Consider the following 288,358-nt stretch of genomic DNA (forward strand, 5'->3'; position numbering starts at 1 on the left):
AGATATAGCAGAGAGAAAGATCATTTAATATCCACTGTGATTAATAGTAGCTTCCTGAATAAGCCAAGATGGCATACACTTCTGCATCAGCAATAGTGGCTGTGGCACACGTGTAGTATCAGCTTCATAAGATTAAAAAAAAGGACAAAAAGTTATAGTGATTATGCCTTAAAGAAAAAAAAAAAAGCATATGGCCATTTTAAAGAATGCCCCTAGGATTTAATATATGTATTTTCACCTTTGGAATGAACTATTAAATTATATGAATTAAATCATTGGAGGAAAAAAGTGCAGTGTATATGTCTCACAGTCAGTTGTTGCAGAACACCATGACTAGCCACTTTTTTACCTGCCTAATTAAATAATAATTTCTGAAATAGACTAGTGAGAGTATTTTGAAAGCATTATGGTCAAATAAATTGATTCAGGAAACACTGGTTCCAACTTCAAACCTTTTTATAACTTATCATGGAGTATCTGGAAAATCAATATTCATCCCTCAGCAAAACAAACAAAGAATAAAACCCCAAAGATGAATTCTGCAAAATAGAAATAGTAATTAACACTTGCTTTCATAAAGCATTTTCAGCTATGCAGATAAAATCACTAATTAGGAACTGTTTTTACCACTTAGCACCACATTTTAAATGAAAAGTAGGGCAAAATTGCATGTGTTATCAATTAAATTCCAATACTAAAAAACCTGCATCATTAATTACCAAATGCAGAAAACATAAATCCTTACACCTTGGAGTTTGTGCCACCAACAGTGTCCTGAGGAGGTGTGTTAAAAAATCTGATTCATATTAATAACTATATTCATTGGAAGTTAGCTAAAGTCTGTCTGCATGCATATAAAACATATGAAAAAGAATCATAAAAAATTTAAATCAATAATACTTTAGTGCCAGACTCCAATTAAATTTCCATTATTAAAGCTGTACTACCATATAACAAAAGATAAAAAATAAAATCAATATTCCACATAAGAAGTTCAAACAGAAAAAGGAAATTTAAATAGAATGAAATGAGCCCAGATTTGTCTCATTAGCATCATGTTCTTGTGGGTGAAAAAAAGAACATGAGTATAAGCAGCAAGCCAAGCGAGGTAATGGTTTAGCACCACTCAGCAGTGGCAAGGATACAGCTGAAATAAGACATCATCCTTGGGCACCCCAGCTCAGAGAACATGGGTACACAGTGGCAAGAGGCCAGGGAAAAGCAGCAGGAGTGGTGTGAGAGATGGCAGAGACTGTGGCTGATGAGGACTGACTGAAAAAAACAACTTGGTTTAGTCCAAAGTGAAGCTGAAGAGCTGCTTTTCTTAGGGGTAGAGAAAGACAGACGTCAGTGTCATAAAATAGGTTGTGGTCATACCTCAGTATTTGGAAAATACTGTCAAAGGTTGAAGGCTAGGAAGGGGGTCAAGGGGTGGCCAAGGGAGACGCTATCAGTGGTCATCTGAGACCTTTCAGATCATGTTGGCTCTGTTACCATTTGTATCACCTGTAACTCAAAGCCAGATGATCTCATCGTGAAGTAAAAAGAGTCCAGAATCAGAAAATTCTGTCTTTCTGTAGCTTCCTGAAAACTTCCCTGTCAAACACAGTGTGGCCCCACACACTTCCAGAACTATTCACACAAGATTTCATTTCCCACTCACTTACTACAGGCTGAGTCCAAGAGGCCCATGACCCTCTAAAAGCACAAGACCCCTTTTTGTGGCCCCTCACATCCCTATTTACTAAGGTTCATTTAGAGTTCTGGCAAAATAAGAGGCAGAAAGGCAGGAGCTTTGGGCTTTGCTGCTGCAGCCATGAGAACATGGGTAACTTACATTCTAGTTCAGAGAAAAGGAAGACCAGGAGGAAAAAGAGAGGGAAAAAAAGAAAGAAAGAAACATGGAGAGAAATATAGCAAGCAATTAAGGGGAAATAAGAAATTCAGAACTTGAGCCTGTCCAGAGCCTGTCTGAACTAGAGCTCCAGAGATGCAAGGTTTGCAGAGAGAAACCATAAGTGTCACATTCCAGTTTGGAACAGCTATTTTCCTTCACAGATACAGAGCTCTGAAATGCCCTGTTGAAAACATGCAGGAAGCAATCCTGGCTTTAAGAGATGGGGTTTTTTTGCGAGCGAGGAGCCGCAGGAGAGGGGACAGGGTAGCAGCCCCACTGGTAAAAGACATAGCAGGACAAGAGACCCTTGGCAAGCTGTGTCAGGGGCAGGGTGCAGGCTTATCCCAGCTTGGGTCTTGAGACTCCAGAACTTTCTCTGCTGCCACACTTAGAGCCTGCGTCCTAGTCCTGGGCTAAGCAGGGGAACATGGTATAACAGAGCAGACACACTGTAGTTTGCATCACCCTGAAGAAATAGCCCAGTATTTGGATACTCAAATGCTGCCTGCTTATGCTAAAAAAAAAAAAAAAAAAAAAAAAAAGAGAGAGAGAGAAGAAAATAAAAGAGGAAAAAAGAGAAGAAAATACATCCTGCATTTATAGTTCAACTGCTATGTAAACATAACCTAGAATCTTCAGGTATCCTACTAGCACACTGACAATCCTGTCTGCCTACACCTATCCATCTGAACTATTTTGTAAGTGCATCCAGAGCTACCATCTGTCTCTCAGGGTACGGCCAGAGCACAAAGTGCTGTGTAGGCTGGTGTAAATTATCTCAGGAAGCAGAGTAACTGCAAAATCAGCATTGCTTGGAAAAAAAAAAAGAGTCAGTCAAGCATGCTCATGATCTTTGTGTATTCATTTCTGTCTTGCCATCCCTGGTGCTGCCTGAGCACCTTAGCTTGATCCCGCCAGTCAGTTTGCAACATTTCAGAGCAGCTTAATTCTATTGCTGCTCTGAGAGTTCTGAATTGGTGTTTTAAGTTGTGGGTTTAAAGACTTCACCCTGTATGTTACTTGATGTGTGCTGCCTTTCAGAGCTCTCAGATTCTTGTGACTCATGTAATATTTTCCAGCTGCTGATTCCAGAGGAAGAGATGTGACCCAACAGCTGATGTTTTATACAATGAAAGAGTATCCTGTTTGCACAGCACTGTTTCAAATTCGTATTGCACGTGTCCAAAGTTAAACCCATTAATCTGTCCAGATAGATAATCGTATTATTGGGAAATTTATTTTGTGTAACTTAGAACAGATCCTGAAGGTTCCAAAAAGTCACAGCACCTGGGACTTCTATTTTCCAGGACATATCCTCAGGATGAAAGTGCTGAGCAGGTTTCTTGTGCATTCTTTTCGTGTATTCTCAGGTAGGTTTTTGCAGTCTCAAGTCTCTCGTTCATCTCAACAGACCCCCATTAACAAATATAAAAGTGCAGAAAGATCTTTGTGGTATAATTTCTCCACTCAACACTGCATCTTCCCCAAAGCTGCTTTTCTTATCTGCACAATTAACTGTGTGTTCCTAATAAAACTCTCTGTACCCATCCACTCAAGACTTACCACAGGCCATCCAGCTTTATGCAACAAAATTACTGGACAGCAAGCCCTAAAGGCTGCTACATTTTCAACTAGGCTGCCACAGGTTCTACAGCTACATCTAGATTTGCTTTCCCACCCGTTATGCAATCAGTCTCCTCGCTGACTCTAGTGGCAGCTGCTGGAGTTAAGTGTGTCAGCAGGCTGCCAGGGCAGCTCTGCTCTGGAGGCTTTGCTCCCCCGTGAGTCATCTTGGCTTGGTCACTTTTTCCCCACTACTGCCGCTCGCTCGGAGGTGAGTTTCTGCCCATGAGTCATCAGCGTGGCTGTAGAGCCTCGTCTGCTGAAGTCCCCTGGGAGGCTCAGGAGCCGTAATGTTTCCGGCACAGACTCCGCTCAGCCGATCAAAACCACCTGTAGCCTCTAATAAATTCTCAGTCCGTTTGCTTTCTGTTCAAGTCCGACAAATTCTCGGTGTTTCCTTGGTAGCCCACCCAAGCTGGCAGCGCTGTTCACAGGAAGGTTGCATGAGGACAGGACTGCATGTGGCAAAAACACCCTTCAAAAAAAAAGGAGGGGGGGGGAGGGTACAAAAAAAGGATGCCTGAACACTGTGTTTGTAAATAAACAGCAGTAAGTTATCAGTAAGTTAACCATAGCAGCAGGAAACATTTCTGTCAGATTCTGGAAAGCCAGCCATGGCAGGAAATTGTTACCTAAAGTGCAAAACTGCTACTATTTAAAAGTGTACTTTGATCAACAAAGGGAGAAAAGATTCATTTCATGCTTTTCACTCTGAAATACATCAATATGAGCAATTTGAGGTAGCTCTTTTCAGTGGGGAACCTCAAGTTAGCAGACTTGCAATTTGCTGTAACTTAAAGCTCACAGCATCGGCAGATCACACATGAGAGCAGAGGAAGACACTGGACATTGTTTCCCAAGTTTCATCTGCTGCTTGTCCTGTTACTGAAGGATCTGAACCTCTGAAGTCAGAAGAGAGAAGCTGGAGATTGGCAAGGGGGTGCACAGCTGGGCACTCCACCTCCCACCTTGCCAGAGCCCCAGTGCTCTCTGGAGCTCTCTGCTCCATTTTTCTTTGCCCAAAGGGTCACAAAGAAGTAAGTTGCAGCTAGAGAAGCCCAAGTGTAGCTGCTGTTAGTCAAGAAACCTATCTACAGCCTCCAGTTGTATTTGATAATCCATGAAAATGCAGTACACATGTCCAGAAGCTGGGGAGAAGCTTGCTGAAGAGAGATGGGAGAAGTGGGATGGATTACCCCTGTCCCTGAAAGCAAGGTGGTCAAAGACCTGGAAGGTAGGGAATGACTCCCTGTGATAGAAAAGAGGTATCTTGATCAAATCCTTTTCTATGGTTAATAGTATCTATCCTAATTTCCAATACGTTCAGTATAGGGAGAATCCAAGAACATTGTGTGCCTAAATTGCATGCCAAACTCAGGGATTTTGAAACAGTAAACCATCCATCTGATCTCACACAGTGGTAAATGCTGAGCTATTCCACTGGAATTGCCAGGCTGAATAAACAAGATCAAAACCAGGTTCATGGGGACGACCCAAAACTTTTGATGCACTTGTAAAGCAGACATTCCAGCCGGGTGAGGGAAACTGCAGAGCTCAGCTCTTGTAGCCCAGACAGTGTCACTGATATTGTCTTACAGACAGGCACAGTTTGAGCAGAAGAGCGTAATTCTGCTTGGGGTAGGCAAATCTCCATCAGGTGAGCTCTGCCCATGCACACCACCCCTGCCCTTCCACCCACCCTGGGATGCCAAAAGGCAAACCTCAGGTTTTCTCTCCTTTCAGGGGTGCTTGGCTGCTACTGCTCAGAAACTGAAGCTCTCCATGCATTTTAAGAAAGTCCACCACTCTAATTGTGGACAGGTTTCCTTTATCAAGGTGATTGTGCTGTGATGTTCCCTCCTGAGGGACTGAACTGCTCTGACATGGAGGGATGACATAAGCCAGAGCTCACCTTCTGCTGGGAAGCTTTGGGACCCATCTAAACAACACTTAATCAGCTATAAGGCATTTTTTTGGATTGTGAATAATTTTGTACTGATTTAGGTATTACAGCCCACAGAAAGGAGTCAGAACACAGGTTCCCTGAAAACTCCAGATGCTCTACTGGGCTTTGCATTGCTCTAATCTGCTTGAAAGGTGAAGACAACCTGGAACTGGCATCAAGAATGGGTCTTGTCCTGCTGGGCCATAAGGAAGCCACAACGTGGACACAACTCTCTTCTCTTGCATTAATTCCTGTGCTGCAAAGCTAATACCCTTTTATTTTACACTCCTACCTATTGTGTTTGTAAACATGAATCTCAGAAATGTGAGCAGCAATTCAAGTTACAGATTATGATGGAAAAACATCTTGTTTGTGGATAGTGCACTAATGTTCTGTTCAGTGGCAGGTAAGGCAAGGTTTGTTCCTGCTTCTGAAAACCATACAACTTTGTGTACGTTTCAGATTGGTACAGGTTGACCCACTTCAGAAAGCTGGGCTTCCTTGCACTTCTTGGAACCACACATGTAGTACTGAACATGTTCCTGCACAGCCCATCAACAAACCATCCCCATAAGCATAAACTCTCTTTTGAGAGGATAGAGTGCTGTTAAGGAAATTGATTTTTGAAGCCTGAGAGGGCAATTACCCATGTCCTTTATTTTTATCCCTTTGGAGAAGAATATAACGTTTTCTGGTTAACCTTAAAGTCTTGAACCCTAGAAAACATTATGTAGTGTGTTATATTAGGGATATCATACAAAACTAAGAGAAATAGTTCTCCAGAGGCTTCTCAGCAATAAAAAGCTATAAGGGGTAGGCAGAGATTATCATTTCAGAGCAGCTAATTTCAATACTGTTTACCTATATAAGAGCTTTCAATAATTTCTGACTCTATAATGAACAAAACTATCTATACTCAGGGTGGTAGGTATATCTGAGAACAAAACAAATATTTAAATTAGATCATATTGCTACATTTTATGTAGATAAATTTTAGCACTGATATTTTTAAAGCAAACTACCAGAAGTAGGCTGGTGAACATCACACTCTCCTGCATTTCAGGAAACCCCCTCTGGAGCAATGGAGACAGCAGGCCAGAGTTTTGCTGCATTATAAATAACCAGCTTTGGCCTGGCTCTCTTGCAGATTATGAAAGTTCAGTGTGGAAGAGGAAAGCGGATTAGGGGCCTCATGTTGCCTATTTCTGAGCCAGGAGGTCGCTTTTACAGTACAGACAGGAGGCAAAGGAGTAGGACATGAACAGCTGCTGTCCCCCTGGGAGTGGGTGGATAAGTGAATGGCACATCTCCCCACTTCCTGCGCAGCACAAAGCTGCTCCTGTACTATAGAACACATCTTTTTGGCTAGTTAGGCATCTTAGAGGGCACAGTCTAGCATGCTGTGCCCTCAGTATGTCAGTATGTCAAAGTAACTCAAGGCCAAAGTAGGTATCTTTTATTTGAGCCTGAGAGAGTGGTGGCTTATGAACTGCCTCTGGGCAGCAATCGATTCTTACCATATTTCAGAGGTGTGTATTCATGGCTAATTTGGACTGTACCACTCACCTTTGATCTGGCAGGTCTCAACTAGTATTTCCCCAAAGTACACCACTTCCATGCCAAGCCTGTGCCACTGACTGATTTTCTGTTTCGTTCATGTTTCCAGAATGATATGTGAGTGCTACTGAAAGGAAAGCAAATAAAAAGGAAGCAGTAGGTGAGGGAAACTACTTTATCCAATGCACTCAGGACTCTCTTATCTTCTACTAGTTGCTAAAAATATTTTTTTCCCTGCTAGGAAACAAAAATACATATATCAATGTCTTGGACCATGGAATTTGCAGGAGTATGCACCTCATGTTGCCAATCTGAACAGTCATGGATGTCCAGTGCTGTGCTATTTTCTTGATTTACTGCTGATTCTCTGGCACTCATAAGAAAAAGTAGAGTGAAAATCTAATGGTGTATGAGCTGTGTGTCCCAGCTTGATACCAACCCACACTGGGCTCTCACAAAACTTATTGCTCTAATAAAAGCAAGCAAGCAGTTGTAAAACCAAAGCTGAAATCCCTGATGGGGAAAGGTTAATGGCACCAGAAAAGCCTGCTCCTCAGGGCCAGCACACCTGTGCTGCTGGGTGCAGAAAAGCCAGGAGGATACATGGAGCTGCAGGAGGTTCCCCTAGGAACAGCTGAAGTCCTTAAAAGAGGTGCTATCTCTAAGTCCTTCTGAGTCACAGCTCCTGATACACCAGCTGCTTTTGAAAAAGTAGCTTTAAATTATCCCTCTCTTCTTTTTACAGGTAAGAGGAAATAATACTGATAATTAGATTTTGTAATGTGAGAGGGTGCAGAAATCCCTGAGATCAAGTTAAAAATGTTCATTACAAACAGCCCAAAGACCAGTGTGTGACACTAAAAAAAATGGGAAACTAGTCATGTTCACTGATTTCTTATGACAACTACTGCAAGTCACTCTGTGCCAGATCTAAAAAAACCCCCCAACCAACTGCAGCAACAATAAAAACAACAACAACAGGAAGAAAAAAAAAATAAACCAACTATGAGTTCCATGTTGGAGTGTACTTTTGGCACTCTTAAGTGTGTAACCTACCCCCTTCCTTGGCCATTTTCAAGACAATTCCTCTATAAAACACTATCTTCTCCCTTCCCAGCAGTGCTGCAGGGACAACCCAGTCACTGTGAAACACTAAATGCATGGTGGTCTGATGTATGGAAGGATGAAAGATGCATGCAGTGGTTGTCATTATTCCTTTCTACACACTGTTGCTACACTGGCTCAAAAGACTGATCGCTGACACTTCAGGACTCTACAAACGTGAAACACCTGCTATAGCTAACAGCCTCAACACACAGGCTTTCCCTCAGTTATGTTCCTGTACTCTAGTGGCAACATTACCTGGCCTCAACAATAGTTGTTGCTTGTCCCTGTGTGTTCAGCCCCGATTTACTTGTGAGGAACATTTATATGTTTGCTGTATCCATTTCGGGTTTTGTTGTTTAGTTGAGTCTACTCTTGATATAAGTCATTGAGTTTAAGTTACTTATGGCTTTCCAAAAATACCGTCATAGGTTTTAGTAATAATAGTGACTATTGGTATTCAAAACTCAAATTACACTGAGTAATGTAACCAAGTTTTTCTAAGCCTTTGTAGTTTGCTGTCGTGGTTTGACATCACACCAAGATATTTGCTTTGATGAGTTGCTTACTAAGGCCATAAGGGTCTTCTCATTGCTGATCATAAGGTATCAGATTTGGCCATTATTTTATCCTGTGTCGAGAAATATATTCCTTTAAATCATTTGGATAGTCTCATCCTCCTCTAGAGTTAGCAATGCCTTGCAACAGAAATTTCCAAATCCTTCTCTACACCATGGGGTGTTGTGCATAGCTCTGTACTTTCATCTGTGCAAGATAAGAGAAGTTGGCCTTAGCCAATTAAATTAATTGATCACAAAGGTTTTAAGACAAAACACCAAAAGTTTGAAAGTTTGAAACAAAACTAATGACATTATACAAACCATTTTTTTAGCAGTCAGCAAGGATTTGATGAGAACAAAATTGCATCCAACCAATTCCGTTTCCTTTATGGGAGGTTTTAATGAGGTTAAAGACTTGTGAATAAACAATACAAACCATAAATCTTGTCTTTCATTATGTTTTTGATATTGGCTGATGTGATCTTGTTATAAATAAACTAGGCAAACCAAGACTGGATGAAATATATTTGCGTGGGAGCAAAACTGGAGAACTGTACCAGAAAAGTGCTCAGCCATTTACTACAAAACACAGTTGTGAATTAAGTCCTTATCTTTGTCCAAATCAATATTTCCAGTAACTAGGATATTGAACTAGGAAGAAACCCAATTGAAATCTAGGTACTGAGGTAAAAGTACAGTCAGTGCCAGTGGTGAAAACCAGGAACACTTGAAATTTTCATTAAAAATTGATATTTTTTCTTTTTAAAGGGAGTGTTGTACAAGAAGAGGGCAATGTCGCCCAGTGCTTAGACAGTCAAATTCTTGGGTAGTACTTCTGTAGAAAACTATCTGGGGTTTATAACGGATCTGAAGCTAGGAAGGGTTAATCTGCTGCTGTTGCCAGAAAAGCTAACACTCTACCAGATTATACAAACTGAGGCATTAACATACAGGGCTCATGCAGAGCTCATTCCACTCCTGTCAGCATTTGCAAAACCTCAGATGAACAGCTGTATCTGGTTTTGGGCAAGGCACTTCCTGCAAGATGGGGAGAAGCTGGAGGGTGTCCAGGAGAGAGCAGTGAGAGTAGCCAGAGATCTAGAAAATGTGCTCAGTGAAGAAAGACTGCATGAAATAGGACTGTGTAATTTAACATGAGGGGAACATAACAAAAAGGCAGCTGCAAAGCAGAAGAGGAAAAATTCTGTTTCCTCATCCATGAGAGTCAGAGCAGGATGCAAAGAGCCTAAATCAGGGTAGGGAGGGTCAGGTTTAATGTTTGAAAGTGGTTTCCGAACAGCTTGGCCTCTGCTGCAGGACATCTTGGAAAAAAAACCTGTAAATTTTCCAAGATGTGAAAAACCTCACAACTATGCAGGTAGTTCATACTGCTGAAGAAGGCTCGAGGTCTTAGAGACCTTTCCAGGCAGGCATGGCCAAGGGGGAGACAGGTAAGGCTGCTCAGAGGGTGGTGGTGGTGGTGTTCCTCTGGACATGGTGGAAATGTCCTGCCCCACAAAAGGGGCTGCCTTCAAGCCCCACTCCCCCTTGCCTCTCACTCTTTGTTGTCTCAAACCAGGTCTTGCTGGCTGGTTGCAATAGCAATCTCCCAATACCAGGAATGCAACACCGTGTTAGTAAACCAAAAGCTTCAGTGCTTTATACTTCCAGTATATTTATCCTTTCATTTATCTTTCTGTACCCTACTTAAAACATTTAATGTATGTTTAAGGGCACTGGTTTCCATGGGTATAAGCAGACCAATACATAAAACTCTGAACTTTGACTGTCTTCTTGTCACACTCTGATGAGGCTGTGCTAAAACTACTGGTTTCATGGCTGCTTGTAATCTAATAAGCAGCAGAAGCAGCAATTGCAGGTTTCAGCCCCTGGCCTAATGACCCTACTCTTTAATTGAATATATGATGCACTTATCACAGGAAATGTGAGGAGGAAGACAAACAGTGAGTGAAACACAAGTCTCACTTCATACAGTTTCTATTATTTCTGCCACCTACAGTATTTATATTGTTCCAAAAATGATTTTAAATTTTCACTATATCTCACTGCCTTAAGGAAACAATTAATTAAAAACAGGGAGATTGGTTTCTTTCAAGACACCTACTCAGATAATAAGCCAGATTTTCCCCTCAAATTATCCATCCCATTGATGTGGTGCCAAGCGGAGAAGGCAGTTCCCCACCTTCACACTTCAGCCAAGACCACCAGATGCTGTTTCCAAGAGAGGTGAGCATGGACCAAACTGCAGCTCACAGTGCTGGTTTGAGTATGACATGGTCACCTGCTCCAGGTACCCACTGGTCCACCCTGCTCAACCACCTTACAGAAATGCCCAGGGAAAGCCAGATTTTAATTTATTTCTAATTATTTCTGCTTCATGAGGTGATTCAGTAGCTTGCAACTGGAACATGGGCATGGGCTGGGTGTTTATGACCTCAGTGGATGGATCACTGGGTAGTTTTCTACTGTGAGGCTGCTGAGGGGTCCCATGGATAACTTAGGTGTCCCCACCAGCTGCCAAAACCCTGTACTAGACCAATTTATAGACACTGTAAATCCAGACACATGCAATTTATGCATAAAAACTATTGCTTCAGTTGAAGCTAGAGGTCTTATCTACTTGATTATTGGAAATAACCTTCACCTTTCTGAAATCTATCAGGTAGCACAGGCTGGACAAAAACTGCTGGACAAGCTGCCCATTGAAGTATTCCCCCTGAGGAAGAGATACAGGAGCAGATTTGTATCTGCAAACCTGCTCCTAACTCACACAGCATGACACTTCACAGGCTAAGGATTGTTTTTCTGGGCTCAGCTGGTAACATCCAAGCTGCCTGAAGCTTTGCCAAGGCACACATAACCACCAGGATAATTATCTGTTAAATGTTAGGTCACCCCTCAGAAGTGTGCCTGTAACACCTGTATTCTACCCATTAACTCTGGCACATCATCTGCTTAACATCATTATCATCAGGAGGATTATAGTACTTAATGTACATTTAAAAGGCAATACTTCATTATGCATTGTACTGAATATGGAAGTGAAAAGCTGTTTCTGGGGCTCACTCTTGCTTAACCATAAAGACTGATACTATAGCAAGTTTATGGGGTCAGTCAGAACCAAACAGTCAATAGATGTGAAACTATACATTCAAATGTACAATTGTACAATGAAATAAAATATATTCTTTATACTAGTAAAGAAATAAAAAGAAGTTCTCTTTTTTGCAAACAACTTCTAAGGAAAATTTGACATGAAGAATTACTTGTGTTTTTTATATTACATGACAGCAATTTATGTCAATTACTTAGCTTTTCCCAGTTTTGTGGATTTTGAAGTGCTTAGATTACTTTGTGCATTTTTCCTCATTTTTGAATGAACACAGCTGTTACCAAATTTCATTAAAGAAAGATTTGCATGCACTCTTTTTCAGAGGTGAAGCCAAGAATTTAGGAAGGCTTACAGTGATGACTTTCATGCAGATAAGAGGACCACCATCAAACACTGTCTCTTTCAATTTTAACTTCATGAGTTCAGTGACTTTTGCTATTGGAGATTAAATGAAAGGCCTAATGTAGCAAAAAAAAAATTTCTTCCTACCAACCTGCTTTTGTACAGCTATCAAATGCTTCTGCATCTGGGCACTCTAAGAGATGGGGAACTCAACTGATTAGGCCTCAGATCTGATTTAGTACCTGCACACTAACATTAAACTAAACTTACTGGCTTCTGCTGCAACGTGAATGAATTGCTTAAAAAAGCAATGTGTAATTATGAAGGGAATTCTCTAAATTCTCATATGGTTCATCTTCATGAATGCTCCAATAGCCTGAAGGTATTTTATCCCAGCAATCTGGAATACAAAATAAGATTATAAGAGAAAGATTCCATCTGGTATTTCCTTTGCAATAGACAGCAGTAACTATATTGGGGTTTAGAACAATTCTTTGAGTTTAATCTGAATTGACAAGATCTGAAAGAATGTCTGACTGGTTTCCTTCACCTGCAGCTTAGATCACTTCATACACTGTTGTAGCCAACAGCTGTTCAGAATATCTCAGCTTCAAGTTTTCCTAGCAATTACACCCAAGTCACAGCAAAGGAAAAAATGAGTATTATTTTTATTTCTGCAGTTAATAGATTATTTGCCTTCCTTTGTTCGATGCCAGTCTGTTGACACTGTGTAAAGATAGAAAGAGTTTGCAAGAGAGAAATTTGAGGGAGAAAGTGAGCAAGGTATGGAGGAAGTAGATCTCTCTTGAATTCCTAACAGGCTTTTCTTTAACTTCAGCCCGCTGCTCATCATAGGAATATAATTAGCCTGGTGTTTAAAGCTATCTCAGTCTAAATGTGCAATTGTTCAGCAAGATGGCAAAGGCAAAGGTCAATTATAACTAGTGTAATTTATTGCAGAATAGGTTCTTGCTCCCTAGTTGCGTTTGTGGGAGTGCTTTTATTCTAAGGCCACTGCCAAATTTGACCCTCTTCTGCAAATCATTTTGAGTCTGCTGAGAACTCATGAAGAAATGGAAGGAGGGAAATTCATGCAGTCCTGCAATGGTCTGTCTCTCAAAACTTGCCTCTGGGGAGCTTCTGAAGCAAGGCCATAACATATGGCATGTGTGACAATTTATCAGATTGTGTCTTTCACAGGGCCTGGCCTGCATACTTCAAAAAGCAATAATTTTCCCAGAGGGTGATTCGCACCAAAGTAATTATTTTTGGTTTTTAACTGAGTGTCTGTGCTGCACATTGCCTTCACATTTATGCTCACTCACATCTCCCCTACATGACTGTTAGCAATGACAATTTTAAGAGGATGGGGGAGGCCACCTCCAGCTGAGAAGCACATATCTGATGATACTATTCCACTAGATTGAAGATACACATTTATAGTCTGCCAGTGACATAACTTGGAGTTAATGTAACAACGTGGGCTTTTGCCCATGAACTTTAGGCAGTTTATCGACTACCTTTCCAGTCTGAGTTCAGAGAAAGGCAAAGGCTGCTTTAAACTTCTACCATAGGTAAACATAAAGTGAAATTATTAGCACAGCCTCAGAACTGCAGCAATGTAATTCTGCTGCACTGTGGTGATGTAGGAGAGCAGTTAGTGTGCAAGCGCAAAGTACCTTTTCCAAGTTGTAAAATGAACCAAAGAGGGTATTTTGGTTTTGTTTTGTTTTGGATTTTTTCCCAGAATACTCAAAAAATCAAGTAGGTACTTTTCTAATTATTATCTCTCTGTTTTCAATCCAAATCTCAGCATCTCTTAAGCTAACATTTCAAATAATTTTGAGACATTTTTGCAAAACATAAGAATACCCCAGTATCCATACACTATTGTGTGAACTGTTTCTCCTCCACCCAGAAATCTAAATCAATGACAAATAAAACCTGAGCATTAGACAAACTCTAACCTTAAAAGAGAAAACACAAAAGAAATACCAATACCTACCCAAAACTTTTGTTCCTTTTTTTGTTCTTTTTCTGTACATCAGGACCATTGCTCTTTGAATCACACACTTCTCTTGCAATTCAATTAATTATAATTAACTGGCTTGTTACTGCGCTCTTCTACACAATGTACAAATGCGTGGGACAGAAATCAGCCAGCAAAGAACAAATCCAATGGTCAGGTAAGGCAAGAATAAAAGTGCAGAGGAAAGGAGAGGTTTGTCTTCCATCCAGCGTGCTAATGGGAGAGTAGGCAGAACGCTGTTCCCTTGGCTTTGCTGGGACTATTCATGTGCATAAATGCATACATGCCTTCATGTTTTGACAGTCTGAGATTTTTAAAAGGAGATCAAAGAAACTGTGGGAGGGAGTGGAGAGGAGGTTTGAAATTCTCATATTCATTCAAGTGTGTTGTTGCCTCTGAGCTTATTCTGGCTCAGTGCTGCAGATCAATCACTTCGTCGTGCGGCAGGTTGGAGTGGGAAACATACACACACATGCACTTGTGTACACACACATGCACACACAGAGCTCTGTAGGGGCCAAATTTGCATTATATAGTGGTATAGTAGAGACACTTCACACAGGCAACATGTGCTGAATAGCAAGACAAAAAAGCAGCCCCTCTTATCTACCCAGGTTGGCAGAACTGGCTGTGACTGAAGAGCAGTGGTGTCCATAGTGGAGGAAGACAAGAGTGGAGCAATTCCTGTCTTTCTTTTTGTTTCCATTCTTTTTCCCTTTCTCTATGTTCCCGTTCTTCTAGGGGTTGTGATAATTCTTGACACCTCCCTGTTTTCTCCTGTGTTTTTACTACATATGGGACTTTTACATCTGGTATACATATTTCCTATTCTTTGTTGTATCTGCTGACCAGTTGTGATTTGTGCTTCCACCCTCAGCCTCCTGTTACTCCCTTGTGCCTATATCTTCACAGTCTCCACCATAATTTTCTGCCACTTTTGAGGACCTCTGAGGTCTCTCAAAAGAAGAGACCTCTTGAGGACCTCTTCTACAGAGTAGGATGATCCCAAAGTTGCGTTATCAGAGACCTCACTTCAAGCCCCAAAATTTGTTCAGTGCATAAGTATTTGGGAGATTTTAAAGACAACTCCAGAGTACCTAATTCCTAAATGTAAATATGGATATGTAGCAAGTACAGGGACATGTAGGTAGTACTGCCTTTCACTGTCTTCGGCAGGGTTTCTATTGTGACCGGAAGCATGCCTCCATCATATCAGTAGTCTTTAGCCAGCTCTCTATGGGAAGCAGGACACAATCTTCTTATGTAATAATAAATACTGTAAAACACAAAAAACCCCTCTGCCTGACCTTCAAACACTTTCCAAGAAATAGTTTAAGCATTTTCCAAATAAGGCAGCAGTTATGTAGGATGTTGTCCAGCTTGGCAAGGATGTGAGAAAGAGATGCCAAAAGCCCAATCTCATTTGCCAGCCTCAAGAGTACAGTGTCTATCTGCAAGTTTCTACTTGGTAAATCAGAGGCAAGTATTAGCTCCTCGTCTACCAGTATCCATTAACATATTCTGAAATGAAAGCTAAGCAAAAGTCAGAGGTTTTGAATAATAGAGTTGGAAGAATTGCTCCAGCCTTTTGTCTCACTTGTAGCATGTTTGCCTAGCCACAGAGATGTTTTGTTCCTAGATTTTTTCAAATATTTTTGAGTTATGATGGGAAAATAAAAGTAGATGGCTGCAAGAATATGTAATTTGAGGAGTAATAACCCTCCTTGCTGTCTTGATGTTCCAAAACAAGTACATATGGCTCGTTTCAAGTTTTATTTGTTTTCAGGTTTTCCTATCTACAAAGTCATGCAATGTGATTTAGAGGTGGCTGCATTCCAAGCACTCTGCTAGTAAAGGACCCCAATACTTCAGGGCGTTCTGGTTGATAGTATTTTTCCAAATCAAAAACACCACAGTTAGTTATGTAAGCATATATATTTAAAAACAGGAGAGCAAGTTTTGCTATCAGAAAGACTTTTTTCCCTACTTCTAAAAGCAAACTAATCATAATACATTTAGGATGACCACAAGTAGTCAAAAGCACACTGAACTTTTTTGTTTAACATCTCATTTGGAAATTAGGCATGCTCCCACATGAAGTTCTCTATCAGTCCTTGAAAAACTCTCTTGAACATATGAGACAGCTATTGGTTGCTCATTATGGAGCAATTTGATTGTACTACGAACCTGCTGCACAACTGACACATTTTCAAATTTCACAAAATATCAAATCAAAGAGAACAGGGGCTGAGTTCTGCAATGCCTCAAGTGTCCTGGTCGCAGTCCCGTGAAGCACTTGCTCGCCTCTTCAATTTAAAGTAACCAGTTCCACTGCAGACTCTTCACTTTCAGAAAGTCAGGTAGTATAGCTCTGCTGCTGTAGTGTTTGCCAGATAAAGGTCTCGTCTATAGAAAAACTGGCTTCAGGTAGCTTTCCCCATAAACAGACCTTAGGTCAAAGAGAAAATAAAAGGGGGAAAAGTAATGTTGCTACCTGAAGCTTTGCTATCTAACTAAATAACTACTAATCCAAAAAAGTGCATCTAGGACCACCACATTTTCAATGTCTTTGCATATGTGATTTTTCATGCTTGGAAGGTACGTCTAGGGGAAATCATGGATTTTGTTCTTCTGGGTGGGAGATCAGACTGTCTGGTTGGAGCACGAGCTACAGATGCCTAGAACACTTGGGCAAACATCTTGCATGCACATTATGCAGCTCCTAGCAGACAAACTGTAACGATGTTGTAAGTGAGGGAAGACACTAAAACTACAAAGTAAACATTTTCGGTGGCTTGTTCACTGCTGCAACTTGTTTTACCTACTTCTTCTCCAACAGCTCAAGGTTAACAAAACCAAACTCCACAAAATTGTATTAAATGCACAGAAAGTTAAAACTATCAGAAATACCATCACTAGAAACAGTCACTGTATTTAATGTGTAGAGGACAGACAATTTAAGGAGCAACATCACACTCTGCCACACAGCCCACACTTGGTGTTGAGGAGGAAGGGCAGAAAATAAAGTTAATGTACAATGAATTTTCCAGTCAGTACAAGCAGCCTAATAAATAACACACAAAATAGGAACAGACTTGAGTCTCACCCATCCTGCTGACTCCACTTTTACTGAATGTTTTACTAGTTCAAAGGGCTGCTGTATAAACTTTTTGTGTTTTGGTTTAAGCCAGACATAAATCAGAAGTGTTAAGCTAGAACAATTATGACACTTACTGGCCATATGTTAACATAATCTGTTACTTAACCTGAAATTTTAACTAGCTGAATAGCATCCTCTACTATTATTAAAATATATTTTATACCACTGCAGAAAGTCAGATGTTTATACACCAATGTAGATGAGAAGGTGGTGAAACTTACGTATCGTGTTAGTCACCCATTCTGTTTTTTAAAGTGTTTATTTAAACAGACAACTTCTGTTGGTATTGTAACAATTGTATGGAGTTTATAAAGTCAAATACACAATATTATGGCGGCAAAAAACTTCTCCAGGTAGACGATTTAAAATGCTTCAGGTTGTTTCCATAGCCGAGGGCCACATTCTTACTTGTGATACACAGTGTGAATAAGGCTGAAAGAACCTCCCTCTTCAGGAAAATAGGGTGTCTGAGAGACACTATTCAAAAATCTCAAAATCTGCCTGAAGTCCTATTTAGGACAAATACTCTGCTGGTGAAAAATACAGAAGATCAACTAAAATAAATAAAGAAAATATTTCAAGGTCAGTTTTGTATCAGTTAAGTTATGCTGAAATAGAATTTATTATCTTTGTTCTTAAGTTTTTGGAAAAAAACAGAATGCAGTATCTGTTCGCAGGTAAACAAAAAAAACGCCTGCTTTTCATGTCAATACAATATTGCAAAATGTTAAGTGTTATCTGAGTAATATCTGGCTTACAATGCACTAGAGGGTGAAGAGAATATTTCTGCTTAACTAACAAGGTAATATTTGAACTGATTATCCAGTAACTACTGCTGATAAACCTGGGCCAAATGTAGGCTGATTTATTTCTTATCCAATACTAGCACTAAGAAGTATCCCCAGTTTTAACCCTGAGGTATCACTTAAGTCGGAGCAACATATTTGCCCTATTTTTGTGTTTTCTATAAATTAATATTTTGCAATCTGATTTTTTTTCTTTTGTATTTGTAGTTACATATATGCTTCTCTCTGATAACAGCGAGGCCTCTAGGTTTTCAGCTTCTGTAAGGCACCTACAAAACAGGCATTGTAAAGCCTTTAACAAACAAGGCAATTTAAGGGGCTGGGGGTCACACTCCCTCCAAGTCAGTGGTGAGATCATGAAGGGCAATCCACAAAGCGAATTTGTCTGGCAGGGACTGATCAAGAGCTGCACAAACAGACATGCTGCAGTGAGTTTAGACTGCCTAAATTGGTAGTGTAAGTGCTTAAGCCTCTGAAAAAACCTGTCACTTCCAAAGGTACCTGAAAATTCATTTGTTTCAGTTCCTTGATAACGAAACCCCTTCTCTTGTACTTTGCTTTGGCATCCTTTAACCTGTAGATACACTTGGAAAACAGTCAGGTGCTGGGTCAATTAAAGGATAAGACATTTCTCCAGATAATCAGATACAACTTGTAGGACCTAAGGTCTCAGTTCCCAGCAAGAATCCTCTCACATCTACACAAAGACCTTCATTCCTTCCCTCCTGTGCCACAAGCTAATACTTCCATAAAAAGAGCAAGTAGAAAGTGAGAGCAGCCTAGTGATAGAAACAATTTAGCAGGGTTGACAAGATTCTGTTTGCACATTTTGTACTGGGCAAGAGCAGCCCAAAGGGCAGCATAGATTGACCTGAGGAAGGTCAAGAAAGCAAGCCAGGTTGGAGAGCAGCACAGTCTCTGCAGCATAGCTACAGCACTGTGGCCCTGACTGGTACTGAGCGCCTTCTTCTGAACAGAACAAAATTATCCCAGATAAACAGCTTTTTTGCAACCAGAGTTAAGTGTTTGTGGCTTCTCTTCTGTAGTGCCACAGTAGAAAGGAGAGGACAGCTTGGGGCCAGGGATGAAAATCTTTGTATTTCAACTTAGCCCCAAAACCAGAAGCTTTGCAATAGGGAGTGTGGAGCTATCAGCTTCTGGCAGCTTTCTCACAGGAGCAGTGGTGGCACCTTCACTGTCCTGTTGCAGTGCCCAACATGTCCAGCCTGTGCTGTGTGAGGACACTCCATGCAGGCAGTGTGGACAGGGCTGGCCCCATTTGCACCTAGCTTCAATATCTTCACTGTGCATTTAGACAGGATGTCCTCCCTTGACTGGCACCCAGCTGTGTGTCACTGTCACTTGCTGAGCCAAGCTACAAATATTAGCTAAGCCAAAACACCAAGCAAAAGAGACAAATGAACTTGAGCAGCAAGGCCTCAGGAGCAGAAGGCAGGGTCCTACACATGGAAGAGTATAAATCTCCTTTGTATACTGGTGAATTTCACTGTAATGGTGGAACTCAAAAGCTTGTTCACCCATGTGAGATGTCCCAGAACTGTAAATAAAATATGAGGTTGGATCTGGAATCCCATGTCAGTAGGCTGCAATACCTAATCTCATTAGCCCTTGGAGCAAGGCTCCTTAGCTCAAGATCAGACCAAGGGTGACAGGGTTATGACCTTTCAGGGACATAATTACCTGGCAGCATCTAATGGCTTTTTGTGATGCCTTCTGCTCTGGCCACCAGACATGTCCTAACTCAAAAATGGCAGAGCAGATAGAAAAACCCTGTAACAGTTGGTATCAGGAGGGCAGCCAAGTGTCACCAATTTAGTTTCCATAAGACAAGAAAAAAGGAGCTTCCACTGAAGATACAGAAGTAAACAATTTAGAATCAGGAGGAGAAATTTAATTACATGCTGAACCAAATAATAAACAGAGTACCTTCTAGCTCATTCTATCAGAAAAACACGGAAAAGAGGTTAGATGGATAAAAGTAATTAAAAAATATCTAATGTTCTTCATAACTGAGATGTTATTTGCTGTTAAATTAACCAGAATTAGAGTTAATACAGAATAGATTTATTGTTCATGTCAGAATTCATGACTGCAAGGGTTGTGCTGGGAACAAATTTTTCCTCTTGGCATAAACTGTATAATTGGATTTGTGACGGTACTACATGTGTTCTTGAAGCTCATAATCTGATCAAAGTTAAAGCCACTGCTTAGCTTTGCAAGGTTTGTGCTTTTCTATACCTATCTATTTTCTACTAATTAGAACATTAAATTTGAGGGTGAAGACAAGGGAGAAATGTTGCAAGGTTGCACAAAGCAAATTTATTGTATAATTTCTGCCTTTATCGTACAAATGGAGAATACATCACATTACAGTACTATGAAGCTAGGGCAGAATATTTGACTTGATAAGATGAAATTATTTTTTCACCATGTGTGAGTGGTTACTAGAATAGCCAATCAACCTCTGCACTAATTCTTTCTGTGATTCAGAAAAGGCACTGGATAATTCTTTTCTGCAGTGAGTAGATTAAAGGGAAGACTAACATGTACACTGTGTGTTCAAGACTTATGATCTGATGACTTTCTGGCTAACATTTGCATTGCTGTTATGAATTGACTTCTTATTTGCCATCTTGACTTCCCTGTTAAATAAATCCTGTCTTAGAATTGCCTTCAGTCAAAAACAAGTCTTTGGAGGGGGCTAAAAGGAAAAATCAAAGTTAAGCTTTGACTCAAGGAAGTATCTCCTAGGTCTGTTATACGTGAGAAACTATTTGAACACATTGCCATCATGCCACCTGCAGACCTGCAGGAGCAGTACAGATGGTTACAGTGTCTTTATGGAGATGGTGTCAACTTACAGTGGTGTGCTCACATGCTTGCTGGCATTGGCAGAAGCATTTTATTATGTACAGTACAGGCATTCCACTGTCTCTACCGAGGGAATGTAAGAAGAAATCTGATGTAGGAACAGCCAAGGAAGAAAGCCAAGTTACAGTGAGACAGCTCAAAGTGTTGCTCACATACAACATGCCAGAAAAGCTCTTTCACTCATCATCTATAGAACAGTCGCATTAAGAAGACCTAGAATGGCAGAGGAGAAAGAGTGTGCCTGTGACTGAAGTTCTCAACTGCTCCAATGCCCTTTCTGATTGTGACTCCTGAGAGTAAAATGTGCAAACAGCTAGTTTTGGTATTTAATATAATGTTTGTATTTTGCTGTGCCTCAAACATTCATCATCAAACATCTGGTTGCAAAAGTGTTGATAGCTCTGAGGCTTGTGGGAAGCCAAGGCCCATTCCAGAAAAAAAAATCCTCCTCTACAAACGACTGAAGGAGCCATGATCTCAGCTACTGTATAGCACACTCTCACCAACAAACTTTCCTCTGGAAGAGCAGTTTCCATTCCTCCTGGGTGGCACAGGCAGAACTGGGCCTACAGACTCAGCTGTGTGCAAAGTGATCACAGGCTCCTTTTGCTTAGCAATAGAGAGCAGTTTTTGGAGCACGGAGAGGAAAAAGAGGTTCCCCCTCTTCTGAACACTCACTGAAATGTCATAATCACAAGGGCAGATTGAATTTTCAGTCAGCTTAATTTTTTTCCTGGCTTTTTCATTTTTTTTTCCAGAGGAACTGAACAGCAGGAAATGCTCTCACTGAAGAATCCCATGGCCTAGAAGTTTATTCAATCTTATGGTGATAGGATGATGTGGTGATGCAGTGTTTTCATATGTTCTTTGTACCCTAATGGTTTGTCCCTACCTTCCCCACTTCTACTCCCAGTTGGCCTGTCCCAGATTCAAGCCGCTCCCCCGGTGCTCCCAAAAATTTTTATCCCCTCCCCTTGTTCTGGCACCTTCCTTATCAATCGCCCAAACCCCTCCCGAAGTTCTGTACTGTTCTGTGCCTATCACCAAAGCCCTCCCTAATTACCCTTATATGGTCCCTGTCAATCCGCCGAGACCCTGCCCTCTCGGATACCTCCACTCTTGGAAATCCCCTGAACCTCGATGCTCCATTGGGGCATGTGAGCCCTCTCCCTCCACCCACCAAGACCATTGGACCAGATGTGAGTCCTTCCTTCCAGCGTCCCTCCCTCCTAATCCACTTACTGGTCCCCCTGTTCAATCCCCCCTGTTCAATCCCCCTGTATAAAGTGCAGCAATCCTGCAACTGCGGCTTGTTTGCCCTGGACTCTCTTCAATAGACTGGGATTGCCTCCCAGTGGCAAGCCTCCCTGCTACTTTTTATCTTTTCCCTTCCTCAAGGGCTGCTGACTGCCACAGTGCCTGGAGCTTTCGCTCCCCTGCGTAGAGCAGAGGCTTCAGAGGAGCAGCTTTTAAGCCCTGTGCCTCTGGCTGCTCCCCACTCCTGCCACACACCGCTGGAGCTAGCCTGGGCAGTGGACATCAGCGGTCACTGCAACAGAATGACGAACCCATTCATGCAGAAAATAGCAAAAGGAGGTGCTATCACCCCACCTCAGTTAGCCTGTGTCCTGAGTAGATGTGGGAAGACTTCTGTCTGCATTTCTGTACCCTCAGTGAAAGAGACACGCTAAAGTGGGTGGCAGTCATTTGGTCTTATAGTTCTAGTCCCCTGAAAAATAAGAAGGAGGGTTCTACATTAGGTGGATCTGACACTCACTGTCACCGTGTTGCAGAGCTCCAGTCCACCTGGCGTTGCTTGTCCACAAGTTCCCCAGGGCACAATTCCCTTGAAGATGAGTGTTCCAGCAGGAGCAACCTTGCTGTCTGCACACCTGCCTTCCTCCCCCAGGGCTCTAGTTCTATTGCTGCAACGGTGGCCTCATTTTCTTCCTATCAGGAATTTTAGTGCCTATCTCCCTACCTCACCTAATCCCTGGCTTTCTTATTCTATTGAATACAGCAAACTTCATCTGTAACCCATGAACAGTTTTAGTCTTTTGATTTTTCCTTTATCCATCAGTTCAGTCCAGAACATTTTGTCTACTTCCAGTATTTTCTCCTTTGCACCAGTTAATAAGTAAACGATCCTTTTAAAATTTATTTTAGATACCCACATAGGAACCTTTAAATTTAGATAAGAGAACCAACACCAGCCTGTATAATGATCTGCAAAAAATTCTGAAAGTAGTAAGAATAGATAAATAAACATTTAAAGACACAGTATAAAAAAACAGGAATCAAAATGACCATAAATTCTGCCAGCATTTTCAGTTCTGCAGTTATCATAACATTACTATTAATGACAGTCAACCTGGCAGTGGGGATTTTGGAAGTGACACTGGGATCATGCATATGTTTGTGTACACAGATGCACTGCATTGAATTTGCCCATGGTCCAAGCAGAAGTGAGAGAACACAGAGACAGAAGTTTTGCCAACTTCAATCTACTTAAAGTCTGTATCACCAGCAGTGTCAGTGCTGAGCGCTTTGGCCTGGGCTGGCTACCCTTGCCCTGTGCAAGCTTAATGCACCCAAATCTGACTGGTAATTCTTATCTCTTCCTGGCATCAACAGACCTGGGCTTCTGCTATTTTGGTAGCGCTCCATATGCTGCAGTCACACCTGACTGGCATGCAGACATTCTGTAGGCACCAAAGAGCTTTTGAACACCAGGCTTGTGTACTGCTGCCACCACACGTGAGCTCCATATGCTGTTTTCCAGTACCTTGTTATACCCTCATGGTCATGGCAAATGAATCCTTCCATTATGGTGAAAAAGCAATGTGTGAAACTAGAAAAACAACCAGATGAAATGTTGGGATGATACTGCTATTTGAAAGCAGGAGTTAATTTGGCTGTTGAAGTATAATAATTTGATAGGTAAAGAGTGTATTAGAAGTATCACATCTTTGCCTTTATCCCAAAAATAGTTAGCAATTAGCAAACTTATTTATGTTTTTCAATGCAGCAAGTTTTTTCTGTTTTTTTGGGGTTTGGTGGGGTTGTTTTGGTTTGTTTTGGTTTGTTTTTGGTTTGTTTTTTTTTTTTTTTGGTTGGTTTTTTTTTTCAGATGAAGAGTAATATATTTCTGGGTTTTGCAACTCTTCTTCGGCATAGCAATGGGAACCCAAGTTCAAACATCTTTACTATGGGCTACAAGACTCACTATGCAAAGTTCACGCCTGTGTATGTTCACATCAAACTGCTTTACAAAGAAATACACACAAACAAAGTCTCATTTATGCTACCTTTAAATGTGAGAATGGGAGTGAAAACTAAGTATTTGGTAAAAAGGCAGCCACATTTGAACTGTATGAAAGAAGTAAAATAGTATCCCGTTCTGAGGATATGAACACACACACAGAGCCCTTACCAAACCTCTACAAAATACCAAAACTTGCTGTTCATCTTACAAAACTGCATGAAAAAAAAAAATAGGATTTTGTGACTTCCTGCCCTTTCTTGGGCAGTGTTTTAATGGTCTGAAAGGCCAACCTTCACTGATAGTACAGAGAAAACAAAATAGTCATATGTTCTTTCCTGTTAAGCCAGTTAGGCATACACAGTATATAAGTGGACTCAAATCACCAACAGTCAAAATCAGAGATGAGAAAATTACTCAGTGAATATTAGTGCTTTTTAAAGCCATTAGGTAGCATCAAGATGAGCCGAGTGTTTTCTAAACTACAATGAGGGCCTCTTCACATTGGAGGAGTTCAACCTAGAAAACAGCAAACACTTAGGCTTGGAAGAAACATTGCAAAGTATATATCAGTGTAATTACTGCTGTTTGTCAGAGTCACAATTAAATATGAAAAAACCCCAACCCTCTCAAAAGAATGGGAACATAAACAAATAAAAGGTAGAGAAAGATGTGTAAGGTTTCTAGTGGTCCTTACCACATTTCAGGCAAAATGCATAAAAGATTTCACTATCTTAGCATGTAATTGAGTAGGCAAGTAAATTGATTATTACCTGGAAAAGGGTCAGGTCAAAAAACAAGTGAATTGGGGAGAAGAAGAGAGAGAACTAGAAAATTGTTTGAAGAGCATGTCTTTAGCATCCCTGAATGATTCAGAATAACCATTTCACATGCTATCTGTTTAATTAACTATCCAGCCTATTAAAGCTATTGCAGCAAATTGGACTCTGTTCTAGTGAAAAATTGCTCTTACCATGAAAATGTTCTTTTTTTCTTTTCAAGTTGAAATCTCTCCTGGTGAAACTTGTACTCATTGTCCCTTGTCTTGTCCTTGTGGAGAGACAAGTTCTGTCCTCTTTGTAGCTAGCCTTTAAATATTGGAAAACCGAGGTGACATGGCCTAAGTCTTCTCTTCTCTAGAGTGAGAAGAGTTGTTCCTCATAGCGCAGGTTCTCTGCCACTTTCAAAATCTGGGAACTTTATGCTGTCATCTGCTGAAAGCTGTTGTTGAATTAACTTGAAGCAAGTACACCTTCAAGATGAGTGAATCTTCAGGACTCACTGAAAACTTAACCAAGACATTTAAATGTTATGCAAATGTCATTGTCTAGCTGTGCTCTGCACTAGTGCAGCCACCTTAGATATTGTGTGCAGTTTGGGGCACCACAGCATAAGAAACATATTAAACTATTAGAGAGTGTCCAAAGGAGAGAAGTGAAAATGGTGAAGGGCCTTGAGGGGAAAGAGGTGAGGAGCAGTTGAGGGCACTTGGTCTGTTCAGCCTAGAGAAGAGGAGACTGAGAGGAGACCTCATTGGGATCTGCAACTTCCTCGTGAGGGGAAGAGAAGGGGAAGACACTGATCTCTTCTCTGTGGTGACCAGTGACAGGACCAGAGGGAACAGCCTGAATTTGTGTCAGAGGAGGTTTAGCTTGGATATCAGGAAAAGGTTCTTCTCCCAGAGGGTGTTTGGGCACTGGAACAGGCTCCCCAGGGCAGCAATCACAGCACCAAGCCTGAAAGAGCTCAACAAGCTTTTGGACAATGCTTTCATGATGTGACTCTTGGGAATAGTGCTGTACAGGGCTGGGAGTTGGACTCAATGATCCTCCTGGGTCCCTTCCAGCTCAGCTTACTCTGTGATTCTGTGATTCTGTAATTTGCATCCACAGTAATAAGAAATTCTTTATTGTATTTACAGTGTATCCATGGATACCCTGTGTATACTGATAAAGTGATTTGTGCAAGTCAACAACTGTTATTTGTAAACTCCAAAGCTGATAAGGTGTTTTGTTTTAATCCCAGCCAGCAACTAATACTGCACAGCTGCTGGCTCACTCCCACCCCCGGTAAGATTGGGAGGAGAATCACAAAAAACACATGGCCTGAGATAAGAACAGATTAATAGCTGAAATAAAGTAAATCAATAGTAATATAATAGTAGTGAGAGGTGAGAAAGAGAACTAAAACCCAAGGGAGACAAGTGATGCACAATAGAGTTGCTCACCACACACTGACTGATGCCCAGGCTGTCCACATGCAGCAATTATTCCCTGCCAGCCAGCTCCCCCTGTTTATATACTGGGCATGACATTCTGTGGTATGGAATAGCCCTTTGGCTACACTGGATTACCTGTCCCAAAGCTCCCTCCCAGCTTCTTGCCACAGCTCCTCATTGGCAGAGCATGAGGCATTGCAAAGTCTTTGATTTAAGATAAGCACTGCTCAGCAACAACCAAAATATCAGTGTGTTATCAGTATTACTCCCACACTGAATCCAAAATATAGCACTAACAGCTGCTGGGAAGAAAATTCACTCTATTCCAGCTGAAACTAGGACAGGAGGCACCCCATACTCCATATAATTTCTATAATGCCAAGTCCCACTTCCCAAAACCCCATCACTTTCCTCTCTTTTGGTACATATACACACACAGTTAATACTCCCTTAAATTATGGACCATCCTACAAAAGCCCATTGAGATCACTGAGTGCATGACCTTGGACTGTTTTTCAGGCAGGAAAGAAGGTGTGTGCTGTTAGGCTGTTCCATGTGGAAACCAGTTCTGAATCCATCACCTCTGTGTTCATGGTTCCATCAAAGTTCATTCTTCATTAATGTGGGATCAAAAGGGAGTCGGGGTCAGAACCCCAAATCCAGCAAGTGAAAGCAAACTGTGACCTGCACTCTTCTTTTGAAAGGATTGACAAAAATGCATCAGTGATACCCACTGTGGTACCACTGGGCTGCCTCTGACTCCAGTTCATGTAGAAGTTCCAGCATGTCCAGTACAGCAGTACTCAGTGATGGTGTGACTTCATTCAGGCAATAGCCTATTGCTAGTCTCCATTCTTCCTCAGCCTTTCTCACGGGCCATATTGGACTGACAAAGGATGAACAGGTCCTGCTGATCACTCCTTGGCTCCCCAGGCAATAAGTCACCGAATGGATGGGTATCAGGGAGTCTTCCACATCAGTGTGGAAGTGATTCGCAGCTATTGCTCTTCAACCTTCAGCAACTCCACAACAGAAGGGTCCTCTGAGAGACCAGCCAAAGTAGAAAGCTGCTTAATTTCCACTGTCTCCAAGGCACAGCTGAAAGCCCACCACCTTTGGGTCTTTGAAATACCTTTTCCACAGGGGTAACTCATTGTCTTCTGACCCTCCACATGAGGTGAAAGGCAGTACAGCAGAGCATGTACACCTCTGATAAAACTGCATTTTTTTGGTAAAAAGTGGGAAGTCTTCTAGAATTAAGCTGGAGGACAGGAATGGATGTCCTGAATAAACAGAAAGAATTGCATTTAAAAACTGCCAAACACTGAATTCCAGACAATCCATTGTGAAGTAATAACACATATTTCAAATGGGGAAAGTGGTCACTGATTAGGGAATAATGTGGTTTTAGAGTGATTCATAAGGAAAATTCATAGGTCAATGATGCAGTGCCAGTGTTAAAATAGAAATACCTAGTAGAAACATTAGTGCATTGGCAAGTTTAAGAATGAAAACCCATACTCTGCTCTAATTTCAGGGAATTAAAATACACTGGGAGAGTTTTTACTCTGAATTGAGCACTCACTTCTTGAAGGTCTCGTGTCATCTTTCCTCTCCAGTTTTTAGCCTTCCACAAGTTTTCCACTGCCTTTTATTATCGTTTCAATTTATAATGATAACTGCAAATCAGTCTCCCCACATCCCCCTTGCAAAGGACTCTTGAGGTATTTCCCCAGAGGTGGTACTGCTGCCTCTTCCACTAAGGTACTGCTGGCTACATTTGTGTGCATGGCCAAGATACCTGGGAGGTCCTTCATCAATGGCAGCAACTCGCCCATCTCTAAACAAGGGCTGACAACATGAAGAAATGTACAGAACTTCATGGCAAGTTTTACACTGTAGGGAGTAAAAGCTCCAAGCTGCACTAGCCCTTAGAAAAGACAAAGTGGAATGCCATAAAGAAGTTGAGAGGATCATTAACATCCTCAGTGAAGAATGCCTAGTCTTGAGTTATGGAGGATGCACTAGTTTAGTATTACGCAGACTGGTGTCAATATTGTCCAAGGTGATGGATTACACAACTCTCAGTGACCACAGCAAGGGCTCCTGTCAAAACAGAATTATTTAATCTTCAGAGTAAAAGCTACATGAATACTCAGGGTTAAACCAGGATGTAATTTTTAACATCAAGCATAATGCTACTGCTGTCATTATCTTGGGCAGGAGGGAAAAAAGGTAGACCAAAAATTGCTGAGGAATTTACTGAAATGGCTGCAGTATGACTGAGCAAGAAGATTTTAATGGAGAGCAGTGAAACCCACCAAGCACCTTTTTCTTTCTGTACTTACTCAAAACCACACAAAATCATTGAGAAGTAATGAAATACCATTTACCCTACACCAGCACAAACAACTCCTCCGTATTGGGCAAAGAAAACACCATCTGTCATCTTTTCTCTTCAAGTTATAAAGAACTGACTAAAACATTTTGGGGCAGAATTTCAAGAGGAACTTTACCATGGTCTATGAGTGACCAATGCCACAGAACAAATACCTCTAGTTCTGGAAAGGGTCTCTGAGCACCTCCTGGCTGAACAGAATTGGTCAATGAGCAAACCCTACTCTCTGTAAATCAGCAGTCAAAGTCTACCAAGATCTAATACTCACAGATGCTGGCCTGGTTTCATCTAATGTACAAATGTTAAGACACCTGAAACACGTGGCAAGATATGTGATCTATTCATCTGGCAGATGTAACCTAAATAATTTTTTTTCCCAAGAGATAGAAGCATTAGTCCATGCAGAAGCACAGCCATATTTTATGTAGGTCTGACTGAGAGGACACAGAACTGCAAAAGGCTAAGAGAAAGGCAAAGAACATGGCCCAAGTGTCTATAATTCCTTCTGCACAACAAATATTTATGTGAAGACTCTTCAGTGAAGATCCCCAAGTGAGGAGTCTTCAGTCTGAAAAAAGAGAGATAACTGAATGAGGTACATAACAGATGTCAATAAAGCCCAAGCAGACAGAGAGATTGAATGGGAATTAACTGTTCACTGTGTTCCAGCACCAGAGCTGGGGAGGGCACCACATAAAAGTAACAGAAGGCAGATAGAAAACAAGCAAAAGGAGGCGGTTTTCCTTGCAGCATATGGTCAATTTTTGGACAGTATTATTTTACATGGGTTTGAAAAGTGAGTAAGCAAATTCGTAAGAGAAAAATACATAACCATTCATTAATTCATGCAAATCCTATAAAAATATCTATCCACAAATAATCAAAAGGTGAGAGAGTGTGAGAAAATTAATTTGTGATTAACTTGTTATATTCTTCTACAGGTAGCTGCCCTAGGCCACTGCAAGAGACATTTGTATGTTCTTTGCAGTGTATTATGAAACTCTGAAAATCATTATGGATGTCTTAAATACTATTATAAATGTTTTACAGAAGTAGAGTATATTGCTTTAGCAATTTAAAGAACATTATGCCATAAATGGCACATTTGCCTTGTGGCATGAGTTACCTATTTCTTTTTCCTTTCTCCTAAAGATAATAGGAATTTAAGCAGGAGGTGAAACAACATTCTATATTTGCAGTTTCCTGTTCTGGTTGCTTAGACTATCTCAAAAAGAATGCAAACATTATTCTTAAACATGTTTCTATACATGTGATTAGATCTAAGGAAAAGATCCATACAGATACTGCATTTTCTTCATGACTTCCAATGTTGAGCTGAAATCAGTCTCTCAAATATTCTGGATCTTGCCCCACCATAACTTCTACTTCCTGAAAAAAGACCCCACTAAAACACAGAAATTGGAAGTATTGTGGGAGATCAGTGAATAAGTAATGGTCATTTTTCTTCCATTAATCAGCACCAGGAAAAAAAAACAACAAACAAAACCATAATCAATCTAAAGCCAAAGAAAAAAACCTCAGCATAAATGGTAGAAATAAAATGAGCATAGAAGAAATAATTGAAGAAGAGAGTTAAGGCAGTATAGAAAAAAAAAAAAGAGAATTAAAAATTCACTTATCAACCCCCTGTTATTTCCTGCTAAAAATGAATGCATAAAATTTCATCTACTGGCCTGTGTGAAGTGTGAATTTCATTATTAAAAGGCTAAATAATGTGGGATAGTGAACTCAATTTGCTGGGTGCCTTTAAATGCTAAGCCCCTTTCCATTTCTCTGTAACTAACTTAAACTGCCATCTGTCATGTTGCCAGACACTTTCTGCAGAAATCAAGAGCTTCAAAATTTCTCTACTTCATCGTGGCTTTTGTCTTTAAACAACACAAAAAAACAATTCAGAGGTGATCAAGAACTCAGACAGATGCATGCAGAGCACAGAAGCGCACGACACGTGCACAGGTGATCACAGGCACACGGGTGGGCACAGGCACCCAGAGCACCTGCACAAACACGGCACAAACACCATCATCCTGCTCCCTCCTCTGGCAGAGCAGGACAGTGAGGATGAGGATCCAGCAGCTGTCCCTGGAGTCCAGCCTCCTCGGATGCTGGCACTGGACGTAGGGGCCCCAAGGTTACAGCCCTACTCCAGCTACTGGTACAGAACCTCTCAGACACAGACAGAGACAACACTGAGCCAACCACTTTGCGGTCCCACACTCACACAGACACAGCACTTGCCTTTGCCCTGGAGACGTCCAGACCCTGCCTTCTCTCCAGCAGCTGGAACTCCCCTGGACCACCAAGAGAGAGCTCCTCCCTTAACCAAGGGAAAAAAAAGAGTTAGAAATTAATATGATAGGAAGATAGGTCAGACTCTGCTAATTGGGCACACTGCAGACAAGTGTAATTATTTAAAAACAACGCCCTTTTCTGTCATATTATCCCTCTGTTTTCCTCTACTTTTTCCTCCCCAAATCATCTAAATCCTTTTCCTTCCTCTTCTTTGGTTTCTTCCCTAAACAGCCCATAAGAAATCCTCTGTAATCCTAAAATGTTCTTCCCCTAAAACATCCTATGTGCCTAGGCAGAAAACCCCTCCGTTCAAAAGGTGCTCCAGCCTTGCCTTTTGATTATAATGGGTGTAACATCTGGGCCACAGGGCAGTGGGTCCACTGGAAGAGTCCTGGGAAGAGCCTGGACAGGGCACAGTTCCCACCTGCCTTTGGGCTCCTGTGCTCCTCTGGCTGTGTTGAGGTGGGCTCTGACAGGCTGCTGGCTCTTGTGGTGGCCTGGGAGCAGCCAGGGCAGGGTGTTCCTGGGCTCTTCCACCTGCCTCTGGATCTCTGTGCTTCACTGTGGCTGTGAGCAAGGGAGCATTTAACATCACAGACATGGCCATGGAATCTACAGGTCCCTTTGAGTCCCTTTGTGTCTGGGACCAGTCCCAGGTTCTCAACATACAACTGAGGTTATGTAACCAAAGCTGTCCTGCATATCTGGAGAAGGTGTCAGCATGAACCTAGCTCAGATCTACTTGCCCTGTTCACCTCCCTGATACACCTGTTTTATTCAGCTGCCAAACAACATAGCTGGAAATAGGGAATGAGAGGCCGGAGAGCAGCACCACGGAGAGGGACCTGGTGGTCCTGGCTGGTGGCAAGTTGGATATGAGTCAGCAGTGCCTGGCAGCCAGGAGGGCCAACCCTGTCCTGGGGGGCATCAGGCACATCATTGCCAGCTGAGTAAGGAGGGGATTGTCCCGCTCTGCTCTGCTCTGCACTGGGGAGGCCTCACCTCGAGTGCTGGGGGCAGTTTGGGGCACTGCAATATAAAAAAAGTATAAAGCTGTCAGAGTGTCCAAAGGAGGCCATGAAGATGGTGAAGGGCCTTCAAGGGGAAGCCGTAGGAGGAGTGGCTGAGGGCAATTGGTCTGTTCAGCCTGGTGAAAAGGAGACTGAGAGGAGACCTCACCGGGGTCTGCAACTTCCTCCTGAGGGTAAAAAGAAGGGCAGGCACTGATGTCTCCTCTGTGGTACCCAGCGGCTCAGAAAAAGGCATCAACAGGACCCAAGAGAATGGCCTGAAGTTGTGTCAGGGTATCAGGAGAAGATTCTTCCCCCACGTGAGGGCCTGATTAATGTTAAAATAAAAATATCTGAAATTGTTTTTGATTTTATTCTGAACTGTTGCTTAAAAATTTGGTTTACTAACGTTAAATTTAAAAGTACTAGGAAAGCCACACATGCCTTGGCGGTGACACGTGCACAGAGAGAGCGAGCACCCGTGGATCGGCAGGGGGAGGAGGCCGGAGAGGTTGTGTCGCTAGGATGACTTCCCCGAGCAACCCCCTCCGAGCCCCCCTCGAGGAGGGGGGGAGGCTCTGTCGCTAGGATGAACTCCTCTAAACGACCCAATGATTCCTCCGGACGATCGGACTGTGGGAGGGGCCACGCTGTATATAAGGAATTATGAACTGCACCACAGCGCCCAGCCCCTAGCCTGGAGCCCTAAGTACTACCTCAGCTCGCTGCTGCCCCGCCGCTGCCCGCCGCTGCCCTGCCGGTGTCCTGCTCGCTGCTGTCCCGCTGCTGCCCGCCCGTCTGCCGCTGCTGCCCGGCCGCTGCCCTGCCGCTGCCCTGCCCCGAGGCGCGATGGTCCTGATGCTGGCCCTCTCCACTCGGCATATGCTGCGATTCTCTGAACAAACACAGATCTTCCACGCAGACAAGCTTTGGGATGAAGGGAAGAGCAGAAGGGGAAAGAGAAGGAACCGGAGGCTGTCCCGATCCAGAAGATGCAGAGAGAAGATGTGTGAAAATCAAAAAAGTAATACAGGACAGTTAAAATGTTATTAATGCTTATTGGTCTTTGTTAAAATAAAGAAAGAAATATGTAAATTCTGTATCCATTATTAAGAGTTTCCAGAATACCAAACCATTTCTAGAAAACAGAATTCAGTCACATTTCAGCACAGGCTTTTGGCATGCTCTTGATTAATGTTAACCTAAATGACAAAAGTTAATATTCTTCAGGTACAGATAACATTGTAAAAGTTTTTTCCAACATTATGTGTCCAGTTATACATTTTAAAAAGTAAAACTTTTGGTGTTGTTTCCTAGGAAAGATGTTTTGTTTGATTGTTTTAGATTGTTACAATTGTCATTGTTTTGCTGCTTTTCACTTGGAATAAACCCACAAGAGTTATTACTATCCTATTTTCTTTGCCATCGCTTCACAGCTGTAGTCATAGAAAATTTAAACCACAGTTACTACCTTAAACTATTAAACACCACTCAAAAACTTTGTCTGCCACTACTGAGTACAAAAAATGTCCAATGTTATCCCAAAAATAAATGACAATAAACAATAAATTTTTCCCAATAAAATAAATGAGTTTATTTTTTAAAAAATAAATACACCTCTGGCTTGTATTTAAGAAAATTGTATAGACAACTTTTAAAATTCTCTGATACATCAAGATGAAGCCACTAAGCTATATGATACTGGGCCACTGGGCAAGATTTATCATGATAAGAAAATATATGTATCCACATCACATTTATGGTATATGCAGAGTCCATGAATCCACCTACTCCCTCCCGCTTTAATGAGAATTAATTGAGAAGCAAACTAATGCTAGTTGCTTCTCCCTAGGCTATCTAGCTGACAATTTTCTGCTACAGAAATACAGCAGAGACATTTTCTATGAAAAACATGCATTAACACACAGTTTATTTTCCCAAACCTCTTATGGAGAGAAGAGGTCACTCTGGCCTTCTAATGCATCTTGAAATTTAAAATACTGTGCTGTGAATAATATTGCTCTCTTGACCCAATTTCAGCCTCTTATTTCCAGAGCACTGCATAAAAGCTTGTGTCAGAGCATCCTTCAAACATATTAAAGCTCCTTGAACTCTGAGTAGAGCTTTATTCAAGTTCCTCCTTGCTGTACACACAGGCAGTTGACGTGACTGCAGCCCCTTAAAAGTTTTACTGTTATTGGAAACCACACAGTCTCTATCTGACCCCTGTCGTGCAGCCTTTGTTACTACCCAACAGAAATACACCCTTTTATCAGCTGAACTACCCTCCCCAAATCATCAGCCTCCTACTTCTACCTGGCTACATCCATGGTTTCCTTGAACTCTAACCATGTTTTGCCTCTACGTAAACCTGTTAATTTGCATACTTTCCTTGTCAATTCTCTGCTATGCCTTAGCAGAGTGCCCTAGCCTTTTTATTTTTTGTTTTGTGGTCACCTTTCAGGATCCCATCCTAGGATAAAGGTGCTCTTCTTCCAGGAAACAAATTCTTTCCTAAAAATGTTCCACTAGTCATCTTTGTCTCATCTAAGGCTGCTTCAAAGAGTCCCTCCTTACTGAAAAAAAATCCCAAAAATAACTGCATGTAATGAGTTTTGAATTTTGTTGTCCACACTGTTATTCTCACACATCAAACCCTGGAGCACATTGTAATGAGAATCATCTGAAAAGACAAAGACATGCCTCCATGGTACAGAGGAAGAACTGTTTTATTTATACCACTAGTTCCCACCAGAGCTAAGAAAACAAGAGGTCATAGGGCTAAAGAGGGATTTTAAGACAGTCAGGCTTCAGTCTTCTGCCACTGTCACATCTGAAAAATAATTAAGGTTTCCTGTCTGTGACTGGAACCCTCAACCAGAACTATGCTGGCCTATGTTAGCCTACTTACCTAATACTCCATTACATTTATATTATACATATATATACATTAAATATTACATTTATAACCAGGATGAAGATATAATCCAAGATATCAAGTTTGTTTTGGACTGGCTAAGAAAACTAAGGCATTTATTATGTCCATATAATTAGATGATTAAGACAGAATGTGTGTTAAAACAATGACACCTTATTCTGTTCATTAGTCCAAAAGGCTTATTTGCAACTGCTAATGCCATTTTCTGTAAGAAAATAGCTCAGATATTCTAGATAAATGTATCTTACTTCACTGAAAAGTTGCCAAGCATATTTTAAGATCTTAAAAGTTCTAAGTTGTTACTCTGGAAGTATTCTATTTGATATGGATGATAATGATGCTACTTTTCTAAGAAAAAATGTCATCTAGGAGGACTGAATTTTGTGTGCCATAATGTTCTGCTGCCACTTGGAAAACATAATGAAAAAAAAAAAGCATCCAGCTGCAAAATAATTTCTGTTAAGTAAATATAGAAGAGTTATTTCAGGGAATACACCGTACAAAAGGCAATTACTGAGCTCAGGCATTTCCATCTAGCCTGGAAATCATAGAGTTCAAAACAGGTCTTTTTTTCTTGACAGTGACCATGACTGGCACAAAATATGTTGGTAATGATGGCAACCCTGCACCTATGTACAGTTAAAATGGTAAAAACGTCAGCAAATTTTGCACATTCAAATTGACTTGCAAAAGAATATAAACAGTGTAGAAGCAAATGTATCAGAAACATGGTTTCCAGATATGCTAATATCAGGACAATACCAAAGCAGTGCAATGTGGCCACAGGGGTTTTCAGCACATATTTATAGGAAAATAGCACAAAAGCCTACAGTGCTGCCAAGGGGCATGGTAAATTAAGTAATTAAAAGAAAAACCCACAGGAAAAGTGGAGCTGGTGTTTACTTATTGCTTCTCTCTCTCCCTCTTTTTTTTTTTTTTCCCCCATGTTTTCCTCAAAACTACAGCAGCTGAAATAGTGAGCAGCTTGAGTGGGCAGAGTGAGACTGGCACAGCTCTGCTACTGGTGTAAGACCACTAGGAGTAAATTCAGCTTCAGCTTCTCTGTTTGTCTGCAGCAACCAGCTCCATTAAACTTGTTGTCTATCTCTGGGTGAAGGGAGAAAAAAGGAAACACGGCAGAACCTAAGATTTTAAAAGTATGGTTGCAGAAATCACAACACACTGTGTTGCTACAACAATCCTGAAGTTGGAAATCAGTGGATAGGTGGCAAAAAGTTTTCAGTGCAGCACATTTCTAAAAACCCATTAAATATTAGCCTTCTAAACAAAGAATGGTAGTTATTTCTGTAAGTTCTCCCAGGCAAAGTGTAATATCATGGCACCTTAAGAGCCCTTGCTTTGGTCCAACATCCACCTTTCAAAGAACAGTAATCGCAACTTTCTATTTTTGTTTTCTCATTGCTGTAATAAAAGGTCCTGTTTCCTAAACTTGAATGTCATTTTCTGTCTGTGACTTGAGCAATATGTCTTTTCAAGGAACTTTTGAAAACTTTACAGATTTTATGATTGACACAAAGAAGTCACTTTTGGTGCTCATTACTTCAAATTGGGAATTCCTCACCATAACTGAGATAATGAGTTAGAGCAGGCATATAACCAAAAGCTACGCCTTGCTGATATTACTCCCTCATAGAACCACAAGCATGGACAATTCACAGAAAAGACAATGAAACGACTGCTTTAAATGAAAACACTGCTTTAGGGTTGCTGCCTGAGTCTCAGAGGGATCAAAATTGCTTTAGGTACAACTATGAATTTATCGTAAATCAACATTTCAATACCAGAAAATGTGGGATCAGTAGTTCTCACAAATATGTGTGTTGTATGTAGAACTGATGTGGTAGTTTTTCAGTTATACTTTTTTCCTTTTATTAGCAAGGCAACTACATATGCACATATGAACTATGACTGTTTAACTACATGGCAAAGCCATGAACTACTCCTCATTTCTTGTGACTGATAAAGCTCTGTACACTGCCTCATGGCCCATAATCCGAGCTTTGGACCCTTGGTGAAGGCACAGCTATTGCACTTGCAGAATGGTGCCCTTCTTGACCAGCTCGACAGAGACCCTCTCTGTCATTGGCACATCCCCACAGCTGCCCGCTGGAGAAGCAAAAGGTGCCCCTGTAAGAAGCAGTAAATGAGGACAGTAGGGATGGAAAGAAGAGGCAATAAATTCCCCAACAGATGAAAATACAGAAAGTCTTTGAGGGTGTCATTGGAGCCCATCCAAAACGAGTTCAACAACTTTTTTGGAGATCAGCAGTACTACTTATAAAGGCATTTTGGTGAACAGCTACCTGGTTCACTATAATGAGATGACTGCAGACAGGCCACAGACAAGTGTATCCACAAATGCAGGTAAGGCAAGAGATTAAAACTTCATCTATTATTGGACATAGGTCTTTTACTACACTCAGCTTGCTACACTCAGGAAAACATTTAAGACCCCCTAAACTATGGTAGACAACATCTTCTATGAGTTGCAATCAGCACCACAGTACAGTTAAGAGTGTTTGCAGGACAAGAATATCCAAAAAACCTGAGAATTGGTAGTAAGACTCCATGTACCCCACTCTTACAGGCACTATTGACATGTACTGCTGCTATGCACTATTGCTACTTACACAGTACTAACAATGCAATTGTAACCACTGCTTTTGAAAAAGGAGCTAAGATGTTTTAAAAGCCAGTCTCTTTAAAATTCCACTGATGGGATACAGAACAGATGGAACAGAATCCAGTCATTTGAAATTCTTTCACGGATAAAGTTATAGTACATTTTTAATATCAGATGGCACAGGCAGATAAAGCACAGAGATTATTGTAAGGCACTACACCTTTTACTCTTCAAATCAAGAAGAATCAACTCATCATTTGAATCTCCTACCTGGCTTTGAAGTCTGCTTTGAGAATAATGTGAAGGTAGTTTTTTTTTGCAAGGGCAGAGTGAGAGGGCATACTATGTAAAATACAGAAACCAAGGATTAATCACCATTCAGGAAAATCATGGTCCTCCTTCCAGACACAAAGAGACTTTATTCTGAATTTAATTTTCTTACACAGCATATTACACTGGGAACCAAAGCTGAAATAAGCAGGGCTAGCTTTTCTACTTCCTGCCTATAGGCAAAAAAATAGACAGTATTTGTCCAGACCCACAAAACAGCAGATAAGAGAAAGATGGTTTAGTGTAAATCACACTTAGATAACATTAATTAAAGGACTATCTAACATATTTTAAAACTTTATAAGGCTTTAGCAACACTTTTGTAAGGAAAATTTGCCCGCTTCTTGATCATATTTGGGTTTTAGATGTAACTTTTGAGTGCAGCTGTTTAATAAAATAATATTTATTTTGTTTTCCTGCCATCTTGTGGCTTAACCGCAAAATGCACTTAGAAAAAGGTACAATTGCTGGTCTGTGAAAAGATTGCTTTTGGAATACTATTTGGCCTAAGCTCTGCTCCAGACCATCACCACCTCTTCCCTAAACAGTATTGCAGCTTGCAACTGCATGGACCTGCAGTCCAATGAATTCCTGCGACAACTTGATCCCATGGAAAGAAATTGTGCCAGCTAGCCCAGGTCTCACCAAAGGGGTGATGGCCCATTCTCTCTTCCAGACACTGTTCCCTTGACCCAGATCTGCCTGAGCCAGTGAATTCTTAGTGCATTCCTGTTTCTTAGTTAAATACATTAGTTTGAATGATTATGTGAGAAGTGAATTCTAGTCTGGCTCACTCACAAGCTGAGACAAACCCTACCAGTGCTACATAAGTGAAACATGCAAGATTATTAGCTATGCTTCTCACCATCTGGAAAGTTGCATTTGGCAGTATGTATGAGTGCTAAGAATTCAGCTGTAGCCTTTTGGGTTTCTTTGGCATTTACAGGGAATGGTCAAGCTAGCTGATTTAATACAGCTCATATTAAGCAAACAAACATGAAATCCTAATGCCATTTCTGTAGTTTTATGTGGGCCAACCATAGAAAATAAATAAAGACTTGCTTTCTATCACATTCTGATTAAAAGGCATCACATTGTACACCTCCCTAATCCAGCCAAAGAAGTTAAATAACTAGTTGAAGATCAAACATGAAAAATATTAGAGGTTTTCTACACAGTTTGGAGGCTTTTTTTGTTTGGTTGGTTTGTTTGGTTTGGTTGTTTTGTTTTTGTTGTGGCTCACTTTTTAACTGCCCAGAAGAAAAACAAGGTTATTTGTTTTTTCATGCCTGTGACATATTTCTATGAAAAAAAAAAGCAAAACCCAAAACATTTTGCCCATGCTGGATTTGAAAGAGCCTCCTACCAAAGATGTATAGTCAGTTAATCACTGTATAGTCTGTACGTATAGTCACTGGCTCATGTGACAGTTTGTAGGTGAACAACACATGTGCATGTTTTTAGCAAAAAATAGCCTCTCAAGATTTCATTGGCTGAACTTTCTAGAAGGTCAGACTTCTCCAGCAGTTGTCCTGCCAGTTGAAATGCTATGCTAGTCTCACTAAATACACCAAGAGTAGTTAAGAGCAAAACACTTTTACTTGTCTATGATTTAGCAAGAAATTTCCTGGGCCATATAATTTCAGATAAGCCAGTAGAAAGTTTCAAAATGAAATTGTTTTAGTTAACTACCAGTCCTCCTGTGCCACTTTTAGAATGCTCTTTCCAGGAAATTCCAAGACTGTGGTTTTCCAGGGCAGGTTTTTCTCCAAGTTCAACTTTCAGCTGTTCTGCTTACACCTGAGTTGCAAACCTGGAAACTTGTATTTTATTTTCTTGACAGAGAACATGAATTGGTTAGTTAGAAAGGTGGGGGGGGGGGGGGGGGGGTGGAATCTTAGAAGTCAGCTGCAGAAGAAAAGTAATTGGAGGATTTCTTACAAGATCCTCATAAAGAAGCTGCTGAAGTACCAGCTGAATGACCAGATAGTATGGGAGGTGGTGGTCAGTGGCACAAAGTCTAATTAGAGCAGTGTGACCCAGGGCTCAATACTGACTGGGTCTGAACCTCTTTCACACCTTCATTAATGCTCTGGATGATGGGGCAGCTGCACCCTCAGCAGATTTGCTGATGGCACCAAACTGTGAGGAGGGACTGATACACCAGAGGGTTGTGGTGCCATCCAGAGGGACACGGACAGGCTGGAGAAAGGGGCTGACAGGAACCTCATCCAGATCAATGACACTGAGATCTCTTCCAGCTTCAACCTTCCAGTCACTGTGTGACTCTATAGGTGGGCACTGAATAGCTTTAAAGGGCTACACAGCCTGCGTGTTTTGTGCAACACAGAAGGCGTGGGTCTAGAAAGTCTGAATTTGACCACAAAACTTGATGCCTGTGCAAAGTCCCCAAACTTGCAGAACTCTGACATACGTGGACGGCTTTCTACCTTTCACAGTTAAATGCAATTTAAGTTCGTACCTGGAATAAACAAAAACTCAACAAAGTTTTGAGCTGTATTCTTAGTCATGAGTACTTTTCACTGCTTGAAATTGCTCAGATCTCCTGCACCAGTGGGCAGATTCAAGCAGATTTGAGTGAAATGTCCTGGTAACAGTAAGCACAATAATCAGCTAAGGAAAATTGAGCAGTCAGAAGAGAGTAATGATAAACACACTGGTCATGATCAAATGAAGCACAGCTCTAGGAACATATCAATTGGTCAATCAACCAAACATATCACTCTCCTACAGAATTACAAATCTGGGGAAAAAAAACCCCAAAAATTCATTAGTGACATGTCAAATAGAACTGTACTACAGAACATGTATTGGCACAGACATTGCAGCTACTTTTCATAAGTTCATAACTGCTGAAAAAGACTCAGGCTCAGAATAAATATGTTGGGCTACTTTGGTAATCACACCCCCACTGACACACTGTAGTCTATTCACCATAAAATAAACAGTTAAGAAATCTAGGAAGAAAATGCTTTTTCCTCAAAAGTGCTAAGCAATACTGATAAACCGTGATAGTTACATTTTCCTTCTTGAAAAGTTGTCTAATGGCTATCGCCAACCCATCAGCCAAAGGGAGGTAGATGCCCAAAGAATAAAGGATGCCAGGTGCCATTATCTCCACCCTTCTGCACTGACTCCACCCATCTGACACCTCTAATTGCACAAGCCTTATTTAATGCCTGTAGAAAGAAGAAAGCTCCTAATGAGGCAGAAAATTAGGAGAAAAATTTGAGCTTTTCAATTTATATGCAGCTATTAATTTGGTAAAAAACAGTGAGAAAACAGGATGCCTGGTAGCATGGATCTTGGATTTGCTTTTTCATTTCCAAGATTCAGATTTGATTCTTGAAGAGTTGTATTAATTTAATTCTAAATGGAGATACTGTATCTCCATATGATCAAGCCAGCTCAACCAGCAAAGAGCAATCTTGGCAGGACAAAATATGGTGGGTTTTTTTAGGGTCCTCTGTGTGTGACACAGGTTCACATTATATTTAAGTTTGAGAGTATCAAATACATTATTATTAAGGGCTGAGCTTTAGAATCATATAATACCAGTTGCAAGGGACATCAAGGACATGTTTTTTATCTGGAAAGGGCACTAAATACATTTAAATTTAAGAGAAATAAATTAGTCAGAATGACTTTAATAAGGTAACTGGGTGCCATTTGCTCTTCTTCCAACAGCTGGAGTTAAGGCTTCATCCAGTTAAATACTTTGGTACTGCTCTGGATTGGAGCCAGCCTGCTGAGTGTCACATAGGAGTGAGCACATTATGTGTTAGTGGTTCTATACCCTTCACTACAAAAGCAGAACTTGGTCCACTGTGTTTGGTAAACTGCAGACATTTTGTTGACAGTAAGACATTAGGGTTAAATGTCTACAGTTCCATATGCTTGAAAACCAGCCGAATTTGTTAAACCTTCTACAGAGGAGCATCTCCAGTGATCTAAGCCATTGCTAGGCATTGGTCATCTAAAATTAAATGCCAGTAGCTAGTCTCACACTCTTCCAAACAACAGGATTTCTAACATGAAATATTAGGCATTCTAAGACAAGCATTCATCTTCATGGAGGTGAATGCAGACATTTTCAGAAAGAAAATTATTCTATCTAGTTGCTTTCCAGTTGGGGAACAGAGGTATTTTGGGCTTTTTGACAGTGTTTGTGGGTGTCACCCATTACGATAATCAAAATTACCCCACGCAAGGTGTTATGTAATAAGAGGAACGCACGAATACTGCATACCTCAGGTGTGACACAGCTCTGGTATAATTTGGGAGTGGTTCAGGAGTTACTGCACAGAGATGGGCTAGAGAGACCAGCAGGAAAGAGCAGCAAAAGCTCAGCTGTGGTATTGTTAGCAACATTTAACATTCACCTCTTCACAGCACTCTTCTCACACAGGCACAAGCTGGTTGCACTGCAGGTATTGCTGCAACTCGTGAGGGAACATAACACAGGAAACATATTCAGCATCACATCAGTTACCTCACCCGCTTCACTGACACTGTGCTCTGCACAGCTGGGAAGCCCAGAAGGTACGGAAATACCTCACTGTCAGCAAGAACCGGTTTATAAGCCCTGAGAGCACTCTGTTGGCTCAAATAATACAATTTATGTTGAATATGAGAATATAGAGTATCTATAATATGCAAGACTACTTTACAGAAAGCTTACAGACCTCCTAAACTTAAGAAACTTCATGTATGAGTTCCCAGAGCAGCTTTAAAAAAACCAAACAACTTCCAGTTAAAATCCACCCAGCCCATGGAAACATGAAACATTTCTACAAATAGTTTTATTAAAAAGTCAGCATTTCCCAATGCAAACTTGTCATTCCCTCCTTCAAGAAAAAAAAAAATCCCTCTTAAAAAATGAATAAACTTACACTGGTGGTTTAAACTAGTCATAGCTCATGGGGAAGGAATGTCATGCTCAAAAGCATGAAAGCACTGGATTTCAAGGAGTGTAACAAGGCAAGGAAGAATGGAGAAAGCAGCCAGTGACTGGTCAAATGTACACCTTTTCACTCAGAGAAATATAATAGACACCAATGTGAAGGAAGATGACTGAAATATGTTCCTATATTGTCACTATGCTTTCAACTCAAACCTTCTCTTTTGATTCTGCATTGTAAAATTTAAAGGATTGCACATAAAATATCTTCATTTTTTGTTTAGTATGTGCCAGCATGACCTTTGCTTAGAGACCCATTTTCAATGGGGAAAGAAGTTGTAAATTGCAAAGGGAACTAGGGACAGTTCAAAAGGTCTGGTGTAGAGCCCTGTAATGAAAACACAACCATGTTCAAAACATTCATTTTGGGAGCCAACATTGGCCAAAACAAACAACATATTACCACACAAAGATCTTTTGTCCTGCCACTCTAATCATCTGCTTTTTAACCCATTTATCTTTCTGCCCTTACAAGAGCTTTCACTTTTTATGTGAACGTTGTCCAATGTGTTTGCTGGACTGAGTTGGATAATGCCCAGTGAACAGTGCAATTCAGCAGGAACCAAGCACTTACACACACTTCCGAAGTTTGCTTCAGCTATGGGCTGACCACAGGAGCTGCCTTTTCCTAGGAAGAATCTGGTTTGCTTGCTACTTTACAGTGCAAAGCGAAACTTCAACACTTCCTCAACATCCTGCTGAGTTGTGTTGCAAGCACTGATGACTGGAAGCAGGAGTGTCTCAGACTTTCTCACCTCAGTGTGTCACTCACCGTGCTCTGCACCACCTTAAGCCCTTTGTGGCTGGAGAAACATGGAGATATTTGATTTACTGACAGACCTGTGCAGCAATGTGGGCTTGGAGGCAAATCCACAAAGCCAGCACCATGAGTACCAGAAGTATTTACTATTTATACATTTTAGCAAAAATAGGAATTAATGTTCATTGGCCACAAGTTGTGTAGTTCTCTTATTAATTAGTAGTCTATCTTCTATAGGTTGAGTCCCTCACTTCTTATGTCAATTATTCTGCATGCTCAGTCTTTCTTTTCTTTTGGGTTGCTGGTTGCATCTCCTGCTGCCGGAATTACTTTTTACCAGTCATAGCTGATTCAGCACAATTGCTGAGTTCCTTTATTAGTCTCTTCTTTTTCTTGGGGATTCTTGCCAGGTGTCCTTGTGGCCTGTAAATTCTGCATTCTTTGTGTCTACCATCAGTGGTACATACTTCTCCCTAAGCCTTGCAAACCTCCCCTATGTCTGAGATCATTGGAGCCTGTCAAGCCCTAAACCTTAATAAGGCAATTCTGCCAAGAAGTAGTTTGTTTTTTAACACCTGGACATCACTTAGGGCTTGTTGGCTGCCTTCTGTTTCAGGGAATAAATCTTCCTTGTTGTTGTTAAAAAGGTAACACATTAAAGACCATCCTTTCTTAAAAATTTTTTACATTTTGCAACAGCCTTCTTCCAGGCTTTGTCAACCTCCCCCTGGGTCTGAGCACTGAATCGCCCCTAAATCCTGACAGTGAAGCACATTGAGCCCTAAACCTTAACAAGGTCATTTTACTGACAAGTAATTGATCTTTGGAACACCTGGATAAACATGTCATGTGATGGGTGAGCAACTCGCTCACAGGTTGGGCACAAAGAGTTACAGTGACTAGGGTGACATCAAAGTGGTGACCTGTCACTAGCAGGGTTCCACAGGGCTCCATCCTCGGCCCTGTGCTCTTCAACATCTTCATAACCAATCTGCATGCAGGACTGGAAGGGACACTGAGAAGTTTGCAGATGATACAAAACTGGGAGGAGCTGTTGACTCCCTCAAAGGCAGGGAGGCCCCGCAGAGAGACCTTGATGAATTAGAGAGCTGGGCAATCACCAGCTATGTGGAGTTCAACAAGGGAAAGTGCTGCACTCTGCACCTGGGATGGGGCAGCCCTGGAGTTACAGACAGACTGGGGCATGAGAGGCTGGAGAGCAGCACCATGGAAAGGGAGCTGGAAGTCCTGGCTGGTGGCAAGTTGGACAGTCAGCAGTGCCTGGCAGCCAGGAGGGCCAAGTGTGTCCTGGGGGGCATCAGGCACAGCATCGCCAGCCGGGAAAGGGAGGGGATTGTCCTGCTCTGCTCTGCACTGGGGAGGCCTCACCTCGAGTGCTGGGGGCAGTTTGGGAGAACACAATATAAAAAACATCTAAAGCTACTTCAGAGTGTCAAAAGAGGGGACACAGAGATGGTGAAGGGCCTTGAGGTGAAGCCATATGAGGAGTGGCTAAGGGCACTTGGGTCTTCTCAGCCTGGAGAAGACTGAGGGAAGACCTCACTGGGGTCTGCAACCTCCGCGTTGGAACGGGAAGAGGGGGGGCAGACACTGATCTCTTCTCTGTGGTGCCCAGTGACAGAACCCAAGAGAATGGCCTGAAGGCGTGTCAGGGGAGGTTTAGTTTGGATACCAGGACAAGGTTCTTCCCCCAGAGGGTGTTTGGGCACTGGAACAGACCCTCCAAGGCAGTAGTCAGAGCATCAGCCTGACAGAGTGCAGGAAGCGTTTGGACAATGCTCTTAGGCCTTCTGTGACTCTTGGGGTGTCCTGTGCAGGGCCGGGAGCTGGGACTCGATGATCCAGATGTGTCCATTTCAATTCAGCTGATTCTGTGACTCTCTGCGATCAGTAAAAAGCGACACTGCCAGGCACATGTGAGCAGAGCAGCCCTGGCGCTGTCCCAGAGAGGCGTTACCACGGTGTCCCCACAGGTACCGGGACCGAGTGCCGTCCCACTCCCCCGACTTTCCCTCACGCCACCCCCACCCCTCCCAATCCCAGGCGCGGCCCCGCCCTTGGCCCATGACGGCGCGGCCGAGACATGTCGCCAGGTCGCGTGACGCGAGGGGGCGGTAAGCTTCCCGCCTCCGCGCCGACGGACGGCGTCGCCATTGGCTGCGCCGGCGGGGCGGCCGCACTCTGATTGGCCGTCCGCATCGCGCGCTGTCGGGCGGGCCGCGGGTGAGCGCGGGGCCGGGCGGCGGCGCGGCAGTGAGGGGAGCGCGCCTGTCCCGCGTTCCCGGGGATCCCGGGACGGGCCTGGCGCTGGGGTGGCGGCTGTTGGCCCTTGGCTTGAGCCCCTGGCAGCCGCTCGCCGCCACCCGGACCCAGCGGGGAGATGTTCGTGTGTGCGCGCAGCGGTGTTTTCTGCATCCTCCATTCGGGTTTGGAAGATCCGCGCTGTTTTTGGTATCCCTGACCCCGTGCCTTGTTTTGCTGTCTGTCTGTGTGATTAGGCATCTTCTCGCAGGAGGGAAGCAAATGGATCCCCTTCCCAATCCTGCGCCCCTGGCCTCGAAGCTGCGGAACACGCTGGTTCGGTACCACAGCATCGGAGACGGCGAGTGGCGGGTGGCGAAGAAAACCGTGAGTGCTCTGGGCGGCTTCCCGGTTCTTGCTCCCCGGGAAGCTGTGGGTCACCTGTGCGGCGGAAAGAGCCCGCTGTGCCGTGTCACACGGCTGAGAAACACTTGGCCGGGCCCTGCAGGACTTTAAACTGACAGGTGCTGTGCAACCATCCCTCTAGGATCTTTAGATGGCAGAATGTGTTTTTCCTGTTCGCAGGCATAGTCTGTTACTCCTTCTACGCATTTTCGGGGAAGTATCTCACAGAATAATCCTACCTATGTTGGATTATAGGCTTGACTTACAGTAAAGTGTGAAGTAGTTAGCACTAATAGTGTTGCAAGAGGCCCAGGTGTACTTTCATGGCCTCCGGAATGTCTTGTCAATAAATAGTTTATCATGCTTCAGTTTACAAGTGTCTTCCTCTTAAGAAATGAGATCATTCTCAAGGCTTCCTCTCATATTGTTTCACTTTTCTGTTCTTTAGAGACCACACATTATCCTAAGTTTCCTTCTATGAAAGAGAATACAATTCCTGCTTTTTGCAAGCAGTTTGCCATCCTTTTCTTTCAAACTGCCTGGCTTCTTTTGAGTCGTGCTTCAACAAGCTAAATAGCCTTTGCTGGTGCATTAGTTCTAGGCTGGGTGAATACTTTTTTAGTGCTGTCCTCCACAGAAGGTAAAAGTGTAGCAATATGGTAGGAGTAGTGTGGTAAATTTTTGTCTTTGTCTTTTTATTACATTGGTTTGAGTGGGGCTTTTATTTTTTCTTCCATCATGAGCAGATATTGATAAGACAGAGGCAAGTGATCCAAAGTGACTTCATTATTTGCAAAATTAACAAATTCGCTGTCTTGAGAGGGACGAGCAGAGCATCCAAGCCTCTCACTCTTGCAGTACACCTATACCACCTCTGCTCTACTAAATGTTGTCTATTCCTGTATTAGTATTCCTGTGTTGTTATATTAAGTACTACTGTATTCCTTTAAAAAGTTACCTGCATCCTAGTGTTTCAAATCACATTACTCTTCAGATTCTACCCATCCCTCCTGCCTTTCCTGCCTCTCTCCTTTCCTTCTTCCCTCCCTTCTTTCCATTTTGGTATTGTGCCATGTAAAAGACATTCAGAGCTTTGCCTACCACAAAGAGATGTGTTGTGCCCCAAAATTATCTTAAATGGTTCTGGATCTGGTACTTAACAGTACTGTTCTTTAGGACATTTGGTCCCTTTTGCTTATATAATCATGATTCCAAATAAAGTGGTGCCATATGGTACTCTCTTCAAAACCAAAAATCTGAGGTTTTGTACAGCGGTTCCGTCCATTTCATAGTTACGTAAAAATCAGAAAATACTGGTTTCTCTATTTTCTCTGTGTAACTTTAGCATAAATAGACTACTGCTTGCAAGACTCTTCTAGTCAGGCATCTGGGAGAGAAGGGTAATTAAACTCTCTTGTCTCCCACTGCACCTCCTGCACATTTCTGTAACTTGTGTTACAGCAGTGCAAGCAGAAGTTGTGTGGTCTTCCTGTCTGAGTAGCATCCAGCTATTGGCTTTCCAGTTGCCTTGCAATTGAAAGCCTTTGCCTACTAATGTTGTTCCATCATTCTGTGTGTTTTCACTGGCTTGGCCTAACAAACCCTACTTCTGCACAGAATTCTAGTGTTTTACTCTGACAAAGGCAATTGTCTGTTTTTTTTTGAAATAATGCAAAACTACAAGTAAAAGGTATCTGAAACATCTGAAGAAAAGTGTACAGTGGTGCCCAGGTGAACCACGGTTAATGATAACGTTGGCTGCTTTTTTTCAAGAAAGTGAATCATTTTCTGGACATCTTATAATTGTATGCAAGTCACAACTAACATTGTGTCATATATTTTCTTTCAGAAAGATGCAACGGTGTGGCGTAAACCATCCGAGGAATTCAGTGGATACCTGTAAGTTTGCCTGCACAAGAGATACATTTTTAGTGTTCCACAGATGTGTTCTGTAGAATTTAGAAATTGAGACTGTGAATTCTGCAGCCCTCAGCTACACAGATCCTCCAGAGGGGAAGCTAAATGGATTACCTATTGTGGCTGTACTATTCCTTTCTAGCTTTTTAGTTTGATACTTTAGCATTGCATGTTGCTTCACAACAGTGAAGTCTGTGGAGCACACCACAGGACTCCTGTTGGCTTAAGTGAGCAACAGCATCTGCCCAGAAGTGACGGCTTGTAAAGCTCAGAATCAAGCCTGGGTTCAGTAGTTCTGAAGGGTCATTGGGTGACAGCTCAGTCAGTCCTTGGACTCTTGCAGTGACTGTGCGACTCCAAAATACCAGGTGTGAGAGAGATGTGTGACACGAAGGCCCTTCCTATGTGCGTTTCTGTCACTGGGTTCTGTTGGTGTCTGTAGGCTTTGGTAGAGAAATAGTTACTAGAAAACAGCACTCAGAAGAAACAAAAAATAATGTGAAAAGGTATTGTTTAAAATGATCTCGAAGACTGATACACCCCATGGAATTTAAGTCCTGTTGAATCTGCAAGAGCTGATGGCCCCAGACACCAAGAGTGCGCTGACTTCGTGCAGTTCCATGGGTCCCCCCGGCACCAACAGGTTGTGTAGTTCAACCACTGCCCGGAGGGCAGTGACTGCTCTGTGAATGTGAAGACCCCAGGGTTGTTTATGCACCTGGAGAACCAAAGGACACTTTGAAGAGCTTTCCAAACACCTACCTGGAAGCCACTGAGATGTTCATGTGGTCCTCCAGTTCCAAGTATACAGCTGGGATGGGCTCCATACAGATGCTTATGTGTGAATATGGATGAACTGCACAAGTGAAGAACTGAATCTGCTGCTTGTGTAGTTATTTGCTATTAATAGGAACATCTTAATATAAAGTAAAATAATAATGATTTTGATGGATTCTTCCCCTTCAGGATCTGGAGGCCCAGTAACTCAAGAAAACAAAATCTCTAGTGTCTACTGAAAGTACCTAATTACAAATGAATGTTCTGTAATGTCATGTACCAGATTATTTTATTTGGTACTCAGATGCCACTAAAGCATTATGTAGTTGCTCCCCTCTGTCTGGTTGTATTGGTGGTGAGGGTTCCCCACCCAAAGCTATGGAATCCCATAGATTAATATACGTTTTTGCAGGTGGGATCACCCAGGTGACTCCCCTTAGGGGGGCAAGTTTGACACTGTCCCTTGCACGACTGTGGATCTGTGGCATCATTTTGCATCACATGCAGCTCTGGTGCAGGGTCTGGGGACCTCTTTGGTGGGGGGGGGGCTTTGATGGGCTGTGGCACCCCCTCTGCTATCCCACATGTGGATGTCCCCTAGATGCAGCCTTACCAAGGTGAAGGAGCCCCACAGCTGAGCTGGTCTGCGCAGCAGAGGATGGGTGTTCACTGCCTCTGACAGCAGATAAGCCTGGGGCTGTGGCCTCCACTCTCAAGGTGCTGGGCTTAATTCAGTGAAAATATTTTTCTCCCCCAGCCCAGACCTGAGTGACTTTTACCTTATCTCCAATCAGCTTGCAGTCCAGGGCCTCAGTCAGGAGGCCCATTAAGGGTGCCTCTGTGCAGCTTTTGTTATACAGTTTTGCTGTAATAGGCAAAAGTCCTTCATAAAAGTGTTAGAGCCATAAATCGTAACATTTCAGTCTCTGACATCCTGCTACTTCTGCTTTATGAAAAATGTTTTTCCCATTATATTCCTGATCTCATTTTTACTTTTACTTTACTTATCTCTGGTGAACTCCCTTGCCAGCCCAGCAATAGGGGTAAAATAGCAAGTTGTTACAGTTGTTAGAGAAATAAACAGGATAATTTTTATCCAAGGAAGGAACTTGCCATTTATAAAATAACTGTATAAAAAAACCCCAAAATTTGACAGAAGAAAGTTTCTTGCAGAGAAGGATAGATGCACCCATAGGTCTTTTCCTGTACTGTTTTTCTGATGCAATTGTCCACTGACCACACTTCCTGGTACCAAGGTGTTAGTGCGAGTGTACTGTTAAAAATTAATGGAATATGAAGACCTTCTTACCAAATGTAAACATGTTTTTCTAGCTACAAAGCTCAAGGAGTGGTGGAAGATGTTACTAACAGAATAGTGGATCATATTCGCCCTGGACCTTACAGGCTAGACTGGGACAGCCTAATGACTTCAATGGACATCATGGAAACATTTGAAGAGGTGAAGACTTGTTTAGATTCTTGAGGGAAATGTGTATTGATGAATAAGTGAATTTAACAGTAGAGCAGAGCAATTCCAGATTGCAGATAGGAACCTTTTTCAGCCTCTTTTTTGCATGCACAAGCAGCATTGTGCATACATGCTGTGTGTGATCACAGATCAGGCTTTCTGGCAGCACAGTCCTGTTCTGAAGCTTGAACTTCCATCTTTCCATCAATGCTCAAAATAAAGGAGTCAGTCACCATTCTCTTGGACCTGGGAGGTCTGGTAGCCTCTGATAAAATTCACATATGGAGGGTTACAGTGTGACACTGTATATGCTGAAGCCATTTCATACAGCTTGCTTGCTTGCATTCCACAACAAACAATAGTAATAGTCCACACATATGGAAGTTGCAACCTCCCCCTCATCCTGAAGGGCTGACTTGTGTGGCATGGCTTTGTGCTGAGACAAAAGAGTTCATACTGAGGGTCAGGACTTAATGAAAGAAAGGTAGGTTTGAAGCTGGTTATGGAACAGTTGGTAGCCTTCCTTTGGTTAATGCAGTCATTCAGTGTGAATTCAAAACCCGCATCTGGACACCTGGCTTGAACATGGATTGTTTTTTGCTCTGGCTCTGAAGAAGATTTATGTGACAAGGTATTTTGTCTGTAAAAAATTTATACAGACTCTATTGTATTATAAGAAAGCCTGTTTTGAATAGTTGTTCACATTCACTTAGTGGATTAAGATTATTTGATAGAGTATCTTAGTACCAAGAGAGTCCTCTTGAAAATTTGTTCACGATCCTTTTAGACTTCCCAAGTAGTCCTTGGCAATATGAGAACCATGTGGCTTTCAGTTCCCATGCATGACAGAGTTCTCTGGCTTTAGATCTTTAAACCTTTATGGTGGCTGATAATCTCTGCTCCCGCAGCTCTCAGTTGTAGACTACAAGTCCTTACAACTTCCAGCTTTTAGGTTGGAAATGGCACAGCCATTGAGACGTCACTGAATGTGCACAGTGTATTTGACAGAGGCTGTGACCTTTGTAAAGAACATTAGCTGCCTGCGAGCATAAGTTTCCCTTTATTTATTATATTAAGATATTTTTGTTTTCTTTCCCTCCTAATTCTGTCACTCAACAAGAACTGCTGTGTGATGCGCTATACAACTGCTGGCCAGCTATGGAACATCATAGCACCAAGGGAGTTTGTTGATTTCTCTTACACCACGAGCTATGAAGATGGGCTCCTAACATGCGGTAAGCCACCACTTGCCTCTGCTTAATTCTTATTTTGCAACAGTTACTTGGCTTAAGATTTGATTCCGATTTAGTAGTAGAAAACATTCAAAAAATGGTGTAGGATGGTCTTCAACAAATAAATTCAAGGTGTTTTAGCAAATTCAAAGGTGTTTTAACATTTTATATGTTTAAAGAAATGTAGAAGTTACTGGTTTACCCATGAACCATTCCGTTGTGTCAGGTTTCACTTATGGCAGCTGCAGGACAGGAGTCTTAGAGAAAAGTTGAGTCCTCCAGCTCAGGTCTTAGAGCAAACTGGGATGAGTAACAACTTGCTTCTAGTAAATGGGAGGAATGTCCTCTTAATATTTGAATTTTTGTTTATCGTGCTCTCCTGTCTGTCGCAGAGTTTGGATGAAGAGCAACTTTCATGCATGAAAATACCCAGAAACTTGTAGTGTGTCTGTCGCTACTACTAAATTCCCCAAGCAGAAGCTTGCATATTTCAAATTTACTGCACCTCAATTTTTTTTTTGTATCTCTCAAATTATTTTCCCTTTTTGTTTGTTTGTTTTATTTTCCTTGATAGGTATAAGCCTGGACTATGGAGAGGTGAGACCGAATTTTGTCCGTGGATTCAATCACCCTTGCGGTTGGTTCTGTGTCCCTCTCAAGGACTCTCCCGGCCACAGTCTTTTGACCGGCTACATCCAGACTGAACTGCGAGGGATGCTACCACAGTCTGCAGTAGACACTGCCATGTCTAGTACTCTGGCCAATTTCTACTCTGACCTCAAAAAGGCACTCAAAACATAGACAAACAGTGACCTAAAAGCCTGTGCATTCCTTGCAATCAGATTATATTGTTTAGCTTAGCATAGGTTACCTACTGAGTTGAGGTGAGTAGTTGTTCCTGAATGACACCCAAACCTTTATGTTGAGGATCCAAATAACTTTATCAAGTGCTTTTTGATGTGATAATTGGCATACATTCCCAGTGCACGGTGTGGTGCAAGATGTTTTTTGCTGCTCAGCACTCTGCAGCTTTGTGAGGAATAGCCTGAGTCTCTAAACCCCCAGCTTCCTTAGTAGAAAGCACAAGATGTGTGTGTGGGCTTGAAAAATGCAGTGTGAGCTCAGCTCTCTCCAGCAGTCTTGGGAGCTGAGTGCTCAGGATTTTGATGGTGCAGTTTGCTGTACAGGTAGCATGTCATTGAAGGTGTAATTTTGGAATATATATATATTTATATTTACTTAAATTTTTTTATTTTTTTAAGTTTGTTCAGCTGCATCTGTAATTTGTTTTTAAAATTTGCTTTGATTTATCATAGGGATATTTTATAGTTGTTAAATGATTCCATTCATGAGAAAGCTATTCGCACTTGAGAGCAAAAATAAGTGTTCGTTATTGGCATTTCTTTGATGTTGTAACTGTAACTTATTTACTGTTGTATATAACAGTGCGTAAAGAAATGCCCTTACAGCTGATCCAAAGCTCAGTTAGGTCTTCAGGTGTCTTTCCATAGGTTTTTATTTTTTGTGGGCTTTTAATAACACAGTTGTCAAAATAGCAAACCTCCAATGGATCTTCAGAGATACCCTGTAGTTCTAAGGAATTTTTTACTTAAATTTGCATGTAATGGTGTGTGGGGGGGGTTGTTCAGTTGGGTTTTTGGGGGTTTTCTTTCTGTGTATGTTTCTTTAACTGAAAATCCTGGAATTACAAAAGCAACAGAAAGAGCCACTCGTGTTCTACAGGGATAGGTGTTGCTGTAGCCACGAGAGCGCAGACTTGCCAGTGTGCTGGTGCTGTGGAGTATTCCGTGGTACTGTCCCTAGACTGATCTGTGCAATAAATTAACATCTTAAAACATGAGCAACTGAAGGCCAAAACTCAAGCTGCAGAGTTGCTCAGATCTGCTGAAGGATACAGGGTCTTTTTTTAAGAGGCAGATTTTAGGGGTATTTGGCAATCTAGTGATTCTGACAGATGCATAACAGGGGCATTTAAAAAATTACTCTTCTTCTGCTAGGAATCTGAATTCTCTCTAAAGTCTGATGTTAAGCCTTTAATGTTGGTATGTGTCATTTACTCAGGTGACCTTGTAGTATCTCCATGCTTTGCCAGTGCTCACAGTGGCAAGTTTAACTGTGTAGAAGTTAGGGAAAGTATCTTGGAGCCCTGATATTGTGGAGCTAGTTGTATACATACAATCAAGGGGCTGGTAATGGACTCTCAGAAAAACAAAAATTCAGATGAAAGTCCCCTACAATACTGTTTTTTTTTGACACTGGCCACTGTAGCTGAACTCTGAATAGTGAGGAGTTTCCTTTCTCATTGCTCAAGCAGAGAGCTAGAAAAAAACGTAATACCAATTATACTGGGGACTTCTTCAACCTGCTTCATGTTTTAAGATATTTAGTACTATTTAAGACTGTTAAAAACAATGCATCAAAGAGCCTTTAGTGTCTTCATGGGCAGAAAATGTTGCTCCTTGTTAGGTTTTCTGTATTCTGCAGTTCCCTTTAAACTCCTCGGTTAGTCTTCCCATTCTTTTTCTACCTTCTCTCGTGTGCACCGAAGTACTGGAAGCTCACAAGGTGGTCTTCTACCACCAAGGACACCAAGGAATTGCTGCCAGAATCCTCTCCTTTCTAGTACTGGTACAGAGGCAATTATGAAATCTCTGGCAGTGCTGCTCTGTGGGATGATGACATGATTGTAGAGGAGCTGTTTGAAGTGTAGCCTATTTATTCCTCCCAGTTACAAAGATTGCATATGCAGTGAATCTGCATATTCATGCCTTCTCTTTTTAGAGCTGCTGGGACTGACTAATGGAGGGGTTGTGATACAGATGTACATAGAGAAAAATATTCCCTCTATATGTAAAAAAGCCCAGTTTAAATCTGCACAGAGGCACTTCGGTGCTGGAGAAATGGGTCAGAAGGAGCACAAGACACTTACTTGTTTGTGCGACACCAGGCACTACAGAAAGAATTGTTCCAAACACCCATTGCAGGCGCTCTGACATATACATAGTATCTGTCCTTACTTAGTATCCAGTGAAATGGCTTTTTCTGCTTTCAGTAAGGACAGGTGAAGCACAGAGCAGCTGAAAGAAGAACTTGAGCTAAAGTAAGAAAATTGTTAGTGTATTTTTGTATATTGATACTTGTAATAAAAACTTCAGCTATAGACGTAATACAGAACTAGAATAAAGATGTCCAATTTCAAATGTATTTGTTTGAACCTGAAATTTATATTATTTTTATATAGCTATAGATGGAGAGGAAAGAGGAACTGTTCTTTAACCAGAGTACATCAGAACCAAGAAAGCCACAATACCAGAGCCTCTTCTCCCACTGTTGCATTCTTCTCTTCCTGAGTTAGTGGACAATCTAGGTGGAGCCAAGAGAGTTAAAACAGGAAGGCAGTTGCAAGGACTAAGTGCAGGAAGCTATGTCTTGCTTATGGAGAAGAAGTAGGAGACAAAGTAAATTGCTTAGTATGGATTTCTGTCACTTAGGAGTGTTTCAGTTTAACTGGAATATAGTTATCCAAAAGTGACTTGTGAACAAATTGCCCAAGAAAGCAGAGATCTGATTTTGCTAGAGAAATAGCGTGTATATAGAGACATCAAAAATATTTTTATATGGCTAATATTTTTAAACAAAACCTTACCTTTTTAGAGGTTTGGGCAATGTGACTCTGACACTTTAACGGGGTGGTCTGTGTGTGTGTGGGAAAGGTGACTGAAGATACGACAATTTTCATGTTTGGGTTCTGTTCCTCATCTAAAACCTGCAGCATTAAACCTTGCCTGTAGATGTGCAGAAGATACAGAGATGGGGTTTAAGTTCAATTTAGGGGCAGTCAAAGTACTCTACCACAGCTTGCTGGGAGGTGGACAAGTACTGCAGAAGGATACTCTCTGCGCAGGCTCTGATCCCAGATTTTATGAATTTATAAATGTGAAACATGACGAACTTAAAAAACACAGAGCATATAATTCCTCCAGTAATCATAAGTAACCAGAACAGTTTTGATGGTGTGACCTGGTGGCTCAACCTAGGAGGTTCACTGCTGTAAAAATAGCCCTAATTCTAGTGAAACCAGTCAAGTTATGCCTGCATACAGAAAGTCAAAATTGTTTTAACAGTCGGTTTAACTTACTGTGTTCAGCATTTAAGTGATTGTATTTGTATTCTGAATGCACCTGCAGAATAAATTAAAACAATGGATTCCAACAGGCTTGTGATGTAGCTTTTTCAGTACTTGTGCAGCCATATATAGCATTTTTGGGGAGTTATGTCTGATGATGTAGTTCATCTTCAGCTGTATGATGATCTCTAGGGATATCAGTTTATTTTCTTAAATTTGAAAGCTATAAAGCCTACGTTTACTTGAAAACTTGATTTAGACTGAGGAAAATGCCCAACTGAAATCTCTTGAAAGCTGTGCAAATAGGATTTTCTCAAGGCTTCAGTTATAAAAATGTATATATAGGGATTTTTTTGTGATGAGCCCGTGGTTGCTGTGGAAGAACTTTATTATTTTGGTTTAGTATTATTTACCTTTTTTCATATTTATGTGACCTATTAACCATAAACATTAAGTTAATCTGAAACACATGAGTACATAGCACCCGGCAGAAGGAATATAAATGTATGTTATGTGTACAGAACAAGCTGCAACATGTATATTGACATGTGTTAGCACCTACAGAAACAAAGAAAATCCCTTTATCTTCTCTAGAACCTTCCCTTGTTTCTCTTACAAAGCTGGCATAAAGGCAGTACATTTCTGTAGCATTTGACTTCAGTGAAAAGAGTTGTAGCCTTCTCTTGCTGAGAAAAGGAACTGTAAGAACCCAGAGTGCCGAGAGTGTTTCTCTGCCTGTTTGGACTGCCACCTCTGAGATACAGCACGCTCTTGTAGGGCATGTATCATGTCACCTTCTGCAAGGTGAGGTAGGGTATAGAGGCTGCTTGGGATCTTTGGCAAATGATTAAGGACATTAATTATTAGAATTATTAAAAGAAAACATTGATGTTCAAACCCATTTCCTGGTGAAAGATACTAGAAGGATGGGAGAAATATTAAACCTATGCTAAATATTAAGTGTTTCCTGGAAAAGAACATATCCTGAAGTCCTAAACCACAATTTAAACCTTGTAACACGTTCTGCCGTTTCCGGTCCTCGCTGGGTTTGTGCTGATGACTCAGTTTGACAGTTCAGATAGGCACTGCTTGTCATGGGTCTAATCTTCCTTGGGATTATGCTACTGGCAGGGAGAAATCAGGCACAGATGGTGACAGCACAGGGCAGGAAGAGACCTGTGCATGTTTCACAGCTGACCCACATGATAAGAAATGCCACATTTGGATTAAGGACCCTCAAATCCCAACTCATTATCCAGAGCTAGGACAACCTAATAGTCCTCAGAAGCTTTTCTTTGCTACAGGTAACCGAAGTGGAACTCTTAGAAGATCAGTTGCTGCCCCAAGTGTAAGCAGAAACTGACCTTGTTTCTGCTGGTCAAGCTGGAGCAGGTTGGCTCTGCCCTGGGATGCACAGGGGTAGAAAGCGCTTCCTGAGCTCTGTACCTGGGCCTTGTTGACCTGCCTGCCAGAACAGACCCATCTCTGAGGCATATAATCCTGGAGAGAAAATTATTATGCCAAGATTGCCTGACTTTCTCAGCGTGTCAGTCTGAGTGCTGCCTGCAGTTTGGGTTCCAGTTGGGGAGCACTGCAGGTGAGGCATGGGTGTTACTAATTCTAGCTCCAAGGTGTGCTGAGGAGGCAGGACAATGCTCAAGGGGGTGCATTTGAGCAGCAGTAAATGTGTTTGTTCAGCTCGTTATTTGGGTGCCATACAACCCCTCCTTGTCTGTATGCCTAACAGGATTTTGAGCTCCTCACAATTTGAAGGAGGAAGGAAAGAAACCACAGCATGCCTGTTCACTGGAGCATAAGCCATGTCTCCAGAAACCGTCTCTTCTGTATACAGGATTAAGGATGTAGCCTGTATGTGCACAGCTATATCTGCAGAATTTCGTGGTCTCCCTGTCTCAATCAGCTAAGTGAAAATACAATTTTGTATATTCTCAACATGGGCAAAACATCTTTCTGCTCTGCTGTGTGCCTCCCAGCCCACACCATAGGATTAGAGCTTCAGCAGAAAGGAAATGGAGGAAATCTGATGCCCACCACAAGTGTCAAAGAAGTAAGGAGGAGGGAAGAGGCTCTTCATGCACTATTTTTTTTAAATGTCAAATGAAAGTATAGAGAATTCACCATGGGTGTAAAAATATTGAATCACTTCCCAAAACCACCTTCATCCTTGGATATTTGAGGCATAAAGTTTCTGGGATATGTATAACATGTCTAAGGAAATAAGTGCTTAAACTGCTGAGAAGGATTCATAGCTACAAAACCCCAGGGCTTTTTAGAGAAGAAGACTGCACCAGGCATTGACAGAAATGCAGAAATTTGGTAATTATGAGGCAGGATCATTATGTTTCACTCCCCGGCTATCCTAACTCATGACAAGTTCCTCTGACTTGTTAGCTCTTTCCTATTTCCTATTTTCTTGTTTGTCTGAAGCTCGCTATAAAACCAGTATAATGTTGTGCTGTATCATGAGCTCCCACTCAGCTGTTTGATGCGCTGTTTCTAAGAGGTCAGCCAAAAGCAAAAAACCCTTGAGCTCCAGGGGGGAGCTCAAAGCCAGCTTGATACTTGCCCTCTTCTCTCCTTTGGTCTTTCCACTGCCCTTTTCCATTCTGTTATGGAGGTGTGGTGAAGATGGTTTCATGAAACTGCAGTAAAAATGTATGCCTTGCACTAGCTTGGGAAAAGATTCAGCAACATCCATGGAAGTACCAAATTAGGCTTTTTGTCTGAAGCATTGTTGCTAAACATCTTGTAGAGTTTATAATAATTTACTCCTTACATTGCTCCAGGATGGAGGGATTTTGTAAAATCATCTCCCACAAAAGGGTATGAAGGCACTTTGCATTCAAGCAGTTTGTAAGATTGAGGAGTTGTAGGTGGCAGGAATAACACGATGCACCAGTACCAGGCAGGAGGGAACACCACTGAGGGTGACAGATACAGGAACAGAGCAGAGAAATAAAAAAGAGAAGATCCTTTCAACCCCTCAGTCTTGCAGTGTTCTCCATTCAGGTACCATGTGCAGCCTTTGGCAACATAGTTCAAGACAAAGAGTAGTCAACTAAAGGCAGAAAATCCATATTCAAGCAAGAAGAAGCATGTAAGACCTCTGGGGTAAAGGTTTGGTTTATGCTGCTGAGAGAAGAGGATGCTGAATGAAGGACCACATTAATAATGTTTGGATTAGGTTGCAGAAAACAAATTATTGTGATAGACAAACTGTTAACTGCATCAAAAAGACTTGTGACTTTGTAAAGTACTTCTCAGGTAAAAGAGTAGCAGAACTAGAGTGCACAAGGAGGTGGCAATTTCTTCATCACTGCAAGTTTTTAACAAAAAGGGAGACAAGCATCTATCTCACATAATCTACCCTGTGGCACAGGGGAAGCCTGGACAGCCCCTAGTTCTGTATTTTACAGATTTAGTTTGTTATTCAGTTGCTAACTTTTGAGGGAAGAGGAGCAGGAGAAATGCTGTGCCAAGCTGGAATTCAATCTAGACTTTGCAATATAAACAGTTAATACCCATGATTACTCACTCCTCTTTATAATGATGACTATTGTTTCTTGCTCTACGTCGAGCATTAGCTGTCAGCAAATAATAGATGTAAGCTTTTCTAGATTTACTAGTTTATTTAGCATCAGATCAGTCACGCAAGCTGCTTATTGAAAATAGACATCCCAGCATCAAAGCATTTTTTCATGGCTTATCAGCATTCCCATGCAAACACACAAGGAGGTACACTGGTCTCACATACAATACATGGAAATAACAAAACAGTAGTTTTTTGTCTGGTTCAAATTTCTCTCTGGTTCACTTGCACAGTATCAGAAAAGTTACTACACAAACAGGCTTAATCAGAAGCAAAAGGGTACAGTTAAACAAGCAGACTATAAACTTCTATTTAGTTGCTTACATCTTTAGTAGTAGAAGAAAACAGTGTTGACAGTACAGGATTTCTTACACATTAAGTAGTAAAATAAAGAGTCAGGAACACAGGACATGGAGCTCATTTGAGAGAGTCTGCTATATATATTTACAACATTCTTCATTGCTATTGGTAACAGTCCAGCCACCACTGCTCTGAGATCAATGAGCTTCTCTAACAGGCTTCTAAAATACTTTGTGTTACTAGTCAAAGGCACCATTTTTCTGTTTGTTTCGGAAACATCAACACATACCCTAACCATCCACCATACACTACTGAATTAACAGAAGCACAAAATTCCCGCCTTATGGTCTGGTCTTCACCCAGCCAGGAGCCTCCAAACAAAGGCCAAGCTAGACACAAGCCCCTAACATACCGCATTTCTTCAGGTTAAAACCAATTTAAGCTGATGAGCTCCTTACTGTGGGTGCAGAGCAGCCAGGCAGCCTCTGCTTGGTACCCCTGGGCTTGCAAGGGTGTGGTGGTAGAACTCCTGGGGAGTAACAGACTTCTTCCCCCAGGCAAAACAGCCTCAATGATTCTTCCCTCCTCCTGCTCCCCGACGAGCTGGATCAGCCACCACGGCTGTTTTGCAAGAACGTCCTATTGGTGGTGGAGGTGGCAGTGCTGGGTTAGCAGTTGGACTGCATGATCTTTCCTAACCAATCTTTTCCAAAGGTCTTTTCCAACCTGAATAGTTCTATGGTTCTATGACTAGGGTTTACCCTCCACCTCTCCATCTTTCCTTGTCCCTGAGCAGCTAACCATTTCAGAGGTAATTTTCTCAGGAGCATAGGCCTCTCAACACCATGTATTCCAAAAAATAAAGCCAAAAAAAAAACCCCAAAAAACAACTGGATCCCAAAACAATGTCCCCTTATGGAACCTTAAGTAAAATTTCTGCTATTTAATCAGAAGCATTAGCATGGTATCTCATGAGGATGTGATGTGAACAAGGAAGGGGTTCTTGTGCTCAAGAGCACAAAGAAATAGTTTGGGCTACCTTTCTGTAGTTAGTAGTTTTAAAAGTCCTTGTTTCTAATTACTTTCAGTAAAAAGTATCTTGGTTTGTAATTATGGTCTCCCTGCAACCAAGATGGTAATGATTTGAGCAGAGTAAACAAGGCACCTATCACGACATCGAGGGCAGTACATTGATGGTGGCACCAGCCTCAGATGCTCTGCAGGGTCCCTGTCATTCCCAAGGAAAATACTTCTCAGGGAGGACACTGCTGCAGCAGGGTTTAGGAGATATTTCAAAGATATTTTTGTCTAAATATACATACAGTGCATTTGCTTCATTTCATGAAATGTTTCTTGACAAACTTCAGTTTTCCTTAGAAAGACTACTTCAGGCCCCCTAGCAAGCTGAAGGAGAAAGGACTGGGGGGACATATTAATAGTACGAACAGTATAACTTTGATGTCTTACAAATGAAAAGTGGAGTCAGTGGTGAGGTTTTCCCATCTGGAAGAGGCTGTCACTGGATAGATTTGTTTGCACTACTTCCATAAACATGGCTATTAGGGATGTCGGGAAAATAACAGAAATCAAGAAACTTGAAACCTCGGACTGCACATTTATAGACACTTTTCACTTTATCCTTTGTTGACACAAAGCTAAAAAGGAGCTCTCTTTGGTGTATTCTCTAGCAGAGTTCTCTGGTGTGTTTGTTGTGGGCACTTCTTGTTCAGTGTTATTTGGGGATTTGTGTAGCTGTGCTCATTCATGCAAATTTCTCATTTGTAAGTAACATCATCATGCTTTGGGATCTGAGGGCTGATAGGGTAATGCAGACCCTTATGCACTGTGGATGTGGATGAATCTGTTCTGTGGATGAATAAATATGACTCAGTGGCTTCTAGAATATATTCTCTCTGGGGTAGATCACATGCCATTTGCAGCTGTAAATCAAACCCAATGGTTTGTCCTCAGCCTTCAAGTGACCTCAGCTTTCAAGCTGCTTCGAATCATTCAACACCATAATTTCAATTAGAAGAGCCACCCCAGATCCACCCAACACAGCGATAAGAATTACGGTCTTTTTTCTTGTTGATGGACTTTCCCTGTGTGTACTTATGCAGATACAGTGATTGGCTCCAGAGTTTGTATTACAAAGCAGATCATTATTTACAGTTCCAGGCAACAAATGTGACCAAGTGTTCCAAACTGACTTTGCAGTTTCTTCTGCCAACACTGTAAATGGCAATGCTGCATAAAATATGATTCTAAGTATATCAACACATAATATGTAAACAATATTAAGAAGGTCCCTGGTCATAGCACACATGGTATTTTTCAGAGTTCATATGCCTGACTTGTCTTTTTTGGATTGACCTAAACAATGTCTTCCACAGAAGGAAGAAGGAGCTATTGACAAAGGAGCTTCCTGGTGCTGAGGAGCAGAACCTGGCATGGTGCTGTTCTTGTGCCTCTTTGCTCTGAACCGCTCATTCTGCGCCTGCAGCAGCCCAGGTGCCTTCATCTTCTGTTAGGAAAATAACCCAAGACACCGAATTCTTTTGTGTGTCTGTCTGGCATTTGTTGCACACCACTGAGCTATTTCTGTCAGCCAGATATAGGCTCTTAAGAAAGGATTCTGAAAGTGCCAGGAAAGAGCATGAGTCTGGGAAATGGAGAGGCAAAGTAGAAACACCTCTCCCTGGGTACTAACTGGCAGTGACAAATCACACGAGGGGTGGCTCACAGAGAAATACATGTCTACTTGACTGATAGAACCCAGACTCTTCTGGGAGCACAAGAGCAGGAGTGAAACCATCTGATGGAGCCAAGGGCAACAGCAGATTTGTCCGGGCAGAAAAGCTGAAACCTGCCAGGTGTCAGATGGCTCTTTACCCACTGACTGGCAGCTGACAGGCCTTCCTGGGTGCCCCTGGGTCAGGAAAAACTAGGTGAAGCACAAAGGGGAAGAATAACTATGAGCCATTTAGCCATGAATGTTAACACTTGTTCTTGAAGCCAGAGTTTCAAATGGAAAAAAATAAAGGATCCCTTTCTTTTAAGCTTTGCTCTTTATGTATCTTCCTATGGGAGGAGCTCCATGCTACTTCGTAGGGGCAAACATGTGCTGTTTAATACACCTTGGCCAATATACACCTTCCTGTTGTACAAATAAACGGCCAGATTGTCAGTTCTCAGTCACACATGCTGTGGATGGAGCATCACTGGGCAGGGCCTCTGTGCAGTTTGGGGCAGCTCGAACTCATAATGAAATTCTGTGCTTGTGATGTCACTCTTCTTCAACCCCTGTACTGAGCACAAGAAAGGACAAGGGCACTGAAGTAACCTTTTTGCAGCTGTGTCTTGGAAGGAGCCAGAGCTGGGCAAAACTCTGTACCACTGTATTTGTTATCTTTCATACTTTGATATGGATTACTGAATTTCATCCAGTGATGATCTATGTATGCCAGACTGTTAATCATTATAGTTTCAGGTCCAGCTGAGTAATGCTGGCAAGGTACAAAACATGGCTTAGAAGGTTGCTGCAACTTTTAATACAGACTTGGCTCTCAGAGATTGTTCAGCAGTCTCTGCTTCTTATTTGATAAATTTATATATCTATCTGTTCATTTACATATTCAGATTTTAATCTATAGTTTTACTGCTAAATTCAGTGGGCCATTTCAACTATTCCATTGTATTCCTGCTTCTGTACTATGCCTAGTCCCACGATATTTGAATGCCTTCCAACAACAACTAAGATCATGACTGCATTCATGTTTTCTTTTCCACTCTGGAGGAGTAGAAGAGGATGTAAGTATTTGCTGAATTTTTAGTTATATGCATGTATATTGTTCTATTCTTATATTAGTTAGAGGATTCACACTTCAAAGGATTGTCTTCACTGACCCTCCAGCAATCTTCACTGAATGACTCTGGCCGGAAGTTTTACCTCCCAGATGTAAAGAATCTCCAGTCTTGCCAGTAAAAGTTTATATATCTTCTGGAACTAATATCATAAAATCACAAAATCACAGAATGGGTAAATCCAGAAGTGACCATCGGTGTGGTCATCTGGTCCCACCTCCCTGCTCAAACCAGGCTTCCTAAAGCACACTGCACAGGATTGTGTCCAGGTTCTGGAATATCTCCAGTGAGGGAGGCTCCACAGCCTCTGTGGGCAATCTGTCCCAGTGTGTGGTCACTGTACAGTAAAGAAGTTCTTCCTCATGTTCAGAGGGAACATCCTGGGCATCAATTTTTGCCCATTGCCTTTTGTCGTATTGCTCAGCACCATGGAGCAGAGCCTGGTCCATCCTCTTGGCACCCTTCTTTCAGGTATTCTGATATATTTATGAGGTCCCCTCTCCATCATCCCTTCTTAAGACTGAACAGGCCAAGCTCCCTCAGCTTTTCCTCATGAAAGAGCTGCTCCTGTCCCCTCATCATCTTTGTAACCCTCTGCAAGCCTCACTTTAGAGCTCTGTGTCTACACTAGGCAAATATTTAACTCCTATTTTTTTTCCCTTTTCTTTCCTTATTTTCTTATTCTGCAATGCAGCTGATTATTTTTGTTTAATGAAATGTGGTATTGTGCTGGCTCTTATCAGGGAATTTTATATAAATTTCTTTATACAAAAGAAGAATGAACTCTCACTATGTTCCAACTCAACTAACTGATAGGGAGGAAAGGACATTCTTTGAGCTATTATTGTTTTATAAAGTACCTTTAAGGATGTTCTGCCTGTCTCTTTGTTACCTTAGTTATCTTCAGGACTTGTGTGTATCCCTGCCTCTGGTCTCTAGGTCTAAATGTGCATCTTTCTTGGTCAGCCTCTGATGATCTTTGTTACATGGATGCCATGCCTCCATAAGCTATGCACTCATAACCTCAGCAGCAAGAAGGCTGGCTCATCCACACAAAACTGAGTTCTTCACCAGAAGAAACAGCCTCTGCATGAGCTTGGGGTCAAGGCACTGTGCTGATGCTTGTGTCTGTCATTCTGTAAGCAGGCGACATGCAGGACTTATTGTGCAAGGATCTGCAGGAGTCCTCCACCCTACACTTTCATATGCTGCTCTTAATACCCCAGAGACGACCCAGCACATGTGCAGGAGCAGAGGGACATTTATCTAGAAACAAGGGTTTATTTTCCATAGTCCTGCTGCATTTGCTGCTTGTCAGATATTGCTGTCCTTCTGTCGAGTAGGACACTAACAACTCCCAGTATCATCTTCCCTTTCCCTGCTGCTGGGCAACAGAAAATATGGTGCTATCTTCACTTCTCCTGTGGCTGCCAGTTGTGTCTCTGTTCCGTTTGCAGTGTGAGTTGGAGGAGCAGGTGATTCATTTGGAAAGTGCAGAGGCTTGACAGCCAGTGAGCCATGGCCTCCTGCAGCCTGGGACTTGCTGCTGGTCTGAGCCACCTCAAAAAACTTTATCGGTTGATGCTTTTATTCTGCTCTGCTACCACACAGCTTTTCAGAGCATTTTGCTTTATTCACCAAGGCAAAGGGACTGCTGGGCAGTTTCTGTCACTCTGTGTGTCCAACAGCCTGCTCATTTCTGGGGACAGAGTCCTTAGCACACTTCTTCTGAAGAACTTGCTGTATCCAAAACTTTTGCCCTGATGTTATTATGCATTCAGAAGTTTGATTACAGTGTGTCTGCCTCTTTACAGCATGTTTGTACACTGTAAAGTACAAACTTCAGCCAACAAATCAGCACCAGGCTCACACAGTATAATCTACTGTGTCATCCACAAAATTGCAAGCAAAAGTGTTTGAAATTACAGGAAATCTATTCTATATTGGAGGGAATCTTTCTAAACCTGGAAAAACCCCTATTGTGGTGCAAAGGCAGGACTTCCTTAGCCATTTAACAGCTATCTGATCATCATCCTAGCTCTCAAATACTGGACTAAAATTGGCTAGAGCTGGAATCTGCTTTTAAAGGAAAAGTTTTGCTAAGTTCAAGTGCTTCAAAAAGATTGAAAGATTCCCCCTTTTGTTCTTGAAGAACTTTGTTAATATGTTAAATATTCTAAAAAATTAAAGCTTAGGATTTCAACGGAAAAGAGCACGAGTAGCTTTCTACCTAGCTTATAACCACAGATTTGGAAACATCTGCTCCATCTCCAGTAGTTTTCAAGTGTGTTCACATTTTTCAGCTGCAGTAAGACACTGATGTTGCACATCCCAGTCTGAGCAGCAGCAGATGCCACCAGGAGGTGATTTTTCAGACAAAGCCAATGCAGGTAACACTCCTGTCTTCCAGTGCATGCATACACCCAGGTGCTGTCATACATCAAATATATCAGCCAGGCACAGTGCTTTACTGAGTACTGGTAGTCACAGACTCAGCACAGACATCCTGATTGCTTAATGTTGAGTATGATAAAAGAAAACAAAGCAAAAACCAACTGAAGCCCCAGAGCCTTTGTACACAAAACTGAGCTGCCTCTGAAGATCATGCTGTCACAAAGAGGTCTCCTGCTGGATGCCATCAGTTCATAGTTATGATATGCTGCGGAGTAACTTAGCAAAAACCACCAATGAGAATCAGCTGGGACCTCTTTTCAGCTCAAGAAACCATGCCTCAGATGAAGAAATTTATGCTCAAGCTCTCACAGATGTGCATATCTCACAGAAGCTCCACTTCTGCAAGTTTGAAGCAATTATCCCAAATGAAGGATGAAGTCTTACAGAAATCCAGCTTCTCCCATCAGACTTCCTGACTGACTGAACTTGGGTGACTTCACCACAGAATAAGGGGGTGGAGTAAAGTGCTGAGAATTGGATTTTTCCTACCTCAAAGGAGATAAGACAGAGAGTAAAAAGTGAGACAGGTGGGTATATCTATAATCTTCTCCAAAGTTATTAATCTTGCTGTACTTGTTTTCAAGGGAAAAATGTGTAAAACTGTCGGATTGGCCTGCACACAGCTGCCAGGCCCCCACCAGCTGTTTCAGCTGACCTCAAAGTGTGTCCCTTGAAAAATGAATGCATGCATGTACTTTAAATTTCAACCCTACTTAGTTAGCAAAACTTTTTGTACAAGTTCAAAGAGTTCTAAGAAATGGATAAAAAATCTCAAGTATAGTAGATTCATTAGCATACATTCTCACCCTGTAAGGACAGGATCTTTAATCCTCCTTTATATATTAATTTAGAGCACATTTTATTTATTAAATCTACCATATGAATAACATTGCATTACCCTTTATTTCATCAAGAAATGCAATTACTGAATGTTTTATTAAAGTCTTGTTTTTTTCAGTAGCTGCTATATTTTTTCAAGGCGAGTTGTGCAAGGCCTAACAACAACATAAAAACAAATAAAGCAAAAGAGGAATGATGACGGTATTAGGATGTTAGGTAACTATCAGTATTAAAAACTTTACAAGCACAAATGACATTTTTGTACATCAGGTTCTTTTTGCCATTTCTGTAATATATTAGTACAATAGTCACATGCTGTCAAATAGATAACAAACAAGTGTAAGTGGTCATACACACTGATGCACATTAGTTTTTCAGTTCCTATCAATCACATTCAACAAAAACATCAAGATAGCTGAAGAGCCTGACCCTACTTTTGCAAGCTGATCGATGCACACAGCTGCTATCTCAAGACACAGGAGCTCTGGGTGGATGCAAGTTCTGTGCTGGTGGATCACTTTACAAGGAGGGGTCCTTTGTTAGGAAAATGTGGACTAATTACAAGTGGAAACTGCTCACTCGTGAGGTTAAACTACCCAGGAACCAACTAGATTATACTACTTGCTCCTGGACCTCGCATAAGAGTGTTTTCCCAAAGCAAAATCAGTAAGCTGTGGAATAGCTTTCTTCAAGCATTTACAACTCATTTAAATGCAGATTATTCCCTTAGGGCCTATAAAATGTCTTCTAGCTGTAGAGTTTAGAATTTTAATGAATAAATATAATGGTATGCCAAAAATCTGCATCTACTCTAATCATTGTTTAGTCTATGGTTTTGTTTTGCTAAGACTTTACTATGGAATGAAATGGCAGCAATCTGAGTAATTTTGGTTGTTATTAAAATATTGTATATAAACAGGAAAAGTCAGAATAAGGCATTCTCAATGCAAGCTTGAACAATGTATGTCTTCATGCCCAGTGGAACTACCATTTCAATTTCTTCCCAGAAGTAGTGGAATGTTGTTTGTTTGGTTTTTTTTTTGCATGTAAATCCCCAAATAATTTTTCAATTTTACAGATAAAAAGCATTATTTCATACATCAGTTTTAAAAGCGTTGGTTTTGTATTTCCTTCCATTTTGTCTGCCAAAGGACTATGAACCTGGAAGGAAACAGTTCAAGAAACTTACAACATAGATAAGACACCTACTTCCATAAAACCAAACGAAATAGCATTTTGTTTCAAATGCCACCTAGGAACACTAGATAGATGAAGTATACACATTATGGTAGGTAGTTAATAATCCCCATGTTTTCACCTGCCGGTATTACTGCAAATTACACTGTTTCCATGACATGCCTAATGGAACAGTTTACTATTTTCATAAGCAGTCACATGCACTGAAGGTAGGATCACCAAGCGGGGCCTGTGGCACCCCGAAGCAGAACCAGAGAGGCCAAGCTTACTAATCTCTCTCGCTGAATGACAAGGTAGCTGGTGTATGAAATGGCACATCTCTGCTGACACGAGTGAGCAACATCGACCTAAGGCATTTCTTCTGGAGCTGCTGCTGCTGCTTCCTGAGTGGGTTTCTCCGCGGGCTGGGCGTCGCGGGCAGGCGCTGGGCTGTGGCCGGGCTTGTGGCCATCGTGGGCGCTGTGGCTGCTGGCGCTGCCAAGGCGCGTGGAGGCCACCACGGCTTTCACTGCGGCCTGGGAGAGAGAGGACCAAGCAAACATTGCTTAGGGGGCACGGCCTGTTGGCACTGCAGCCTCAGCACTGCCCCAGCAGGGAACACAACTGCATTTAGTCTTCCTGGGAATGTCATGTTTGGATACCTGCCTGGGCCTGGGTAGATTTAGAAGGCCACCTGGAATACTGGATTGTGGTTTAAGATGGGCTGCTTTCACAAGGTTACAGGTTGAGTGACATGAACATAACTTTTTTTTCAGGTGTACTGCCTGCATTTTTTTTTTTTTTACTTTTTTAAGAAATTACATCAGGTGTCCTGTGTTGAAGTTGGATGGCAAAAAAGAAAGTCATCATATTCTGTCATAATGATAACAACAGTATTATCACGGATTATTCCCTGAAAATTTCACAAAGGAACACAGTATTTATCACTATTGTGCTGTTGCATATGCCAAGCCCAATATTACAGAGCACATGGGCAACATCTTAAGTATAGACATATAAAAATACACATTGGGGGTAGGCTTTCATATCACATGAAATATCACAAAATGAAGACACACATGAAGACAGTAATGTTAGCCCTTGCCTTGAAAGTTTTATTGCCTGAAAAAAACCAGACATACAGAGGTGAGGAAAAGAAATGCTAATCTCGGGGTGTGACAACTCAAGCTATTTTTGACTTGGCAGCTTTTGCCTAGGCATCAAAGAAGTGGGAAGAGATGAAGAACATAGAAGGTTTTGTGGATCCTTTGGAGAGGTAATCACACACATAAAAAAGAAACAAACAAAAAACTCCCACAAAGAAATAAAAAGGAAAAAAAGATGTCAATGAAAAACAGATAACATAAACATTGACAATAAAAAAGAATCAGCTAAAACAGATTATGAAGAAATACTGTTAAGCATAAACCAAAAGAAGTGGCAAGAATTTTGGAAGTGAGAGACTAGACCTCTTAAAGGAAAAATCACAGACATCCACATTAGTGGTGAGAGGACTTTGGAAAACTGATTACAGACAGAAAAAGACACTCAATGATACTATAATGTCTAAAGATACTTTCAATGTAATTTACTCTCACAAGCCATGTTGGATGTTTATGAAACAAATTCAACATAGCATATGAGAAACCAAATCGTGACTGAGACCTTTAGAGCTATTCTATAAAAATATGTCTTTACATAAAGAAAGCCTGCCGATGGACTTTTATGTTGGGAAAGAGGAGATAATTACACATTATTCTTACCAACAAAGCAACAGCTAACTTGTGTACTCACTACTTGGATGTCTCCTTTGGTTTTATTTTTTTGACCAGGAATCAATCATCTAAAAATGTATTGTTTATTTTATGGATATATTTGTGGAAAACTATTAACTCTACAAGAACTGCTAACTTCAGACAATCCTCTTAATAATTGGAAATTTGGTCATTTCATCTTTAATGGAGAAGCAATGAAGAAATAAACCTATAAAAAGCAATAGTTTGTAATCACAAAAGAATAAATTGATTGACTGTAGGGGTCTAAATAAAATCAGCTTAAAAAAAATATCTCTGGTGTAAAAATATAAAGAAAAACAAAATCAAAACGTCAATGTGAATTTTACGTACAATCTCTGAGAACTTTGTAACTGACAAAACAAATTCCTTTGCCCTGTAGAGATTCTCTGCCACGGTTCTTTACTAAAAAAAAATAACAAAGCCAAAGTTAAGGCTCAGTTTTTTGTGAATTGGTTTTCGTATGGGATTTACTAAAGCTCTCAGCGAAGTTGCTTTCTACCCTTATTCCCCAGGGCTACAAGGGCAACTTCACTGTAGCTGTTGGTAAAAATTTCTGTGCTGAAGAATACCTGGAAGTATTTCCTGAGCAGATGAAATCTTTAAAAACTGAGAAACAGATTAGGGGAGAAGAAAGTTTCCTGATTCTGTATCAGTCAGGTGCCCAGATGCCTGCTGTTTGCCCCTAAAGATGTTTCCCTGCTTCTTCCCTTGGTAGATACGTAGACTGGATGGTAAAGGAGCATCCTGGTGACAGTCTATGGACCTACACAACTGGAATGCTGACTCTGGTTTGTACAGAAGGATGGCTTAAACCCCCTGCTATGCATTGATAGATACAGGTAATTCAGGGGATCATAGGGATCAAAATATGCTTTAATAAACTAATTTTTTCCAGACTTATGGATGCTTATTAAGAAATTATTCAGTATGTTGTTCTTTCTGGTCAGTATTGTAAGGACACACTAGCAGTACAGGGCAGACAGATGGACAGAAACAAGGAAGGAAGAAGGGAAGAAAAGAAGGAAAGTAAGGACTTTGTGAAAGACATGTACATGTTCAGCAGTTCTATGTGTGTAGATAGAGTTTTCAATCAACTTCACCCATTTTTATTTGTTTGGCTTCAGTCATCAACTAAATCAGCTTCAAACTTCAGTCTTCATCAGACATTTTAAATAAAAAGCTTCCATAACACCATGGACTGTTGTCCTCAAAAATGTGCAAAGTTTCTGCAAGGCTACAAATTTAATTGCATGCTTTTGTAGCCAAAACAGAGACTATGAGCAGAGACTTGCCTTAAGTTTACGCCGGGCATTGAATTCTTGAAGTTTCTTTTGTGCGTTGTCCATATGTGCAAAGTTTATTGCCTTCCCTGTGACCCATGGGTGCTGCAATGCCTGTAGAGTGGTGAGGCGTTTCTTGGGGTCTAAAACAATCAACTTTTTAACCTGCATTGCAAGCAAGAAATACAAAAGACTGTCAACCTTATTCTTCATTCAAATTTACCTAGTTTTGCATTTGGGGGCTCTGGTCTTGGTTTGGGGAGCATCTTAGGTGAGACATTCTAAGAAACCAACAAGAATTTTCATTTGTGTCTTTGCAAGTATTTTGCTTCTGGCATGTCTTGATCCTCCATAAATAACATCTGATTAAGACAGCCACTAAGGGGGAAGAGAGAAGAGAAAGAATCAACTGGTTACCAACCAATGCAGATGACCTGTATCTATCATGTCTGAATTGTCACAAAAGCCCTAGGAGATTCTCAAAATCTCTGAGCAGTATCTCTACTTTTGGATTTGGACAAGTTTTAAACTGGATTAGAAGGTTTAAATTATAGTGTATGCAGCTGATGCAGACTTGTACCATACAGTCCCTGTCAGGTACATCACAAAGGAAATGTTTCTTTCAGTCACTGTAAAACCTCATGTACACATGAAAAAAAGCACTGTACAAGTGTTTCTGTCCTAGCCCACTCTGAAACTAATGCCGCTTACACCATTCCTTCTGTCACCAAAGCCAGCAAACCTGCACTTCTACAAACATGATAATAGGAGATTTTTGGGAAAAAGGCACTGCAAGCATACCCCTGGGACTGGAGATGGTCCTGCTGAATACAAAGTGTGTCCAGTCAAGCAACATTCCATGGGTTTTATTGTATCTCTGGACAAGTGGTGTTTTAAAAAAAGAAGAAAGGTGAGAATGGAGTAACAGTACACAGGTGGCACTCTGCACAGCCAAACTTATCCAGCTCTCCTGACTGCAGACCCTCTTGGAGCAGAGTGCAAGTGATGACACAGGGCTCCACGGCTCCTATGTGCCCAAGGGTGAGGGAAAACTTGCTTTAGGGTTCTCTGAAATTTCCCTACAGAGAGCTTTTAAAGAAACTTAGTGCCCTGATGTGGGTGCAGGATAACAGGCATTGTGGTGAATACTGGTTGTGTCTCCAAGGAAGAACTTGAGTTAAGCAAATCACTTCAACTGAACACCCCAGAACCACAGTATGGGTTTGAGAGTCATGTTCGTCATCCTTATCTGCAACTTGCTATACAATGTTCAAACCTGAAACTTCAAGCCTTATTTTACTAAAACAGTATGGAGCAGTTTGGACAAGAGCTTTACCTGCAGACTGCTGTTAATCTAGCAGTAAGTTATATTTTTTTGGCTTCAGAAAAACTTCGTATCTCACAAAGCAACAAAAAAGTACTTTGAACTTCTACAGTCCTTCCATTTGAAATATCCTGAAGTACTTCACTAACACAAATGACGTAGTATTTTGTAGCACAGTTTGTATAAGTAATATGGAACAGAGCACTTGTGTTTTCAGTGCTAATGAAATAACTGAATTATGCAAGTTATTATTGACAGAAGTCAGACTCAAGCATACCTATCTTTGCAGATCAGTGTCTCCTGGATCCAAATTACTTTATCCAGCAATAAAAGAATACAGTGCAGATAGCATGCCAGCCCCTGCATTTTGCTAATGGACCATATTTAAAAGGAAACAGTCTTTTAAATGGACAGAAAAGGTGTGTCAGAAAAAGTAGGGCGATGGGGGGAGTTTCATTCCTTTTTATATTCTTCCCCAAAGTTCAGGCTTGAAAACTGCACAAAAAGAAGGCTTATTTCTATATTCCCCTGAAGGTGTTTGCCCGGAAAAGAGGAACAGTGAAACACTTCAGAGATGGAAGGCAAGGCAGGCATACATGAACATTGTGACAGCTGCCAACAATCTGTGGCTTACTTCAGAGAAGAACCTGAATATCCATGGTTCTGAGTGCTAAATTACAGCACTGGACTAACAGGGGATACTAACAGCACCATATAGCAAAGACAAGAGGAAACAGTTATGAACAATTAATTAACCAATTATTCTGCCCCCAGCCCAAAATGGACTCTTTGTCAGTGGCAGCAATATAAATACTCCAGTCTCATTTTTGCTTTACTTACTAAATCCTTGGCATTCAGAGACACATCATCCCACCAGGGGGACACAAAGTCATATTCACAGTTCAGGATTCTCTTAAACATATACTGATCTCCCCTTTCATCATAAAATGGTTCAAAGCCACAAAGTCTGCAAGGATAAAAAAGAAATTAATTTATTAAAGTTTGAGTAGTCTTGGGTTGTTAGAAACAGTTCATGGGAGTATTTTTCCCCACTTTGTATCCCGTAGATCATTTTGGGAAACTCATGAACTCCTAATTCTACAGAGCAGAGAGGAATGTGGTCATAAGTATTCTTAAGCACTGGGAAAGACTTTTCTAATTGTTACTTTTGTATTTTCACATGTGTTTAATTGGAACTAATAATACAGGATCATAGAACATTTATCAGAATCCCTGTAACTCTTCCCAGAGGAATAGGAATTAGCTGAGGAAACCCATCTTACACATGAAGTTAGAAGTTTTTATATATCCAGTTAGGACTGATTTTTGGTCATGTTCATCCCTGTACATTTTTTCATCCTATCAGAGCCACAGTGTGTAAAAACCTTTGGTAGGTTTTCATGATCAGCACTCATCTTTACTTAGGTAACCTACAGAAACCTAGAAATCTTGCGATCTTGCTAATGATTGCATTTATGAATATATTGAATAATACAGATACCAGCAGAAATCCACACTGCTGGCCCCAGGGAAAGCAGACTCATAGATGTGGTTTCCATTCATATAATGTCCACTTTTATTGCTTCACTGCACTTTAATCATGCCTGCACACATAATCAGATTTTTTAAAGTGAATTTCCTATTCAGCCAGTATGTGATCTGAGCTTAACAGAAAGTCTGTCTGCTGCTCTACCTCCAGAAAATGCAACAAGGAGTAAGATGATGAGAGAAAAACAACAGCAGATCATAAAGATCACGACAGCAACAAATCTAGAAAAACCTTACATTTTAACTTGGTTTTGTATTTTTAAACACAATCAATGTGCTTGAAAAAGTAGGTTGAGGTTCAAGGAAGAAATGTGGGAGTGGTGTATAGCCGTGGGTGGAACAGCTGCATCACATTCCACTGCTGAAGAGGAGAAACACCTCATTGTAAGCACATTCTGGGCACATTATTTTTCCAAGTCTGGCAGAGATATATTAAAACACAAGGGTCCAGCCTCCAAACCTCGTGCTTCATCAGGTGGTGGCCAGCCAAGACCCTCTGCTGCTCCTGTCCTGTTTGCTGCCACTCCCACCACCATTTCTGGGCTTGCAGCAGGTCCCTGCTGTCCCCATGGAACACCCCTGAGCAGGGCCCCTCACTGACTCAGCCCAAACTGCCTTTTGGATCCGGGTAACCCATGACAGTAAGAACCTGCTTAAGCCTTGCTGTGAATGTGTTGGAAGCCTCCTAAGTGAGCTCTCTGTTTCCACTGTAACTCACTACCATCACCTATTGTTTTCTTATTAACAATTTCAATACATATGCCTCTACCTAAAATATATATTTCAGCAGACAGATTTGGGGTTTTTTTGCTACATGCCATAATGGGTGAGTAAATCTAGAGGTGTGATTTCAAATTAGATTAATTAAATCAGTGCAAGACGTAGGGTAACTGGTCTTGATTTCATTTTATTTTGAAATAACATCTTATTATGGTGATTCACTTTAAATCGATTACCTAAAAATAAAGGAAAAGTCAATGCAAACAGCTTAAAAAACAACTAAAAATGACCAGATCGTGTTTTGTGTCCTTTTAAGTAAGTTAGTAAAATAACACCTCTAACTAAATCCATGCAATCTCAACTACAGGCAAAGCCTCTGTATTTGTTGACCACTTTCTGCATCTCAAACATGCAGAAGGATTTCTAAGCTGCTTTGGGAATACAAAAGGACTGCTCCCATTGACTTTTAAAACCACAGATGTGGCTTTCCTAGAATTATGACAGTTCACCAGTAGGTCTTAATATAATTTGCCTCAGGAAAAACTGTTCTGTCAAAATATGTGTCAAAGTTTCTTTTAATCAAATGGTAAGTCCACTTTGATTAATGACAAGATACAGTTTTATGCAGATCCTGTGTAACATGGTTGTTGACTCTTATATCCACTCCATTTTGGGGGGACATACAGAAATGTATTTTTTTTACTCTATGTTAGTGGGTTTCATCTACCGAACTATGAGACTGAGTCATGCAACATTTTCCTCTGGGCTCCAGGATTAATGAATTAGTAATTTTACATGTACCTTTCTGGTCTCAGTTTCTAATCCATCAGACATATTCAGCCACAGAGTTTTACACACAATAGAAGAGTTCTAAATGTAGAATACTGTTAAAGCTAAATGGAAGAGACAGCCAGGTAGATTTTTGGACTGGCTTGTTCCTGTAGATCAAGTTGGACTTTGAGGTGGGAGTGGGACGGGATTAGAAGGAGGAAGAATAGAAGAATATCTATACTGGATGCAGCCACATACAGAGCAGGAACTCACACACTTATGTTTACACACATGCAGAGGTTTAATGTGGCTTGGGAGCATCTCCTGAACATCTGGGAGGTTTTGAGAAGCTGCATATAGAAAATGCCACTCCAGATAGGAATTCAGGTAGGAATTGGTTGGAGTTTGTTTGGAGCTTGCCTACATTTGAAAACAAATTCTGCTCAAGAAAAGCTCTTAGTTTGAAGTACTACAACTTCATTAAGCCTTGAATAACTAGGAAAGGCCATAACTTAATCTAGGTGGCATTGTAAAGGGAAAACAAAAGTCACCTCTCCAGTTTAAGGGACCACTTTGCTGGCAAATTTCATATTTCTCTGTCATGAGTGAAAACCCTAGAAGTGACAAGAAATGAACACCTGGCAGGCAATATCTGAGATGTGATCTTCAACACAAGGTCTGGATCTTAAACCAGACCTTGACACAAAGATACGCATATTTAAAAAGGAGCAGATAACAAAATGACAAGTAGGAATATTGTAGCCTATTATTTACAGGTACCCAAAAGGAGACGTGTGAACTATTAAAGTCTTATGTGCAGAACAAAAGATGTTTCTTGACATTACCATCAGAGTTTTTATATATCCTTACATGGGCTTTTAGTATAAACATTAGAGAATATAATTCTTTCTTTGCAAAAGACGAAAACAAAATAATTGTATTATTGCACACTGTACTTGCTGCACATAGTTAATCCTAGTAGGGGAGGGATAATGGTCCACATGTATTAAATCCTCCATATCTTTAAGGTACCTGTGTAAAATCTCATTTTCTTCCCATAAAAGGCATCCTAGAAGTATTGTATATAGCTACACAAGCTGTCTTAGCATTGTCATTGCCAAGGGTCTAAATTAAGTCTCATAATTACTCTCCTGTAAAGAGGAGAGTCAATACGTCATACGCAATCTTCCCTTCTCAATAGTCTTCCTTAGAAAGATTCAATCAATTCAATAAAGTAATTACAATTCTTACCAATTAAATCATGATGACTAGCCACAATAAGACTTAGACACAATACCTACTTTTAGACACAGCTGTTTGGAACTTTTGGTCTATACTCATTCACATTAATAGCATGATTCTGCACAGATCTTGCTGCTGTTCAGGAAGAAATGTTGTATTTATCAAATATTTGAACTGCTTTGCCATGCTTCTCGAGGATTTGACTTACTTCAGTAAGTTTAGGAATAGAATAATTAAAGTTCAGGATCTTGTCTTTTCCAATGGCACAGCTCACAGTGTCATGGGTGCTAAAAAGTGAACCTCTCTGTAGCACTGTCTGCACTTACAGGATGTAGGTGATAATCCCCAGAGACCACATGTCCACCTCAGGGCCATAGGCACATCCCCGTAGTATCTCTGGCGCTGCAGAGGACAAAACACTTGTCAGAAACATGAAAATTGAGTGAAGAAATAACAGTCACAAAGTCAATTAAAGTCCATGTACAGTTGTATCTTTTATAAAAAGTTAGGACTGCCCCCTTAATCCCTTAATTAGGCAAATGATTCCCTTCACTGAATATAAAACAAGAGAAGTCATGCCCAGGCAGACCCAGAATAAAATGAGAAGTGTACTTTGGCTTCAATTTGTTTTTTATGTTTGCAAAAGGAACCACAGGAAGCTACAGATGCACTGGAGCTACAATGTGACCAAGAAGGTGATGCTTTAACTTCAGTATTTTACTTAGTGTTTTTATAAATACATCAGTGACAAAAATGTGGCCAATGAAAATCTCCACCCTTTATTGGATGCAGAGACAAACACTGGAACCGAGGATGAGGAAGAGGCTGAGGTACTTAATGCCTTCTTTGCCTCAGACCTCAACAGTAAGGCCTGTTATCCTCAGGGAACCAGCCCCTGAGCTGGCAGACGGGGACAGAGAGCAGAACAGACCCTGTGCAATCCAGGAGGAGGGAGGGAGTGACCTGCTGAGCCACTTAGACACTCACAAGTCCATGGGACCAGATGGGATTCATGCAAGGGTGCTGAGAGAGCTGGTGGAGGAGCTTGCCAAGCTGGTCTGCATCATTGATCTTCAGTCCCATCTAACTGGGGAGGTCCCAGATGATTTGGAGGCTGGCTAATGTCATGTCCATCCACAAGAAGGGCTGGAAGATGGATGCAGGGAACTACAGGCCTTTGAGCCCGACCTCAGTGCTAGGGAAGGTCATGGAGAAGACCATGAGTGCAATCACACAGCACATACAGGACAGGAGACCAGGTGCAGCCAGCAGGGGTTCAGCAATGGCAGGTCCTGCCTGAGCAACCTGATCTCCTTTTATGACCAGGTGGTCCACCTGGTGGATGAGGGAAGGGCTGTGGATGTTGTCTATGGGGACTTAAGTAAAGCCTTTAGCACTGTCTCCCACAGCATTCTCCTGGAAAAGCTGGCCACTCATGGTTTGGACAGTGGTGGTGTCACTGGGTAAAAAACTGTCTGGACATCTGGACCCAGGGAGTGGTGGTGAATGGAGTTACATCCAGCTGGTGGCTGGGCACCAGAGGGGTTCCCCAGGGCTCAGTGTTGGGGCCAGTCCTGTTTTACATCTTTATCGTGATCTGGATGACAGGATCGAGGGCACCCACAGTCAGTTTGCAGATGACACCAGGTCAGGCGGGGACTAGGAAAGATGTACAGAGGGATGTGGACAGGCTGGATCCATGAGACAAGGCCAATGCATGAGGTTCAAGAAAATTAAATGCCAATCCTGCCTTGGGCCACAACAACCCCCTGCAGTTCTACAAGCTGGGGGCAGAGTGGCTGGAAAACTGCTCAGCAAGAAAGGACCTGGGTGTGCTGGTTGACAGTGGCTGTACATGAGCCAGCTGTGCCCAGGTGACCAAGAAGGCCAAGAGCACCTGGCCTGTGTCAGCAATAGTGGGGCAGCAGGAGCAGGGCAGTGACCGTCTCCCTGTGCTGGGCACCGGTGAGGTCACACCTCAAGTGCTGCGTCCAGTTTGGGGCCCCTCACAACCTGGAGGCCCTTGAGGGGCTGGAGCATGTCCAGAGAAGGGCAATGAAACTGGTGAAGGTATAGAGAATAAGTCCTAAGAGGAGCAGCTGAGGGAGCTGGGAGTGTATAGGTTGGAGAAAAGGAAGCTCAGGGAGACTTTATCGGTCTCTACAATTCCCTGGATGGAGGTTGTAGTGGGGTGAGGGTTGGCTTCCTCTCCCACGTAACAATGATAGGTCAAGAGAAATGGCTAAAGCTTCACTGGGGGAGGTTCAGGTTGGACATTAGGAAGAATTTTCTCACAGAAGGGGTGGTTAAACATTGGAACAGGCTACCCAGGGAGATGGTGGAGTCATCATCCCTGGAGGTGCTCAAGAAATGCCTGCACATGGCACTTAGTGCCATGGTTTAGTGGCTGGACTTAATGCTCTTGGAGGTCTTTTCCAACCTTCATGATTCTATGATTCTATTCACTTGGCACTTTATTTAGGCTTTATTTTTGATATTCTGCTTTAGTTGGAAGGAAAGACAGACGATTTCACACAGCTGCTTTTGCTGAAGTGAGGAGCAGACAGAAAGGCCAGGCAGTTTTGGGGAACTCGAGCTCTGCAACAGTCAAGAGGAGTCAATGTCTGCCCAAGCAGCTTGACAGGCACAGCTTGAGGACCTTGGTCCCACTGGATCTGTGGTGCACATGGGATGACTGCCACATTTCTGGAGCACAGTGGGCTGGCTGTACTTACATGCATCTATGCAATCTCTTCCCCTTCCCACATTACACTTGCAGAGCTATGAACAGAAGGGCTTTTAATATTTTTTAAGATTTCCAGAAGTTTGCTTTTGGTGAATGGATTTGTCTGACACACTGCTGTTAGTTTAGATGTTGCCTGTAACAGACTGATCATGAATCATTGCTTTGCACTGGCTTAATTTTTGTGCTACTCTCAGAAATCACTTGTTCTTCTTGTTAAGTTCACTGAAGACACAAGATTGCAGCAAACTAAGTTCTCTGTGATCATCTTTGTGCCTTCAGTCCTCTGCATCCATCTGCATATCCCAAGGACTGTAGATTGTCAAGTCTTGATGCCAAAGTATTCAGACTCCAGTATGTGTTTTTGTTGCTCTGTCCTTTCTGGAGAAGCTGCTGATAGATGGGTGGGCAGGATGTGGGAGCTGGCAGCCCAGAACCATCAATTATTCATAGTTTAATTTGGCATTTAAACAGTATTTCTCCTGGGTTTCCTCCAATTCTGGAAAGTAATGCTTGAATAATTTCCGGGCACCAGGAATTCTACATGGTCAGTTAACTTGAGTTGTAAATCAAGGATTGCTATAGGCACATGATTATAGGCACAAAGCTCCTTTCTTCTCTTCTCTGCAGAGATATTCAGCCTCAATCCTTCCCACCAAGTCAACATAACTCTGAGGGCTCTTCTATGGGAATAAGCCTTATCCTGTTTTTATTGTATACAAAGTTGGGCATAAAAAGGGTTAAGCACCAACTATAGATGTGTGTCATTGCCAGTATCACTATCCCAAGAGAAGACAATCAGAATATTAATAGCTAATACGTGAAATACAGTTTTGTGAAATGAACTGGACTGGAATTAGGTGCTGCTCTAAAGCAGATTTGGCACCTGTGTGTGCTTTGCAGGCAATGTCATAGAAGGTAATAGACAATGACAATGTCACCTGAATTGCATTACCAGCTGTTCTACGAGGTAACAGAGTGATCTCATGGTCTTCTCCAGTGTCCTCTTTCCTTTGACTCTGAAGTTATAAAAGCAAAAGTAAGTAACAAAACAACATACCACAGTACCCTGGAGTTCCACAAACTGTCTTCATGGTCACATGATCTTCCACAATCTTGGAAAGTCCAAAGTCAGCTGTTAAGATGGTTTGGGAATATTAATGTTCTTACTCCCTGTAATTATGTGGGTTTTATGTTGTTTATGCAATTAAATAAACATTTATACATTAAATGAATGGTACTGACATTTCCAGAAGTAAGCATTGATTTAAAGAATCTACCCAGTCTGCAATCCAGAAGCAAAATTTGCTGTACAAATGAGTATTCCTGGCTCTTGTTTGACAGAAATGTAGCTTGTATTTTACTCTGAAAACTGCACAAAGCCAGTAGAGTGGGAGGCCTAAAGGCATACAAGCAGAAATCCAGAAATGTATTTTAGGTATATATGCAGTTTCCACTCTGAGTAATCCAATAAAATTATCAGAAAAATTTCAGGTTGCTTTTTTGGACAAGGGTCAGAGTATGTAGTCTCTGCAAGACAAAATCCCAGCAGTGTTTTGATAGAAAGGTGCATAAAGATGGTGCCAGAAGAAGTATTGATCATCCTTTCTGCAATGTTTCCACCCTGAATTACTATTCAGAAAGCAAGGGCTTCATGACAATACACACTGTACTTGCATGACTCCTTTTTAAAGTCATAAAAATGGAAGTGTTCACAACTCTTTTTTTCACCAAGAATAAACTGAGCTTATTCAAATTCCAGTTTAGGTGATGACAATCACCCTTGCCTTAAAAATGTAAAATAAAAGTATTTGATTTTGCTTTGTTAGACCGAACATAAAAGAGAATGTTTTGACTCAAGATCAGGATAAAAATATGTCACCTGTTCCTAAATGATTATCCTTTATGTATTATTATTTATATAATTAAAAATACAGTTTACTTTTATAAACACAGCCACTCATTGTAAACTGGATTTCAATTTAAACAAGGCAATGACCTTACCAGGAAGATGAAGAACTGTGGCATTTAGGAAATGCTTCAAAAGGCCTACACACTGTGGACATCAAACCAAAACCACTGGTGCTGCATTAAATTATCAAGTTTAGAGCTTATTATCAATGATAAGAACTAGGATAAGACATAAATTAAGATACCATCACTCTGAGAGCCAAGACATTCCTAGAAATTTATACTAAATTGCTTGAGGCCAGTTCATGGAAATTTGGCTCCAGAAACCCATGATGAACACCAGCCTGATGAACATGGAAACACTCACTCCTAAGGGAGTGGTGTTTCCAAACTGGTGATATATGGCTCAAAAGAGTTGCACAGACACTCCTTGTTGCTCAAGCGAAAACTAGGCATGTCCAGAACTTTTGGAGGTCGTACCATTTGGAAGTGTCTGCCATCTCCAACAGAACTGGCACAATACATTCCTGATCAGGAGAGCCTTGTCCCTCCTCACCCTCTCTGTGATGCTGACCATGCTTCAGAGAGCTTCCCTGTGCTCTTTGCAAAGATCTCTCTGTGTGCCTCAAATCTGCCTTCAAAACAGAAGTCAGCCTTGCTCAGTTTGCTTTCTACCACTTATCTGTACATTTTTATTTTCACGCCAATATATCTTTCTGCTTAAGGTACTAGTTTAACAGAAAAAAAGGGGTGTAGAAGTGGTGCACAGAACTTTATGCTGTTCTCATGATCCTTCTTGTTCTCAGTGCTTTATTCTCTGCCACGTTTTGCATGATTTTGGCTATAAATTCTCTAAGCAAGCATCTAGTTTTGCATCGGTTTTGAAACTACTATGTACAGCTGTGCTGCTGAAGTAACATGCTGTTCATTAAGCACTGGCTTCAAATAGGGTGATCGTGAGATGCATATACTCCAAACACCAGTTAGCACATATTACTGATGCAAAGGCATCAGGGAAACACACATTTAATGCTGCTCACCAATTTTTAATGGTGCGTCCGGTGCTGGTGTTGCATAGAGTAGATTTTCTGGCTTCAAGTCCCGATGCACAATCCCATTTGCATGCAGGTACTAAAAAAAGAGAAAGACAAAGCATGTAAGTGAGAATGGTCAAGCATGAGTTGACATCTTTCTAATTCTCTATAGTAGCAGATTAACATTTGCTCTGTGTTACACAGAGTTGCTTCACTAATTTTCAGCAGCTCTTTTTTCTGCAAACTTGCTCAGCATAGGATCCTTGGATTCATACTGTAATCTGAATATGAAAATAAAATTTGGGAAGGTGGAGATCATATTCATTTGGGAACAAAAAAAATCTCAGAAAGCATCCTTGAATTTTAAATACAGCAGTAGCTCCTAAGAAGCAATCTAATAAATGTTGAGATGCTGAAGTCCAGCTCAGAGGAAGATAGTTTCTGTACATTATAACATTCTGAGAGATAGAAAAATGGTCACATAACTATTAAACAATTGAATAGACATATATGAGTAGAAAGGATGCAGTAGGTGTCCTGGGTCAGCTACAAAATGCTCGGAGTCCACTGGTGCAGACTTCTTACAAGTTTTAAAACCACTCAATTGCAAAGTCCCAAAAATCCATCTATCTTGCCAAAGCACATGCAGTACATGTGAATTCACTCACTGTTGAATTCCTGCCTTGCACTAATGGAAAGAAAAATTTCTAGAACATGTGGCTGCCACTTACACTGCTATGGACAGAAATATTAAAAAAAATGTAATATACAATATACTGATAGACAAAAAAGGATTCACTAGTGAAATAATTTCTGTATTTCTTGTTGATAAAATGTTCACACTAAGCTCTGAAGTCTTAGAAGAGAAATGCTTAAGGGTAGAATCACATTACCTTACTCAAAAGTCTCATATTCTACGTTTTAGTAGCATCTCTCTCAGCTGTGCTTCCACTACCAAAAAAACCCAGTCTGTGTGCATATTTATGCAGGAAATGACAAATGGTTGAATATTCACCTTGACAACACAGCTATAATGTGCACTTGAGTTAGCATCTGAGGTGAATTCTTGACTGTGTATCTCATTGGAATTTTAGTTTGTATGAATTGGCAGTGATTAAATAACATTAGGGAAGAATAATTGCCCTTGGGCATTGTTTTAGTGACACTGCGCTTTTCACCTGTGTGTTTCTCATAGTGCAATAACTGTTTTTTATTGACTTTCTCTGCAATCCTAAAGTCACAGGATTTGTCATGATGTGGCTTTTGGAGATCAGCCAAAGACTTTCAATTTTCTTCACAGTGAAATATGTGTTTCTTCCAGCTGTTTTCTACTGTGAGGAACGAGACAACTCTTTGTAGAAATTAAAACAATTTATTAAAACAAAAAAAATTGAAAAATTGCAAAAAAAACTAACAAAATATAAAAATTTGGGATCCAGATGGCTCGAGAGATATGCCCCAGGAGCGCAGGGATTCAGGAACTTTAGGCTTAAGACAGCTCTGAACCTCAGGTAGAGAAAAAAAATAAACTTGCAGTTTAGGCTGGTCAAAAAGAAATCTATTTCTAAAAAGCCCCTAGAAAGGGGTAGGCTTCTCCAGCACTGCCTTAGCAAGCTGGAGAGGAAGGGAGAATGAGAATGACCACGTGTCTTTTTCTTCCTTTTATAGCTTTTGCTCCGCCCACAGTCCGCCCACAGTCCACCCCCCTGGTTCAAGGCGGTTGGTGTTTTCCCCTTGACAGACCACCTCTGTCCACCAATGGCTCCTCCTGGTCAGAGGGGTGATATCAGTTGAGATAAGGGTCATGTGCTTATGGGGGGCTGGGCTGTTTGTTGCAACTGGGGTTTTTTTAAAATCTGCCTTGAAACCAAGATACAAGTAAAACATAAAAATACATCCAACACATCTTAAAACACTTGTAAAAGTATACAGTAAACGCAGGAAGACCATAAAAACTTGATTAGTGTACCTGGACTGATGGATTGATTTTAACATTCAATTTAAAAATATTAAGCTCAAATTAATTAAAGCACTTAATATGCAAAGACCAAGCACAAATAGGGATTTCATGTATGACAAGTCCCCCCTTTTTCTCTTATGCTCACATCTTTGGTCTTTGCATTTAAGTGGAGGTGGATAACTCTTCAGGGATAGATTCAAGCTCTTTAAAACTGTCCCACACTTGCTGGGCAATTTTTCTCTCCTTTCTAGTTTTCTTATTGTTACTATTATTGATATGCATAATCTTTTGAGCGAATGGTGGACGCTGCTGTTGTCCTTGAAGATCCTGGATCAGTGGCATGCTTTGGACGACAGTGGTGATTAGACGGATGAAACAAGGGATTAAACAAGGGAGAAAAATAAGTCCTGTAAGGGAAAGTCCAACAATAATTAAAGCTTTCTTCCACCATTGTCCTTGGAAAATATTTTCCCACCATTCAGAAGTGATCAAGGGCTGCCATTTCTGCACTGGAACATGGGCTAGTTTCCTGATGTTTTGGGTAATCTTGGTGATGGCTTCGCCGTGATCATCAATATGGATGCAGCAGTCTGAGGTGTTAAACTTGCCACATACTCCACCTTCTTCAGCTAGTAAATAGTCCAATGCCAGCCTATTTTGGTACACGGCTGCTCGAGTTTGCCCTTGCTGTGTGTTAAGTAGTTCAAGAGCAAGAGAGGTCTCATTAGTGATTACCTCAATTAGTGCTTGCAGTCTGATGATCCGGTTTAGCATGTAGATGGGAGTTCGGTACCCCCAGCTCCCATCCTGTGCCCATGTTGCAGGTCCATAAGTCTCTAGGATCCTCTCAGGTGGCCACTCTTCTTCTCCCCATCTCTGGGTCCCTCCTATTACATGTCTCTTAGTACGGAAAAGTTCATCATAAAGGGAGATTCCAAGGTGGGCTCCAGCGTTTTCAGCAAGTAGGAAGAAGTTTGGTTGAATGGCTCCAAGAGTGCAGCTCCCTTTCCAGCGAGGTGGTAAGTTGGAATAAGCTCGGTTACCACAGATCCAATAAAGGTCTTGTGGTGCTTCCCAGAAGTGGGGTTGTATACTTGCTGCTGTAATCCAGTACTTGGAAATTTGTGGCAGGACAGAATATGGATTTCCTTGATCCCAGCACTGCCAGAGTTTTTTAACAGGATTCAAAATGCAATTTTTGTTTTTAACCTTTTCTGCAGACCAGAATACATCTGGTTCTTGAGGTATCCACCAATGTTTTTGCCCATCAGTTACCAGGTACCTTTTGCATATTGTCTCACCAACTTCTTCTAAAAATTTTCTTCCTTTCCTCCAGATGCATTCTTCTCCAATAACAGTATTGCTTAGCAGCCAGGTTTCATTGTCATGTCTGGTTGTGGGGGAGAGATTACTCAGTCGGAGTAAATCGGGGGGTCCAAGACTGACTCCCCGCCAAGGCCAACTCTCCGATTCTAAAGTTCCTCCGCACACCCAGCAATTTGTTAAATTTAGCTGTTGTCCAATCCTTTCTGCCAGGTCAATAAACAAGTTTTTCCTTGACATCAAAGGATTGTTTTCTTTTTGTTTTTCCTTTTCTTCTATGACCACCTCTTGGATCAGGTCAGTGTCATAGGTCTTTCTTTTTAACAAATCTTCTGTCTTGGTTATGTATCTAAAATTGAAACAGAGCCAATCGTCTTGGGAGGGGCACTCTCCCTTCTGCTTATGTATTTGGGTGCCAATGTTTTTGCCAATCCAGTACTTGTGACCTTTTTCTGAGCAGATACTCAACCTTGTTATGTTGTAACAAGATGGATTAACATAAGTATGTGCTCGGAAAAAGTGTCGAATTTGAAATGAGCCTCCTTCTGCCTGGTACACAGTCTTGTAACATCTGTTACAGCGGCTGTCGGCTGCTTGTGTAAAGGGAGGCCAGAGGACCCAGAGACAGATGACACTCAGTAGCAGGATGTTGCTCACTTTCCCCTTTAGGCATACCCGAGAGGAGCTGTCAGCATTTGGGTTGCCTCTGCTGGTGGGGGTTGTCATCTTTGCTTCTTTCGTCCTTTCTTTAGGCATCTCACCTTCAGATGGTTCTTCAGTGACCTCAGGCTTCTGGAAACTCATGGTTATTTTAGGGTTGGCCTTGTCAAAGATTAGAGTTATCGTGCCCATAATTTTGGAGTCTGATTGGACTGTTATTGGAAGAGAATGCTGGCTTCAAATGGAGCCTTACTATACAGTTGATGTGACAATATGGTTGTGTGAAGGCAGAATCTGTAAAAGGGAATAACAAAGAACAGAATTAACAGCAAAATATTTTCAACTTAGTTTAACAACTTGTAGCTAGCACTTATTACTGAGGTATAACTGGGGAAGAACTGGGAGTACAGGATTTTATTAACTTGGAGTGAGGGATGCTGAGTGGAGCTTTCAAACAGGGTGTTTAGTTTGATGGTTTGTCTGGAGGTTTCTTCTCTTCAATTGGTGGTGCCACCGGACCCTTCACCCTCTTGACATGCGTCCAGCCCTTTTCAAATGTCCGGACAGCTGTTTCAGTGGTTAGCTGGACCTGAAATGGACCTTCCCAGGATGGGGTTAATGACTTTTCTTTCCAGGATTTTATTAACACCCAGTCACCTGGATTGATGTGATGTAGATTAAAATCAAGTGGGGGAGTTTGTGGTAGAAAACCTCTTTCCCTTAGCAACTCTAGATTTTTGGCAATTATCTGTACATATTGTTGTACATTGGTGTTTCCACACTCTTTCACATTCAACTCTTGTGGTGTAGCAAGGTAGGGTAATCCATACAACATCTCATATGGTGAACAACCCAAATCAGATCTTGGCTGTGTCCTAATTCTAAGAAGAGCAAGTGGAAGGCATTTTACCCAGGTCCATTTTGTTTCCAGCATTAATTTTGTGAGGGTGTTCTTGATTGTCTGGTTCATCCGTTCCACTCTCCCAGAGCTCTGTGGATGCCACGGGGTGTGTAATCTCCAATTTGTTCCTAATTGCTGAGCCAATTGTTGTACAATTTGGGAGGTAAAATGAGTACCTCGATCTGAATCTATGCGGTGGACTATCCCATAACGGGGGATAATTTGCTCGAGGATCACCTTACTCACTGTCTGGGCTGTTGCATTGACAGTTGGAATAGCTTCCACCCAGTGGGTAAGGTGATCAACGATTACCAATAGGTATTTCCACCTCTGGACAGGAGGCATTTCTGTAAAGTCAATTTGAATGTTTTGGAAAGGCCTGATTGCTAATTCAATTCCTCCGCCAGTGTTCTTTTTCATTACCTTTTTGTTAACCTTTTGACAGATTACACAGTCCCGGGTTATTTGGTTGGCTATTTCATAAACACCAGTGCATCCAAAGGTTCTGAGATAGTGATCCGCCAGAGCCTTTGAACCCCAATGATTGCTTTGGTGGATATTTTGTAGAATTTCTCGGGTTAAATTTTTGTTTAAAATTTGGCGTTTATCTGGTAAATACCAGCGGCCTTGAGAATCCTCATTGGCACCAATTAAAACTAATTTCTGTTTTTCCTGATCAGTAAAAATGGGCGTGGGTAAAATGTTAGTTTGTGGAATAGTGTCAGATGTGGTGGTGTTAGTTGGAAGTTGGTTTACTTCCATCACTTTTACCTCTTCTTCCACTGCTGCTTCTTTTGCTGCCAAGTCTGCTAGGTTGTTCCCCCGAGCTTCTTTTGTGGTTCCCGATTGATGACCTGGAATATGCACCACTGAGATCACCTGAGGCAGTTGCAGTGCTTTTAGAATTTTTAGGATCAATTCCTTATGTAGGATATCTTTCCCTTTGGTGTTTAGGAACCCCCTTTCGGACCAGATTTTTCCAAAGGTGTGGACTACGCCATAAGCGTATCTGGAGTCAGTGTAAATGGTCCCGATGCTTCCTGCTAGTCGGTGGAGTGCTTTTTCTAGGGCATAGAGCTCACAGACCTGAGCTGACCAGGTTGGTGGCAATCTGCCCTTTTCTAGCACACACATTTGGTGTCCATCGACCACTGAATAGCCAGAGCATCGCTTTCCATCCACCACTCGAGATGACCCGTCAATGAAGAGGATTTCCCCTTCATTGAGGGGACAGTCCACCAGGTCCTCTCTGACTTTTGTTTGGATGTCAATTATCTCAATGCAATTGTGTTCAATTTCTTTTTCTGAAGGGGTCCCATAAAGAAATTGAGCTGGATTTTGGTGTGTACACACAACTAACCTCAGGTGGTCTGAGTGCATGAGAATGGCTTCATATTTGACTATTCTTGGGTCAGTTAACCACTCTGCAGCCCTGTGAGCTAAAATGGTTTTGATTGAGTGTGGTGTATGCACTGTCAAGTCTCCACCAAAAATGAGTTTTTGACTCTCCGAGACCAGAACGGCTGCTGCGGCGATGGACTGGATGCAGACGGGCCATCCTCTGGACACTGGATCTAGTAATTTGGAAAGAAAAGCAACCGGCTTCCTGACTCCTCCCCACTCCTGGGTCAAGACGCCATAGGCAACTCCCTTCTCCACATTAACAAATAGATCGAAGGGTTTTTCTAGTGAAGGAAGGCTTAAAACAGGTGCTTTTGTTAATTTCTCTTTCAGATTTTGTAATTTTTGTGTGTCTGAATTAGTCCAATTAAAAGGTTCTTCTTCTATTAGTTTTTCATATAAAAATTTGGCAGATTGTGAATACTGATCAATCCACAGTCTGCAGTATCCAAATAGGCCTAATAATTGCCGGATTTCTCGTTTTGAAGTTGGAGGTGGTAGATTTAGGATTCCTTCTACTCTTTCAGCACTGAGTTTTTTTGTGCCATGGCCAATTAGATGTCCCAAATACTTCACCTCCTGTAGCACAAATTGTAATTTAGGTTTTGACACCCTCAGCCCGTTCCTCCCTAGAAAATTCAGTAACTGAATTGTAGCAGTTCTTACCGTAGACTCCTGTTCCCCAGAGAGGAGCAGGTCGTCTACGTACTGAGTTACCTGAATCCCTTCGGGTGGAGAAAAGGAACTTAGCAAATCTTCTAGCGCTTGGCCAAAGAGTGTGGGTGACTCGGTGTAACCCTGAGGCAGGCGAGTCCAGCGCAGCTGCTGCTTCCGTCCAGTGTCCGGATCCTCCCAGGTAAATGCAAAGATGTCTCTGCAATGAGAATCTAGAGGACATGACCAGAAAGCATCTTTAAGGTCAATAACAGAGAACCAGGCATGTGCTGGGGGTACCCGACTCAGGAGTGTATAGGGGTCCTGCACCAGTGGGTACCTGGTTTGGACTCTCTTATTGACCTCACGCAGATCTTGTACAAGCCGGAATGACTTATCTGGTTTCTGGACAGCCAAAATTGGAGTGTTGTAACTGGATTTGCAGGTCTCAAGAATTCCATCTTGTAATAAGTCCATGATAACAGGCTTCAGGCCCTTTCTTTTGTCCTTGGAGAGGGGATATTGTGGTACACGTACTGGCTGGCTATTTGGGAGCAACTCAATTGTTAGAGGTGTGATGTCCATTTTTCCCCGGTTGCCAGGTTTGGCCCACACTACCGGGTTAATGTGTTGCTCATCTACTAAAGATAAAACAAACAATTTAGTGGTCATTTTTCCACCCTGCGGTACCACCCCAACCCTCAGAGGTATTTGGAAGTCACGTCCTAAAAGATTGATCCCAGCTTGAGGTAGGTATAGCACATCCCCTGTATGGGTACGTCCTTGTATGGAAAGGATTACATTTTTAATTACAGGAACAGCAAAGCTTTCACCATTAGCACCATATATATCTAATGTATCTTGAGAAATAAAACATCCTGGAGGTGTTTCAGTGACACAGGTTCTTTCAGCACCTGTGTCCACTAAAAACTCCACTTGTTGTCTCTGGGGTCCAGCTTCTAATTTTATCAAGGGCTCTTTAAGATGTTTTTGCCCCAGAGAATAAAGCCCCTGACCCCTTCAGTTGTTCAAAATTTGTCCCTCCATTTGAAGGACTCTTTGATCTCTCTGCTTTTTAAAACAGTACCACTGCCCGTGGCCTGGTTTATTACAGTATGTGCAAATTCACCTCTCAGGTCTTTGAACAATTGAGGTAGATTTTATATTACAAGCACAAACTTGTGGCTGTTGCTGAGAGCAGATTTGGGTTTGCTGTTGTGGGATGCCCCTTTGGGAAGTTCTTTGTGTAGGAGGGTTGTGGATTGGAGCATTAGTACTGTTATTCATTATTCGGCTTTTAGCCTTCATCCTCTCTTCATCCCTCCTAACAAAGACTTTTTGGGCTTCCTCCAGTAATTCATCTAGTTCCCTCTCTGGCCATTTTTCCAATTTTTCTAATTTTTTCCTGATGTCAGGCCAGGAGTGAAGCACAAAATGTACCTTTAGCATAGTTTTGCCTCCCTCACTGTCTAAGTCAATGACAGAATAAAGTTGAATGTTATTCCTTAACCGAGCCATCCAAGCTGTTGGGGACTCATCCTTTTCCTGTTCCCCACAAAATGCTTTTTTCATATTATTAACTCGAGGAACAGCTTCTCTAATCCCTTTTATAATTAAATTTCTGTAGTCCTTCATGTTCCTCCTGCCCTCTTCTGAATTTGGGTTCCATTCAGGGTCTGTCAGTGGTAATTTTTGTTCTCCAATTGGGCCTTGATTAGAATTATTTTCTCTGTCCCAGACTGTCACTCCTGCAGCTCTAATCAATTTTCTTTCCTCAATGGTGAATAAGGAGTGAAGGATGGATTGTATCTCTCCCCAATTATAAATATTAGGGCCGAGGAATTGATCAAATTGGTCAGCTAGACCAATGGGGTCAGCCATCAGGCTTTTCATTTCCTTTTTAAATTCCCGTACCTCAGATGAAGCTAGAGGTACAACTACGTAACCAATTCCTCCTTGTGCATTTCCCATGGGTACCTCCCTAAGAGGTAAAATTTTAGACTCATGGGGAGTGCTAAGGCAGGTGGGACAGTCAGGTGTTTTAAATGATTTCTTTCTAGTGCAAGATGCTGGGCCATCCTGGCTAGAAGAAATCCTTTGTCCGGTTGTCTTTTTGTGAGAGCAGGAAGGAACAGAATTTTCTTTTTCACTTTCATTCTCATTTTCTGAGTCCCTTTCGATTGGGTGGCTTGATGAAGGAAGGACCCTTTCTTGTTCAATTTGGACCCTCCTTTCTGGAGGAGTTACTGGAGGAAGGTAGTCTAGGGGGTCCCACTTTGGTTTATTTAATTTAGGTTTTTGTTTTTCTTTCTGTTTGTGTTCTTCTGCAATGGAAAAAATTTGGTTTGAATTTTTATTAAGTCCAATTGAATTAGATTTAGTTTCCTCTTCCAATTCTAATTTTTTGCTTTGGTCTTCATTTTGTTTTTGCCAATAATTTAACCAAATTTTAGCATAGTCTAATTCATCAGAATGTTTTGGAGCTTTGTAATGTACATAAGAATGCAAAGCCTCACAAAGCCATTTTTCAGAAGACCCATACTTGGGCCATTTGAGACCATCTTTGTTAATTTTATGTTTTGGCCACTTAAAAACACAGTACCTGATCATTTGACACTGGTCTTTTTCTTTAGTTAAAAGATTTTCTTCCCACTTTAGGAGCATTTGTCCTAACGGGCTTTCTGGGAAAATTTTGTATTTCTTCATTAGGTCTTTCTTTTTGCTATTCGCTTGTCCCATTTTGTTACTGGGAAGCAAACAAGTAGCTAGTGCAGAAGAAAAATTTTTTTTTTTTTTTTTTTTTTTTTTTTTTTTTTTTCTAATTAAATAAACCAAAGTATTGTATTATATAAAACATTTAAAATATTGCATAAGGAAATAATGTTACAAAATAACCTAAATTCAATACATTATCACAATAAAAAAATGATAATAAAGTTATAAGCATAAAATACAATACAACTAATGTAGAGAAAAGCAAGCAGGGTTAGTAGATATATAAGGGAATGAATGATGGCGAATCTGTGGGAAAATTAAATATGGTAGGCTGGTGAGAAACAAATATGTTGCAAGAAAATATTAATTTTAATTATAAAAAGAATAATTAGTGAATATTTAAATTGGTTAAAGTATAACTGAAATTTAGATAGTTTTATACATATATACTTAGAATTTAAGAAACAAGAGTTGTCTTTATTAGCAAAGGAGAGATAAATTTAAAATATTTATAATCGAATTAAAGGAAAAAGATTATAATGAATAACACAAACAGTAATTCAAAATATCAAAGTAGTGTCTTATGATTAAAGCAGATAAAGCAAATTACAACTACAATCCAATAACCCAAACACTCCAAACTAACAGGAAGTATAAAGGTGCTAGATAGCACTGACCACAAGAGTGCAGCTAAAACAAGTTCACACATGCACTTAGAACAGCAAAAGGGGTGCAGTTCAAATTAAAAGGACACAAAATGGCGGCCGACCACGCGGCGGCGCGAAATTTCAAAATGGCCGCCGACCACGCGGCGAAAAGAAAAAGAGAGGGGTTTAAAATGAGGTTTCTCCTCAGTTCTAGACCCGAGGAGACTGAGACACTAATAAAAATGAATTTGGGGCTGCGCACACCCCCAAAACGTGGAAACCTCCCCCCAGAAAGGCTGATCACCACACTCGATCTTCCCCTCTGTGTCTCTAAAGGGTGATCCCTCGTGGTGCCCTTAAAAATGAACCCTTTCAAGCACACTCACACACACACTGGGGGCGGCCAACCCCCCCACACACTCTCTCACAAAAGGAATTCCACTCGGAGGTTCCCCAAAAACTAATAGCCCTTAAAAAGGGTAAGTCCCTAACTAAGTTCCCTTTAAGAAGGGTTCAAGCCTTACCACAAGTCTTTCTCCACCGGAGGTGTCCTTTCTCTGCTGCAGTAATCCTTGTGGGAGCCCAGAAAATCCAAGGAGAAAAACCAAAAAAATCGCAAAAATTCAAAAATAGTAAAATTAACCAAAATACCTGGATTTTAGGGCAAAAATAGGATCCCGGACGAGACCCCAAAAGAGTTGTGAGGAACGAGACAACTCTTTGTAGAAATTAAAACAATTTATTAAAACAAAAAAAATTGAAAAATTGCAAAAAAACTAACAAAATATAAAAATTTGGGATCCAGATGGCTCGAGAGATATGCCCCAGGAGCGCAGGGATTCAGGAACTTTAGGCTTAAGACAGCTCTGAACCTCAGGTAGAGAAAAAAAATAAACTTGCAGTTTAGGCTGGTCAAAAAGAAATCTATTTCTAAAAAGCCCCTAGAAAGGGGTAGGCTTCTCCAGCACTGCCTTAGCAAGCTGGAGAGGAAGGGAGAATGAGAATGACCACGTGTCTTTTTCTTCCTTTTATAGCTTTTGCTCCGCCCACAGTCCGCCCACAGTCCACCCCCCTGGTTCAAGGCGGTTGGTGTTTTCCCCTTGACAGACCACCTCTGTCCACCAATGGCTCCTCCTGGTCAGAGGGGTGATATCAGTTGAGATAAGGGTCATGTGCTTATGGGGGGCTGGGCTGTTTGTTGCAACTGGGGTTTTTTTAAAATCTGCCTTGAAACCAAGATACAAGTAAAACATAAAAATACATCCAACACATCTTAAAACACTTGTAAAAGTATACAGTAAACGCAGGAAGACCATAAAAACTTGATTAGTGTACCTGGACTGAAGGATTGATTTTAACATTCAATTTAAAAATATTAAGCTCAAATTAATTAAAGCACTTAATATGCAAAGACCAAGCACAAATAGGGATTTCATGTATGACATCTACAGTGAGATAACTAATCAATTATCCAATGTAAAAACAGCCAACAACATATGGAAACTGATGGATTGTACCCTGCTACATCCTTTAATGCAGCCACATCTGCATGGCTGCAAACAATCATGTCCACCCTGCATAAAAATATATCTTCATCTGCCAGTGAAGGCATATGAAGCAAAGATGCTCCCATGGCATAGCAGGGATGTGTTTGATATGCAGAGGTGATAGTGACACACAGGAAGTGACCAAAAGCCATCAGACTGGGGTGGACAGTAAAAGATGTCTGAACTGATCTGTGTTCATGTGCTGCAAATCAGTTTAGCTGCCTCTGTAGGAGTGAGAAGGATCAGACATTTCACAATCACTCGGTGGAAAACAGACACTTCCAATTCATCTGCACAAAAAATCCTTGATCAAATTTGTGCAGAGAAATGTTCCAGCTAAGTTTGTTGCAGTGTTTTAGCAGGTCCTTTTCAACACATGCCCATAATCTTAAAAACATTTTATGCTGTGAGGCTGAAAACATAGAAATTTTCTTCTCTTTCCAGAAACACATTTTTGTGGAAGGGAATTTTGGGACAAACTTTGGGAGAAGCTGTTCAACTTTTCCTCCCTTTTAAGTCATAAAATGAGACTGGCTTGTGGGGCTCCTTCTCAGACACAGCAAGAACCATAACTGAGAACATCTGCTAACTACGCTTGTGCCTCATGACTGACTGACTTTTTAATCAATTTGTATTGAACTTGGAGTGTGAACTGGTTTTTTTTTGTTATGAATCCACAAAACCCCAAATAGGAAAACTTCCTTCCTCTGTCCAGCCCACCATTTGCATAAAAATCACATGATGGGGGTGCCCAAAAAATGAAAATTGCCTCAATAACTTAACCCATGCCTTCAAAGATTGTCACTGCAATTATCTGAGGTCTCTCATGTGCCCTCATCACAACACCTGCACCTACTCCCTCTTCACCACACCGCCCCTTATCTTCCCAGCATCTAATCCAGAATTCCCCCTCTGACATCTCTCTGCAGCCCACACAGGTCCTGCCATGTCACACCCTAAAATCAGCCCTTGCTCCTCTCCTCATCCATTGTTTCTCCTGCTTGACTTCATATTTGGGCTGGGACAAGACATGCACATAGCTGGGGCTGCCTCATGCTGCCAGGTCCTGGGTTTAACAGACCTACTGTTGGCAGCTTGTATCTTTCATAACACATCAAATTTGTTGAGTTTGGCCAATAGGGTCAATAGTTTTGTTGAGAACTAACAGACAAAAGGGCAACATGGTTAAAAACCCCAAAACCAACCCAACAAAAAAACCCCCAGTGTTTCTATTGATGTGGATACCCTATTCTTCACAGAAGTACCAGCCAGGCTGGTGGATCCCCTGAGGGGATGGCCCTCTGAGGGGATAGACAGCTGGCTGGATTTCTGCAAAAGTTGTCTGCCTCCAAACAGCCTTGTTACTAAAGGTCTCCAGCAGATACAGTGGCCCCCTGTGCTCCAGCCTGAGCTGCCAGTCACTCACTGAGAGAGTTTCCCGCTCCACAACCGTCTTGCAACACTCTGTCCATTTTCAGCACTGCTGCCTTACTTAGTAGATTCCCTGGGACTAACACGTTTGTAAATTTTCATCTGTCCCAATAGCTCTGCTCCTCATGTCGTGTTAGAGCTCCTGCTATTGATAGGACTACTACTTGGTCTTGTATAAATATGAGCAGTATTCTGAGCTAAAATATCTTGGCTGAGAAACAGATTTAGGTAAATCAGCATAATCCACTTCGTATAACACTTATCTCAATTTATATATGCTATGTTTTGATTGCCCTCCCTTTATTTCTCATATACAGATTTTAATAAAAGTTATGTTCCTTTGTAGGCAGAGTCTCTGCAGCATAACTTCAAAGATTTTCCCAGTTTGTAGTAAAGATCTGGGCATTGTGCACTTCCATTATAAGACAGGTATCCTGTGCTCTAATATTTATATGCTATGTCTCTCAATGACCAAGTTACATGATGAAATGACAGGATATGGGCCCAGTTATCATTCCAGAGCCCATGTTATGACCCTAGGCATTGCTGAATTACATCGCTTTCCCCACATAAAATGTATGGATAAGACTTGGAAAATACTTCATTTCTCTGGCTGGATGTGGAGTTTGTAAATGCACAGCACCGCAGAACAGTTTAATATAGCATGCACATTAAAATGTGATCATGATGTGGCACTCTCACTGTAGCTAAAATATCCTGGTTTCACTTTCTTCAGATTTTCAATAGAGAATGCCAGCCAATAAAAGAAAACAAAGATATCCCAGATAATCTGGGACAAAAGTTTTATGACAAAATTTAGTAGCACAGTCTTATTACTCTTTGATAAACCTTAAGGTCAGACTCATCATGACACCAGGTCATGCTGAGTCTGACATACAGGCCCTTCTCTGCAGGACTTGCTTAAAATGAAGGCAGTCTTCATTTTGGCCTTTACTCCTGGGTACACAACAGCAACTCCTGACTGGACAATTTCCGTGACTTTAACTATGACTGCAACAGAAAGACTTTTTGTCTTTTTTTTCCCCTAAGCTTTTTTCTAAAGAACTCTAACTCTGCTGCATGAGTTTCTTTTGTTCTTTATTTTGTTGTTTAATAATTCAGGTACCTATCTAACTTGAAAGATTTTATAACAAATGGACAAATGCAAACTGCTTAAAACTCTAGCCTTATCCCTTAAATTTATTTATGGTACCCAGTACACAGAACTGTAAAAAAGTAGGGCTGTAATGAACCTGAATCATCTATTCTTCTCTATGCTCCTTGGCAGCATCAATTACACCTACATCAGTTTGTTCAATTTTTTCCGGCAGACCTCTGCTACTAGAGACTCTACAATTTCCCCAAGCAATTTATTACAGGGCTGTGCTTTCCTGACTGTTACAAAGTACTTTCCTGCGACTCACCTGGATTTCGACAAGAGCAGATGAAGCCCATTGCTCTGTTTCCTATATGCAGTCGAGGCAGAAAGCAGATTATGTCCTTTTTTTGCAAGAACCTTTTGAATACTTGTTACCATGTACACAATCATTCTTCTCTCTAAGACTGAAGGACTTTTGTTTGCTCAGCCTTTTCTAGACTTGTGGTCATTCTTGTTCTCTCCACCAGGCAAATGTCAACTTGCACCAATGTATTGAAAATGCAAAAATGCATTCCGGTTGTTGTGACATGACAAACTTTATAGAATGTATTAATAAATGTATTTGCCATTTTTTTCCAACATATACCACTCCTGTCTGCCTTTTGATCCAGTGTAACCTTCAAGTCCTTTCTCTTTCTTTCCCATTGTCCTTGAACGTACAAAAAGGACATTGAATTTTAGCAAAGTTATTTTATTCCTGATCCTACCCTGCAACATACCTGAACCTTTCTCCAATTTTATGGTGTACAGAGTTTTTATAAGTGGACCTTCTATTCCATCATATGAGGTTACCAACCAAAACCCTAAAAAAGCAGAGAAGGGAAGGCTTCTCCCAAACCTCCTGTTTTGATCTTCAGACACACTGATAGACATCCTCTCAGTAGAAACAACCAGTCTCTAGACAGCTTAAAATGACATAACCTTGATAGTATTTCCCTAATTTATTGTAAGACTGTCAGATGAGTCAAGTACCAGAAGCTTTACTTATGTCAAGTAGATGCAATATCTTCTGCTTCTCCCCCACTAACAATGTCCCTTACCCTGCTTGAGAAAAAGTCAGCCTGATTTGGCATGGGTTGATCTGAACAAAATCCTGCCTTTCTGATGACCTCCATGCCTTGTTATCCCCCAGGTGCCCCACATTCTGTTCTTCACTATTTACTTCAGATTTTTTGGGGGAGTGAAGTTAATTCATTCCTTCTTGCTCTTGAAGTGAGTACTACATATATCTGCTTCTCTGCCCAGCCTCCATCCTAAGTGAGTGAAGTGAGTGTTACCTATCAAATCTATTTTGGGCTTAAAAAGCTTGTTCTTTAAAGCTTGTACTATGCAGGTCACTGGGTGCAAACAATTTTAAGGGTATCTAAATTATTTGAATACACTCTGAAAATAATTTTCACTTAATCTTTTCCTATTCTAGGCTCATCTTTTACAGCTCAGTCACTGTTATTAAATGTGCTAGGCATGTAGGTATAACTGAACTTTTAATGGAAACTAGAAGAGAAAAAAAAGGCAGAAACAGTGCTCCCTTCTTCCAGACATCTTTCAGTAGGTCTCCTTCACCTGTAGCTCTTCTTATGAGGATGATTAAGTATGCTACCCTTCTTATCTCATGCTAGATGCATTCTCATTTTCTGTCTTGGCCTTCCTGGCTTCAGCCTTTGAATTCCTTGAGTTATTCCAGTGCAGGCATGAAGAGCCTGACCTGTTCTCTGCTTTCCTTTAACTCCTGTTCCTGAGCAGTGACCTTTATTCAAGGACTGATGGTGACTGGTTTCTGTGTGCATTGGTCTAGCAGTGGGGAGAAGCCTGTTGTCTGATGTGGTGGGTGCAGTGGTTTTATCACAGCAATATCTGTCCAGGATGCTGAAAATGTGACAGCCACCGTCATGAATACCAGATTCACTCATATTTTCAAACGGAAAATTTCCACCAGTTTCATTGCTTGATAAAATATATGTAGGACTTGCATGTTGAATTCATTATGAAACCAGGACTGTAGGATTTTGAACCAAACCCAGCGCTGGACATCTTCTGCTATAAATGCAGTCATTACATGCATAAGGAACTGAAAACAGGGAGGTTTTTTGCTCCCTTTTCAGGAATGTCTAGACTTGTAATTAAGCTCTTTCTGTAGCCCTCACAAAAGCTGCACAAAAGAGTGTCATTGCATAATGAAAGCTACTGCACAGTAATTTGGTTTGATTACAGCCATATACTGTTTCAATAAGGCATGGTTAATTGATACAGATTTTGCATCAGTTAAGAGGAAGCTTAAATCGACTTTTAATAAACCAGAAAGATACTGGAAAAAAAAAAATCTGTTTTCTAGTCCTAGGAAGGTGAGTGATTTCACTTTATACAAGTAGAATGGAAAAGCTAGTCTCCACGTAATGATGTCTAAAATCATCATTCAGCACAGATCTTACAGAGTACAGAGAAACATTCAAAATGCATCACTGAAAATGTACCTGGAATCCTACATTCCACATTGGTGTGGAGTTTGGAAAACAAGGCACATGCGGCTTGGGGGAATTGAGAGATATCTAAAATGCTATAGTTGGTGAGCACCTATGTACTGTTACAATCTCATGCGTGTATCAGCCAATTTGCAATTCAGAGGTTCAACAACTGCCAGGAAGTTACAGATTGATAAGAGGATATGGTATGTCACCTGGAGCTACCTAGGCTTATCCTCGGGCAAACCAGGCAGTTCTTCTGCATCTCAGTTTCCACGTTTTCGAAACTGTTGAGGCATGTAAGCTGCACAGATGTCAGAGTGACAAGTGCAAAGGGAAATGGGGACACACATTTGTTTTTGAAACAGTGCTGTCCCCACTGAAATCCATGTAAAATTCCCCTACTTCAACTTTGTCAGACTTTATTTAAAATATGTATAGTAATATAGCTACCATGAGCAGCCTGTTTCTGTGCTTCATTTTTCCCCCAGGCAGAACATAACTTTAAATGCAGAGCAGGACTTGAAATCCTATATGCGTTGGCTTTGGAAATTGGATAGTTTTATTTGTGCTGATTATGGAAAAGTGCGTTTATCTGACTGTTGCCTACATGGTAAAAACATTATTTAGTGTTAAATTTTTTCTGTACAAAATAGAACACAAGAATGGAAATAATTTTGAAAATACAGGGATTGTTTTAAGAGGTCTTGCAGAAGTATATGTTAGAATTCTTACTTAAAGAGCTTCAAAAAAAGACACCAAATAAAAAACATCGTCAATGGTAAGGTCAGAACCCAGCTCCAGAGGCATCAACAAGGTTTCAGTAATAAAAGTGTGAGATCAAGTTACAGTTATATACACATCCTTATCTCCCCTTTGCCACCATTCCTTTCCTGTAGTTATGTTGGTTTTGGGACTGAATGAACAGAGGACCATTTTATCACCACAGAGGACAAAAACAACATCAATTTATTTTCTGGATGTATTTCAGCAAGTTTTGGAATTCAGTGTCTGGATGACAACAAAACAGAGGCTTAGAAAGGCCACAAATAATGAAAAATCCTCCAAACACCTCACAGAAGTCTGATTCTTTGCACTTGTCTTGCTTTTAGTGGTTGCTCTGAGAAATAGGAGTATGCCACTATGTTTGCTACTTGATAAACCAACTTCCAAACATTTTCACAAAATGTCAATTAGCCTACTTAGATACATTTAACTGAACATTGTTTTAGTGGAACAAAGAATACTTGCCTTGGTACCTTGCATAAGTATGCATTAACACAACTAATTTGATTTATAATTTCAGATAATAAATCTGTGTATTATGAAAAAGAATGAAGAAATGCATCAGCATAAATGAATAAATCCAAATCTGGTAATTTTCTCTGCTGATCTACAATATTCAAAGTTATGAGATAGGTCAGAAAGGAGGTTTTAAATTAAGCAATTGGGTTATATAAATTTTCAACTGCATTCCCCACAATTAATTTTATTTTACATTTGGAAGCATTTTTATCTTTTTGAATGTTCCAGCTTCTAGAAGAGTGAAGCAGCCTTAGGGATGACGACACTACACCAGGTGTGGTGACAGCAAATCATGTACAGTAATTTCTGTACAATCTGACATATGTAGGAGACGGTAACGCACACACCTTCCCACACAATTCCCAAACGAGCGGGCTTTGTGCAGAGAGCTAACTGTCTGCAGTGGCATGAAATTCTCCTCTTAAACTGTAAGTAGGCCACAGCAACAGAATAGATAGAAGAGCTTTGATATAGTGGCTTTTTCTTAAATCCATCCAGAACAGCCGCCCACTTGCAGACTATCTGAATTCAGAGAAGAATTAACATACATTTACCATGTTGCTCATACAACCACTCTGCTTAATTTTATTTTTTTCTTTTTTCTTCTTTTTTGTTTGGTTGGTTGGTTGGTTTTGGGGTTTTTCTGGTTTGGTTTTTTTTTTTTTTTTTGGTTCTGCATGTCTGGGGCACAGAAGACAAAGATGATGCATCTTCTCCTGCAATGCAGGGCAATCTTCCCAGTGCAGTCTCCACACAGACTGGGCACCTTCCCAGTGCCTGCCCCCTCTCCCGTTGGATATGGAAAAGGTGAAGGATGTATTTTGTTTTGGGAAAACTCAGTAATTTATGGTGAAATTCAAAAGAACCATTGTAATAGAGGCAGGATAATGCCACAGAATTGCAGTGGGCAGAACTTACTTAACAGGTGTGACTTGATCTGTCAGACCTGCTGAGGTACAGTACACTTCTTTGTGAGGCGCAAAAAAACCAGGAGAGCTAAACTCCTCCAAAACACCCCCTCTCTTAAAGCAAAAGCCAAAACCTAGCAGTGCAGTTCTGCCCTTGGTACGAGCACGCATTTCTTCTACAGTTTTGTTCAACACACAGAACCTCTCTGGTCAATCTCCTTCACTTACCAAAGCTCTCACAACCAACCCTCCACAGTGTGCTGAGGTTTTATGGTTTGTATAGAAGTCAGAAGACAAAAAGCATCACATGCACATTACATTCTACCACTTTGTTATACTCGCTCTCTGTCTTCCGCATTTTTTACTTTCTTGACCACAGTCACATAAACAAGCAAAAAGCCAAACGAATTGCTAATATGCAAGAGTTTTTAATTAACCAAGACATGAAAAATATTTAAATAGCATTAGAGATGGAATTATTTTAAGACGAACCTACAAAAAAGCAACCTCAAAAGCTTCATAAATACACTAATGTGCCTTTGTAAGGTAATGCTACTACAACAAATTTGAAAGGAAGCAGGGAGCAATTTTATAAAATCAGGTTTCTTCCTTTTAGCCATTGGCATAAATATATAGAAAGGCTTTTATCAATCTGCTATCCCTATACAAAATATAAAATTCAGCAAGATCTCTGCAATTCTAGCAAATTTAAAAATTAAGTAGATTCTCTGTTCTGAACAGGTTATTGAAAAGTAAGTACTGTTTTTGCAAGCCAGTAATGTCTTTGGTTTTGCCACTGGGAAATTGAAAAGATACAAATGAATACCAATCTAGAATAGATCTAAATCTGCTCTTAATGATACCTGGTGCTAGCTCAGGTCCCAATGACTTTCATCATCACTTTAGCTAATGGAAAACTATTTCTGGCAGCATTGGGTTTCACTGACCACAGGGTTTCACTACCCACAGCTTGAGGCTACTCGTAACAGGGCCAGAATACAATGCCCTAATTAGCCACAGGCGCACATCTGTTCATTCTGCACCAACATATTGTAGTTTTTTTGCAAGAAATTGATTTTTTGTATTGTAATCAAAGCACTAAATTTCATTTTGATTAATTTACCTCCTTTTATTAAGAGGGATATTTCATAAAGTAATGCAGCCCTTAAATGGGTAAGTTAGTCCTTACTATATGCTCTTGAACAAGCAGACTTTGCTCTGCCTGTCCTGTACACTACTAAATTAAGCCGTGTCAGAAAGTTCTCCTGGGTGCCAATACTCAATTGTCTACACTGTTCAAGTGTTTAGAACAGTCCTGGGTAAATTAGCACTGATCAAAACAACACCCTGTTTCTCAAGCCAAAGGATATTCCCATCAGGCAATTTGGCCTTTTTTTTTTGAAGGCTGGCACAATTTAATGGCATGGATATTGTCTGTAACAAGCCAGCTGGCACTGCTGACAGAAAATTACTGTTTTGGTAGGGTCAGACTTTTAATTGTTTCAGAGGTGATATTTCAGGGTAATAAACCAAGAAGGATGAAATTTCTCTTGTCCATCCAGGAAACTCTCGTTCCAAACGATGCATTTTTTAAAAGTCTATAATTTTAAATACATAATTTAATCTATGGGATACTTATAATCCTGCATTTGAATCCTTCTTTATATGTAAATAACACAAAGATGTTGTCTTGTGTTAATTATACTGCTTTCCTTGAATGGTGAAGTTCGGCCTACATGTAATAGCATCACTTGCTAAGCCTAATATTGACCACATATTTAAGCTGCATCAACCATATTATGTAAAAAAAATAATAATTTTTTTTTTACTTTTGTGACAGACTTTTACAAAATATAGGTTTAAACAGCATAGCACTCAAAGAGTACATGCACAGAAGAGTCTCCACTTATTCATTTGCTAGACATGAGCCCTCAGCCCATGCAATACAAAAGCCAACCTCAGTCTTCCAGGTGCCATTACATTAAACCACAGTGGTGGTGTGGCAAACTTAGACTGATCTCAGCCTCACAGAACTGTGACACACACACTCTCCTATTCTGAAATCAGGAAGCAAAACAAAATATCATTTCTGTCAGCAACATCATACCTCAGGTGTCTCCTTGCTTGAGGTACACCTTGCAGGCTAGACCTGCCAACTCTCCCCAACTTTCATGTTTTTGCAACAGGAAATTTAAATACTTAAATTGAGAAAAGATATCTGTTATGGTCTATCATGGGCACTTGGTGAAAAAAACCCAAACAACTTCACAGACATCTACTTAGGATCCCAAAACAGAAAGAATTTGTAAGACCCATCTCCATTCTAGGTTTCCGAGCCTGAATTTTTCTTCAGGTGATGGCATTAGGAACAGACATTTTTGTTGTACTTTAAAAGGTACCAGCAATATTTGTAAGGAAATCAGGTATTTTAGAAAATCAAAATAATAAAAATTACCTATGCCTGTAAGAACATAACTGGAAGGAGGTATAAAATTCTCATCTGCTAGTAAGTGGAAGAGGTCAGGTAGCCTGAAGATATCTCTGATACCTAGGTGACTGCTTCTATTGAAAAGCTTTCTTAGATTGCACACTACTATAAATATGAGTTTTCTGTAAAGGAACATTACATGGTTTGTGCAGACACTTGAATGTGGAAGAAAATTTTACGTTCTCCTGGGAATCATGACGACTTCATCAAGGCACTCCATGCTCATTGTTTGGACACCTGGAGTTCTGAAATACCACGTGCCACCCCGAGAAATGCCAAATTGTAAACCCCAGATCAAAATGGGATATTTAATTTCGGTCTAACAAAGAAACCTCCCTGTGGTTTTGCTGCTCTAGTCCAGAACTTCAGGCAATGCTGCCAATTTTTAAAATACACCATACAATTGTTGTTTTAATATCTAGAAGGCTACAAGTATTTTCCTTTATGAGATCTGCCAATACTGGAAGACAGATAGTGATTTAATTTAAAATTTTGTCACTGAAGAATCTTGAGAATCATGTTTCCAAATATTTTTTCCTGGTTTCTATGTGAATCTCTCTTAATTCCAAATGTTGCTATTGTAATGGAGATGTCCATAAGAAACTACAAAAATTAAATTTCTGTTTCTTAGTTGGTGTGCCACACTCTTCCCAGCGTTCAGAAAATCCTTGTAAAAATGCGTACGAATATGAACAGAACTGTTGTGCTATGTCACATATACAACAACAGGTTGTCACAACAACATATCCTACAAAGCCACGGAACTTAAAAGAAAGCCTTACTATTTTGGCTTTACTTTGTGGACAGATTGTATTCCCAATGCAAATAAGCCAACCTGTCCCAAACTGCAACGTCCAGAGCTGTTTCTCAAAGAGAGTGACAAACTCATGTAATACAAGTGCTTTCCATGGTGAATAGTGATAAAATATGAACCCGCTGTCACCTCCAGCACCTGCCTCAGGGTCTGTGGTCAGACAGGAGGAGCCTGGGGTGCAAAAGCAGTTCAAGTGTTTGTCTCACAGGCCACTGTAATTTTCAAATAGGACTTAGAGCTAGAAATAGGATCAGCCACACACATGAAAAATGGCAAATAATCCCATTAAATCAGTGAAATGTTTCTGTTATCTTCAAAGAAACCAGGATGTGTGTGCTAGTTTCGTGTTTTGTACTGCACTACCGCCGTAATTCAAACATCCCTGTACCCCTGGTCAGCAAATAGTCACTGACGTGACTCTCAAAGACAGTTGATGTCTTCTGGTTTAAAACTGTGGAATTAAATGTAATGACCATCACTCATCACGTTATCACTGTGCTCTGAAGGATGGAGATAGGGTGACAGTGTATTTTTCTTTTTGTATTTTTATCTAGGTTTATACTTTTTGTATCAAGTACAAGAGACTTGACTAGCATTGAGGTTAACTTTTTTCCTGTACTAAAAGAGCACAACAGGATAATTAATAATCTGGTCCACAGATTTTTGTTGATTAGTTTAGCAATCAGTATGAGATATAAAATGTATTTATGGTTTTAGAGTAACTTCCAAACTGAGGGGATGATAGTATTAAAATTTTGTGTATAGAAATTAATAATATCAGTTAATAAATCTAAAACATGTAATGAGAAACAGGAATGCCAACTGGGATAAAAAAATTTTTGTCTCACATCTCTGAATCTAAAAGTAAATCCATATAAACAGGAAAAAGTTATTTTGGCCTCATTCAAGTAAACAGCTAAATTCCTACTGATCAGAATGAGAAAACAACCTGACTGAAGAACTGTGAAGAGGATGATTGAAAATGATATCCCTTCTTAACACCCTGGCTTTCATCATCTCAAAGTTTATAATACCATCATTTATGATTTTTTTAATCACAGAGGTTTCTGGCTTGCTATGACCTTTCACCATTTGCCATGGTATAAATAAGAAGAACCCGAGTCCCCTCAGCTTCTGCAGGCTATGGCTGAACAATTCCATAAGGCTAAAAAGTGCTAAAAGAAGATAAATGAATGTTAATTTTAACATATTTCAGAACATGGGGTGCCACTCCTACCCCAGATGAACCTCCTCTTATCAAACCACAGCTGGACTAGGCTCAACGGCAAATTGTGAATGTAAACACCAATGCGGAAGGAGACAACAACACCCTGCCTGCAGACATTTTAGAGGGAAAAAATCCTCCTCTTCAGAGGTTTCAATCAGTAAACTTCATGAAACAACCACAGACATGAATGTCTGGATATCAGTAAGGTATCTGACATTACCTCAGGTGTCTTACTAGTCTAGCTGATGGTTGCACTGATGGAAATAGAGATCAGTAGGAGAAATGCAAAGTAGTCAGGAGCACAAAGCAAGGAAAGCACTTGGTGTGGAGAAACCTCTTCCAGAAAACCAGAGATCAATGGAGGAGTGGAGAGGCTGTTGTTTGATGAGACACTGCCAAAATTGCCCTGCTCAGCAATGCAAAGTACAGGTTTGAAGGAGGATTTGACCACCCTCTACCAGTACATAGCAATAAACACCAGGCAGGGTGGAAGGAACAGGCTTAAGCTAAGGGATTCTTGGCACAAAAAAACCAACCAGAAAGTAGCTATGAATATTTTAAGGCGAGAAATGAGAAAAAGGCTCCTCACTGTAAAAGTCACAAGTGTTCAGGGCAACCTTCTAGGGTGAGTGTGTCTGGGTCAAAGGATGAACTTCTTCTAAGGTGATGCTCAGTACAGCTATCAAGAACGCTACATGCTATGGCATTTTTTTTTCTTTCCCTTTTGTACTAAAGGGTGCTGGGTGTGCATGGCAATGTTTTGGTAGCAGGGGGACTATAGGGGTGGCTTCTGCAAGAAGCTGCCAAAAGCTTCCCCCCTGTCCAATGGAGCCAATTCCAGCTGGCTCCAAGATGGACCCAGGGTTGAGAGCATCAGCAACAGTGGCAGCACCTCTGGGGTTAGGTATTTATGAGGGGGAAAAGTTCCCCTCAACACAGCAACAGCAGTTCAAGGAGAGAAGTGAGAATATTTTCTTGTTATCACACTGTGATTTAATTGGTAATAAATTGAACTAATTTCCACAAGTTGAGTCTGTTTTGCCTGTGATGGAAGTTGCTGAGTGATCTCTTCCTGCCCTTGACTCATGAGCTTTTTGTTGGTTTTTTTTCCTCCTCTTCCCAGCTGAGGAAGGGAGGGATAAAGCAGCTTAGGTGGGCATGTGTCATCCAGCCAGGCTCAAACCCCACATACAGCTTTTTGAACTGGTTTTAGTTGCAGTTTTTGGTGGCCTCTGTGTGTTGTGCTAATTAGCAGAAATAGGAATTGATGCATAGGGAATCTGACCCCATGCATCAAATCCTATTTCTTGGGTAAGAGTGAGCTGCAAGCACTTGTGCAGCTGGGCTGGAGGAGGACATAGGCTGAAAGTAGGAAAGCCAAAAGGGAAACAATGAGCCAGGAGTACTTTATGTCACTGATGAACTGGAAATGACAACTTCATCCATAAGTATTGATCTCAGTGCTTGCCAGGGTGAGCATCACACTGAGAGATGATCTCTGCTCACCCAAAGCCCCAGTACACAAAACACTGCAAACAAGTAAGATGAGATGACTTTTCTGCATGCTCAGTGATGCACTGGAAGACGTTCAGATGAGAAATGTCTTCTGTCAGGTAAGAACAACTCAAGCTGCTAACATGTCAAAGGGGAATGATTTAATGGGCTGCTTAGCTCCAGTTCAAGGGGGAGTGTGGTGCAGAGAGAACGTGTAGCTCTGAAATAGTGATGGAAAGGAAAGGTACTGCTGAAAAATACATTTTTCAATCTGTGAGGCTCAAATAAAATTGGCAAAGATATGTTTCACTAAGACTTTTGTCAAACACCAAAGATAGCACTGCAGACTACGAGGCTGAGCTTCTACACAGTCTTGTCTATGATGAGGTCTCCTGTTTATGTGCATTCTTTTGCTTAGGTTTTTAATGTTTACTTATGTTGATTTTTGGATAATTAACATCGTTCAACTTAGCCCACATAATCTTGCCAATTGATTGCCTGTAACCAATCTTTGCTTCTGTTGCTGCTCTTTTTTCTTTTTTAAGCTAGTTTCAAGGTACTTTATATTTCTTCTCTGTCCAGTCCTTCATTCTACAGGGCCAAATAGTCAAACTACTGGTATCTTCTTGCTCATTTGAAGGACTGTCCCTCTATTATCACACGTTTTGTTTTAGCTTTTCCACCTCCTTCTGCTCAGGTCTCTCACACTCCTTGCACTGCTTCTCTTACACAGATACTCCAAGATCTGTCTTAAGCACCACCTTTATGCATCTTCCAGCATCCCAGCAGCACATCCTGTAGTACACACAGCTCTGCTGTTTTCCTCACACAGCAAAGATAGCCAGTTTCATAAGACGACTCTAGAGATGAACCACATTCAGTGTTGGCAGGTCCACAGAAATCTGTAAAATACCAACTTCTCTCAAGGGTAGTAATCCAGGTGCTACTGGATACCTATATAGAGTTGAGTTCACAGATGAGGAGTTATCAGCTGGAAATGCAAGAGGAAGAGAGATACTTATCTATATAAGTATATATCTATACACCACAAGATGTGCTATGAGTACATCCCAGATGCACAGGGTGAACTCTTGGAGTGATGCCATTTTTGCAACAGACAAATGCAGTCCTCAGATGCAGCAGCAGAGATACTTTCATGGAGAGAGGTGTTGCTGCACAAAACTCTGGTTTAGACCAGATGCCAAAACAGGCTGATGATGCTACCATATGATGTAACATTTAACTTATATAGTGGGACTTTTCTGGACTGAAAAACAAGCACGGAATTTTGGAGAACATGAGAATTCTCATTTTGCAAAAGAAGAATACTAAGTGAGATGCAATATTTTACATATATAAGGTGATACATGTAAAGATAAGGTCTATCTGAGTGATCAGGAGATTTTTTTAAATTTTGAATTATTTTACCTTGAGTATGGGTGCCTGAAATATTATATGGGACTGGAGTTTTCCCAGAACAGGTTGCAATCAGGTTCAGACCTCTGAATAAGAAATCTATTAAGCCTGAAGTCCATATTCTTATGAGAAGAGATTAAACACACGGGCTTATTTAGCCTAACAATAGTTGTAGGCTGCAAGAGGAAACAAATGCTGTTTGTCAAGACAAGAATGGACACGATGGAAAGAAAACCCACAGCTGTTACCTAATCACTGAGATCAAAGGAGGTTTCCAACAGGAATGCAGTAGCAAAAAGCTGACTGGTCTCATGATCATGGCTCATCTCTCTGTGAGAAGATATATCTATGATGGCAACACAAAACCTAGAACTTACAGATACAAGAGAAACAAAAGGTTGAATTTCAGATTTGAGCATCCTTCCAAGGATCCAAAAGTGAGCATCCCTGTGAAGTCAGGGATGCTTTTTCCAAACTGTGGAGTCAACAAGACAAAATTTAATGTCTGTGTTTATTCCACTGGCTTCAATGCAGCACTGATGATCACCATGGGTGGGGGATTTAATCACAGTAAAATCTGTACTTTTTTGTAATGCATGCCTGTTTTTCAGTATAGGCATGTATTTTTTTCCCTGCTAAATCAGTGAACAAAACTTTGGGGTCTCAGCTGGTGCAGTCATCATTCAGCTTTTTTGAACTTGAAGAGATGAGAGTAACTGTGTTTAGACAAATATTATTATACAAAGTCACAACAGTTTCATACAAGCCAGTGTTGTTTCCAAACAAGGTAACAGAAACTATCAGGCACACCATCAAACATTTGATTTAGCATGACTAGCTAAAAAATGTTATGAAAACTTATGAAAATGCCAACATTTTCCACCATAATAATTAATTTACTGCACCTGCCTCTCTGACAAACTTAATTATCTTAATTGTCACTGTGCTTAAGCTATCTCATCCCAGATTTTGGACAATTTTATCACAGAATTTTAACAGTATGCCTGTGAATTGTGAGCAAAAGCTGGTATTTTCTACATAAAAAAAATTTCTACAGAGCCTAGTGAGAGCAGGCAACGTTAAGTTACAGACTATCACATTACATGGATGACTGTATGCATATAAATGTACACCAGCACATGGTACAAGAATTGAACTAAACCAGACACATTTTCTTTAGAAGAAAGCAAGTGCATTTAACCTGTTACACTCTGGTGCAAAATTAAGAATGTGCATTTCAGTAACATCACTTCCATGTGGAGCTGTGCATTTGTACCTGGTGCTGCACATCAATCCCTACTAAACTTGAGGGATAATGTCCTTGACCAGGATTTTAAGGCCAGGATTTACTTTTGGTGAGCTGTGACCATCCTGGAAGGAGGCAGCTGGCAGCTGGCTGTCGAACACATGGCTGGGGCAGGCAGAGTTATGAAAGCAAAGGGAAAGGTCATGCAATAACATCTACTGTGGCTGCCAGGAAAGTATTACATTATAGCTGCTTTCTGCTGGAATGCATCTTATAAAAAAAGAGTCTGAAAATGAGATGTAAAATTATTTCAGCTGAGGCTTTATTTGCTTTTATTTTGCTGGTGAAAGGGCATATAGGTTTGTAGTTCCCTATTCAGAGCATCTTCTTTCCCTTTGCCGAGCCTGCATGAAATCAAGAACGATTAAATCTGGAGGTATGATTACTCACTGTGAACTAAATATGCAACGATGAGTTAATAAAATCCCTAGAAAAAGTGTAATATTTTTAGGAAAATACTTCCCAAAACTGAACTATTCTAAAACTCTGGACAAGACCTGCAATCTGTAGTATAAAGGGCCTCAGTCTTTGGGACAGTTGTACCTGCTTCAGCCAAAGCCTAGCAGTGCACAACACCTGAGGCTACACATACCACATCTTAGAGACGGAATACACTTCTCTGTAGTGAACACTTAAATATGTGAATCTGTGACATCTCAGTCCTTTCCTCAAGACAAGCCACTTCTTTTCAAGAGAAATACCAAAAAATCCTGAACTCTAAAAACTAAAAAAAACAAATACTAAAAAGAGGCTTTCATTTTGGCAACCAAGAAAACTGTATTTTTGTAAATGGCTGCAGGCCACTATTTATTTTTTTCCAGCCACAACTGAAGGCACCATTTCCTTTGCTTTAAGAACACTTTCTCCACAAGGCAAATCCTGGATAAAAAACTGCTGTTGCAATGGTGGCTGAAGGCAGAAATACACAGGTTTCTTATCTTCTTTTCCATCAACCAACAAGGCACAACTGAGGTTCCAAGCAACCCTTCCTGCCCCAAGCTATGCAGCATGCATGGCTGCTGCTTCCAGTGCCTGGACCCTCCTTCTGGACAAGCAAACCTACCCCAGACAGACCCAGAAGAGGGCAGTGGCATGCTGCAGAGCATCTGCTTGGTGACACCTCATTTTTGCAACAAGGGTGTGCACACCCTTTTTGTAGAGTGGTGTATTTTCCAGCCTCAGAAAGGGTAACCCAGCATAACCTCAGCCTTTTTTGTCCCGATTTGATGCTGGGTTTATTCCAGTGTGTCCAGGTTACATCTCACAGCACACCCCTTTTCCCTCTAGCTATTTCTCTTTATGCTGAAATCAGGTAAGGAAGCTTAATAAAAGCCAAACAAACAATGTTTTAAATATTTATTTCTAAAATTAGATTTTAGTTGGCTGCATTTATTTTACATGCAGAATGCTTTGGTCTGAGCAGACTTATCTGAAATACAGACAACAGCTATATGGCTAAATCACGTTAAAGAATTTTCCAGGTTAAGTAAAACCTAAGTTCTTTACTTTCAAAGTAAGTGTTGATTTCTCAAGAAACAGAATAAGCCCACTGGTGTTATCAAAAATATGTGTAGATAAGTTCATCTGCCTGTTAAAACTGAACACACTACCTATTAGAATGAACACTCAACTATTGCTTGATAGCAATGTTCCCCTGCTTAGAAATCCCCCCCCAAATTAACACAAAATGCAGAGGAAACCCAACAAAGGCAGATTTATGACAGATCACAGGGATGAATGTCCACACCAAGCTCAAAGTGCCTTTCCAAATAGTTGCGATACAATGACACGTCTGAATGGAAATGCAATGGCACTCAGAAATTCCTTTCTGCCTAAGTGCAATGTCCATCACATTTACTATTTTCTTTAAAGAAACAGACTCTAAAACTTCTGGGGCTTGAACTGGACACTTAAATGATTTTCATTAGTGAGCGTAGGGATTGGAACAAGACAATCTTTAGAGTCTGTTCCTACCTAAGCCATTCTATGAATCTAGAATGGGAAAATCAGACCCTTTTCTTGTGGCTGAAGAATAACCAAGGGTAGGGATAGGAGTTTCAGTGCTTGTAACACTCAAATTCCTGGTGCTTCTCTCCTGTCCCTGCAACAGGGATGGATACCAACTCTCCATTCAAAGCAATTATCACCAGGGCTAGAAGTCAACCAGGGATTGAACCTCCTGAAACTTAATAAACCCCATGCAAATCAGTAAAAAAAGGCACAAATGTCTCACTTTACAAAACATAACCTTCTCCCTAAGTTAGGAAGGATGTACATTATATTTTCCGGGGACAGGTATTAAGAAAAGCACAGAGGATTTCAGAACTATCTCACCACATTCTCTGACATTCTGCACATTGATAAATCATTCTTTAGATGAACCACAGAAGGAAAATCAGCTGCTCATTCTGGTAAGTTCCCATATGTCCATGTCATTACAGAAACAGCAAACCTTTAATCTAATTATCATGAAATGTTGTACATGTAAAATTACCTCCATTGCCAAATATCGCACAAATCTTGCTTGAATATTTCAGTCTTTTGTATTTGAAATAAATCTTACCCATTTAGGTTTGAAATTCAGAGTAAATAAAAATTGTTAGCAGATGAAGAAACTACAGCATGCCAGATGCTACAGCTTATTCTCAAATCTTGTGTGAATAATTGCTGTACAAATCTAAATAACCTTAGGGGCTTATACTTGCATTGGAAGGGAAGGACAACAGGCATAAAGCTACATTCAGTTTTGTTTCAGCAGAAGACTTTGCATCCAGGGAGGGGCTCAGAGCTGGATTCTTGACCTCCCAACACTGTAGACATGTTTCTTTGCAACTCTCTACTGCTATGCTGGATACTGTGAGGAAGGGACTGGACATCTAAGAACTGGAGAGGATTTATGGCCTCCCATCCTTCATTCTTTTGCATTTATTGATCAATCCAAAAGTATGAATGCAGCTGAATTAGTAGGATTACAGGAGGAATGACAGAGAAGGTCTCTGTGGTCTCTGACACCCCTCAAAGAGTAGTGAAGGATTCTATCTCCCTGTCCTGAAAGATAAACCTCCTTCCCCATATGCAATTTAGAGCTCAGAATACTGACAAAATACAAACTACTTTTTCTAATCACAAAAAACTGGGCACTCCCCCTGAGCACTGCAGTAGTAACAAACCAAAATCAGGCTGCAGCAGGAGACTAATTAACAGTCAACAAGGCCAGTGATGAACATGTCTGCAGTCCCTGCAGGAAGGTACACATGGGCTTCTGGGTACCCAGTGCTTTTCATTCAACATTTTTGATGAGTAGGCTCTTGTGCGGTCTTAAGGGTCTCATATTGGAAGGGTTGCCAGGTTTTCTTCATCAATTCTGGCTGCAGATGAGAATTTTGATGGGGGCTGTGTCAGAGATCATTTTAGCTGGTCTTTAGGGAAGGTCTGTGATGCAGGGGTTTGTTCTTGTGGTAACTGGTGGGAGGTCCAGCAGGGATGCCTAATGATCAGCCTTATTTGTCTCGTGTCATTTCTTCTTATATTTCCAAAGCTGCACGAAAGGATTTCAGCCAAAGGCCCTTGCCAAGTGTACAACACATTGGACACAGCTCTGTAACAAAACTCAGCTCTCCAAGGTAGATTGCTAGTGTTTGAAAACAAAAGCCCAGTGACTACCTCTTTTCTTTTGCCTAGCTGTGCCCTACCATATTAAAGAATTTAATTTTCTTTGCCTAGTATTGCGGTGGCTAAGTCCACTTTACACCCCCCAAGTTGCCCTAAAAGTGGTCTCTGCTCGCAACACTGTGCTAGAAACTTCTCCCTCTGTCTAGATCCTGCTGGTCACTAGCCCTCTCTCCCCTCCCATCCCTTTTCCCATTGGCCCCTGTTATGCCATTCAGCCTTGCCTCTGCCCCCTAGCCCTCAGACTATTGGTTTTGGATGCTCTGCCCGCCTTTGGGAGTTTTCAGGATAAAACTGGCGCGGGCTTTTGGTTTTGTGTTCTTCTTGCCTCTGTTCCCTTCGGGTGTGTTGCCATTAAACGCCTCAGAACTGCATGCAGAGAACCCCTCTCACCTCTCTGTCTCCGGTTCGTGCACACACTGTGGGTGTGAGCGGCTGTTCACAACCACCTGCGAAGGTGAGGTCGTGTGCACGTGTAGGTGCCAGGAGAGTGCTGCCTGAGCGGTCCACAAGGGACACAGCAGGGACAAACGCGGCATCGATCCACCGAAGCCCGCACTTCTTTAGCCTAGATCAAAGACATCAGCTTTGTGATTTTAAGCATATCAGTCAAGTTGAAGACTGACAGAAAGCTATGAACTGGTCCATGACTTTTCACTATTTCTGTCTGTATTTCATGCAGAAAGCAAACAATTCTAAGAAATGATAAAGAAACAATAAAGAGAAAAGGTCACCGAAAATAAAGTCCAGGAAGAACAGTAAGTAAAATAGTAATATAGTAAGGGATGAATAATTTACTTTCAAAGAGCCATATGCCCATTCTGTGTAACATCATATTGAGTACATCAAACCTGAAGGGTGACAGCATTTCATGAACCTTTGTTTTTATACATTAGAGGCCTTCTGGGAAAGATAGCATTATCTGAGTTACAGATCTAAATCCAGCCATCACTGGCATTTGTTTTTTTGGGGAAGCTGGCACAGGCTGGAGCATGGGGAGCTGTGCAGCCCAAGGTTATGCCTTGCACATCTATGTGGCGGTGGGAACACAGGAGCAAAGCCACCCTTCCAATGCCAGGCTGCTGCCCATCACCTCCAAAGCCTGAGGTGTGATGTGAGCCACAGAGCACAGGTGCACCACGGAACAGTCCCAATGTGTGATCTGAACTCAGATTACTGGGTTACCTGCAACAGACCTCAAAAAGACCTGCAAAAGAGATACGTTGTGCTGGCTATTTCAATTTCTATTTAGCAACCAGTCCTCTTGCAGAAATGTTAACCCAACTATATCACTCTTCCACTTATCCAATAGTTTGGAAAGCACCCTTATTATGTTATTTAAACATTTCTTCCTTATGACTAAAACAGAACTATTGAAGTCTTTCGTGCATTCCTGAAACATGTCCTTAAGGATCTGCTCAGACAAAACTGCTTCTGTCTGCTTCCTTAGGATTAGCAGAGAAGGGGAAAATGCAGCAAGTCTGGAAAGGAAGCAGGTCTGTACCTGACTAAACAGGGGATCCTTCACAGACCCCTACTTTGTAGTTATGCTTAGGAAAGTGGTCGCTGGAACACCTTCGCTGATAACACTAGTGACAACCCAACACAGGAGCTGTCCTGCAGTCCCACATGGAAACAATTGCAGAAGATATAGGGCTGGAAATGGTTATTGTATATTCAAGTGACATACTGGATCTTATCCTTGCTGCAAATTTCAGTGACCACACAGGTATTTAAAAGCAAAATATATCGGATTTTGTCTTTAAGTTGGTTTCTCTACATGTTACCAGATTTTTCTGCACACTATCTTATTAGAGAATTCAAAGCTTACTAGAAACCGAAGCTTTTAATTTTATTTGTGGCTTTATTAAGTTGTCTTTTGGCTGGTTTGCCCTTCTAGACAACCATACATTCAAAATTACTGTAAGGAGTTATGCTTTCACAGAAAACAAGTTGAATCCTTCAAAACAGTGAGATAATCTCTGATTTGTTAGGAGTATTTTGTCTCAAACTATGCAGTTCCTACAAAAAACCCTGGCTTAGGTTCATCTGTTTGATTTACCAATGGGCATGTGAACAGCAGAACATTTGATTACAAAATAAATATAGCAAATCTGGGTGTAGAGTAAATGGAATTGCTTTGCTGCCCCATTTGGAGAATGGGAGTTGTGGAAAGCACCTGGCATGAAAGGGAACCCTCAGTCCCTGCACAGGAGGCAAAGATGCTGGCAGACCCTGGCCCATGCACATCTGTAACAGCATCTGCACTGGCAGGAGCAGGGCAGGAAGCTCCCTCTGCTCCTGCACATGGTGGTGGAAGCCCTGTAAACCTGAAGAAGAAGCAGCCACTGAGAGGTGGAAGACACACTCTGAGGCGAAGAAGGTGTCTTTGCACCGAGCAACTCTCAGTTCTCACCAGGCATGGAGCTGAGGTATCTGTAGTACCTTGTCTTCCTGCAGCAGTGAACCAGCACTTGCCTGCTTGTTGATCCTCCCTACTCTGGGTTTCCAATGAGAAACAGAATCAGAGGGAGGGTCTCAGAAGCAAAACCTAGGACTGAGATGAAAAAAATACTGATTACACAGATCTCCTCTTGAGGACATCTGCTGCATTATTTTTGTCTTCCACCCTTTCTTTCTTTAGGAAGAAGATGAAAGGAGTCAGTCTTCTCCCTCCAACTAATAATTTTTTATACTATTGAATAACTTCAAATACATTTTACAAGAAACTAACATGGAACCAACCATCTCTCTCACTAGGTGGAACAAATTAGGCAGCCAGCAGAAGAGATCTTTTTAGTCCCATCATCAAGGAAAATGCTACAAGACAAGATACTTGATCCATATATATCTGAATGCTCATGTGGTGCTCAAACTAAAGACACTTTAATGAAGCACCCTCTCAGGACTCAGGAAGAAAGAACTCTTATTTATGAGAGACATGGAGCTGTCAAGTTTCTCTTTTCTGAGTTTGTTCAATTATTCATCCTTCCAGACAGCCAGAAGTGCAAACTTATTCCAGGGTAGTTGTAACTGCACAGAAAACCATGCTGACTTTTTTGTTGGCAACAATGTTCCATACCACATATTATCAAATCTTTATGGAGTTTTAGATTAAATCTTGATTTTTAAACGAAGGACATAATTTTAACAGATTTTATTGCTTGCTTTTCCAAGTTCCTTATAAAAAAAAAATGCATCAATGTGTTACACAGAAAAATATAAGAACCCCAGTGAAGCAGGCACAGTCAGATGCAAGGAAAAGGACCAATTTGCAGCCCTGTAATTTATTATACCTAGCTCTACAGTTGTTAGGTTTTGCTCACTAAAATATAATTCAGAATTGTCATATTTTATTACCATAAAGTGTGATAATAATTACAAAGTATGGTAATATGTTATAGACAGAAAACCACAATGGTAAAATGAAGTAATTTTAAAACACATGAAATAGAAGGTTCATATATTTACTTCCTGACAGACAGCATGCTGAATTTCTGCTATTGGTGCTTATCAGATGGACTCAGCTGAGCAGAGTATTTGGAAAAGCACATTTCAATAATGAAATACACTGTTTGTTTACACTCCAGATGTTGCCTATCCTTACTATTGCACAAGAACTTGTGGCAGAAAATACAACAAAATCCTCCCATCCAGCACTGTTCACCAAACAGTCAAATTTGTCAGTGTCCAGAAACTGAACTACCATTCATGGTGCTTCATTCAGGCACCATCTAACACATCTCTTGAAGAAAGCCCTGATCACCAACTACCTGAACGAAGGAGACACCCTGCTTCTTATAAGTATCAGATCTCATTGTTTCTAGCTAGTAAAATGCACCACCATGCACTCAGATCTAATGAAGTGGTAAGTGTGGGGTGGTGCTGATTCCTGAAAACACTGGCTTCAATATCCATCTCTGCTAGGGTTTGGCTCTTCCAACACAGAAGTCTGTGTAACGTTCAACTGAAAAGAAGGACTGCGTGAAATTTAAAGTCTAGGCACTCCCTGGATTTTTTGATAGAAACAATAAAAGTGAAGGTAAAAGGCTTCAGAAAGCATTCTACACGTGCCAGCAAAACAGTGTGACAACATCATGTAAACCAGTCACTCAGAGACATAAAAATCATCAGGAAAGAGTAAATGAAAAAGGAGAAAACCAGAGTCATTGCAAGTTCCAAACTATCCACAGTTGCTTACATTTCAGAGGATCAGTTAGGAATCTTGAGAGAATAAATGAGGAGTCTTGATTCACTCATGCTATCAGGGCCACAGAAATAGAGCCACTGAACTGAAACAATGACTGATAAATTTTTACATTGCCTGTTTAAGAGGGATCAGTGTCAGTCAATCTTCATTTGTGACAACTCCTTGAGCATGTCCGGAATCTCCCCAAAAGAGGGCAGAAATTCTCTTAGCATTTTTTTCAAATCATAGGCATGAGAGTTCTAATAAGTTTCCCTACAACCTAATGAAAAAAATGCAGTTTGGCGAACAGTTGTCTCACTGAGAGGCTGATATCTTAGTCAGTCTAGTACTATGAAATCTGAGATGCAAAATTGCATAAGGCTATAAGAATACTACTGAGTAATTTTTTGGCAGCTGTCCTTCATTTCACAGGTTCCCTTGTAATTTACTACTGAAATCAATGTCTCTTTATTCCTTACCATCATTTAGGGGATTTAATGTAACATTTAACCAGATGGCTTTCAGTCCTTAGTGAAATACTGTAATATGTGTCCACACCACTATAACTTTATCAAGATTGTACATGAAGGGCAGCAGTCACTGGTGGCACTCCTGCAGTGCCAGTTAACAATTCTCCTCTATCTTTTCATGCACAGCTGGGTGGTTTTCTACTTTGGTATTTTTCTCTAGAGCAATTACTGATACCTCCTCAGTTCTCATCAATTCTTCTTGACTCTTTATGTAGGATCCAGCTGCTAATTTTTACTGTTTCTACACAATATGTGAGGATCTCAGGATGCTTGAGGAGCTTCTCCAGCTCAGAAGCCTTCAGAGCCCTGCCAGGCTCATACAGCAATATGTACTTTTTGGACATTCAGAGTGTACAGTGTATCCCCTAGGTACTTGGATGCCCTATACCTGCATTACAGTTTGCAAAATACATGCAATAAAAATTATTTTAATAAAAGGACTATTAGCAGTGTAAGGTCTGAGATGAATGTTGTCTTCTTCCTTTTCTTGTGCTTATTAATTGCTAACAATGTGCTGGGTAACGTACAGAAGAGCATGTGTGGCTGTCTAAAGACAAGACTCAGATTCTCACAGAGCTTGTTTCCTGTGCTATTCCGCCTCTAAAGGAGACATCCAGGCCATCATCAAACAATGCCTCAAGAATCAGTGAATCAGGCAGATAGACCCAGCCTTTGGACGGGGTCAGCACTCTCTTCACACAATATTTTCAACAATCTGTCTTATAAATGAAGGTGCAGGTAAATCTCCCATCTCCCTGAGATGAATTGGGAAAAGGTCAAATCCTTGAGTCCCCAGTCAGTTCTTAGACAGCAATTTCCCTGCAAATGTCAGTCTCTTGGACTAAGTATCAGCTACTGACTCAAACACAGCTTCATTTGGCATTGTATTTGTGGTGTGCTGAGAGTTAAAACAAGTGCTAATTAGTCACTTTCATTGTTACTTCCAAATACTTTCCAAAATTAATACTGTAGTGACGTGTCTCCAAAACAAGAGAAGGACAGCTTACTAAGATGAAAGCATAATATAAAACAGTAACAATTAGGCAAATATGATCCTGACTTTTTGCTGCACTGGACATTAACTGTAATACAGTAAAGCTGCTCACTCCATTTCCTCTATTAGTGATAATAGCAAATACAATACCCTCATTTCCTCATTGCTGATGGTAGCATTGCTGGGCTCTTTTGACTGTAACTCTTCTTCAGTATGTGCACTGCAAAAGGAACTTTGTACTCAGCTGAAAACAGATCTCAAAAAATGTTTTTGAAAAAATAATTCTGAATCAAGGTACTAATAAATCAAGTTAGTGTGATAATAGGTCCCAGTCTGTTACCCTCCCCACAATTTAAGTACATTGATAACAAGAAAAAAATAGTTTAAAATCTGTTTGCAACAAAAAAGAAAAGAAATCAAATATAAGCTTGCAAAATTATGAACCTACTCATTAAAAATGCCTTCACCCTCTCAGCAGATTAACCTGTGTGTGGAACCATTATTAAACATTGCTTCAGAAACAGCACATTTGAAACAGAAATGCATTTCTCTCCCAAGCAGTGGCAGCACTTCAATAGGTTTCTTACATAACTTGACAGCTTACCTACTTGCTTATTTGTTCTTAAGAGCAGTGTGACAGAACAGTGTCTCAGGGCACTCATGAAGCCCCTGTTAAAATGTTGTCACCAAATGGAAGAAGAGGCCAAGACAATTTCCCAGCTTCCATGGAGTCTTCTCTGTACATGATGTGTTAAACCACCCTTCTCCAAAAGGATTCACCTTCAAGCCTCACAAACAAATCTTGAAGAGAGAAACATTTCATGCCCAGACTAGATCAAACAGAAATTACTTTTTATTTAATAAAAACCCAACAAGAATGCCTTAGGATGGACGGATGTTGTTATTTCTTACTACAAGTCCTTAAGTTGTACGCCATGCCTATGGCAATGCTCCCAGTTCAGGGAAGAATGAATGTAATTGACCTGGAAAGCACATCCTGATATCAGCCCAACCATCAGTCCTTGTCTGCCTTCACTGCAATTATAAGATACAATGCAAGCAAGCAATAGATTCTCCCCTTTTTTCATTCCTCCTCTATGTCTGACACTCTGCCTTGATATACAGGGTTTATTGTGCTTACGAGGCATGTTTTATTATGGAAGTCCTTTTTAGAAATATTGCTAGAACCTCTTTATTCTGCAGTCTAATAGGACCACTATTAAAGTAGTGTTTATGCTATTTCAACAGGCTGTGAGCCTGTAAGTATGTTAGAATGGGAATGGCAAAATTGGACCATACTGTCAGGGAATACAGTACAACATCATAATCCTTAGCAAATTCCTTCTTACGGTATCAAACATTGGTCCTCTTAGTAACAATCACACAGTTAAAGCACACACTGAATCCAGCCTAAACCTGCAAACTTCTGAAATTCCACTTTCAAGCAAACAGAAGAATTTTACATTTCCCCTTCCTTCCCCATCAGAAAAGCAGGGGTTAGACCTGCTTTCTGATCTGTTAGATCAGAACAGCGGCTCTTTCTTAACTTCATCCTTGTGGATAACAACACTTATGCCAGGAACAGACTCAGAAAGCCCCTCTCTACTGCCAGAGGGAGGATGGAAAACACTCAGGACTCATCAGTGAATGGGGGGAAATCTGAAGGTTCAAATGCCTCTTCTACTAAAATGAAAATCCTTTGCAAAATCTTCTGAAGAGATGAAGTGAATAGTTCTTCAATATCTTCGATCAAGCATAGGATTCTTCTTCCTACAAAGAGTATTCCCAAATTTTGCTACTATTTTAGACAAGTCTTTATCCTCTGCTGTAATACCTAGGCAACCCTGCCAGTCTCTTGTGTGAATTTTAACTTCATTTTCTACAGAACTGAGCTCCAGGTTTCTTCCCAATTCTTATCCTTTTTTATGGCGTGCCTTTTTAGCCCTTGCTAAGTATGTATTGATAATGTAACACATTTGCCTTGCTCAGAATTTCAGAAACCTGTGACAATTACACCTCAATTAATTTCACCTTGTACTTGGTGGTTAAAACTAAAATCCGTTCGTTGTCTCTATCTCCAGCAAGAACTAACTCAATGACTGTACAGGAAAAAGGAAAGGAAGGGGAGACAGAGGAGTAGAAACTCCTGCAATTAAAGGAGGCTTTGATTTGCAACCCTGGAAGAGACTAGGTCTGGCTTAATTGACAGAGATTTATAGACTTTAAGCAAAAGGATTACAAACTTGTGTTCCTATCATTATAAGTAAAATTGTACACTGGGTGTTCTGGTGGAGGGTTTTAAATATAATAGTGTGATTTTATATAGTTTAAGTTAAGAATTTAGATGGTATAAGAGAGACATCTGTGTGTACGTGACATGAGAAGTTATTGGTCAAGACAGAGCTGCATTGCAGTGAGAAGTGCCACAGGTGATAGGTCATTAATCTAAAACAAAGTGTCATTTTAAGTATCTATTGGATTAGAAAGTTATAAATTACGATGTAACCCTAAATCTTGTGACTAGTCGCCATTACTCGTTTGTGTTGTAAAAGCTCACGCCTCGACTGATGCGTTTGTTATTTTAAACAATAAATTCGTGTAGTTGCATAGTCCCATCCCTTAAATTTATTTTCCTCCAACACATGAACATGCGGAAATTTGACAGAAACCTCTGCATAATCTTTATCTCTTGTACAGTTTTCTTCGGATGCCAAAACCCCCAAATATCTAAATCAATTTGCTTGAGTCTCATCCTGTCTTTAGATTACCTCATTTGGCCTAAACTCTAATTGTCAGACACACTAATGCCTCAGAGTTTGTAAAATGCACCTGCAAGCTGCATATTCATAGTACCTACATCTTGCCTGCTAACATACAGTTCATTATTGGACAGATCAAAATTCTCTGAAATGAATAGAAACCTTTAATCTAGATTTTCTCTCTCAAACCTGCAAGTTGCTAAAGTGCCCTCGGGCTTTGCCATCATCCTGAGAGTTCAGCATGCTCCCAATGAATTTAAGATGGCAAGGAACTGAACAGAGGTTCAGTTCTATAATGAAGCTTGAAGAGGTTGAAAATTTAAATTAAAAAATAGAAACTGACGGAGTCTCACATATAACTTCAGGAAAATGTTCCTATCTAGACAAGATAATGGGCAGTCTAAGAAAACAAATTACTGTAAAACTTGGTGGGAAATTAATTTAGAGACTTACGGATGAGTTCAAAACTACATAAAGTAGGTATGCTAGTAAATACCCCAAATACAAAAACTAAACTGCTATACAAAATTTCAAATTTAAATATTTTGAAAAGAGTAATTTAACTCCCAAGCAGAAAGTTATCCCTTTGACACTAATGCAGAGTAGGTAAGAAGGAAGAGCATTTATTTTTAGTGATAAATGTAAGACTTTGAAAGTACACATTAAAAAAAAAAAAAACAACAAACAAAAAACCAAACCAGTGTGTACCCGTTTGGCCAAATTTAGAAATACATCCTCTGAGAGAAGGCACAACCACCCCTCCCCCACCAGGTTCGGGAAAATATAAATTTTCCTTGAAGGAAAGTGAAAGAGATAAAAACTATTTATTTAACACACACATGGGAAAAGGGATAATAATGCTAAATGATAAAATCTTTCACTGTGGAGGAAAAACCTGGGAAAGTGTTCTAGTCCTCCCTTTGGTCTCCTCGGAGCTGGGGCTTGGCCCAGGGCCAGGCCCTCTGTGCCCAATGGAAAGTCCTCCTGATGTGCTCTGATGTTGAAGCAGTCCAGCAGAAAAGGGAGACAATCCGAAATTCCAGGGAAGGAAAAAAAAGTTCAACTCTCAGCCTCTCTCTGGAGAAAAAGAAAGTGAACCACCGGCCAGAAGCTGACCGGGAAGCAGCAAGCCGGGTGCTTCCTCGCTCCCCTGCCGCAGCTGGGAAAAAAAAGTCCCCATCTCTGTGTGACCTTGAACAAGCTGCAAACTGCTTTGAAAAAGTTTTGCTCAGCTTTTCCTTCCCCCTCTCAGGCTCAGTTTAGAGGCATAAAAAGGCACAAAAATGAATTTCTGGGCATAGGGCAGCGATATGGGATACACATCATAAGGTCACCCCAAGACACAGCGTAATTTTATGAAGTTTGACCAGCGAAAAAATAGGCATCTCTTAAGAAATGTGCAATATTCTTTTTGTGACCAATCTTTCGAGGTCTGCTTGGATACCAAAACAGCAGTAACTCATTTTGCAAGATACCCAGTGAAGATCTGGGCTCAGGACATCTGCGTGCAGAAATACATTCATTACAAAATAAAAAACCAAAAAAACCAAACTGCTACTAGAATAAGCATACAAGAAGACCACACTGCATGCAACTCATTTTCTGAGAGAAATTACAATGGTATGCCAAGTGCCCTCAGATACCTCCTCTTTAGGAATGAAACTCATTCACATAATCATGAGATTCCATCGCATCTCCCTGTGTTGAGATGTCAGGTAGCAAAAAACCTCCCCACCTGCTCTGAACAGCACAGCAGAAAAGCTAAAAGGATGAACACTGGTTTGACCTAGTTTTGTACAAGCCTTTTATCTTATGAATGGAGCTATCTCCCAGCTTGAAGAACAATGAAAGAATAATGGAAAAGGCAAAAATGTAGAAGAGAGAAAAAAATGTAATTTGCTCCCACTAAGGGCAAATGCAGTCACCGTCTGGGAACACCAGATCAGATGTAAACAGCAGAAAGGAAACTCATGAAAAAAGGCAAAAATAATGTGGAGTACTGCTTTTGTTATTTTCTCTGATCTTGGGATGACAGATGTCTGATATATTTATGATGGTTTGTGACATGAAGATTCAGATTAATTTTCTGTGTGCTACTCTGGTTGCTTGATTAATTCTTGGTAAGCCAGTTAGAGCTGGGCTTACAGGTATTCAGGTATTACAGAAAACAGACAGACCTAGAAGCTTTATGGATTAGTCCATTATTTAGTCCATTTGCTTTAACAACTTCAAAAGGAATTGAACAAAAAATGCTTATGTGCTTTTAAAATTCCATTCTACACTTCTCATTAAATTCTTTAGACGTGTCTCATAAAAACAGTTTCTGTATGAAGACCTAATACTTCCTCATGTTAATGATCCACTGCAAGGACAAATCCATGACTAGAGCAACAGTCCTGAACAGGGGACTTATAAAATGTTTAGTTCAAGGGAGGTCAGAAAAAGGATGGCTGTATGCTGTTTTTTCAAAGAACAATTTATAAAAATCACATAGGTCAAAAAGCCTATGTGTTGTCAGAAGAGTATTCACTGGCATTGCCTATTGTACAAATTGTACAAATATTTGGTTTTAAGAATGATCTATGGACACATATCCTTTTATTTTCAAAAGATTATGCTGTTGCAGCAGCATTTTCCAGTTTCTAACAATAACTCCTCTCCTGCTCACAAACACCATTCTGTCAAGTTCATAGCCCCAATCTATCAGAGTACTTCAGCTGGGCTGCAAGATCCCAAGCTGGTAACTGCTACTTCCACAGCTTTTCCAGCCTTGGCTTAGATATTCAGTGTCAGCTGTAAGAGCAGAAGTCCATACTGTTCATCCTAATTAGGGATCTAGTACAGGGAACCATAAAAATCCTAATTATTGCTTATATAAAAATTAGTTTTTCAGTTTTCATACATCGCTGTTCCATTAATTTCAGCCAAGCTATTACAACTCATAGAAGGTGAAGATTTTTCTCTAGTTTCAGGTTTTAAAATAAAGAGCTTAAACACCTTCTGAAACATGTTTCAGCAAAGTAAATCATCTGTTTTTGTAAAAGACTGTTAAATAACATAGAGCCATCTTAACTGGGACAATTCAATTGCAAGAAAAAGTCATAAAATAATAATCTGAGCCAATTTTAAAAGTTTATGCAAACACATTATGATGTGCTACAAAATACATAATTTAAATTTCTTTGGATGAGATTGACACAGTAGACATCAGATCATTCAGAAAGGACCATGAAGTGAACATGCGTGGTCTTGCAGTATAGTGCAGTTAGTGGAGTAAACACCAGTTCTCACATCTTTTTTTAGGGTGGACAGGTTTACAAATAATACTAAACCATGATTTATAGAGGCTTTTCACACTGAGGTATTTTGTTACCATCCCAGGTATATGCCCAGATCGGTCTTTTCCTTCTGATTAACAGAATTACTGCTGTAACCAGTAATCTCCTCTTCTCTAGGTGCCTTCCACAGATGTCAGTCGTCACCACCAGTCCTTTCCTGAGGACAGCTCCTTTGACACTGAATCTCTCTGGATGGCCTGTACATAACATGCCTCACCACTAACATCTTTCCAATGAGCCCTGCAGGCTGACCTCTCTTTTTTCTTGTCCAACATGTCCTCTCTCTTCTGTGTTGGAAGTGAGCAGTGCCAACACATACACTGGACATTGGACAAATTAATTTCTTTAGTGTTTCCCCAATATCTGATTGCTGGTTTGGAGAACATCTGGTGTGAAATCAGATGGAAGAGTAACAAGTGACTAAGAAGCACAGAAAATGTACAGAAATACTGTATGTAGACACTAGAAGCCTTCCTCAATAATCTGTATACCTTTCTCTAAGTGACAGAATGTGAAATTTTTGTATAAAAAAATTCCAATGTTTGAAAAGCAAAACATATAGAGGAAGAAGTTATATTAGAAACTGCACAACCTACTGGCAGCAATTATTATTCTGCTCTCTCTCAGTAGTACTGTCGTTCTGACTGAAGTGCAATTCTTCAAAGTGCCACTCATTACCTTAAAAAATACCAATATGGAATTAATTGTAGGAGGAAACTTGTGCACATTGCCTCTTTCAAACACAAGTATTTACTGAGCTACCATGGATTAAAGATCAGGTGCTGAACATGAGATACCAGATAATACTCACAGCAACTGCCTCCAGGATTTGTTTGACTGCATCAGCAGCATCTCGTTCACTGTAATATCCCTTTTCCACAATCCTGCAGAAAAAATAAACAATTAAGCATTAAGGTGAATAAACAGTGAAGGTAGATGCTTCTTTTCAAAAATGAGGTAGCAAGAAATCGAATTTAAATATGACAGTGGATTGTTCCCAAGAGACTAGAAAACAACCCTTTTGCAATTTAAGTTACCTTTGATTCCCAGTTAAATGAAAGACAGGAGGTAAAATATCATCTGGATAAGATGCTCATACTATATGTACACATTCAGTTCAAAGTTTTTGGAACTTTCTGACACTCAAGGAATCTGAATTACTGAAAGATAAAACTACTCCATATTTAGGAACTGATTTTTCACTTTTATACTTAACCCCCCCTCCCCAGTTAGTTAGTTAATTGGTTAGTTAGATACTTAGTTATAAAACAAAAGCACTATGCTATGCACACACAGGTCTGAATTATTCAAGAGAAAAGGTTGGCATAAAAATTTACTAGCTTCAAATTATCCCTCGAGTGTGATGGGCTGAACAACTGTCTTTTTTCCCCCATTGTCATGGTGTCCTGCAGTGGTAGGGAGGAGAAGAGAGATCCAGCAGGCAGGCATTGTGCAGCAAGATTGATTTATTAATTATTTTACAACTCTTTTATAGACTTTTTTCTTCATAGTCTAATTGGACAAAGGATCAGCCACCCCTTGGGGTGATTGGCTAAAATCCTAAAACATCCATTGTCAAAATATTTTCCTACTGTACTATAAACAAAGCTCTGCAAGGTCGCAGGTGTTCATAGTTTATAGAACTCTGCTAATATCTTCCGTGAGAGAGAAAAGTCTCTCACGGGACTGGAAAGAAGCAAGAAAAATTCTTGCTCGCAACAATATTTGTATCCATACCCCATCAGTAGAAAACTGGGGATGCTGTATGCAGAGAAATACACTTTTATTACAACTAAAGCCACTTTTTTCTTTCAGAAAAGCTACTTTTTCTTACAGAGTCAGCAGTAAACACAGATTTGCACAATGACATACAAGCAGTTAATAAAAGAAGGATCTATATATTAAGATATCCTAACACTCCATTTAAGACACTCAACAATCTTTTTACTAATGCTTTTAACTGAGCATAGTATTTGTGAGCTACAATAACTCTCCCTCAGAGAGTTACCTGAAAGGTCAGACTTCTGATCTGAAGTCTTGATATTTTATTGTATTAATTCTTCAAAGCCTAAAACAACATAGACAGATGTTGTCTAGAAACAGAACCTGTGGTGCCTATGAGACGTTTTATAAAATTATGTTCTGCAAAGCAGACAAGCCAGTTTTATGAAACAATATCCTAAAATCCTCATGAAGCAGCACAGCAAGGAACCTTTAATGTCTGATGTCACTGAAAAGACCTTCTGCCCCAAGATCCATAAAAAGGCTCTGATGATGGCAGGAAAGCTATCCTTCCTTCTCCCCACCGCTCCTGCTTTGCAGTAACTTTTTATCACTTCCTTTTACTGAAATAACAGATTCCTGTTGAGTTACAATCAGTGCGGCTCCTCACAGCTTCACAAAACTGACAGGAAAGGTGTTGACTGACCTACACAGGAAAAGCATTACTTTATGCTCATTAGAGGATCAAGTTATTAGAGGTAAGAAACAATGCAAGGATAGTACTCCACCATAAACAGAGGCAAGGAGCATGGCACTGTGGAAAGCAGTCTACACAGGGATGTTCCCAATCAGCCACAATTTTCCTTTACACTCAGGTTCACAGAGAACTGAGTCTATTCAAGTGGCATCAGTAACAGCAAATAATCCCTTTCAAGCAGGTCTTCTATTTCACCACGATTTCTTTGCTGCATAATTGCTTGGGATTATTTCTAGAAGCTGGTTTGATTTGGATTCTTTGTTTTTTTTGGCAACCCTTTAGCTGTCATGCTGTATGCACTGCTTAAATACCTTTGCTTTTTTTGTGCCTTCACCCTTCCCCTGTTTTGATCATCTGTTTACACCATTAGGGAGAGCTTTACTAGAACTTATCATCATAAGGGGAAAAGGAAGCAAAGCTCATTGAGAGGTTGTATTAGGCTTTTACCCTGAAGTATAGGAAAGGGGTTACAAAACCCCATAAATTACACAATAAAATGCTACATTATGCTTGAAGGCTAGATTACTCCTTAGACATTTCAGGCTGAATTATCCTCTTTTGTTAGATCACATTTTGAGACCTGAGCCCCAGTGATGCTATTGCTTAGTTTTCATTCCCCTAAATATACTGGCTTTGCTTCCTCCTACTTTTTAATTAAAATGAAATTTTTAGTCTCAGCCAGATGTACCTGTCTGTAGCATCCACCCTGCCCCATGCGCTGAGTCCACAAGGGGCAGGATAACCCTGTGCACCTGACCTCAGAAATGCATGAAGCAGGTTCTAAGGCTTTGAACAGTGTTTAGAATACCCGGATATTCCAAAACATCTCAGACTAAGATCAGAGAAATATGAAGCAATGCAGTTACAATTCAGTTTGCATTTCTCCCTTAATCCAAAAATGATGCCTTTTTATGGTGTGGTAACTCAGTCTTTGTTCTATCTTTTTCAAACACACAGACCAGGGGAATGAAAAAAAAAAATCCCTTAAATGCATTCTGCTTCTTTGTAATTTCCTCCACTCACCAAAAACAAGGAAAAGAGGAGCTTTCTGCAAATGCCCAGCCAATGCAGAAAAACCCCTCTAATTTCGTGACCACTGGAAACAAGGGAAAAATCAGAGATGCTCAAGACTGCCCTCTTGACCTCGAGATGAGTCCACACTAACTTACACAATATATGCTGGTAAGGGTAGCATGCTGCTCTCATTATTTATATTAAACACATAGCAGAAGAAACACACAGACCTTGTAGATGAAGCCTTTTAATTTACACTTTACAATAAATTAATGTAATGAACTGTGGACCCGTATTTCTGGAGAGCAATTAAAAACAACTGTAGAAATATTGTGCAATGCAGTGGACCCATCTGCTAATGCCACATGTGAATAACATGCACTGGCAAGCCAATTACAGCTTATGTCACATGCAGTTAACTTTCCAGTTTTCCAGAAGTCTAGAATTCAGACTTATTGAGAATAGGAAACTTACTCTTAATAATCTAGCAAATAGAAAATGTAATCTTCTGACAGCATTAAATGAAAGAAAAATACATATCCCTTTATAAAGATGTACATTTATTTCTGAGGGTTCTCTGCTTTAGAACTAAAACCTGGCTATTAGGCAGTAGAGAGGAGTGTTGAAAGAGGATTATCCTGTAGTTCAGGTCACGTAGTAATGCTGGGGGATCATTTGCGTATTTATTTTTTGCATCCTCCCTGCGATAGTTTACTTAAGACAAATGGTAGGTGAGCCAGCAACACTCCTACCTGAGACCAATGAGTCTTCTGTAAAAGGATTTCTCAAATTCAGCCTGCAGATTAACAATGACTCATTGCCCTTATTTGCTATAATAGGAAGGAAACCTGCAGAAATATCTTATTTCCCTATTATTGAAGCAAATCCCAACTATTTATACCTAGTTTACAAAATGATCTTTAACAAAACCATGGGTGAAGGAAGATTAAACCTTTGCTGAGAGGACAGAAAGATAGGAGCAGCAGCAATAAGGAACTAATTAAATACTCTCTTTGATGTGCAAATGAAAGAACCAGGTAGGCCAAAAGAGTGCTGGAGAGAAAAACTGTGAGGAAGACACTAGGGAATCCAGATCTGCTTGAAGTCAAACCAGAAAAGAAAGCTTGGAAAAACACTAATTTTGGTTCTGCAAGCATCCAGGAAATTCAAGACACAAATTCAAAATGAAGACATTCTAGACCAAGCAAAAATGCAATGCCGATTTGTGTAGGATCAATTTTTCTTGATCGTGCACACACATTTATTGGAATATGCTGATCCAATTGTTTACACTTGTATATGGCAAGACACACATTTAGCAGAATGTCTACTAGATGGACAGCAAGCCAGAGCTCTTCTAAAGCACCACCCGATTCAATCTTGCCTTTCCAAGAACATGTAATCATGTTTGAGATAAATCTGCCTCTTTCTATATAGAGGAGCTGGGAAATACTTTCCAGAGCCCCTACTCACTGCCCTCTCCCAGCGCCAGCAGAGATGAAGATGCCCTTTGGGAACAGCCCCAGTCCCACAGTGCTGAGACACACCTCTGCCTGCCTGCAGGGCGCAGGTACCCTGCAGAAATCTGTGTTATCATGCTCTCTCAGCTGCTGCTGATGCCCAGAGGTGGAAGAGTCTTGCCAGGTAATGGGGCTATAACAGATTTAGCAGTGAGAAAAACCACCCTTAGCATCACACTGCCCAGCAAGCCTGTGGAAATGGCATAATGTGTTTCTGGGGATGCATGCTCTCCTATAATTGAAATTTTGGCAGTTTCCATCATCAAACACATGTATGTGTTCAAGTGTTTCATAATTTGCAGTAATCCAGATTCCAGCCAGCCTTTCCAGCATTTCTGTTTCTTGTGAGCACTGGAAGTTTTCTCTCAGTATAAATTCCTCAGTTTTGCAGACAGTTTTCAGAGTAGCCTCTCCACCATGGAATTGCAGCTCTTTGTATTTTGTTTGTAATGTTTCCATGATGCACATCTTCATCAGAGTCTACATCTGCAGTTGCATAAATTCTTACCAGCATTCACCAAACCTCCGCAGCCTGCAGTGTAATTTGGGAAGACCATGTAAAAGATTTTACTCCTTTTTGGGCATTCTTCCTGGTATTATGCTTTAATTCACTGTATCTGTGTGAAACCATGGAAAGCAGTGGACTATCCCAGTAAAGGGAGGGATTTTACAATTTTACAGATGACTAGAACATATGTTTCTGGGGATTAACAACAAATACATCAAGCAAGGTAAAACAATCAGTCTTCTACAAGAATAAACAAGTGAACATTTCATCAGAGAAGGAAAGGACTAGGTTTTGGGTTTGGTTTTTCAAACAGTAACAAAACAGGAGGCCAGCTTTTTTTCAAGTCCAGCAAGAGAAACAGAGCTCACACAGCTGCAGTGGTAGAAAAAGGAATCAAAACCATCCAGGAACCTGTTTTGAGCAAGGAGAGGACTCATCCAGTGCCAGAAGATGCTACACTGGGCTAGTCACTTATAACAGACACCTCTTCATGCAAGGCTGGCAGCAACTTAAATTCCAGTCAGCCCTTTCTGCTGTTGTTACAGTGAGAGCTCTCAGCTAAGAGTGAGGAAGGGTGAACATCCTTCCCCACTCCACAGAGCTACTCCAGGCCTCTCACTGCAGCAATGCCTGAAACTTTCAGTGGAGACCACTGATCCTGAGACCAAAGCCTCTTTTACTTTTCATCGGTATCAGAATACAGTACAATGAATATTCCTGCTTTTTAAAACTCCACGTGTACTCACGACTCCTTCTGATCAAGAAAATTTGAAATCTCACCACTTTAACAAACTTACTTTTTACTCCCCCATGCTCTACATGCACTAGTTCTCCTATTCTTAGCTTTTTCTTCTCTGCTTCCCTCCCACGTGGGTCACTCTACCCATCTTCCACTCTTGCCTGAAATGTGAGCAGGTAAAGTCTGTTGCTTTCCTGCCTTAATTCGTATTTGTAATTGCACTTAGTTTTATGCTAATTAATCTAAACAGTTACTCTAAAATTTGAAATATTTAGCAATCGTTTAATGTTGCTGCTATAAATACTATTTCTCCATGATGTTGAGTCAGTAGCATTTGAGTATTAGCTGAATGTAGAAACATATAATATGGCTTGCAAAAGTCCTGCTAAATCAACTTGGCCATCTAAAATTATTACTTTATCAGTTCCCAACATTGTTTTGCTTTCTTTAAGCACTGTCTGTATTTGCTTTGCAGACCATCCTTTATAACTACTGTGACATTAAAAAAAGCCATCACTCTTTTTAGGGTCATTTCATTCTGCCTCTAGCTGGCTTTTACCCAAAGCCCTTGCACCATAACTTAGCTGTGGACTGTTTCATGCTACTTCATGCACAGTCTCAGGTGGGACACTGCCCAAGACACATACAAATCCTGTTCCAATGCAAGTATGTGCTAACAATTTTTAAAATTGTTTGGTTCTATATAATAAAAATTTATCTAAAACACTTTGGTTGTCATGGAGATTTTTTTCTCAGAGTGCTCTCTTAATTCTTATGCAAATTCTTGTATTCAATTAAAATGAAATTAGAAGATTTCTACAAGCTAAAGTGAGATAGAAAACTAGCAGAAAGAGGAAAAGAAAATGACATCGCTCTATTCAATAGCAAAATGGTTTCCACAAGGGACACTTTCTCAATGAATGATTCACAGATCTATTGGTTCATGTCTGTATTGAAGTGATTGCAATTCCTGGTTGCTCTGATGCATTTGTTCAGTTAAAAAAAAGGTTTCCCTCATAAATATGTATGCATTTTCCATACTACAGAACTGACTAATAATAAATATTTTTAAAAGTAGCTCTGATTCAGAATCTCCCTTATTCTACAACCATTCTCATAGTCCAGAGCAGAATAGCTGTTATTGTCTCTAATGACTCAAACTGTCTGTCTGTGATCTGAAAAAAGATAATGGGAAATACTGACCTGGGTTTGCATCTGACTCCCTGTGAAAAAAAGTAGAAGTTTTTCTTCAATACTGTGTTTAGAAATGAAGTTCGGCACTGCAGTCGTTCAGGAAAACTGTTTTCCCTCCATTGTTACTAGGCAAGAGGCACTTTTTGGTAAATGTGGCATGCACGAGAATTTAGAGAAAGATTACATATATCTTATAGCTCATACTAGGGTTTAACTTAACCTCCTTAACTTTCTACTTCCAATTCAGCCTTAGTATAGTACCCACAGAAATAGGCAAGTTCATCTTTCGGGAGCTTGATTTGGGAAGACATTTAAAAAAATAATAGTCCTTGCTTCTAGAGGTTGTGAAGCCAGAGTGTCATGCACTGGCTGCTCAAGCGTCCCTCTCAAAAGTTTCTGTGTGAATGACTGTGTGAGGCAATGCAACACACTGAATTACTGAAGCATGTCACAACTCCAGCCTGCAGAGAGGGGGCAAAGAGAAGAATCAATGAAAGCTTGCAAAAGGCACAGTGGCCTGAGGAGGGGAAAAGAGCAGCACCGAAGGCACCAATGAAGCTGCCCTGCCAACAACTGCTGAGGCTTTAATTGGATTTCTCTGTCTATCTAAGGGCTCCATGACATGGGAAAGATGTGGGAATGTGCAGGAAGTCCAATACACAGTAACTGACACATAGAAAACATAATGGGGGACAAAAGATTGCAGGGGCTGAGAAAATAGAGTCTTCCACAATCCTCCACTGCATGACAGTTTGCTTTAACATTTGCTTTAAAGAATAAAGTAGTCACCTTCTCTCTACCTGCTGGGGACAAGGCAAACAAATACCGGCCAAATTTACAGAAAGAAAGTTTTTCCTAATATTGGCACTGAACCTAATTATCAGTCTGGAGAGTAACTGGAATAATTTGCACATAAGAAGACTACAGAGAAACAAAAGCCAAAACTGTGGATGCCCAAGGATGGTGGAAAGATACTACCTGAGTTCAGGTGACCCACCTGCTCACTCCACCCCCTCCATGCCAAACCAGTGCAGTTCTAGCTGCCATGACATTTTAAACACATTGGCCTGGCGCTCACTCTGGCACACCACCTACTTGCCAGCAAGAGTGAACAACTGACCATCAAATGTTGGAACTGGGCACAGCTTGCATAACTCAGGTTGTCCCTATATTCCTCTATGTCACAATTCCCAGGAGCATTCACATGATCATTATTCAGTTCAGGATTATTTCAGGTTCACCTCTTCCAGACCTTCTTTGGTGGCCTTGGCACCTCTTACAGTGCACAGGTCTGTGATGCATTCCTTACAGCGACTAAAGGTTAACATTGAACTGAGAAATACATTATGTAAAACGTATTTGCTTTTCAGGCTTTCAGCAAAAAATCTCCTTAATTATCAACTAGCAAAAGCATTTCAGTGCTCTGAATATATTAGGGAAACTGCACTTCTTCCTAAAACATTTTTACTTCACTTTACACTCTCGTCATAATGTACATAGCAAAAAAGCAATTAAACTCAAAATGTACAAAGCACGCACATCCTAAGTGACTTTATAATTTCAGGTGTTGAATCAAGGCACAGAAGACACATCATTAGCACTTGGGCCACTCAGGGACTTTCTGCATGTATATATATGTGTAGGGTACAGTCATATACGCTCTAGGTATATATACCTCAACAGCTGTCAAAACCTCTCTGCGTTTCAATAAGATAAGAAGTTAAAATTTGTTAATAATTAAGGAATTCAGCTAAGCCTCAATCAACTTTCTATTTAATTTAACAGGTGTATCTCTCCTAATTTTTCTGGCATTCAGACTATGTACATCTATGTTACAAAATTGAGGCTGTGGTAGAAAACTGAGAATATATCTGTAAGAGGAGCTATAATCACAAGAACCTTCTGTATTAAAAATATCCAGTAAACTAAAGAGCTTCACAGGCATTGATGTGCACAACTTACAAAAGGAATTCCCAGTTTCCAGAGTGATAGAAAATTAGGCACAGACCACCAAAAGAAAAAGTATAAAGGTATTATTACAACTCTGTATGAGAACGAAATAGCAAATTACATTGAAAAGACTACAAATGACCATTAATGCACATCTTTTTTCTGAAATTACTGGGTTTTATCATTACTGAAGATAAATTCAAGTGAAACCAAATGAGCTACTAAGATATCAAGGAGCACTTTTATCAGAGCTTTGTGTCTTTACTTCCAGGCATAGTTGGTGTAGTCAAGTCACCAACCTCTTTTTTTTTTTGCCAGTCCTGAGTGAGGGATCTGTAACATGGTCATATGAAGCAGGGAGTCCAAAGGACTTCTCTGACCCCTGTTCAGAAAACAGACTGCCATGACCATGACAATGAGACCAGAGCACTGACAGAAATAGAGGGTGCTATTCTGACATTAGTTCCTAAAAAAACCCCACTTTAGTGACTGATTAATTCCTTGACTATTTTTGACATCCCTTAGCAATTTTAATTTCCAAAAGCAAAAAAAAAAAAAAAAAAAAAAGGTGTTCCTAAAGTCAGGGAAGGCTTCATTATATTTTGTCCATAAGAGGCAATCCTTCCCACCTCTCTTAAAAAGGCAAGTTCTTTAGAACAATTAACATTTTTGTTAATGTACACTGCATAAAAGAATATGAGCTTGAACCTAGAGTTCAGAGGATATTACATGAAACTTGAAATGGGAGTGACTCGAGAGACTGTCAGTTGTAAGTGCTATTTTTAGACATTGCACTTAACAATAAGATGAAAGAAGAAACAGGAGAGTCTGTGGTCAAGATGCCAAAGTAAAAACAAGAGGAGTGTATGGATTGACATTATTATTTGAAGTGGAAAAAACAAAAACTATTCTTAGCAATCTGCAGGTATTCTGACTAAAATGAAGTCAAAGTAGAGTTGATTGTTTTTTCTGAAATTCATATTTGGAAAAGATATAAGGTGGTGATTCAGCTGAAAGACAATAGATATGAATGAAATCTGAATGCAAAAGACCAGCTTCAACAAAAGCTAGCCACATAAGACAAGATATCAGATTGTGCTGTTGGGCTTACCATTGCTGGAACACTCAGAGCCTTATCAGAAGACAGTCCCTTGGGGCTCTGTCAAAACACTGCCAGTTTAAATGCACTTCAACAATGCCTGTCTGTTTTAAACATACCAGAATGAAAGAGGAGGGCCAAGCAAATATCAGAAGTATGTCCCAGCACTAGGCTGGAGATGCAGCACCCATAAAGAACTTCAATACCAGTTAATTTAGACCTGCTGCATTTTTCTCTCTGTCCTGCTAAATTCCTCCACTGGTCTGCCACTCTTTTTGTCATTTTTTGCCACAAGCTCTTTGTCCCTCCTCACTTACTGGGTTGGCAAAAATCATCATGTACATTAGCAATAAATATTCTAATTTACACAGACTTCTTCAGTTTCAAGTACAGTTATATCTATTGTATTTGGGGTGGTATGTAGATTATGACCTACAATGTGGTTTATGAAGTCTGGGAAACAGTTTTCTTTTTAAAAATACAGCCAAAACCAATCTGATTTGAGCTATATTAACTCAGGTGTCAAACTGATACATTCATTTGAATTTATCTCCTTTCAGGTAACACAATTGAAAAATTGTCATAATGAAAGTTAATTTTAGCAATAACATGGATGATTTGACAGTAATGTTAAATATGGTGAAGGAAGTGAATAATTTCATTACCCAGAACTTTTAGTTAGAGTGGCATGAAACCAGCAGCACATCAACAATGCTAATAAGATTCTAGAAGACTAATTGGATCTTGGGTATTTATAAAATCATCTTCATGATAAGAGGGATGTTTACATGAAAGAATTTACTCATCTGCAGCTCAAATACTATTCAAAAAAAGAATGGACATCTGGGATGGCAGAAAACTAGAGCAATGAAACAGTTGATATAAAAATTAGTGGCATATTACAAGATTTAGCAGTAACAGCAATGAGGATGTTTGCAGCCGGGAGAGCGGGAGTGCTTGTGTAACAGGCCAGTAGCGTCATTTGCTGATAGCTGAATTGAAAGAGGGATAAGAGTAACTCCTTCAGAGTACAAAAGTTGCTTTGCTGTCTGTACATGGGCAATGGTTTACAAATAAGGCGCATAAGGTACTCCAAACCCTGGTGGTGGTTCCAGGCCACACTGGGGTCCTACTTGCCCACACAGGGTCTCTCCTTGAGGACAACAGTGGGGTGGATCTCAAGACCTGGTCACAGCTCTCCCTCCACATCTGACACAACTCCTCTGCCCAGGAAGAGATATTCCAGGGTCATTTTCTTTCTCCTGGGATGGGAATCATACAAGCACAGAAAAAGGAGTGCACTCCTTTCTGTGATCTCTCTGTCAGTCTGGACATTTCCTTCACGCATGATAAAAAGATGTAAGGACTGAAAGGATTAAGCATGAGAGGTGAATGCCCTAAGGCAGAAAGCTAAATTTACCCTCATTAAAACTCCAAGGGCAACCACTGTATAGCGCAATGCAAGTGTTAATCCTTCAGCCCAGCTGAGAAAGGAGAGAGAGCTAATGTTTAACTGGAGTCACTAGTGCACAACATCTCAGTTGCATATTCCTATTTAATTGTTTTTAGTTTAAGGCTGAAGAGTGAAGTAATACAATATTCCTAGCTTAAGACCTGAAAATAATTTTATATGGTTTCTTGCTCCATTGCTTGTTGGGTCTTTTTCCAAATCACAGAGGCCTGAATTGACAAAGTTTCCAGTTCTGTTGTACAAGAAGCAAAGGAGGATGCAAAGTTCAGATCCCCACAGTGTTGGTGCTCGTCTATAGCATCACAAGGGGGCCCCACAATCTACTGAATTACTTTGCTTCTAGTCAAAACACCACACAGCTGGTCTTAGCTGTCCAAACTATTGGATCAAGCATCCAATCTTTTTGAAAAGATCAATCTGACAGCTCAAATCCAGTAGTAACTGCTGAGAATAGACTATAATATGTTTAAATGGTCAGAATATTAAATCCTGGTTTCATCAAATAATGTAATTCCCTGTCCTGGATCCTATGAAGTCTAGTCTCTTCAGTTCTTCTACCACAAAGATGGGTGCTGCTCAGGAACCAACCATTTCACTGCATTATTTGTGTTTTGCCTTTGCAAAATCTTCTCATCAAAGACTCCTGTAGAGTACCCAGCCTTCCTGAAAATGACCTAATCTGAAACCCACCTGGATATATAAAGGCCCACACGAAAGGTAAGGCACTTTGAACAGGCTCCTCTCCAGCTCAAGGCCCTCACTGGTTCTTTAACTTGCAGCATGTCTCTCCTCATTGCTTTGGATGAGTATTGAGAGAGGAATCACCTTTCTTCTGTCAAACTTAGGATGTCACGGTAGTAGATGCTTTTGTTGTTGTTTTTTAGAAATAGTTCTTGTCAAGGTCGAAGGTATGATCACAGTATTAAAAAAAGAAGTATGTTTTTGTTTTTTCAAGTGAAAGATACTTTCAGACTTAACATTTGATGTGTATTTTTGTAATTTTCCTCTATAACACTAAACTTTGATTGCAGAAGTTCTTACGTGAGCGGGAAATCCCTAATGCCAGTAAGTTAATTCATTTACTCAAGCCAGTATAAAATGGTTTTCTTATCACTTCTTGCTCTAAAAAACCCAAATCCCTACCAGTAAAATATCATCCCAACACTATTACAGAATCATCTCACTTTATGCATACGCACCTACTCCAGAAGCACATGCAGCCTCATGAGCAAAACCTTCATAACTCAATAGCTGTCTTGCAGAACCTTTTTAGCAAAACCAGATGTTTCACAAGCACAGCAAATACCAAAGAGAATTTCTTTCTTGTTAGTTTGCTTACGAAATTTTCATTTGACATAACACTGTCCTGCTGGCAGGCTCACTGCTGCCTGACATGTTTTATGATGATTGGTCAATGAGATTTTGCCAGTTTTTCCTTCCTTTTTTCTGCTCTAACACAGTCAATGCTATGTGCCTGCTGAGCACCTTTCTTCAACATTTACTAGCTAATTCCTCTGTTTTCAGCTCATGTATAATTTCCAAAAAGTCTACTGATAATTACATTTCCAAAGGCATTTTTAAGCTGTTTGCTGCAGATATTTATTCATGAGAATAAATCATATGCTGGTGAAATAATTCCAGTAATTACTAACACAGGGATTACACACAGAGAAGAAATTTGAACTCTAACATCCTTGGGGAAGGAAGGTACTGGGAGAGGTGTGTACAGGTAACTTACCTGTCAAATAGTTCTCCACCAGTGACCAGTTCCAGAACAAGACTGATTTCTGTAGGAGTCTCAAATATCTCCTTCAGTTTTATCTGGTAAAAGATAACAGAAAGTATTTCTTTTGCTTATTTGTCTTCTTGCTAAGCACATCTGAAGGTCAACAGTAGAAAATAGACCACAGCTGGGAGAGTTACCTTGTTCTCTCCCACTTTTTTTTGCTAGCTTTTTTTCTTTTTTTGTACTCTTTTGATTATTCTCATACCTTAGTAACCTCTATGAAATACAGGAGTTTAAGAAGCCATCTGCCAACCTCTCAGAGAAACTGAAAAGTAGGTCCTTTCCTACCCTCTCAGGACTGAAAACACCAACTTCTACTTTCATTTGCAGAACTTCTTTCACGTGGTTTCTCACCCGACTGTAAGAACATCAGTATTTTATCTTAAAATGGAAGTATAACTCAACAGATGTTCATAAAAAAGCTGCTAGCATGCCCACAAAGAGAACCCAAAGCTTTAATCCAGGTCTGTACAGGTGAACCACAACAGTCTTCTCTCATAAACAAAAAGTATATTAAAAAACAAGGAAACAAATGTGGAGTGAAGGAACATAGCTAAACTTACAATGTTGGGATGTGAAAGGCGAAGAAGAACTCCAATTTCAGTGCGGACAATTTTCTTGTCTACCTGGTTAAAAGTGGGGAAGGAAAAATGGAAAAAATTATTTCCATGATCACCATAGAAACTTGTAGATGAATCACAGGATGCTATGTATGAATAGCACTTTTAGACCTCCCAGGAGAATAAGTTGATGTGAAAATCACAAGTCAAACATACTGTAAAGAGAATTTTTCCATTAACACAAGACATACTATAACAGAGAAATGTCCGCATCCAGCAAAATGATTACAAATATACATGTAAGTCACATAAGGTTTAGATTACAGGAAAGATACCTGAAAACAGTGGGAAAATTTACTCAAGTTCTGGCCTTGTCTATTTCTACTTACATTTGTTGAGTTTATGCTAGGATAGCTTCCTTTAGACACACTGTCCAGCAGCTGTGCTGGAAAAAGGTTTCTGCATGTAGGATGTGCTCATCAAAGTAGTGTAACATACTGCTTAGAACAAAAAAGTGATGCAAGGGCCAAATACCCCCAGCCACCCTGTAAGGTTTAACCTCAACTGGCTTCAATTATCTCTAACAGTATGATCTATTAATTGAAATTATTGGTTAAACCTCTGAGAAGATTACCCCTCCTCTTTTCAAACTGCAGTCTTTAGCAATTCAGGGACAACTTATGTTCTTGGGGGACATCAGTCATTTCTCACAAGAAATGCAGAGCTAGAGAATATTTAATTCAGGAAAGAAAGCTGCAGGTCTCCTGGAACTAGAACGCTTAAGCAAGCAAGAATGGAAAACGTTTGTAAGCAAATTATGAATGCTTTTAAGTTGCAAAGGCAATTAATACACTTATGAGGAAACTACCTGGTTTGCAAATATTCTCCCAAATCCTAGAGGAGTCCTACACTGATGGCTCAGGGGGTTATGAAATGAATGAGAGTCAGCAAGTCACTGTGTGGTTCAAAATTGATGACATACATGACGTCAAGCAGAACATTTTGAGAGGGACTTGTACTGCTTTTTTTTTAGTGGAGGCTTTTCATCAAAGGCAAGTCTTGATTTTTGTTTTTTGTATCATATGGGAAATGAATGGCAGTCATAATATATAAACCTTTAAAAGGGACATAAAATTACCTTCAAATTCTTAGTGAAGAAGACACATGGGTTTTTTATCACCTGAAAAAAGAGAGCTACTTCTCAGAATTTTTTTTTTTCAGCATCAACAAAATCCAAGTATCCTTTACATCCAGAACTACTGGATAGGCGGAATTTGATTCTCCCCTTGTGTCAGTCAGGGATGATTCCAGCTTAGTAATGCCACAGTGCTCTGACAGTGGTGTAAATGAGTAGAGAACTAGAGCCCTTGGGGCATTCTTAAAACTTATTGACATTCAATCTCTTCTAGTGACTCTGCCAGGAAGCAAAATGAAGCAAGAAAAACCAACTTTGGAAAAAATCAGTGCATGTAAGAAGGAGGAGAAACCAAATATCAAAAAGGAATTAAATATTCCATTACCTGAACATGTAATTGAAGGTGAAGAATACAGCAAGTAACAAAATCTTCATGGATAAACACTTGCTCTGGGTTCAAATCCAGGGCCCTTTAAACTTGTGACCATGGCATGCTTTATAAACTTTATTGCTTTCTACTCCAAATGCGACTAATAAATGCTTTTTCCTGCTACATAAACACTGAGCATCAGGTTTGAAGAATAGACTCCTGTGAACTTTTCCTAAAATGCTGCAGCCTGTGGTCTTGCTCAGTTTTAACATCTCCTTGGCATCATTTTGGGTTACTTTAGTGAGTGCAAACATGCAGCAAAGGCCTGCAAAGGTCACTGTTGGGCAGCAAAGGACTTTTGATGATTCACACAGTAATAGACGTTGTGACTGTTTTCACATGCTTTGCACCTCAGGAAAATTAATGTGCAATTGTGCATGGACAGTGATATCCCCAGGAGAGCAGTTTAGACTGAAAAACTTACCTTATCCAAGAGTACTGCTACAGACTGAACAACACACAGTTTTCTTCCTGAAGTTTTGAAAATGTTTGGGCACCAAGCACACCTGGAAGCAAGCATGGAAAAGGCTGCCCAAAATCCAAAGATGCCCCCTTTTGGCACTGAGTAATTACAAGTGAGAAAATACAGAGGCTTCCTCTCATCTTGCAGGTAGCAACAAACTAAGTGAAAACATGGACTAAGACTCAGTTTCAGGTTCTTGGTTCCACTGACATTTAGTCTGCAACTGTAGGTGAGGTCCTCTGTGATCAAGTTTGTGACCTGACACAAAACAGTAGTCTTTCACACTTCCTCATATGGTGGTATGACGAAAAGCTACCTCAAAATTCAAGATGATGAGATGCAGTGGCAAATATGCTGCAGAGAAACACTTAGGAGTTTTACATATTTATATGTAATGGCTATTGGGACAGATTTTACAACAGAAATGGGCATGTATAGGTGACATGAATCATTCCAGAGTAAAAAAAGGACCACTTTTAGTCATAACATTTTATTACAGACAGCCTATTTTGTCACTTTTATTTTCTTACCCTCTCCTACACTAAGTACAGAAAAAGTTATATCAACACTTACCTTGTTTCAGCTAATTTGAAAAAAAATGTGCCTACTTATGTCAGGGCCAAACCTGGCTTATTTTTAGTTTGGGCAGGAGTATCAGCAATTCAACTACTTATATTGAATTTTTCTATCATCATCCTATCAAATAATTTCCTGACAGAAATTATTTGCTGGGATGAGAGTCAGGCATCTCACTCTAGAGTGTATGTTGCTATAGTAACAATTTTTAAAACTCTGGTAATTTAATCAAAATATGCCATTACCACAAATGTTTGGGCAAATTAAGTATGTTGGGCTGGATCAAACACAGCGGTCTGATTCGTGTGTATGTAATAACTGATCAAAATGAGGTTGCAAAACTCTTTGTTTTGTCTCCTCCTATTTGGATGAAATTTAAATATGCAGTACAATGCTTGAGAAGTATCTGAGCTTTCCTTAAATTAGCATTACTCACAGGAGCATCAGTAAGACCTTTGTGAGTATATTACAGTCAAGAATAGTGGGATCAGCAGAACTGGTCTGTTTGTGAAGTGAAAAAACAATCAAATGTTAACTTTCAGAGGTTTCACACTCCACTAGTTTAGCAATTATCCTTCTATCCTTTTTTCTTTGCTTTTAATCTATGCTAAATGGACTAGAGTATGCTTTTGCTCAAATATTTAATCAGTATAATTTGATTTCTACTTAAATGATTACGTTACTCCGTGTGAAAAACACTGCTTCTGTGCCAGGTCCTGTAAATGCCTGGTTGGATGTTTTTAACACTGGTGCAAATTTACTGAGCTGTATTTTCTGTATTTGCAAACTTTAAATTGCAAGCAATCAAGAGGCATTTGCTGTGATAGGCTGTGATAGCAGAGCAGCAACCTGCTGTGGAACACCCATGTCAATTAGAGAAATCATTTGCCAGGTAATCCCAAAATAGGTATTTATCAGCCCTTTGCTGATGACCCTCGGCTTGAAGATTTCACTGTCATAGGCCAAAAAATCAGTTAGATGGCCTGTGATTAGTAAAACCCACAACACCTACATGTTTCCACAGCTTACCTGTGAAGGCACATGGAATGCTGAAGGCAGCAAATCTGGAAGAACTTCTTGTAGGTGCTACACAGCCACTGTCTTGTGCTGTGGCTTCCCGTGCTCCTCAGTAAACTCTAGCAAGCAAACCAGGAGCTGTGACTGTAGCACAGATAAGCACCTGCATGCTGGCTTTAATCTAACTAGACAAAGTACCTGCAGCAGCAAAGATATAACAGCCTGAACTCAGGAGCGAGAGGCAATCTAAGAGTGCTGCTCCCTTAATTTAGAATAAAGCATTTACATAAAAAGGGTGATCATTCCTGGATTACTCCTAGTATTTTGTCTCTCCATTTATTTTACTTCACTAGAATTAGGTATTTATCTCTTTTATAGATTTGTGTCCGCAATTACTATGCCTTTGAAATTTGATACTGGTCATGCAGGAAAGGAGAGCTAGATTTATAATCAGTGTATTTCTTATTTATAAATTTCACATTATTTTAACAGGGAAAGGACTGAAAAATTAAATGAAAGCTGACATTCTTCATGTTTCCACGCCCCAAGATGGTGAGGTGGAGTACTGCTAAAAACCACTGAGATGTTAAAGTGTTGTTTCTATCTGAACGAAATGAAACAAGATAAAATGAACCACCACTTAACACAGATTAATCCAGCTGCCTCTTTGCAATATGGTACCACCCTGAAAACAGGTGGCCAACAGATGTTCTCTGTACCCTCAAATTTAGTAGAGAGCAAGAGGAAGAGCACATTCCTCATCCTGCAAGTTCAGTCTCTGCTGTTGTCCTTCTCCTGGGCACTGTGGATACAAGGGGCACATTTGCAGGTTGGGTTACAACATTCTGCCCAGGCAATGCATGTGAAGATACCCATGCAAAACATCTCTCAAGGAGCTTCACAACACCACCCACCTCAGGGATTCTGTTCACACCAGCTCTGCACAGCTCCTTAATTAATACCCCACTTTTTGACTCACATGAACACCTCTAATACGAGCAATGAATTCTTTATTGAACCAGCAGGTCAGGCTCTGACTATGTGCCTCTCTGCACTTACAGGGATCACAGTGCAAGTCATTATTAGCTTGACACCACACTATTAAAAGTGCTTCCAAGAAACAAAACTTTATTTGCTCATACAGTAACTGCTCTGAAGCCTAAACCTTTCTGTATTTTATGGCATCAATTGCTAATTAGCATTTATAACTTTGCCATTATTTTTTCTCCTCACAGTTAAGCTGAAATATTAAAATCTGTACAGACATAGGCTACACACAAGCAGAGCTGTCAGTTCCCTGGTGGTTTGAAGGTCTGCTTCCAGCTGTCACAACTGAACACAAGACTGCTGGGTTACCCAGGCTCTCTTGAGAGGTTCAAGAAAAAAAGAAATAGGCTTGAATTGAAAGCCTGAATTTAAATAAATCTTCACAAGAAGAAGATTCAAAGAACATATTTTCTATGCAGTTTAAGGTCTTGCTTTTCAATTTCAGAATGTCCTGAATGACAGGAATTCCAGTTTCTGCCCAGTTCACACAGAGAGTATCTTCTCACAAAGTCTTTCAGTCAAGACTTCAAGGATAAAACACTTTAAAGAAGACTTCTGAATGTGTATTTGTACATCTTTATAAAGATGGATAGTATTGAAATAATCTGATCTTGTCTATGTATCAACACAAGAAACAGATGTCAATCTTCAGCATAAGTTATAAAGAATCATGGAGGGTACAGAAAGTGGTATGAAAGAAAAATCCTAGGACAAATGAAAATAGAGACTTACACGAAACTCAGTCCACTTCTCTAAGTTACTCTGGTGCAATTCTGTAATCAGCATGGCAGTGGATAGTAGGTAAAAGCAGAATTTTAAAAAGCTGATCCCTCTGAATGAAGGGTACATCATTGTTCCAACTAGAATATTTATTTAACAGCTGCTTCAGATGATTTGATTCATTGAATGACCTTTTTTTGAATGAAAATAAGAGTTTCTCAAGTAAAGAATTCCTCCTATGTTTTGGTGGCTGTTCTTGGTGGGACATTGCTTGACCTTCTCAGCATGATCTGCAGCTCTCTCTTTTAAGGGATCAACCTTTGAATTCCTAATGGAGTAATATTATCTTAAAAACAGAACTGTTTGAAACAGTCTTTTTGTATTTTAAGCTGGGCAGACTGTTCTGGCTCTGTCTTCATTCAAGCTTAACATGGGCTCCCTGAAGAGCACAATAAACAGCTCAATAAAGCACAACAGCAACAGCACAACCATGTAGTATCTTCCCTAAACTCAGCCCGGAGTTTTCACTGTGTAGGTGTGCTGGTTTGGCTGGAATTGAGTTTATTTTCTTCACAGTGGCTAGCATAGGGTTGTGCTTGGATTGGTGCTGGAAACGGTGTGGATAATTCAGGAATGTTTTTGTTATTGCTGAGCAGGGCTTGCACTGAGCCAAGGCCTTTTCTGCTTCTCTTCCCAACACACAAGTTAGCAGGATGGGGGTGCACAAGGAACTGGGAGGGGGCAGAGCCAGGGCAGGTGACTCCAGAAGACCAAAGGGATACTCTAGACCATGAGGCATCATGCTCAGGGCATAAAGCTTTGGGAGACGAAGGAAAGGGGGGAGGAAGGGGATAATACAGAGTCTTCCTCAGTAACTGTTCTGTGTGGTGGAGCCTTGTTTTCCTTGGGATGGCTGAAATCCTGTCTGCCCATGGAACACAGTGGATGAACTTCTTACTTTGCTTTGCTTGTTTCCCTACTAAACTGTCTGTATCTCAACCCATGAGTCTTCTGTCTTTTACTCTTCTGATTTTCTCCCCATCCTGCTGGGAATGAGAGAGTGAGCAGCTCTGTGGGGCTTAGTGGGGTTAAACAGCAACAGTGGGCTACTGAGGATTTTTATTTTTACCCTCCATAAGTAATTTTGTATTACTATTGAAAAAAAAATTACTATTAATTACTACAGCAACTATTTTCTGCACAAATGTCCATGCTTCCAATTCACAGCTGTAGTCCTTCAAGTGATGCATAGTCCTCAGACTGAACACACCTGCATGAGAATACTGCCAGTTACATCAATGTGTCTGCATTTGTCCTGTCAGGTGACTAAAAGTCTGGTAGCACACACAGAGCTGTTGCCTGCAAATACCTCGGTTTGTAGAAGCTGAAAGAGACTGATCTATCTGCATGGGATAAGACTGTTAATCTGTTAAGTGTAAATTGTTCCATCAAAGAAGCAGCACTTCTGTTTCTGAAGAAAAGCACAGTACATTTGCAGGCAAACCATCAGATGGATACAGATAATTCCTGTGACTGTATAAACTTCAGCAGAGTAAATCACACTCTGACATATCAGGCCCTGCATATTAAAATAAATGGTTTCCGTAGTAAAGGCGACCAGATGCAGGTAACATTCCCCACAGGCACAAAATCCTCTGTGAGTAGGTTCTGTTACTCACCCACATTAACTTGGTGGCATCACCACAGGTTGAAGGGATGGGTTCAGAGCCACTTACAGCTTGCACAACACTGGTCATTTGCAACAACACATTTTATGTGAGAGTAAAAAACAAGTTATATATTCATTAGAATAGGCGTCATTATAGGCTATGGTCTACTATATGACTAATTTGGTTGTTATTTCTTTCCCTGTCTCATTAATACACAGATTTCTGCAAATATGTTAGATAATTTTTGAGCAGTTTATGCAAACAAATTTAAGCCTATTAGGTATTCATGAATTGCTCACTTCAGCTATTCACTATTTATAGTGTGTTGCTGCCATTGTTACTGTTCCCAAAGCTGGGTGGAGGAGGACACTTTTAAGATGCAAGAACAATATGTAAATCAAAGGTAAGCACTTCTTTTGTTTTTGTCAAAATAGATGCATTTATGGTTCTATTTATAAATTTGTACTTCCCATCTTCTTGTGTATTCTTGCTTTTCACCTATAAAACTACAAATCCCAAAATTTTCTCTCCTCCCAGTGAAAACTTATCAATCCAGCTTCTATCCTGGGTGATATAACTAGTATTAAACATCATGGCTTCACATTCACACCATCCCTCTGAATAAACAAATTGCCACATAACAATTAGAAATTGAGAGCTACTAGAGGATAGGACATTTCCTGTCATGCTGTACAATATTTTATCTTAAAATCACTCAGAATTCTCAGGGGTGATGAGCTGCATGATAAAGATCTGGAATACATTATACCTGCTTATATTAGCCAAGTGCCATGCTTGCTGCAATTTAAGAAATTTCATACGAATAATGAGCTGGTGGACCCATCCTGCTCTCAATTCAACTCGTATTTATAGAACCATATAGAACCACTGTTACCCAAAGAAGGTTTCATGCATCAGGACTACCATTAATATTATAATCTCCATCACAGGTATCAAATAAGTCCATGTGATCAATGAAGCAATTTTGTTTAGGCTAGAGTTAATTTTACTCATACTAACCTGTATGGGGCTGCATGCTCTACCGTTCCATTTGACAAGCAGTTACACAGATGACATGTGGAGAAGGCTTGGTTGTGGCTCTGATGCTCAAATGAGTTTTTTCAAAATATTTCAGGTGGGATAAAAAGCATGACAATGTCAGGGGCAACTTAAGTCATGCAGATTCCCTCTTCTGAACCATCCTGAATCTCTCATCCTACTGCTCAAATGACCCCTGTACTGGGAGACTTGTAATGTCTGGATCCCAGCGAATTCTTCTGGTAGGTCAGCCTCAAATACTGGTAACATGGAGTCCTGAAGCAATTTCTGTGTTGCTTGATGGTATCCAGAACCCATAATTCTACACATGCAGGACTCATACACATTGACCCCAAAACTGCTTCAGATTTACAGGTTATATACTTTATAATCTGAATAACACAAAAAAACCTGTGGGTGCTCAAATGAAAACAGGGAAGGAATCCCTTGAAGAAGACTTTCAGGGACTGAAAGTGAAAAGTATTTTATATAATTGGAAGATGATACAGAGAAGCACGTAGAGATGGTGAGATGGCTAAGAAAGGTAGGCAGATGTGAAAGCAAGGCTTTGTAACTAATTTAGGGAGCTTGCTTCATAGATTAGAAACTGTGAGCTCAGACTTTCTTGTTAGCACTTTGTGTCAACAAATAACACCATAATTTACAGGACTGCTTTTGCTCCTACATCTCTCCAATCCCAGTGGAGGATGTCTCAGCTACATGAATGGGAGCACATGACCTTGCCTCCTCTGCCGGGAACTGTGACTTGTGCTGGGAAAAAAAAGGACATATGACTGAGCAGGCTGAGAGCAGAAGGAATACACAGCAACTTCCCTCCCCAAGAGGTCACCTCAATCCATGAATTCTGTGCACAAAGAACCACAGCGTGCCTTTCATATTTGATCCTGTGTTCCCCAATGGTTCATAAAATTTAGGAGTAGATGGAGGACATGCTGAAAGGGGGCAGTTGTAAGCTATGTGATCCAGAACCAGAACAGGTGAATATTTGAATTTCAGGAAACTTTATGTCTCCCTTTATGGCCAGTGAAATCACATGCAGATTTGGCAAATCACACAATACCTGACCTAAAACCCTTCTCTGGTGCCTCCTGTGTGATTCAGGTGCAATTTTGGTATTTAAAAAAGTAAAAAACCAAAGCCAAAACTATAACCATAACCTCTGAAGACCCCATAGGTGTGGAGATGAGAAGACAGATTTTACCTGTGAAGTAAAGAATGCAGGGGGTAGTTGTTTATGTGCTGTGAACTGTGGTACCAACTGCCTCGATACAAATACTTTACAGCTCTAGCTCCTGTGGTCCTCATCCATAAAACATGGCAATGCTAATGTGAGTTCTCACTGTGGTATTGCAGCTGTAACACAGTAATGGCCCAAAAAGAATAACTGAAATTAGTTATAATGGTGAAATGAATAATTTTCCTGGACTTCTGATTAACAGATTTATGGCTTCTTATTTGTGGGAATTAGGGCTTTCATCTTGAAGAATTACGACTTTTCCCAAAAAATTCTTGAAAGCCATATCATGGAGTTCTTTTGATTTGTGTTTTCTTACATTTTTACATTCAAATCCTCTGTTCTTTTGACTAGGCAGTTTCTTATATTTTTACATTCAAGTCCCTTATCTACTGTGTTTACTACTCAATCCAGAAACCTACAATTTTTATAATGCTATTTCTTCTTGTAGCACTATTCTTTTATCACTTTACAAAGAGATGAAAACTATATGAGTGCTATGTATTTTGCAGACAAAATATAAATTTCTGCAGGTTGATATTTGTGTGAGTGCTGCTTAGAAGCCCTCACAAGTTAGCACTTCGTGTAATGGTTGCAATTCAAACAAAAATTTGAAATCAGAATTGTCTCCAACAAAATGTGAAAGAAAATTACTTGGATACCACAGGACTGAGGTACAATATAAACCATCTTATTTATGCTATTTCTTGTTACTTATGGAAATGCTTCCAGCTCGTTTCAGCTGCATCTGCTGAAAATATGTCCAGGTGGAGTTTGAAACATCTGCTTTTAAATATATGCAAAGTGTAATGGAATAGCTTGTTGGAAACAAAAAGTAGTATTTGAAGACTGCTTAAAATGAAGGGAGAAGAATAACAATGGAAATGGGATTTTTTTATTATTTTTTTTTTATTTTTTTTTTTTTTTTTACTTTCGTATGAAATCAAGTTATTAGTTATTTTTTATTTATTCAGATTTCAGGTTTAGGTGAGGTATTGTTGGTTGGGGGGGGGGATTGGGTCTTTTGGGGTTGTTTTGTTTGGGGCTTTTTCCTTAAGAAAACCCTTCTTTAGTGACTTGATCAGAGAGCAAGTTTGATTTGACAAAAACTGGTCATAAGCCTCACTCACACTCACCGATGCTGCAGCTGTCAACTGTCACAACATTCAACTTAGACATTTGTCTTGAACCTTAATTCTAGTCTTGAGAGATCCTCTGCTAAGGTGATGTATCTCAAGGAAATCATACAGAGGTGCTGTCTTCCTGATTTCTCAAAGAAGCTTTTGTAACAGAGCCCTCAGATTGTGCTGCTTACACAGCTGCTGTGTTAATTTCCACCTTTGCTTTTCCATTCCTCCCTACATGGGGTTGGTCTTTCTCTTAAAAGACAGAAATAAATGAAGACCATCTCAGCCAAAGAGCATATATTTTATCTGGAAATAAGCCAGTTTGTCAAGTAAGACCATGCTGATTACAGAGTCCTTGGTAAAATAAATCCTCCTTTCTACAGACATCAGTTAGATTTGCCTCTCTGAGGGGCTACAGAGAACTCAGCTTCAGAATAATAAGCACAGGATGACACATTTTAAGTCATAAAATGTTTGTGATTTATTCCAACACCTGAACTTCCAGCACTGGAGAAAGCACTGCCATTTCTTATCTTTTGCCCTCTTCATATTTTAGTGCATACAGACAGCTTTCCTTTAATTCATTACTCTATAGCTTAGAATCTCTCTCCGTGCTAAAGAATAGCTGCCACACCTGTGATGATAACATCACACCATTCACACCTGGAAACAAAAATTTTCTAAAATGCAGAGGAGGAACATTTTCAGAGATCCCCAGCACAAGCTTCACAGACTCTCCATTTGTGCAGAAACTCGGCCTCCTCTGCTCTGTCAAGGCACGTCTCCAGATTTCTTTAACAGGCTGTAAATAAAGAAAGGTTTCCAAAGAAGAGGGGTATCATTTCAGGATAGGCTAATATTTACCTCTGCACCACTGTTCAGAAATCCCTTTGTATAGTTGCATCTTGGCTTTAGGTATTAAATACAGCCTCACAGAGGAAGAGGTTCTGGTCCTATTCCCCATCTTGCCCCTCCACATTTATGTGCACCCCAGGCACACAGAGCTCCTCCAGGCTTGCTTCAAGCCATGGAGAAGACAAATTACAGCAAGAGGAAAGGAGCAAAATGTGCATGGATAGGTTGGTGGAAGAATATCTGTGGCTGAGATAATTTCACAAGAGTTCCTGTCAAGCAACTCAAAGCTAAACGTGCATCATTTGTTTGGATTTGGGGGTATTTTACTGAATCTATCACCTAAAGGATTTTATCACTCAGAACTACTTGTTCAAATGTATACAGTAGGCTGAGCTTCCCTGAATGGCGTAACAATGAGTTGAGCTTTATATTTTTCTCTTTTTATTAGGTGATCTTTGTATTTCTGAAAAGTAAGCTGTAAAGACCAGAAATGAGTGTTTCTGAGTACCTATAAATTAGGTAAGGAAGAGGAAATATAATACATACTGCCAAATCTTAAAATCTTAACCAAAGGTCTGACTTACTCAAGAATAACACAGCAATTCAATCTAAATGGTGATGGTTAAAAAAAATTATTCTGTATTAAGTGATTTTTACACAATGCCGGCACCTCACGATATCATACAATACAATTTAAAGCAGATTTTAAATAACTTTAAGTACATAGGGCAGGCTTTTACAATTGTAGAAAGGGATTATTTTTTCTTTCCTAAAAGTTGTCCTGACACAATCAATTATTTTTTTGTTTCTTTGCAAGGACTAAAACAACTAGTAAATTTATTTTTCAGTAAAATTTCCACTTTCACTGATGGGTGTCTGATTTCACAGCTTCTAGAGCAAAAATCTACTGGTAACTTAGTGCAGAAAAAAATGTTTTGGTTCTCTCCTATTTTGTAGAGAATTTATGTAAAATTAACTTCTTTGTTCTTCTTTAGACATTTTGCATTCAATGGACTTGTACTCAAAAGCCATTTCTTTTGGACTGTAGTGAATCAGACAGTGGAAGCCAGACTCCCCTCACATATGAGGGAAAGCTGAAAATAAGCAGAGGAAAACTCGAAGTTTTACTGCCTTATTTCTTTATTCAGAATAATTTTGACTGAACTTTTTTTTTGTCTCTCAGTAAAAACATAACAGTGTGAACTGCATATGTATGAGATGATGATGTGGATGAAGAAAAATGAGAAAGCCAGGAAAAATAATAGGTAGTTCTGCAGGTGGAGTGGTAATTAAGTGCTAGTTAAGAAATTACTCTTTCCCTTTAATTACCAAGCAGTGGCCTGTGTGGTGTGCATATGTGTCTGTGTGTATGTGGATGAATAACTCAATGTGTGAGCTAGTTAACAAAAATAGTCCTTTTTAATGATATACAGCGATGTGAAGTTGACTGTTTTCATGTAGGCTTACGTGTACACAATTCTTTCCCTATTTTGAAAAATTTGAAAAATAAATCAGAACATTACACACTAATACAATGTGGGGGAAAAAAATAACCTTAAATATACATATGAATGTGAATATATTCCACACATTTGTAGTCCAAAGAAAAAGGGATACTGCCTTAGCATGTCATACAAATGTCAAGCTCTTGTTTTTTTTGTGGATCAGGTATGTCTGCTAAACTTTATCACCCACAGATATCTGTCCACTATGAGTACTGACAGTTACTTCACCCAATGCAGTTGGATAGATTAAATATAGATATAGAAACACATAGATATAGACAGATATAGCTGTATAAATATAGGCATATACACATAGATGCGTGTATATATATATATATATATATATATATATATATATACACACACACTCATATCTAAGGTTTATAGAGAAACAGGCATATGGAGGCAGGAGGTACTTAAAATATAAATCACAGGCCACATGGCAATAAATAGAAGGTTTAATTTTACAGCTACAAACATACATAATTTTCTCCTGAAGTCAACAAAGGAACAATTTACTAATTCTGATTATGCCAACTGTGATACAAAAGTCTCCGCCCATTCCTCCCCTACCCCTCCCACCCTGACAGTTTTCTTCCTAATCAGTTGGAAAGGCTCAACCAAAAGCAGTGCTCCTTCAAGAAAAAAGACCAAACATTTGCATGAGCCACTTGATAACCACTTAATACCACCAATTCGCTGCAACAGGAAATGAAAAACCCAAAAAGCCAACTATACTCCCTGTAGAGTTGGGACTATAGAGAATTTTTAAATACATATCATATTAACACATAATCTTCTAGTGTGCGTATATAGGTGTTTGCATATGTTTGTATATAAAACATACATGAGTATATACATCACAGAATCACTTGCATTGAAAAGACCTCCAGGATTATCAAATCCAGTCTTTAACCAATCACCACCTTGTCAAAGAGACAGGAGCAATGAGTGTCACATTATCATTTCTTGAACACACCTCCAGGGATGGTGCTTCTACCACCTCCCTGGGCAGCCCATTCTGATGTCTAATCATCCTTCTGTGAAGAAATTCCTCCTGATGTCCAACTAGAACCTCTCATGCTGTAGTTTGAGGCCATTTATTTTCATCCTGTCCCTTGTTACCTGGGAGAAGAGGCCAACCTTCCTCCCACCACAGCCTTCATTCAGACAGTTTTAGAGATCAATACAGTCGCCTGAGCCTCTTTTCTCCAGGCTAGGTGCACCCAGATTCCTCACTTGCTCCTCAAAGAACTTACTCTTGCTCCCCAGCTCCATTCCCTTCTCTGGCACTTCATGTCTTTCTTGCAGTGAAGGGCCCAGACTGGGCAGAGGATTCAAGTTGTGGCCCCAGCAGTGCCAGCACAGTGGGACGGTCTCTGCCCTGGCCTTGTTGTCACATTATTGCTCATCCCAGCCACGTGCCCTTGGTCTTCTTAGCCACCTGGGCACACCTAGCTCATGTTCAGCTGGTTCATGTTCATGTTGACCAGCAGACCCAGATCCTTTTCCACCAGGCAGCTTTCCAGACACTGCCCCAGGCTGTAGCACTGCAGGGGTTGTTGTGACCCAAGGGCAGTACCCGGCACTTTGTCTTGTTGACCGGTCCTTTGGCCTTGGGCCATGGATCCAAACCATCCAGATCCCTCTGCAGAGATTTCCTGCCCTCTAACAGATCAACACTCTAGTCTAACTTAGTCTTTCATCCACAACCTTATGGAGGATACAATAGATTCCCTCATCCAGAGCATCAATAAAGATGTTAAAGAGAAATGGGCCCAACATTGATCCCAGGGGGACACCACCAGTGACCAGATACCAGCTGGATCCAGCACCATTCGCCATCACTCCCTGGGCCCAGCAATCCAGCCAGTTCTTAACCCAGCCAAGAGTGAACCTGCCCAAGCCACGGGCTGCCAGCTTTTCCAGGAGTTTACTGTGGGGGACAGTGTCAAAGGCCTCGCTGAAGTCCGGGTAGATACATCCACAGCCCTCCCCTCATTCACTAAGCAGGTCACCTGATCATAAAAGGAGATCAGGTTGCTCAGGCAGGACCTGCCATTGCTGAACCCCTGCTGGCTGCACCTGGTCTCCTGTCCTGTATGTGCTGTGTGATTGCACTCATGGTCTTCTCCATGACCTTCCCTAGCACTGAGGTCGGGCTCAAAGGCCTGTAGTTCCCTGCATCCATCTTCCAGCCCTTCTTGTGGATGGACATGACATTAGCCAGCCTCCAAATCATCTGGGACCTCCCCAGTTAGATGGGACTGAAGATCAATGATGCAGACCAGCTTGGCAAGCTCCTCCACCAGCTCTCTCAGCACCCTTGCATGAATCCCATCTGGTCCCATGGACTTGTGAGTGTCTAAGTGGCTCAGCAGGTCACTCCCTCCCTCCTCCTGGATTGCACAGGGTCTGTTCTGCTCTCTGTCCCCATCTGCCAGCTCAGGGGCTGGTTCCCTGAGGATAACAGGCCTTACTGTTGAGGTCTGAGGCAAAGAAGGCATTAAGTACCTCAGCCTCTTCCTCATCCTCGGTTCCAGTGTTTGTCTCTGCATCCAATAAAGGGTGGAGATTTTCACTGGCCGCATTTTTGTTGATGTATTTATAAAAACACTTCTCATTATCTTTCACAGCAGTGGCCAGATTAAGGACTATTTGATCTTTCACCTGTCTAATTTTCTCTCTACATGACCAGTGACATCCTTGTACTCTTCTAGAGTTGCCTATCCTTTCTTCCCAATGTACATATATATGTACATATGTGCATGTGTGTCTATATATACATAGGCAAACATAAATGCAATTGAGACTTTTAAAATATGCCTTATGGACCATTATAATCTCTTTCAGACCCTAACGCTAGATAGCCAAGCCAAACCATCCACAAGGAAAGCCTGTTACCTTTACATTTACTCACTGTCCTTTCTGATCCACAGACATAGACTATTTGTTGTCCTCCAATAGTCTAACTCATTTGTCCAATGAGATTAATCCCAGCCCAACTCTTTCTAGAGTGTGCATTGCTTGAAAGCTGTTGCTCTGTTTCTGATCTGAGAAAAAATTGATGGGCCTGAACGCTTGTCTGATTTTGAATATCAACCAGCCTGCAAGAAAAATGCTGCTTCATAAATAATAATTTTGATAAAAGTGCTGCAGAAGTACTATTTAAGCATCACAAACTGTGTGAGGGAGGATACCCACACATAAAAGAAGAGGAAATCAAAATGAAAATTCTCCAAAACAGTCTCTATACTTGCATGCCTCATTGACTGAGACAGACAGGGTCTAATATTTCATAATACTTAATTGTTCTTAGGCGACAGCACCTATCAATTCGAACCTAGAAATATTAATCAGGCTATCCTTCAAAGCATTGCTGAGAAGCAAATCAAATAAATATTTTCTCACTTTTATGAATGAGAAAGTTGAAACCAAAAGAAATACTGGGAATATGCCAGGACCCAAGTTCCACACAACCCAGTCCAGAATCCAATTCTCCTTTCAGCAGAGCATGTTACTTTATTGCAATGGCAGCTCCTAAATTACTTCAGTTGCAGTAGTTAGCACTTGGTAGACTTATAATGTAGGCAGGCACTTGGTGTCTTAGTTTAGAAACCATGTAACAGAGGCCATCTGTTCTCTTCACTATTTTTAAAGCAACTTGTCCAGACTCAGGTACAAAATTTAAGGCGGAGGTGGATCTAATTTCTTGGAAGGCATTCACCTACCCAGATTCTGAGAAAATCTCCAGGCTGCCTAGCTTCCTCAAAACACACCAAAAAGTGGAAAAGCAGATGAGAGACTTCATATAAAAAATAGCACATATGTGTTTGCTCCCTAAGAGAACTGCATTCTTCCAATATGATCCTCATGCTATATGTTGTTTGCAGCAACAACTGTTCCAGAATGACTGGTTTTAAAAATCACATAATTTTTAAGTCTCACCTTTAGAGCAGTAAGAATAATTTTTGTAAGGTGTATGCTAAAGACACTTCACTTTTCTGTAGCACTGAGTAATCAAGAAGGGTAAAATGTATAGTGAAAAGCAAAACAATCTCATATCTGCAATTGCAAGTGTAAAAGTTCATGACAATACTCTGCTCATTTGATGACTTTTTCTGAAGTTCTGTGTGATCTGCTTTCGCTTCTTGCTTCATGAAATATACTTCCCCAAAACCAAATTACATGATTCATATCTTTAAATTTACTACCTGTGTGGAATTTAAGAGTCCTGCTAAACTTAGAAAAAAATCAAATAATGAGCATGCAATACAATCCTGCATTTCAATTATGCTTAGGAACTAAGCACAAAGGTTGGATGAGGATATCACAGGCAATAATTTTGCATGCTTATTCATCTGACCCATTGACGTTGGGTTTTAAACATTTTTTTGATCGGTCTTAAGAACTGTTAAAAATTTTATTTCTTATGCATTAGTGGAGAGTGTTTCTCTTACTAATTCAAAAATCAATTTTTCTTTGGACCTCTTTAACCCTTCTGGCAGTTGTCTTTTAGCAAGTTTAGAAGTTAAAGTTCTAACGTGCCTCTTAGTTTCCCAACTTTGACACTTCAGGTGTGAGAACAAGAGGTGTTCTTTGAACTAAATTTTATTCACCATAAGTGTAATTAAAGGATTTGAAGATACTACTAAACTTGGACTGAATTTGACAAAACTAAAACCAACAGAAAATGGAAGCATTCTGCTTCAATAATTTTGAAGCAGTAAAAGACCTTTTTTTCTCCTCCTTTTGGAATTGTAGAAAATTTTTATTAATGGTTAAGAATTATTAAACCTGTCAACTGAAATACAATATTACAAACACTTTGTTTTATTTTAGTCACATGGAAAAGTTCATATAAATATGTTTTTTTTCTGTTACTCTTTGATGGTTTAACTAGCAAAAAAAAACCCCCTAAACCACAGACAAAACTCCCCCACCCAGAAACTTGCAAATAATCTAGTGCTGTTTTATTAAGCAAGATAGTAAAAACATATTACTTGCAGAACCTCATAGGATGTCAAATCCCTGTACAATCATGTATTCTCAGAACTGGATGATAGGCCTTGCCCGAAATTTTATTTGTTCTTAAATGGGAATGCATTAATCACGCAAAATGAACAATTACTCTTTCTGTTTAAATGAAAAGAACACTGATAGGTATTTTATGTTTCTTGCAGTCTGTTCCTAGCACACTACTTCAATCCTAAAGGATCATATGTTCTTATCTAAGCCATTCCCATGGGATAAAAGTAATAATTTCTAATGCTTTACTTCAAATTACAACACTTTAGTTATCATCACTCACAAATCTGAAGCTGCCCATCAGCCACCAGCCTCCTAATCACACATCACTTGTTATCACTTCTAGAACAATCTGGACCACCCTATCCCTGTCCCTCACCCTGTTTTTACAGAGAGTCAGTCTTGTTCAGAGCAGCAGACTGTTTCCATTCAGTCAGTTTGAATGGAAAAATCAAGAGTATTTGCTCTTCTGTCATCTGCCTTTGTCTTCTAACTTCATGTGCTCTTCAGAGTTCCCTTATATGCATTTAAGAAAGAAATTGAAGAAATAGACTTTATCAAAAATAATCACAGGCTCTTCTTTTCCTCCTAACCCTTTTCCTCCACTATTGAACTGCCATCCTTTTTTTCTAGTTGTTTTCAAAAAGCCAACAGGAAACTTAAGCCAGTCAACATTTTAGTAGATGACTTGGCCCACATGCGGTTATTTTTATACTGAGTTACTTTGAGCAAAGATCAGCTCTCCTGCTGTAGGAGCACTCTAACACAGATAGTTCTGTCCCTGTGATAATAATTATCTCTCCAAATTGGACAGACACAAGCAGTGGCACTCCTTAAAGCATTGTCTCCCATGTTCTCATTTATACAGAAAAGCTCAGTTGTGTAAGAGGATTACTTGTTTTCATAGCAAAACATCCCAAAGTGCATTAACTACACTGGGAACAACTCAGCTCTGTGAACTGCTTAACCACACTGCTAATATAACCAAGGGTGCATTAAGCCAAGCTATTGCTGATGTGAAAACAACTTACATAACTACAGTCTTCTTTGCCATTTTTCCTACACTTCAACAAAAAAAGGAAAAAATCTGTGTTACAGTAACTCTACCAAGGTCTAAACTGACTAGTTTCAGACACAAATAAATAGATCTAGCATAAATGTGGCAATTGTGAACATGAATTAATTTTCATGAAGGCAAAAAACAAAAAACAGAGAAATATTTTTAAGAAATATAGTTCTTCCTAGTGCATTTCAGGATGAGAATTATAGGACAGTATACTCCTAAAATATTATGTAAATCAATGGCATAATGAACTGATGAAACCTCAAAAATTCTCTGCTCTTCCATTGGAAAGGCAGACCATAAGCTGCAGCAATGCGCACGCTCTGCTTCTTCCAGTGCACAGATGCAAATTCAAAAGCAGCACACACAACTGAATCTTTGTGCCAGTTTAAACCTTGGCTTACGTTCAAAGATGACAAATTAATGCCAACATTTTACTCATGTGAAACCCACTCATTACGTCTTGCACTGAGACCACCAGTGAAGTCACCACTTAGACATGTTTATACCTACCCACCCATCCTTAAGGTTCTACAGTGAACGTTCCTGAACATTATGGAATAATGAATGATCTAACACTGGAGTAAACTGAATCAAAATCATTCATGAATAAATATCATGTCCATGCCTCACAGCTTGCTTGCTTTCTCTCAGACTTCTCTTCCCATCCTAAGAATGTGAGCTGCTCTACCCTGTGTCCCACACTGTCTTTCTGCATGAAGTCTCTCAGTCCATAACTTGCCTTTCCTCTCCTAGTGTCTCTTCTTGTTTTCCACCATCTATTTTTTAGAACACACAAAAATAGCTGTAGTATAAGTGTGACATATATGGAGCTCTAAAAATAAATTACCGTCTCAACTGGTTCTCTAGCAATTTCATAGTGGTAAAAAAACCTCTACAAAATTTTTAATTTTACTTGGGTTTGAATTTGTATTTTAATCAGTTTCTGGAAAAGGATTAATTGTGTCGTGGCATTTTTTGAGCAAAACAACATATTAAAGAAAAAACACTGAACATTTAAATAATTCAAGGTGTCCTTTTTGGCTTTTTTAGTGAAAGAAAAAGACATATATTTTCTAACAGGTTTTTTCCAAATCCAAGTGTATACAGACACCATCAGCTGAAGGTACAAGCCAGATTTGTGGGGATAAGGCATTCCCAGCACAGTACTGTTACCTCTAACAGCTGTTTTAATCATGAGGAGCCAAAACTCACTCATGGAAAATACAAGCTTATCAGGGTCCTAAATCTAGCACATTTTCCCCACATGAATAAACTGCACCAAAAAAAACCAACAAAAAACCAACCCAGAGAAAATCCCAAACATATTCCAAAGCAAAGCAAAGCAAAACAAACCAAAAATGACTTACTGTCTTCTTCAACATTTTGACGGCGTAAGGTTTCTGGGTCCCTTTCTGCCTGCATCTGTAGACAATGGATGTAGCCCCACTAAATTAAAAAAAAAAAAAAAAAAAAAAAAAAAGGAAGAATAGTTGAGTTGTACATACAACTCTTCAAATCTGTCAATAAACAGAGTTTCCTACATTTTCTACTCCTCCCAGTTTGGGCAAAACAACCTCACTTTTCCCCACAGATGCAATAAACCCTCCCCCCCAAAACCCAAGAAGTGTCAAAACTTCTCTGTGTTTAACCAGTGAACTGAGGTTGCAAGAGTTTAACATCCTTCTTGGTCACACCTCTTCTGTCTCATGGCAGTTCCTCGATGTTTCCTTAGATAATCGAGAGAACACATCTTGCCTTTGGTAGGGCAACACATTTGCAACAATTAGTTACATTGTGGGTTTTTTTTCACTAATTGTTGATGGCAGCAATGGTGAGACAGAAGAGATGGTTTTTGCGCTGCTCCTTGCCCAGCGGCCCAAATGGTCAAATTTGGCACCAAATGGAGCAAGCAGCACTTTGCGTTAATTCAGTGGAAACTGGTGGGACTTGTTCACAGCAAAAGTGGACTGGGCTTACATCTTCAGTTTGTCTTTAAGGTGTAGTCACTTGAATGTGTTGTCTGAGTGCTCCTAACGTAAAATTATGGCTCTGCTGGGTGGAAGGCACTTCTCTGAGTGGGAAGTTGGGCCAGATGGTCTCCAGAAGCAGGTTCAATTTGCTGCGCTTTACTTGTTACTGTCACAGAAGGACCCTGTACTCTATGAATTACTTAAACAGAGGTGAAATCTCTGGCAAACTTATACTGGTTACAAACCATTCAGATACTTTTGTATTCTACCACAAAATGGATGCAGTGAAGCACCATCACTGAATTTAAGGCATTTTTGGAAGCTTCCTGCCCTCAGATTTGTCACCTACTCCAAGACTCAGCACTTCCAAGTAGCTGCATATTTTTAAGGTAGAGGGGACTGCAGTTATCATATATGACCTCCTGAACAACCATTGCAGAACTGCATACAGCAATTCTGCAGTGAGCAAATTCCCATACATACCACATTCCATATTGCACTGCAGATCCCTCTGAGACAAGAGAAACCCATCTCAGTAACTACAGGAGACAAGCAGAAGCTGCACAATGACAGGAGCAGCTTTCTTTTAAGTAGTAGAATGGCATATCCATGCTCAACTATAGGATTAAAGCTGTGGTGCAAACTTCATTATTCTGGGTGCTGTACAAAACTGCCAGGGGTGCCCTGCACTTCTCCCTCCTCAGCACAGGCCAGAGACGTGCCAGACCAGGCTCTGAGTAGTCACGTCCTTATTTTCATAAGTACATGAGTGAGCACAAGAACTGGCATTTGATTGAGATTTATTTCAGAAACACCTCTTCATAAGGAAAGGTCACCTGTGGCAAGGGTTATGCAGCTCAGTCATCTGAGGGCTTTTCTTCACCACGTATAAATTAATCTTCACTTCATCTCAAATGCTAAAATGATTAGTCTTTCATAAAAGTATATTGATAAACGTGTGGGAGTACTGAGAGCTTCAGTGACTCCCAAAATCATTACATGAATTTAATTAGATCTCCTCTCCTTGGCTAAGTCTCAAAAGACTCTATTTAGCATGAAGAAAAATATACCACATTAAAAAAACCCTCACATCTTTTACATCCAACAAAAAATGTTAAAAGATGGAATTCTAAGAACCTGATGTGATAAGCTTTATATCTCTAGTATTTCACTACAGGATTGCAATGGAGAAGTCAGTGCACAAACTGCAAATCATTCCTGTACCCTGCTTCACATATGTAGAGTGCAGTATAATTATTAAACTCATTAGTTTACATATGTTCTTACAAAGCAGGCAACAAACCTTCTAGAAATGATTGTATTCAGGTGAGGGCAGAATTAGATAAGCTATCCAGCTGATGATCCAAATAAATGGAAGACCATTCCTGTGCACTCTTTCCTGTGCATTCTCTTGGTGTTTGCTGCTGTGGCAATGGAGCACAGTCTCTGTCTCTCAGCATTTGCTTTACCATTTGCAACCTGGTGCTGCAAAATCTTCCACGTGAATAAGAGCCTAGCCACTAGAACACCCCAGATTATTTAACTGTCTTAGTGATGAGATGGACAGCTACACAAGCAAGGACAGATAGCATCACACCACCTTTAACAGTTCATTTGACTGTGCCCAAAACTGGAAGACAGTCAGCAAAATGCTTGAAAGAGGTGTAAGACAGCCCGGAGAGACTATCCAGTTGAGCAGTTTGACATCAGGCTCATTAGTCAATATTCAAAACACACACAGAGGAGCTACTTTAGAAATTATTCTCTATTGTACAGATTTCTGCATATCCCTGGAGTCCTCATTTGGTGCAAAATTGATGACAAGGTATTGCAAGGTTTGGGAACACTAAGAAAGAGTTTGCTTTTGGTTTATGTGGCTATGCCCAGCTCTGACAGACATTCTCCCACCAGACAGGAGAGAGAACACCTAACATGAGCTGACAACCAACACTGTTTTCCTCTTCCATGCCAGAAACCAGTACAGGAAATTAGGAACAGGATGGCAACCTTCTCACACCACGCCTGGTGCAAAATGTAGCAGAGAGCTATTCCAGTATGGACCCGATTCCTTGTTTCTTTGGTGGTAACAGGATATGTTTGCTTCTCCACAGTTAAAAAAAAAATAAAATAGGGAAGGGGATGCTAGCATGTGAGTGTGCAAACAGAACTGCCTCATGCAAATCAGAGTGGTTTGCTTTGCTTCCTTTTTTGGCTCCCTGCTGGAGCTTTCTGCTGAAGCTTTCTGCTGAATCAGCACATCCAGCTTTCCTGAGACTGTGTGACTTGGAAGGTCACCAACTGGAGCAATTCAAGCTTTCACCACCAAAGAGCAGTGGGAAGATTCAGCTGCAAGACTCTCATGTGAAGCTGAAACACTCAGAGAGCTGCTAATTGTAGCCTCTTGCCCCTACCCTAAGTTTTTTCAACCTCAAACCTTGACTGCCCTCAACCGGCCTCCCAGAACGTCCTCCGGAATCTGCATCAACTGAAAACTTCATTGATACATTTGGTCAGAATACACAAATGAACAGAAACCAAGAAACCTTGTGGCAACATGCCACTCCCCTCAGGCATGGAAATTATGGCCAGACAGGCAGACCACAAGCTTCTCAGTGTCCCACTCCCTGCAGGGGGTGTTTCGCTTTGTCCGAATGATAAATAAATAGTGTTACAGAAAAAGGTCACCTATACTCAATGGTTAAGGCACTTATTTGATAAGCAGCAGACAACAGCTCTAGAGAGTGTTTAATGCTATCCCATTACGAGTTTAAATGGGAGAAACTGAGAGGGCCCTGAGCCCAAGCAGCTGATAATCACTTGCAGAAGTACACTGCAGTGTGGGACAGACAAGTGACCCATTACCAATTCAGGCTAGAAACCAGAAATTATGTCTCCCATATTCCACAAGATTACTCCTTATATTGTGTTTGCCTATTTAAAATGGATTCTGTCAGCTTTTGCCTCTTTGTATTTAGTGAATATATACAAACACAGCTACCTTTGCTTATATATATATACATTTATATGAAATATTTATTATATTTGTATATGTAAGTGTGTATTTATTTACTTCCAACAAAAATGAGGCTTAAAGGAACATCCAGCTGCTGTTTTTTTGCACCTTTGCCTGGAAACAGTCTACCTGGAATCAAAACATAAATTATTTGAAGTTGGCTGTAACAAGAAATAGGGGAGAGAAAAACATAGGCATATTCTTGGAATACAGAGTTGACCAAGCTAGAGAATAGTAATTAGGATTGTTGAAAATATTGTCATTCTCCTTTACTGGCACATGTGTTTCTGTCTGGAAAGCTGCTTAATGATTGTGTTAAAGATTTGCTTTTGAAAGCCCAGGTATAACTGTGAACATGCTAAAGAACAGCAACAACAACAGATCCTTTTACTGTGAACATGCCACATGCTCTACTACAAAAATGTGTTTCCTCATCTACATATATATATATGTATATATGTATCAAACTTAGAAAAAAAATGAAAATAATGTATGCATCTTAACTATTTGGTCATAATGGACAACAAGAACCCTCAATTTTGTGATGCCACCTACAATGAGGATGACAACACATGAGAAAGATCGTGATGTCCTATGCATAAAATGTGTCACAGCTGCAGCACACACAACTCAGTATTAGCACAGAAATAGTTTTCCTGAAGCACAAATACTTCAGTGACATGATAAATTCACTCACCCATTAGTCAAGCATGTATGTAAGTACCACAAAATATATCAGAGTAGACTAAAACTCAATAACTGACCTCTGCATGTGTGTTGTTTTACACACAAACTTGAAAAATGCTTTCAAAATATTTAAAATGTGCAAAACCTTCTGGCGCCTCTGCACCTCCTTCTCAATAGACAATTGTTTAAGCATTCTGGATTATTTTCCTTATTATGATCCACAGGTGTTACCGAGTTCCCAATTATTTCAGAAGGACACTGTTTTAAATGTTAGGCAACAGCACCATAGTGCCCTGCCTGTGCTAAGGACTCCAGACTGCAAAACTGAGAGAAAAAGCATGGCCACACTTCAAATATATGCAGTCAAAAATAGTGGCGTCAGCACAGATGGAAGGAAGGCAGGGATGCCCAGGAGGGGTGTTAAGGAGGTGGAAGTGATCAGGAGAATTTGCACATAAAGGAGAAAATGGAATTTGCAGGATCCTGCAGTGGAGCCTGGCAGAGAGAGAAAAGACATAACAAGAAAAGACAGAATTTGACCCAGTTTGCAAAAAACATTTCTTCCCCAAAATCCACAAAAAGCGTCTGCCTCTGAAACAGGAAAGGCAACCAAAATGAAATGCAGCCATATGTTTACTTGGCTACAGGTAAGTAATAAAAGTAAATTCCTTGAGCTGCAGGTTTTAAAATAAAATAACACTCACTGGCAGTAATTTCACTGTAAGCAGGAAATTTGGTCTTTTCAAAAGTAGGTCAGCATTTCCACACCATGCCCACTCATCCTGGTTTTTATATTGCCTTTTGAATCAACTCATTACAAATACACTGCTCGATGTAATCTCCTGTAAATTTTATTTGGATTAAATTCCTTAAGTTCTGAATTGATTTTTTAAAAAATAAATCCGTTTGTGCTTTGTGCAGTCAAACAATGGCTACACAATCTAATTTGTCCAATAAAAATGGGTGAAAGAATGATCGGTCTCCAGAAAACTGTACCTGGTACAAAGCCATGGAAATCTGTGCCGCCAAAACTGCAGAAAGAGATCAAAGTCCACTACAGGTTGCCACAAAGAATACTGATTTCTTTGTACCATTTACAGAAGTATAAAGTTAAAACACATTAATTTACTCTTAGATATACACTAAAAGGTCAAAAATGGGTTTATAGAAATGAAATTACTATTCCTAGACTTCAAAATTAAACATCCTGTTTGAAGTTAAAAGACTGGACAGAACAACAACAAAAAAGAGAAAATCTATTAACACTAAGAATTAAATTTCGTTTAAAAATGCATATTCCATGGCATTACTAATATTTCCTTCACTTTAGAAAGTACATACATGTAAATTTGGAAATTCTCTCAACTTGGATTTCATGTGGAATTATCAAACAAACTCTTTTTACAGTAGTCTGACAAACAATTCATAAATTACTCTAATCTCAAAGCTTCTTCTAAATATCAACATCTACATATACAGGACTTGCAGGCAATTGCAAGCAACTGCAGCCCTCCCTTTACCCTCATTATTTCATGACTTGTAAACAGAATGGAAAATTTCACAAAACATATATAATTTAGGAGTAGCAAAAAGCCTTGGAATCCCACATTCTATAAGGAATAAAACAAGTCTTTAAAGAAGGCAAGGCTAGTGGAAAAAATGTACACAGTTCTGAAAAGGAAATCTAATTCCACTGCATTCCAGAGTTCTGTCCGGTTTGATTTTGAGAATGAAAACATCCATACTTTGCAGGTTTTGATTTCTTTTTCCTAATTTGTTGTTGTTGTTGTTGTTGTTGTTGTTGTTGTTGTTGTTTTTTTGAGGTTTTTTACTTTTTGACTTTTGGCTGCTGAGTTGATTTTCTAATATATAAGGTGAAAGGACTTTTTAGCAATTGTTCAGGCTGGCCTGCAGAGGCAATGCAATAGTCCAACAAGATATTTTTTATATTCAGCCTTCACTGCATTCAACAGATAAAAGAAGCCTTAGATAAGGACAACAAAACACATACAGTATTTTTAAAAAACTGTAATCAAACTAGTGCTTGCCAATAGTCTTGAACCTGTAACTGCCACAGATAATAATTCATAGAACTGAAATTCTTTTGACATGGGGTAGGTTGGCTGGTGAAACACTAATTATAATGCAGCAGTTCAAGTCACTCCTGCTGTGGTGGCTGAACCAGCAGCTGATAATTCTAACTTGGTTCCAGCAGGGCTCCTCCCTCAAGTGTTGCAGGAAATTTATAGAAAAAGACCTCTATCCCACAAAGAGTCTAAACACATTGTTACATCTGACACTATTGCCTTTTTAAACCACAGGAGTTCAGTTAGAAGTTAAATTATCTGCATTCTTTCATATCCATATTAACATTAGATAATTTCCTCCACCTCAAATGCTACTTCTTAAATTTCAGTTTAGCTGAAAGGTAAATATTGAGGACCAGAAGGAGACCACCAACACTGAGTCTGGCTTCCCTCCTTTCACTGACTGAATCAGCTGACCCCAACTTACTAAAAGAATAAGAATCATTATCTCAGGCATTAATTTGAAAGCACAGCTGCAAAACTCAAACTACACTGAATTCCAGAGGTTACTGCCATACCATGAGTAGATTGTTCCCCTTGGAGTAACCCAACTTCCTGAAAGTTGGTTCCTGAACCAAACTTCAGGTATGATTGCTGAAATGCAGATATGAGGTGAAGATTAGAGCACTTTGTACAGCCCTGTGTAAGAAAAGTGTATAGAAAATACCTTCACCATTTCTTCTTTTTCCTTTAGCCCCTCTAAAATGTTGGGTCAGACTGCACATAGGAATAGCTGTATTTCTAAAACATTCTCAGTAGGAAATTCAATTTCTTTCCTACCAAGTCAGAAAAAGACATGTCACTTAAACTTGGCTGAAACTGGACTTGTAATAATGTGGAGTGACTTTTCAACATGAAGCTCTTGCAGTCCAACAGACCCAGAAAGTGATCTTGAATATTTTATTTGGGAACAACTTTTCCTTGAGACTGCTCTTCTTTTTTCAGGGACTGAAGAGTACTTAGCTACCTGTGTTAAAGCAGTTCAGTGAAATGGGGAGAGCAAAGAAAAGGGGGTGAAGAGTGGACTGAGATAAGCCATTCATGTTTTTGTCCTTGGTACCAAACTTTGGACACAGCAGGACAAATTTTCCAACTCACATGCTTACACTACCTGTGCAAGATGCAGACCCAGATCCTTAGATTGGAAGTCTCAAGAATTTTCTCACAGCCACAGATGCTGTGCACACACTTTCTTCTTTCCATGACATGGCCTGCCTGGCTCCTGCTGAGTCCTACACAAAGCCTGACAACTGAAACTATCCAGTGAACTCACCCCTCCTGGGAATACATATGCCTTATTTAAAGCACCATTTAAACCTCTGTCTCACAAGCAGCACTTTTTTCCCCTCCTCCTCTTGAAAGATACTGATGAAGAAAAAACATGATTTATTTGAACGTAATGAAGAGTGTTATGTGAGGAGAAAAGAGCCCTGAGCAGTAAAAACTTTGTAAAACCTCCTGTGTTGAGAGCCCTTCTTTCCTGGGCCATTGCAGAATTACCTGCCTGGGTTTTTTTCCTGGCGACATATTCCTTCATCAGGAAGTGTTTTAAACAGCCTGCACTTTGAACAGGTGTCAATGTCCTTGATTGCTGCTCTTCATGACAATCTCCAGATGCAGGAGGCAGACTGGCCTTTGCACTAAATGACAACATGTAGCAGCATGAACATCTGTACACTCTGAACCTGGTTCTCCTGGTCAAGGGAAGGGAAGCAGTATGGAGTTACCGACTTTTAACAGCTTGCTCTGTACATAGAAAAGTAACCCTTTGAAATCAGACAGGGAAAAATTCATGTCTGCACATCTAAATCTAGCTTTGAACAAACTTTACAACCTGTGAGTTTAGGCCTAGTCATTTTTGGGGGATTCTGAAAGCTCTTGTGCCCATGTGTATCCTCAACAGCCCTCTTTTTGGTTAGTTACACAGCTTTCTCCTTGGAAGTTTGTGTTGTGCTGAATCATCAATTCCTATGCAGTGTCTTCTCTGAAATAAATTGCTTTTGCCAAGAAATGTATGGTCAGTGCCAGCCCAGGATTCTTTACTACAAAGCAACAAACAAAATTTTAATATATGTCGGATTCAAAAGTTCTTGTGTTTTTTTTTTTTAGCTACTCTGTATATTTTCTTCTTTAAACCTGGTGGGGCAGACATTTCTAATCATATGCTATAAGACTAAAAGCCAGGCAACACAAAAGAGTTTGGAGGAATATATAATATTTTGCCATTACTCCCTAAATTAATATGTGTTATAATGTTTTCTATATTCTGATCATACTTACATATATTCTCAAAATATAAACTGAAATAGCTGATCTTCCATAATAGACAGCACTTTTAGTCTGTCATTTCGTAACAGTAAGAAAACGTAATTTGCCATTATCATAACAATAATCTGCAGACTTAATGCTTGGCTGTAATTTCACTGCATTAACACAGCTAGAGAAGAAAGATGAAGCTGCTGCAGAGAGAGGTTATTACTACTTACAAAACAGAAAAATATTCTTGAGAAAATGGAGATGGCCTTAAGGCATATACTCTGATGCAGGTTTTGTCAGTGGGGCTTATTTACATCAGAGTGACAAGTTTTGCAATCCTGCCAAGCCTGGTGACCAAATGTCAACTTACTGCAAGCGTTGGGGAGGTTTCAAGTCAGGTCCTGTCTTCCAAAACTGTGAAGACCAACTCTTCCAGCTTTAGTTCTGGTGGATGGGAAAGACCTAAGTAGGTCTAGACCTTCCCTAAATGCTGGATTTCTTCTGCATGCACAGAGGAACAAAGCTGCATCAGTCCTCAGCTACCCTGCAGATGTCATGGAGCCCTCCCTACCATTCACCCTCGTCCCAGTGACAAAGTGGGCAGGAAGTTGGGATCACCACACCCTCCTTCTCAGAGACGCAGGCACACCATGCAGGACAGCAGTGAGTTGGTCTTGCCTGTCAGGTGCTCTACAAGTTGCTCCATCACTTCCAGTCCATCAACAAGACTGGGGAGAAGGGGGTGGGAAGTTTAACAGCAAAGGTTGCGGGTTGAGATGAGGACAGAGAGATCCTTTACCAATTACTGTCATGGGCAAGACTGATTTGGTTTGGGGAAATTAAGTTTAATTATTGCCAGTTAACAACCGAGTGGAAACTGGAAAGAAAAATATTACATCAGGACATATTTTAATCATATTATCTTCATGCTTGGATGGGAATGTTGTGCCTTTGTGGGTGTAATTATTTATTTTACAGTGGTGAGTACAGCAGAAATCCAAGAACATCAGTGTTGCACAAAACATTGTGTGACAGGAGAGGTGGTCTCCCTGTCCACTGGACAGGCAGAACCCAAAGGCACATGGATCAAGCAGGCAGCATGGGGCTGGGTTTAGGCCATGAGCTCTGAAGACGGAAAGTCAGATGGGATATCCCAAAAGTGTCTCAGGGAAAGAAAAATACCAACAACAAAGCCACCACCACCACCAAAAAAACCCCAATCAACCAAAGCCTGTCGTAGCCCGTGTATTCAGTTCCAGAAGTTCTGTGTTTCTGCTAGTCAGCAATAGTTTTGCTCCTTTGTTTTCCTGCTGTGTTGCTGCTCTTTCTGGTTTTGGTGCTTTATAACTGGACCACCACAGACCACGGAATTTGAAAATGGAGTGTTTTGTGTTGCTTGTGTGAGATGGAAGGCAACAGGCACAACAAAGGCCGGAGGTAGTAAGGTGGAAGGCACTGGGAGGGATTTTGTGAAGCAGATAAATGTTACAAGACAAGAAGAACAGAATTAACAGAATCAAATGCCTCTCATCATAAAGCTGTGGCCTGTGTGTGTTTTCACTTGCTGGGTTTTGTTTTGCCTTAGTTGTAGCAGTGAGCACCTGACTTGGCTGAGCTCCTCTGGCCTTAGAACTGCTGGGCGAGAAGGTGCAGAAAGGACCAGGGCTGACTCCCAGCTGCTTTTGTCATCTAATGTGGTGTTCCTCTGGCCAGTGACAGTGTTAACCCTCAGTGCACAGGACCTCTGACATGATCTTTAGCAGCTTCAATTCAAAGTTAAAGGAAAGTCTCTTGCAAAGCCTTCTTGCAACTCCGTCTTTAGAAGCATTCATGTCAGCAGGGACTCTCATTTCTGGAGCTATGAAGGATAACAAGTCTGAGCTTACAGTTTGCAGGTTTGACTGACTTCCCCACATTCCCTCCTGAAAAGCATTTGTGTAATTGGGAATTTAGCATGGTCACATCTTCTCCAGATCTTTCTGTAACACCAACATGGAAGTTCTGACTTCCACAGATAAACTAAGCCCTCCAGTCCTTTCTGCATCAAATACAACACCAACTTTCAAACCTGAAGCTCAGTCTTTCCTGCATCAGCTATCATCTGGAGCAATAAACTATATAAAAAAACCTGTCTGTTCTAGGAAAGACTTCCTGTGTCTCAGTCTGGTACTCCACCAAGTCCATACTCACCTGCCCATAGTCACTCTGAAGGATAGCAGGTGAAAACTATGATATTCCTCCCAGAAGTTTCGTTCTTCAGCACTCTGTGATGAACATCACCCAGTCACCACTGACATCAGCAGTCTGATTCAAATATTCTCACACCTGCTGTAATAGGGCCTTTAATATTCTATTAACCTTTTACAAGGACCCCAGCTTTCTCCACACATTTTCGTTGCTAGTACTCCCTATTAACTAGAGAAATTAACTTTTTCTTCTTTTTCCTCTTCCCCCATCATATTTTTAAAAGATGCTCTTTAGTAAATTTAGTCAACCATGCACCTTCAGCTTTCTCCGTTCTTAGAGCTACTGCTGTGTATTCTGCTCTATGTTGCCTTTTCTGCTTTTTCTGAAATTCCAATTTTCACCATTCTATCATGACAGCTCCCAGTGCAGCTAAACCTACAAAAACTTCAACAGGACATTAAGAATGTCACAGAAGCCATTCTCAATAACCATGATCACAGACCATCCTGATAATTAATCACACACATCTACAGGCAAGTGCATGCACACTGAATTGTGTTTTCATGAAAGTTTTACCACTACTCAATGCTTGAAATGAGGGAAGTCTTTTTCTTAGTTATGAAGTTATCATTTCCAAGGAGAAGATTCCAGAACATCTAGTCCATGAACATCTTTTATTTTTTTTTTAAGTTCTCTATACCAGTCACTGATCAAGCCAGTGTTTAATTGGTGATGCTAGAGAAAGGCTGCAGTTTCCATTTTTAAATGACTGACGCTTTCTAGCTTTCAGAGCTGCTCTGTAATCCAGGATAATGAATCTCATCTAATCTGTGTCAGTCTGTACTCCTGTACATAAAGACCTCAGCACAGTGACGTAATAGATGTTTAGAAATAAATTACTTCTTTCATGTTCTCCCCATCATACTGAAATTTCAAGCACAGGGTAGTCCAATGACACACCTGAAGGCTGTCCTTTCCAAACTCCACTGGAATATAAAATAGAATTGCAGTTAGGCAGTATTTGCAGTGTAGCCTATGTAGGATTTACAGATTCACATTTTTTAAACATATTTTTAAAAAGGTTCTGTGGGTACCTTCAGAGAGTGGCTCAAAACAGAACATGCAGTCAATTATGGCCATGTGCCAGTTCATGCTCTTGTAAGCTCTAAGTGGGTGGCAGCCATGCAGCTCAGCTGTCCATGCCAGTGAGTGGCTGGTGTGTGCCCTGCACAGCAGAGATCCCCCACAGGCACGGCTCCAGCGTCCACATCAGCCACAGGCCAGGAAAAGAGCTGTGATGCACCAGCAGTGAGGAAGGTTTGGACATGGATCTCCAAAGATCTTCTGTTGTCAGACAGGCAGGTTCTTCTGTGTCCCTCAAGACCCCTTTGTGTGCCCTCATCTCTGTGTCCCTGAAGACACCTTCGTGTCCCCGCACTCTCCTTTGTGTCCTCGCACATCACTTTGTGTCCCTGCACACTACTCTGTGTCCCTGGAAACCACTCAGTGTCCCTAGAAATCACTCTGGGTCCCTGCACACCCTTCTGTGTCCCTGCACACCCTTTTGTGCCCCGAAGATTGGGTGTCACATTCACATACAGAACATTCTCCTCTGAATAAGAACCAAGCTGTGAAAGGCATCGCGTATTTCTGCCACTCCTTCCCACGATTTCCTTTCTTGATTCTTGGAGAGGAAACAACCTTAATGAGATCTCAAGTAAAGACCAACTCTGCAAACTTATCTTTACAGGTGTCGAAATGCTGCTTCTGGGCTTGAGACTGATTTGGCAAAATATATCCAAAATCAAACAATTCTTTTTTTGAAGATTTAACTGAGGATGCACAGGACTCCTGGTGATCAATACACCTACTGTAGTAGATTGATCTACATCACTGTAGGTGCTTAGTTGTGCTTTAACAATATTTTCTGTCCAAATATTTAGTTAATAATGTTTTTATCTGGCAAAAATACATAGCACGAAGTTTTAGCCTATATCAACTCTATAAAGAATTTTAGTAATGTCAGGCTCTCTAAAGCTTTGGCTCCAAAGAGGGAGGCAAAATACAATATAATTTTAATTATTTGATACATCCTTTAAAATTTTTTTTTGAGGTTCACTATATTGCTGAGTTTATCTGCATTTTCATTCAGAAGAAATGTTTTCCTTATTCCTCCATCTGAACCTTTGAAAATAAATTTCTTTTGCCCCCACTGACTTAATAACAAACTTGTTGGCAATGGCAATTTTTGAATTCTGTTAGGAAAATAATGCTTTTAATGAAACAACACTAATGCTTGTTAAACATTGAATACAGTCACAAACTTGAGAAACTGTTGCAAGGGTCACAGCAATCTGTGTGGGACTATGTCCTGTCTTGACAAAAAACCAAGTGTTTATGGCTGACAAAATATCAATGATTGTGGCCAAACAGTTCTTGCTCTTTAGAGAGAGCTTTTTGTGTTGCATTTTCTATAAATGTTCAAGGATCCAAAAAGTTTGTGCACAATGCAGATTGTAGCCTCAAGGACACTGGAGGCTCTGTCCCACTCTGTCCCTCTCCTCCTACAGCGTTCTGCTTTTTTCATTCACCCACTGGAGCTATCAGCAGTTCTGTAACTTATTACCTGTGATCCATGTTCTTCCCTTAGCACTTCTGCATTTTAAGAAGATTGTGCACTATTTCAGCAACTCTCACAGTCCTGTTTAGTGTCAATTAGTAAATCAGGTAGGCAGAACATAAACTAAAATACCTCGTATTTAAAATATTACAGACTTAGACTGTAAAATATTACAGCCTTAGACAGTCTATGTTTTTCCTGGTTATATAAAAAATGTGGTTCAGACTGATGGAAACTACATTATTTCTACAAACTGATTCAGGCAAAAAAATATTCAGCTGTAAGAAGCCAGAGCAGTGAACACAATCTCAGTAAGATCTGAGGGACTGCACATACAGTCACGTGGCTTGATTTTAATCACAGGACACTGGAACATGCACAACACACAGGTTTTGGTGTTAATGAGGGTTTAAGCCCACTTCCCTCATCTTTCTTCCCCTGCCAAACACATACTGTAAGAAGAAAACTGATTCAAACCTAGTATGTCTAACAGCTTACCACACTGAATGCAGCAACACTGACAAAAACTCTAGTTTTTTGTTTTCCGAGGGAATTATGTTATGCAAATAAAAACAGTAAACAGAACAATCAGAAGGACTACTACGATGTTTTTCTAGTACTTACAGGGAAGTTTTCAATACAAGCACTACTCTTGCAAACCATTTTCCCAGTGAAGGATAAGTTTAGCACCTTTTAGAGTTTGACAGACAGCCTCAAATGCACTCTGCTGCTGCTTGAGAGACTTAGAAACCCTCTGTATCTCCCTTTAAAGACAGAATAAAGTTGAGGAAGGACATAAAGAGTGAAGAGGGGCCTTCAACTATGGATATCTAATCTAGGTCTGAAAAAGAGTTTAGGTCAGAAGTGGGACGTGGTGATGTCATGTAGTTGTATTTGTGGACAGTGACTGTTCAACGTAGAAAATTATGTCAGTTAAAGAACAAAGCACACTCAGAGCAGCTTAAAGAACCAGAGCTGTCATTCCAGGGTATAGAAAAACTGTGTAACACCTGTATAACTGTATCTATTTATTGTTCAGGTATATAAGCAATATATTTACTCCAAAGCAGGTGCTACCAAGATGTTTCCACCTGTTACATATTCTTGTTCTTACATGAAGCTAATTATAGGCCATTGCAAGCCACTTAGAAGCTCCAGGTCATATATTTAAAATTAATTGCTTCATTTCTCCATATTCTTATTTCTGAGGAAGACTCTTCAAAGCCACTAGTCAGTTCCCCTAGGAAAAAACCCGTTACCTGAATAACTCGCTGCTATCATACATTTAGTGCAACATCCCTGGATTTACCCTTACGGCTGCATTTAGCTAATTAGAGCACTTTTTAAGTCCCTTTTCTTTGGTAAGCCTTTCTGTAGCTGCATAAATGCAAAATTTATCTACAGGGCAAATTTGCCAGCAGCGAAGGAGTAGGATTGGGTCCTAATTGCAGGGTGCCAAAGTGTAATGTCTATGAAGGGGAGTAATTAAGAGTCTTAAATTTCTGCCTTCATTGCTCCAAAAGTAAAAAGCAAAATACACCTTCCTTTGGCACCATCAGTCTTCTAATGCAGAACTACTGTGGCCTTGAAAACCATCCCCCCCACCAAAAAAACAAAACAACAATAACCCCCACCCCCAACCAAACAACAGAAAAACAGAAGAGGGAGGTTAAAAAGAAATTAGGTATGTTCTTCAGACACCTCTGTGTTTTTACCAAACCTCAGAAATACCTTCACTAAGACTTAAGTTTACTGTGGGAGCTGTTCTGCAGTGTAGAGCTACAATAGCTGGAAATTAAGTATATTTCCTGAATTATTGTTCCAGGGCAAAAACTCTCCTTCATTTCAAAATAGAGGGTTTGTGCCATTTTGTGTCAGGTATCTTATTACGTGAGAAACTGACTTCCAAATGTGGCATTAGTCTTTCCTTTTTATTCTGTGGGGAATTCAGATTAAGACAGAGTTCTTAAGAAGTGGCATATTGTCCTTCTTGAGAGGTAAACCCTAGATATTTAAACATACATGTGCTGCATCTCCAGGGACAATTCCTAACTTCTGACATAGGCCATCTGCTTATCTTTCAGCAGGGTGGGCCTGGCTACAGGCAGAGAAATCAGAAGATGCTGCTGTTACTGCAGAGATGCTGAGATAGCCTGGCCATATGGTGAGCTCTGGAGAGAGAGAGAGTGGGAAAAAATTCTTTAAAAGGTCACCCTGACTCAAAAGACCCACGTTGCTCTGGTTGATTCATCTCGGTCGTGAAACAGCTCCTAAGTGTGGTCACAGGATAGCTCTCAAGAGGGAGGAGAACAGGGCAAATATTATGAAGTTACACTCAGGAAATACTTCCGTATGTCATGATTCCAAACAGCATTCTTATTATTTACTGCAAATCCTCCCTCTCCTCCCAAAATAAAGGAAGGAAATAGGACAGATGGAGTTAGGATATTTCTAGTGTGTTTATCAGCAGGAAAACTGATGTACATTTACAAATATCCCTCTTGCCAGCCACATAAGGGAAGAAATACTGTATTATTTGCACCAAGTCAGACATTACCCCTTTGCTGAGCTGACACCATATTGTCCCTGCTTGGGAATCTACTGTTGACCCACTGAGCTCCCATCCAGAGGTTCACTGCCCACGAATTCAAATTCAAACTGGTCCCCTCTACTGCAGCATAGTCAAAAGCAGAGAACACAACCATGAGCTCCAAAAACTGCCAGGAGCTGAATCCATTCTTCACTGCAGCGTGGAAGGTAAAACATCTCACCAACACACAAGGACTGAAGGTAGTAATTTAAAATCTAGGTGCATGATTTTTAGCCAGAGATTTTCAATCCTGCATTTAATAAAGATCATTCATGTTGCATTGCCATTATCAGACTACACAGGAACAAAAATGCTATTGTGGGCCACAAGAGGATGAGAGAACTGTGCAACATACCTGGTCAAAGTGCTTTTTTCGCTTATTTCATTTGCACTTTCAAAAATTGAGCTATTCCCCCCAAATGGTAATCTAAAGAAATCCTCCCTTTGCTTTATTTAGTGATAATGTTTTCCATCATCATAGAAATCCACTTGATTTCCCAGACATTGGCATTTACTGCAACCTTCTGTCTACTAGAAAGCATACATGAACTTTTAATGGAGAATGTCTCTTTCCACAAATGGTAGCATCTTGCATTGCAACATTTAATGGATTATTCCTCAACCTCTGTTAATTTTTTTATGCCACTGTATTAAAGTATTTTTTTAAACCCAAAACATATTATGCATAAAAGAATGCTCTGTATTAAGTTTATAATCAGTTGTATTATTTCTCTGGAAGGTAAAACAGAATTATCAGCCACATCACAACACCACCTTTCACTTGTATTTGCCCAGGACTCGAAATTCAAAGGAAGAATAAACTGCCAAACCTAGGCCACCCTCAGGAACAGAGGGCATGGCACAGTGATGCTGAAGTGTCCCCTGATGAACAGAATATTTTTGAGACCTTAGAAAAAAAGAAAATCTATACAGAGGAATTCCCAATCATTCAAATCTCAAGAAAGATATATTTGTTGTACCACCATGAAGATAAATGGTCAGAGTAATCAGTCTTTGATAAAACTGTTAAAGCTATTCAGGACCTTAATGAGGGCCCAGCTTGTACTTAAGGCTCACTATATATATGACATATTTTATACATAAAAGTAGAAGTGATTACAGAAGTTGTCCTGAATTAGTACACCATGGCTTAATAAATGTGTTACTTAAATGTACTCATTTGCTGCAGTCATCCTACAACAATGTAGGCAGAAAAAATAATTCCCAGTTATGAGACTTCTAGGGTCAGTTGTTGATTTCTGTGAAATAGCATAGATTTTGTGAGATATGACCCAGAAGACTTCATCATTCTAATTTTTTCTCCTAATCCATTTCTTAAAGCAAATTGTGCTTGGAAAAGACTCTGATTTCCAGTGTCTCAACAAACGGGCTTAGCTTCTTCCTAAAATTAACAGCTATTGCTAACCTACTGCTCAACATAGTTTTGTAAGTATTTAGAAAACATAAAACCAGCAAACTTCCCATTTAGTATATCACACAATAAAGCACCCTGTTTCCATCTTCATTCCCCTATTCCCCTACCAAAGGGCCTATGAAATTTTGTAAGTGCACCACATTTTGTTCCTAATGGAGGAGCACTGCATTCAACATATTTTCTAGTTATCAGGAAGGTCTAGTGCAAGTACTGTTAACAAAATGAAGAGGTAGCTTGTTTTCTCCCGGTTTGTGCAAATAATCTCCCTGCCTAGAATTTAAAGATGTGAAATTATTTTCCAGAATTTCAAATCTACTCCTATCAACTGCAATGGAAGAAAGTCAGAGCTTCATAGTTTGTCCATCAGAGTGGATGTAATTTGCAAAGAGTCAACAGTAATGGCCTATACAGACAGATTTAAGGGTAATTATTTTGCTGCCTGGTTTATAGCACTGTAGTTTGTTCAATAATAAAAAACACTGACTGTGATAAATGAAAGCCCCTTGCCTCTAGTAAAGTAAAAGAAATGAAGACATTACTAAAAAAAAAGAAGCCTGGCTTTGTAATTTCATTAGTCCCTGATCAGAAAGATGCATCCCATTAGTCTGAGACAGGAGTGCTGCCCTAAGAGGCATCACCTGAAGAGAGGAGAGAGTTCATGTGAGAGCATGGTCTGCTCCCAGTGCAGATGAGAAGAGGGTGGACCATGGCGGGGACCACTCGCAGTCCAGGAAGGCGGAAGGCACAGAACCAGTCTTCCAGCCTGGGACCTTCTTGGTCTTACTGAAAGTTCCCTATTACATGGATCACTTGTAAACAGAACGACTTAAGTTACAGGAGCTGCAGAAAATACAGTTATTTACAAAATGGTTGCCTATAACACGCTCACAATCTTTTGGCATTTTTCTTTTTCTTTTTTTCTCTTCCTGGTTTGGAGTTGCTTTTGAACATTTGTTTTAGAGGTTTGTTGTGGTGGTTTTGTTTTATTTTTTTTTCCAATTTCTCCTCAAAAACTTAATTTTGTAAGGGCTACTAATAATGAACATGCAAGGCTATTTTTGTACTATACAGTACTAGAAATGGGCAGTACTCAGCAGTAACGTGAAATTACTCCCATTTACTCAAACACTGCAGCAGGGCTACACAACACTATAATGAAAATTTCTGCCATGGTTCTATTTTATAAATTTATACATGAGTTAAAAAAAAAGATCTTGTAGTTATTTCAAGTAATTTTCATATAATAAAGTGAACACCATACTCCATGCAGTAATTGTAAGAGATGTAATATTATTTCAGCCATGATACTCTAAAAGGGCAAACTGCATGAAGAGGTAATATGTTATTAAATATACCGATAATGTGGAAAAAGCAGACATCTTTTAGTTCTGTCTTCAGATAGTACATCAGTAGCATGAGCTGATCATATGGTGAAAGTGCCTAAGATTTTCTTGTAAAGACCATTTCACTGAGCACTAGAAAATGTTTAGCAAAAGGCAACACTTTCAGAATTGTCTGTCCTACTGATTTTTAAACCCTCTACCTCTCTAGCATATATTAATCTTACAATGAACCATTTCTTCATCTTATTGTTGAGTTAAAGTGATTGAAGAGGTTACAATTTCAGGAAGAGTTTGGCCAAAGCACATAAAATATCAGCAACCAACACAATGTATTCTGACAGAACAGTTAAAACCTCCACAGGCATCAACAGAATAGCCTCAAACCAAGCTTGGCTCTTTTCAGATAAGTTTTGTTCCTTTGGGCTTTCTCAGGTGTAACCAAGGACTTGTTTCTTTCCAGAGAGGAAAAAAAGTGCAAAAAAATCTCCAATGACAGCTCAACTGAGTTTAGAAAGATGTGGTATTGCAAAGTTAAGACCAGGACCCAAGACATTAAGTATTAAATTCTCTGGCTAATTTTAACTCTGCACAGTATTTACATGAGCTTTTGGTAAAACACAGGACTTTGAGTATTCTTCCTTATTAGCAGACTCATCAGATGTCTCACTGGCACAGCCTTGCTCTACTTTGGCTTTACCTCTCCATTTGTCTTTGTGATGCTATAGGGAGTGCTGAATACTTTTTCTGAACCATCAAATTACTTGCCTGACTCAATACAATTTTTTCTTTCCATCTGTACAGAAACAGTGAGCAAAACTCATCTAATCAAATGTCAGGTGTATGTACCTGATAATTATCTGAATTCCCTTTGCAGATAACAGAGAGGAATTGGCAATTTTGAAACATGGCTCATTCTATCCTAAGGACATTTTGAATAGGTCAGGTACAACATGACCTGAAAGGGTTTTAACTCTGAGCACCAATGAAGCTTTACATAGGTGCCTATAGAAGTAGCTGTCTTTGACAGGGGAAATTGCTCCCACCCTTTCTAAATATAGCAGCCCACAGAGCAATGAGTTTTTGAATGAAGGTCATGGCAACCTCTTCTCAAGACTCTCAAGAGCAGCAAAAATTGTCACCACGATGCCCATCTCTCATGATACAGAGGCCTTCCAAGTCTTGGTCAGTGAACAGCATGTGATACCCTCTTGATGCAGTCAAAACTAAAAACTTCACAGATCTCTCAATCCTCTGCCTCCCCATGTCCCACCCAAACCAGTGCAGACCCACATGTGTGATGAAACCATGCTGAGAAAGCAACCACACTGTGTCACAGCACACCACCACTTAAAGCAAAAGAAGAAAGAACACAGGAAAGAAAAACCTTTGCGAGATGGCATCTTAGAGGAAGAAATGGAGGACATGTCTATCTATATTTATCTAGATATCTGGAGATGAGATAGGCAGAGATGGCGAGACACTGAGGGAGGCTAAGGAGGGACGGATGCTGAAGTGAGAAGACAGGCACACGAAGATAAGGTGGTGAGAGGAGGAGGTGGTGGGAGTGTGCAGAGTGGGTCAGGAGACGCGCCAAGGGAAGAGTTGCATAGTAAGAAAGGAAGTGAGAAAAAGGAATTCAGAATAGAAGCAGCAGCAAACAGAAAATAAGCACATAGGCCCATGGTTTCAGTTTGGGGACACAGAGCATGCAGTGGCAAAAAAAACCACAGCAGAGAACAAGAGCAAGAGAGAAACTGCAAGTTTGTGGAGAACAACTGTATTGCTTTTCGAGCTTCAACAATGAGTAACAGTACACAGAAACATAAAATGGAGTGAAGAATATGTAATAGCTTAGATCTTTATTTTTCCTTTTTTAACACCTTAATCTAATCATGAGCATCTTAGAGAGAATGCAACACTTGCAGAACATAATTAAATGTGATGACAACTTTTTAAGGCTCACTGCAGCATCAAAAGTGGTATGAAAAACAGCTCTGTAGACTTGCTACACATAATGTCATTTCAAATGTTACACATTCAGGAATTGTGGGGAAAAAATCCAAGAAAACCCAGTCGGTTGTGGCAACCTGCATCAAGCTGCAGTATCAAGCCTTGTGCTTGCATGTGAGCATAACTCATGCCTTCACTAAAATACAGTCTAAACAGGCCTACACACCTTGTGTAACCGAGCAGTCTGTGGTCTGATAGATGCTCCTGAGACCAATTTATGGTATTCAAATTTCAACCCTGAAAAATCACCATCCTTAAAGAACTGTCTGTCTGTTCTTCATACAAAATTAAGCTCATTCTGTGAGCCGAAAAAAAACCCCAGATTTTAAAGAAGAATGCATAAAGTAACCATATAAATCCACCTTTAATAGGCTGCCTATGATCTTCCCCCTTCAAGCTCATCTTCTCTTGTAAAAGCACAGAAATTCTCTTGTGCTCCTGCACATAAATGTAAAAAAGAAAAATAAATGCAAAATAAATGCAGAAAAGAAAAAAATAAACCATTTTTGCTTGATTTTTTACTATTATAGTAGATTTAGTAGGCGCATTTTGCCTTCTTGCAGTGTCTTTACCTGCCTACTGCCATTCTATAAATGTGAGGTTATTTAAATCAACCATATCATGTAGTTTTAAGTGTTCTTGCAGCATATAATTTAAATAAGTATGTAACTGCTTCTACTAGTCCTGTTATTGATCAGCTACACTTTTTCTGCCATGGTAATGAAAGAATACATCTTACAGCAGCTATCGATCACTCATGGCATGATGAAAAGACAGAAGGATCTAGTGGCCCTAGGCAAATTCTAGGCGCACACAACAGGGGCTATACAGGCAACAGCTAGAAAAAATCCATGTACTCTTCAAATTTTATTATTTTAAAGAAAAGAAAACAACAAACAATTATTGAACAGTGCTCAGAATGGCTTCTCCAGAGTTCAGTGAGAGGAAAATTACACTGCACCTTCCTCTACTACTAGATTTGAAAAGAACTACCTGTGCCAGTTTGTTTACCCCTTTTACTCTGTGGCTTGTGCAAAATTGTAACCTTCTATTAAATGTACTTTCTTCTTTTAAGGCTGTCATTTCAAGAAGCTCATTATGTAAGGGACACAACAAGAGTGTCTTAGCTTATTTCTAAAAAGCCACCATCTGCACCCTAACACTGACATGAAAAAGTGTACTTTCAAGAAAGGAAGAGAAAAGCACCAGACATTCCAGAAAAGCAATGTGAAAAATACTTATAAAAAAAAAAAAAGGTGCTGTGTAAGTAGAGAATCACAAATAGACAAAACATTAGTGCAGTGTGATGGCAAATATGGTATTCACAGAAAAACGATGTCTATTTGCATTGTTTTACCCTACCCTTGTGTTTCCAAGAACAATACCTTCCTGGGAAAGGGGTATGACCCACCTTTCTTTCTGACAAATAATCTACTTTCCTTTTTTATTTTTACTCTAGTTATCCCACAAGTGTTTCAAGACAAAGCTCCTTCTACTTGAGCAACATACCCTTTTCCCCAAGCTGGACATAGACAAACATACCAGAATTCTTTAAAATGCTTTCAGTTTACACATCATTTCACCAGGTATATATGAATCAACTAATACATGCTACCACTATTATTTGGGGGTTTATACTCTGCTTTTGCCAGCAACTTAATTCTTTTCTGTAGCTGAATTCACAGACTCAAATCAACTCCTCAGTTCTCTCCACATACCACTTGAAGGGAAAAAGCACTGTATTTTTAGCAACCTTCTCTTTTCCAAACCACTTTCTCTTAGGCACAATTATTCTTTTAACAAGTTTTTGTTATTAAATTGATTGTGAGAAAGGCTACAAAAAGGATTTTGGTACAGAGCACAGTTTTGCTTCTTACCAAATTCCTCAAGATAACCAAGGCAATGCATGTTTCTTCCCACTGTAAATCGTCAGGACTGAAGAGCTTAGCTGTCAAACAGAATTACAGCAGCTACCATTTCAGAAAGCTTCTTTTAGCGCCATGCTCTTATATTCGATAGCAGAAGTGAACCAGATCATCAGAAAGCATATTTTAAATTAATGTTGCTCACCACTAATTAGGTGACTGATTAGACTCTGCAACCTTTCATTTGCCATGTTCTAAATTCTGTGCATGTCTCAGGCAGACAGATATGGGGTTTAGGTGAAAATTCCAGCAGGCACATAACTTATGTGTGTTGGCAGAACACCATAAAAATTTGGATGTATGAACTCCCCAACCTCACACCACATTTCTGCTTCAGTCAAGAAATTTCAAAACAATTGGAAAATGTATCTGAAATGGTGAGAAATAAATTAATGAGTTTATGAGATGTGGCATATATTTTCCATTCTTCTCTCTACTGGGCAGACTGAGAGGAAAAAAATGAGAATCCAGCACTTGGCTCTGCATTTCTACATTAAATCCAAGCATATGTTTCTGATCATTTTTCAGTCACAAGGATTCTGAGACTCCAAAATAAATAACTTTATTTTAACATGTTAAGGGAGTAACAAAAATGAACACCCTTCCTATGCAGCATTTGCATTCCAGGACAATACATAATGGTTTTCTTGTTTTTAAAAACATGTCTGAGGTTCTTTCATTTTTCACTGTACTGTATTTAATTTATTATGACAATTTCTTGTTCATGTCATCAAGCAGTCAAGAAAGAAAGGGTGAGTTAATCCTTTAATTCAGTGACTTATATGAAATATTAACTTTGTTTCAAACATCATAAATTTATGAAATAGTAAAATGGATCCTTATTTAGATCGCTTACATTTCTTATGACTGGGACAAGATTCTAACTCTGCAGCAACTCATCAGGTGATGCCCAAGTTCTTCTGTGTTCTCAGGCAAAGGCCAAATACTTCTTTTGTTTGTATATGCTGCAATACTCAAAGCTTTTTCTAGGTCAATAACAAAGAAAATTCAATTTCTTGGCATTGGTAGAAAGCTGTCACTTATTTTCAGGCTCTCTTCCTTTAAATAGTGCTATCTAACAAAGAAGAAATAGACCTCTATTGTTGCCTAAGGTCTGTGCCTTGCAGTAATTTTCATTCACTGGAAATACAGCACACCCTCAATTATGCTAGGCTCAGTCACTTCAGTAACAGCTCTTTTTTGCACCTATATTTTGCAGTATTTTCATAATGATTATTTACTCTCAGCATCTGAAAGTTTGATTCAATTTATTTATGTACGCTTTGTTAATTGCATGTACGTCATCAAAAGGAGCTTATCATCCAATATTTCAAACATAAAGTTTCAAGATTCTTTATTTATATGCTACATAGACCTCACTGTCTATATTTTTGTATTTTGGAAATTCTAAATATTTCTCCAAGAACCTTGTGTTTCTCCAGCAACAAAAGAGAAGCAACTGAGACATGGTCAAGTTCTTGTTTAGTTGCTTTTGTTTTGATTAAAACTTTCTTTATATTTCTTCTTCATTTTGTCTCACAGTAGGAAACACCTGCCCAGAAATCATTTAAACCAGCCTGCTCCTGAAGGACTGCACCCCGTGGAAAGGAACCAATGCTGAAGCAGTTAGTGAAGAACTTCAGTCCAAGGGAATGTTGGAGCATGCTGGGTAGGACAGTCTCCCTTGGGAGGGACCCCATGTCAGAGCAGGGGAAGAGCATCAGGAGGGAGAAGCAGCAGGGACAAAGTGCTATGAGTTGACTGCAATCCGTCAAGTTGAGTCTTGTAAGGTGTGTGCATGTGGGAAAGTGGTTTTAGATTTGTTCTCATTCCTCCCCATCCTAGTCTGATGTTAACTGGCACTAATTAAAATCAATTTCCCTAAGATCAGTTTGTTTTGCCTGTGATGGTAAATGGCAAGTGATCTCCCTATCCCTATCCTGACCCAAACCTTTTCACTATGTTTTAATTAATTGAGTAGGCAGGGTGGTGAAGCACCTTGATGGGTACGTGCCGCTCAGCCAAGCTCATCTCACCCTATCAGGCAGCTTCAACCACCAGAGAAACCAGGTCTTGATGAAGCTTCCAGCAGAAACAAATGTGTGCAATGCTGAACCCATTTTAAAACAAAAAATTACTGATATGAAAAGTCTTACAAAATCAAGACTGTAAACAAAAAGGGTGGAGTTATGAGATACAGGAAGTATATAATGCTGTCAGACAGAACGCTGGACTGAGACAGGATTTGTTCTTTCCTAGAACAATTTTTTTATATATAAAATTTATATCTGTACCAGGTGACAGATGTTGTAGAAAAGACTGAACTTCAGGTTTGAAAGTTGGTGTTGTATTTGATGCAGAAAGGACTGGAGGGCTTAGTTTATCTGTGGAAGTCAGAACTTCCATGTTGGTGTTACAGAAAGATCTGGAGAAGATGTGACCATGCTAAATTCCCAATTACACAAATGCTTTTCAGGAGGGAATGTGGGGAAGTCAGTCAAACCTGCAAACTGTAAGCTCAGACTTGTTATCCTTCATAGCTCCAGAAATGAGAGTCCCTGCTGACATGAATGCTTCTAAAGACGGAGTTGCAAGAAGGCTTTGCAAGAGACTTTCCTTTAACTTTGAATTGAAGCTGCTAAAGATCATGTCAGAGGTCCTGTGCACTGAGGGTTAACACTGTCACTGGCCAGAGGAACACCACATTAGATGACAAAAGCAGCTGGGAGTCAGCCCTGGTCCTTTCTGCACCTTCTCGCCCAGCAGTTCTAAGGCCAGAGGAGCTCAGCCAAGTCAGGTGCTCACTGCTACAACTAAGGCAAAACAAAACCCAGCAAGTGAAAACACACACAGGCCACAGCTTTATGATGAGAGGCATTTGATTCTGTTAATTCTGTTCTTCTTGTCTTGTAACATTTATCTGCTTCACAAAATCCCTCCCAGTGCCTTCCACCTTACTACCTCCGGCCTTTGTTGTGCCTGTTGCCTTCCATCTCACACAAGCAACACAAAACACTCCATTTTCAAATTCCGTGGTCTGTGGTGGTCCAGTTATAAAGCACCAAAACCAGAAAGAGCAGCAACACAGCAGGAAAACAAAGGAGCAAAACTATTGCTGACTAGCAGAAACACAGAACTTCTGGAACTGAATACACGGGCTACGACAGGCTTTGGTTGATTGGGGTTTTTTTGGTGGTGGTGGTGGCTTTGTTGTTGGTATTTTTCTTTCCCTGAGACACTTTTGGGATATCCCATCTGACTTTCCGTCTTCAGAGCTCATGGCCTAAACCCAGCCCCATGCTGCCTGCTTGATCCATGTGCCTTTGGGTTCTGCCTGTCCAGTGGACAGGGAGACCACCTCTCCTGTCACACAATGTTTTGTGCAACACTGATGTTCTTGGATTTCTGCTGTACCCACCACTGTAAAATAAATAATTACACCCACAAAGGCACAACATTCCCATCCAAGCATGAAGCATATTTGTTTAAAACCTTTCTTGGTGTAATAATTTCCATTCTAGTTCAAAGAAGGCTTTCTCCTCTGCTGCATTTCATTCCCATTGCAGAATATTTTATTTCCACCTTTCTAGGAGACACTGCATTGTTCCAGAACATGTTATTGCATTAAACAAACAAAAGCTTTGGTGAAACTGCATGACCTATCCTACATACGTGGTTAGACTTGAATAGTACATTGACACTTTGTTAACCCTGAAACCACAGTGAATCTCTCTTATCATTAAAAGGAATTGCAGCATATATATCTCACACATACCTAAATTCTATATAATGATCCTGGATGCTACTAGAGCTTGCAAACAAAACACAATACAGACATGCTCAGATATAAACTCTTGACTTCATGTTTATGTAAAATATAAATCTGTTCAGATACTGAGTCCCACAAGCACATATCATCATCCAAACTCTCTGGCTACATTTCATATGCAACTCTACAGTTGGAAACCATGAGCACCCAACAAAATTCTGTTCAGTTCCTCCAAAGTGTGTGGAGAAGAGAAAAAATTTGGTTTTGGGGGTGATAAAATGCTATTGACTGAAAACAATATTGAACTGACTGTTAAGAGGCACTATGAAATTGTGGTGGCATGTTACATCCTATTTTGAAAGCAAGAAATATTCAAGACTAGATTAAATGGAGCAAGATTCCTATATTCCCATTAAGAAACCCGAGCAATAAAAGACAAAACCAGCTTCAGTGTCTACTTGTCATTGTTTTGCTAATTTGGTAGGGTTGTTTCTCTGTTCCTCCATGTGGCCATTCATTTCAGATTAAATAATCCAATAGATTTCCTACTTTATTTCCCATGAGTTTTTCAGCATGCAACACATCGTGTGCACCACTAAGGGATAGCTGTGGCTACATGAAGCTTTTGTTTGGGCAAAATATCTCCTTGAGTTTACAAATACATGTGGCACAACCAACTGTAACGAAACAAACATCAACAATCATATTTTCTTGCCATAATCTATCCCTCAAACAAGTCATAATCTTATTCCCTGAATCAGTAACAACTAATGACTAATAATATTTGACCTTCACTGTTCTGCCATAGAGATGTGGACTTTTAAATATGCTAGCTTGTTTTGCCATTTATCATTCAAGCTAAATTTTAAATTTTAAATTTAATTTCCTTAATCTCTTAAAGAGTATATTTCTACAATACCTAATTGCTCAGATGTGACAATCTCTCATCCCTGGACAATTTATCTTGCCCAAGAAAACTACCTGCTATTACACAGGACTAGGCAGAGGCTTCTGATTCAGTCAAGTGTTCAGCACATTAGTTTAACTGCAGTGGAACTGTTTCAAATATGAGTGAGAAATAAATGTCATAAAAACAAAAAACCCCAAACAAATAATAACAATACTTCCAGGGAAGATGCAAAGCCTAAAAAGGCTTTGGAGATAAGGGTTGTTGGAACAAAGGACCAGGCATCTTGGGCTGCATTAGGGAACGACTGCCAGCGAGACAAGAACATGAACAATGTGTGACAGCACATCAGTCACTAATGAGAGTATATGGAAAAAATAGAGTAACTGATTTTTGGGACACTAGATGCTTTTGTGTTCTTTGCACATCAATATTCCACAAGTTCATATCACCCATGTAGTTTTAAAGGTTCAACTCTGAAAATGCACTTTTTTCTGACACCTTCTCATGTGATGACACGCAACAAAGTATAACAGAAAGTTAGTACATATTTTGGCAATCAGACAGATTCAGCTTAGGAATCATGCAAGGCACAGAAAATGTGGTCCTGGTGAGGATTAAAATATTATTAACTCACTCTATATTTAAGTTTACCAACTGTCAATCTACACTGCATCAGATCACATACCCGCAATACAGTGTTTATCAAAAGAAGAGATGCATCCATGCATAAGCTTGATAGTTCTATGCAGCAGAAAACAAGAAAATACAGGGAGCCATGGGGTTAATTATCATATTCTGCAGGTTCAAAAGCTCTAAACAGCAATATTTTGCAAGTATCTAAAGTACCATGAAAAAAATTCAGCAAAAGCCAAAGGTGTGCAAAGCCATCATAGTAAAAATAAAATCTTTAAAAGTAACTTTACTTTTCATAAAATGTGATAAAATGATTTTTTATTAAAATAATGTCATCAGGTAGCCACAGAAATAAGAATGGCAAGGGTATGGCACTTCCCACCACTAGGATGTGGTGTAACTTAACTTTCCCTCAAGACTATTTGATCCAGTGAGAGTGTCTGAAAAGGAAGATAGTTAACACTTGATTGCTTAATTTCTCATTCACTTATTACAGCTGCGAAGACATAGAGATAGTAATAAACAATGTCAACTAAAACCACTGAGGAAATAAACGAATCAGATATACTTTGGTTTTTGACCCAAGCCAGTAACATGCCTTAGATTTACTTTCAGGCTTATGCAAATACAAAAATGCTGGCATCAGAAGTAGTCACATCAACCTCGCAGCTGATAAGTCTCAGAAGAGAGATTACAAGAAAATATATATATCCTAAAATGGAAAGAATGAAAACTGTTTGAATGCATAGATGGGTGTTAAGTGAAAGTGGCACTGCAAGTTGTCAGTGTGAATTAATAAAATAAGCATTATGAGAAGTAGCAAATACAAGATATCTCAAATATGAAGTATACTTGAAAAAGAAAAGGAGTCACCTCAATTTCAGAGTCACGCATTAAGTCCCACAGAGGCATGGCCACATTTTCCCCACAGTATTAATGGAAGAAATGCAAATTATTATGGTAACAATTAAGTTCATTTCTTCTCTTGGAAGCTGCCCCAGCTTGTCAATAAAAGTTGTTGCTCAGTTCTCAATACAGGTATTCAGATCACAAGGCTTCTGCCACATAAATACTGTAAAAAACTGTTTAAGAATGACATAAAAAACTTTGAAGATCAAATTTCTCTGTCAACACTCTATGATTTTTCTCTCTGCATCTTCTGCATATGCAAAAGCAAGAAGCATTTAGTCTTTATTCTATGGGTGCTTGAAGCATTTCACACTTCTAGGATGATTTCCCCATTTCTACTGCTAGGAAAAGGAAAAATGTGAATAGTTCGATGTACAAAACTGTATTTCTGAAAAGAATGCTTTAAATCTGGAAGTGCCCAGTATTTTTGATTTGGAAACAATAATTGACTTTTCTGCTGTCAGATGAAACTGAACATTTGGACATTAGCAAAGTTTGAAATCAGGTAAGGATCACAGAAAGAAAGTAGATTTTATTCCAGTGAGTGCCCTGAAAATGTTAGGTCTGAGTGATAATGAGGAGAGGTAAGGAACTCCAGCGGACAAAGAAGAGCTCCAAAGCCATTCTCACACTGCTACCTTTTGTGGGAGAATGCCCTGTTACAGTTCACTTAGCATTAAGGAGAACATGTGAAAAATTTGTCTCTAGCCTTAAGCCCACTCAGGCTGACCTTGGATTTAAGATGCAAGATGGTATGTGAAGTTAGAAGGAAGAATGGTACCGCTGAGAAACCAGTCTGGAACTCTGCTTCCCAATTGGTGTTTCCCCTTTCAGATTTTTTTGTCTAAACACACTACAAGCTGCAATTTTGAAATGAACTTCAGGGATGGTGGATTCACTCCTCCCTTTGACATCATATTGGAAATTCCTTTTCTGTAATTTCATTTCTGATGGAAAACCACCAGAGCAATTGATTAGATACCAAACAAGACGTCTGGCATTATAAGACAATCAGAAGAAGAAGCTGACAGACTTCCAGCTAAGACTGAGAAACAAAGGTTCTTGAAAGTAAGAACAAGAGAGCAAAAGAAGGCAGAAAAGAAGGGTAAAATGACCACCTGTTTGATCTTCTACTGTAACCACTAAAATAACATTCTGTGAAGAAATAAGAAAGGCAAAACTACATTGTCAAGTTCAAAGAAAAATGCCAAAAGAAGAAAAAATGTGTGACTAGGCAGAAACTCAAACATGAAAAAACAGAAAGAAAAACCCAAAACAAAACTAAGTGCCCCTCCTTCAGACGAGTTTAAAAGCTATGTAGAATACAGACCTGATGTGATCAGGAAAGAAGTAATGGATAAAACCTGGAAAGGTTATTGAATTATTAGTTATGCTTAGCACGCACATAGAGAAGGTCAGAAAAACTGGCATTATTTATACCACAAGCACCTGCAGCTTTTCCAGGTACTTACAATCTCTTTGTCTATTATACATATTATACATAAACAGCAAAACTACTCAATTTGTACATTTGCGTGTTCTGTTACAAGTGAAAATGTTAAATAATTTCTCAAAGAAGAAGTATGTGTTATTTTGGAAATCTTTCCAATACAATATAAACTGAATTTTCATAAAGATAATATCTTGATATAAGCTTACATGTAAAATAGTAAGCTACTTTTTAATTAAGTACTTTCTTATGCTGCTTTTTCATGCCCTGTTCTGCATTTGTTTAATCTCAGCAAGAACTCAAAAACATCACTAAGTGAAAGCCAGGAGGAAAGAATCTGTTCTTATTACCTGTGATTCTGACATTTCAAACACCGGTGAAATCGGTGAACTATTTATACAGTGATGACTGGAACAGGTGACAAGTCAGCATCTGATAGAAATACACATCATCAACTGGATTTTGGGAATACAAGAATTCCCCTGCCACAAAACAAAGTCTGTCTTTAATACAGGACTCAAAATCTGCAGGCCTCCATGACACTTAATCTCAGGGATTTGTCAGGAGGTAACATTAGAGGGCCTAAGGATTGTTTCTGGCTCCAGACTACTAAACGGATCAAAAACTAAACCCCACTACTACAGAAAGGTTAACAAAACAATCAGCTTTCTGCAACTGATTTTCCTTTTGACAGCATCATGAAGATTTTTCTGCTTGCCAAAACTTCAACCAAAGAAAATGAGTAGTTCATTGTGGCTTGTTGAAATAAATTGTGTTCTGACCTCATAAAGGAGATATTTGTTAACAGCTACATTACCAAAATTAAAGTAAGATAAGCGAATGCCTTAATTATGCACATCTTCTATCATAAACAAACAAAGGACCTTGCAGGAGCTTAAAAAGGTAAGGATTCCAACCAAATATGGCTGGCTGCAAAGGTGGCTATAAAAAATTAATGTTGACTACCAACTTATTAATATGTGAGAACTTAGGAGCAGGCTTGGCAAATGCAGCCGGACTGCTAGGGGAGGTTCTTAGAAAATGTTCAAACTTGTCTTTTCCATCCAGCATGTTCAGATGCAACGTGACAGGACTTCTGCAAATGTAGCACACCATATAGAAACTTAAGTTTTAAAATCAGTTTTCTCAGGCTGGAAGGGCGATGATACCAGCAGAAATAAATTCTCTTATGTTGCAGGAAAAAAGGATTGCTTATCATTGGCATAATTGTCACTAATATTGCAAAGGGATAAAGAAAACAGCCTGTGAATTACAAACAGAGCATGTCAGCATATAGTACTTCAAGTGTTTCTAGGCTGAAAGGAGAAAAATGGCCTAGGTACGCCATTTTACTATTTAATTTGAGCAAACTGTAGAAAAATTGTTCTCTCACTTGAAATTAAAAGCAAGAACAAGGCTAGAACAAGGTCAAAATTAAAAACGAGAACACTGTGCTTTCTCCTTTGCTCCTACTTCTTATAGCCTCCAAGTCCAACCAACATCTTCTGCCACAACTAGCCACACAGCTCATAGCTGAAATGATTATAGCAGCAATTCTGCAATAATTCTGATTAAAAGAATGTTTAAATTCAATTAAAGTCATTTATCCAAACGTTTGACAAAGCTTTCACAGTTTCCTGAACTCTTCCACACAGCAGTGCCATTCTTGCAAGGAAAATAAAACATGCTGCAATCCCTATTTTCTCGGTTTCTCTGCTAGAAACACCACTCCCTTTCCTCTCTCTCCTCTAGCAACATCTGTGACTTTTCTTTTGCTCCAGCATAGGGGTTCCACGCCCTCCACCCCCCGCTCCAGACCATCCCGTCCTGGCTCCCAGCATTCAGCACCATGGGCAGCGCCGCGGCTGATTGAGAGAGCGCAGTCACCCCAAGGCGAAAGCTGCCGTCAAACAAAACCACTTATCTCCGCCCTCACTTTTCCTAGGTGGTAGGTCAGACACGCTAGTTATAACATATGGCTACCCTCATGCTGCTTCAAAGCTGCTGTTGTTATTCAATGACACTGCATAATGAAGAAAAACGTTCAGGGTAAATGTTGTTTGCAACAAGGAAATGGTTGTAGTTTTTACAATTTCATTGTAATGGTGGCAAAAGGACAAGGATCGGTAAATGACCTATGTGGCATTGTGATGATGTAATTTTGACTTTGGATGAGGAAGTTTGTGAAGACTGTGATGAATGTAAACTTCGATGACAAGTCTGTTTTTTTCTGGCAAAAATAGTAATTGGTTTACAAAATGATGCTGCAGACAAGCAACTACTGACCCAGATTGTACAGAGCTGTAATTATTCACCATCTCTGTTTCTCCAGTTTATGTTCAAATTTCATTATAGTTCAAACAGTTCCCTTGGGAAAAGCATCTGAGGAGTCCAGAACACATCTGTTTCAGATACGCTACATAAATGTATATACACTGTTACATAAACATACAATACTGTACAAGTAACAGTGACTAATCTCACACTTTGGTTCAAATACAATTTGCTGACATCTCTTTTTATGCAGGGGAGCCTCACTTCTAAAAATGATAAAACTGATTTTGTCTAACTTGAGTTAGGAAAGCCTTATCAACACATCTTACTCACTCTCCTTTTAATATAAGAAACACGTAGGCAAACTCAGCAGTTGAATTCGATTCCATATCCAAATTTGGTGGAACTATAAGGTTTCTGAATGATAGGTATGTAAATGCTGCTGTGTTTCATATCACACATTTTCTGAACCTCTACTGCTACTGTCTTCACCCCTCCTCCATGCAGCTTTCTGCCAGTTACTGACAGAAAACACATCTGCAGATACTCTGACTTTTTAATTTTCCTGCCTATTTAAAGATCTTGCATTTGAGTTCATAAATCATTGAAATTATCTTTCTCCTTAGGAAAAAAAATAATGCATAGAAGCAAACAGTTAAATTTTATGTCAGCAGAATCATAAGTCGTGCTGAAAAGCTCCAGATGACATGTATTTAAAAGATATCCATGCAAAGCTGTTTAGAAATTAAAAATAACTGACTTCTGGAATAAAGTGTGCTCTAGGTTACATGAAAGTACCTTTTTCCACAGCAGAATCCCAGAATCTACAAACTTCCCTGTTTGATCCTATGACCACATTAGCAACTGCTTCAGTTGTACCGTGATGCGCAGGAGTCGTGCACAAGCCACGTGAGCTGCATCTGCCCCCAGTAAAATGCAAATACCTGTACTGCATTTTACTGTTGGAAAAGACAGGCCTAATTCACTTCATTACAGTGACTTACAGATTAAAATTAAGTGCACAGCAGCAGACAGATGTGGCCATGTATCCTGCAAAGCTTCATTTTACTCAGCGCATCCAGGTGCTGATGTTGGAAATTTTGCTTCTTCTATGGACTCAGAGAGAGTGAGGCAGATTTCAACACATCTCCTCTGCAATGCAAGAGTGAACAGAAGGGAGAGTGAGCTCATACTGTTTTATCTGAACATCCTCTGCTGAACTGTTTTATGTGACCGTGACCTATTACAGCTTTTAAACACATGCTTAATTTTAACCATTAGAGTAATACCACTGACTTCAGTTTTCAGGCTCTCTTCAGCCTCCACAAGTTGAGTCCTCAGTTAAGACTGAAGAATCGTTTTTGTTGGTCAAACACTACTAGAAGGAGTAGGAAAAATAAAGTCTCTTTTATAAAATCAGAAGAGATTTAATCCAAGATTTAACAAAATACAAAAAGATCTTTTATCTGTCTATACAATGCTATTCACAGCATTGCTTTTCAGAGCAGAACCACATCTTTTTGTTCTCTTGTCTTGCAAGTTTCTATTTTTATACTGCCCTCCTATCCGCGAAGCCTTTCACTCTTAAAAATCAGCTTTTTTTGTCATTTAAATCCCCCAAATCTCCATAATTTTACAGAATCACAGAATAGTTAAGGTTGGAAGGGACCTCTGGAGATCTTCTTGTCCAACCCTCTACCAAGGTATGGTCACCTGTATCAGGTGACACAGGAATGGGCCCAGGTGGGTGTGGAATGTCTTCAGAGGGGGAGGCTTCACACTCTCCCTGAGCAGCTCTTCCAGTGTTCTGCCACTCTCAATGGAAAGAAGTTCTTCCTCCAGTTGAGATGGAAAGTCTTGTGTTTCTGTTTATGCCATTGCTCCCTGTCCTCTCACCGAGCACCACTGAAGAGAGTCTGGCACCATCCTCTTGACAGGATGATATTTATTTGCATTAATGAGATCCCCTCTCAGTCTTCTCTTCTCCAGACTAACCAGGACCAGCTCCCACCTCTCCCTCTAAGAGAGATGTTCCAATGTCTTAATCACCTTCTTTTGCCCTCTGCTTGACCCACTCCAAGAGCCCCATGTCTGTTGCACTGAGGAGCCCAGAACTGGATATAACACTCCAGATGTGCCTTACTAGGGGCAAGAAGGGGGCAGGATTGATGCCTTAGGTTTTAACTTGCATATTTTTTCAAATCCTGTACTGCCTAGTGTGTAACGCTGAAGTTTCTTGTAGCCTGCTAACTTCTGCTCTCTCATGCTAGGTAGACATAAAAAAGCCTCTCCAGGCCTGCTCTCCAAGGACACTCTGACTGTCCTAGGCCCAAAAAGTATAAACCAAAAGCCTCTAAAGGGGGGGAAAATGTGGGGAAATTACATCATTAACTGAAGCTTTAATTGGAGAATAAACCCTGATAGGCAAATGAACCAAACCTATAAAAGTGTGAAGAACTCGTGACCTGGGGTCCATCCTGGGGTCCATCTTGGCAGTAGCCTCTGGCTCCCCAGGATGTACCTTTGAAGGCCTTTCAAACAAATACCTACCTTTATTCCCTTATTCTTGTCTAGTCTCTGTTTTAGGCGGCCCGTCAAGGCATCAGGATCACCTCCCTGACCTGCTGGCCACACCCTTCCCATTGCATCCCAGGATCCCACTGTCTCTCCTGGCCCCCAGGGCACACACGACTGACTCATGGTCAACTTGTCACCCACCAGCACACCCAGGTCCTTCCCAGCAGAGCTGCTCTCCTGTGGGTCAGCCCCCAGCCTGTGCTGGTACTGGGGGTTATCCCAACCCAGGTGCAGGACCCTACACTTGCCCTTGTTCATGAGGTTTCTCTCTGCCTAACTCTTCAGCTTGTCAAGGTCCTACTGAATGGCAGTACAGCCTTCAGGTATAATTCAAGTGTTACTTCCTCAAGTAAATAGTATTGGTTCACAACAAGCCAGTACTTTTCACAGCTATGGTCAATCTGAAAGATTTTCCTGTTGTTGCAAATTTAGTGCAGATAAGTATACATATATAAACTTCTAATAAATAAAATGGGTTTTAAGAGAAAGCAGAAAAAAAAATCGAAATATAGAAGTATTTTTGAGTCTGCTCCAAAGCTTAATGTAGAAAAAGTTCCATGAGTGCCATATAACTGATCAGAAAAAAGAAAGGGAAGAGATGCACTTTCTACAATGTTTTTTGTTGGTATCACTGTAACATCCAGAGCCTCAAAGAGTCCAGTATCATTGCCGTGATCCATCCTTTTTAAGTACAATATTTCTTTGAAAGTAAATTTGGACAACTTGGGCGGCATGAACATAAATGGCTCTAAACATATTCCTAATTAATCTTTTGCCCTCTGGGGGTTACCCTTCTGCATGCATTTTTAGGACCTCAGCCACCATTTCAGGAATTGTGAAGAAAGAATAAGCTGAGGACCTGCAATCTAACTAAAAATATGTTCAGTGTAACAGGTCAAAGAAAGAAATCTATTCTGAGAACAGACATTTGACTTTCACTACCTCACATATTTGCTGTCTGCACTTTCTCAAGTGTTTCTATTTGTCATTTCCTGTACTTTAATATTAAAGGACTATATGTCTCCTTCTCACAGGTAAAATCAGATCCTCATTGAGTGAGGTGTTGTACTATCAGAGGATTTTGTATCTTCAAATGGCAGATCTATTTCAGACACTGTTCAGTATAAATACTTATGTTTTTAAGAATATGTTGTCCTAATAAATCTGTTAAGGTAATCTTTACTGTGCACTGTCTGCTCTTCTTGTCAGCAGACTGGACAGACACTTGGTGACTACTCTCAAGTTTTATTTATAATCTGAATGAACGAGCTCTTTCACTTCACTATCTATTCTCTTGGAATGTTAAAAATGTGTATCTCATTTTTATGCTATTCTTCTATAAAATTGTATCAAAAGCCTAATCTGTTGTTATAAACATGCCTGGGTGTTTTTCGCTGCACATTACACCTTTCCCTTTACTCCATGCACATGACACCTCCATCACAGTAACGGCCACCACAGAGCAGAGAACAGGGAAGAGAAGAAGGCAACTTCCTCAGCTCATCATGGCCGCCCTTATTTACTTTTTTGTATTCCTAAGTAAGGAAGTTAATTTCTTGAGTAAAAGGACACAAACATATATAGTTTGAGGGAAGTTACCTTGCAAGACACCATACCAGTTTATGCAACTGCAACTGAAAATAAACAGTAAGGTTACTCTGAGGTCATAGTTTAAAAACAGGTTTAGGCAGTGGTTTAGATATACACAATACAACTAAAAATGAAGTTTATACTATGAATCACTCAGTCAGCAGCTATTTCTGAAGATGAAAATTGGTATCATGAAAGGTTCAGCAGTTTTTGTAAAAGAACTAGTTGTGCCTCATACTAAAAGTGTGAACTTGGCTCTTGTAATGAGATCTCTTACAGAGCTGGATTGAGGTACCTACCTAAAAAAGACTCCCAAATCTTGAAACTGACAGATTTTTTAGCTATATAAATGGTAAGTTAATTTTTTTTTTTGAAAGATCAGAAGTACAAACAAAAGCACTGTCCATTTTATAAGAATCAAAAAATGTAGTGCTCAGAAGCATCAGGTAAAATGTAACATTTTAATATAACTAATGCTATAACTCCTCAGACTTTAGAGGTTTTTGGACTTCTTCTGAAGCATTTTGTTGCTATCAGATGCAGATACTAGCACCATTTCTCTCTCGGCTTTTCTTGCCTTCCACAGATGAAATAAGCACAGCTGGTTATATGAATAATTAAGAATTTGTGACATCTCACAGGACCTGGAATTCTTCTCTGTGAAGTGAAAAATACTAAGTCTGTAATACTCAATGAATTATTTTCTTAGCAAGCAAAAAAACATATTACCTCTGTGCATCTCCCCATTCACAGAAGGAATACTGTTGCACCCAGTATCTCATGGAAAAGAAACATAAGGCTGTTAAGATTGAACAAATCTGATAGCATGCTCTATGCAAAAGCTACTGACAATGTGTTTGATTTTCTCACGTTTGAATATAGCTGCTATATAATCTAAGTTTCTTTTTACAGAAACTAGTTCCCTGAATAAATTTGGAAAACTCATATGAATGAATGTAGGTATACAAGATACTTAGAATAATTACTAACAGACTTCTTAGAAATGGGGGAACTCTCCACATTTGTGAATGGTTCATTCTGCCATTTAGAAATAAATACCTCCACAAGGTATCGATTTGTTCTGTCTGAAAAAAACCCACAGTAACTCTTCACTAGACATCCCATGTAACTACTAATGAGCAATCCAATGTAACTGGCAATGACTAAATTAACCTAAATATAATATTTACTCTGTTTGACAGCTGTACTCTTTGGAGGGCCAATTTATAGCAAATCAGCTTTCCAGCTTCAAAGAGAAGGTACTGATTGGCATATCACTAAATAAAAGCTTTTTTCAATGTTACATGGGAGTGGCTTTATTTCTGTTCCTCAGTGTCCCTTGAGAATAATAAATATGAGTGATGTCTCATATAATTCAGTATAAAAACTTTGGCAGCTGTGTATACATGTTATGTGTCCTAAATACTTCTACATGCAGTGTTTCAGAAGTGAATGCTGTGCAAGAGGTTAAGGCTATAGCTTCAGTGAAGAGAAATGCAAATAAATAAAATAAAAAATGAAATAGAAAAGGAAAACAACATAGAAAAACCAGAGCCATTTTTCTATAAACTACATTTGTTCAGTGCTGAATATGAATGATTTTGAAAAATCACAGAAAACAGATACGTAGTCATATGGTATAATAGATAACTAACTGAATATTGGATTTGCTGCTTTGAACTCAAACTCAGAACCAGGAACCTGGATCAGAGACAGGCAAGTTTAAGGCAAGAACATTTAGGAAAGTAGACAGAAAACACAGCAACAAGCAGCAGTGCAAACTAGCCCAGTACAAATCAGGGATGGGTAAGCATAATAACTGACCAACATTGCAAACTGGACTTTCCCACAACCACAATGAGGAAAAAGCAGAAAAAAAAAATCAAAACAACAAAGAAACAGACACCCCACCTCCCCAAAACAAAAGTGGTCATATAGCTAACAACAATTGTAAAAGAAAACAAAGGCTTGCACAGGACATGTCTGAAAAAACAAGGCAAACATTAAGGGTCAAAGACAAGGGAGAGCTACCAGAAAGACCAGAGGTGTTATGGACCAGCTACTTGATCCAGAGGAGAAAAAAAACAGTCATAAAATCTCTGCAAGGCTCAAGTTTAATCCCTGTCTTCCACTAAAGGGTCAGCATTTTTCAGGTGAGCAGAAGAATCGTAACAGCTTTGTTACAGCTTAAGACTGGGGAGAGATAAATTGCATGCTATCGAAATTGCTCGCCTTCATTAGTTTTATCTCAGAATACTAAAAACATGATCTGAAGACATTTCAAAGCCACAAGTGGCTCTTTGTTAACTCAGGGGAAATGAGTGAAAAAATATTAGAAGAAGAGTGAGAAAATTAGGAGAAAGCCAAACTGCCACTGTCTCTAAAAGAAAAAACAACATGAGCACTTGTTAAATACCAGGGGCAAAAATGTAATAGGAAAACTATTTGTCAGAACAAGAGAATGAGGAGATGACTGGCAAGAAAGGTTCATTTTTCAGGAGCAATTAATTATCAAACATATTTTTTTCCTCCACTGTAATAAGCCTCATTCCAACTGGAGGCAGTGGATGCCACACACTTTCACCCCCATGCAGCCTATGACATTGTCTCACACAACCTTCTCAGAAATAATACAGGGAGACAGTCTAGGACAAAACACTATAGGGTCAGTGAAACACTGGGTAAACACATTGAAATAATAGTTATAAATGATCTGATAGTTAAAAGTAGCTGCAATTTGTTCAAATGGACACATGTGTCAACAGTCCTGTGTCTGCTCCTGTGTTTGATGCTGCTTGGTGTTTTCACATATTACCATAACAGGTCATTAACAGACAGGTCATAATTGCTTTAGCAAGTTAAAAATATGTAGGTTTTTTAATACAGATACTCCAAATCTGGGAATGCATGCTTGAGAGCACGCAAGAATTAAAACAAATCTGGACAATCTAAAAAACTGGTCAGGAAGACCCCACCCCCCCACAACCAACTCAAAAGAGACAAATACCTCCCTCAGGGAAAGTGAATCTCCAGATGAAGTTAATTCATATAATAAAGTCTCTCTACAACCCCATACTCTCTTCAACACAGAGGTGAATCTTGGCAAGTCTGGAGACAGCTGGACACATTCTGTGTTATTTCATAAATTTACCTTTGTCTCAAGATTTTCTTGCGAATTACTGCTACACTTGATGCTCTGTGCTAGTATACTTTGAGCTGCTCCTGGCACTCTGGAGTGCCCTCAATTATTTGGCATTCTTTAGAAATTGATTTTTTTATTCTTTCAGGCACAGAGCAATGTGCTTGTGCTGCTTTTCATGCAAGCATTTGGAAAGGGTAGCAAAGAAGGCTGCTGGATATAGTTTAATAATGGTGTCAGAAATTCATTCTGAAAAGGAAATTGAAGATTTCAATATAAAGTAAAAAGAAAGTCTTTACTCCCTTAAGCTGAAGGGCTGGGTTATTTGTGTTTTCAAAGAACAGAGCTTAGCTGTGGTCACACTATAAGCTTTTGTAAAAGAAGACTGGTGAGCCAAGGGAGCCACAGCATAGAAGAATTTAATCCACTAGCAAATATCATGGTCCTCAACTACATGCAAGAAAGCATAGCTTCACACAGCCAGTCATGACTTCCATTTGATGAAATACAAATGCTTCTTCTGCAAAAACCCTGCCTTCACACAGACCTTTGGCTTCTGCTCATAAGTATCTAGAAATAGACATTGGTGACTCCTAGAGAATGACTGCTAAAGAGCTAAGGGACAATGTCATAAAGATCTGAGTACACGCAAACACCACCTTAGAGACAGCAATCACACAAAGCAAGTAACCCACGGAAACATCTGGAAATACTTACAATAACAGAGCACAACTACTATCAAGAAACCCAAATAATAGCATAAAAAGCAGCAGAGAGAAATGGACTACATATTTCAGAACTACACTTAAAGATCTTGCAGGTTTTGCTGTAAAACATACACGAACACTGCCTCACACTGAAATCTACCCTAAGATGGTAGGGTAGCCCACTCTTACGGGCCTGAAGTACTTTGGGAAGGATTACCACAACTAAGTACAACATTAAATAGATCTTTAAGCCATAGGAGCTTAAACAATAGCATCAACAATATAATAAACCACCCCTGATGTATCAGACTTTCGATATTTTATCCCAGAGCATGCCCATATGCATGTTGCAGTTTCCCTCAAAAGGAGTTATTAAAGTTAATGTGATTACAAATTACAATTAATGTATTGCCAAAAAAACCCCAAACCTGTTATCTTTCAGCATAATAGATTTGGCTTCCATCATTCTACCCAAAGCTGCTGTTTTTCTGTCAGTTTAGCTACACTAGGACTTTCACTGTTTTTAAACCCTGATTTACTCAAGGGACTTGAAAAAGTCCCAGCCTTGGCTGTTCAATGTAATTATTTGTTGTGAAAACTAAGTAGATATTACATACATGAGAAGTTGGTGTCTCTTAATGCATGCGTGCATATGAAGCACCCAGGTGTCTTGCAGCCAGGCCCACAGAATGGTGCTGACAGAGGCAATGACGGTATCTCTCTTTGCCAGTCTATGCAAAACATCAGTAGACTACAGAACTCTCCACTGACTAACTCATTAAAAGTCAGCTGGTGAAGCTTATCAAGTAGAGCAGAGGAACCTTTCATCCTCAGCACTACCGAAATTTTGGTTCTGTAACTGCTGCACTCTTGGTGAAAACTAAAATGATTGAAACTCAGAAGCACTTTCTGGAATAATAATTTAAAAGGAAAAAGTGAGTTTGCAAAGGTGCACGTACCACTTCTCATGGTATATGTTCATTTCCAGCCCAATCATTCCCAAGAGGCGAGGCACAGCATCATCCCGTATGAGTTTCCAAGTGGAAGAGACACCAATCACCTCTTCTGGGCTGTGAGTGCAGGCAGCATGAGGGTGCCAGAACTGCTACAAGGACACAGAAAACACACCTGGAAAGGGGCAGAAACACCTTTTACTGGAGCCCCTGATTCCTCAGTCACCCAGGGCTCCTGGGCCCATTGCTGAAGGAAACAGACAGAGGAGCACATCCAAATACCAAGAGCGCCTGAGAAATCTCCAAATATCTTTCAGAACCATCATTATTTGGGCTTCCCAAATAACTCACTTGGTGATGTGTAGCAGAAACAAACACCATTCCCCTACAAGAAATCTGCTAAGCAGAAGGAAGAGAACGAGAGAACCACTCTACAGGAAGAATCATCACCATTCTTGAATCATTCACCATCATTTAAGCCCACAGATGGTACAACAAAGTTCTTACTTGCAGAAGTGGTGAGCACAAAAAATTTACTGTAGAGTAGCAGGCAGATGCAGTCTGTTTTCCAAGTACTCTGACTTCCACTTAAGTATCTGCCTTTAACAAGAACAACTGTGCCTACCCAAGCAATCATTTGAATGAATTGAAGACAGCTCTCAAGCTAACAATCCCTTTCTCACCCTCAGTCAGTGAAGTAAAAAACCCAGGCTGCAGACAGTCTTCAAAGCTGAATTTCATGAAATTTTAGGGAAATTTATGTTACGTGAAAGCATATTTTCCCTTACTTTTGCTGTGTACCAAGATTTGCACATGCTGTTATGGCCAAAATTTCTTAAATATTAACCAAAAAAAGCACTCTACAGTGAAAGACTCCGTTTTGTCAGTTTTTAAGAAATCAGGTTTTATGTTAAATATACTTTAGATGTAAAACAAATCAGCTTTGTTTCATAATGATTGTAATGGCAGTCTAAGCTGAAAAGCATTCTGTATGGGGATGAAAGAACACTGACCCATCTGCAGCTTTTCAGGCTTGAAAGTCAGAAAATACTAGTTTCAGTAGTAGATTCAGCTCATTCAGCCCATGGGAATGGGGAAAGGTGGGGGTGCTGCTGGTGTAAAATCAGTGAACAACCATCCCATTAGTCATCCCAGTCCTGTCAGAGTCTAGTCCTATGAAACCCGGAGGCAAAAGTCTTCATGGCCAACTGAAAATTTTCATACTTCATTTTATCTTTCAAGGTAGTTTAAACTACTTTGGTAGAGAACCTGACACATGAGAATTTCATGAAAGAAAGGTGTGCTTAAAGCATGTATTTTGTATTGGAGTTTGAATGGAAATCATTGCCAGGATGACATACCTGTATCTCAGCACAGCAGGGCAAACTCTCATAGTACTCCCAGTTCAAGGCAGAGCCCTAAATGAAGTCTGACACTCCACCACAAATCAACAGTTTCTGAGTATTATAATGCTCATTTCATTTTCCAGTCTTCTCTTCAATTTTTGAGTGCAGTTTATTTGAGAAGAATAACTCTTCATTTGGAGTCCATGAAAATGTTCATTTCTGAAGGGCTGAAGGATCAGATTAAACTTTGTTACTTCCCAGCACCAGAAAGTTCTAACACAAATCAAGTATGTAGAAAAGGCCAAATCAGGGATAACAGCCTTCTGCATTTTCTTTGAAAAAGCTAAAGGCAAGGAAGAATATTCTCACTTGGCTTTCCTCTTTGCACTACTCACAGAAGCACAGTGTGGCAACTGGGGAAGAAAGGACGATTTTTATCCTGTGTCATGTTATTAGAAGGGTGACCCCAAGAAGATACACAAGAAGAGTTTAGCTGGAGAAAATGAGAAATTGACAAGCAACCTGTAGCTGCAACTAGACATTTGTGAGCAATGTTATCTGTTATCTGCAGCTGTTGACAGAAGTGTGACCATCTCAGAAAAAGAGATGTGGAGTCAGTGTGAAAGAAAGAGCAGATGTAAAGCATCTCTTCTGAGCACCTCTGTGGGAAAGGAGGACACCACCAGCTGGGGTGCTGACTGCCTCAGAAATTTCTGATGCCCAGAGCATCTCAGGTGTGGGGAAGCACAGAAGAGAAAGGCTGCTCTGCACAACTGCTGGAGCTCAACACACTTTCAGACTCCTTCTGATGAGGCACAGAAGAAACCTATGTATCCACTGTGCCCTGGCTAGTGCCAAGAGCACTTGCACCACACCAGATGAGTTACCTTGGGGTACCCAGCCCACTGAGCTTGAAAACAGAGACAAGAGGCAGAACGAAGCCCCCAGAATCCAAGGGGAAATGGTCAGCAACATGCTGTTCCAAAGTCATTGAAAAGTGGTTCTTCATGTCACAGTTTGGCAGTGAAAGCTGCAGCATTAGGTTTATGGTTGGATCATAGAATCTTAAGGTTCTTTTCTATCCTAAATAATTCCTTCATTCTATCCAGGCATTTTATCATCTCTGTTGGGCCTCAAGAACCATTATGACCAACAGCTTCCAACCCTCTTTGGAGACATTTTTTTACCTAAATTTGGAATGTCCATCACTGATAGAAGATGGGACAAACACTTCCAAAGAAAATAAGAGTTACATTAGGCTTCTAAATATCCACCATTGATTTTATCTCCATCAGTGCACCTTCTTTGGTGGTTTCCATTCACCTGACAGCAAAAGGAGTCACAAAAGTCACTACACATTAAAAGCTTGCCACTTACCTTCTCATCCATCCGAGGTGTGCCTGGCTGCACCTACACGTGTGTGTACACATATGAATTCACTGCAGCTAAATGAATTATAGAGCATTCACAAGAGCATCTTATTGCTTCAGGGACAATGATAAGCATGATTAGTTTCAGTCAGTTGTTTTACCTCCTAGCAGTTAAACAAAATGGAGCATTTTCTACAATAAAACTGATGTTGTAGTGTAAGGTCACAGATGAATGAAGAGACAATGGAAGCTGACAGAAAGGACTAACAAGCCAAGGAGCCATCATTCAGATTATTGATTAGTAGATACTGAAAGACCCTTATAGAGCTTTGTCAGGCTAAATGGCAGTAATTTAAGCACAAATTTCACTGTCCGATAAGAACAATATATTTTCCAGTCTATGCCAGCCACATGTACTTCTCTTACAAATTATAAAAAAAAAGTTACATAAATAACTTCCAGAAGCACTGAAAAACAGTAACTTGATGCAAGACTCATCATTCTCATTCACAATTCCCATACCAAAAACTATACCTATAACAGAAAATAAATTTTCTCCATCTGCTTATTAGGCTGGAACTAAATTTCTATCCCTCAACTTCCCAAAATGGTCTGTCCCGTGCACAGTTTATCAAAAAGAAAAGTGAACTGATTAGGCACTGCATGAGGATTCAGAATAATTTAACAATTTTTGCTTATCTTTAGTCATGCACATTTCTCTTTTGCCGGACTTAAAGGAGCTAACACCATGTGGTCAGATGTAAAAAAATAGTAAAAATATGTGAAGACCTTCACCTTACCCAAACTGTGCTAAGGTACAGTAAAAGGAAGGTGTAGGATGAAACCTTGAAAGGATGAACATCAGCTTCTGCAGCTTCACTCTTCCCTCAGATCTACTGTTGGGCATGTGCACCAAATGACTGGAGAGTATTTCACCACCTGGAAAACATTCTGTGTTGAAGATGATCTCTTCATCAAGCACAGAATGGCCATAATACACTGAAAAGTGGCTACACGATCATTATAAAATTTCAATTCTGAAAAGATTTTTTGTCTACTAAATAGACTATGATAAATCTGATGTTGAACAAAGTGAAGGTTTTCCAATGTTAGAATCTTCCTTTACTCAGAAGACAGATGGGAAAAAAAAAGGTCTTCAAACCTCACATAAAAAGAGAGAGTGAAGAGGCAGAAGACATCATGGAAAAAAAAGATAAAATGACCAATAGCACATTATGGGAACTGGATGAGACACAGTTAATTGATTAACCTGAACTCGTGGATGCAATTGCTCAAACTAAAGCAATATCTAAACTCTTGGACAACACTTACTTAGCCTTTTCAGACTAAAACAAAACAAATGTCACAACAATTTTTAAAAATGTTAATCAGAGGGAACTGAAGGACTGTGCTGTTGGTCTGTATTGCTGAAGTCATTTAAAGCTCTAAGAATATGAACTGCGGATATATGGATACACACATTAGCCTGGGGAAGAGTTAATGTGGCTTCTGTAAAGAGAAACTGTGTGTCAAAACCACAGAGCTTCTTTGAAAGATTCAGCAAGCATTTGGATATAAAGTAGGTTTGATTGATTAGTCTACTTGGATTTTCAGAAATTACTTGACAAAGCCCCTCAAAACAGGTGCTTGAAGAAACCACAGAAGGCATTGATGAATTAGTAGCTGATTAAGAGACACAAAACAGGGAAGGAATAAAAGTTTGGTTTTCACAGTGCAGAGAGGTCATCAAAAAGTCTAATTGACCAGAGCTGGTATCTGCTACCCAAGGAGCCAAGATGAAAATGAGGTGAAAATAGCTGGTTGGGATTTTTTTATAATCCAATTTATCCATAAGTTGATGCCCAACTGCAAGAGGAGTCTACTGAGATTCAGTTATGGGGTATTAAATGGCAGAGAAAATTCACTGTAAATAAATATTAAATTATGAATACTGAACACAATCCTAATTTCATGGATTAAACAGAATATTGGCCTATTACCACAAGAAAAGACATCTTGAAATATAGACAAAAATAACACAAATCAAGCCTTTAACTAGAAGGGGAAAAAAACCCCAAAGGCAACCCAAAACCCAACAACTGTTAAGAGGTATTAAGTATTAGGCCATGTATAAATTCATTGGGTGAACATCTCCCCTGGTTTATCTCCATCTATTCAAAAATCTGCTGGGCACACTGCTTGGAAACCTTCTCTAACTAACTTTTTTTATGCAGGGAGTTTGGGCTGGATGATCTGAACAAGTCCCTGCCAACTCTGTCCATTCCATGATTGTGTGTTACATCTCAAGAACTGCATGCAAATTTCCATTACTATTTTGTTACAAGGAACAGAGGTAAAGGTTCAGATTTAGCTTCTGATTTCTGGAGGCTGAGGGACTGCTCTGGGCAAACATCTAAGGATAGATGCACCCCTCTCTAGGCATATGCTTCTCACTACAGATGGGAGACAGGATATTGGCCCAAACAGGCCTTTGATCTGACCCAGCACCACCATTCTTACACTGTAAAAAATCAGATAACTTAGGATGACCAGTTCATTTTGAATTGTATTGCAAGCATATATGTATGCATTAGCCAGTAGACTCTGAAGTGGCTGAAAGTTCTGGAAACAAATACTGCGTGTTTCCAAACAAGATGTGTCCACAAGCAGAATGGAAAAACATCCATGCTATCATTAGAGTCGATTCTTTCTGGAAGGCAAAGTTAAGTTTCCCTTAAACACTAAAACACACATACCCAGTGCACTGCATGCCCATCTCTGAGAGCAACAACTGCAGTTTAGGTACATTTTCCACTAGCCAGGCACTAAGGATGTAGGAGAGTACATCGGCCCCCAAAGACATTTTGATTTCGATTTGAGATAAGAATATGACTAGGAGAATCTGGCTGATCCTTTGGTTGTGTCAACAGATCAATACTGAACTCACTGCTACCAACAAGAGGACACTGAAAATCAATGCAGTTATTCTGAAGATAGCTGAGAAGAACTCTCCTGAGTCATCAAGACAGCTCCTGGTAACATGGGCAACCATGTCATACAGTCTCTTCTGCAAAATTATCACATACCAATTTTAGGCACAATTCTCATCTGTCTTGCCCATATTTAAAAGGCTTACAGATGGTTACAGACTTTCTTCTAAATTATAATTTTTATTGTAATCATGGTCAAGGTAGTTCTCTTCTCCCTTGCATGCACAAGGAGTCCTCAAATATAAGTGAAATATTCTAACTCACAGGTGTGGTCCTCTGTTGGAGGACTACCATAACCAACCACCTGGGAGTAAAAAACCAATTCCTCCACAGTATACTTTCAGATGAAATGCTTACAAGTAAGTTTAAAAGAGATTTTTCATAATACATATGAAGGCAAGTGTTTTACGTCAATGTTGCTGTCACCTTTTACAACTACAACTATTATGCTGGATGGATAAAATAAAAGGACATATCAGGTCCCAGATAATTCACAGACCCACATAATTTTCAAATGCCATATTGAAACTTTTTTTTGTTTGACAGACTTAGTGGAGATGAGTCCTTCCACATGCAGCACTCGATAAATTTATACATATTTAATCCACATTTCAAAAACAGGAGGAGGAATATACCTATCTGCATACTGAAACCTAATCTACTGAAACATCAAGATTTCTGTCAGCTTCCTGACTAGCACACCAATTATATTATTTGGCAGCTGTCACAAAAAGACAGGTGTAGAGTGACCAATTTTGCAGCTTCTGAAGTTGTGTCCATTAAATATGTGGAGATTATTTCTTTCTCTGTGCATACAGATGATTGAGAACGCATTCTAGTGTTTTCTCCTTTTAGAGAAAACACTAGGAGCTGGGAGGAGGGAAGGTGAGAATAGACTCCCCTAGCTAAAGGAGCTAGGAATCACCAAAGGTATATAAAAGAAGAGATTCAGCCTTGTTATGGGCAATTCTGCAAGAATTCTGATTTTTTTCAGTTTCAATTGGAGAATAATGGTATAAAGGGGAAAAATTTTATTAGCCATTTGCTTTTAGGATTTTTTTTCTTAATCTCAAGAAAATTTGCCTATGCATCTAATCTTCATCAAAACTTTCCAGAAAAACACTGCACATTACTTCACTGTTTTTGCTTTTCTCAGGCATGCATGTTTCAGCACTATGCCTTTGGTTGGTTATACATCTTATTTAATATTTGAATTATTGCCTTTGGCATAAACTTTGGAGTATGCTGATTCAGTTTGCTGATGATAAAGGTGCGGAGGCATTGACAGTGCAGCAGAGGGCTATAACACCAAAAAGCAAAAGCCTGTACTTACTACCTGGGGATTAGGATCATGAGAAAAGGGATAAAATTTCTCTGCATTAACTGCACGGTCATGAAGTACAGACAAACAACAAATCTCATCAATTGCAAACAGAGAAGGAAAATGGAGAACAGAGTTTGGGCAACAAAAAACCAGACAGCTATAAGCCACCAAGACAGCAGCTGTAAAAAAGGCAAATGTGACCCCATCCCATTCAATAATGTTTATTGTTCTTATTAGAAAAGTCTGAGAATTTTGTATCTGGAGGCAGTAGACAAACACTGCTTCTGTAACCTCTTTATGTTCCAGTAGGGAAATAAATCATATGAAAGCCGCACCACTTTTGGTGTAGCTTGTAAAACACAGTCCCAGCAAGGACCAAAGAGAGAAGATGAAAAGAGCTAAGAGGGATCTGAATCAGAACTCTCACAAAGCACCATCACACACTATATTAACTTACTTCATACTTAAAATCTTGTTAGAGTGAAGAATGTTTTTAATGAACACAAAATGTAAAAGGGTTTGAAAATTTTAATTCAAAACTGTTGAATAATTCCATGGTGTGAAACTGTCCCTTATCCACAATATGTAAGTACTTTGATTACTCATTCTAACTCAAAATAAAGAGAAATGCCAAAATATTGAAATTTATCATGGGATGAAAATTCCAGAGTCCTCAAATATGACAATTAACTATTGCAAGGATAAGAATATGTGAATAAAACAAGCTTTAGCAGGTAGAACTCTAAAGAATTACATATGGTCTTCTAATGGCCACATGCCCTTGTGGTTGACTAACACATCTTGCTAATCATTATTATTCTATCTCGGCTGTGACTACAGCAAAACACAGTAAAATGCTATTAGTAGGTATTCAGTACAGTTGAGACACATGGTATATATTTATTGTGTTAGTTCACAAATAGCAAACATAACCAGTTCACAGAATAGGGACTGACAAGAGAAAGAAAGAAAGATTTTTAGGGCTATTTATGTGAAGAATAAATTTCACCAGCCCTAATTTAGACAGTCATTTGCAAGGGAAATACATCTAATATGATTTTTCCATCACAAATGACATTTCATCTTTTCTAAAGTCATGCAGGAAAAGAATGTGAAGAGGTTAAAATATTTTGCTTTTTTCTTCTAATATGTGTCACATGAACAATAAAAATAGACTAGTATGGATCAAGCCATCTGAAATCATTGTACAATAACATGAGCTAATGTACTTTAACTAGACAAGCTGAATATTGAAATGGTCAAAACGATGCCATCATACTGAGGAAAAGGTGACCAAGGGTTTCTTTCTCATTTGAAATTAATGATTCTCTGAAAAGAAAAGAATATTCTCTTTATGTTACTGCCAATCAAATCAACTCTGTGAACAACTTTTATAGCAATGAATAAAACTGCCTTTTTCACTCAGTTTTATTCCTGCTCCACCTACTTTTGCATACTTACAATATAAATTATGAATAGAGATGTGATTTGAATTCAAACTCAAAAAATCGTTTACATGCATATTTATTATGAAGGTAATACGGAGATGGAGATGGGTTTCACCCCTACAAGTGTCAGAGAAAACAAAAATGCTAGTGAATTTTAGGATCTCTTTCACTGTGGATTTTCCACTACATATTGACCCCATTTGGAATTGATTACTGATCTTACTTAGAATTCATCAGTTACTAATTTTAACTACTAAACTCTATTCTTGTTTACAGTTAACACATTTCTTGAATTGAAATGCTGTGAAGGGAGAATAAGATAGAATTAATTTACCAGTCTTCCTCCTCCCTGCACCAAACAAAATTATTGCCTTTTCAGTGTCATAAGTGTTGCTCCAATATTACTTTTGGTTCTAGTACGATTTTTTAAGACTAGAATTTTAAGACTAGATTAACTCAAGTTAATCCTCTGCCAATTAGCTAACAGACCAGTGAACAGTGCGCTCCACAAGCATTTGCAGCTTCCAGTGAAAACGTTGCAAAGATCCCCAAAAAAAAAGAAAAAAAAAGGTGAGGGGGAGAAGAAAAAAAACCACACCTTTATTAGGTTTCTTCCTCTGATCACCTGAAGCCTAAAGTCATTAAACAATGTCATTAGTCATTTCCTAGTGGTCATCAGTATCTACACAATAAAGTATTGCTTCCCATTACAAAATCATCTTTCAACTCTTTCCTTTTTAATTTTACTGTGCTAGTCAGAAAATCATGAGGGTTTGAAGAAAATGTAGAGAGAAGGATCACTCGCTGCACCCACAGCATCAGGCAGGGTGGGGGGGGACATTCAACAAAGCAGGAAGATAAAAACGTTAATGTACATGTAATTTCCAGCTCCCTGAGCTTAGATTATGATAATGGTGTCAGGGTTCTCAGCATGTCTTCATTCATTAACAAATCATTCATTAACAAATCATTATTGCACAACATGGGAAGCTGACAAACATACTCTCCATCAGGAAGACAAAAAAGCAAACATCTTGTAAAGCACTATACATCAGATCAGAACTGTGGTTCATTAATCTAGAAAATATGTCAATAGGTTAAAAAAATGCATTCAAAAAAAGCCTGTACTCATCCATGGCAGACGCTCAGGGCCTTATAAGCCTTAGCAAAACATCAGTTTTTTCTGCAAAAGTCTAAAGCTGTGTAATACCACCACATTAAAAAAAAAAAAAAATCAAAGTGTGCCAAAAACATTGAATTTCTTTCTGGTCCAAAGCATGTTCTTAAAATACTCTCATTGATCCACAACATTAGGCTGGTGCTGGACACCTAAAAAGTCAAGAAACAGGAAATACCATCTTGTATTTAGAGAGAATCTAGAAGAGATGCATCCTCAAGTTTGAATAAAATTCAATCAACTAATCACCAAAGAATGTAATAGCTAAAGGTCTTACTATCAAGTGAAAGCTGCACAATGTAGGGCCAGCCTTCCTTATATGGGTACAGAAGTCAAATCCTTTCAACATGGTGTGTTTAATTTTTTTACAGCTAAGTACAAAATAAAATCACATACCACATTCTTTGGCACTGTCAGTGTGACTCTGTTAACAAGGACTATTAAGAGAAAATCAATATGAACATTATTTCAGAAGTACTTGAATACCAGTGGCAGCTGGTCTGATTGACTATCCCTCCCTGCCACCTCAATACAAAAAGATAAAAACAAGACATTTGTTGAACATTCTTATTTGTGTTCAGTTCTGCTTAAGTCTGTGGAGCAAGCAGGGTTGTCATCATTAATAAGATCACACTAAATTGAGTATACTAAGATGCAGTATTTGTACCCAAAGGCAGTGAACCTGGTAGACATGGGTATGCTTTAAAGATCAAACGACTGAAAGTAAGTAAACATATTGGTGTGCTCATAATCATCTCAACTGTGAAGAAAATATGAACATTTGCAAGAAGGAAAAACTATTGCGGGGAAAGGTGTGGAGGGGAACACATACATGGCCCTGTTTTAGAATTGACAGCTATTCATTAAATCCAAGCAAGTTGTTTTTTTTTCTTTTCACAATGCCTGGAGACAGGCCAGAGGAGAGATGTACCACATGTTTCTGATGAGGAGGGTCTGGGGAAAAGGACTATGGAGATGACATCAGTTCTGAGATAAAGTTGGAGTTCTGGCATCTTATCTGTGGCATATGGACGCTCACAGCAAGGTATGCATTGGAACACATCTATATATTTTTTGAAGGCATAAAATTTAGTGTTTTGTTTATAAGGCTGTGAATTATGACTCTTGGACTTGCTTTTACCTCATCCCCCACAAAATGCCATGATATATAGATAGTAAACTGTCTAAGAGCAGAATGTTTTATAATTATTTTTGCTCCTCAAGAGGGCTCCCATTTCCTTCTCTTTTATGTTTTATGGTTCTTTATCTCTAGCACAGATAACCACATAAATGAAAGGAGGCCGATTTATAATCTACAGCACTATGTTGTTCAAGTGATTACTATTACTTGTGTCTGAACTAGCACACAGTTCAAAGCGTGAAATTTGGTGGATCACTCCAAGTAATTTCTCTTTTCTTGTTACCTGAAGATGAAATTCAAAGAGAAAATCTTCAGTTGCTACAGATAGAGTGGTCACTTGCAAAGTCATATTGTTGCAGGGTCTCCTAATTTAGAATTCCTTTACAAGGAGCAAAACAACACCTCATCAATCTGTATCACAGGGCAACAGATGCAAATATTGATGGTCCCCAACTGTCCATGTGTTTTAACAGAGAGTAACCTATGATAGTAATGACATTGATAATGAAAGGCCAAATGAAGGATCATTAACACCAAATGTAAGAGAACTTCCAGTATATCAGTGATTGGTTGTAAAAGGTGTCATTCTTACCATTTTTTTTTAATGGAAGAGGTACAGAAATGATAAATATCTGGAAAGACATTAGACAAACCAAGAGCAAAAACCAGCATCAACATTTGGAAATAAATGGTTACCCTTTCTCAGAATTATCAATGCACTGGAAAAAGAATATTCCTTGTGAAATTATTGATTTTTCAGATAATAAAGGTTTGCTTCTTGTGAACAGAGGAAGTATGGTAAAAATGCCTAAACAAAGAAGAAAAGAGCAAATAAATGTGCAAGTTTCTATGTTTAAATTCTGCTTCATTGCAAAAGCACAAGGAAGTACATGTTCTTTTTTTTTTAATACAATCTGAACTCCTACTAATGGTTCATTCATATTGTATATATATAGATGAAAATAATATTCAAACCTTTGCAAGTTTTTCCACACAACATGCAGTGTCAGAAGATTGCTTTTCCGAAGCCCAGTCAACCTTGTGGATAGCAGAAGACCACAGAAAAATTGCTCAGGTTTACTGCAATAAAGCTGGCTCAATTAAAGGGCTGGGAATGACTGATTTTTAAAATTTCCTTATTGAACTTTTTAAAAAATACTCAGGAAAATAAAACTTCTTTGATCTGAGTGACTGAAGAGGATAGTCAGCCCTTTCTAGCAAGTATTTGAACTTCCATAGATGGGGCAGAGGCTACTGCAAACTGCTGAGTCTTTTTTCACTGACCATCACACATAACTGGTGGTCTCTTAAAGTACGGCTATTTACTGTGTGAGCAAGCATTTAAACACCTCTTACTGGAAGAATTCTACCTATGAAACTGTATGCATTACAGTCCCTTACCCAACAGTGTGCACGCTTGGACACACAAAAAAAGACACAGTGGAATGAACACATAATGTGCTTCTGATACCACAGAACTCAGTAAATTTATCTGCCCAGAATCACGCAGGCTTATTCCACAATCACACACAGGAAAGTGCTTCCAATTGCACTTGAAAATACTTATTTGATTTCAGATGTTCTCTCTTCAGCAAGACTTGGACTTTGATGATCCTGGTAGATCCCTTCCAATTCAAGATATTCTATGATTCTCTCTGTAATATGCTAAAAGAATGACTTTGTTACATCTTACCTCTTGCAGACTAATGCAATGTTTTTGAAGCATGACAATTCTTGTATTAATACAAATTATATGATTATCACTCCTAAAACCAATCTGTGTAAAAAACTTTTTCAGCATTCTTAAGAGTACTTACTTCAAGAGCTATTCATTTTCTGTACTAGAAATATAATTTTTCAAATTAGAAAACACTATCAAAACCAGTGACATAAATGCATAGTGGCTGACAGAAAAAAAATCTTGAAAATCAAGAAATAACTGTTCTCTATCAAAACTTTTCATTATTAATAGCTCTTTTTTTAAGTACGAGAAAGCTTTTAAATTTACACAGAATGATCACCCACTCATTTCAGATATTATTTACAGAATGGTAAATTTTCTTTCACTGCTTTTTCAACACAGCTTTTTATTTCTGAATCAACCAGTTTTTGAACTGAACCAGACAAAACTGGGAAAAAAAATCACTCCCTGCATTCAGTAAAGAAATTTAGTTGTCAAAGCCTGGGCTATTCATGGCAAGTTCTGGTTTCTGGTACCCAAGTGAGAAATTTCATCCTGCCCTCTTTATCTATCTCCTATTTTCCTGCCTTAAAGCAAGGTCCAACCACAACATTCCCAAATGAGGCCTCAGACCCACCTCTTCAATAACCTTCCCTACAGGCAGGGACTGCCCAAGGGAAAATGCTTCCTGCTTGCCTGAAGGTATGAGGGTAAAAAGCAAGTTGCAGTTTGTGGCACAGGCAAATCTACACTGGCAGTTTCTACTCAAAGATAATTCTCATCCTGATTCCTCTAAGGACTCCACGCTCTCACATTCAGACAGCTAGGACCATGTGCTGTCTGTCAGTTGCACGCCTGCATCACTTGGGAAAATCCTCAGGTCCACTACAAAAAAAGTCACAAGCAAGTGAGCAAAAGTGCTATTGAAGGAGGGACAGACCTACTTTATATGCACCCTAAAGCACAATGAGCAAGTGATTTTCAAAATAAACAGGGCAAAGAGGCTGTAAAAACAAATTACTTTTGAGATGAACAGAAAAAGGAACCTTTTTTATTGAAGGGATGGAGGGCAAAATAATTGGCATGCTCTCAAAGCAAAAACTGTTTGAACTTCAAAGCATCAAGTGCAAAACCAATCCACTTCTATAAAATAATGCTTTTATCAGCTTGACAAAGAAGTTTTAGCTTTGTTAGCTTAAGTCAGCTAACAAAGGAGTTAGCTTATTTCATCTACTACTGCCATTACAAAAGTAGATGTTAGGATGACAGCTCTCATAAATAGGATTGACAGAGTAAGGCGTCATTCTGCACTCTGAAATCTTGAGTTCAAACCGTACATTGGATTTAAACTTTCTCTGTGCTAAAAGCTCAAGGACATAAACCACCTATGATTCAGCTCACACTGTCAGTCCAATCTAAGTTGCCAAGTATTGAGAGCCTCTCAGTCTCAGGTTGTCAGCAAGGACCACATAACTGAAAGACTGCCCATGCAGGAAAAGGTAACCTTGGAAGATTTATCATTCTTACAAGAAAAGAAAAGTGCCAGTAACTGCCCTGTTGGGTTTTGGTTCGGTTTTTGTTTGGGGTTTTTTTTAATTATTATTAATTTAACCTTTTAAGTTGAAAGAAAGCCCGGAGGATTTGATTGGAAACATTTTCATCTGCTTTTGACCACTTAATAGATTTGCAGTCTGCCTACAATAGTAACAGTAGACAGTTTCAACTCAGATAGTTATGTAGTTAGTTAGGCAAAAAGGGTGCATGGCAAGTAAAATGCCAACAAAGAAAATTTCCATTTTTTGTAATATTGCTGATTATCAAAAAAATCACTACTGAATTTCTTCTTCACTCAAACACCATATTTAGACCAACCCTGAATTCAGAAGCTCTGTCCAAAAGATACAGCAAGGGTTATATAAGGCTAACAAAAGGTTCTAGTCCTTAAGGAAACACAAGTTTAGAGTATAATATTTTCAACATCTTTTTCCAAGGGAGTGTGGAAAATAATCTTTTAAATTAAATACACTCAGAAGAAACTCTACAACTGATCAACTTTGCAACATGTAAAACAAAGACATTTTTTAAAACAAAACACAAAATTTCATGTTTACAGCATTTTGAGCCCCACTTATACACAAAAACCCTTGTAAAAAATGTACTAAGAGGAAAGTGAACTAATCGGGGCTTCAGTGGAACATAAAAGTAGAATAAAAGAATGAGAATAAAAGCCTGTATAGCCCAGAGTACTAACAGTGGCCAAACACAGATACCTCAAGAAGAATGTAAGAATAGAGCAAACTCCTGTCAACACTGTCAGAGAATACCCTCAAAGCTCTCAAAAACTTACAGTCCAGTAGTTAATATCTTCATGTTTAATCAGTCTTAATGGATTTCCTCCATGTAAACTTGCCTAGTTGCCCATTAATTCCATGTAAGCTTCTAGCATCCATAGTATCCAGTGGCCAGGACTTCCAGCACACCGTGCTAAAGTGGCCTTACCACCTGTCATTCATTTTTGACTGGATACCCCATTTTTTGACAGATAGCCCAAAGAGCCTGCATGAAAGAAATAAAACCAGCCAGCAAGTGCCCTAACAAGATGTTCCATCCATGCCACATGTGCCTCCAGATACCTCTCCTAACCTCACTACAGGTTTTACTAAGGACAGAAGACAACTAAATGGTTTCTTAATGGTTCCTCCTCCACACCCATTTTATTTATCCAAACTGAATTTCGTCTGCCATTTAAATGCCCCAACGGTAGAGTGAGGTCTTTCTGTAATTCTTCATAGGAAACACAATCTTTAAAACCCTTGACAATTACAAAGGCCAGCAAATATCACAGTTCAACCCCTTTATCTATGAGCATGTCGAGGAGCACAGACACCTGAACTGATCCCTGTGGAACTCCACTGTTTAAAAATGACTGTTGACTCCCACCTAAGCTTATAGGCATTTATCATTCTTCCTAGTACGATCTTCTCCCTCTTCTTCCATGACTCCTTAGTTAGTCATGCAAGAATTATGGAGTAAGACATCTTAGGGATCTGTCAGACATAGTTTGCACAAGGGGCACTCCTTCCAAAGCGAAATTCCCATATTTGGCCACAGCTCTCTAAATGCATGTCTTTGGAGTCTGCCAAAGGGCATCTTTCAATCCCTGTACTTGCTAAAGATAATTTAGGACAATGTTTTCCTCTGGTTATTTCAGTATGTTACTTTATTTACTGCATCTGAAGGGATCACATAGCCACATTATTCAGTGTCACCCAACACATTTTCACCACCACTAACCTAACTAAACAATGAATACTTCTTTTTGTAGACATACTCAAAACCATATCCAAAACTAAAAGTTTGGAGACAGAGTTACCAAGAGAAAACAATACACTATTATATTACACTTGAGAACCAAGAAGGATTGTTGGATCTTCCTTATAGATTTGTCAAGATACACCTATCAGAGGGGTTCTGAGACAATCATCAGCACTCTGGTTGTTGGCTCTGAAAATACCTCAAAGGTGGCCTTGGGACCTAAGGACCAAGATCTCATTGCCATACCCATTAGAGAAATTTTCTCACAAAGCATTTACCCCTCCAAGTTCTTCTGTCCCTTCTCTACCTCTTAATCATTGATTAAGATGACTGCTTTCTCCTATATTGTTTTTGCTTCTGTTTTAAGTAAATCTTATTTCCTAGCTCTACCCAGGAGCAGTGCAAACCTAAAGGCTCACATCTCTACACTACTCGGGTGTGGTTATCTTCCATATTCAAACCTTTTGTTAGTGTTTCAGCATTTACTCTCTCACCTTGCAAGGTAGAAAAAATCCATTGCGTCTCATCTTTACTCTAGTACTTTTACAACATTAACTCTTCCTACCAAAATCTGAAGATTTCACATGTTAGAAACCCTTCCTTGTGCAATAAACCCAAGATGTATCACCAATAGAGATTACACTTCAGTAAACCCCACAGTCACTATCACAAATGGTGGGAGGGTTCTAGACAGACCACAGAGTACTCATCCAGGTGACAGAGCTGGTATCAACTGTTGTAATTCACCAGGATTCTGCTTTGTTTCTTTTTTTTTTGTTAACTCTAGACCCAAAACCAACACAGCAACATTTCCTGCTTTACATTTTTATGCTTCTGCACAGGGGTACAGTGAAGTCAAGCATAAATGTGATAAGCATACATAAAACTATACCTATTTAAATCTGGCTAGGAATAGTAGCAACAGTGGGAAAAAAGTAGCAGCAGATGCTTAAGACCCAGGCAGCAAGCCAAGAATTATACTATATTGTATTTCTATCACCTTTCCTGCCCCTATCAGTTATGGTACAGGAAGCACAGGTATGCTTTGTAGCGATAACTTTCATTGCATGCCCTTTCTGAAAAAAGTATTCTACCAAGGCAACCATGTTATTATCTGCAAATTTCCCACATTCATTCAGGAGGTGTAATACTCTATCATTGGCAAAACTAACAATTGCTATTTGCTACCTAGTGACTTACACATTTAAGTCATATACTGTGAACCCTTTAAAAACACCGCAAATTTTCCCTTTTTTGGACACTATTTTCTATCTGCAAATTCAACATGAACTAACAAAGGCATTAGGAGGGCAAAAATTACGCGTTAGATATAGCATTTTAAACCAGACTTCAGTTTTTAAGAACCTGAAGACTTGGGACCCTTAAGTTGCTGGGCAGGAGCTTCACCAGGGCAGTAGTGCAAAATTAATGAATGAAGATGTAGCAGCTCACTCGCCTACACTGCACCTCGATGGGAAGACCCTGCTTGCAGAGGCCTATTCAGGGGCTCCTGTCTCGGGTCGGAGTTTTGTCAGCGCAGGGTGCCGGTAATGGAGAGAGCGGCGGAAGGTCTGGTATGAAGGGATGCTGCGAATGAGGTGGCGTTTCGGTGCTCCCGAAGTGATGCCCACCCTTCAGCCGAGACCGCACGGGGGCTGGTAGCACACAGGTACCATGACTAGAAGCCGCTCGCTCGCTCGTTCGGGCCAGCGTCCGCCGAGCGGACCGATGCCTCCTCCTAAAAATCATTCTCTTCCCCCGGGGATTTCTCGGCTTCGCTCCCGGGGAGCTGTGATTTTTCCTTCGAAATCCTGTCCCTCGTGAAAGCCCGCACGGTCTCCCGCTGCCGCTCACGCACACCAAAGTTTTGCCGCTCTCGCCATAGCGACGCGGGCAGGGACACCCGGCCCCGGCCGCCCCCCGCCCGCCCGGCCCGGCCCGGCGCCGCCTCACCGTCCCAGCTCGGACTCCAGCTCGAAGTAGTGAGCCAGGGTGTCCTTGTTGGAGCCATCGATCCAGTAGTCGGGCGCGGCGGAGCCGGGGCGGCTGGCGGCCGAGGAGCCGGAGGAGGAGGATGAGGAGGACGAGGAGGATGAGGATGAGGAGGGCATGGTGACTTTCAGCATGCCGGGACGCCTGCCGGGGGCTGTCCTCTTCTCCGCGCCGGCTGCAGAATGCAGAGCGGCAAGGCGGCGGCTACACCTCGCCTCCCTCCCTCTTTCTCTCCTTCCTTACTTATTTCCTTCCCTGCCTCGCTCTCCCCTCCCTCTCCCCTCCTCCTCCTCCCCCCCGCGCCGCGCTGGAGCGGCGGTGGCGGGTCCCCAGCCGGGCGGGGCGGCGGGGCGGGGCCAGGGCGGGGCCGCAGGAGCCGCCCCGGGTGGGGAGATGTACCTCCATCGCCCCCCGCCCCGCTCCATCAGCCGAGCCGAGCCGAGCGGCAGCTCCGCGCCTGCAGCGAGAAACCCCGGGGCCGGCCCGGGGCGGAGGGAGCGCTGCGAGTTCACCGGCACCGGGAGCGGGACACGGACCCGCCGGGGGACAACTGCACAGGAGGAGAAATCGCATCCCGATCCGCGGGCTGTGTGCGGCGGGGCCGGGCAGGATGCGCAGCCCGTAGCGAGGTGGGCGCCGGCCCGCCATGCCGCAGCGTTTTGCCAGTTCCCGAGCGGGAGTTCAGGAATTCTGCCGTGAATTTGGCGAGGAGGGTGTGGGGGCTGAGGCTGAACAAGGCAAACAGCAGTGGGAAAGAAAGAGACTGACAAATTCTGGAACATGACTATAAAAATCCCCAAAACACGGCTTCCCTTCCCACCAGAGAACTAAAAGAAGCCATAGAGAAATAAAACTGCTGTGCTGCAATGCCACTCTTTAACAGGTTATGAAATCTGCAGGTTATGAAATGCATGCGAATTATACTAAAGCACGCTATATCCCTGACTGCAAAATCCTTAGCCAGAAACCTCTATAGAAGGGTCGTTTCTATTGGTGTAGTGGCAAAATAAAACAGCAGCAGTTGTGTGTGCCTCGCATGCATAGTGTGCCAGATCAATCCCACTCACATCCTCTCTGTGCTGTTACACCCACTCACATTGCCATGCCAGCACAGGCAGGAGGTAAAATGGACCATGTGTAAACCTGTGCAGCAGAAGGGCCGAAGTATTGTCCTCTAATTTTCAACTGCAGTTCACTGGCCTGTTTTTTAAACATTGTATTTCTTGCTCAAATAAAGCAGAGTATCCTGTTCAGAATTGTATTAATTCAGGCGTATTGATGTTTTCCAAAATGATTTGTTTCCCCTCATAAACAAGTCTGTCTCTTACTGTTCCTTAACTTCCTTATTGTACCCAGATGGGGCAATTAATTTTAATTCTAAACCTCTTAATTTCTCAAAGACCTTAACAAAGAAATGCCTCTCTTTGCATAACCAGATAATAGAAGAAGTATCTCCTAAACCAGTCTTTGCTAGTAGTGGGAAAGGATAAAAGAGATAAATGAGATAGATAAAAGAGAGATAAAACCTTTTTGTCTCAAGATTACTTATTGTCATTATAGAATTAAAATGTAGATCCCAATTGTAATTTGAAATTTTATCATTTTCAAATTCATATTTGAAAGTCAGGAAAAAGTTACCCAAAGTCCTGATTTGAAAACCAAGTTCCATCCAAACCAGTTTGACAGAATCCAAATTTCTTTTGAGACAAACTTCATGCCCAGAGCACCCACAGTTACAGGGCTGAGATCAGCACCAGAACAGCAGGCAGGCAGCCTTTTCACTGTTGCTCATGTCCCCTTTCAATCCCCCAGCTCTCTATGTTTCTGCTGGTGCATGCAGAGCTTTTCTTCATATCTCTTTGGCTGATAGGTGACACTTTTCCACCTTATTTGTTAACAGAATCTCCTGGGAAAAGAAATAGTCACTGATTAAGACAATCACACACACACAATATATCAAATCAGCACACTTAGAAGAAAGTATTTTTCCACATCATATTTTTAGTCAAATATCTAACATATTCTGAAAGCCAAAGGACACATATAATTCTGTTCTGGAAGGTTTTTGTAAAAATTATTTTAGTAGCGTTATATTTATCCAGGTATCTGCAAACAAGGTCACATCTCTGACCATTTAGATATAGTTACCACGGGCCTTCAGCTACTCCTTGCTAAATGACATAGCACCAGTGGATTTTCTTTTTTGATTTTCTTTTTTTAAACTGGGTTATCTATATGAAAGGCATTTTACTTTCCTTGAAACTGTAACTCAAAAGTGAGCTGCATTGCACCGTGCTGGCAACCTTGTGCTTGAAAACTGACTGGACCTTGTTCTTCAGAAGATCCACATCCTTCAAAAATTAAAATCAGGATATCCAAATGTGTCCATGTGGAATTAAAGAAAGTCTTCAGGTTGCAGCAAAAAGACGTGTCTCAGTCTCCAGGTAACCACAGACAGCATTTCAAATGTGCTGTGCTCCACTCAGATCTATGTTAACCATGCGAAGATTCCAACTTTATTGGACATGAAACTAAAATACTAATAAATCTTCATTTATCAATTTGTGACACACTGCATATGAAATTTTATTACAGAGGTACAAAGATCGTAATTTTCCTGCCAAAAACCCCAGGTTAGAAACTCAAAGAAAAAAGGCAGGTCAAGGAGGAAGCAGTTTATATGAACAAAACATACATGCAAGAGAAGGCCAATCTTCTGCCTCCCTCCTGTCACCCATAAACTTAAACCCAAAAGCAGGAATGTAATCTGGTGTCTTGGTGGAGGTGTGGAATCAGTAATCTTTCTGCCCTCCTGGTTGCTGCAGTCCTGTTTTGTGAATGCTGTTGTCCTTTTGTACAGATATCACTGCATCAGGTATAAGCAGAACATATTTTAGAGGGCTAAATTAAAGGTAAGTACAGGAGAAGAACTTTTTAAACTTGACTTCTGAAATTTTCATACAATTCTAGCAGACAGACCTTGTGTAGGAACTCAAGAACAAACAAATTCTGTCCCCAATTTTGAATAAGTAGTTTCCAGTTTGTGGGCATCAGTTGAAAGAGCACCATGTTAGTCCCTTGAAACTTATGCCAGTATTTCTTCCTGGCCAAACTGCAGCAGCTTCCGAGTGAAGGTACAGTGTGTCCACACCTACTGTAATAGAGGCAGTGTTATCTATGAAAAGCAAACTGTCAGACACAATCCCCATTAAGGAATATTTCTCTCAAAATGGCTTTCATGTACTAGAGCTTCCTTCTTTACAAAGATGATTCAGTATAGATTCCAAATTTCCACCTGTGCTGTACCAGATGCTTCTCTGCTATAATTGTAATGCAGATTAAGTGTTCTGAAACAGAAGTTACTCAAAATGTGTCACTTATAAGTCAAAGAAGTTGAGATCAGGACAAATCCCAAAAGCTTTTACTTCCCTTCCCTGTCATTGATTTTCCCTGCTGAATTCAAAGCCTTGCATTTCATTTTATTTTCTGCAACATCTTTCATTTCCCACTCAGCTTCCAGTACCTCTGGATGACTATGTAAGCTTCCATGGATCCCTGTCAGTTGGAAATGCTAAAAACTTCTGCCAATTTCTTTGGGTTTTAATATTGTCGCGGGTTGGGTTTGTAACCGGGCAGAAACACCAATTTAGTGTAGTGGTTTGGTCTAAAATACTCATTACTGTTTATCTTCTGTGAGATAAGAATTAGGAGAAATGCAAAGCAGGCACCAACTTGAATGAATATAAAGAAGTTTATTAACAGACCTAAAAGAAGAAAAGAAAAAAAAAAAATTATACCACCTTTAGAACTCTCCTCCTCCCCCCACCTTCCTCCCTTCTCCCACTGACAATGTAAAGACAACCCTTAAGATGTTCAGTCTGTTTACCACTTCCATAATAACCTGGTTCAGTCCATTTAGAAAGAGAAGTCTCTTTTTGCTCGTGCTATGAAAACAGTATCACACCGAGACAGCCACCCACTTCCAAATATTGTTCAGTCCATTTAGGAAGAGGAGTCTCTCTGCTTGCGATGTGAGTCCCTTCCCCCGACTTGCAGCTTTTCCCGCAACTGCTTTCGAGGGTCCACTCTTGAAAGTTTTCTGGGGTACAATTTTAAGGTTGAGCTGTTCAGAAAAAAAACAGAGGCCCTTCTCCTTCCCTGGGAGCAAAGGGTCATCTTCATCTTTAAGACTATCTCTGGAAGCATCTCTAGGAATTGAGGTTTTTCTCCTTTCCTCTTTGGAGCAAAAGTCCTCATCTGGTTCATCTGGTTCATCTCTCTCTGTCCAAACTTCTCATGAAATTACAGCTGCGTCAGCATCTGCCTATCTCAGCGCAGGTGCTTCTGCTTATGAGTTGAACACTCCACCCCCCATATCTTCATGAAATTACAACAGGATACTCTGATATATCATAGCTTCACAACAGACTTTCAGCTTTAAGCATCTCCTCTCTCTCTTCCCTCAGGTTTTCAGCTCTTCACAGCAATAAAAGGGTTAATCTCACCTCGGCCTTGCAGCTGGAATGTGGCTTATCGCAGTTGGTCCCCTGACCTCTGCCGGACAGAGGTGCCGCTTTGCTGAATCTCGGCCGCAGTGGAGGGGGGGGGGGTTCCGAGCCGCTCCGGCTGCCCACGGCAAGGCAGTGGGGGGGGGTTCCATGGCTGGAACAGGCCCATGGCTCCAGGCTGGCCGTGGCCCGGCCCGGCCTGGCCCAAGCAGGGCCTGGCCGGGCCTGCTGGCCCCCGCACGGGGCCTGCAGCCACCTGTCCCAGCGCCGGAAACGAGAGAGAGCTTGGGGGGGAGTTTGTCTATTCTTAAGCGTGTATCACAGAGGCGGTCACAACTTTAAGTGGCTTAAAGAATTGTCCATATTCAAACTGGCCAGCTGATAGGTTCTATCAGGTCCCAGAGGAAGCTGTAAGCACCCCTTAGCAAGGATATCCCTTCCGGGACTATGCTTGCTAACCTATGACAAATATGTATAGGAAGCATTATTACTTGTATTCAACAAGTTCATCATAGTCTTTTATTATCATCTTTCATGCTGTTTTATGTGTAAATCTAAGTCTACTTAAAGATTTACAGAGCTGCTGGGTAAAGATGGACACTTTCATCAGCTGTGTATGTGAAGAGTTTAAATCAGGTGACGAGGATGAACACAGTGCTGGGAGAGGCTAGCAGAATAGTGATGTTGGGGAAGAAGTGTCTTTATGTAAGAAACAAAGAGGAACAGGGCGACCCTTTGTAGAGTGACAATAGAAGTAAAGGAGAGTAACAATGTGCCCTTTACCGCAAACCCTGCTCACAGGTCAAGACCATTTTTTTTGCCAGAGACTGGGAAAAGCAAACATGTAAATGGGGATAAAAGAAGTGATCTCTTGAAGATAAACTGTTAGAAAACATTGTGATTCATCTATTCCTGAACCACATCATGTGGGCTGCGGGTATCAATAGGGTCATTTTATAGTCATTGCGGGAAGATACACAGAACAGTTATCTTTGCACCATAGTCACTTATCTTTCCTGTCCCTCTTTAAGTGATTCAATAAATCATTTGATTTCTAGAATGTAGGAGGATACTTGAAGCATTCCCTTTCATTTTGCACGATCAAACAGCATTGGTTCACAAAAAAATATAAAGCTGGTCCACAAGTCTATGAGTCATTAAACCCAAATAAACCACCCCCTTGAGGACAAGCTTCACAAACCAGAAGTCACCTGGTAGGACCCACAGAAGTCACACATAACTCTTCCTGAGTTAAGCTAACTTTGCTCTAAGCCCTGCTCAAACAAAATCCAGCTGGAGGTCCTCTGCCATTATTAGTAGCGCAATAAATTTCTCCAGGATATAGTGCTTCCTTGTTTCTAAGGCAGAACATTTCTTCCCCCTCAAATGCTATTATGTAGTTTAAATATGCAGTTTAAACTCCCTCCATCGCAGGGGAAAAGAACACCCTCCTCACACCACCCCCCGTGCCCCCCAAAAAAAGCAACCCATAAAGTGAATTCTAAAATGTACAAGTAAGAGTACAAACTTTATGCCAGGTTTAAGGTGATGCCAGACTTTCAACACTTCCAACAGAAAGTTGAAATAAAATATTAGGAAAACAGACATGAAGAGTCCTAGTCACAGGCAAACACTCTTAAAACAAAAGCTGACAATGTTAATATAGTTTCTTTCAAGAAAGAAAATAATTTCATCTGTGTTTTGGGATTTGGAAAAAGAAATCTGCATACAGGAAATTGTATGAAAACTGTAAGAGGAAGGGAAAGTTAGCATTTTCTGAGAAATGGTCATTTATATGAAGAGACTTCACTTTCCCAGAGTAGGCTGGAGTCCAACCTCATTTCAGTAGTAAACCAGTCATTTCTCAGGAAGGTTAGAGGGAGGTTTAAGCATTCGCATTAGTCTGTGTGGATGGGCAATGAATTGAAGAAATAAAAACCCGCCATACTTAAGGCTTTTTTCTATTTCCTGAATGTATGTTTTTCCTGGCAACAAAGAAAACATTAAGGAATAATCTGAAGGGGAACAGCCGCCACTCACTTCATTTTAAAAGTTACTCAGTGGCTATGCATGTCCTTTTGTGAGTAAACCCAGTTAAAAATTCAGCAGACCTCTCAGTGTTACATTGCCCAGCAGAGAGAAGCAGTCTAAGCTCTTTGCTTGGATTTCCCATATAAATATATGCAGATTCAGCAATGAAAGATTTCTTATACAGATGTAAAGCAAACTCTCCATTACCAGCACCTCAACACCTTATCTAGCAGTAAAGTGAGTTCAGTAGCTAGTCCATTACCAAGAAGTTAATAGCCATGGTTACAATCAAAGAGAATTCAAGGTCTATTCCTACTGCTGTTCCAAAAGGCAGCTAAGTTACTAGCTAGACTGGGTAGTAATTCTTGCCTTTCCAGTTGTCTTATTCTGTGACCTCCCCTTGCCCAAACAAAATAAATAAAACCCTGCTGTGTTGTGAAAATCAATTAAGGCCATCAGTTCTGACTGCTGCAATCCATTATGGAACAGACCTTCTTTGTTTTACTCATTTGCCTCATATTTGAGTGGCTATAAATTAAGAGGGCTGTTAACTGTAGTGCAGTTGTGACTGGGTTTCTTGTGACTTGAGTGCTAGTGACAACAGTGGGAAACACAAACAGTTTGTACCCAGGGCATAGTACAGAAAAGAAAAAAGATATCCTAATTTACTTCAGTGATTTCTGATTGGATTGCTTCCAGTTCTGTAAATTCAGGAAAATTGCAGCTTTTATGAGACAGGAAATGGCTGTAGTTTGTTGATATTGTTTTGTACATCTTTCTGATTAAACATCCAGATATGGTCTTGTTCAATTGCAATCTAATCTGTTTGGGTGCCCTGGCTGATATCGATAGTAACAGTCTTGCTGTGTTAGCTAAAGGGGTTCTAGAAAAGACCTAACTTAGGAAAAAAAAATCCAGATATTACAACAAAATTCAATTCAAAAGTAAAGGTTAACTATTCAGTTATGTGTTTCGGTCCAGTACTAGACTGCACCATTGGTCTTCATGAGTGCTATCATTTCAAGAGACAGGTCTGATGCTTTTGTTGAGGGATCTCAAAATGAGACAGCAGTCATGGGGAAATACTTATGCAGAAATTCCAAAGTAGTGAAAATGTCTGCACTTGAGTATTTCAGGGAATAATTGCTCCATTTACTCCCCTCTAGACTGAACATCTATGTTTTGGGGTTTTTGGTCTTTTACAGAACCCTTACTTCTTTGGATCCATGTGGCCCTACTACCACTAACAATATTTCTCTGACACACATTGACCACAGACACAGCAGAAGGGCATCTGTGCCCCAGGAAGCAATGTTTATAAGCTTATCTGTGCACAAATGTACAAGAGAGGAGAGAGAAAACACAAATTCAATCTCACTTTGTCTCACCTAGATCTGGTGCCTATTTCAGGCCTGCATGAGGTTGCCTCCACTCAGACATAAAGCTCTCACCTAACTGCTCCACTCTCCAACAGTTCTTGTATAAAAGCCCTGGGGCTCCAGGATAAAACTTTCCTCACTTTCTCCATTTATTTTCTGTATTTTTTCCATTTTTGGTTCTTGAAAATTCATTGCAACTAATTTAACTTTCAGGGACAAAGAAGAGTTTACTGTTACGTAAAAGGAGGCCTTTCAGCAGCTCTTCTACTCTCTGATAACCATCCACATAAAGATTTTTACCCTGTATTTATTACAGTTCGAAAGTAATTACTGTAATGGAAGGGTGTACAGAGGGATACCTTACACTAAGCTGCTGATGAAATGCAAAGTCCTACCAATTATTCAGCAACTCAGTATCATTAAACCCTCTGATAGAAGTGCAGGCATATGTACCTATAGCATAGATAATTTCTGCAGTTTTCATAAAAAACTTGCAGACATTGGAAATATCCTAAATTCACTCATGGCTCAAGATCATACAAGATTATACTTTCATACAAAATATGCTACATCTTGTAAAACAAAAAAATCTGAATCCCTCAAAGGCAAAACTGAAGTTAGTATTTCCAAGTCACAGCACTGCAATTTCTTCTCTACATGATATATGTATATATTCATACATGTTACACCAATAAAATTGGGCATTTCCAAGCATAAGATACGAGTTTTATTTGCACTTTAAGAAAATCAGCTGCAGTTCAAGTTGTTTAAATTCTTGCTTAGCTAATTTTTTTAAATCTGTACCATTCATTAATTATAGTGGTGGGAATTAACAATGATGATCCCATTTTTAGACTGAACAAATGTATTATTCTATTACTATACTCATCCCTTCAACTACTGTTTTTCCAATTAAAGTTGAACAAGATTAAATGCAGAAAAGCACCCTGGTAGAATTTCCAGTAAAGTGAGTTGGATACTATGTGTAGAGATGATATTTGAGAGTCTCCACCTGTGTGTTCCATTATGACCCCTGCCAGTGTGGTGTTTTGACCCTGGATGGAATGCCAGGTGCCCACCCAAGCTGCTCTGTCGCCGCCTTCATCAGCTGGGCAGGGGAAAGAAAATACAAGCAAAAGCGCTTGGGACAAGATAAGGGCAGGAAGTGGTCATTCAACAGTTGCCATCAAAGGCAAAACAGATTCCGCTTAGATCACCTTCCCTCCAACTTCTCCCTTCTCAACTTTACCCCCAGTTTTCTCTGTCTCCTCCACACCAGCCCTGAGGAGGATGAGAAGTGGGGGCTGTGGTCAGTTCATGGCATGTCTCTGCCACTCCTTCCTCCTCAGGGGCAGGGCTCCACACACTCTTTCCCTGCTGTCTCAGTTTTGAAAGACAGGTGTCTGCTAAGGAAGGCAGAAGCCTCCCTTGAAGTGGCAGATATAACCCTTTCCCTCTGAGTTATTATAATTTTGAAATCAAGGGCCTTTAGGCAAAGATGTGGGAAATAGGAGTAACAGTTCTTTACTATTATATATATAACCAGTCAAACAAACAGCAATAACTGCGGCAGTAACAGCAGACAGAAGCCTTTCCCCTCGGGTGCAGTTCCGCTCGCAGCCGGCAGGGGCGCTGGCGGCTCCCGGTGAGCGGGGCGGGTGCGATGGTTCCCCCGCGGCTGCAGGGGGCGCTCCGGAGCGAGCTCGGGGAGCACGCGGCAATGGCGCCCTGGGGTCCCGGGAAGGGATGGGACAAAGGCTCCACAAACCCCTGGGCAGCCGATCCCGGTGTCCGGCCGGACCCTTGGGAACAGCAGGCTGGAACGGCAGGCTGGAGCGGCAGGGACAAACACAAATCCCGGGTGGCAGAAGAGATGTATCCAAAAGGGGAACCCCCCGGGGCTCCAGGCAGGCAGGGTGAGCACGGCTACAACGCAGCGAAGGCTCGAAGCAGCAGCGGGGCAGGGCGGCCACAGCCCAGCCTCCAGCAGGGCAGGGAAAGCAGCCCTGGGATCCCGGCGTTGTTTCCAGCAGAAAGAAAGATGGCCGAAAACGGGAACCAGCAGCTCCTTTCTCTGCAGCTTCTCTCTCTGGGTGCTGAGAGCGAACTGAACTCACACCCAAGTGAAAACAAAAGCCTGGCCAGGCCCTTTTTTCTTCTCTTAAGTACGGCCATTTATCTCCTAGCAACATGCATATGGGAAAAAATTCCTTTAACAGAAAAAAAAACTAGGACTAAACTAAAACCCCAACACCTGCTCCGGCATGGGGTCCCTTCCCACGTGAGACAGCTCCTCCTGAATTTTTCCAACCTGAGTCCCTTCCATGGACTGCAGTTCTTCACAAACTGCTCCAGTCTGAGTCCCTTCCTTGGGGTGCAATCCTTCAGGAACTCACTGCCCCAGTGTAGGGCCCCCAGGAGGCCACAAAATCCTGCCAGAAGTTTGCTCCAGCACAGGCTTCCCATGGAGTCACAGCCTCTTTTGCACACATCCACCTGCTTCAGTTTGAGGTCTCCATGGGCTGCAGGTGGATCTTGGATGCACCTTGGACCTCCATGGGCTGCAGGGGCACAGCTGCCTCACCACGGGCTGCACCATGGGCTGCAGGTGAATCTGTGTCTGTGCCTGGAGCTCCTCCTGCCCCTCCTTCTCCACTGACCTTGGTGCCTGTAGGGCTGTTTATCTCACATATTCTCACTCCTCTCCTTGGACTCCTGTCGCTGTTGTGCAGATGTTTTTTTTTTCTCTCAGTTCTTAGCAATGCTATGCCAGAGGTGCTACTTCTTACTCAGCCAGCAGTAAGTCTGTCTTTAAACAGGCTGGGATTGATTCCATCACCCTCCTCTCCACCAAAACCCTGCCATGCAAACCCAGTTCAGTTAATCTGAAGCAAAGCAAAATGTAGAACAGTTCCATTGCTTATGTAAATAGTTCCTCTTGTTTATTTCTCACACAGTAGTTTGGTACTGTAAATACACTTACCATTGTTTAGACCCTTGATTTATGAAGTGTACCTAAAAACTTTGGCAACATCTGACTAGTATAAATCACCTTGCAAAGACTCATAAATTCCTCTTGTTGACAATAAAATTTTACACAATTTTAAGGACATCCTGATTTCCTCAAGTAGTATTACATACCTCTTTTTTTAAAATCTGAACTGAAATGCAATCAGTGAAATATTGAACAATTATTTCAGTGAAAAATTCTTCACTAAATCAAATGCTATGATCATAGCTCAGTATAGTGTTCAAATGAATCTGTCCATTTTTTGCTTATATTCAGAATATATTAAAACAAATCCTACCCTGCTTTGGACCAGTCTTCACAGTAAAGCTAAGTTCACTGAGAGGATATAAATAATCCTTCAGCCTTCACAAGAGTAAATGACAAGGTAGGTATATGTAAAAACACATATATAATTTGAATGCTGATCTGCACATAATTACTGTAGATGTACAGAAAGGCTTTGCACTAGAAAACAATACCTCCTACTTCCATAGAACTCTTGTGTAGGATGGCAATATTAAAATCACTAACCAGTATAAGGAAACAAACAAACTGAAGCATTAAGCACTCTCCAAGCTGTATGTTCCTCACACCTTCTGTCTCTTGGAGGCTTTTGACACCTTTTTTTTTGGTCCAGTTAAAGGTTGAACAATTATTTGTATGATTTTAATAATAGATCAGAAACTAACATTGGTTTATACTTACAAAGTGCCAATGATCTCTAAGCCTATTAGCAGGTGGAAGTAAAAGAAATATCTGGTCAGACACGTTGTAGAAAGTTTGTCACCAGTCCTCCTTCAGGGTCGACAGTTTGACCCTGGTTTGGAAAGTGAGGGGGTTTTTGCACCACCAGATTAAATGCTACGTCTGTCTGTTAGCCAGATAATCTTGCCTTCTACACAAGACTTACATAAAATAATCACACAAAACTGCTTTCATTTTACTTGCCATCTTCACATTTTCCTAGGATTTTTAGCAGATACTGTTACAAAATGTCAGCAGTTACATAGATAAGCTCTTAACTCACATGGGGAAGGCAATGTGAACTAGCAAAGTGAACTGAGGAATAGCAGCTCATTACATTTTGCTGACTGCATTTGGAAAGAAGTGCCTTCAATCTGAAATGAGAGAAAATGAGAAAGAGTCTCTCTGCTCCTCACCAGAGTGAAGACTTTTGTGTGTGTTTCATCTTTGGCTCTGCAAGAGACTCCCTGTTTGGTTGGCCAAATCCCACACAAACTTATTTAAGGCAACTTACAATCAGTATTTTTGGGTCTTGCAGTAAAAGGCAAGTGACTTACTTAAAGTAAACAAAATACTTCATCAGATTCAGTTTGGGTTAACATTTTCAATAGGACTTTTAAAACAATAAAAATCAGTCTTTAAGCAGAATATTTAACTTCAAAAGTACCTATAGAAAACATTTGATTTCTTCCAGAGTTCTGTGGGTTTTCTTCATACAAAGTTATTTACTGAGTCTAGCTCTGAGCACACTGGATTCCTATTGAGCTTTTCTTTTTTTTCCTTTGGAGAAGGTATTAGTTAAAAAAGTCCCCAGTCTATGACAGAGAAGCAGCAGCAGCACAGACTCCACCACCACCACCACCACCACAAAAAATGGCCACCCAAACAAAATCAAAATCCCAAACTCCTTAGTTGTTAACAATGTAAAGCCTAAGAGACATGAAAGTGAAGAACCACCTGTTTGGTACATTTATCTTGGCTATGGCTTTTCGCATTTTTCATAGTCATGCAGCTTAGCATGGCAAAACACTCCATGCTTTTGTGTAGCATTCGAAGCCATTTTCATGGGTAATTCTTTCTTGCTGGGATATCAGCAGGAAAACCATTTAGCAGGTCATGATAAGAGAGACCAAGAAAGCCTGCATCAGCCACTGCAACATTCAAATGAGTGGAAATAATAAAAAGCACGAGGGTAAGTGCTCCAAAGGTGTGAAGATTTTCCAGGAGTGATGACACCTAGAGTTTAAGGGCAACACAGACAATTTAGCACCTTGTCATAGAATCACAGAATAGTCATGAGAAAAGCTGAGTGAAGTGGATGCCGTAGCATCACCATAAATACCACATCCCCAAATATTATTTTTCTCAATAAACTAACAGCTATTAAGCAGGAGACTGATAAAATACCTTGGAAGCTACATGGGTCATCTTGTTCTGTAACTCTGCCCCTAAAACTGTACAATATTTCTGAGCCAAACTTTGCAGTTCTTAGAGAAGAACAAGGTGTCTGACACCAATGAGAGCCACTGCTCTCAGAATTCAACATTTAAGTTGTATATTACTCCTTGTACTAATATTCAGCAGTCTCACCTGTGACCTGATGCTCTGCCAGAGGAAAAACAGTTTCCTAGTTAAAAACTTAAAGATAAAAGCAAGACAGCAGTTCAAGGTTTGACCAAGACATATTTACCATTTTTAGGCACAGTAATGAAGAAAGCATAACTGCCAGTATAACTAATCCTAATAACTTCTGCCTGTATCCTCATGTATTGTGTGCAGTTTTTTCATCAAAAAAAATTTCTTCAGTACCCAGCCTGCATTTTGACTAACTGCATGACATGGAATAGGGATCCTAGAAAACTAATAAAATTAAGTTAACTTGGAGGCCACATGAGTCATCTTGCTAGAGGTGAAAATTAGACATATAGAATACTGAAATTCAGGGTATCCTTGACTTTACAGCAACTCAGTTGTATACAGGATGCTTTTTTCAAACCTACAAACTTCAATCTAAGCTACAAAGCACAGAATTTTTATATGAGAGGCCCTATGATGTGTGCAAAATATTTAAACCAAACAATGAATCCAGGTCTGATGAAAAACAGATCACTGAGAGGTTGTCTTTATTCTGCATGTAACTGGACCATGTCAATAAGCAATTTTCAGATAAAGTTTTAAAATGCATGTTGCATTTAATAGCAGCTTCTTTTAAAGGATCTCATCTTCCTGCTCTTTCTGTTTGGATAGGTGAATCCTCAGTGACTTGGTCAAGAAACACAGCATTTTTGTAGAGCAACATGTTAGTTTACACACCTACAATGACACACTTCTGCAGAATTCTAATATTGTTATTAAATCTTGGTAAACACAACAATAAAAAAAAACCCCAACAAACACCAAGGCCAGCTCTTGATTTAACACCACTTAAGGGAGTGCTTCTCCTCTAGAAATCAACTCATCACATATGTATTTTCAAGGATACAGGTTATACCACTGATACTAAACTAGTGGTAGATCTTCAGAGCAAAACCCTTCTCTTTTTTCTCCCACTGAACCAGAGAATCACTCCTGCAGCAACAGTATAAATTTTCTACTAAAATGATGCATCTAGAAATAGACTCTGGCAAAGGCTGCAAATAAGAGAAAAGCAGAATGAAGGTATGACAGCCAGACTAGCAACACAGAACAAAGAGCACTTTTTAAACATCCTATGTTCAATGTGTTCCTGTGACGAATTAGAGGCAGGCAAGCAGGAGGCTGAATGCCTGGTCCCACTCACATCAGTGGGATTGGTTGCCATGGACTTACGCACTTACATGTGTGGATGGTGTACACAGAGGCCATGCCAGACTCATAAGCACAGGCACATGTGACCAGCTCTTGTAAACAAGCTTATCTGCTTTCAGCCTGGCCAGAGCAGCACAGGAGGCTGTGCTGATCTGCTCAAACAACAAGAATTGGTTTCTGGTGAATTTGGACCATGACCCAATATATGGGACTCTGGGAGTGCACTCTGGGCTCTCAGATCCCCTCCCTTGTGGTCACAGGTAATTTTGTCATGAACTATTCTTCCCAGAAATGTGTCTTTAAAGTCTTTAGTGCAGGAGTAGGCAATCAGGTGCTTCAGTTCCTCCCAGCTGATTACAGCTGTAATCAGCAGGTACCACACCAAGAGTAGGGCAGGTTCTCCTCTTTTCAGCTCCAGCTCACTTACACTGCGTTCTCATCCTGGAAAAGAGGCTCTTACTCTAGATCTAGGATCTTTATTAAGCAAGGCATGAAAAATGGGCTTCAATTAATGTCATAGATTTTACTGGAAAATAAGCCCACATGTACATCTCGCTGAACCAAGTAAAAATCTAAGTGGATTGGTGAATACAAGCTTAGGTTGTAGCCTCATCAGCAAAAATTTTAAATTTTGAAGAAACAGCCTTAGTTCCATGCTACTGGACCATCTAAACTTTCCTGCCAACTTCCTAAAAAATGCACATTGTTTAAAATCGCAGCTACACAAACTACAAACTTTTCTCGTAGACTACAGAAAGTGTCATCCCCAACCAGCAGTCTCTATCGTATTTTCTTAGGTTAAAAGAAAGGGCAAAGGATCAGATATGTGGATATTTTTTAAAAAAGCCCCAGAGCCAAGAAAAGAAGAAGGCTGTCTGCCTATCTGTCTGTAGGTATTACAATTTTCTGCCACAATCATGTTTGCATACTGAATTCTTTTAAAATGCTGATTTTAAATGGAAAGCACTGTCAACACTTAAAGAGGATCACAGCAGCAAGAGCTCATACAAATTTCAGAGAAGAAAGACCCCAGGGACTGGCTCTGCAACTTATGGTATGCTTGCTAGAGAGATGTTCCCCATGACAAGAATTAATTACTTCATAGTAGTCTAATGTATTAAAATGATCTATGAACTATCAGCATAGAAATGATCTATGAACTATCAGCATACTTTATGCACTTGGAAGTAAAGGGAGGTTTGATTTTTCCATGAAAAGAATAACCAGGTGGCAAACAAAAAGCTGCTTCTAAGAGCTGAATCATTTATATTTACTATTGAAAATAAGGATCCCCCTGCAGCAGTGCCAAATTTAGTGTGGTGTATCCAGAACATGCTGACTACATTATAATTTAGGAGACTACTTCTCTGCAGAATAAATAGGTACAAATAGGAAATTGGCTGAGGAGGCACAAGGAGCAGGCCATTGCAAGTAATGGAAAGCAACTAACGCTGGCAGAGGGAAGGAGAACTTTTTTGGTGGAGGATGGAGAGGCTGCGTATGGACACAGGTGCTGAGGCTGCTGTGATGATCCATAGGACAGGAGGGAAATATTGACCAGGGACCTCATTTGTGAAACCAAACAGACACTATTTGGTCAACAGACAAAATTTAAGCTTTCTGGGCATCAGTGGCTCCAGACAACTTCCAGTGGTTGTGACTATGTTCCCCATGCCAACTCTTCCCCACTTTCTCTCAAAGTTCTTACAATATATCCAAAAATGTTATAACCAGAACGCAAACTAGAAGATGAAAGCAGAAGGATACTAAGGAATATATGTGAGTTACAAAATTATCCTCTAGTGGCATCTCATTTTCTCATTAAATGGTAGGTCAAAACTATCTGTTGCCCTCTGGCAGCATAAGGAGAGTATCGCTAGCTAGATGCTATCAACATGTGCTTTCCCTGCTCCCCATTCCCCCATCCACAATTTCCTGATTAAATTATCACATATGTTTTATCACTAAAATATGGAAATCTTCACGGAATTTACATTTTTGCATCTCAAGACTTCTTAACTTCCTGAAAAACTGTTGTACTCACAGTTAGTGCTCACATCATTGCTATTACCAATATAGCACATGCTCCTTCTGTAACAGCATTAACTGGCTGGGAATTTTATTCCCAGCAGGCATCAAATAATTTACCACATGAAATCACACAAAAAAATTATTTAAGACCATGAGAGAGCAGACTTGCTGAAAATGTCTCCTAGCCTAAAAAAGATAAAGACAGAGGACAGTGTGAGTTAATATGGCTGCAAATCTTTGCTGCCTTGCAGCTGGTGAAGTCTCTTCATTTGAAGATACAAAGTAAAATCTTAAAGGTGATGCTCTCCTCCAGTTTAAAAAATATCCTGGACAGATTATAATCTGTGAACACCTAACAAGAATCAGCTAACATACTGCAGACAGCATGTAGAGCATTTATGGTTAAAAAAAAAAAATAAGGAAAACTTAGCATCTTGAATGCAAAAATGAAGAAAAAAAAAATCAGCATTTGTTCTATAAATCTGAAGAGCCTTCACTTGCTGAGGTGTGCCCACCTCTCCTCCCTCTGCTATCTCCTATTGTAATGAATGCATTCAGTATCACAGATGAAGCCTGTTGTCCAGGTCCAGTAAAACCTACATCAGATTTCCCTTTTCTTTCTCAGACAGTATCTCTGCAATGGTGAAATCATTAACTTCTATGAGGAAATCCAATTCCTTCACATAGCTAGAAAGGATAATAAAAATATCATTATTAAAACATGATGATGCTTACCACAGAGGAAGAATGTCTGGGCTTTTTCAAGACTAGTAATTGCTCCTAAACAGACTCCACCAAAATACATGAATTTTGCCCCTGAGGCTCTGCTGGGCTGGAGGTACTAAAGGTAAGGACGCTGCACAGGGACAGAGTGCTGAGAGTAAATATTCAGGAACTTGATTTTCAAGTCATCGCCAAACTCAAAAATACTTTTTTCTGCCTCTGAGTCCAGAGCCCATGACCACACTCCTCACACATCTCACTCACCACAAGGATGAAAAGTGCCCCATTCAATAGAAGGGGCTGACCACCAACACTCCATTGTTACATCTTTGTAGAATTTCAACATTCTTTTATGTTATTCCCACATGCATGGGATAGATGACAGTCTTTTAACTGCCTGCCATCAGAAGATTATTTCCCTGTCCATAATTCAGAAGGCCAAACATGAAAATTGTTCAGGAATCTTAATATGACTAAATTTGACACTTGTGATCAAGAGGCGCCAATATAAATTTACAAAAAACCATGTGCTTGTCTGGTTTGAGTCAGGTCCAGTGAGCTTTCCACCAGTTCCTGTAACAGACATCGCTGGGAAACATTTTTCTTTCTGACACACTCAATCTTTAACAATCTAGGTTACTGGGAAAAGAATGAGCCTTGGAAGGCATCCAAACTACTCAATCATTCTGGCAGTGATGGAAGGCCAACTGCAGGAAAGGTTTTGCAAGAGCTAAACGTAACTGTTCTAACAAGACATGTATAAGCACAGTATGACACTCTGGCACAAAGCAGGCCACAACCTTTATGTGCCTAAGTATTACTTGCATATTGAGAAGGATATTTCCTTCTAGTCTGCCACTTTTTTTTTTTGCTCATTTTTTTAAAAAAATCCCTTGAATTCCTGGTAACAGTGACACACTGAGCATTGATTCATTGACGAAGGATTCAGGAATACATTACTGATTTATTTAAGGCACCGAGAGATGGTGACAGGTCTGAGAAAAGAACTAATATCTTTCTGCTCTAGTTTTGCATGGCACACAAGAAAACTCTGCTTTTCTGCAACCCCAGTCCTAACTGCAAGCTTTTACCTTTTTCAACTTTGTTCCTTCTTGTAATCCTCCTAGTGTATTTGTCCTTACAGAAGTGGAACTGATCATGGGAATTAGAAAGACTTCAGGCAGCTTAAGCCACTAAACAGATAAATAGATAAGATGAGCAGCCTGAAGAGCCACTGAGAACAAGTACCCTTAATGGGAACAAATACAGGCAAACAATACGCTGTAATTTCCATTAGCTCTGGGTCAGCACAGAACGGAGCATAATAAATGTCACATATAATTTATCAATGCCCAGCATTCACTTTACAGTGAACTTTACTTGAACATTAACACAGAATATACTTTCTGAAGTTTGTACAGAGCCTCAGAAAAGTTACTGAGTCTGCAAATAATGTAAGAGATCCCATTAAATTATATAAACATTTAAATGTGTGTGCAAAACAGAGAACACAATAAACTACTCATATTCTCAGCAATTTTGCTGCCTGTTTAAGTGTTAAACACCAGGTCATGCTTTTGCAACAGAGATGCTCCACAATGACAATCCAAAGCCAAACACACTTCACCAGCTGCCAACTCACCCTATACAATGAGGGAGAGGAAGAGTGCTTTGACCATGACATCACAGATGAGGCTGTTCATTTACTGCTAATGGATCCATACATTGAAAAGAACAAGCAAAAGTACACTCTCTGCATTTCAGAGGGTCAGCATAACCTGAAGACCTGTCCTCCTGTGCCCAGATCTCATCTCTGTTTAACATAAAATTTCCAAGGGAAAACAATGTTATTGTGAAATTCCTTCCCTGTAATGAAATGAAATCAAGATTTTGGAGTTTGACAAGCAAGGGCATATAACAGACAAAAGGCTGATACCCACTGAATAAGCTCTTATTTTTGCAATCCAGAAGTGGTAATTGCTAGTTCATTAAGTATCTGAAAACAACAATATAAGTTAGTTACCTTCACTTGCTCCTTTGTGAATTTTTATGTTTGTTTGTTTGGGGTTTTTGTTTCGTTTTGTTTGGGTTTTTTAAGATATTCTTAAAAACTGGGATGTTTGCTTGTGTTTTCTTTCCAGATTAATACACTGCTTGCTAACTAAGAGGATGATGTGGCCAGCAACTTACTCTGTGATGTTTCCAGTTACCTAAGCTGCCTACAACTCCGGAAGTAATCAGTCTTCATGGTTCTTTATGAAAGCATTCAAAATATAAAATTATTGTAAATATTATTTTTAATTTTATGAAAAAGAGTACCTACACTGTTCAGTGTTCATACATACCTATATCTACTTTGAATATGTAGAAACTTTTCCTTCCCTATACAAGGTCATCTTTTCAACTGCTTCTATTTTAATTTTACCCATATTGAAGACCTAGAAAATCAAAAGAAGGGGGCAAGAGGGGAGGGAACACAGGTTGGACAAGAATTAATTGTTTGCTACTATTTTTCAGTGACAGAATTAAGGGAAATAAAGTAGAGTTAGTAAGAAGTCAGCTTCAAACAAGCAAGAGGAGGCAGCTGTAAGCTCTGAAACTTCTTGCCATGGGATACTGCAGATGCCAAAAATATAGATGGATTCAAAAGAAGCCAGGCAGCTTCACAGATGACAAATCCACTGTTTGATATCCCAAAACACCTAGAAACCATCTTTGCCTTTGACAGTCCATTAATTTCAATTTGGTAAAGCCTGAGAAAATGTTTCAAAGGAGGTAGATGTCCTATTGTGTTTCACTTTCCCTTGTCTTTTCTGGTCACTTCCATCAGCTCTAACAGAGTTGCACTTGTTGTTACATAGAAGTGTCACATTTTTTACCTCAGCGTAAAGCAGAAGTTAAAACACCAGGTCAGATAAAAATATGATCTTACTGAAGGGATTTTTCCTATAGGTTATTTTTCTAAACAACTTTTCAATTCATCACAACACAGAAAACCTTCCTCCAAGAAAATTTCCTGTTGTGTGAGGACCTCTGAAGAGTCTAGCAGAAGAGACTAATTCCCACAACCTCCTTTCAGGTATTTCTACAGGGTTGTAGAGAGTGACTTCCCTTCCTGTGCAGTGGGGCCCTGATCATTTGCTTTAAGAGGCCATAAGTCATACCTCTGAGGTTCACGGACTGAAGGGTTGTAGATGTACAGGACAGAGCAACAAAAAAGCAAGAAGGTAGGCCGTTGTCATCTGCCTGCAATTTTGGTGTACTTGGTTTTCAGGACATTTATTACCTGTGGATCCAGTAGTCTGACGCAGTATCAGAGAGGCCTAACATTTCACCTGAGTTTCTGGGTTCACCTGCATCTAACTTCAATCATACATGTACTGGATGGCATCCAGACCCTCTGCCAGAATCCTTTGCAACTCTTAGGCCATAGCGAGTCACCATATGGAGTTCCAAGCTTTTGGGCTACAAGATATCTACATAACCAATTTAGTAATTAACTAATCATTGGTGCAAATGCCTTACTGTGAGTCAAACCCACCACTCTTCAGCAGTACGCACACAGCAGGAGATTTTCTTGGAGGAAAGGATGGGAGGAAATGGCCTTAAGTTGTGCATGGGGAGGCTCAGACTTGATAGCAGAAAAAAAATTGTCACTGGCAGAGTGCTCAGGCACTGAAATAAGTTGCCCAGGGAGTCTGTGGAGTCACCAACTCTGGAAGTGTTCTAGTGTCGAAAGAATGAGATGGCCAAGGGTCAACAACACATTCTTTACTGTTACTTTGGCTATCCAGGTACTCACCTTTGTAGGGAGAAAGGAGCAGATAGAGTACAGTTTTCAACAAGATTATAACTAGATTTATCAGTACTCACATGACAACACAATGACTCACATTAGTGAAGTATTTTGAATTCACAGAGTAATTTCTCATTGTATTTCTGGATAGGATAAAACCCTGTGATTGCTATCTCTTCATTTATGAATATGAACACTATTACGTGAAGCAGTCTTATTAGGAGCCAGACTTGACCATTTAGTATTCTTTTATTTTGCTAGGAAGAAATAGTTTTGGGTTGAGTTAGAGTAATGCTTAAGCACTTGATTGTGTGGATAACTTACTCTGTGTAATGGTAATACATCACTCTATTTTCCCTAAAAATCTAGAAGTGCTGTTTGGAGCTAACACCAGTGAGCACTGAAGGCTCTTGCTGGAGATGGAGAAGATTGAGTCATTAGCAATTCCTGGGTAAAATGCTTGAGCAGCAATCTTCACAAAAATACAGTTGGTCACACCATGGAAACTAAAAGATAGTTTTTTCTCTTGTCCAGCTTTACCATTAATGCAGAAATCTTGATTTTCAATACTCTTCTTCTTACAGTTCCAGTTTTCTCAAGACAGGACTAATACTGAGTGGTAGGAAAAGGAGCCAAGAGTCAGAACTCCTCTGTACTATATCTGGTCATTCTACAGACTTGTTAGACGACATTCAGCAACAACAGATGCATCAAGATTGAGTGGTCAGAAAAGCAAGAGATAGCAAGCTAGCACCAAGCTTTTTAGGCCTGGAAACTACAGCTGGGAACTGAACCTCTGGCTAACACTCCTAAATGACAGTATACAGATATTTCTACATGGCACTATGCTAGATGATCCATTTTCCTACAAGTCATACCGTTCTGATAACACTTACCTATTCATGGCTTGCTGTCAAGTTAAATTTATCCAAGTCAAGCACTTTTAATCTTTGAACCTCCCATTGAGGAAGTGGAAATTATTACCAACATCATAAAATGAGTGGGTGCTGCTTAGACTGAGAATTAGCTCCTCAGAAAGTGGTTGCTAACAAAATAACAATGGAAAAAGAAGTGCTTGCCTTTCAAGTCAGTCTCTAATAGGAATAGAAGCAGTCTGTAACAAAGGATAGTTGTTACAGTTTGAATCCTACAGTAGAAATTAAAAAGATTAATGAAACAAATAAGATTTTTCCTTTATCTTAGTACAATCTGAGTAATAATCCTGTCATTTTAGTAAGACACCCTCCCTTATAGGCAAAGGAGAAAAGTATAACTAAACAATGGAAAGAGAGAATCTTGTTTAGAACTATGGAACACAGATAAGAAAATGCTGAATTCACCAGATGTGTCCACAATATTTGATTCAACTCTTTACATTTCAGTAGATGATATATGGAAGCAGTGGGGTGAATACTTTCGCAAGAATAATTTCACATAAACTGAAAGAGGTTTGACAAACATTGTTGGAAACTGAATCTATTAATGCTAGTAAACTGCTTTTCTGGTTTTGGGGGGATAATAGTCATAAGTTAAGAAGAAATCTTGTGAGAAATCTTTTGACTGATTGGAAAAGGAGGAAAATTACACGATTCTCTTAATCAGGAAACTTTCTATTTTATTTGGTTTAAAATAATTTTAAATAGTTTTCATTTGTCTGTTGCTTTTCCAAATATGTGTTTCCAATATCTAGTGAGGTTATTATTTTTGGGAAGTGAAGTCTGTGGCCATGTAGATTAATTACAACAGAACAAGAGAGGCTCGAACATCATTTGAAACTGCCAGTTGTCCTTTTCTATTTAAAGACAGTGAATTACTTTGTTTAATGTTCTCCAATGCACATAAAAACAGTTCCTTAGCTTTTCTGAATGTAGTTCTCAATCATGATTAAGTAAAATTCAAAAACTTACTTAGCAATCTTGTCTTTGTAAGTTTTACAAAAGTCTCATTTAAAGCTTTTACCCCAATCTCTTTTCAAAACAACATACTATTTTATTGTGGAAAGACAGTAGAAAATTAATTTATGGCCTATTATAAAAAATATTTTTCCTGTTATTACAGCAGGCTGTCTTGTAGCATAGAAGCCTGTTTCTCATCACTGACTAGAGATTCATTATAGGTATCTCTAATCAACAGGAATCTGTCATTTTAATTGACAGTTCACTTAGGACTGACAGTTATTAAAAGCAGACAGCTAAAACAGCTCAATAGTTACCTAGACCACAGCATCTCTTTTAGAACTGTAACAAGTATTTTTAAAAGTATTTAAATCAGAATAACAAACAAATCTGGACTACTGTAAAAAGTTGAACTTCAGAGAGCCTGTTGTAACCATTCTTTTACTGATGGAACACATTGAGACGGTAAGAATATTCTATCATCACGGTTTGGGTTTGGTTCCTTCTCCAGCACCAGCTTTCAACTTAACACTGACTGACACTCCACTCCTGGGCACTAGCCCGCAGCTCTTGATAGATCAGATAAAATGGGTTTCAATTCATCTTATTATTGGAACATCTTCATCTGATGCCTTAGTCAGTACAGTCTCTGTTTAGGCTGTCCAGGCCTATCAAGGAGCTCATGGTCCATGCTGAAGTTGAGTAACAGCCCACAGGGATAATCCCAGAGCTCCATCCATCTTTCTTAGTCTGGAGACTTAAGTGGAGTTGGGGTCATAAGGGCGGGTTATATCAAGATTAATGGTAACATCTGTAATGATCTGTGGCTCCAGGATTTCCTTCTTCAACATATCAAGATGATAAATAAGCTGAGGAACTAGTATCTAAGCTGTGCTATGTTTCTGCTTGAAAAAAATTTGCCATATTTCCAAAGCCTCTCCTTAGAGAATGAAAGGAAATGGCATTCAATGAAGAAAAGCACCTCCTCAGTTATGTCAAAATAGTCTGTTTACATATGTATGATACAATCAAGACTTATTCTTTAAACACCAGGTACTGGGCTCAGTTAAAAAGTATTCTCATATGCATGAAGCAGAGAATCTAACATGGTAAGCCTTCATTAGCGCATAATGTTTTCAGTATCATTATCCCTTAGGATTAAAATTTACATCATTATTTTGCTCCTAATATTTCACTGATGTTTTTTCTTTTCCTTTTGACAATTTCAGTACTTCAAAATAGATTAATTAAATAGTTATAAATTAATTTTAAAAATTGCCTGAGCTCACAGAAACAGATATTTGCATGAAAAAATAATTTGTACCTTAACCTTCTGTTTTGAAAGAAAAATCTGTTCAGGTCTTCACAACACCTAGAAACATTCAGTATATGTCACTAATTCAGTTGAGAAAAAATCAGTATGTTTTTCACATAGTTTTATCAAGTTAGTATTTTGGCAATATCTTTATATTTATCCACTACATAATTTCTTTCCATCGCCCTTTAAGATCTTGACACTGGCAATCACAGTATACAAGCTCGAATCCCAATTTATATAGAAAACCAAGTCATTCCTCAGAAAGGCAGTACTCCAGATTTGGGTCTTCTGTTTATGAGGAAATAATTCTTTTCGGTCCCCTAAAGAAGGCCAGGATTGCAAATTGCATGTTGCCATGCATGTGATATCCTCAGTGTTTAACATTAGCCAGCTGGGGCCACTTTTGGACTCTGCGATTCTGTCTAAGCAGAAGGGCCCTAGGAAAAATCTAAACATAAAGGTAAGATCTTGCAGTCAATTCACTGTAAGGACAATGAGTGTTTCTACAGCACAGCCACAATGTTTCCACAGTTAAGCAGGGAAGAGGAGAAATGTGAATGTTTGTCTTTACTCATTATGGGCTTTCAGCAATCAGACCCTTGCTTCCCTGCAGGAACACTGGTATTACTCCATTGTCTACAAGTTCTCTCGTGTAAAATGAGGCTCTGCATTTTCCTCTTCCAAGCAGTTTTCTTTTTGTTGTTGTAACTCCTGTGATATTCTCATTATGAATTTCTCATTAATTATTGAGAGAGACGCTGCAACAGGGACAGCACCTCTAGAGGGGACGTTCTCTCCTGGGTCAAGTACCACTGTACTGGGGCCCATTCTCTTCCTGAGGACAGACAACCTTTCCTACTTCTAATTGCACAGATTCCTTACATCAGTTCATGCATTTTCCTGACTGAGAAATGACATTTAATCACAGTAAGCACCCAGCTCCTGAGAAGATACATCACAGTCTGTTTCTTGTACAATTTGCTGTCTCCAAGCCTAAGCAGCAGTCTTGTTCCAGAAATACATTTCTAGGCACCACCTTCACACTAAGAAAACTGCACTTTGTGTCTCTTTCTCAGCTGGCTATGTGGTTTTGCAGTTTCTTTTAAGAGTGTTTCTTGGACCTCTCACCATTCCCAGAGTAAGTACCCTGTACCCCAGGAAAAGTCCTTGCTCAGGCACAAATTATGTTACCAAATGGTTATAAAATAGTCAGGCTGAAGAAGCTATTGTAAAAAGAAGAAAGATCTATAGCTGCAGCAGGAGACATGACACAGTGGTGATACACAAAATTGAAACCTCAGTAGATAAAAGGTAAAAACTTATAAAACAGCCAAGTGTATTGTGGCACACACCAATTTTAGAATAATTTTTTACCAGCCATTCACTTGAAATACTTTCAACTCGTTTGGCAGTCTAATTCTTCTACGCCTCAGTGCAAACCTCTTGAATGCCATTAGCATTATTCAACATTCTGCATCTAATTTATTGAGCTTCTTTGCTATGGGATGTTAAACAAAATAATCATGCATTAGGCATAATTAGAATGTGACTAAATTAATTTCTGTAATGCTGATTATAATGGATAACTGCAAAAGTAATTCACACCTCTGTGCTGCAGAACCAATATGATGCTTAAGTCAGCTTGCAGTATAAAAGGTACATGGCACATAGACTGCCATGAACAAGCACCATAATTTGCAAAATATTAACTGAAAGCATGCCTGTTGACTTTCAGAGTAGCAATTTACACTGTTTCATAATAGACTATGATAATGTAATCACAGACTGCTGTAATTGCACTGAATTTGATCATTGAATTCACAGCTCTTCCTTTGTGCACCCAACCAGCCATTTCATCCTAGAACGCAACCACCTTGGGCAAGCATGATTTGCCCTCGTGACTCTTTGCTGGTTGTTCATCATAATCTTTCCCTTTGTGCACTAGAGATGGATTCCAAAAGCACGTGCAGTGTTGTGCTCCATGACTGTTTTGGAGACTGAGGGAAATTAGATGAGCCAACAGTTCCCCGTATCCTCCACTTAACATCTGTTAAAAACGGGCACAACAGCCTCAACCCAGTTGTCAGGGAGCTCCTTGATGCCAGTGCTGTGATAGGCAGTGATACGCAGTACTGTCACACTGGACAGCATTTGTGCACAAGTCCTGTGCAGCCCCATGGTTACAAGGTGACTTCAGAGCTCTGCACTCTAACTCATTTCTCCCCCACTGGTGGCAACTCCTTTCCCTCAGAAAGGATGCTGGTACACACTGAAAACGGAGGCAGGCTTTGCCTGTGGAGACTGAAGAAAAAAAAAAAAAAGTATCAAGTATTTCTGCCCTTTCCATATGCACCAGTGGGTTGTCATCCTCACCCACCAACACAAAGGGAGCTGCAGGGATTTCTGTACAGATGGTGCTGTTTACTCTAGCACCATGAATAAACCATCTCAATTAAGCACTGATGTAAGCACTGCTGAAATAGCTTACATTTGTCTTGATTCTGTTGAAATTTAATTCTTCAAAGAGAACTGGGCAGTCATCCCTCAGCCTTTCATCAACCCAAAGCAATGGGCAAACACAAAGGTTAATCACAAATGTGAAGAACAACCGGCTGCACAACACTGTGTGATCAAACCTGATGTTCAACAAAATATGTAACCTGATACACTCCGAAAACACATTTACCTGGGCTTTAACCTTTGCTCCACAGGACAGGAAGGGACATGTTGCATTACAACAGGCTGGTGACTTTTCAGTTCCAGCCGTGCCAAACAGATGGGACACTTCCAGAGCAGCAGGAACACCACTGGTTGTAAGAAAATAATGTCATGACTATGTTTTTTTCAGTGAGCTATACTTAAAAAATACTTTTGAGGCATGTGAATCAGAACAACCCTCAAGAAGTGTTTGGAGTGCTAATGGATGGGATGAGTTGCTAAATTCATGTCTCATTCTGAGACCAGCACTGGGCAACTCAAGAGACAGTAAGTGATAGATCTTCAGCTGTGTAGCTGTAAGGTGACTATCAGCTTGGCTACAGACTAACACAGGGTGAAGGAATCCTCTGGACCTAAGTTAAGTAGGTAAATTTCTTTTTATTTCCATTGCCTCTACAAAAATAGCAACTGAGCAAGGATTCTACAAGTATTTTATTCTACCTTATTCTGACTTATTCTATGGGTGATTTCACCTAACTGCAAATCACCAAGCTGGTCTGATCCTTCAGGGTGAGCAGCCTTAACCCTGTCATAATCTAACACTCATAGCGCCAGCACATTTTTTAACACACTGGATAGTCAGGGAAGTAGCATGTAATTCCATTTAGCCACATGAACTGTGTCACAAACCAGCAGTGCATACATCAGTGGAGGAAACTTTTCAGAGACTGCTACTAAACAGCAAAGCTCTGTGATGTGCCACAAGCATCAGAGAGCTCATTTAATCCTTCTGGGGAACACAGAATCACAGAATAGAACACATAACAGCCAGGGTAGAAAAATCCTAGTTATTTTATCTTTCATTTTTCTTTCCTCAATTCACCACTGCTTCACAAAAAGAAAAGCACAGGTATTAAGGACATTTAATGACAGCATTTTGGTCTCCTCTAACACATACTGCAAACACATCATAAAGTAAAGGATGCCAGTCCTTGCACTGGCATCAAATAAGACACTGATTGGATGCCTCATCTCTAAAAAGGTAAATTATTTTTATTAAATGATCATTTTTCATAAAACAAGTAATTCTTAAGATACAAATGGTGATGTGCTAAGATTAACATACAACGCTCAAGAAACATCAGCTGATGCCAACAAACAAGACAAACTATTTATATATTAGTGATATTTAAACAATGCTAAATTCCTTCAACACAGATCATGAACAGAGTTCAAATATGCCAACAAATACCCTACCTTTTCTAATTCACAGAATGCAACTATCTTCCAGTTTCCTTACTCTGGGACTACAACACTTGCAGTATGACAATTTGCACAGATATGAGAACTTTATAACTTTTTTTTTTTGAAGAAGAGTTAAATTTGAAATAGTTTCAATAACTCCAACAAGAAGTTGGAGTGCTTCAAGTCAGAGGTCTATGCTAGCTACTGAACAGGGTAGCCAATGCAAACATTTGCATCCCCTTACGCTCTCTGCATGTTTGCATGCATCTCCTCATAATACCTCTATTTTTACTTGAATGAAAAATGAAAGCAAAGACTGCTAAGATTGAAGATTTCTTATGGGTCAGAGAAGAGCAAAATTCACTGTGCAGAGTCTGAATCCACAAATTCAGGTAGCACGGTCCAACTAGCTGGCTTAGAGTCAAAACAACCACAAGTACCAAATCTGTTTGGAAAAAATAACAGTCAAAAGAAAATAGTGGAAGTACTGAGACCTAACTTGACAGTACTGCTGTGTGCAGGAGTTGCTAAGAGCAGCAGCTGCACTCTGAGCCAAAAGAGCTGAGAAAATCATGGTGAAAAGGAAGCACAGGAACAGAGGCAGGCATAGGCTAGAGAGGAAGCTGAAAGGAGTGCTGTGACACACAATAACGTGGAGAATTTTAACAGCAAGCTGCTACTCAGAGCTAGCTTAAGATGGGCTTGACATTGTGTAAGAATGGTAAAATCCTCAGCAGCTGCCCTGCTTGGAAGAAAACTTAAGAGTTAACAACTAAATCCCTTAATCCATCTAGATATTTTTCCACATCCTATTGCATATGCCATTACAAAAGCACCAGGCTCAAGTGAGTTCTTATGGGCAACACAAAGCTCAAATTATCAAATTCTGCTGTCATGTGTGTTACTTGTAATCAACAGTTTTTGACTCATACCACAAAATACTGTCCTTGACATCTCAAGTGAAGGAATAATGCAGGAAATAGCAGGTGAAATATCTACTTTCATCCACTAGCAGGAGGAAATTATTTTTTATTTCTGAAGATGTTTTTTATTAATGGCAAAAAGTTGTTCATTGTTTTGATATGGGGTAAAAACGACAAAATAAAAAGACCAAGAACAAGAAGCAATCAGAACTATTGGTGGAAGACTCTGCAGCTTTAATAATAGTAAAACACCCCTGAAATAGCAGTGATGAATAGAAATATTGAGAAAAAGACAAAAGAATAAAGGAGGTGAGATATCACTCACATCTAAACACGACATTCTGAAGTGTTCTAGGTGGACTTAAAACATATCTGTGTATGATACATGAAACTGCATTAAAGACATTTAATGAGGTCATACAGACTGCAAATATTATGATGTATGTGTTATACATACATCAGTCACAAAAATTGCCCTGATGTTTCTGTTCTAAGAAGAATAGCCTGCTTGGCAGAGCATGTCTTTTTTCTTATGATTACATCAAGCAGACCATGAAAACAGAAGCTGAAAAAAAAATCCCCTACTCTACAATCCTTACAGGTTTTGTAGATAAATCTTGTACCTACAGATTTGAACATCTGTGCCCAGAAAAAGTTCTTGGATATCAGTGAAAAAACAGACACGTGCACTCAGCAAAATGAAGTATGTCCTTCATGAGTAGAAACCCTTTCACCACTGCTCTGTGGCAGTCTGTGAAACATGAAGACCAGAGCACAATTGATATTTCTCACATTCAAGGAGGGGCATACAACATTAGAAGATAGCAGGTCTGGAGTATATAAACAGAAATACATTATTCCTGTTAATTAAATTGTAGGCCCCATTACTACAGGATGTTGCGAAGGATAAATGGGTTCTAAAAGAGATTAGATGAACTCAGAGAGAACAAAAGGTCTGTCACAGAACATTAAACACAACTGTCAGGCCACAGCTGGGTCACAGAGTATCTAATTGTCATCTGCTGAAAGGTGCTATGATGTGCTTGAGAAAGGATCGCTTTATACACAACCAGGCTGCTATACTACATCTCCTCCTTCTTCCTGCTGGAGACAGAATACTGGGCTTGACAGACCCTTACTCTTATGCAAGATGAAAGTTCTTTATCCACTTGTCCTTCTTCCACTGAGGCAGGTCTGCCCTCATTAACCTTAGAACATTTAGTCTTTCTTCAAAAAATGATTCAGTAAGATCTTCTAAAGGAGTTACAGTAAGGCCTGCAAGCTGAGAGGTTCATTATATACTACATCGACATTTAAGGGATTTTGGACTGGTTCAGATCAATCCAATAAAGTGGGAGCAATGGGTCCTTGAGAACCGTATCACCAGAAACTAGTAATTCTGTGGTACAAAGGATTTTCTTAAATCTCAGTAGCAAACTTCGTAAGAAACCTCAGGTATACATGATAGCTTTAGACTCATGGACAGTAGGTTCAGATTGGACATTAACAAGAAATTCTTCCCTGTGAGGATGGTGAGACACCAGGACAGGTTACCCAGAGAAGCTGTGGATGCTCATCCCTGGAAGTGTCCAGGGGCAGGCTGGAAGGGGCCAGAGGGTTGGAACTAGTTGATCTTTAAGGTCCCTTTCAACCCAAACCATTCTATTGTTGTCTGATTCTATGTTTGCAGATAATTTGTTCCAGTACACACAACTAAAAGGAGTTCTACAACGTAACGGCATTAAAAAAAAATTAGATACACAGTACAACTAACCGTCACTATTGCTTCAGTCTTCTGCTAAATGTAATGAACCACCTTTCAAGTTTATTTGTTGAAATTGCACATATTTGTATTAGTTACTCTGTTGATCTGTGTATGTAGCTTGAGCACGTGAAATACAGCAAAGGCCTTGTTCAGGAGATTCTTCTGCTGGGAGAAAGACTCTCAAACAGCACAGTTCAAGTTAATTTCACTCATGAGGTCCCAAACAATGCCCAAACCTTATTTTTTGAAACCTAAATATTAATTTTTAAAAAACCCCATCTGATTTAATTAAAAATTCCCCAAAACAAAGCTTTTTTTCCAGTAATCTTTTCTCCTTAAGAAAAGATACAATTTTCATATGAAACAGGGCCTCCCAAAGATCTGGTTTTGTTTGTTTAGTATGGTGCTTGGGTTTTTTGGTTTTTTTTTGAAGTTCAACCATTTTTAATATAGCTGGAAATCTTTGCGTTCAGAAATAGATGTCTGCAAAAGCGAGAAAACAACTGATTTTTACAAACATCGTAAGAAAAGAGCTCTAATTGCAGAGGAACACAATTTTTAGTTTAATTTGCTTTAGACTAATCTTAATAAAGTGTTAACAATTCAGACTTCTTGTTTTATTTTTGCATCAACAATAACTTTATTAAGAATAATATAGGTTTTGGTCTCCGGCACAGGAGTTACATTCCCACTTCTTTATTTTCCCCGCAAGTCATTTTTTCATTATAAACTATGTTTTATGCAGCCATAGAATCAAAGAATGATTGAATGGCTTGGGTTGGAAGGAAATTTAAAGATCATCTAGTTTCAACCCCCTGCTGCCATGGTTGCTCAGGGCCTTGAATCCAAATGTCTGTCCATTGACAGCAGAGCCCAACACAACAAATACTTTAGCTGCACATAGTAATTTTTTCTCCAAGTGAAGTGAACAAAACTAGGCAGTTATGCATGTTCTAAAATACTCTGTATTTTATGTATGCCATATGTAGATGTATAAAATACAGCACCAGAAGAAGCACTGGAACAGGAAGGTGTAATCACCATCCCTGGAAGTATTCAAAAAATGAGAAGTCTGGCACTTAGTGATATGGCTTAGTGGGCATGGTGGTCTTCAGTAGAAGGTTGGACTTGATGGTCTTGGAAAGTCTTTTTCAACTTTAATGATTCTAAGATTCCAAGATCCAGTATGATTTTTGGAATCCAGTATTTTTGGTAATAAATTGTACTGTTACTCTGAGGGAAACCTTACACAGACAAAACCCTGAAGTATTTTACAGCAAAGCACTTTTCATGTATGTTAAAACACACAGACTCTGATTGAAGAGACCCTGCAAGTGAATCCAAGTTTCCTCAAGTTGCATTGACAATTTGGATAATTCTTCCAAGAGTTTTGGCTCCGATGAGAGAATCTTAAGATGTAACTGAAAATTAAAACAAGCAGTTAGTGAAACAAATACAGATAACAAAAAAATTAAGAGACCGTTTTTCCCATTCAGTTCCAATACTTTGCTTTCAGGAAATGTCCCAAGTAAGTAAAGGACACTTTTCCTTTGATTAATTTCCTCTATTTAATACTGCCTCCCTTTTGCTAGTCTTTAAAATCCATTTTCCATGTACTAGATGAGATAAGGCAACAAAATGTCTTAAATATGCTATATTTTTACTAGATCATCTTCTGGCAAGGCTGCTGAATCTATCCTCATTACACACTTCCCTAGAGGGTAACTTTCTCCACTTTCTGACCTGCATCACAAATTCCTCTTTAGGCTAGAAGGGCTAGACAGATGTGCAAAGGTCAATCAGGATTATTATTTTAATTATCCATGTTGCATACAGCAAGAAGAATGATGCCAGCACACTCTACAGAGATGTATGGTGTCTCCTTATGTGACAAACAGCAACCTTGTTAAAGCAGAAGGAAGAGAAACTTTCTGATCTTGTAGCAATTATTACCACTTAACGGATGGAATAGTTATTTTTCCAGGCTATAATTTAGGAGTCTTGATATTCAGCTTTAGTTTGAAAGATAGTAGGTTCAGTTTGGATACTAGACAAATTTTTTTTACTGTGAATGTGGTGAGGCACTAGAACAGGTTACCCAGAGAAGCTGGGTATTGCCTGATATTACATGTGTCTGAATGTTTATAACAATGTTCTCCAAGTAAACTGTTATTAATTGCTTTCACAAGGTTTCAAAAATCAGAGTATCTTAAGCACTTGTATATCAGAAGGGTTTCAATCTTCTGCAGAACCATTTCGTCTCTAAGAGTAACTGTTACTGCGCTTCAGTACAATAACTTTCTAACTTACACCTGCCCTGGAATCATTTCATTAGCTCTGTGAGACTCAACAGGTAACACAAGAAAGGCAGCCCACTGACATGGAAAGTAGGTCAGGCTTGCAATGTCTAGTGATAAAGCCAACAAAATATCTAATTTACTTCCCAACCACTGTGCATTAAATTCTTTGCTTATTTAAGATGTAGCATACCTTAGTTTTATAATTAAAAACAACTAAGAAGTTAAGCATGTACCAAAAAAATGAAAACAATTTAAAGAACAAAATAAGAACAATTCTAAGAACTAGAACAAAACCTATGTGGCAGGGACCTCTTCACAACATCTTTTGTTTTGCAAGTTTTTCTTGACTGTCACCAAATGAGTTGCCAAATCATCCAATACATTCAGTTAGACATTTTATAACCATTCTCAACCAAAATCACTTAAGGTAATTCAAGCAGACAATTTATACCTTTTTACTGCACAACCATAATTCTAAATAGAACTAACATAAAATTTTGTAAGAAAATTGCTACCTTTAAAAATAGTGCCAGGTACGCCTGAGCAAGTTCAAAGTTGTACTTCTTGTTCAGCATCATCCCAATCATTCTCAGAAAGCTCAGCATCACCTCCGTTGAGCCACCACCTTCAGGGGCCAAACCCCGTAGTTCTATCTCAATATTAGATGGCCCCAAGCTTTTCAGTAAGTCAAGTGGAGCTTTATCTGTGTGAGAACATTGAGGGACACATTATCAGTAACATCTGCAGAAGAGAATCCTACAGATCTTTCATAAGATAGGCTTACTCCAAAATTCTTAAGCAACGACTAGGAATTTCAAGTTTTTACTGTTTCCTTGTTATTTTGTTTTCAACAAAATGTCTTCCTGTCTTTAATTTACTGTCCCACCACATACTAGAAGTTCAGATGCATTTTAAGTTCACCTTGAAAAATACAAGCAACATCTTTGTACTTGTTTCACTTTTTTTTCCTTTTCTATCTTCTAAGTTAAACAAATTTTCTAATTAACCACGTAACTTTGTCATTTCACATGACAGAAAGAATGTACATACTTGAGATTTCGAGCTGTTAACTGTGAATATACTCTGAAAGACAGAGAGCACTACTTTTACTAGGCATTTTTACTCTAGTTGACATTAAGCAAAACTAGAGATCTTCTGGTGCATCTAAGATAACTATTACTTTTGTTAAGTGAATGCTTTATGCTTGTCTGGGACCTGGGGGAAAATCTTTTCCATAGTAGAAATACATGCAAATTACAAACTTTCTTCCTCTTAATAAGTGTTCCTTCTCAGGATTTCTACCATCCTACCTGATGACCTATGAAGATTCCATCCATTTGCTTTAAAAATGAAACAGTAAAAATATGTTTGGCTGCAAATGCAACTGATAGTCATAATATTTTTAAAATGTATTCTGATTAATATTTCTTTTGCTAAGAAGTTGTTAAGAAGACCAACTTCATGGTAGCTAATGGTATTAGACACTGGCTAATATTCCTAAGGTGGCATAAATCAATATTAGATCCCTACAAAAATCATTAGCTAGTTTTAAATATAACTGATTTTAACAGTACTAAACAGATGCATCAAGTATCTTTTTTTATGACATTAAACAAATGAAGCTTGGAACATGTTGTGAAGTTGATACACATACAACATGGAAAAGGTTGCAGCTCAGTCTATGTTCCACACTCCTGACCCAAGGTGTGAAACCCTGTTTCCATCCCCACAGTAAATCAGAATGGTTTCCAGCATGATTCTCTTTATTTGCATGGTCCTTCGCCTTTAGAAGAGATGGTTGTAATCTAGCAAGCAAAGAGCCATGATCCCCATCAGCAGCTTCCCCAGCCAGGATCACTGGGCTCCCTGGATTGTGGCTGTGGCACAGACCCTGGAGCACACCTGCCTTACAGCAGAGGTGGCCCGAGGCAGATCCACATGTCCAGTACCACAGTGCATCAGAGTGTACTTGCTGCCTGGTACAGCCAGCCTCCAGATGCTTGGCAAGGTTTTGAAACACCCACCTCTTCTCTGAGTGGCTCTGAAGCAGTTTAATAGAATACTGCCAATCGAAATACTAAAAATACAGCATAAGAACACACACCATTTGTGACAGATAATAAAGTTCTGCACACAAAATATTTTAAGTGCACTTGAGTAAACTGGTCATCTCAAAATGTTTAAGCAGGGGTAGAAGAATTCCCAACAGAACTGCTTTGTGGACAAGCTACTGTCCATTTACATTTCCAAGTTAGCTATATTAGCAATCATTTCCAAAAATTTGAGTTTCAAGGATTCTGCAGCATCACAAGACAAACATGAAAAACAGCTGGAACATTCCACAGGTCATTTAAGTGATTGAATTTCAAAATGAACTGAATGTTCAAAGAAATCCAACACCTTATTTTTGTATCATTTATTTCTTCTTAAGCTTTAAATTACAAGGCAGTGAATTAATACTGTAAATTTGCTGAATGTCTGGTGAAGTAGCCCTTGAAAGGAGAACTTACAGGCACATTGTACTTCTATGTTTCAGTGAATCACCAGACTATTCCTTACCAAATCAATACCTTCCTTCCTTCCTTCCCCTACAAATAATACATAGCACCTTTTCTGGGTGAGATCATCACAGTTTTCAAAAAAGGTTAATGACCTTAGGAACACAACCTTCTTTCTCTATAAGGGTTTTAGCCACAATTGGGTTCCATGCTGCAGACAAGCTGCAGTACCAATGGATCTGTGATCTAGTCTAGCTATCTGTATTAAGTCATTTTCTTTGCCTTTTCTACTGTACTATATATTTTTTGCCTCACATCTGTTACAGTTCTGACATTAGAAATCACATATATATCAAAATAAAAGCAGCATCAACATTTTTTTTGAAATATTTTGTTAACTTACATTTGTTGGTGCTCAGGGCTTCTTCAAGATGAATGTAGAAATCAGATTTTTGTGCCAGCACTCCGAGGTTTACTACCTTCGACTGGACCACAAAAGCATAACAGCGTGTACATGAATATGCAGACATATTTTTACAACTCAATTAGATTATTTTCCTACTGACAGAATAAGACTTTGAGAAATAAAGCAATAGTGTAGTGAGTTAGAACTGGTACTTTGAAGTCTAGTGATTTAACTCAATCCTAAAAAGCATTTAAGATTTCTTTTAAAACACACTACATAAACACAATTACATTGATTCTTGTTTTTACCTGTGTATCATTTTCCTCCTCTGGTGGAACGTATCGGGGTATAAGACCAGGAACTGTTGGGATGAAGAAAGGTGCTGACTTTGGAACTTTTGGTGGCTCTCTTGGTTTATTTTTTTTCTGTTAATTAGATATTTGAATTAAAATTATTATCATCATAGTAAGAGCACATGGGAATATTTTGTTTGTCAACAGTTTTATTTTTAAAATACTTTGAAAACTAGATCTAAAGATTAACTGAAAAGTAAATATACAGGTAAAATCTTTTACCACTAATTATGAAGCTACTGTTTAGCAGGAAAACAGCCCCTCTCCCAAATCCCAGGAACTGTGAAAAGCACCATATAGACTTCTACTGCAAAATCTTGGAAAATGCCTGAAAAGCAGGATCAAGTTTCATGAATAGGTAATGCATTTCATAGAAACAGGGCAAATATATCTGGATGTATGCTATTTTTTTGCACAGTACCTTGATAATATCAAGGTTGAGGAGATTTTTCCACCTTGATTCTGGTAACAAGGAAAGGGTCACCAGCTGCTCTCCCAATTGCTCAGGTGAAACATATTCTATCATCTCATCACATGGCTCTTCATCTCCTGACACATCCACATCTTGCAGAAACAGATATCTTTTATTAACATTCATACTCCACATTCATTTTTTAAAAAAATCAAACCAAACACTTTTATTTCGCAATTTTTGAATAACAAATGCATAATAGTTATAGACATAGGTGCTAATATAACATAGAGCTGAAAGCTACAGAAACAATGTGTATTAGCCTTATGAAATATTAAATAATTTTAAAAGATTAGAGCTGAGAGGCAGAACTGAATAACCAAAATTTTAAAAAGTGGTAAGATTTGTCTACTTTGGCTGAAGTTATATAAAACCAATTTATAGAATTCTTAAAGAAAACAAAGTTTTGACAGTAAGCCATTGTTCTAACTGTATAAATATATATACAGTCATTTTAGTTCTAAGTTACAAAGCTGTGAAATTCTTGCATTTAAATCCTTGCACCATATTCACTACCTCATCACAACCTCTTCATAGGTTTGACTGAAGTGGCACATAAAAATAAAGAAAATCTCAACATTAAAGCACAACATCCCACAAGAAAAGCTATAATGTCAGTCACTCAATTTTCTCTTGATTTCCTATGTGGTCTTGGCCAAACATGTCTACTTTTCCTTCTTTTTGCAAAATATTACTTGGCTAAAACAATGAATTTATTAAGACAAGCCTGAAACAACAAAGGAATGTAACCCATTAAGAGCCCTTAGCATCTAAACAGGAACTTTACATTTACTGAAACAGAAAGTGGATTAAAGCTTTCTGCCAGAATCAGGATAAAAACATTCACAGTGTTGGGATGAATCCCGTCTCCCTAATTTAAGTATGTAAAACAAGTATGTGCTTGCTGCAGCAGCCATCATCACAAAGTACGTTCTAGTGGCCAATAGTTTTTCCAGTGTGATTTTCCTGCAGATGGAGTGCAGGCACTCCAAACTTGGGCAGACAAGACCTCCATCTAGAGGACTTCTGAAGCACAATCACTTCTATTAATTTAGCAAAAAATTCCACTTAGGCCGTTCTTTCACTGGGCACGGGCACACGGTAGGTCAACCCAATTCTCTTGCCAACAAGACAATGGCAATGAATCTATGGCATACAAGCAGGGAAACAAACTGCAAGGGGAAAATAAAATACATTTTCATCTGAGGATTACCTTGCATGGGGCAGGTGCTGGGGAGTGTCACCAAAGAAGGTTCATAATCTGCAGGAAGGGGCCGTAATGACACAAGTGAATACAAAGAACGGTTTGACCTGAAAAAATAAGACAGGCATTTTAAAAGTCATCTCCAGATGAAGGGGAACAAGTACTTCAGACACAATTTATACCGCAGTCTAATACTGCTTCAGTGTGGCAATTCACCAGGCTCTGTTCAAGATTAGTTCTCCTCATCTACCAGATAAGCAAGAAATGAAGTGTGGCAATAGACTCACCTGAACATCTGCAATGTAAATGTTATGTTCAAGTATTATTGCCAAGGACATAATAATAATAGGCTGCAGGACCTCCATGTTCTTCTTGAAGTGAGGGGCCCAGAACTGTACACGTTATTTTAAGTGTGACCTTACCAGTTCCCAGTACAGGGGCAGTAATTGCCCTGGTCCTGCTGGCCAAAAATATATTTACTTGTGCCAGTGCTCCACCACCCTCACAATCAAGCATTTCTTTCCAATGTGTAATCTAAACCTATCTTCTTTCAGTTTGAGGCTACTCCCCCCTTTCCTGTCATTCCAGCCCCTTATCCAAAGTCTCTCCCAGCTCTCCTGGAGCCCCTTTAGGCACTGGAAGCGGCTCTGAGACCTCCCCAGAGCCTTCTCCAGGCTGAACATTATGCACAAGACATTATGCAAAAATAAATGATTCATCCTGCTTTCACAGGATTGAAATATGCACACAAATGATTCTGGCAAATTTCTTCTTTTGTCAATATAAACTAAGGCTAGGTAAAAACATCTGTTGTTATTCACAAGGAAGCACGTTTACTTAACCACAGGAAGACTTAACAGCTGAACACTCCTCAGGCAAAACTACAGCCAACATATATAACCTGAAATAATCTGTCAGCTGAATGGGAAAAAGACCCAAACCGCTTTCAGAGTGTGCTACTTCAGTACTGGACCTGAACAGTCATTTGATTTAAAGCTTTATCAGGAGGAAACCGAACTAAACCACATTTTACCTCTGTGCTCATTTATCGCTAATAAAGATAAATAATCAAAATTTTCATACACTGCTCAGAAGTCTCAGACAACACTGTAAGCAGGACAAGAAAAGCACTTCAGAAAGAAACACGATTTGAACAAGGACATTTCAAAGCAGGGGGGGAAATGGAGTCTATGAAAAACTTTAGGAATGGCATAACAGGAATTACTAAGAGTACGAAACATTTAGAAAAAAGAGACCATTTAACTATCAGAATAAATATTGTAACCGCATCAAATTTTTAAATTTAATTATTACAAATTAGAGCAATACAGAACACCTGTCTTAATAAGAACCAGAAAATACAAAACATTGGAGATTATACTTCACAGGGCAATTCTCTGTTTGCAGTACAGATGATTATAAGAACTCCTTCCCATCCTAAATTCTGTGTCGAAACAGATTACATACTCATACTCACCACAAATAAATTCCAAGATCATCCACATGTGCTGAAGCCAGAAAATCTCCTGTAGGGGACATAGTAAGGCTCACAGCTGCAGAGTCTACCAAAAAACAATCTATGAGGCTATGGAGAAAAAAAACACAACAGAAAAATTATCAGCAAGATAAACTTGTTTATCTACACGTATCTGAATTACAGCTGAATGCAAACAGGCCACTACAAGTATGGACACAAACCAGGGTAGCAGAAGTATCCAAATAGATCATATAAATGTAGCAAGTGAAGAGCACTATGCAGCAAACCATTTGTCTCTACAAAATTCTGGATAAAGCTGGCACCTCCTTAGATAAGCACACCCTGGGGAATATGTGACGAATTATTAAACTCCTTGTACCTAACACAAACCTTCTCAGTGGCCATAAATTCTGTACTTCCAGTCAGCCCCAGCTGCTCAGACTGACAATTCCCTCTCTCAGCATACTTCATATACACTTGGTTAATACTAGCACCTAATGTTTCTAAAATAAAGTATGAACTGTACAATGTGAAGTCTGATTATCTGCAACAGTTTTGGCATTACCGTATCTTCAGCCTGATAAACCATTCCTTGATAATTTTTTTCACGATTGCAGAAAATCGAAAAAATACCATGTAAAGACAAACTTAAAATATTTATTATGCCACTATTTTAACAATGAGACATTGAAGTTCTGGATGATGCACTCCCTAGCAAGTCACTTCCACTCAAGCCCAGGTTCACAGCATTGCTTGTCACTTGTTGAAATATAAACTTCAGTTACTTCAAATTTTAAGTAAAAGTTGAATTTGACAACTATTTCACCAAGAGAAACAAAAAGAACAAATGAAGAGTGTGAATACTTTGTTCTTCTTTACAGCTCTACAGCCATGTTCCGATCACTAACGATAGAAAAAATATTGATGTAACACAGCAGTTCAAAACATAAAATCTTGTGGGCATGTATTTCCTTAGATACTGAGCACTCCTGTGATGAGCATGAGAGAGCATGCCAAAAATAAAAGCCTTTTTTCCCATAATGGGGTGTTTTATTCCCTCTGCATGTTCTTAGACATATGTTGCAAATCTCAGGTAAGAAAAAATCATTCATCACTTTCAGTATAAACACTAAACCCACAAGTCCCAAACTTATACCAGATACATTTTGCACACAGTGCACAATGGCGAAAAAAAATTTACCCTAGATATTTTTTCTTAAGTTTCAAATCCATCCTTTTATCACAATCCTTATCTGTAGCTGAGAAAGTCTGTTCAATAAATCAACCACAAAGAACTCCAAAACAAATTTAATAAGAAATTAAGTTTTTCTACTTACTGAACTTAAATCATGACTAAAATTACAGGCTTGGGGGAAGGAGGGATCAATCTACTGCAGGAAATAAGACATGCTTGTAATTTTTACACAAAAAGCTAAATGAATCCTGCCAGGGGGCCGAAGGCATCTACCTTTATGCTTCCTGCCTAACTGCAAAACTGAGACAATGCGAAGTATAAAGCTACTAGGCTCACATTTAACAGGTCTCTTATGCTGTTTTTTCTCAAGTGTTCCATCCAAACTATGAACAGTCAGCTCGTATCCCTGATTTCTTAATTTGCCTACACAAGCCACACAGCAGAAAATCTGCATAATGCCAGGGTTCCTGCTTATAACTTTCTTCACACAAATTGGTATTTTTTTCCCAGTTTTCAAAAAGCCCTACAGCAAAAACACGCACTAGGAAGACTTATATTACATAAGAACAGTTAAGCACCACTCTCAAGTAAAAACAGATGTCCAGTTAATAGATATCAGACCATTTATTAAAGTCAGTTGGTAATTTTCATAAATGTTGGTTTCTAGAAACACGTTTTCCATCTTTTTATAAGAACAATATCAAAGTTTAGGTTCTAGTTCCTGAGATGTCTCTCCTATTTATGAGCCACAGAGGTAAAGCAAGCATCAGGCCTTTTATTTAAAGCTGTTCCTCCTTTTCAATACATTCCTCTGCCTATAGTTATGGGAAAACCTTGCCGTTACATACCAGAAATATAATTTAACCTAATTACTTTTAAAACCAGGGTTTGTTATGTACCTGCCTAGATTTCAGCTTGACCCGAATTTCAGAGACAAGAGACAAAATATTTAATTGTTTTTACATGTAAAGGAGAACTACCGTCAGACTGCTTTAAAAACATGAATAGATTCTTACCACAAAGTATTATGTTGTTAAAGAAATGAAAAATAGAAGAAACTGATATTAACTAACGCTGCAATTTTTTGTAGACATATTACTTTGCAAGGGAAAGAGTGTTAGAAAGACAGAGTGCTAATTTCCTTCCCATTTACACTGGAAAGAAGACAATGTCCATCCTGCTCTATTTTAGACTAGAACATAGTCTATTTTAGATGGTGCAAGAACAGGCCAATTGTTTGTTGAGATGCAAGGCACTTTTAGTAGTAAAATGATAACTTTTACAAGTATACAAAATTTACCAAACCACGTCAACAAAAATAATCAATCCGAATGAAACCTTTCAGTTCCAGGCACAACCACCAGAGCTGCACACTGCACCTTAAATTACTAAAAAAAAATAAAAATCTATCCGATGTGCTGCTGAAAGAATGCACTGGCAGAATGCAAAGTTACTTCTCAGCTTTTTTCTATGCTCCTGAACTTCTTTTGTGTACTTGTCTACTTCTCAGCCAAACTTTATTCTGGGAGAAGACTACTCACAGTGGATCACAAGAGAGTGTTTTTGGCAGTTTCAAGTACAAACAAATGAAAAATATAACTGATGTAAAGCCATACTGTGTTGTTAAAATGAATGCAAGTGAAAACAGGCCTCTCTTTACAAAACCAGCTGGAGTACTGCATCCAACTCTGGGGCTCCCAGCATAAGACATGCATGAAATTAGAGCAGCTCCAGGAAAATGAGCCAAGGCCTGGAACACATTTCCTATGAGAAAAATAAAGAGAGCTGTGGTGTTCTTCACCCTGGAGAACAGAAGGCTCTGGGGGAGATAACTTTGTGGCTTTTCAATACTTAAATGGAGATTAAAAAGAAAGATTGAGAGATTGATTTTTAACAGGGCCTACGGTGACAGGACAAGCGGCAGCAGCTCTGAACTGAAAGGCCGTAGGTTTAGATTAGATGTAGGGCAGAATTTTTTTACTATGAGGGTGGTGAGGTTGCATAAACAAGTAGTGCATGGCCCAGCCCTGGAGGTGTTCAAGGCCAAGCTGGGACTCTGAGTAACCTGATCTAGTGAGAAAAGTTCCTTTCCACATCCAGTTAGACTAGATCTTTGCCTTCAACGACTGAGGGAGCTGGGGTTGTTTAGCCTGGAGAAAAGAAGACTCAGAGGTGACCTTATCACTCTCTACAACTACCTGAAAGGTGTCAGGCAGGGGTTGGTCTCTCCTCCCCGGCAACAACTGACAGGACAAGAGGACACTGTCTTAAAATGCACCAAGGGAAATTTAGGTTGGATGTTAGGAAAAAGTTTTTTACTGAAAGAGTGATAAAGTTCTGGAATTGTCTGCCCAGGGAGGTGCTCGAGTCACCATCCCTGGATGTGTTTAAAAATAGATTGGATGTGGCACTCAGTGCCATGGTTTAGCTGAGGTGGTCTTAGGGCATGGGTTGATCTTGAAGGTCTCTTCCAACCTGGTGATTGTGTGATTCTGTAAACTCAAACCACTCTATGATCCTACAAACACCTCAGCATATCAGACTGCAATTCACCCTATGCAATCTCTTGCCCTTTAGATTATAGCACTGCTTCCAGACAAAGAACAAGTTCACACTCATTCACACTACATGGAAGCTCCAGGTGTCATCAACAGATCTTGAGGACAGTGTGATTCTGTAGACCCAGAAAAAGACACACATTGCTAGCACTGGACACAACTAAAATAGTGGACAGAGTTGCTACATCAAGTGCAACTTTGAATATCACATCTGGTGACAGATAACCAAGCCAGAAGGTTTCTGCCATTTAGCAGACAGGGAATTATTTCTTCTGCTGCATGTTTTTAAACTGACTCACCATCCAGAGGGAAGGTCCCAAGTCTTAATGGAACAGTCCATTGATGAAGTTATCAGCCAACGACCATCAGGACTGAAAGTCTAAAATAAGAGAGTCAGTTTTATAGCACAACCAATAAGCCAACCCCACAGGAGGCCCTGCCAAGATTAGACTGCTCCCTAAAACCAGGGTGAAATGGTCTGGCCATAAACCAAAACTGACAATACATTACTGAAAGTGAGAAAAGAACAAATCTAGAAGCTTTTTAAGAACAGGTTCAAATGTAAAACACAGGACATATCTCACTGTTAGTCAAAGCACTTTGGTCCTCCCTTTTACATTGAAGGTGAAAACCTATTCCTAAGCATAAAGTTGAGTAAGTTAAGTAAATACTAATTTAGTAGAATTTATAAGTAAATTTGAAGCTAAAAACTATTTTAATGAACACTACAATGGACTATTACATAAGATTTAACCAAATATCAATGTGCTGCATAATCTCAGATCTGTTTTCGGCTTGCTTGTCTTTTCTATATACACAGCTGAGACTACTGCATAATTTTGCTCCTCAATGTGGTTTTCATTATTCCCAATGCTTTGTTTTGTTTGACCTCCAAATCAGCTTGTTGCCAAGTTACAGTAAAATCACAAAGCACTTTAAAAAATAGATGGCAATTTGACCACTTTACATTTTAAAGCTAACATGGCTAGAAGTGCTGTGGAGATGAACTACAGCTTTACTGTTCACAGCTGAACATAATACCCAGTGATTTAATACATGCAGAGAAGTCCACCATCTGTGAAATCTGTTAGGTATCTGTGTATGTCACAAATGAAAATGAGTTAACAATTACCATGTCATTGATCCGTCCATGGTGTCCTGAGAATGTCCTGACAATCTTCCTGGTTTCTATATCCAAAACACTAATAGTGAAGTCATCAAAGGCAATTCCCAGAATACCACTGCCAAGAAACATCAACATATATGACAGGGAATACTCAAGAGACAAAAAATAAAAACATCCTAACATTGCTCTATGTATTGTTTATCCTAAAAAAAAATCAGTGTTACATTTCTTCAGTCTAATAAAATCTCTTGTCATCCTGTGTTTACTAGTCAGTTGTATTTCAAAGCATCAGAAATATAAATTCTAATATATTCTAATAAAGAATACTGGTTGCCATTCTCGGCAAGTATGTTCACCAAAAAATACGCACATGAAATAACTCCAGTTTCTTACCTGTCTCTGTGAAGCAGAATTCCACTCGGAGGAGAAGTAAGTTCAGTGGAATAAACCAGATCTTTCATTTTGAATTTCCAAAATTTAATTAATCCTTCACTACCAGCTGTGATTACCAGCTGGTTCAATCCATCCACTGCTACCCCTCTAATGGCCCCTTCATGTGCTGCAAGTCAAGAGAAAAGAGAGTATTATTTCAGGATTTAAATTTAGCACAGAAATCAGCTGAATGACAAACACTGTTTGGTTTATCTTTGCCTGACTACAACAAATGAGTAGCAAGCATATGACAATTTGAAAGACACTTGACAAGATGCTCCAATATTCTACGTTTTTTCATCTCTACAGAAACTAAATTGATTTCAAGTAAACATCTAGAATACACATAAGAAGTGCAATTGAAGTGGAGTGTTAGCTCTTATTTCTGCTTCAGTTTGGGGAACTTTTTGTGATTGTGAGGTTTGAGGGACTTCTTGAATCACTTAAGGAATAGTTCCAAGAGGCCCAACCACTCCAGAAAAAATTTACAGCTTCAGTTCAGGCACAAAGGCTGGGAATTTTCCTAGGCTACTTCACACTGCAATGTAAAGGCAAGACATAGCTCCTCTGGTTTTGGATCAATTTCTTAATCTATACCGAGAGCTACTGGCCAGTAAGCAAAATTAGAAAATTCATCCCACTATTAACCAATGATTTTACAAAGAGACCATTTTGTATTTGCTGAGCTAGATGGCTTTTAGAAATCCAGTAAGTCTTAAGGGCTCATCAGGACTCTTTCCTTGTTTCTACAACAAAAAATTCAGATCACGAGTGCCAAAAAAACATGCATGAGAATACATGACATGAAATATATATGTATGCAACTATTAAAAGGAAATGCCAGAGCACTGCCACATTATGTCCTAAATTTGCAGCTGGATAATTAAAAATAACACTGTATGCAAAGAACTGGACTTGCTTAGGACTTCAATTTTCCATTTACATGAAACATTCTTTCATTTCCAAGCAGGAAGCACAAAACAGATGGAAAAATTTATCTAAGAGCTAGAACCCTATACAACAAGAAGCCAAGTATTGGAAATGCAATTATCTCAAAAAGAGTGGAGGCCAGAGTATCTCATTTTAGTGCTAACCATTTTGGTTACTGACCATTTTGTGTTAAACAAAACCAAGGATATGCTAACATCAGAGCTGTTACAACTATCAAGGATCCTTCAAATCAGTTTTCTGACTGCAAGATAGGACAGTACAGTATAATCAGAAAAACTGAAATGTATCCCAAATTCAACTCAAAAACTATTTAAATTTTTCAAGACGATGGAACATCAGGTGACTGCTGTTCAGTTAAGAGCCAGTATTTTGGAAGTTTAGGAGTTCTTACCTTTTTCTTTGCCGTAACGCCCTCTGTGAATGCCAGACTGCATGTTGTACACATCTACCTGCCCAGTTGACATCCCAATTACAGCAAAGTTACCACACGAGGTAATGTCAACTGCCTTTCAGGGGAATAAAAAAAAAGAATCAACAAAACAAAGCACCTATGAAAACAATTCTTTAGGTGTCTATCAATCAGTGAAGTTGTTAGAAGGTACACAGCATATTGGGAATACAAAATACTAACATGTTCTTTGAGGAAACCTGCAGAGAACAAACTACATCTCAAGAAAGTAGAGGGAGAAGCTCCTAAAATGAGCAAATAGACAACATGTAATAAATATGTCAGTGCATGGTTATGAAAGATAATGAAATCCTAGCTTAGTGACATCCAGCAGAAGCCATAGATAATAATATCAGCACTGTAACTTCAATAATCAAGATATCCACAAATACAGTCCCTAAGAGAAAGTGTTAAGCATGGCAGCTGCAAGCCTCTTTCAGTGCCCATGTTACCAATACCCTCCCAAATTAGGGTAAGGTCACGTAGAGTTCAAATAGGAAGAAACAAAGAAACAGTGGTCTAGATGTCTTTGGAACAGTCCAAATCTAATAGTCAAAAGAAAACTGGTTATTTAAAATTTAATTTATCTACCACTTAACTAGTAAGCGTAAGGTCAAAAAACCATGTACCACAACACACAGGAGTTGCATGAAGCCCTAGCAAATGAGGTGCGTCACAATTCCTCCTTTAAGAAGCTGATAAACTTCAGCAAACATTTGTATCTCTGTCACTGTGTGTTTGACACAATGTTGTTGTGTCCAGCTCAAGTGTCAAATTTTGAGGTAATATCCTGCTTGCAATTTGGAAGTACACTTTCCTGTATTGCCAAAAAAAGCCTAAGCCCAGAGCCTTCAGCAATCTGCATTCTGAGAGCAAGTTAATCATCACAGGCATACAGACAACTCTACATCACTGTGACAGAATAAAGAAAAACACCAACCACTTCTCTGAACCAGAAAGTTGAACTGAATGTTTAAGGAAAAAATGCAAATGCAAAATTTTTCTTAAGACCATAAGCATTACAAACCATCTCCTTGAACACACTGAGCTGGCAGAAATCACTCTGCAAAGCAACTAAGACACATCTAGACAGTGCTTTTTCATTCTAAGCATTATTTCTGTATCAACAGGAATAAAAATAGCATACAGTGCCAATCTGAAGAAATCTTAGCCTAAATAAACTTACTGTTGCATATATGTCAATAGGTTTATGTTTGCTAAATTCTTCTGGCCTCAGTTTGTGAGCTCCCATGGAGGTTTTCTGATAGTTCCAGGTTGTACAGGTTATATACCCTTGGTGGCAGGCAATAATACCATCCCAGTCACTCTGATGTGCCACTTCTGCAAGGTAACACAGAGTCCTTTCAGCAACAGTAATTCTAAAGTCAAATTTAAGGTCTCCTGATATTTTGAAATACCTTTAGACAGCACAGTTCATATTTAGTGTTCTTGTTGCACAGTCAAAAGGCTACCACTCAGAAAAACCACTGGGCAAAGAGTTGTGCACATGTAGGGTAACTAAAATGCTAACAACAGAACCACAAGCACTGTTTAGTACGTTATGCTCTGTGTCTTTGCATATTTTAGCCTCTGCAGTTTGAAAAGCATACTTCAATGTAAATGTTTTAAACTGGCTTAAATGGTTTAGACTGCTCAATCTGTACACATTTCCAGCTGAGTGTCTTAAACGTTTTCTTCAGCTGTTGAAGCAGCGGAAGCCAGCAGGTAACCAAGTCAGGTTTAAGAGCTAAATCTGCTTCACATAGCAAAATACTTTCTTTGCATTTCCAGGAAAATTCTTTATCAAACACTTGGTATCCAAACTTTGTAGTCAAATACGATATATGGGGATCTAAATAATGAACAAGTTTGATTTTTTTCTGGAAATTTAAAAAAATTGAGAGCCTGAAACTGTAATTTCTAGAACTTCAAAGATTAAAACAAGATACAAACTCGTTTACTTAACCAAACAAAGACAATACAGCAAAAAATAAACAACTCTAGAGTGTTCTTAAATAAATGGAGGTTCTATGTATTTAAACACAGGCAGGTCTAGTATTAATTTTAAAATTTAACAATTTTAAATAAAACCTCAAAGATACTACACACATGCTTGCAGTAAGTATATACAAACAGTCTGTATCACTGAAGTCAAATGGCTCCACAAAATTGTAAATCCAGATCTTCCAACATAGGAAATAATAAATCATCCTCAGAAGAGAAAATAGCTACACTTTTGACAAAACAGATTTCAAGTTTGAAGAGGAGGTCATTAATTTAAAGAAACACATTTTGATGAAGCAAAGATAATTGTAATTCTGCTTAAAGAAGTTAGTTTCATTATTTTCATACTGAATTACAAATGAATGGATTACTTGAAATTCAACTTTGAAAAGTGGCTCAAATAAATGTACTGAGGACTCAAAACCAACTGTAACTGCAACTGAGATTTCCTCAGCTGACAAATATCTTCATCCTCCACCTACCTGCTGGTTTTCCAGCCTGGAATAATATGCACATCAGGAGATTTTGGCTCCCATGCAGGAGATTTTCAAGCCAAGAGGCAGACAAGGATGTTTTAATATAAAATGTTCTTTTTGAAATATTGGAACAGTTTATTAAGACAAATGGAATTTTAAACTGACACTCAGTAGCTCATGAAAGGCCACAGAATAATCTAATCTTGATATAACATGAGCTTCCAAAACAGTAGTGTTTTGAGAGTTAAAAAATTAAATGAATACCTGAAGATAATGTATTTACATTTAGTCTGTAATCTATGTGAAAGATCACTTACCTGAAGCAAAGGCTGTAATTGGTGGTAGTGCCATCGTATCCAGCTTAAGGCCCTTCTTTTTTGATTTCTTTTTGTTAATTGAACCTTAAAAATAGACATTAAGGGTCTCAGTCTCATGGTTAGAACTGAGCATAACAGTCTAAAAAGGACTGTTAACAAAATGCAAAGCTCCTCTTAAATTTAGAAACATTTCGCTAACATGAACACATCATTGTTCCCTAGCGCTAAGAACACTAATAAAGCTTCTGTCAGAATTCATGCAATGCTGAGGAAATCATCAGCCTTTTATATTCACAGATGTGAATTCGCCACTAAATCTCTTTGTTCCAGGATCCTGTGCTGAAATCCTGAGGCACAGGTTCCTCCATCACAGCTAAATACATGGTCCTACAGACATGACTATATAAAGCAATAAACAGCATCCTTTCAGTAAGCAAAGAATCTTGAATTTCAAATTTATACCCAAATTAATTCTTATGTGTCTTTTCAAACAGATCCAAATACGTGTATAACAATACAGACAGATACTTAAAGCTACAAATTATTTTAGTCTTTCTGATCCTTGCTCTCCTAAATGAAAATGTTCCTTAACTAGAGCATGATGTGCAACATGTGTTTAAGTACAACTCCACACTAAATCAAAGGAACTCAAGCCAATAAATATGAATTGGCTAATAACTCAGTCAATTGAACAGAAGGGAAATAGGGTAAAAAGTTGCAATTATGTATGCTAAAATGTCAGCTACTGCTTTACATATTTTTAACACAAAAATCATGCCCAGTGAAGTAACATACACCGCCAGGATCAGAAATCACTTTTTTCAAGTACAAACAAGTACAGGAGTACACTTACAGCAGGAAGGACTGAGTTTGCAAAATAACTCAGGTGACTGGCTTTTATAGAACAGTTAAAGTGAAAATAAGACCTGTCTAATATTTACACAAATACTTTTCAGGACTTCTTTTCACCCATGTTTGTATTTTGACTGAAATACTTACCACGTCCTAAACTTTTATTGAACTTTTCATGCACTGTTGAAAAAGACTGCAGTGTTCCATCTTGACCTACGAAAGTATTAGCACAGAGCAGTGAAGGGCAAAAATCAACTTTACTCATAAGCTATTTGAGAAAGAAAAGTAAAAGATAAGCAATGAACAACTTTAAACACTATAATAAGGTATATACCAAAAATTCTGGTCCAAGAATAAATACAGATACACTGTAAGTAGCAGAATAAATGGAGCCTAATTTTCTGTAGCCTACATCCCATTCCTACAGCTTGGCCCCACACATGCTCACATGAAACACCCTTCACAGACATCTTCTCCATGTTCAATTCCTGACCCTGTAATGTCTGTGACATTAATGAAATGTTATAAAGTTTATTTGAGGAGATGCCTCTTCTAAGGAAACCAGTAGCACTTGAAAGGAAACTAATTCATTTCTGCTGCACAAAGTTTTACCACTGTTTCAGAAAGGAGTGTAGAGTCAGTCTCTCTACACTGCAGATACATCAGATCTCAAAGGTTAAGACCCTTTTCATTGTAAAGGTTGCCTCTGTGCCCTCTCCACTGCACAATCAAATGTGAAGATTTGTTAAGCAGCACTTGATTGATACTGCAGTTTGTCTGGTGTGAGCTGAAATACTGACAAGTAACTTGTTACATGAATCCAAGTCACTAGCTGGATGATTGGCAAGAGATTTTAGTACAGGTAATGTAATGCTTTCAAAAGTAGCCCATGCAGACAATTAATTACGTAAGAATAAGTAGAGACTAGGTGGTGAGTCCCTATCACCCCACTACTTAAGTGGTCTGGGGTACAACACAGTCTGACCTGGCACTTCCATTTCCTAAGCAGTGTTTTCAAATACACTAGTTTCTAAGGAAGGGCAGTCACTTATGCATTTTTACACTTTTAGATTAATATCTCAGTAAAAACCAACCTTGAAAATAAATATTACAGATACAAGTAAGCCGTAATAAATTATAAAGACAGTGCAAGCCACAAAGCTTGATCAAACCAGTGGAAAAAGGAGTTATTAAAAATTAGTTTCTAAATATATTATGCTTATTGCTCCCCTGCCACAACCAAATTTCTCTAGCTGTTACAGGTTTCATTCTGACTAGCTGATATTTGCTCAGGAGATAATAAAACAATTTTTATTTATCAAATATCTAAATACAGATGATAAGAGCAGCTCCTTCGCTATTCTGCTTTCTAGTACTCTTCAGCTTACTTGCTGATACCTTACTCTAGGGAAACATTAGTTTCCTATTAGAGTAGGAAAACTCTAGGGAAACACTTTGTTACAGTAAAAAATTACACTGCTTATGGTAACTACTTACTATGTTTCATAAATACATTATACAACACATGAAATATAATCTAGTATATTAATAAAGACACTTAGCTCTGCACATTTTATCACGGCAAGAAATCAAACTGAAAAAGAATGGGAATTCATACCTGCACTAAGAATTTGCTCTCCATTTTGCCCATGGTACCTGATTTTTGTTGGCGGTGCGCTATGTCCCATTCGGCTTCTCAATACCCGACCTGTACCACCAGGTCCATCAAAAATCCACACCTGCATCCCAAAACAAGCAGAAAAACCAGGCTGATAAACACTGACTTGCCAAAAATTGCATCTCTCGTCACTGGAATATGTTTAGCTGGAAGCTGGTGCAGCCAACATCACACATTGGCTTTCACCCTTTACCCTAAAGCTTTAGAAGTTTCCACCACAGCACCTGACTGCTTCCTGTTCATTCTGCCCCTCTACCAAAGCCTAGTGGCATCAGAGGACATGCAACACAAGGGACTTTTATCAACAGCAACTGCTTATGATCCAAAACATCATAAAAATGGATCAAGATTTAAGAGAGTGTACTGGGATATAAAGTGTGGTTCTGGAAAAGTGGGTCTAAAGCTTTGTTCTTCAAGGCTACTACAAAGCAGTAAATGAGGCAATGACAACACAGCAGCAAATCTTTAAACTACACTCCACTACAGTCCAACTGAGAACCAGCAACTCGAGTTTTGTATTGGTTTCAGAGAGCAGCAGCAACTGCAACGCACCCGTAGAGCATTATCAGCACCATTAGTAATAAGAAGTGGCTCTCCAGGGACAAATGACATGCCAGCTATTGCTGTGGAATGGGCATCCTGCATCTGACACATCAGTTTCTTCTCCTCTAGATCCCACAAAGCAATGTGTCCAACTGGGCTACCAGCTGCCATTATTGGGTGTCCATCTGCTCAAAAAAAAAGAAAAGTTCAAAAGGTTTGCTTATTGACAACATTCGGCTCATCCCTACTGACTTGTCACATCTGAAAACTGATGCAAGAAAAGCCTACAATCACAAGGAAAACGAAATCTCAAGTTGATACTAGAAATAATATATGTTTTAACAGAAATGTTGGAGTATGTCAATCAGAAAAAAACCAAAACTCACAGATAATAAAACCAGGACTTTTTCATATCAGATAACAACAGAACACCTAAATTGAGCGATCAGAGCTAGAGGTTTTGCATGAAAACACAAGAGATACTGACACAAAAAGGCTCTCCTTCTACTTCTCACAAGTCTTTCCACAATTTTCTCCAGTAGCATTCTTCCTCAACAAGGTAATCTCTATTACATTAAGATTTGCAAGTCTATTCAAATAGGGATTAGATTCAATATCAACAGCTCTGCAGGAAGGATCAACATTAAAGTAGCTAGCTTAGTAATTAGGACATGTTCGTTAGATAAGAAAAAGCTGTGAACATAAATAAGATTCCCCAGTAACATCCATTCCGTAGTCACTCAACTTTTAACATTCTAACATTGTCTGGGGGGCAAAGACACTGCTGAGAAGGAGGTTTGGACACTAAAGCAAAATGTACTGATTACAGTAACTCTGACAATTGTGTACTCTGTTAGCTCTTGGCACACTGTAAACAAACTTTTGTTTTCAAATATGCTGTATGTCACTTCATGTGCACTAAGGACACAAGAAAATCCTATAGAACAGCTAGCATGATGAAAATGCATGATCTTCTTTACTTATTGCTACCTTTTCTAGATCACCTGCAGCCTTTGAAAACTAAAAAAAAACTCAGCACAAATTTGATTCTGAAATGTTTTATCAAAAACTATTTTCCTCTGTCCCACTCAGTTTTAGTGCTTTCATACATGTTTTCACTAAAAAACATTAGGACATACCTGTACGAAAAGATATTGCTGTGATGGGACCCCAGTCCTGCTGAAATTTCATCAGAGTTTCATCAAACTTAATATTATGTACAATGATATGACCAGATACAAGGCCGACTGCAACAACATCCACTGCTGGAGCCTGCAAGAAATGAAAAAATTCTGTTTCCAGAAGCTGTGACTCCTTTGAAGAACAGATCACTTCAAGTGTCCAGTAGCTCTGGTGGACCATTATACACCCTGACACACTCCCCCACATATTTACAAGTTTTATCCTGGACAACTGCTGACCATTTTCAAAGCTGTCATCAATGCCACAAAAAAGCTTTAACTTACTTTTATATCAAAAAATAAAAATAAAGCAAATGCCATTAAAAAATCTTTTCCTGAATCAACAAAATCTACATTTTATCCAACTCCAAAGCAAAATAAATTTGGCAAAAAACTACCAGTGTAATGAAGCTTCATGATACAAATACAACTTGAAAACTCCGTGAATTCATTACATCATTCAGTGAAGACTATAGATGTGATGAACACAAAAAAGGTAAGATGCTAAATGCAACAGAACTAGGAATAGAGGAAGAGCCAATAATAAACCTTCAGTGAAGAGAGGGCTACTACAATTCCCTGGCAGAATACAAACCATCTTTACTGCTGCCATTTCAAACAATATTTTGCCTGTTGTTCTTGACCAGTTACATATGAAAATAAAAGATAACAAAAATACTAACTTGTTCAAGAGTTGTGACTGCTGAACCCCATCCTGGAAATGAGTACAAGAGTTTGCTGTAAAACAAACATAAAAAACCCATAAATCAATTAACCCTTGGGTATTTTCCATGACAAAGTGGTTGCTTTATATGTACTTACACAGAAAAGTATATCAGCTGTACATCTGTCCTCATAAGTCAGATAGAAGGAAAAAAAAAAAACCCTGTGATACTAACAAGTAAGGCTAAAAATAAAACTTATGGCTAATTTTTATTGAAAAAAGCCAGTGTTGTGCATTAATACCACAACGGTGACATAACTACATGACACAAACATATGAAACAAAATAAATATCAGTGATATCATGGCAAGCTGAGTTAGGAGAATGAAACACTGATTTATGCAAGTCAACTTAACACCTACTTGCAGTATGAACATGAACATGCAATGAAGCTCACTGTACCTGTAACTTTCATGATTTAGAAGAGCAGCTGCTCATGGTAGGCATGAAATACTGACGTTATGGATTATGATCTACCGGAACATGCTCAGAGACTACTGCATGTCTACACATCTCTAATCTGAGTCTAAGGCTCAAATGCTAGTAATCACCTCCATTCTACCTGCCAGCACTCCCTTGGACTCAAAACAACCAAAAAAGTCAAGCTTGGAAGATGGGAGGCAGGAGGCCTGAACATGCTTTTACTATTATTTTAATAGCTTTCATGGGAAAGCTATATGATTCCAAGAAGTTTAAGAAAAAAAAGTAATTCCTGAACAACCCCTGACATTTTGCAAGGAGAGTAAACAACACGCAACCTGAAAGGCATCAGCATTCAGGGAGCAGCAGCATTCTTTGTTCCTGGAGATATACCAACTGAAAACCTGTGCCAATACCTAGTAAAAGATTCCATACTTAACAGTATCATTTGTTGCCTGTCAAACTACTTGGAGCATGAAGTGTAGCCAAAGTATCAGAATCTTACTTGGATCTTATATTCCATAGCTGTAAGGTTCCTTGTTCACTCCCAAGGAGAATTTTATTCAGATAGGTGCTGGGATGCAGAAGTGCAGAAACTGCAAAAGTGGCTTTATCAAAATCTATTTGAAGATACTCTTCTGCAAAAACAGTAAGAAACAGCGTTAGTGCGGCTACCCCTACAAATCTGCAGGCTTGTCACCCCTTCACAAATGTAAAAGCAGGACGGATGTCTACTCTTCAAATCCTGCAACTGGTGTTTCTTATATTACAGGATTAGCTAATGTGTAACAGGAGAGGCTAAACTGCTTTATGTTGTAATATCTGTTGGCTTGAAGGTGTATTTTTTCACTATGAGCCTACCCACTACAACAGTACTGGCAATACTGTAGTGATTTGTATCTTTCTGAGCGATTCCTGCTCCTGCCTGAGCAAAACACCTCATCTGATTAACATGCCTTTTGTTTGTTATCGAAACTCCAAATCTCTAAAGCCTGGTTACAGACACTTTTGACAACCAGCACGCAGGGAATAACACTGGTCACACCAATGAATGTTTTCTAAAGAAAAATGTTTGGGGCACTGAAGCACACTTTTACAAAGCACTTGACAACAGCATGAGAAGATGCTGATGCAAACAAAGGATTATTCATTAGAATTTAGTCGTACCCAGTCTGGTAAACATCAATAAAATACAGGGTTGCAGAGATAATTCCAAAGCTGCTCTATCACAGCCTTTATGAGAAAATGGAACACTAAAATGTAATTTTCATATAAACATTCTCTCTTTATGTCTACATGGAACCTTACTGGGCCTCTCCACATGGTACAGTATCCATTCACGAAACATTACACCAGGATTAGGACTTCAGATCACCAATTCAGTAGCACAATCATTTAAGAATTTTTCTTTAAGAATTAACTACTTCTGAACATGTGCATTTAAAAAAAGCCCTTCTTTTTAAATTATTGAATGTCTAGCAGTGCTATCCTACAAAGCAGCAACAAAAATAAAATCTCTCACCTTCTGACTGTATATTCCAAACAATAAGAACATTATCGACATCCACAGAGATGACGTGATCACCAAAAGGCTGTAGAAGGTGTATCCTTGCCTTGTGGCCTTCATAGGTATGAACCACCTACAATTTCAAAATAGAAATGCTTCCAGTAAGCCATTAGGTAGAGTTTCATGTTAACATAGTACTTAAGGACAGCTAACAAATACCAGCAACAAGTTCAAATCAAATTTATGGAAAGGCCAGACAACTTGAAGTGGAAGATAAATAATTGTATCTGATACTTAAAACTGTTGACAAAAAATATGATACCTAAGTATTTTAATTATTTATTTTCAACTAGTTTAGCTTACATGAATTGATGGGTTTTTTTAATCTTTAAGTACCTACTTAATTATTGTAATTAACACACAAAACACAGTTCAGCCACTATGGAATTTGCTCTTACATTCTCCTGGTTTAAGCTTTTAACTCCTTATTCTACAGTTTGTTTCCCTAAAACTGAAGGTACCAAACATCTACAGAAAAAGGCATCCATATAAAATTAACTGCCTTGATACCACAAACACTACACAACTGTTTTGTACTACTGAGTAATAAGTAAGTTAATAGAAACCTCTTTGTTCCTGGCAAAAGCATGGAGAATATTGTCGTATGAAGCAAATATCAGCATGCGATCTGCTGCCAAACATGTGATGTCTTGTGGCAAAGTGTTACCTGTTGATCAAATGAAAGAAAAGTTAAACAAGTTTCAGGTTCCTAGCAAGAGAGAAAGCTCAACAGTGTATTTTTTTGGCATGGTGACCCACAAAAAAAGCCCTCTGGCCAAGCATTATGTTGAATTTTAGAGAAATGCACACATTTCAGAAGAATCCAAATATAACTACAAAACATTTCACCAGTAACAACATAAGTAACGTAAGACTGGTAGGTCACAACGTAGTTCTTTTGAAAGACATTAAATATTTAATTAATTAGTGAATTATCTCTGTAAGTAAAGGTACATGTTAGCTTTGTGAGGGCTGGAAGCAGACAATAAATCAAAGTCTCAGCATTAGCAATGCTTATTAAGGTTAAGTTATGCTGCAGGCCTCAGAGTTAGCCACCCGCTCCCGCACCTAACTCCTGACCACAATGAGAATTTAACGCTTGAAGAATATTCACTCCCCACCTCACAGCTGGCTCAGAAAGAGTATCTAATATTGGGATATTTACTTTACTAGCCCAAAAAGTAAAAGAGTCAAAGTTCCAGACCACACTCAGAAACTGGTGGTGTAGTCCCAAAAGGTAGAAAACTGAAAAATAAACACTGTAGGGAATAATACTCTCCAAGGAAATATAAAAATGCAAATTAAAGCACTTAACACTTCGGCAGAGAAACACCGGATCAAAAATCACTGTGAGAGTGCATCTATGATACAAACTTGCATGGTCACACAGCAGCCTTTCCCACAAAGATGCTTTGTACTGTGAATTAGTAGTAGACACAAAGAAAACTACACCCTCTGCTGTACTGCAACACAGCTTCAAAAGGAGGAACTAAAATAAGAAAGCAAAAAAGGTTGCACTCTATGAGGTTTCATTTGTTTGACCACATCTTCCCACAGCACCTCTGAAGTGACTCAGGCTTACAACCAGGTTACAGATACCCAGTACTCCACAGGAGCTGTATGCAAGGCTGCTTAGGGTAACACAGTTTTAGGCAGAAACCAAATTAAAAAGTTCAGAGTGCCAACCACATAACATCAACAAACCAAAAGCACTGTAAAAATAAAGGCACAGCATTCATTTTTCTCAATTACAATTTTGTATGTCAACATCTCAATTTCTCAAAAAGCTTAGATGATTACATATGTAAGATGACGTAGCCCACTGAACAGAATATGCAATGTTTTTATAATTTTGCAAGATGAAAACAGTTATATTAATGTGTGTACAGCTTTAACAACGCACAGCTGATCATCTAAACCTAGTCCTGGTGGTGTGACATTTGTTCTCAAATGTCTCTGTTAATAAAAGAATAAAAAGAATAAAAATAAAAAGGTGCTCTGTTAATAAAATATATTTTATATATGAGGTCTCTGTAAAAATTTAGTGGTATACAGAAGTAAAGCCCCTACTTTTCAAGATAGAGTGCATCCCTCTGAATCATGTAAATGTCAAATGAAAGGGACCTTTGGAAATCAACCAGTTCAACATCCCACCAGCTCCTCACAAAGCTTGATTATCACCAGTACTAGACTGGGTTAGCTGCAGCTGTGCCCAGCTGAGTCTTGGACACTTCAGAAGAAGTTCTGCTCAAGGTCTACACAGTATCACACTTACTTCTCCGGTAATTTTCTTGCCCTCCACTGTGACACTCTCAAGCTGCAATCTGTGGCTGCTGCTCCTTGCTGCTCTGTCTACCACTACCACCATCAGCACAAATCCAGCCCTTCAGGTAACAGGCTGCCTCTGGGTCACCCTGTATCTTGCCCTTCTTAGCATTAAACAGATGCACTTATTTCATACTGCATGCTGGATGCCCCAACACTCTCCTGGCTCCTCAACATCCCTTCTGCAGGAGAAAGAGGAGCTGTGGAAGGGATAGAACCACACTAACAGGGCGTTGCAGTCCAGGAATGGCCTCATCAGCGTGAGGTGCAGCACAAGAACAGCTTTCCTTGACCTGCTGGCTGCATTCCTAATGAGGCTGCATATGCAGCCTGCCTTACTCAGTTACTGTGCTGTTGGTCCACATTCAGGCTGGCACCAGCACAGCCCCACCTTCTTTCCAGCAGGATTCCGTGCAGCCAGTCAGTTCCCAGCTTGTTCTGTCCCAGGTGCAGCAGGATTCTGCACTCGTCCTCACTGAACTTGGCAAGGTTCCTGCTGGCCCAGGCTTCATGTTTTGCAACAGCTCCCTGGACTGAAACTCAGATGTTCTGGGTGTCAGCTACTCCTCCTAAAACAGCATCCTCTGCAAGCTTATCCCAGGAGTGCATGCTGCCTCATCACCCAGGCTGCTGGTGATGGTGCTGAAGAAAGTGGGCCCTGCTGTTGCCACCCAGAGTGCTTTGCCACCAAAGGCCAAGTGAATGTCAAGCCATCAATTCATATTCTTTGTATCCAGTACAACCAATTCCTAACACTCCCTGAAGACATCCACATCTATTTTCTTCATGTAATTATTTTCCTCCTATAACAGTCTTCCAATAATCACAAAACAACAACAAAAACAAGGGATCTGAAATTAATTCAATAAATTAATAATTGAACTTTATTCACTGTGCTATCCTTATGGCTCAGAGGTGTTTGTGGAAGAACAACATGGTAAAAACAGAAGGTTCACAAGGTATGTCTCTAAGAGAACTAAATCCCAGTTTCAACAGCAGACTTATTTCCAAACTCATATTTTAGATTTCTGAGACTACTTTTAATATATTTCAGTGTAAATATTAGTAAGTACAATTCATTTTTTTGCTTTTGAGTTGAGAATGAAGTGCAGATGTCAGACATATTAAAGAAAACCAAACAACAAAATAAGAGGAATGAACAACTTGTGCATACTTACTCACAGCAACAATACCAAGCTTCTTCACCTGCAACGAAAATGTTTAAAAGGCATTTTTAGTGATTGGTTGCAATGAATTTGCTATAAATAGAAATTAAAAACTCTAGGAATTAACCTAGATCAGACAATGAATTTGATACCTCACAAACCAGAAAAATGATTCATCCTAGTTTACAACACTGTCTACTGAAAAACATAGAGACAGCGGGTCAAAAGGAATGGGACAATGCATTTGCCAAAAGAGAACTACTCACCAACAGCAAGTTGTGTTTCCTGATATATTTTACCCTAATGCACAGAAAACTAAGGACATGTTCAGTCACCCAGCGGAACTTGGGTACCCTAGTTTCCACATCATCTCTGCTTCTACCTTATTTTCGCTACAACCACACTGTATTCTAATTTTACCTCTGTTTACACAGAATTTGCTTTAGTTGCAAGCATCTAAGCATCTCTGCCCAGTGATGATTACCACTATACTTCAAAGGCTGTGAAGACTTGACAGGAGTGAAGGCTCAAAAGGCGCCACAGAAGCGCAGGGAGATCCCTGATGTCTGCCCTCTGGTGTTCACTATACTCAAACCTGTGTAGTTACTGTGTCCTACACACTGAAAATGCTCCGATTGAACCCAGGGAAGTAACGGAGTCTTCCTCTTTTGAGACATTCCAAACCCACCTAGACACGTTCCTGTGTAACTTGCTCTAGGGTGACCCTGACGTGGCAGGGAGGTTGGTGTGGGTGATCTCCAGAGGTCCCTTCCAGCCCTGCGGGGGTTTAGGATTCTACATTGCAAAAAACGAGTCCGTCTGAACTCTGTTATGCTCATCCGTTTTCATACAGGAGCTTTAATAGGATCTGACTGCCCCCCGCCCCTAAAACGTAATCCTCAAACGCTAAACCAGCGCGGGGGAGCTTTGATTTATCGTGTAACGAAGGAAAAGCTTCAGTACCTGGGCGCTCCCGAAGGATGGGCTGTGCCGCATCGGCTAGCGCTGCCCACATGGCTGAACAAGCCCATTCCCGGCCTGTTTAGCCGGCAGCCTCCCTCCTTCCCTTCCTCCCTCGCTCGCTCCCGGTCACCGCCGGCTGCAGAGCCGCGGCACCGGGGCGCCGCAGCCCCGCACACGCTCCCGCATCGTGACGGCGAGGGCGGAGGGGGAGGAGGAGGGGAGGAAGAGGCGGATCTCCCTGCACGGCCCCGGCCTCCCCACGGCCGGTCGGAACGGGAAGGAGGTCGTGAAAAAGGAGCGGGGACCGGGACGCCGCGTACTCACGTTGTAGGTGTGGACGCTGCGCCCGACGGCGGCGGCCAGGTAGAACTCGCGGTGGCGGCCGTGATAGCGCAGGACGTGCGGGACGTGCCCGCTGAAGCGGCCGAGCACCCGGAACGCGGCGAAGAGCCCCGCGCCCTCCCGCGCCATCGCTCCGCACGTGTGCGCATCCGTGTCCGCATCCGCCCGCCGGCCGCCCGCCCTCCCTCCCGCAGGAAGCGCCCGCCCGCTTCCGCCGCCCCGCCCCGCCCCGCCGTGCGCCGCCGAAAGCGGCCCCCGCGCCCGCCCCGCTCCGCACGCCGCGTACGGGCGCTGTGCCGCCGGGGCGCGCAGGGGAGCGTCAGCCGCCAACTCCGCCACAAACACTCCTCGCAGCCGCGACTGCGCGGTTTTTTTTCCTTTTATTCTTCATTTTTGTATCCCCTTTTTATTCTTCATTTCGCTATCCCCTTTGCCCTCGCAAAGCACCAGGTCCGGTTGCGGGTGCGGGTGGCCCCGCCGCAGAGGCGGCAGCGGAGCGCGGGATGAGCCCACCTGCGATGGCGCATCCCATGGGATGCCCGCGTCGGCAACCTCTGAACTTCCCGATGTGTCTGTTTTCGGTTTTTGATGGTGGTGGTAGTGTTGGTTTTGTGTGCGGGTATGTTTTTTTTTTTTTAATAAATTAAGGATATTAAAAAAAATACCAACCCGCAGGATGACTCTGTTGCTATGACTGCACGGCGGACAATGCAAATGAAGTCCGGCAGAGGCGGCAGAATGAAAAGCCGCGCTACCCCCAGGCCACCTATCCCAAGTTGTTGTAGCTTCTCCACACTGCCATCAGCTCCCGGGCTTTGCTCTTGTCGCACGGGCCCGGGCTTACTGTCCCAGGGTCGCTCCCGGCTCTGTCCCCGGGGCTGTCCCGCTGCGCCGTCCCCGTACTCTCCTGTGACGCGCGCCAGCCGGGGCAGTGCTGCTGCAGGACGGACCGGGTGATGCGCCACAGCTCCGGCCGCTCCCCGCATCCCCGTGCCCGCTCCAGGAGGCATTCCAGCAGCCGGCCCGCTCGCTCCATCCGCCGAGAATCCTGCGAGCAGACGGCCCGGTCGCGACCCTTAACTCCTTTTCCCTTCAGCGCCTCCCCACGCATCCTTAAAAAGAGGCTGCCCATCCATCACTTCTCGCTCCTCGTCCTTGCCCATTCTCCCCGGTTTCCTTTCTTTTCCTGCCTTCCACTCTCGCTCACTTTCCCCCCTCTCCTCCTTTTTCCCCTCCACCCCTCCTCCTCCTTTTCCGCCATACCTTTCCCTTTTCTCCCTTTCTTTCACCCCTCTTCCTTTTTTTTTTTTTTTTTTTTTTTTCGGAAAGGGAATGCCACCTAGCCGCCGGGGAGTGCGCGCACCGGGGCGAACCTCGGACTGCTGCGTGCCCACCGGCTCGGAGGGCGCGTCCTCGCAGGTGTGAAAATCGAGTCGTAGCTCCTGGAAGGAAACAACAACAGGGGATGCTCGTTAAAGGCACGTCCCATGGGGTCGCCTTCGCCGGCTGACAGCCCGCCTCGGGCACCCCGTTATAGACATCCCTCCTGCCTCGGCGCCCCGTGTCGCCCCGTCGGGGCCTCGCAGGGTGTGGACTGCTGCGGGAGCCGGTCGGCGGCCGTGCGGGGCAGCTGGTGCTGGGCTGTGCTGGGCAGCTCCGGGCTGTGATGCCCGAGCCAGCGGCAGGGCTGCTTTCCCCGAAAAACACTGCCTGGTCTTTGCGCTAAGGGCCGGCTGCGCGTGTGAACTCTCCGCGTAGCTTCTAAGCCACTTATCACCTTTGCAACCGTGACACCATCTTCAGCGTCGGTGAAGCATTATACAAGAGACTTTCAGTCCTACAAGTCTGCAAGGCGCTGGGAAAGGTCGGGTAGCGCTCTGGCAGCGGCCGCCCGGGCTCCTGCTCTCCGTCCCTGCCAGTCCCAGCTTCAGCGAAGCACATTTTAGGAAGGTCGCCGGAGGAGAGCTGGATATAACTTCAAGGTCCTGTTTCACAGCTACCGGTTTACTAAACTAGCCAGCTCCCGGCTTGCTAACCGAGATTTTCAGAAAGTAGCTGCCGGTGGTCAAGGGTAAAAACGTGGAGGCAGTGCCGTCCCGACAGTTTCCCTCCGATGCCACCAGAGAAAGCACCAACCTCTTGTGTAAAGGTTTTGTCTGCATCCAAAACGTTTGGTAGATCCTCTTGTATCTTGTCGTGGTTACAGAGGCTGAAATTGTAGGTGGATCCCCGCGGTAAGAAGGCGATCTGAAGGAAGATGATCAAGCTACGAAGGACTGTATAAGAAAAAGCCAAAGGTTAATTCTCCTGCACCGCTACGTGACCCGACAAGGCACGGAAGACAGCTGAAGAGAGGGATGCCCGTGCTTCAGAAGCACTAGAGAAACTGTTTGGTTACCGTTGTGACTATCCATGGTGTCTTTACACGTTGTTTTTCTCCTCCCGGGCTTCAGATCGTTGCTGGCTTCATATATGTACCTGTACGCCTACGGAAATAAAGGTTTCCAATTCCATAACCGGGGCTCATTTGGACGTCTCTTGCACCTCTTTCCAGAACTGTAAATAATTATTACTCAGTCTTGAAGTTGTGTCACTGATTCAAAAACAAAACCGGGATAACGAATAATAATCAAAGGCATCATCCAAATACAAACCAAAACAAAAGAAAACACAAAAGCTTTGCAAGAGACAATCCTGCTTGAAACAAGTGTGAGTAGCCCTCCCTATAACTACGTGGGGTGCAACTTCAGCGTGGAATGTTGCACTAACACCCGATTTTCTCTTGAACGAGGGAAAAGTGCTTCGGGGCACCTGCAGAGGGTCTGCCTGGGTGTGGGCGTGCATACCCTCCGCACTGAGGTTGCAGGGACATCTCCAGTGCCTCATTTTAACACGCTAGCGCGGGAGCAGTGGAGCGTAGCAGTCGTTTCTCCACCCCCGTCTACAGTTTGGTTTTTTTTTTTCCCTCTCGAAGGTGAACGTTTTATCTTACAAACCACTTTCCCCGGGGGAGCCCCTTCGCTTGCTTAGGTTTCGGGGAATGCAGGCGAGGACCACCTGCTCGGCTGTGGAGACAGTCTAGATGACAGGGCAGTCGGCTGCACCGTGCCCTGGGGACCGGGATGCGGGGGACATCGGGGGACAGGCTGCACCGTGCACTGGGGACCGGGATGCGGGGGACATCGGGGTACAGGCTGCACCGTGCACTGAGTATCGGGATGCTCAGGACGACAAAAAAACAGGCTGCCCCCGGCACAGGGTATCGGTATGAGGGGGAGTTGGGGGCCAGTCTGCCCCGGGCACTGGCGACCGGGATGCCCGGGCTGCCGGGCCGAAAGGAGGCATGGCCCCGCTCTCTGCCTCGCTCCTCGGCGCCTTTCTCCTGCCGGCACCGACGCCTCTGTCACGTTCAGCACCAGCTGTTCCCTGGTCCTGCTGAAATGTATCACGGAAAGTGCCCCGGGAGCCTCTGCGGAAGCCCCGGCCGGGGGCGTGCTCGTTTTCGGGGAATGCTCCTCCGGCATGAGTCATGAGGGAAACCCTGGAAGGCTGCCGCGGGACAATGCGCCTCTCTGGCCCGCTGAGCTGGGGACCAGCCAGAGCAGCTTAGTCATCAGTGGGTGCCTGTCCGCTTGAGTGGGTTCCCTCCCTGCTCTCCTCTTGGATCTCTCCCTTTTCTGTTTGTTTATTCTCGTCCTGCAACTCGCAGCCCAGCTGGGAGCTGCCTCTCGCTCCTCCCGGGGCTCCGGGCGGGACAGCGATAGGCGGCCGCAGCGCCCGGGTCTCCGCTGAGAGCTCCCGGTCTCTGTGTCAAAGCGTGGCCACAGTCCTGTGACTCCGTGAATGTGTGTATGTGTCTGGTTTTGTGTATGTGCGTGTGTATACACCTAATTCTAGTCATAACTAACTCAAAATCGATGCCTTAATAGCTACTGCACTAATGGAGATGGATCTGCAAAGCGTCTGCAAAGCTGTACCGAGCTCGGTAGCCCTTGAGAGCACTTGAGCGGGTGCTTTCCTGCGTTGCTCTCACAGTGTCGCTAAATTCCAGTTTCCTAAAGGATGTCTTGTTCTCATATTCTAGAAGGGGTTTTCTTAACTTGCAAAGTCATATGCTTTAGTCTTTCTCCAGAGATTTTTGTCTGAAGTTGCTAATGGGCTTCATGCATGTTATTAAGTTGATAAAAATATGAATCTGTTAAATAGTTTTGTGTTTCTCTGCATAATCAGAGGTGCACTACAGCATAAAGGTCACCTTAGCTGAGTTTTACTGTACACCAGAGGACCAGCATCATAATCAATGAAAAGCCTGTTTGTGCCATGAATTCAATGTGATACTAATTAAGGTCCAGGAACATGTTATTTTTTACTTTTCATTGTTGATTTGCCTCTACTGGGCAGCACGCAAACCCTTGTGTATAGCTAAATAAAGTGTTTATTTGTCCCTACCAAAAAGGACATGGTAAACTTGTGTGGAGATAAAGGGTACAATTATGTTTTAATGCAAGTAACAATGGGCTGAAACTCTTTTCCATCACTGGTAGTATGCACATGCGTTTATTTCTGAAGTTGTGTCTCCAAAGATAGTAGTAGAACAAAGATGTAAAAGACAGTGGCAATATCCTCAGATTACTAAATGAAAAAAAAAATGTGGTTTTTAAAGGGAGCGGAAATATATGTGGCTATAAAAGACACCTTGGCATTGAAAACATACATTTAAGTGAGTTCAAATGAAAGTCTGTTAGGAAAAAGAGAATTGTCTTCTTCCTTAACCACTTTTTCATTCTGTATGGAAAATTTCTGTAAATAAATAGTATCTCTAAAACTTTGCTAATCCCTTAATTTGCATGCAGGAGTAACCTCAGAAACATCAAATTATGATGAATATGTGTTCAAGTTTTCTTTTTCAAATTCTTCAGAGAGAAAAGTTCAATTACTGACATAAGTACCAGAGGGGGGGTGGGGAGGAAGAGGACATTAGAAAAATCTGATAATTTTTATAACTATAGTAATTCAAAACTTTTACTGGCTTCAAACAAGAGTGCTGCAGCCTCACTTCTGACGGGAGTTTTGGTCCAAGCAGTTGGCCAAATTCAAGGGGTTTGGAAGTGGTTTCTCTTAAGAAACATAAGTCACAAGAGGCATTTTTCTGATGTATATTTATACTTACAATACACCTACTTTCCTCCTTAATCCCTGTTTCCTGCATGAATTGAAGACCTCACATTTGTGGTGGTGCTTGAGCAATGGGAAGATGGGATTGAAAGATAGCTGTTGCTATTTTGCTGCAGGTCGAGATGGTATCTGTGGGTGGGACTGCTGCCAGCCCTCACCAGGAGAAGAAGAAAGGCAACATGAAGTCATTGACTTTGGTAGATATTTCTGATCAATATTATTATATTTATGTCATTATCATTTATTATTTTGGCTTGTATTTGCTGAGCCAATTTTCACTAAGATGTAAGCATCTTGGTACATGTAGCTGGAAGGCAAACTTTATGGTTCTTTACTTTTTTGTAAGTATGAGTAACATATTCTTTCTGAAAACCTCTCACCACTACAGAAATGCCATCATACTTTGGATATATAGGCTTTGGAAATTTTTTTAATTCATCACCCAACCAGCTAATCAAAAAATGCCCTGCCTGTTGCAGCTTGGGTGTCAAACATGAAGGTGATGTTAGAGATGACCTTCATGCACAGATCATGGGGACAAAAACTCAGTGGACTCACATATTTTCATATGCTTTTGTTAAAAGAATTTTATTTCAGAAAATGATGCAAATCTTTTTCCTTTGAAGCACAATAATTTCCAACACAATGGAAATTCAAAGTGGTGCCCACAATTTTTTTCACATTCCTTTATGATGCTTGGAGCCTGCTATTCCTGGTTGTGGACACATAAGACTGGCTGGCTGTCTTGAATACCAGCTTCTTGAACACAAGCAGCAGGTGAATGCTGGTGATGACCTCCACATTCCACCTGGAAAAGGAGCACCTGAGGGTGGCTGGTGGCTGGCAATGACCAAAACAGCTCTAAGAGGGTCTAGCAGCTGTTGCCTTTGGTACTCATCAGCTTCCACCAGAGATCAAAAGACACTCCAGCAAAACACAGGAGCATGCCCACGTTATTGGGTAAAAACCTAACCATTTTTATCTAATATGGCCATGGTACATTATGGTATTTATTTGGGTAGCTGCTGTCTAGACCATCAGCACATCTGCAGGACTTGGGCATGTGAATCCTGAGGTGAATACAGGATACCTTTTTCACAATCCTCCCCATGCTGGTGGCTTCTACATGGGCATGTAAAAACCCCCTAAGTTTGAACATCCAAGTTGTCCAAGTCCCACAACATCAACTGCTGACACACACTTTCTTGTAAAATCTTCATAAGCACATTTTCCTCAGTACTACTTTTTTTTTGTATTAACTTCCTGTCTCTTTAGGAAATTGAACACCCATCCAGGAGAGAAGTTTCCAGGAAGCAGACTGATGGCCACCTTGCTCTGGCCACACTCACGGGGGTCCATGCTCTTAGCTGAGTTCCTTTCCAACAAGGCGGACTAATCATAACAGTGGGGATCTGTTATTCTGTGTACAGATCAGCTGCTAGAAGGCATAAAATGCACGTTACCAAGAGGAGTCACAGTGATTCACTGCCAGAAGAAGCCTCCAAAGACTCATCACTCTTGTGGTTAATAATCCTTGAGGGATTGCAGTCTGTGAGTTAAACATACTTGTCCCTACTGTCCTACCCACTGCCATTCCCTGTTCTCTTCTCATTTTCATTTAATCTGTGCAAGCATCTTCTGCCACCACATCACCAATGTCAGCCTCTGAGTCTTTTACCCTTCTATTCTCACCCAGTCCAAATCATTTTCCAAGTCCATTATTAAATACTTATTTTTAAGCTTTTACCTTTCTCCGGTAGAGAAGAGTTTACCTGCCTTCAAACTCTTCCCTCACTTTCTCCCACCCCTCATCTTTTGAAATCCCATGAGAAGCTATTAAAAAAGTATGAGTTGCATCTATTCTGGTTCACAAGCCCTAAAGTATCAGATTGGAAACAATGTCATAGTTCTGGGTATTCTTGGCTCATCTTAGTTAAGGGTATTCAGATATTTTAGTCTTGTGTGATCATAACTTATTAACATGTTTAACTTTCTTTGAATTGTGTCTTGCATTTCCTGGGTTAATGAATAGGCATTGCAACAGTGCTGGCATTATTTCTATCCTTTTTTTCAGTAGTACTCCAATATAACTCCAGCATTCTTTTCTCTCTAATTTAGTATGCTTACACTGAAATTTATTGTTCAATGATTTGAAGTGTAGCATTTAAGGAAAAACTGAAAGGAGCATGTGGAAGTACTTTGATCATGTACACTGTGTAAAATCTGTACAAAAGGACACAGTCCCTTCAAACTGTAAAAAACTCTCAGCACTCCACTGAAGTGTAATGAATTTTCCATTGGGAT

General features: G+C 40.1%; 3 protein-coding genes across 4 annotated transcripts; 1 reads left to right on the top strand and 2 right to left on the bottom strand.

Annotated features, from left to right (window-relative positions):
* Positions 1 to 46,148: 46,148 nt before the first annotated feature.
* STARD4 (StAR related lipid transfer domain containing 4) lies at positions 46,149 to 56,196 on the top strand. The gene is made up of 5 exons (XM_069002581.1): positions 46,149 to 46,551; positions 48,419 to 48,468; positions 50,596 to 50,722; positions 51,852 to 51,966; positions 52,538 to 56,196. Exons 1-5 carry the CDS (start codon positions 46,447 to 46,449, stop codon positions 52,762 to 52,764), a joined length of 624 nt encoding a protein of 207 aa, XP_068858682.1. The 5' UTR covers positions 46,149 to 46,446; the 3' UTR covers positions 52,765 to 56,196.
* Positions 56,197 to 67,040: 10,844 nt separating this feature from the next.
* On the bottom strand, positions 67,041 to 220,282 carry CAMK4 (calcium/calmodulin dependent protein kinase IV). The gene is made up of 11 exons (XM_069002582.1): positions 220,050 to 220,282; positions 160,638 to 160,716; positions 140,342 to 140,404; positions 139,731 to 139,813; positions 126,830 to 126,902; positions 82,730 to 82,820; positions 80,839 to 80,913; positions 77,362 to 77,437; positions 73,595 to 73,721; positions 71,443 to 71,595; positions 67,041 to 68,890 (listed from the first exon to the last, which is right to left on the bottom strand). Exons 1-11 carry the CDS (start codon positions 220,220 to 220,222, stop codon positions 68,723 to 68,725), a joined length of 1,161 nt encoding a protein of 386 aa, XP_068858683.1. The 5' UTR covers positions 220,223 to 220,282; the 3' UTR covers positions 67,041 to 68,722.
* A 29,065-nt stretch (positions 220,283 to 249,347) lies between these two features.
* Positions 249,348 to 281,039, bottom strand: WDR36 (WD repeat domain 36). 2 transcript variants are annotated; one of them, XM_069002622.1, is made up of 23 exons: positions 280,862 to 281,039; positions 279,587 to 279,614; positions 276,650 to 276,750; positions 276,039 to 276,156; positions 275,022 to 275,154; positions 274,056 to 274,110; positions 273,331 to 273,463; positions 272,201 to 272,376; positions 271,589 to 271,709; positions 270,118 to 270,183; positions 269,119 to 269,202; positions 267,508 to 267,662; positions 266,265 to 266,379; positions 264,884 to 265,049; positions 264,497 to 264,605; positions 263,664 to 263,743; positions 259,612 to 259,719; positions 258,144 to 258,241; positions 256,880 to 257,022; positions 256,414 to 256,530; positions 256,103 to 256,184; positions 253,717 to 253,904; positions 249,348 to 252,322 (listed from the first exon to the last, which is right to left on the bottom strand). In XM_069002622.1, exons 1-23 carry the CDS (start codon positions 281,006 to 281,008, stop codon positions 252,173 to 252,175), a joined length of 2,673 nt encoding a protein of 890 aa, XP_068858723.1. In that variant the 5' UTR covers positions 281,009 to 281,039; the 3' UTR covers positions 249,348 to 252,172. The 2 variants fall into 2 exon arrangements, with proteins under 2 accessions (XP_068858723.1, XP_068858724.1); XM_069002623.1 differs by lacking the exon at positions 280,862 to 281,039 and adding an exon at positions 280,538 to 280,573.
* Between the last annotated feature and the right edge of the window lie 7,319 nt (positions 281,040 to 288,358).

The sequence above is a fragment of the Aphelocoma coerulescens genome, assembly GCF_041296385.1.
Source record: "Aphelocoma coerulescens isolate FSJ_1873_10779 chromosome Z unlocalized genomic scaffold, UR_Acoe_1.0 ChrZ_unloc_scaf_1, whole genome shotgun sequence".
In the NCBI taxonomy this organism is placed as follows: Eukaryota; Metazoa; Chordata; class Aves; order Passeriformes; family Corvidae; genus Aphelocoma; species Aphelocoma coerulescens.

Bases quoted from the DNA above. Each gene is read 5' to 3' on its own strand.
- CAMK4 (XM_069002582.1), bottom strand. From the start codon at position 220,222: ATGCTGAAAGTCACCATGCCCTCCTCATCCTCATCCTCCTCGTCCTCC. The intron at 139,814-140,341 runs GTAAGTTTAGCT...ATCTTTTACCAG, and splicing joins GCCTTTCACATCCCAACATT to ATAAAACTGAAGGAGATATT. The intron at 71,596-73,594 runs GTAAGTAAAGCA...CTTGCAATGCAG, and splicing joins CTCTGAATGCCAAGGATTTA to GTTAAAAAGTTGATTGTTTT.
- WDR36 (XM_069002622.1), bottom strand. From the start codon at position 281,008: ATGGCGCGGGAGGGCGCGGGGCTCTTCGCCGCGTTCCGGGTGCTCGGC. The intron at 269,203-270,117 runs GTAAGTATTTCA...TCTATTTTTAAG, and splicing joins CAATAAAAGTTTAGGACGTG to GTTCAATTAACAAAAAGAAA. The intron at 258,242-259,611 runs GTGAGTATGAGT...TTATTTTTTCAG, and splicing joins GATCTTGGAATTTATTTGTG to GTCAAACCGTTCTTTGTATT.
- STARD4 (XM_069002581.1), top strand. From the start codon at position 46,447: ATGGATCCCCTTCCCAATCCTGCGCCCCTGGCCTCGAAGCTGCGGAAC. The intron at 46,552-48,418 runs GTGAGTGCTCTG...ATTTTCTTTCAG, and splicing joins GGCGGGTGGCGAAGAAAACC to AAAGATGCAACGGTGTGGCG. The intron at 51,967-52,537 runs GTAAGCCACCAC...TTTCCTTGATAG, and splicing joins AGATGGGCTCCTAACATGCG to GTATAAGCCTGGACTATGGA.